The sequence below is a fragment of the Sebastes fasciatus genome, chromosome 4, assembly GCF_043250625.1.
Source record: "Sebastes fasciatus isolate fSebFas1 chromosome 4, fSebFas1.pri, whole genome shotgun sequence".
NCBI lineage: Eukaryota > Metazoa > Chordata > Actinopteri > Perciformes > Sebastidae > Sebastes > Sebastes fasciatus.
Window position 1 is genome coordinate 27406298 of NC_133798.1, and position 253680 is coordinate 27659977.

General features: G+C 41.4%; 14 protein-coding genes and 6 long non-coding RNA genes across 32 annotated transcripts in view; 11 read left to right on the top strand and 9 right to left on the bottom strand.

The window, feature by feature from the left end:
* Positions 1 to 2828, top strand: part of tph2 (tryptophan hydroxylase 2 (tryptophan 5-monooxygenase)) — a 7617-nt gene extending 4789 nt beyond the window's left edge. The window contains exons 9-11 of the mRNA XM_074633294.1: positions 363 to 458; positions 850 to 983; positions 1521 to 2828. Coding sequence (XP_074489395.1) covers positions 363 to 458; positions 850 to 983; positions 1521 to 1695 — 405 coding nt within the window. The 3' untranslated portion in view covers positions 1696 to 2828. The remainder of the gene's footprint in view (positions 1 to 362; positions 459 to 849; positions 984 to 1520) is intronic.
* Positions 2829 to 6116: 3288 nt separating this feature from the next.
* LOC141766435 (uncharacterized) lies at positions 6117 to 46348 on the top strand. Its single transcript, XM_074633313.1, has 2 exons — positions 6117 to 7721; positions 45687 to 46348. The coding sequence occupies exon 1, from the start codon at positions 6120 to 6122 to the stop codon at positions 7185 to 7187; it is 1068 nt and encodes a 355-aa protein (XP_074489414.1). The 5' UTR covers positions 6117 to 6119; the 3' UTR covers positions 7188 to 7721; positions 45687 to 46348.
* Positions 19720 to 40249, top strand: LOC141766433 (carbohydrate sulfotransferase 8). 3 transcript variants are annotated; one of them, XR_012593631.1, is made up of 5 exons: positions 19720 to 19996; positions 28315 to 28506; positions 36611 to 36651; positions 37907 to 39075; positions 39277 to 40249. XR_012593631.1 is itself a non-coding variant. In XM_074633311.1 (5 exons), the coding sequence occupies exons 2-4, from the start codon at positions 28386 to 28388 to the stop codon at positions 38903 to 38905; spliced, it is 1161 nt and encodes a 386-aa protein (XP_074489412.1). In that variant the 5' UTR covers positions 19720 to 19996; positions 28315 to 28385; the 3' UTR covers positions 38906 to 38935; positions 39114 to 40249. The 3 variants fall into 3 exon arrangements, 2 of the variants coding, with proteins under 2 accessions (XP_074489412.1, XP_074489410.1); XM_074633311.1 differs by having other exon boundaries at positions 37907 to 38935; positions 39114 to 40249; XM_074633309.1 differs by having other exon boundaries at positions 37907 to 40249.
* Positions 42085 to 49416, top strand: LOC141766436 (BTB/POZ domain-containing protein kctd15-like). Its single transcript, XM_074633314.1, has 5 exons — positions 42085 to 42656; positions 45183 to 45358; positions 46359 to 46503; positions 48160 to 48462; positions 48854 to 49416. The coding sequence occupies exons 1-5, from the start codon at positions 42630 to 42632 to the stop codon at positions 49013 to 49015; spliced, it is 813 nt and encodes a 270-aa protein (XP_074489415.1). The 5' UTR covers positions 42085 to 42629; the 3' UTR covers positions 49016 to 49416.
* LOC141766438 (uncharacterized) lies at positions 49417 to 113727 on the bottom strand. Its single transcript, XR_012593632.1, has 2 exons — positions 113377 to 113727; positions 49417 to 51525 (listed from the first exon to the last, which is right to left on the bottom strand). It is a non-coding gene; the product is annotated as an uncharacterized LOC141766438 (long non-coding RNA).
* On the bottom strand, positions 51546 to 73966 carry LOC141766430 (transcription initiation factor TFIID subunit 4-like). 2 transcript variants are annotated; one of them, XM_074633307.1, is made up of 15 exons: positions 72530 to 73966; positions 66018 to 66184; positions 64892 to 64963; positions 63949 to 64137; positions 63706 to 63828; positions 63298 to 63387; positions 63031 to 63213; positions 61618 to 61684; positions 61184 to 61289; positions 59455 to 59624; positions 59188 to 59318; positions 58958 to 59083; positions 57668 to 57724; positions 56227 to 56349; positions 51546 to 52792 (listed from the first exon to the last, which is right to left on the bottom strand). In XM_074633307.1, exons 1-15 carry the CDS (start codon positions 73707 to 73709, stop codon positions 52634 to 52636), a joined length of 2943 nt encoding a protein of 980 aa, XP_074489408.1. In that variant the 5' UTR covers positions 73710 to 73966; the 3' UTR covers positions 51546 to 52633. The 2 variants fall into 2 exon arrangements, with proteins under 2 accessions (XP_074489408.1, XP_074489407.1); XM_074633306.1 differs by having other exon boundaries at positions 63949 to 64140; positions 72530 to 73963.
* On the top strand, positions 74651 to 89908 carry lsm14aa (LSM14A mRNA processing body assembly factor a). 6 transcript variants are annotated; one of them, XM_074633295.1, is made up of 10 exons: positions 74651 to 74963; positions 78226 to 78389; positions 79232 to 79391; positions 82918 to 83256; positions 84690 to 84770; positions 85243 to 85425; positions 85550 to 85727; positions 85918 to 85956; positions 86235 to 86475; positions 87160 to 89908. In XM_074633295.1, exons 1-10 carry the CDS (start codon positions 74843 to 74845, stop codon positions 87181 to 87183), a joined length of 1530 nt encoding a protein of 509 aa, XP_074489396.1. In that variant the 5' UTR covers positions 74651 to 74842; the 3' UTR covers positions 87184 to 89908. The 6 variants fall into 6 exon arrangements, with proteins under 6 accessions (XP_074489396.1, XP_074489401.1, XP_074489397.1 ...); XM_074633300.1 differs by having other exon boundaries at positions 82918 to 83127; XM_074633296.1 differs by having other exon boundaries at positions 87163 to 87466.
* Positions 90051 to 90328, bottom strand: LOC141766427 (uncharacterized). Its single transcript, XR_012593630.1, has 2 exons — positions 90262 to 90328; positions 90051 to 90223 (listed from the first exon to the last, which is right to left on the bottom strand). It is a non-coding gene; the product is annotated as an uncharacterized LOC141766427 (long non-coding RNA).
* gpia (glucose-6-phosphate isomerase a) lies at positions 94942 to 108145 on the top strand. Its single transcript, XM_074633308.1, has 18 exons — positions 94942 to 95238; positions 97613 to 97703; positions 98729 to 98797; positions 100015 to 100134; positions 100219 to 100302; positions 100528 to 100674; positions 100822 to 100893; positions 101307 to 101351; positions 101580 to 101633; positions 101999 to 102059; positions 102308 to 102351; positions 102921 to 103073; positions 103267 to 103396; positions 103522 to 103598; positions 104406 to 104534; positions 105071 to 105146; positions 105841 to 105907; positions 107734 to 108145. The coding sequence occupies exons 1-18, from the start codon at positions 95120 to 95122 to the stop codon at positions 107855 to 107857; spliced, it is 1662 nt and encodes a 553-aa protein (XP_074489409.1). The 5' UTR covers positions 94942 to 95119; the 3' UTR covers positions 107858 to 108145.
* Positions 100532 to 102005, bottom strand: LOC141766439 (uncharacterized). The gene is made up of 2 exons (XR_012593633.1): positions 101846 to 102005; positions 100532 to 100957 (listed from the first exon to the last, which is right to left on the bottom strand). It is a non-coding gene; the product is annotated as an uncharacterized LOC141766439 (long non-coding RNA).
* Positions 109040 to 115896, top strand: hsd17b2 (hydroxysteroid (17-beta) dehydrogenase 2). The gene is made up of 5 exons (XM_074633312.1): positions 109040 to 110137; positions 112476 to 112688; positions 112881 to 113066; positions 114354 to 114491; positions 114973 to 115896. Exons 1-5 carry the CDS (start codon positions 109864 to 109866, stop codon positions 115311 to 115313), a joined length of 1152 nt encoding a protein of 383 aa, XP_074489413.1. The 5' UTR covers positions 109040 to 109863; the 3' UTR covers positions 115314 to 115896.
* mphosph6 (M-phase phosphoprotein 6) lies at positions 115613 to 119440 on the bottom strand. Its single transcript, XM_074633315.1, has 5 exons — positions 119232 to 119440; positions 118278 to 118390; positions 117095 to 117185; positions 116637 to 116740; positions 115613 to 115975 (listed from the first exon to the last, which is right to left on the bottom strand). The coding sequence occupies exons 1-5, from the start codon at positions 119277 to 119279 to the stop codon at positions 115840 to 115842; spliced, it is 492 nt and encodes a 163-aa protein (XP_074489416.1). The 5' UTR covers positions 119280 to 119440; the 3' UTR covers positions 115613 to 115839.
* Positions 119441 to 120169: 729 nt separating this feature from the next.
* On the bottom strand, positions 120170 to 125243 carry snx20 (sorting nexin 20). Of its 2 annotated transcripts, none has more exons than XM_074633303.1 (5): positions 125151 to 125243; positions 124849 to 124947; positions 123965 to 124058; positions 123135 to 123277; positions 120170 to 122734 (listed from the first exon to the last, which is right to left on the bottom strand). In XM_074633303.1, the coding sequence occupies exons 3-5, from the start codon at positions 124047 to 124049 to the stop codon at positions 122063 to 122065; spliced, it is 900 nt and encodes a 299-aa protein (XP_074489404.1). In that variant the 5' UTR covers positions 124050 to 124058; positions 124849 to 124947; positions 125151 to 125243; the 3' UTR covers positions 120170 to 122062. The 2 variants fall into 2 exon arrangements, with proteins under 2 accessions (XP_074489404.1, XP_074489403.1); XM_074633302.1 differs by having other exon boundaries at positions 124849 to 125060; positions 125151 to 125211.
* A 3386-nt stretch (positions 125244 to 128629) lies between these two features.
* On the bottom strand, positions 128630 to 134374 carry sall1b (spalt-like transcription factor 1b). The gene is made up of 2 exons (XM_074634331.1): positions 131260 to 134374; positions 128630 to 129797 (listed from the first exon to the last, which is right to left on the bottom strand). The coding sequence occupies exons 1-2, from the start codon at positions 134224 to 134226 to the stop codon at positions 129594 to 129596; spliced, it is 3171 nt and encodes a 1056-aa protein (XP_074490432.1). The 5' UTR covers positions 134227 to 134374; the 3' UTR covers positions 128630 to 129593.
* Positions 134375 to 136302: 1928 nt separating this feature from the next.
* Positions 136303 to 154508, bottom strand: rbl2 (retinoblastoma-like 2 (p130)). Of its 2 annotated transcripts, none has more exons than XM_074633305.1 (22): positions 154153 to 154508; positions 152307 to 152437; positions 151564 to 151764; positions 150771 to 150835; positions 149526 to 149654; positions 147577 to 147737; positions 146739 to 146803; positions 146187 to 146358; positions 145934 to 146097; positions 145445 to 145557; positions 144698 to 144801; positions 143452 to 143589; positions 142987 to 143151; positions 142720 to 142828; positions 142101 to 142364; positions 141817 to 142016; positions 141332 to 141508; positions 141139 to 141210; positions 140407 to 140506; positions 139875 to 140128; positions 138637 to 138810; positions 136303 to 138018 (listed from the first exon to the last, which is right to left on the bottom strand). In XM_074633305.1, exons 1-22 carry the CDS (start codon positions 154288 to 154290, stop codon positions 137851 to 137853), a joined length of 3264 nt encoding a protein of 1087 aa, XP_074489406.1. In that variant the 5' UTR covers positions 154291 to 154508; the 3' UTR covers positions 136303 to 137850. The 2 variants fall into 2 exon arrangements, with proteins under 2 accessions (XP_074489406.1, XP_074489405.1); XM_074633304.1 differs by having other exon boundaries at positions 139875 to 140131; positions 154153 to 154503.
* A 9842-nt stretch (positions 154509 to 164350) lies between these two features.
* LOC141767086 (uncharacterized) lies at positions 164351 to 166040 on the top strand. Its single transcript, XR_012593768.1, has 2 exons — positions 164351 to 165824; positions 165861 to 166040. It is a non-coding gene; the product is annotated as an uncharacterized LOC141767086 (long non-coding RNA).
* Positions 166041 to 172657: 6617 nt separating this feature from the next.
* irx5b (iroquois homeobox 5b) lies at positions 172658 to 179041 on the bottom strand. Of its 2 annotated transcripts, none has more exons than XM_074633318.1 (3): positions 178371 to 179041; positions 175907 to 176312; positions 172658 to 173760 (listed from the first exon to the last, which is right to left on the bottom strand). In XM_074633318.1, exons 1-3 carry the CDS (start codon positions 178608 to 178610, stop codon positions 173162 to 173164), a joined length of 1245 nt encoding a protein of 414 aa, XP_074489419.1. In that variant the 5' UTR covers positions 178611 to 179041; the 3' UTR covers positions 172658 to 173161. The 2 variants fall into 2 exon arrangements, with proteins under 2 accessions (XP_074489419.1, XP_074489418.1); XM_074633317.1 differs by having other exon boundaries at positions 172660 to 173763; positions 178371 to 179038.
* A 4721-nt stretch (positions 179042 to 183762) lies between these two features.
* On the top strand, positions 183763 to 205396 carry LOC141767087 (uncharacterized). The gene is made up of 5 exons (XM_074634332.1): positions 183763 to 185878; positions 188141 to 188250; positions 192043 to 192249; positions 202381 to 202425; positions 204728 to 205396. Exons 1-5 carry the CDS (start codon positions 185476 to 185478, stop codon positions 204860 to 204862), a joined length of 900 nt encoding a protein of 299 aa, XP_074490433.1. The 5' UTR covers positions 183763 to 185475; the 3' UTR covers positions 204863 to 205396.
* A 12863-nt stretch (positions 205397 to 218259) lies between these two features.
* On the top strand, positions 218260 to 223877 carry LOC141767088 (uncharacterized). Its single transcript, XR_012593769.1, has 3 exons — positions 218260 to 218355; positions 222035 to 222130; positions 223651 to 223877. It is a non-coding gene; the product is annotated as an uncharacterized LOC141767088 (long non-coding RNA).
* Positions 223878 to 228435: 4558 nt separating this feature from the next.
* Positions 228436 to 235438, top strand: LOC141766441 (uncharacterized). Of its 2 annotated transcripts, none has more exons than XR_012593634.1 (3): positions 228436 to 228980; positions 231269 to 231402; positions 232398 to 235438. It is a non-coding gene; the product is annotated as an uncharacterized LOC141766441 (long non-coding RNA). The 2 variants fall into 2 exon arrangements; XR_012593635.1 differs by having other exon boundaries at positions 233984 to 235438.
* The last annotated feature ends 18242 nt before the right edge of the window (positions 235439 to 253680 follow it).

Here is a 253680-nt window from a genome sequence, read left to right on the forward strand (position 1 = left end):
AAAGACACAATATACATGACACATACTTGACACACACGTGACAAAAACATGACACGTACGTGACACATACATGAAACATGCATGACACATACGGGAAGGTATCATATTATGACATCTGATAAATTTTACATTAAAGAATTATAGAATAAATTAAGTAATACTTTACTCAGGTCATTAATCTAAAGTAGATTTAAAGATCAACAAAGATGTTTGAAATGAAGCGGATTCATGTAACCTGACTGACTGACTGACTCTACTCTACTCTACTCTACTCTACTCTACTTTACTCTACTCTACTCTACTCTACTCTACTCTACTCTACTCTACTCTACTCTACATTCTACTCACTGTGTTGTGAACAGTGTTATTTCTTCACCATCGAGTTTGGACTCTGTAAACAGGACGGTCAGCTGAGAGCTTACGGAGCCGGTTTACTGTCGTCTATAGGAGAGCTGAGGGTAACACACACACACACACACACACACACACACACACACACATTTTATTGATTTATCTGTTATTTTCTTATAAATTCATAATATTATATATCATTATTTCCCCGAATCCAAAGTGTTGTCTATGTCTATTTAAATGCAACAAATCTTCACAGTTGTGAATCTGAAACATTTATGATTGAAAAATGTCTGAAACAATAATAAAAATCTGAAACTTTATTAATACAGCACAATATTATTAAATGGTTTACATGGAAACGGATGATTAAAACATCATAATAAAGTAAAACCCAGCAAATAAAATAACAGAGAAAGAAATTATATAAAATACACAAAATGTAATAAAATAAAATGAAGCCACCCAACGAAGATGTTGGTGCTGTTTGGTTCCCAGCATGCCCTGTCAGATCAGGCCTGTGTGAGGATGTTCGACCCGAGGACCACCTGCAACCAGGAGTGTCTCATCACCACCTTCCAGGACGTCTACTTTGTGTCCGAGAGCTTCGAGGAGGCCAAAGAGAAGATGAGGTGAACCACCGACACGCAAACACTCACTCTGATCTCTGCGGCGTAGGGGTTGGCTAATCTGGTCCCGTTGGTTAATGTTAACTTTCTCAACTAACACTCGTGATCCTGGAGAGAGAGTGACAGTACATATTGAGAGAAACTAGTATTTTCTTCAGCCATTATTAAAAAAACAAGCCAACAACACCTGCTAGCCAGCGTTAACTAACGTTGTGTTCAGAGAATTATTCTACCTCCACTTAACGCTCCGCCCACTAAATACCTCATCATGGTTACTAACAGAAAAGAGGTTTATAGACTAGAAGTAACACATCTCCAATATCTCTATCTAACACAGTTTTATAATACATATAGTCCACAGAGCTCTTTTTGACTTGTGTTACTCTGAAACTGAAATGTTTCCCTCACTGACACAAGAAAACCAACATGTTGATGTTTTTGTATCTGTGAACTTCAAAGGACCAGAAAACCAACCAACCCCGGTCTCCCCTATCACATGATGTGTCACGTGACCTGTTGATGGTGTCTCCTCTCTCACAGGGAGTTTGCTAAGACGATAAAGAGGCCGTTCTCGGTGTACTACAACCCGTACACTCAGAGCGTCGATCTGCTCAAAGACACCCGCGGCATCGAGAACGTGGTGCAGGACCTGCGCAGCGACCTCACCACCGTGTGTGACGCTCTGGGGAAGATGAACACCTACATGGGCATCTGACACGCCACACCTGAGTCACCTCTGAGCTCTGATTGGTTTAAAACAACACACCTTAGTTACCAACTGAGCTCTGATTGGTTTAAAACAACACACCTGTGTTCATGTCTTTGAGCTCTGATTGGTTTAAAACAACACACCTGTGTTCATGTGTCTGAGCTACCTGTAACACTAAACGTGTAAATAAGATTTACTACATAGAACATGAAGGTATCGCTGTCTAATGAAGGTGTCACCTGTTATAAAGGGGTTATAAGCTGTTAGTAAAAGCTTTATTAATGCTTCATAACATCGTTCACTGATGCTTTAGTGATCAGTTATAAGCAGTTACTTTTGGGTTGCCAGGTTGTGAAAAGCTGCTGTTGTAAATCCTTTTTTTTTTTTAGGTAATAATGGAGTTATAAATGTTTATAATAAATGTTTAACTTTATAAAGGTTGATTTATCAGAGTGATTTTAAAGTGTAACTAAACCCCAGAGTTTTGGCTGAAGTTCCTCCTCTGTGGAAATTCAGAAAATCCTCTATAAAGTCTCAACATGTGAGGTTGGAGGAGCTAAGACACGCCAAGGTCACTTCTATCGTCATCAGCTCATTTTAGTAACCAGTGTAGCATTACCATTGACATATATACATAGATATATATACATAGACGCCACATTGACTCCTGGATCGTACGTCAACATGGGCGCCATATTGGACCTGGCCAGACTGGCCTGTAACCCTATAGAAGTGAACGGGGGAGCTGCTGTTTTTCTGGATAAAAAGCACTATACCGTCTACGTTTCTCCACCGATTTCAACGAGTTGTTATTATATTAAAGGGTTTATGATCTACAAGGAGTAATGTTATGATTTTGTATCTTTTCCCAAAGATTTTGGTAAAAACCTATACGTTAAATACGTTAACATCACCGCTTCCGGTTCATGGATCAGTGGTCTGTCCTTCAATATGGTGGGATTCAATCAATTAATAGGTCATTCTTAAAAACTAGTACTATCATATCACGTTTTCCTTTAAGCATATTTCACATTATCAACTGTTCAAGTTAACGTTACAACTTTACACAACGTTTGCTTCTGTAACATCAGATAAGAGCTAGCTAACGTTCCTTATTGTTAGATAATCGATATAAACTAATGTTAACTTATTGATGTTCATATATAACATGATATCGTGTTTAAAACATGAAATGTACGATACGTATTAAAAACAATATGTGTCTAATATTGCAAACAATAAAACTGATGGCATGTCTTGGTTAACAACTACACTATTAGATTATTTAGTTTTTGAATAATTGCTGTTTTATCACCATTATTTCAATAAATTCAGATCATAACTAATATTATTATACTAATATTTATTGTTACCATTATCTATTTATGTACTACTATTTGCCTGTTATTCTGATTGCTCTTATTAGAAAGTACATAATAGTAATATCAGCATCAGTGTTAGCGGTAGCGGTAGCCTATAGACTGAAAGCATGATCGCTGAAACGGAGGAAGACATTATATTATATTGTATTATATAATATTATATAATATAATATTATATAATATTATATAATATTATACAGGGCCCTCCTTACAAGTATTAGCCTTAAACAAGGAAAATAAGCCAAAGCCATACTTGACAAACGTGAGTTTTAAAGATTCCTTATGATAAATGAACTTTATTTTCTATCAGGTCAGTAATTCAGTTCATATCTGCCTACGGTACACACTCGTGTCCTGAGCGTCTAGCAGCGATTATAGCTCAACTATCCAGATTCAAAGTAACTGGAGACTAAACTTTATTTTTCTACTCCACGTACATCATAAACCCTTTAATATAATATCGACTCGTTGAAATCGGTTGAGAAACGTAGACGGTATAGTGCTTTTTATCCAGAAAAACAGCAGCTCCCCCGTTCACTTGTATAGGGTTACAGGCCAGGCTTGCCAGGTCCAATATGGCGCCCACGTTGACCTATCCCTGCAACGGGCTGCAGCGTCCAATGCAGCATCTATGTGTGTCTATATGAGCATCATAATCACAGCACAAGCCTTTCCTCTCTATTCTGTGGACTGTAAATGAAGCCATCAGCACATTACAGAATCTGGTGAATCAGTGTTAATGATTATCTGGTGAACAGGCATTTAGCAGGTGAATAGCTAGCTAGCTAATTCCAACATGCTTTCATGCTACAGTTACAGAACATAAAAAGCACCACATCAACTGCTGGGCTTACTTTAACATTTAGCCGGACTTTACCATTTTGAAATTACCGTTCATGATAGCTGTTACCCTTTCAATTAGTTCATGCTAATCACTAACGTGAATCACTAGCATTTTGACTATTGTTATGATTATGGTTAGGTAAGAGTGCTGTAAATAGTCTGTTATGGTGACAAAACACAGTAGCCTATAAACTCTTACAAACATTTGTGAATTTGAGTTTACATGCAAGGCTGGGATATGCTAGCGATAGGGAATGGGAATTGCGGAAAATCGCCGCCATTTTTGGAGGGTAGCGTTACGGAGCTACGGTAGACTGTCATTATCTGTCACCGGTCTATTAAATAAAGAAGACAAATGTCCATATAAAGAGAAGGTGACGGAGACAAAGGGGCCATATATTACAAAACTGAAGTTAGTTAATGATATCGTTCTTAGTTCAGTTTTTGACAGCTCGCTGCCCGTTACAGTAGCTGATGTGTTTTGGCGTTAGTGAAGTTGAGATTAGTTAACATCTGTCAGCAGTTCAAAATATGTAAATCTTTGGAGCCTACCTTTGTGTCTGACTGTATTCTACATATGCTATAATTCAGCTTTTGAATCTTATTCACTGTGCAGTGTTTTGTGTTCTTTTTTGACACTTACAGGAAACAGCCAGCGGATGGCGCTCTTATTAGCCTCCAAAAATGGCCGACTTGTCACATTCCTATTCCCTAGCATTAGTGGTATGTGTATGCTGGTGATTAGGATAAGAGATTCACAGGCTAACTGAAAGGGTAACATCTACTCTTCACTACTCTCTCCATAGTCTGCAGGGTCAGGAGACGTTGGCGATGTTGGTTTGGTTTTGCACTTTGCACTAAAGGGTCAACATTTGGAGGTGAATCCAGCAGTAACACGACTAAATACCCATATACGTTGGTTTACAGCTGAAATGGTGGTTTGGGGTTTAGTTACTCTTTAAGACTCAGGAAAGAGACACTTGAGCAGATCTTCGTCATGTTGCTTCAGTTTTGTGTCGTTTTTTTAAAAAGAATAATTTGAAAGTCAGTTTCTTTGTAACTGGAATAAAATAACATAAATGTGTATTTAACCCTGAAACTGATGATGGGTGGTTTGTGTTTCTCCACATTTCACTAGCAAATTTAAGATGGAGGCTGTTCACCCTCTCCGGTGAACCAGCCCACTCTCATTCCCAGGGCGTCAGATACGGACGCTTCGTCATGCCCCTCGGCGACTGATACCAACGCTTAGCCACGCTCCTCGCTCTGATGGTACGTGTCCACAGGATCCGTCCTTTCCACGCTTCACATTCATTGTCTATGTAAGCAGTCGTGCAATGCATTCTGGTAGCTTGGTGGTGCGATTTGACAGACAGAGCGTCACGATGGCCGTTCCTCATTTGCTTAAAGTTGAGGTCTAGTCTACGTTATGCAAATCATGGGCGTCCGACACGACTCACCGCCTCTCGAAACTCCCAAGTATCTTTAAAATAAACGTTTATCGATCCAAAATAAAGACAGATTCAGCAACTGCATGGATTATTTCTCGCCTCAAATGTTTTCAGAAACACATTTTGTGGAACTATTTTCGGGAAATAAGAGAAGAAAGTTTCCAAATGAGCTTCCATATTGTTTCCGTTTTTTTGAAAGCGTTCGTCCAATCAGGTGCCGAGTGTGTTGTGTCTAGTGGAAACCCACCAAGCGTCCGATGCTGGGAAGCGGCGCGTACCCTCGCGATAAAAACGTACCATGATACCGTCGCTTCGTCACGCCCCTCCGCTTCTGGTATCGACGCTTCTTCAAGCCCTTCAACGTCTGATGATGGTGATGAAGGTCAGCTGGAGCTTCAGGTAAACAGAATGTAAATGGTGATGAAGGTCAGCTGGAGCGTGTCTTCACACATTTGCATGATGGAAACAAACACATGGACCACCATGTCTGTATGCAAACGTCCTGAGGGAGTGTCTGCTGCCTCCTTATAAAGGAGAAAGAGGAGCAGAGACTCATCACTGAGCACACTTCATCATCTTCATCATCATCATCTTCCTCCTGAAGGTACGTTCATAATATAGTACTACGGTATAGTACTATATCACTACTATGTTACCATATAGTACTATATCACTACTGTATTACAGTATAGTACTATATCACTACTATATTACCGTATAGTACAGAACAAGATGAAACAGTTGAGTTTACTTTATGATGATGTGTTCATGTGTTCATAACAAATATGATTTATTACAGATTATTATTGATAACGATAAAACAGTTGATCTTAAACAACTGGGGATGGGGAACAGCAGTGCATTGTCCATCAGTGGAAGCAACATCAGCACCAACGGGTCTCTCAGCGGACACGATCCGTTCAATTCCCTCTGGTCCTTCTGGTCCTTCCTCATGACCATGGACAGTTACATGGAGATGATGAACAAGTGTCACGTGGAAACTGGTAAAGTGAGCTGGTTGGCGGTGAAGGTCTTCGTATTGGTGACAGCACTTCCAGCTAACGCAGGCTTGATGTGGCTGCTGCTGAAGAGGAGGAGCGCCATGACGCCATCTGAGGTGTTGGGACTCAACGTGTCCGTCATGGATGTCCTGTACTGCCTCTGTCTGCCTCTGGACATCTACTCCACCCTACACGAGACCTCTCAGGTGACCTGCTCCGTCCGCGAAGCCCTCTTCGCTCTCAACATCTTTGGCTGTCCGCTGCTGTTGACCTTCATGTGTTTGGAGCGCTACGTGGCGGCGGCCCGGCCCGTCGCCTACATCAGGCTGGGGAGGCGGGAGTACCGGGTGGCGCTGTGTGCCGGCGCCTGGCTCCTCACCCTGACCGTGGCCCTGCTGGGGTATTTCGTCCAGATGTTCACAATGGCTCTGTCTCTGTCCATCACCATCTCGCTGCTCTTCGTGGTCATGCTGCTGTGTCTGCTGGCCATCGTGTGGGTGTTGTGTCAGAGCGGGCCGGGCCACGCTTCGGGCTCCAGTGTGCCGCTGAAGAGGAGAGCTCTGAAGAACATCGTGGCGGTGATGGTACCGTCGGTGGTGGCGTACTCTCCTGTGGTGGCTCTGGTCCCCTACATGTCTGTGATCTTATCCAGGCCCTCCGAGACCATCAGCTCGGCTCAGTGCTGCGTCCTGCAGGTCCTGCTGCTCTTCCCAAACTTCGGACTGTTCATCGGTCCCATGTTCTACCTGACCCGGTTCAGACAGGTGGCCTGCTGGACCAAAGACCAGCAGAACCCAAACTCCAGAACCCAGGCAGAGTAGAAGATCTCTGGACCTCAGAGACATGAAGGTTCCAGACAGAGATGTGGTTCAATACCAAGCTAAAGATTATTATTCTTATTATCATCTGTGTTTTTATTTAGTGGAAACATCAGAAATTGAATAAAATGTAGAGGTGTGTAATTACGTCATGTCGTTGTGTCTCCTTCTTCTTCTGCAAAAGTAATGGTGTGTTCACAACAGGAGTGAAGCAAACTTTTCATGCGACATAATTACATAGAAAGTCAATGCAAAGTGACAAGAATTTGCGCCAGACGACGCGAATGGTGCGAATGACGTGATTTTCGCAAATTTCGCATTGCGTATTTGCGGGAGTTGAAATATTTCAACTGGAGTGATAAATTGGTGTGGCGCTGTTTGATGAAATCCTCTCAGTGTTGAGATTGTCCTCCTGTCCTCCTGTCGTCACTGACGTCCTTACGTCAGAAATGGAGGAAATAAGTCTTGTGTGTGTCTGTGGTTACCCAGAGCTACGATAGTACATCATATCTGTACAGAGACCGGACCAAACTCTGTGTAGAAACCACAGACTGTCTATGGTAGAAACAACAACGTCGCTGCCGTATTTATGCCTAGATGACTTTATGTTGAGTGTTGATGGAGCAGCTGCATAGCCTGGCACTGATTCATCCAAACTCCATTCAGAAAACAAGCATTTGAAGAGTTGTTTGCTTGTCGACTTGGTAACAGACCTGACAAAGCATGAATTCAGACTTTTTACTAATCAGCATCATTATGTAGTTATTTCAGCATCATTTTGATCCGTTTATTGATATTAAATCACAGCACAATCTGTTTATTTTTGGTTCATACCGCAGTAGTGACGTGTGGCTGCTAGATACAGTCAGTGTAATGGCACTGTATGTGATTGTGATGTTATAAACCCAGACACGACAGCGTTTGGTTTTCTGACATATCTGGGACTTCCACAACATGTACAAGGCAGCAACAGTGGTTATTTCTTCCATGGTTGATGGAGGAAATGGAGGAAAGAAAAGTTGTTGGTATCCATGGAGACAAGCTCATCCTTCTCGCCGGCGAATGAACACAAATGATATCGGCGGTCCAACTCAGTGTCCGACGTCAGGAGGAACAGAGAGCTGGCTAGTAGTTTTACATGTGTTGACGCTCAGTAACCACACATGCAAATCAACGTGCTGTCAAAATCAAAGTGAGCATCACCTTTCAGACCGCGCTGCAGTCGACAGCAACCACTCCTCTTATTTATTTATGAGTTTCTACATGAATAACACAGTCTCCATCTTAAGTCAGGTCAAATATTTCTTTGACCTCCACTCGTCCGTCCTCCCCGACTGTCTCCTGTAGCTGAGGTCGACTAAGCTCCACCCACAGACGCTGCTTCAGCTCCAGCACCTGAGACACGTAGTCCTTTAAAACGACAACACATCACTGTAATTAATGGTGTCGCATATTAACACTGTTACTGCTGCATATTAATAATAATCATAATAATCATAATAATAAGGATAATATTTGTAATAATAAAAACATTTGTAATAATGACATAAATAACAGGTGTTGGTGAGGGAGGAGACTGGTGCAGGTATAACAGGTATCAAAACAGTATAATAAAAGTTATAATAACATGAGTAACATTAATAAGAGGTGAGTGAAAGGTGAGTGAAAGGTCTTACAGCAGCTTTAGCTGTTGACAGACCGGCGAGGACAGACGGCGGTAGAACTGAATGGTAGATCTCTCGGTACCGCTCTACGCTCAGACCGTGGATCAGGACGGGCTGCTGCTCATCAGCTGATGTCCTCTCATCCAACAGCTGCGTCTTCTTCTTCTTCTTCTTCTTCTCTTTAATCTGCTGCTGATTTTTAACGCTGCTGTCGCCACAATCTGAAATCACTTCCTGTTCAAAGGGACACACATGGGACAACGTGAAGCCAAGAGACACAGAACCTCCTGCTCCATTTACTCTGAAGTACTGAAGTACTATTTACTTTATACTTGTTACTCCACTACATTTATGTGACAGGCTGCATTATTGTGATGTTGACACTGAAACAGGAAGCTGTTCCTGTTTCAATCTGCAGCTTGTGAAAAATATCCCAAAAATTATTAGTAAAATGTGTGAAAACAAAACTAAATAACCTCTATTAGTGAAGAGGATTCTCTACAAGCTGAAAGTATCAAAGACCATTCAAATATATGTGAAAAATATCCAAAAATTATTAGTAAAATATGTGAAAAATATTAATAAATATGTGAAAACTAAACTAAATAACATCTCTTTCTAAAGAGGACGTTCTACAAACTAAAAGCACGAAAAAACATTCAGAAATCTGAAATCTGTGAAAACTTTTCAAAAAATGCCTGAAAATTATAGTACATTATAGGAAAATTATTGGTAAAATATGTGAAAAAATAGTCAAAAATATCCAAAACATATTAGTAAAATGTGTGAAAACTAAACTAAATAACCTCTTTTAGTAAAGAGGACTCTCTACAAGCTGAAAGTATCAAAGACCATTCAGACATATGTGAAAAATATCCCCAAATTCTTAGTAAAATATGTGAAAAATATTAATAAATATGTGAAAACTAAACTAAATAACATCTATTTCTAAAGAGGACGTTCTACAAACTAAAAGCACGAAAAAACATTCAGAAATCTGTGAAAACTATTCAAAAAATGCCCGAAAATTATTAGTGAAAAATATCAAAAAAGATGTAGGAAAATGATTGGTAAAATATGTGAGTAGAAAATTTCCAAAACATATCAGTAAAATATGTGAAACCTAAACTGAATAACATGTATTAGTAAAGAGGACTCTCTACAACACCATTCAGATATATAGAGTCGTCCTCTGACAACTTCAGATTACTAACTTTAAACAGCAGAGTGCAGTTAGTTAATTGAACCGATGGTCCAAACACAGACACATACACACTAACACAGTGTGAGATAATACTTGTTATCACACACTGCGACACAACTTTACACATTCATTATTAGGAGATGAAATAATCATAACATTTACTTACCTTCTCCATGTTTTGATGCTTCTCAGTACAAATGTAATTGCTTGTTTTTCACAGATTTAATTTCGAAAGAACACAAATAAAAACATTCCATATTGTCAGCTCTATAAAACCTCCAGGATTTATTAAAGGTCCCAGACAGAGAAAAAGGAGATTTTCATGTCTTTTATATTATAATTAAGTGAAAGTATCAAGACATCAATCACAGGGAAATACACACAGAACGTATTCGCACACTGAGCCTTTAAATCAGCCGTCAGCATTTATGTAACTTTGTGATGTCACAAATCTACAACATTTAGACCGTTGCACAGTTTGAAACGTAAACATGCTAAATGTGATCCAGTTTATTTCCTGTTGCAGGGATACGGGGAATGACATCAGCTGACAGGAAGTAAACATGGACCCAAGCTGTTGCCTAGCAATGCATTAGCTAGCTAGCTTGTCAGTTTCCGGACAAGCTAGCGAGGACTCTAGAGGAAAAACAACGTACTGTACATTGCTAAGAAGTGAAAGTCAATAGTTGGTTCCATGTCAACATCAGCTCCCAGCAGCAGAGTTAAGCTTCCACCATTTTGGACTGAGAGCGCCTACCAGACGTCAGTAAAACGTCCGCCTACAAAGCGACGTACAAAAGTAAAACTACATTATTTATATTATATTGTCATATTTAATGTCTCTACTGAAAGGTCCTGTGTTGAACAATAAAATATTATAAATATAATAAGCATTTTCAGTCCAAAATGGCGGCAGCGGCTGTTGTCAAAATAATGTATAAAACTGTTGAAATGAGCTAAAACGGAGGACGCAGAATGGGCTGACTGTAGAATAAAGGCCTCAGTGAGGACGCAGGCTTGAGACAAACAAAGAGCTGAGTGAACCCCCGATGGATTAATTGAGTCCATTGTTGTGATAGAGGGTCTGTGAACAGAGCTGTGTATCATGTCAGCAGTACTTCATTACACTCAGTGAAAGACGAGCATCCAATAATGTCTGCATTCTCCCCGCAGCCAACCACCACAGAAGAAGAAGAGCTGATCTTAGCCGCTGACTGGGATCAATAAGTGCCAGCATGGAGGAGAACACTATCTGTTATCTGAGCCCTGAGGACAGCAGACGCCTTAATGAACCTGGCTCCGCACAGACCAGTACCACACTGCACCAGCAGGGGGAAGCCCAGGACAGACTGGGACCAGATCTGTCCCATACTGGACAGACACCAGCAAGGGGAGGCCCAGGAAAGACTGGTATCAGATCTGTCCCATACTGGACAGACACCAGCGGGGAGAGGCCCAGGACAGACTGGGACCAGATCTGTCTCATACTGGACAGACACCAGCGGGGGGAGGCCCAGGACAGACTGGGACCAGATCTGTCTCATACTGGACAGACACCAGCGGGGGGAGGCCCAGGACAGACTGGGACCAGATCTGTCTCATACTGGACAGACACCAGCGGGGGGAGGCCCAGGACAGACTTGGACCAGATCTGTCCCATACTGGACAGAGACCAGCAAGGGGAGGCCCAGGACAGACTGAGACCAGATCTGTCTCATACTGGACAGACAACAGCAGGCGGAGGCCCAGGACAGACTGGGACCAGATCTGTCTCATACTGGACAGACACCAGCGGGGGGAGGCCCAGGACAGACTGGGACCAGATCTGTCTCATACTGGACAGACACCAGCGGGGGGAGGCCCAGGACAGACTTGGACCAGATCTGTCCCATACTGGACAGAGACCAGCAAGGGGAGGCCCAGGACAGACTGGGACCAGATCTGTCTCATACTGGACAGACAACAGCGGGTGGAGGCCCAGGACAGACTGGGACCAGATCTGTCTCATACTGGACAGACACCAGTGGGCGGAGGCCCAGGACAGACTGGGACCAGATCTGATATATATATCAGATCAGATCTATAAACATATATATATATATATATATTTATATATACATATATATATTTATATATATATGTATATATATATATATATATATGTATATATACACGTTCTACTGATATTCACTTCAGGTTTTACTTTGATGATTTTCTGGAAATTCAGTTAAAATTTGAAGTAAATTTCGATGAAACTTTATTGTTGTCATGTTGAAACAGGAAACTGTTAAATATCTCCTCAGTGGAACTAAGAGGTCCAAACCTAGAAACACAGAACCAACACAGGAGTACAGAGACAGAGCGTCCACATACTTTAGGCCATATATAAAGTAGTTTATGAGCAGTGTGGTAACTTGACACCTCTGTGTTTATAGTTCCTGAGCAGCCGTCTGCAGGTCTGAACAGGTCCACTGAGCAAGACTTCATCTTGGAACTGGTCCTGAAGTCTACGCTGCATTAGTTCATTCAGCAGACTCTGGATCAGCATCCATCTGTGAAGCCCAACCTCACTTTACAAACTTAAATCTGTTCAAACATGCAGCACATTATTGCACATTGACTGTTTCCAGTCTTTACAAGATAAGATAAGATAAGATAAGATATTCCTTTATTAGTCCCGCAGTGGGGAAATGTGCAGTGTACAGCAGCAAAGGGGATAGAGCAAAAAACAAGATGCATCAGCTAACACAGTACACAAAAGAGCTAAACAAAGTGTAACAAAATATGAACCATTTAAATAGAAGGAAGTATAAAAATAGGAGCAGTATATACAGTATTGACAATAAACAGACTATTAACAAAATTGCACAAGTGGAAAATGATATTGCACAGTGAGAATTACACCTGAGTAGTACTGATAGACTGTTGGTGTACAGTAAAGGGCAGTTATTGTCAGTATTTTGGAGTGTAAGTGGTCTACTGGGAGCAGTGCTGGTTGTGGAGTCTGAAAGCTGCAGGAAGGAAGGACCTGCGATAGCACTCCTTCACACACTTTGGGTGGAGCAGCCTGTCGCTGAAGGAGCTCTCCAGTGCTGAGATGGTGTCCTGCATGGGGTGGGAGTCATCCTCCATCATGGATGACAGCTTAGCCATCATCCTCCTCTCTCCCACCACCTCCACTGTGTCGAGGGAGTATCCCAGGACAGAGCTGGCCTTCCTGATCACTCTGTCTAGTCTCTTCCTGTCCGCAGCCGAGATGCTGCTGCCCCGGCAGACCACTCCATACAAACTGGCTGATGCCACCAAAGTGTCATAAAAGGTCTTCAGGAGTGTACCCTGCACTCCTGAAGACCTCAGTCTGCTGAGCAGGTAGAGTCTGCTCTGGCCTTTCCTGTAGAGTGCAGTTGAATTGACAAAGTATAAAAGTAACTCAAAATTGCACTTACTGGAACAAATGTGCTCAGTTACTTTTTAGTTACTTTACATACTTTTGATAGGCCTACATTAGCTGATACTATAATACTTATGATATTCTACTGATAATACTGATGTACTTTTTCATCTTTACATTTACTGGTAATAATAGGACAGATAATAATGCACTATATTCACTTTTTAACAGTCTCTTCTGCACTATATTCACTTGTTTAATAGTCCTGTATCACAGCTGTTACCCTGCACTATATTCAGTTTTAACAGTTTTCTTCATCTCCTTGTATTTTTATATCTGGTATATTTTTTTGTACTTTGTACTTTGCACTACTGACTTTTGTACTGCCTTTTTACTAACATGTTTTGCACTGTGGAACTGTGATGCTGTAAACTTGAATTTCCCTCGGGATCAATAAAGTTACTATATATCTATCTATCTATCTGGTAATGAAGTATTATTTAGAAGTAGCCTATGTGTACTTCTTCCAGCAGTGTTAGTACTATAGAAGTTGTATGTTAATGAATGAACCATATTGAAGTATTTCTTTCATGTTGTGGATATTATTCTCTCCACTGAACACATTTGACTCCTGCCCGCCAGCCTGCTTTCCTCTCCGGCTCTCTGGAGCTCTCCTCCCCGGCTCCCTGGAGCTCTCCTCCCCGGCTCTCTGGAGCTCTCCTCCACGGCTCTGTGGAGCTCTCCTCCCGGCTCTCTGGAGCTCTTCTCTCCGGCTCTCTGGAGCTCTCCTCCCCGGCTCTGTGGAGCTCTCCTCTCGGCTCTCTGGAGCTCTCCTCCCGGCTGCCTGGAGAAGGAGGCGGTGTCGGCTGCACAGAGTTCCCCGGGGAACCCCCCCCCCCATCCCCAGGTAAACACGCACACACACACACGCACACACACACACACACACACACACACACACACACACACACACACACACACCAGCACCGCTGCTGCTTCATGCGTAGAGTCAAGTCACCACAATAAGAGTTACTGTTTCCGGTGATGTAAAAAATAAAAGTCTCTCTATAGTGAATGATTTTAGATGTAATTAATAATTAATACAAAAAATATTTAACAAACAACTTATACTTTTTTCCCCCCTTTTTTCGAGGTTGTTTTCATATATGCAATTTTAGAGTTCGTAATTACAATAGTTTATAAACCATTTTTTAAGTAGTTGATCTTATAGACAAACTCATTAAGTACACAAGAGAAAACAACTTCAACATTCAAAATTGAGATAAAATTCAGAAAAGAAATAATAATAATAATAATAATAATAATGATAAAAAGAAAGAATAAAGTTGAAAAAACAAAACAAAAAAACCCACACAAAACAAAAAAACAAACAATAATAACAATGGTCTTAATGTTTGTTCCCATGGAATGCAAGACTTTGTTTTTTGGACTTATGCCTCAAGAATGGTTGAAAAGAGACAAATATTCATTAAATATATTGCTGGTAGCTGGTAAAAAGGCTCTTACAAGGAAGTGGTTGTCACAGGAGAGCCCAACTCTGAATACAAGGATGAACATCACAATGGACATTTACAAAATGGAGAGGATAACAACATATGTTAACCATAAACTGGAATTATTTGTGTCAACTGTGTAACACCCCACAGACCAGATTTTATTTTTACCAATCTATGATTGTATGACAATGAAATGATCACTCCCTATTTGTTCATACTGTTGTTTTCAATGTTTATTTTTATGTGTGTAACAAATCTTAAAATATGGCACTTTACATAGACCGGGAACCATCACCTTACCGTGGTGGAGAGGTTTGTGTGTCCCTATGACCCTGAGGGCTGTGTTGTCTGGAGCCTCGTGCTCCTGGTAGGGTCTCCCATGGCAAATTGGTCTTAGGTGAGGGGCCGGACTAAGAATGGTTCACAAAAAACCCAATGACGACACGAGGCAGAGGAGGAGTTACCCGGCCCGGAGGAAGCCCGGGGCCCACGTCTGGAGCCAGGCCCAGATGGAGGGCCCGTCAACGAGCGTCTGGTGGCCGGGCTTGCCACGGAGCCCGGCCGGGGATACCCCGAAAAAGGAACGTGGCACCCCCCTCCTCTCCATCCTGTGGGCTCACCACCTGCGGGAAGAACCGCTTGGGTCGGGTGCGCTGCCACACGGGTGGCAGTGAAGGCCGGGGACCTCGACGGACTGGACCCGGGCGGCAGAGGCTGGCTCTGGGGACGTGGAACGTCACCTCTCTGTGGGGGAAGGAGCCGGAGCTTGTGCGGGAGGTGGAGCGCTACCAGTTGGATCTGGTAGGGCTTACCTCTACGCACAGCCTCGGTTCTGGAACCGTACTCTTGGATAGGGGTTGGACTCTATTCTTCTCTGGAGTTGCCCATGGTGTGAGGCGCCGGGCGGGTGTGGGGATACTCACAAATCCCCGGCTGAGTGCCGCTACGTTGGAGTTTACCCCGGTGGACGAGAGGGTCGCCTCCCTACGCCTTCGGGTTATGGGGGGGAAAACTCTGACTGTTGTTTGTGCGTATGCACCAAACAGCAGTTCGGAGTATTCGGCCTTCTTGGAGACCCTGAATGGAGTCCTGTATGGGGCTCCAGTAGGGGACTCCATAGTTCTCCTGGGAGACTTCAACGCGCACGTGGGCAACGATGGAGACACCTGGAGTGGCGTGATTGGGAGGAACGGCCTCCCTGATCTAAACCCGAGTGGTCGTTTGTTGTTGGACTTCTGTGCTAGTCATGGATTGTCCATAACGAACACCATGTTCGAACATAAGGATGCTCATAAGTGTACGTGGTACCAGAGCACCCTAGGCCGAAGGTCGATGATCGATTTTGTAATCGTATCATCTGATCTGAGGCCGCATGTTTTGGACACTCGGGTGAAGAGAGGGGCGGAGCTGTCAACTGATCACCATCTGGTGGTGAGTTGGGTCAGAGGGTGGGGGAAGACTCTGGACAGACCTGGTAAGCCCAAACGCGTAGTGAGGGTGAACTGGGAACGTCTGGAGGAGGCCCCTGTCCGAGAGATCTTCAACTCACACCTCCGGCGGAGCTTTTCTGGCATCCCTGTGGAGGTTGGGGGCATTGAACCCGAGTGGACGATGTTCAAAGCTTCCATTGCTGAAGCTGCGGCGGTGAGCTGTGGTTTTAAGGTCTTAGGTGCCTCAAGGGGCGGCAACCCTCGAACACCGTAGTGGACACCGGTGGTCAGGGAAGCCGTCCGACTGAAGAAGGAGGCCTTCCGGGATATGTTATCTCGGAGGTCTCCGGAGGCAGTTGCAGGGTACCGACGGGCCCGAAGAGCAGCAGCCACTGCCGTGACGGAGGCAAAGCAGCGGGTGTGGGAGGAGTTCGGAGCAGCCATGGAGAAGGACTTTCGGTCGGCACCAAAGTGCTTCTGGAAAACCATCCGGCACCTTAGGAGGGGGAAACGGGGAACCATCCAAGCTGTGTACAGTAAGGATGGGACACTGTTGACCTCAACTGAGGAGGTAATCGGGCGGTGGAAGGAGCACTTTGAGGAACTTCTGAATCCGACCAATACGCCCTCTATGGTAGAGGCAGAGCTGGAAGCTGATGGGGGACCATCATCAATTACCCTGGTGGAAGTCACTGAGGTAGTCAAACAACTCCACAGTGGCAAAGCCCCGGGGGTTGATGAGATCCGCCCAGAAATGCTGAAGGCTCTGGGTGGGGAGGGGCTGTCTTGGATGACACGTCTCTTCAACACCGCGTGGAAGTCGGTGACAGTGCCTAAGGAGTGGCAGACCGGGGTGGTGGTTCCCCTTTTCAAAAAGGGGGACCAGAGAGTGTGTACCAATTACAGGGGTATCACACTGCTCAGCCTCCCTGGTAAAGTCTACTCCAAGGTGCTGGAAAGGAGGGTTCGGCCGATAGTCGAACCTCAGATCGAAGAGGAACAATGCGGATTCCGTCCTGGCCGTGGAACAACGGACCAGCTTTTCACTCTCGCAAGGATCCTGGAGGGGGCCTGGGAGTATGCCCATCCAGTCTACATGTGTTTTGTGGACTTGGAGAAGGCATATGACCGGGTCCCCCGGGAGATACTGTGGGGGGTGCTGCGGGAGTATGGGGTGAGGGGGGCACTTCTCAGGGCCATCCAATCCCTGTACGCCCAAAGCGAGAGCTGTGTTCGGATCCTCGGCAATAAGTCGGACTCGTTTCCGGTGGGGGTTGGCCTCCGCCAGGGCTGCGCTTTGTCACCAATCCTGTTCGTGATATTCATGGACAGGATATCGAGGCGTAGTCGGGTGGAGGAGGGTTTGCAGATCGGTGTGCTGAGGATCTCATCGCTGCTTTTTGCAGATGATGTGGTCCTGTTGGCATCATCGGTCTGCGACCTCCAGCACTCACTGGATCGGTTCGCAGCCGAGTGTGACGCAGTCGGGATGAGAATCAGCACCTCTAAATCTGAGGCCATGGTTCTCAGCAGGAAACCGGTGGTTTGCCTACTCCGGGTAGGGAATGAGTCCTTACCCCAAGTGAAGGAGTTTAAGTATCTCGGGGTCTTGTTCGCGAGTGAGGGGACGATGGAACGTGAGATTGGTCGGAGAATCGGAGCAGCAGGGGCGGTATTGCATTCGCTTTACCGCACCGTTGTGACGAAAAGAGAGCTGAGCCGGAAGGCAAAGCTCTCGATCTACCGTTCAATCTTCGTTCCTACTCTCACCTATGGTCATGAGGGTTGGGTCATGACCGAAAGAACGAGGTCGCGGGTGCAAGCGGCCGAAATGGGTTTCCTCAGGAGGGTGGCTGGCGTCTCCCTTAGAGATAGGGTAAGAAGCTCAGTCATCCGTGAGGGACTCGGAGTAGAGTCCTTGCTCCTTTGCGTCGAAAGGAGCCAGTTGAGGTGGTTCGGGCATCTAGCACGGATGCCTCCTGGGCGCCTCCCTTGGGAGGTGTTCCAGGCACGACCAGCTGGGAGGAGACCACGGGGAAGACCCAGGACTAGATGAAGAGATTATATCTCTACTCTGGCCTGGGAACGCCTCGGGATCCCCCAGTCAGAGCTGGTTAATGTGGCCCGGGAAAGGGAAGTTTGGGGTCCCCTGCTGGAGCTGTTGCCCCCGCGACCCGATCCCGGATAAGCGGTTGAAGATGGATGGATGGATGGACTTTACATAGACATGGTTGGGTGGTGTATGTATACAGGGTCTGTAAATTATGTTGTGTATGTTTGTTGCAAAGTGTCAATAAAAATATAATTAAAAAAAAGAAAAAAAAGAAATAGATAAGATCAAAAATAATCTGTATTTTTAAAAAGATATAAATTGATTAATTAAAATCACATTTGAATGCTGGAATGATAAACTCATTAAGTATAAATATTCCTAAATGCTCCACATAGTTTAGATCTTTCTTACTTTTTTGTTATTGTTTTTTTTTCTACTGGGGTTGGGGGGAGGTCCTTTGTATAAACCTGTGGCTTATTGACCTCTCCTGACACATTTCTTGTTTTTTTTCATTGACTGGATTTTGTGCAGTTTTATATATGTGCATATGTATATAAAAAAAAAAAAAAAAAAAAAAAGGTTGAAATAGATAAGATCAAAAATAATCTGGATTTTGAAAAGATATAAACCCAACCAACATGGTTATATGGGCCCCACATGGGTTATGCTGGGGGTACCTGGGTACCAAGTGGGTATGGGCCACAAATGCACATCTTATCTGGGGCCCACTTGGATCAACGAAGTAGGTCCCACATGGGCTCCCCATGTGGGCTACCCAAGTGGGTTCTAGGTTGGTCACTAATGGGAAATTAGTGTATGGGGCCAACATGGAAACTGTGGACAAACCCACTTACAACCCATATTTCAGGCCATGTAGTTCCCACATAGAATTTAAACCTGGGGCCGAGATGGGTTTTGGTTTATGTTACCCAGATTGGGCCCATATAACACCCAGTGAACTCCTGCATGAAACCCACAAGGGCAATTGACATTGGGCCATTATGGAACCCATGGACGATCCCATATAGGGCCCATTTTTCAGCCCATTTACTACCCACATGGGCCCCACATACAAATGTTGGCTGGGAATTGATTAAAATCACATTTGAATGCTGGAATGATAAACTCAGTAAGTATAAATATTCCTAAATGCTCCACATAGTAATTATGTGTAATCTCTGCTGATTAAAACATGAGATCTCTTGTGGAGGTTTTATTGTGAAGGTCTAGCAGCTGAACTTCCGGGTTCTTCCTGCTTCTCTGCCGGTAACTTGACGCCATCTTTTCATCCCGCCTCGCCCGTCCGGTCCACCGGGAACACACTCCTCTCCTCTCCGTCCTCCGCAAGTTGGGGCGTTTTCCCTCTCGGTTCTCCGCCCTCATCAGTCACCGGACAGTTAACCGGAAACAACGGGACAGAGCGCTTGTTTAGTCTCCGTTATCTGTGTTGTTGTCGGAGAGACGGAGGTCAACGGAACCGGAGAAGAAGACTTTCAGACGGACCGGTGAACTCTACCGGCAGACTCCATGCTGGTCGGCTGGACTCCACACAGGTGAGGAACCAGCTGGTGCTCTTTTCTCTCTTTATCTTCACTTTACTCTCCGGTAACATCTCACTGCTGCTTTTTATATTTATATACATTTATACCGCCAACGTTATATAGCTCTCTTTACATCTCTATATTTATAGTTCTCTTATAATTTCTTTATATCTTTATATTTATAGTTCTCTTTATATTTCTTTCTTTCTTTACATTTATAGTTCTCTTTACATGTCTTTATATCTCTATATTTATTGTTTTCTTTATATGACTTTATTTCTCTATATTTATAGTTCTCTTTATATCTCTATATTTATAATTCTCTTTATTTTTTTTATATCTCTATATTTATAGTTCTCTTATAATTTCTTTATATCTCTATATTTATAGTTCTCTTTATATTTCTTTATTTCTCTATATTTATAGTTCTCTTTATATTTCTTTATATCTCTATATTTATAGTTCTCTTTATATCTCTATATTTATAGTTATATATTTAAATTTCTTTATTTCTCTATATTTAAATTTCTTTATATCTCTACATTTATAGGTGTCTTTATAATTTCTTTATTTCTCTATTTTTATATTTCTTTCATAATTTCTTTATATCTCTATATTTATAGTTATATTTAAATTTCTTTATTTCTCTATATTTATATTTCTCTTAATATGTCTATTTCTTTATATTTATATATTTCTTAATATTTATTTATGTCTCCATTTACATCTCTATATTTATATTTTTCTTTATATTTCTTTATTTCTCTGTATTTATATTTGTCTTTATATTTATTATCCTGCTGTTGTTTTCTTGATGTTATCTAAAATCATATTTGTATGGGAACATACAGTGTTGTTGTGAAGGAGTTAAAAGTGAGTTTTGACCTGATGGTGTTTTTAATGTGGATATTTAAACTTGTGGTCTGTTATAAAGTGACTTATGTTGGTATTCACTGTCTGATTTGTAGTTTAATATCTGATTTGTAGTTTAATATCTGATTTGTAGTTTAATGTCTGATTTGTAGTTTAATGTCTGCTCGGATAGACGCTATTATTTTATATTATATTATAATATTTTTAAGAACCGGCCCCATGGGCCACCAAGTTCCTAAATTTGGTGGCTAAAGTACATTTTTAATGACCCAAATGAAAACGTATGTAAAAACAATACAGAAAAAGATATTTAAAGCTGCAGTGGGTAGAAATGGAGCAAATATGATTAAAAAAGTTATTTTTTGTAAAACGGTCTCTATATCCTGACAGTAGTGGATGAGGCAGGTAATCGGAAAAAAATCATGTTCCTCGCCGTCCTCCGCCGTCCTCCATTTACTAGAATTCACAGACTGGAGGAAAACAACCAATCAGAGCTGATCTGGAGTCTGCCGTCTCTGAGCAGCTGTCAATCACTCACACCTGATACCACCTGATACCACCTGATACCACCTGATACCAGCTGATACCAGCAACGTTATACTGTTTGCTCACCGGCCCCATCCGTCAGATATCTTCCACAGAGATAAACAAAACATTTGTTTTAGACCCATAAACATTTTTAAAATGATTTATTCACAATCATAATAAAATTCATACCTTTATTTTGTACCTTTCTAAAATCTCTGTGGATGTTTTATGTTTAAAAGTGATGCTGCGTCGCTCGCTGACAGTTAGAACATTTCAATGAAAAACAATTAAAAAGTGATTTTGTTGCTGACGCTCGCTGGCGTCACGTTCAGTTAGGACACCGTGATCTCACTGAGACCTGATAAAACCACCTACTGGGAGACCTGGTGGCCACAGAGTCACTGCTATTGGCCACAGAGTCACTGCTAGTGGCCACAGAGTCACTATAGTGGCCACAGAGTCACTATAGTAGCCACAGAGTCACTGCTATTGGCCACAGAGTCACTGCTAGTGGCCACAGAGTCACTGCTAGTGGCCACAGAGTCACTGCTAGTGGCGGCGGGCCATCAGGCCGTGGTTAACCTCCAACCCTGGTCTGACTGGTGTTGACTGCCTGATGGGACGAGTTCAACTCTACTTGTCATCAGACTGAGTTGACAGAAAGATGGATGATGTCATGATGATGTAAATACCTCACAGGTAGAGACGCTGCTGTTGTTTTCACCTGGCTGAGTGTGTGATGCTGTGTGAATATGTTTTCATGAAAATGAGACAGGGCACATCTTTATTTCAACAGGACCAGTGTTGAACCAGCAGGTATTATCTTTATTGATACGTCTGGTGATTATTATTATTATTATTATTATTATTATTATTATTATTAGTGTTTAAATACTTAGTTTATCTCCAGAAGCCTCCAGTGATGCTCTGAATGATCTGATCACTACCAGAAGAAGAACAGGCAGAAGGTAGTCAGAGAGGAGCTATGCTGCACTTTAACAGCTCATCAGCTAATATCTGTGAAGATCAGACAGATAGCAGAGGAGGACGAGGAGGAGGACGAGGAGGAGGAGGAGGAAGAGGGAGAGAAAAAAGAGGAGGAGGAAGAGAAAAAAGAGGAGGAGGAGGAGGAGGAGGAGGAGGAGAAGGAGAAGGAGGAGGAGGAGAAGGAGGAGGAGAAGGAGGAGGAGGAGGAGGAGGAGGATCATCATCTGCTGGTGGGTCTCCTCTGTCAGAGAGGAGGTGATCGAGCTGCTCTGTGATCATACTGAATTATTTCTCTCCTCGCTGCTAAAAATACCCCCCACACACACACAGATTGTACTTCTATACTTGTGAGGACCCTCAATGACATAAAACCTAGGTCCTCACCCTGAAACCAGCTCCTGATCTGTCCTCAACCTTCTCATACGAGTTAGTCGACTAATCGATGAGTTGATTTAATCAACAACATCTGTAAAACTGAGTTTCTCTCCAAACAATCACCTTAAATCTGGTGTTTACCAGGGATGAGCTCACAAGTTTATTAGAAATTAGTGATTCAGCATGAAAAAAGCATAAAAATGACAACAGAAATCTTAGTGGACCAATGGACTCTGAGGGGGCGGGGCCTATGTGGGATTAGAATAGTTAATGATTGTAAAGTGAAATCAATCACATGGGCAGTGATATTTTTAAACATCTCATAAATGGAACATTTTCTACTTATGAAGTCACATGATGCCCAAACGTTCCTGCGGCGTTGAGCAGCAAGTCACGCCCGTCACGCAGCAACGTAGTTTGTGGCTTCCTGTCTTGTAGCCTGTTGGCCTGTCGCTCGTAGTGTGAACGCAGCAGCGTTGGTGGATCTGAACTAGCAGCTCTTTATTCAGACTCTTCCTGTTCATTCGTAGGGCTGAAATAACCGTTATTTTCTTTTAATTATTTTTCTGATTGATCGTTTAGTCAATGAAAAGTCAGACAGCAGAGAAAAATATCCAGCTGATGATTGAATCCAGATCCAGGTGTGAATGAGGTCCTGGCTCGTTTGAATGTTGTATTAAATTAAAGTGTAGTGATGAATGTGTCATTTAAACCACGTTAAGGTTTTTGTTAGCTGACTTGGTACGTCCACATTGAGATGGTTGTTTATGATTTATTATTACACAGCTTTGTTGAATACTCGATTCTGATTGGTCAATCACGGCGTTCTAAGGTCTATTATTTCTTTATAGCAGACCGTTGCTATGTATAGCAGACCGTTGCTACGTATAACAGACCGTTGCTACGTTTAACAGACCGTTGTTACGTATAACAGACCGCTACTACGTATAACAGACCGTTGCTACGTATAACAGACTGTTGCTATGTTTAACAGACCGTTGCTACGTATAACAGACCTTTGCTACGTTTAACAGACCGTTGTTACGTATAACAGACCGCTACTACGTATAACAGACCGTTGCTACGTATAACAGACTGTTGCTACGTTTAACAGACCGTTGCTACGTATAACAGACCGTTGCTACGTATAGCAGACCGTTGCTACGTATAACAGACCGTTGCTACGTTTAACAGACCATTGCTACGTATAACAGACCGTTGCTATGGACACAGTTCTGATGTCAGACTCTGGAGGACCGTATTTTTGTGTCAAATTATAGATTTCTTCAGTAAGTAGCCGTGACATAAGCAGGATAATGTACAGCTAGCAGGTCATTGTAGTGAAATAAACCCCTTCAGGACGATGGACCTGAAGGGGTTTATTTCACAACAATGACCCTCTAGCTGTACATTATCCCTCACATGTGATTGGTAGTGAGGAGGAGGAGGTAAACATATACTGTACATGGAGCTCTGTTCTCTTTGAACTGAACCACTATCAGGATTAAATCACCAGAATCACCTTTAATGTGAACATCCAGAGGAAACACGATCCTCCATTCACACACCAGCATCCATGTCCAATAATCTACAGAGGCCAGTTATTTCTGGGACGGGACGCATTAATAATACATTAAAAAGAAGAGAAGAAGACCTTTCTGTCTGCCTGGTGTGAATGCTCCGGTTACAGATGGATGTTTGTAATGGCTTCCTCCATCTCCACACTAACCACACTCCAGGGACCAACATGCATCTTTTAGTGTTATGCTAATGGAGCCGAGCTTCCACACAGTAGCCTCCCATTAAAATGACAACAATAATCATGGCACGACAATTATTCAAAATAATATATAATAGAGACAACTTGGAGATGTTTTATAGCTTTTCTGTTTTCTTAGTTTTTAACGGATCACATAGGGAAATATATTGTCTTTCTTACTAAAGCACATCCAGACCATAAATACAGAAGAAGATGTGAAAGACGGACATTAGTTATGAAACCAAAACAAACCGCAGCGAGCCGAAACTAGAAAGTAGAAAACGTTGGAGTGTCTGCATGGATACGACCTGCACCCTCCCATTTAAAAACCAAAGTGGTAAACACTACACATCCAGTAAAATATGGAAACACTTTGGGTTTCACACATTGCAGGAAAAGCAGAGCTAGACATCATGGCTAAAGCTGAATGCTAACTCTGTCATGGACAGGAAACGTTATCGTATTGCAGTAACGCGCAGTCAAGCCGGCCGTCACTCTCATCCTGATTGAGAGACTTGCCTCTCATTTTAACCTCCCAGACCAGCTTCTCATGCTGATTTTAAATTTTGTTACTGTGAGGGTCCAGCAGGTTTTAGTGAATGGACAAATGTCCAAGATATCCGAATCAAACACAGGTTCCCCTCAGGGTTGTGTGTTGTCACCCCTCCTATTTATCATGTACATCGACAGCTGCAGATCTTCTCAAGAGAACAGGCTTCTTGTTAAGTTTTCTGATGACACTGTCCTGTTATCTTTACTTCAAGGCTCAGAGTCTGATCATGGTCCAGCATTACTTGAGTTTGTTAGATGGTGCGATGATAATGATTTCTCAATGATCATTGACTTCAGACACAAGACTGAAAACAAAGCTAGTATCATACACGGCGAAGATGTTCAGATTGTGGAGTCATATAGTTATCTTGGAACTGTGTTGGATTGTAAACTTAAGTTTCATATTAATACAGAGTCTATCGTCAAACGAGGTCAACACTACAGAGAATCTATTCATTGAGGAAGCTGAACTCTTTTAATGTCAGCGAGAGGATCTTTTATCGAAAGTCTAAATGAAGTGGCTTAACCATTAAGGACAAGAACAGCCTGTATAGCATTGTTAAGGTTTGGCCAAGATTACTGGAGTCCAACAAAGAGACTTGTGTTCCCTCTGGGAGGATCAGGTGGTAAAGAAGGCTAAAAATATTATCAGCCAACTTCTTCATGTTCTGTCTCCTGAATTCTCATTGATGCCTTCGGGACGCCGTTATCAGGCACCTCTGAGGAGAACTAACCATTTACTCCAACCCTTTTATTCCTTCTGCTATCAGGTTATTAAACTCAGACGGTAGTCATTTCATGTGAGATTTTTATTGACAGTTCCCTTACATGATAAGTCATGTAACAATGTCTACGTATTATCTATTTGTTTTCTCTTATCTATTTTATTGCTATTATATTTGATTAACTTATCTGCAGTCCTTTACCGACCTCTGTTTGTCAGTTCTACTGGTCTGTGATTGACATAACATTTTGAATGGTTGTCTGGATGTTGTCTGTGTGTGTTTGTGGGGTAAGCTGTAAATTGAATTGCCCTTCTTGGGATCAATAAAGTTGTCTGTCTCTGAATCATATCCGTGGTCAAATGAGCCGACGCTACAACTGTAGAGCACCCATATACTGACATTTACAGACGTAGGCAAAATCGTTGGTACCCTTCCGTTAAAGAAAGAAAAACCCACAATGGTCACTGAAATAACTTGAAACTGACAAAAGCCTCACAATAACTAACTTCCTGTTGTTGGTACAACACCTGCATGCACCTCCTCTGACTCTGGTTCTCCTCTGAGATCCTCCGGAGCACCTTCATTCACAGTGAGCAGCAGGATCAGGATCTCACCGGGTCAAACCTATTTCCTGTTGACCTTTGATTTGTCAGGGTCTCAGCTGGGTGGAGGACTCTGATCTGATGGAGGCTCAGAGTCCGGCGGCGGCGGATTAACATGACAGATGGAGACCTCACTGAGAGATCAATATGTGTCGCCTGATAACCTGCAGACAAACAGCATCCATCACTGCTCCATCCTCCACCTCCCTCCTCCTCCACCTCCCTTGTCACCACTCCATCATCCATCCTCCACCTCACTCATCCTCCACCTCCTCCATCATAATAATAATAATAATCTTTCCCTAAACAGTAGGTTTCCTCACACTTTGTTGGGCTCCTGACACGTTCATGCTCGGGCCCTAATAATAATAATAATAATAATAATAATAATAATAATAATAATAAACCATCAGCGAGAGTCAGACTAGATTGAGCTGCTCTGGACCAGCATATTCAACCTGTGTTGACCTCAGCAACCGACCTGATGATGATAGTAATAAACCCAGAGAGACGTGGAGTTTTCATTTGATCCTCTGAATGAAGGATTAGTGGACTGAGGCCACGGTGGAGAGACTACGGAGCCTTTATTGTGCTTATCAACTCATCCCATTTACAGATTACATTCATGCTACTTGTAATACTAGTATAGTATGAGGTTGTACTACTAGTATAGTATGAGGTTGTACTACTAGTATAGTATGAGGTAGTACTACTAGTATAGTATGAGGTAGTACTACTAGTATAGTATGAGGTTGTACTACTAGTATAGTATGAGGTTGTACTACTAGTATAGTATGAGGTTGTACTACTAGTATAGTATGAGGTTGTACTACTAGTATAGTATGAGGTTGTACTACTAGTATAGTATGAGGTTGTACTACTAGTATAGTATGAGGTTGTACTACTAGTATAGTATGAGGTAGTACTACTAGTATAGTATGAGGTAGTACTACTAGTATAGTATGAGGTTTAGAGTACAGCCTTTGTTTGTTGTGTTTGTTCTCATGATGGCTTCTTCCAGAGTCTTCATCACTCCTCTGAGCTGCTGCTTCACTAGTTCAGCCTGCAGTGTGTGCGCGTGTGTGTGTGTGTGTAGGTTATCGCTATAGCGACTATAGAGACACACCTGCTGAGGGAAGCTGTTTGACTCCAGAGAAACAGATGTTCCTGCTCGGCCTCATGGGAAACAGGAAGTGTTCAGTCAGCAGATTGTTGAACAGTAAACACAGGCGCGCGCACACACATACACATACACACACACACACACACACACACACACACACACACACACACACACAGTGACGGCGCCCTCTAGTGGAGGAGTAGATCTGACTGGTCGGGAGCACATGGGAGGCTTTACAGCTGCTAAATCACAGATTGCATCCACAGGGCTCTCAACATGGCGACGGCTCACAGCTAACAGTGTTGACCTGGGGGAACCGAAGGGTGGGCGCTACGTTTCCATGACGGCGCTGTTATCAGGACGGCGTTATCAGCTGTAACCGCCGTATGAGAGCAGTGCAGAGCGGCGGCCGTGAGCTGACTAGTGGGGCACGCTCACATGCACTAACATGCACAGAGAAGCTGTGTTTCCAACACACACACACACACAGAGGGAGAGAGACTTCAGTGTGATGTCAGAGGTCACAGTTCATGTATGTTTATAATGAATGTTTTTAACCAGTAACAGACAGATGATGTGATCCTGCTGATCACAGGTCAGATACAGATACTGGTCTCTGTGACAGTTGGTCTGTGGTGGTCTCATCTCCCTTCACACAGTGGGAACCTTTAGATGCTAACAGATGTTGGTGGTGAACCTGAATGTGACAGCTGTCAGTGTAACAGTGCATAACGTCCATGTGTCCAGTCTGAAGGACTTGTCTTAATGTGGACCAGGTCTGACCTGCCCCCCCTCTGTGTCCTCAGGCTGTGCAGCGGTGGCTGATCTGGGACCAGCCTGGTGGACTCTAGGCTGCAGGACTCTGCTGTCTGTGGTCATGAAGCTGGTCTGCCCTCTGTACCGCCCCCTGTGGTTCCTCATGCTGCTGGGAGCCGGATCTCTGCTGCTGCTGGTCCACCTCCAGGACCTGACCGAGATGGTCCTGCAACAGAACCCAGGTCAGTGTTCTGTGTCTCTCTCAGATCAGCTGGCTCAACAAGGTTTACTAACAGTCTACATGTCACACCACGACTCACAAACATCCTCCTCCTCCTGCTCCTTCTATTTCTTCTTTGTGGTGTCTACAGCCCTTTTCATTTATCGGTCTTTCTTTCTTGTGTGATTGTCTCAGTTTTGTCCTCTCTCATTCAGTGTTGTGTAACTGGTGATCAGTTCTACACTCAGGCTGTGATCACTCTTCTTCATAACTTCATCACTGAAACGTGAAACACATGTTGATATCATTAATTCTGACTTCCTCTTCCCCAGGATATCATTATCTGTGGAGTCCATCCACAATAAATGTCCATAAAGCCACTTAGAAATCAGAGACAACAGAATCATCCTGGTTCTACCGGAGGTGTCACTGAGTTACATTGTGATGTGTTCAGGCTCTATATATCATATAAAATAGATATTAGAGAGGGAATTATGAGCTGTTTAACTTCCTAACAAAAAACAATTTGCTAACAGTAATAAAGGAATGGATGTTGGAGTACATGAAATTTATTGTTTTACTTTGATGTTTTACCGGGGTATTGAATCGACCACTAAGGTTATGGTATCGTGACATTCCTTATAAGGCCTTTGTATTTATATATATTTTTATCTCTCAGGGCATATGGCACAAAGGAAGTGCATCAACTAGAGTTGGCTGGATTTCCAGTTTTGCTGGTCCGGCATGGTCTGGTCCGGTGTACGAGCTTAAACCAGTTTGATTTAATGCTGAAACAGCTGAAACAGCATTTGTTCGTAACGTTAGCAAGTGTCCAACAGACCGTGTGTGTGTGGGGTTGTCGGTGGCGTCATAGCTGTGAATGTAGCTGTAGCAGACAGTGTGTGTACAGTTTATTTGTTGTAGGATAAATGCTATGAGGCTACAACTCCTCAACTCAAGACCCATGGATGTATTAAAAGAACTGGATCCAGCGTTGGAGGCGGGTCCCCGGTCATTCCTATGAGAGTTGCTCATTGGCGCATGAAGCCTAAATGGCTCGACTTCCGTCTGGAAAAGTACCTTGGCGGAGTAGCGTCCGAGATGATTGGCGGAGTAGCGTCCGCTCGGTCACATGACTTGGTCACGGGGTCTTAATGTCATGCCGTCGTCACGGCTTGTGCTCCAGCCTCGGTCTGGGTCTCACTCACATGGAAGGGAAATAACTCTAGATTCAGCTATTAATGCGTTTTACAACTTTAAAAACTTAATTTTTTAAAATAAGGACTATTAGAGTGTTCATACTGGGAAGTTGATTAACCTCTTTCCCAATGTAAGTTTATGGGAAAAAGCCTTTTTGGGCCCAATGTATCACGTGACGGACACAGAAGTTGCAGTACCGCCGTTTGGCCACTACGAAAGTCGGGATCGACGACCGGCGCACTTCCTTTGGGCTTGTCAAGACCGAGCCAACTTCCTGTATCTGTAACACCGGCTCAGACTCTCTTAAGGTGGGCTGTTAAGGTGGACCAGCTGTTCTCCTCAAAGTGACGAGCCTCTCCTCTGAGTTTTGCTCAGCTTTTTTTGCTATTTTTTAATAGTTCTTTTAACTGATAGAATTAATCGGTTAAGATTCTTGATTTTGGTTAACGGTTAATTCTCAACATCCCCTACATGCAAACATTAGCAAACCATCAGTAAACACAGAGTCCAGCTGAGACTGATGAATGTCTTCAGTCTGCAGGTATCTGGTCATAAATGCAAAGTGTTGGACACATTAACATGTTGAAGGACATCCAGAGTTCAGTTCATCTTGAATGATGAAGCACATTCCCTACAATAGTTGTTGAGATGTTTCAGTCTGCAGACAGATTCTGGTTTGATATCCAGAACTAATGATGAAGGCCTCAGACTTCATTAAGGTGTCACTGTGGAGGAGAGAGACGGTGATCCTGAAGTATTGATCAGATAATGAACCGATCAGAGACGATGAACACCGTTGTAACTAAACCAGCAGCAGCTCACACAGTATTTCTGTTCTCTGACACTTCTGTTACTTTTAAAACACGACCAAAGAGTTTAGAAGTAAAGAGGTGAAACTCTGCTGCTTTTCTGATAACAGCCGCTACATCTGCCGCCATTTTGGACTGAAAACACCAATGAGTCTGTGTCCATGTACCATTATAGATTATATATTATTATTCTATAATGTATTCAGTGTTGTATTTCTAGTTTAAATGTGTTGCCAGTGTTGCCTCAGAGAACATCATATGTAAATCTATTTAGTTGAGCTGAGGAGCAGCATTGTGTCTGCTCATTAAATCCTCTGTGAGCTCCTCTCTGAGCTCCAGATTATATATATACAGTGTACATATATATATATATATATATATATTTCCTCCCTTCAGTGACTTAATGTCATGTGAAAGTTTGGCTGCGGAGTGATGACGTGTGATGTTCGGCCTATTTCAGTCCAAACAACAACATGTCACAGCACGCCGGTGCCGCGCTTCAACAGTGCACTTTAATTAAGGTTCTCCTGGGTGGGGGGGGGTTCTGCTTTAACAATGTGTAACGAAGTGACTGTAAATACTGCACAAATGGGTTTTGTATTAATTAATCTCTTTGTACTCATTTTGCATCTTTGGTGGTTTTGTGTCTCTTTGCAGTTGTGTTACGTCTCTGCAGTCCTTTTCTGTCTCTTCGGTTCTTTTGCGCTTCTTTGCAGAAGAACCAAAAGAGACACAAAAGGGCTAAGAGACTCATAAGAGTCTTTTAGCCCTTTTGTGTCTCTTTTTCCCTTTGTGTCTCTTTGTGGTTATTTTGCATCCTTGTGGTCAATTTCTGTCTGTTTGCAGCCAATTTTTGTCTTTGTAGTTGTTTTGCGTCTCTTGTAGTCGTTTTGGGTGTTTTTGTACTCTACTGTCATGATGTAGTAAACACTTTATCACAGTACCATGAACGGTATAGCAGTACACTACCATTACCTCGTACTGTTAGCCAGCGGTGAGACTAAAATGACAGAAGTCATGTGTGTTGCGTTGCGTTGCGTGGCGTTGCGTGGCGTTGCGTGGCGTTGCGTTGCGTTGCCTTGCGTTGCGTTGCCTTGCCTTGCGCTGCGTTGGGTTGTGTTGTGTTGTGTTGTGACTCGTGTACAAACGTTAAGAGAACATGACGTTAAAACATTTTGTTAACTTGAGCTTCATTCGTTCACTCTGTGGCTGGTTCTCATCATGTGATCAGCTGGTAATAGAGGAAATCTGAGTGTGTTCACGTGTCTGAATTATACAGCACAGATCTGAACAGCTAAAAAGGTAACCATGGCAACTATGAATTCACATTGAAGGAAAAGAAGCTCTAAAACAGCACAATGACATTAATACACGAGTCCAAAGAGTTTCAGAACAGAGAATCCAGAGATGAGACCCTAACACAGCAGTTATCTTTATTACCCTTTATTTGAATATAGGTAGAGCAGTTTATATCTTTATATTCTCTTTACTGGAGCAGGTGGTGTCTGCTTTCACACATCAACATCTGGAGACAGATGTGTAAACGATGTGTCGCAGTGTAATAGAGATGATCTGCAGCTGAGATGATGAAGAGGAAATTAAATATAAGAAGTAATCTTTTAACATTGTCTCTATTTTCATAAGAAATAATTAGAGTTGAGTTTGATTTCCACCGGAGCCATCATCATCTTTCTGATGTTTAATAATGATGGGATATCACAGCTGCAAACTCTTCTTCTTCTTTTTCTCCTTCTTCTTCTTCTCCTTCTTCTCCTTCTTCTCCTTCTTCTTCTTCTTCTTCTATCTGTCAATTCATCGATTAGTAGTTTGGTCGATAAAACATCAGAAACTGAAAAGAGGACGTCTTCATATATCTTGTTTGTCCAAAACCCCCAAATATTCAGATTTTATTAGTACATATATATATACAGTATGCTATGTACAGTATAACAGACCGTTGCTACGTATAACAGACTGTTGCTATGTGATAATGTACAGCTAGCGGGTCATTGTAGTGAATTAAACTACAGTCAGACCCTCTGTGTCCTCCAGCAGCTCGTTGGTCATCTCATAATACAATATTCATATAAAGGGATGCTGACATCATGTTATTGTGTGACTGATCACACACTGTTACCTTTGTGTGTGTAGAGCCAACCCCCCCTCACACACACACACACACACACACACACACACACACACACACACACACACACACACACACACACACACACACACACACACACACACACACACACATACATACACACACATACACTCACAGCACTTCTTCTTCTTCTGCTGCTGCTGACTCCCACTTCCTGCTCTGAGCTGCATGCTAACTAACTGTGTGGACAATACGAGTCAGTGTGTCCTCAGTCAGTCCACATTATCTTCATCATCATCATCACCCACTCAGCGGAGAGTCACTCAGAGCAATGATCAGCAACTTCACTGATTTCACTCATTTGAGAGACTAAACTACAGATTATTTCTGTAATTGATGTCAAACTCTTAGTGAGGATTTTCTCTCTTTTATTTCACAGTGAACTGAAGAGTTTTGTGTTTTTGACACATGGAGACGTAACATTGAACTTTATCTGCATTTTCACTGTTTTCTGACATTTCATAGACAAAACTATTATTCAGCTATCAATAATATAAATAATGATTAGTTGCAGCCCTATTTTAGTCTCTAAAATAATGAATGAATGAGGTGTTTTCTTAGATAAGTTTGAGTTTGATCATTTACATTTGATATAATATGTTGGGAGTTACTCTGGAATGTGGTGCGACACTCAGTAAAACAATGATTCTATACACCCTTTTAGTTTTGCCATCATGATGACGTCACTGTGTTAGCTGGAGGCTAAAAATGTCATCTCGCTGTGTTGTTGGGTGCCAGAATCCAGATATCACATACATTTGAGATGACAAACTGTGATTCGAGGCTCTAGCGAGCTACAATATAACACAATATAACAAACTATTAAACTATCAGAGACAGAAAAACCCTGATCCACTTTAGTTCTGGTTCATATTCACACTGACTTAACGCATCTGTGTAACCTCCATCAGAGAGAAGACTGGCTGTTTCTATAGAGCTATTATTAATAGATATACACACAGTGTGTTGAGATGATGTGTTTCCAACTGATCTCAGGTCAGTAATTCTCAGTATTAGTACATCCTCTCCTGCTGCCGTCGGCTCAATAAACAGCTTCCTGCAGCTTTTATTGTCTCGTTCTATCTATATCTGTTAATGTGACCTCATGTTTGCAAAGCCTCATGGGAACCAGGTGATAAATCCAGGTGTATTTTTAGAGGCTTACCTCACTGCTGCGCTGGGGCTGTAACGCTATCCTCCTCCTATTCTTCTTCTTCTTCTTCTTCTTCATGACGTTCCTCCAGATGTGTGAATCTCTCAATAATGTCCTCTAATTAGAGAAGAGGATCTATATGAGACATGCAGTACTCCCAGTACTCCCAGTACTCGTACTACTCTCCGTACTTCCAGTACTCTCTGTACTCTCAGTACTTTCATTACTGACAATACAATTTTTTACTGAGTGGAGCCTGAAGGCATCATAGGTTTATGACCACAGAGATCATCTGTGTGAACTCGCCGTGGAGATACAAGGTCCCAATGTGACAGTGATGATGGCGCTATCATTAGCGCGCTACAGTCCCAGGTCACCGTCGCCTCAGCTGTGCTGCAGTAGCAGGTGCTGAGCTCGGCATATCTGAGGCATGCTGGGTAATTAATTAGAGTCTGGGGGGAGCTGGCAGGGTCAGAGGTCAGTAAACACACCTGTACAGACTCAGCTGCTGTTAGCAGGAGGAGGAATGAATGTGATGATCAAACAGCTTCATCAGATATTACAGCACTACTACAGCTGTTCCCAATAAACTGTTCCAATCAGCTGTTCTTCGTCCACTGCGGCTAGCGCTTTCAACGCGGGCGACAGGAATAAATAGAAATAGGGCGTCCTGCACGGCAACGCCGTGAACAGCGGTCTCCTGGTTGAAAGTCTTGTGTTTGATGACACATCCACCTCCCCTCCCTCCGCCCTGAACGTGACCATCTGAACAGACACAAATATCCAAACATTAATTAACTCATTTATTTATTTGATTTATTTTATACGTGTAACAAATGAGTAAAAAAACAAGACTAACATATCACATGAACAGTAAACACGTAGCAAGCTCTCAATATATACATTCTCATAAACAACATAAAGAAATATTAAATATGTGCTCATTTTCTGTAGCACGGTGGAATTAGCAAGGTAGCTAGCCAACTAGCCGGTCGCTAAATGAGTAAAATTTAACAACTTAATGCTTCATCCACACACTCTTGTCACAGCGTAGGAAAGCACAGTGCTATCGCCAGATGAGGGACAACTTTGTTCACCTCATTTTCTGTGTTTCATGACGGCATGGTGGAATTAGCAAGCTAAGCTAGCTAGGTAAACAGCCGTCCGACCAGCGGGCTGGCGGCCAGCGGCAGCGCTGTAAAGATAAATTGAAGGCGTATAAATCTTTGGATGCCTATAGTTAACTATCCTTCAGTAAAGTCAGTCAAAAAGAGAGTTGTACAATATCGGCGGAGCGTTTCAGAAATGGAGAGAAAGGGTTGTTTACTCTCCATCTCTGAAACGTTTCTCCGATATTGTAGCTCGCTAGATCCTCGAATCACAGTTTGTCATCTCAAATGTGTGATATCTGTATTCTGGCACCCAACAACACAGCAAGATGACATTTTAGATGTGTAACTTTATCCCACTGCTAGTGTTACCCTCCAGTCTTTCCTTTGTTTAGCCTCCAGCTGACACTGTGATGTCATCATGACGTCAACACTAGAAGGGTCTATATCCTGCACTGTTTACTGTGCTCATGGCTCTGTTGTGCAGCATGTTACCCCACACTTAATTAAAGTAATCAATGGTGATATTGATCAGCCCTATCAATGTCTTGGTGGAGTCAGTGGTGTTTTCTTCAGCAGCTCAGAGAGCTGACAGACTCAGGATCAGTTACATGTTTGAGTTGCGTTGCATTGTGTTGTGCACACGGTGAGGTGCAGTCTGGGTAATAAATAACCAGGAGGAGCAGGACACTGCTAACCTTCAGAGTCAGGAGGCTGCTGAGAGGCCATCTGGAGCTGAGTTTGTTACTGCGTGTGTGTGTGTAGTTAAGACTCAGTGATGCCAGGGTTATTTAGAGCATCGTTTGCCTCCTGTTGAGTCTTGTCAACAGTGTGTTCAGCTTCGTCTGTTCACAGAAACTCACTCACATAACAGGAAGAGGTTTCTTTCACTTCACATGTGACCTTACGCCAAATTTACACCAGCTCGCTGCAATAACTATAATTTTCTGATTTCGGGAGGCGTGTTACAGACAGTAACATCCAGTAACGTCCAGTAACACCCAGTAACAGACTGTAACATCCAGTAACACCCAGTAACATCCAGTAACATCCAGTACCAGACGTTCCTCTGTGAGCAGCACCGTCTCTCCTGCTGCCTTCAGTTCAGCTCCACTGCAGAAACCTGCAAGACGACGCTCAGCAGATAAAAACCCTCGACATTCACACCAGCGTCTTACAGTGCCTTGCTCATCTGCTGCCTGACAGTCCTCCTCTCAGGACCCGGTGGCTGTTAGCTTAGAGCTAACTGCACCTTCATCTGTCTGATTAGAGGAGGATAAATATGCATAACTTCTAATCTCAGAATAAAAGTCTGCATCTATTCTGCTGATTGATTCGTTTCAGTCATATTGTTGATCAAATATTTGTTAATTCAACCTTCAGTGTTTCTGTTTTTTTGTTCTTTTAAATCTGTTGGTGGGACAGAACGAGGCATTTAAAGACGTCACTTTGGACATTTTACAGACTAACCCACTAATCTGGATTAACTGAAAATGAATCAATAGGTCACCTGATAATAAGAGTTAAAGTTCTCTCTCTTTGAGTTCTTGATACATTTTTGTTTTTTCAAAAGCCAGAAATCTGAAAAAACATCTGCTGATGTAATCGATTGATAACTATTGATTAGCATATTACTGTGTGATCCCACTGTTTATCTCCAGACCATAATAATCCTGTGTTGTCTGCAGGTGTGAACTCGCTGGAGGCTCCCAGGTGGCCCGTTGAGAAGGTGAGCAACACAACACAGACACAGAGACACCTGCTGGACACCAGCAGCATTACAACCAGAGTTTAACTGATCCCAGACCAGTTTACTGAGATCCTGGTTAGAATAAAACAGAGCCACCTGCTGAGAGGAAACCTTTTATTAACCACAGATTACATACGGGTTATTATATTTTCATTTATTGTGAAAATGTATTTATTAGAATCAAATATCAGTTTAAAATCAGAAGAGTTCATATGATGCACGTCCTGTTTATTCAGTATTCATGTGTGTGTGTACTGTAGAGAAGGATAGATGGGCTGTTTCATGAGTTATTAAAAACATTATTATTTACATCATGAATAGAAATGACTTAATCCATCTGCAGCTGTTCACAGGAAACTGTGTAAAAGTCTTGTGTTTAAAGTAGGGCTGTTAATCAATTAAAACATTTAATCACGCTTAGTCACACATTTTTTATCTGTTCCAAATGTACCTTAAAGGGAGATTTGTCAAGTATTTAATACTCTTATCAACATGGGAGTGGATAAATATGATGCTTTATGCAAATGTATGTATATATTTATTATTGTAAATCAATTAACAACACAAAACAATGACAAATATTGTCCAGAAACCCTCACAGGTACTGCATTTAGCATAGAAAATATGCTCAAATCATAACATGGCAAATAAGAGGCGTTTATTTTGCACATAGTTGCTTCTAGTCTCACAAACGGCGCTGCCTGCCACAGTATCATAAAGCCTGATTCATGCTTGCCGCATGCGCATGAGTCTGTACGGCTAAAGTGACATCACACCATCAGACGCGGCCCTTTGCTTTGGTTCCGTGCGGTAGATTTTCGTCTGTCAACGCACATCCAACATTTTCTAATAGGTGGAGAAAACGGAGAACTTTAAGGAGCTTTGAGAATGTCGGAGAAACCCGCACGGAGTATAAAATATCCAAACGTTTCCTCGTCACGATTCGGTTGTGGTTGGTACCGATGGATTCATCAGGTTTTTCTAGTTTCATATGATACCAGTATCTTCACTCTAACTTTAAAACTGAGCCGCTACAACCTAAAAATCACAAGTTGTGTTAATGTGTTAAAGAAATTAGTTGCGCCTTATTATCACGTTGTCTTTGACAGCCCTGTGTGTGTGTGTGTGTGTGTGTGTGTGTGTGTGTGTGTGTGTGTGTGTGTGTGTGTGTGTGTGTGTGTGTGTGTGTGTGTGTGTGTGTGTGTGTGTGTGTGTGCGTATGTGTGTGTTGTAGGATGACGACGTTGTGACCGGTCAGACTCTGGTGAAGCTGAAGGACTCTGAGTCTCTGTTGGTTCTGGAGGACGCCGTCGGCTCCAAACCGCCGGTCACCAAACGCCACAGGAAGCTGCTCCTGAAGAACCCTGCCGGTGGCGAGGAGGAACTACATCTGCAGCAGCAGCTGGCGGAGACGCTGGCGTCCCGGCGCCGACTGCTGACCGACGTCTGTGCCAAATACCGGCCGGGCGTCACGGAGCAGCTGGTCTCGCGGCGGCAGTTGTCCCGGGTTTTCGTGGAGGACCGGTCCAGGCTACTCTACTGCGAGGTGCCCAAAGCCGGCTGCTCCAACTGGAAGCGGGTGCTGATGGTGTTGGGAGGCAGCGCCACCTCCACACGAGACATTCCTCACGACGCGGCGCATTACGGCAACCACCTGCGGCGGCTGGAGAGCTACGACCGCACCGGCACCGCCGAGAGACTCCGGTCCTACACCAAAGTCCTGTTCGTCAGGGAGCCTTTTGAGCGTCTGGTGTCGGCGTTTCGGGACAAGTTCGAGAGTCCGAACTCGTACTACCACCCGGTCTTCGGACGCCCCATCATCTCCAGATACCGCGCCAACGCCACACACACCGCCCTGCGCACTGGCGCCGGCGTCACCTTCAGGGAGTTCGTCCAGTACCTGCTGGACGTGCGCCGGCCGGTGGGGATGGACATCCACTGGGAGCCCATCAGCCAGCTGTGTAACCCCTGCCTCCTCAGGTACAACTTCATCGGCAAGTTCGAGAGCCTGAAGGAAGAAGCCAACTTCCTGCTGCAGAACATCGGAGCGCCGAGGAACCTCACGTTCCCGGACTTCAAGGACCGGAACCCACGAGCCGAGAGGACTTCCTCCAGGATCACCCAGAGCTACTTCTCACAGCTCAACGCCACCGAGAGGCAGAAGGCATTCGACTTCTACTACATGGACTACCTGATGTTCAACTACCCCAAACCCTTCACAGACCTGCACTGAGTCCAGGACCAGGACCAGGGAGGGCACTGAGTCCAGGAGCAGGACCAGGGGGGCACTGAGTCCAGGAGCAGGACCAGGGGGGCACTGAGTCCAGGAGCAGGACCAGAGAGGGTACTGAGTCCAGGAGCAGGACCAGGGAGGGTACTGAGTCCAGGAGCAGGACCAGGGGGGCACTGAATCCAGGAGCAGGACCAGGGAGGGTACTCAGTCCAGGAGCAGGACCAGGGGGGCACTGAGTCCAGGAGCAGGACCAGGGAGGGCACTGAGTCCAGGAACAGGACCAGGGGGGGCACTGAGGCCAGGAGCAGGACCAGGGAGGGTACTGAGTCCAGGAGCAGGACCAGGGGGGCACTGAGTCCAGGACCAGGGAGGGCACTGAGTCCAGGACCGGGGGGGGGCACTGAGTCCAGGACCAGGAAGGGGGTCTGAAGCTAAAGGCTTAACAGAGCAGAACTCCCTCATGTTTCTGGTTTCAGGACTACAGAAGAACTACTGGTCCTGTTGGACCTTGTCTGATTATGGGTCTTATGGTGGGCCGAGGAAGAACCTGATCAGGTCTAGGAGCTGATCTGGATCACGGGGCAGATACACTAATTATTGGCAGAGGTCTGCCCTTCTAGATTTCTTTTTCTATATCGACCTTCGTTCTTTATTCTTCAGGAAATTATGAATTACTTTAGTTTCAGAGAACGAATCAGAACTCTGATGGAGGAGCTGGTGTTGGTTAATACGACCTTTTGACCTTTAGTTTAGTCGTACAGCTGAATGACTTCTGTGAAGTTAGTTTTACCTTCATTTCTCTGAGACGTCGTCCACATTAAGACGTCTGTCCGTCCACAGAGACAGGTACAGCTCTTCTTCTTCTTCTCCTCTTTCCAGGTAAATCATGATCAGGTGAGACCGATGACATCATCAGGTGAGACCGATGACATCATGTTTCCTCTCAAACTAACAGAGTTTAACATTTAAACTCTGGATGCTGCAGACAGTTTAAATAAAACCTGTTTCAAATCAGAGCATCTCCATGACGTAGATGATGATGTAGATGATGACGTAGACCATGACGTAGACCATGACTTAGATGATGACGTAGACGATGACGTAGACGAAGACATAGACAATGACGTAGACGGTGACATAGACGGTTACGTAGACGATGACGTGTCACCAGACTAAACAGACTAAAGAGACTTTATGAGATGAAGATGAAGACGACATTGGAGCCTTAACACTGCCATATTTCACTTGCTGCATTACACTGGTTGATGTGAATCATAATAATAATCATAATAATAATAATAATAATAATAATAATAATAAATGTGTGAGCTTTTTATCTAGAAACTGAGACGTGGTGGTTTTTATTCAGAAAAACATGAAGACACATCCTGAGGTTCAGGTTCAGTGATGATCACTGAGCAGTGTTTTAATGAAGAACAGATATCCTCCTTCCTCCTCCTCCTCCTCCTCCTCTCCTTCTCCTCCTCCCTCCTCCCTCCTCCTCCTCCTCTCTTCCTCCTCCCTGCTCCTCCTCCTTCCCTCCTCCTCCTCCTCCTCTCTTCCTCCTCCCTGCTCCTCCTCCTTCCGTCCTCCTCCTCCTCCTCTTTTTTTTCTCCCTCCTTCTCCTCCTCCTCCTCCTCCTCTTTTCTTTCTCCCTCCTCCTCCTCCTCCTCCTCCTCCTCCTCCTCCTCATCCTCATCTCTTCCTCTCTTCCTCCTCCCTCCTCCTTCTCCTCCTCCCCTCTGGCAGGTTTAGGAGATATTTAAATGTTTAAATCGTTCGTCTTTCTGCCGGCTCCTTTAATTAGAGACACAATCAACTAGGTGCTGCCTGAGGCTGTGTGTGTGTGTGCGTGTGTGTGTGTGTGTGTGTGTGTGTGTGTGTGTGTGTGTGTGTGTGTGTGCGTGGTTCAGGGTGTCTCACTTACACACACATTATTTTCAGCCCGTTTTATTCCAGGCCTTCACATGGAAACCCCTTGTCGTGACAGCGTCTTTGACCTATGACTTTTTTAAAGGGAACATCAGATGAACTCACATCTCTCTCTACACTCTGATGACCTTCGCCGCTCTGACAGCAGCTCTACAGAGGAACGCACTCGTCACACAGGAGAGAACCTTTAACCTGACCTCTAGAGATCACTAAATCTTTAATGACATGATGCCATTGCTGTTTCTTATGAATTATTCTCCGTATAATAACTGCCAGGAGAACAACAGTCTGGGATGTGTCAGTGATTAGCACCAACATTGATTTAGATGCAGTGATGCCCCCCTAGAGGACACCAGGAGAACAGCAGGTATCTGCCCCAAACAAAATAATAAAAACAAAATAAATAAACAATAAACAATACCAATGTTATAAACACTTTTAATATTTTAATTCATGTTTATTTCTGACACACAGTGCTGAGCTGCATCTCAAATTAACATTCAGGTTCCCAGCTTTCAGATGACGTACACCACTTCTATGTGACATCTACTGTTGACCTGCTATCTCCCCCTAAACACCCCCTGTACCCCCATAAAAAAAACACTAAAACAGGTCTATTGAGGGTTAAAACATTTAACTACAGACAGTTCAATTCAATTCAATTCAATTCAATTCAATTTATTGGCATGATTGTCAGGTGAACAATATTGCCAAAGCCTCAATTCAATAATAAATAAAAATAATAAAAAAAAGAACAAAATAAAAACAAAAACATATATATATACATATATACAATTCATTAAGCAAATTACAATATATAGATATTTAAAAAGAACATGCATATAAATGGAAGAAAGCAATAAAGAAGTAATTAATGTTTGTTGTGTCAATAAAACAAATACAAAACAATTAATAACAATATATTGCAATATCAAAGGATAAATGTAAAAAAAAAAAACATGAAGTAGAGGAGTAAATAAAAGGCAGAGTGTGAGTTACAACTATTATGTGTTGTTGATGTTGTGGTTGTCTCTTAGGCTGTGACATGCACTGACACAAGTTTATATCTATATTTATATTTATATTTATAGTTATAGTTATATTTATAATTATATGTATATGTATATTTATAATTATATTTATATTTATATTTATATTAAACTCAGATTAACACACAGAGTGTCGGAGCTGCTGATGGATCACAGCCGGATGGTTCCGGGTAGATGACCGGACCGACGCTCCGCTTCAAGCCGGAGATGAGGATTCTAAATCGGATCAGTGTGCGCGCAGCCCCGCGGCGTCTCCATCTCCATCTAACCAGCGCGCAATAATTGAAATGGCGCATTTATCCGCAGGCTGTAGGGGGAGAGGCTGAATGCGTGAAGACAGACGTCATCTGGCTCCCAGAGAGCCACAGGGATGTTTGATGTTTGTTAGAATATATGTGAGAAAGAAGAAGATTCATGTTTAAACCTGATGGATATATTAAATTATTCTGATTAATCATCGTTGTGACAGGGCGGAGGCGAAGGGATCTATTTTCTCTCTCTCCTCGGTTTGACAGGAGCGAGTTGGAGCGCGTTATTGTGAGCTAATCCTGATCCTGGTCCCCCCGGGGGGTCTGGAAGGCCCCGGGCTGGACTCCTCTTTATTCTCCTGGAGGAGACGACACGGACCGGCTCGTTCAGCTCCTTCTGCTTCACTCACATACAGCAGGACAGACGAGGACAAACAGCAGGACTGATCACCGACCGGAATCCTCACATTTTGGAGCAGACAGACGCCGGTCTCCATGTCCTCTGTGTCATTGTCCTCTCAGGTAAGAAGCAGCTTAACATTACATGTTTAACGTGACATTTTTACACGCAAAAGTTGTCAAGTTTACGATGTAAAAAATCCCGATAACATTCCCCGGGGTTTCGTTTTACCAGATGTAATTTAAAATATGACAGTTTTAAGTCTTATTGGTATCAGCGCACTCATTTAATACAGATACCAAAAATTGTTGATATTTTCTGTAATGGTATGAAACACTGTTTAATTCGGCATATATGAATTGTTCCGTAGCACAACGTTTTTTAACGAAAATGTGAACTTTTCCTGCTGGGCTCGCTTGTTTTGCCGGCCATGTTTTCCTCTCAAATAACGCCGCGTTGGGCGGTGGATCCACGTGACTCTGTGGTAAAAAGTAAAGAAATATAGACACTAAGTTTTAGTTCATAGACGATTAATATGCCGAATTCACCAGAAGGCCTTACACTGAAGAGAAAACCATTAAAAATATAGTTACGCAATACTCAATGTTTGCAGATTAGCAAGGCCGCGTTAAATCTTCAGATTTTTGAATGGAGTCTGGCGTCAGTGGCGTTGTTCCCACATAGGCAGGTGAGATTATTGGGGCACCAGATCTGTGTGTGTCAGCAGCAGGTATATAGACCTGTCAATCACACTGAGTGACTGCAGCTTCAGGTCTTGTGTTTTGATTAGTTTCAGTGACCTCTGACCTCTTGATTATAGATTTAGGTTCAGATGATGATCATTATTTATGTGATTGACTCTCTATGTGGAGGCTGTGATCAGCAGAGACCTGCTGTGTTATTTCCTGTGATTTTAACACAGAGTCTGATGCAGCAGAGTTGTGTAGCTCCAGACGGAGAGAGAGGGGAGCAGCAGAGTTTGTCAGTTTGGCCCGAGGCGGTGAGCCGGCCGCGGGGCAGAGACACTGAAAGCTGCTGCCACCTCCTGTTCACCTTTCAGAGCGAGGGGGAGAGGGGGGCAATTAAACCAGAGCTGCCCCCCCCCCCTCTCAGGTCATCATCACCTCCCTCTGTTTCATCAGTCAGGCTCCATGAAGATCATCCACCAGCTCTAAGCTTCACTGACTGTAAAACTACTAGTTAGTTCAACAATAAGTACGAATACTCTCAGGTGTGTTCTCAGTTGTGTTCTCAGTTGAGTTCTCAGGTGTGTTCTCAGTTGAGTTCTCAGATGTGTTCTCATATGAGTTCTCGGGCGTGTCCTCAGACGTGTTCTCATATGAGTTCTCGGGCGTGTCCTCAGACGTGTTCTCATATGAGTTCTCAGGCGTGTCCTCAGTTGAGTTCTCAGGCGTGTCCTCAGTTGAGTTCTCAGGCGTGTCCTCAGGTGTGTTTTCAGGCGTGTTCTCAGACGTGTTCTCATATGAGTTCTCAGGCGTGTCCTCAGGTGTGTTTTCAGGCGTGTTCTCAGACGTGTTCTCATATGAGTTCTCAGGCGTGTCCTCAGGTGTGTTTTCAGGCGTGTTCTCAGGTGTGTTCTCAGGTGTGTTCTCAGTTGAGTTCTCAGGCGTGTTCTCAGGTGTGTTCTCAGTTGAGTTCTCAGGTGTGTTCTCAGTTGTGTCCTCAGGTGTGTTCTCAGACGTGTTCTCAGTTGAGTTCTCAGGCGTGTTCTCATGTGTGTTTTTAGGTGTGTTCTCAGTTGAGTTCTCAGGTGTGTTCTCAGACGTGTTCTCAGTTGAGTTCTCAGGCGTGTTCTCATGTGTGTTTTCAGGCGTGTTCTCAGGTGTGTTCTCAGACGTGTTCTCAGTTGAGTTCTCAGGCGTGTTCTCAGGTGTGTTCTCATGTGAGTTCTCAGGCCTGTTCTCATGTGAGTTCTCAGGTGAGTTCTCAGGCGTGTCCTCAGTTGAGTTCTCAGGCGTGTCCTCAGGTGTGTTTTCAGGCGTGTTCTCAGGTGTGTTCTCAGGCGTGTTCTCAGGTGTGTTCTCAGGTGTGTTCTCAGTTAAGTTCTCAGGCGTGTTCTCAGGTGTGTCCTCAGGTGTGTTCTCAGGCGTGTTCTCAGGTGTGTTCTCAGTTGAGTTCTCAGGCGTGTTCTCAGGTGTGTTCTCAGTTGAGTTCTCAGTTGTGTCCTCAGGTGTGTTCTCAGACGTGTTCTCAGTTGAGTTCTCAGGCGTGTTCTCATGTGTGTTTTTAGGTGTGTTCTCAGTTGAGTTCTCAGGTGTGTTCTCAGTTGAGTTCTCAGGCGTGTTCTCATGTGTGTTCTCAGACGTGTTCTCAGTTGAGTTCTCAGGCGTGTTCTCATGTGTGTTCTCATGTGTGTTTTCAGGCGTGTTCTCAGGTGTGTTCTCAGACGTGTTCTCAGTTGAGTTCTCAGGCGTGTTCTCATGTGAGTTCTCAGGCGTGTTCTCATGTGAGTTCTCAGGCCTGTTCTCATGTGAGTTCTCAGGTGTGTTCTCAGGTGTGTTCTCAGTTGTGTTCTCAGTTGTGTTCTCATGTGAGTTCTCAGGCGTGTTCTCAGGTGTGATCTCAGGTGTGTTCTCAGGTGAGGTGAACTGTGTTGGGGTGTTCTGACCTGTTGTTACCTGTCACAGGAAGGGCGGAGCATGTCCAGGATGTCTCTGAGCCGCTCACCTGCGTCCCCCATGACCCCCCAGGGTATCCCGTCACCCGCCCAGCTCACCAAGGCCAACGCCCCTGTGCACATCGACGTGGGGGGTCACATGTACACCAGCAGCCTGGCGACGCTCACCAAATACCCAGAGTCCAGGTAAGACCGCTGGCACATTTACCGCGTGTCACATGATCAGAGAGTTACTACGATAGAAAATATTATCTGACTTCTTACGGACCAAATGAGGAAGTAGTCAGCAGTTAGTCCATCTCTCTATACGGTCTGAGTGACTTCCTGTCTGTGGCTCTCAGCTCATTGGTTCCTACTGACGACATTAAAACACTAATATCTAGTCCTTAAACAGCTGCTCACTGTAGTTTAGTCAAACCAACAGGAGGAAATAGACTTTTTTGGGGACTATTTTCAGCGGCGGATTACTCAATATGTGGTGCTGTAGTGAGTATTATGGTGTGTTCACGCCAAGAGCGAAGCAAACTTTTCGCACTGATCGATCCAAACTCCATTCAGAAAACAAGCATTTTTAAAGTTGTTTGCTTGTCGTCTTGTGGACAGACCTGACAAAGCATGAATTCAGACTTTTATTATAATAATTATTTAGTTATTTCAGCATCATTTTGATATGTTTATTGATTTAAATCACAGCACAATCTGTTTATTTTGGGTTCATACCGCAGTAGTGACGTGTGGCTGCTAGATACAGTAAGTGCAATGTCACTGTATGTGAATACAGCTTGCCGCCGGGTGATGTTATGAACCCAGACACGACGGCGTTTGGTTTTCTGACATATCTGGGAGTTCCACAACATGTACAAAGCAGCAACAGTGGTTATTTCTTCCATGGTTGATGGAGGAAATGGATTAAAGAGAAGTTGTTGCCTGGTATCCATGGTGACAAGCTCCTCCTTCTCTCCTGTGCGTCTAGAGCGCATGAACACAAAAGATACCGGCGGTCCAACTCGCGCCAGTAAAGCGAGGAGAAAATTTGCTTCACTCTTGGTGTGAACGCAGCTTTAGTGTCAGCAGGATGGTGGCTGTGGGACTGAGTCAGAATAACTCCAGTGTGTTGATGGTGATGAAGGAACAACAGTTAATGGAGCTCTATGACAGTCAGTGTCTCGTCTGTGTTTCTGTGCAGGATCAGTCGTCTGTTTAACGGCACTGAGCCCATTGTGTTGGACAGTCTGAAGCAGCACTACTTCATCGACCGAGACGGAGAAATCTTCCGCTACATCCTCAGCTTCCTGCGGACCTGCAAACTGCTGCTGCCTGAAGACTTCAAGGTACTTTCACTGGAAAAATGTCGCAAAGAAAAGATGAATATGATTGTAAACAGAGCCCGACCAGTTTATCGATATTCTCTGTCTCTATCTTCAGCCGATCACAGATAAATTGTATCAACGTTTTTTTACGAATATTGGTAGAAGGCAGAAAAAGTTGCTTGGGTAATTTAAAAACAGTGTGATGTAGGGATACTAATTTAGAATTTTTTTTAACCGATTATTAACCGATTATAATATATTGTGATATTGTATGTCGAAAAATGTCATGAAAAAAAAAATTATAATATAGTATGGCGAAAAATGTCACCAAAGAAAGTCAGCATGTCGAAAAAATTTATGAAAAAACGTCTTAGTATAGTATTTTGAAAAATTTCACCAAAAAAATTCATAGTATAGCATGTCAAAAAATTTCACTTAAAAGTCATAGTATAGCATGTTGAAAAATGTCATGAAAAAAAAGTAATAGTATAATAGGTCGAATAAATTTACCAAAAAAGTCGTAGTATAGTATGCCGAAAAATTTTATGAAAAAAAACGCATAGTATTTCTACTTTTTTATGAAAAAAGTCATAGTATATGAAAAAAAAAAATTCATGAAAAAAACCCCATAGTATAGTATGACAAATATTCATAAAAAGTCGGTCGTAGTATAGTATCTCATAAATATTCATAAAAAGTCGTAGCGTAAGTATTTTATAAATATTCATAAAAAGTCGTAGTCTAGTATGTAGTGGTAGTAATAGTAATACTGAGTTGTAAGTCTGCTGCCGTAAGGACTCTTCCTCTTCTGTAATAATGAGTCGTGTCTCAGATATGCAGCGATGCAAAAACTCAACGTTCAGGTCAAACAGATGATTATTAGTGTTGGTGAGTTTTAACCAACAGCAGCGAGTCTTTGAACACATTGTGACGCTTTAATCAGCGCCGGCGGCTGCAGAGATCCATCCAGAGAGGCTTACAGCACACACTGCTGTGTGTTTTACTGAATCAGTGTGTGTGTGGTTATATCACATCCCTCTCATCTCCCTCCCTGTCGTTACTGCTGCCTCTCTTATTCTGCTCACGATGACTAAAAACGCCTGCAGACACGACCCCTCTTTAGAAAACACATCTTTCTATCCCTCGCTTCTAGTCTGGGGGGAGGGGGGGGGGGTTTGATACGAAACGTGAAGAGAGAGAGAAAGGTAAGGAGAGAGAAAGGAAAGGAGAAGGAAAGGAAACGAGCGAAAAGGAAAGGAGAAGGAAAGGAAACGAGAGCGAAAAGGAAATGAGACGAGAGCGAAAGGAAACGAGAAGGGAAGGAAAGGAGAGAAAAAAGGAGACGAGAGAGAAAGGAGATGAGCGAATGGAAACGAGAGAAAGGAAACGAGAAGGAGAGGAGAAGGAAAGGAAACAAGAGCGAAAAGGAAACGAGAAGGAAAGGAAATGAGAGAGAAAGTTAAGGAGCGAGAAAGGAAACAAGATAAAAAAGGAAACAAGATAAAAAAGGAGACGAGAAGGAAAGGAAACGAGTGAGAAAGGCAACGAGAGACAAAAGATAGGAGAGTGAAAGGACACGAGAAGGAAGAGAGAGAGAGAGAAAGGAGACGTGAAGGAAAGGAGACGAGAAGGAAAGGAAAGGTCTCTAACAATGCTCCCTCTCTGTGCCTCCTACAGGACTTCCCTCAGCTCTACGAGGAGGCCCGGTTCTACCAGCTGACTCCGATGGTTCGGGAGTTGGATCGCTGGCAGGTGGAGCGAGAGGCCCAGCGGGCGCCACCCTGCGAGTGTCTGGTGGTTCGAGTCACGCCGGATCTGGGCGAGAGGATCGCGTTGAGCGGAGAGAAGGTCCTGATCGAGGAGATCTTCCCCGAGACCGGAGACGTCATGTGTAACTCCGTCAACGCCGGCTGGAACCAGGACCCGACCCACGTCATCCGCTTCCCACTCAACGGATACTGCAGACTCAACTCTGTACAGGTCAGTAGTACACCTGGACTACACCTTTATTACACCTAAACTACACCAGTATTACACCTAGACTACACCAGTATTACACCTGGACTACACCTTTATTACACCTAGACTACACCTTTATTACACCAGGACTACACCTAGACTACACCAGTATTACACCTGGACTACACCAGGACTACACCTAAACTACACCAGTATTACACCTGGACTACACCTTTATTACACCTAGACTACACCAGTATTACACCTAAACTACACCAGTATCACATCTAGACTACACCTGTTCTATACCGAGACTACACCTTTACTACACCTGCACTAGACCTTTACTTCACCTCTACACCTTTTCTACATCTGTACTCCACCTGTCTGACTGACTGACTGCTGTCCTCAGGTCCTGGAGCGTCTGTTCCAGAAAGGCTTCATCATGAAGGCGTCCTGTGGCGGCGGCGTCGACTCGTCCCAGTTCAGCGAGTACGTCTTGTGTCGTGACCTGCGGCACAGCCAGTCCATCACCAGCACACCGATCCGGATCAAACAGGAGCCGCTGGACTAAGCTCCAACACCACCACCATTTATTAACTCACATCTGGATCCAGCAGACGTCTCCAGCAACAGCTCAGACCTGAAGACTTGGAAACAAACTTTAAGCGACCTTTGACCTCTGCAGACTTCACTTTGGATCGAATGTTTTCATTTTGAGCCTGATGATGAAGCAACAAGTCATAAAACTGCCACGTGTAAATATTTGTAATAACATTGTTCTGTGTATACAGGTGAATGGTCGCTTTTATACGTGTGCGGATAATTTAATTCTTTTTATAAAGCTGCCCCTTTTGAAACTGTATATTTAATGTATTTGTCAGCTGGTGTCACTATTTCTCATTTGTACAGATGTATTAATAGAAACATTAAAAAGTCACGACATCTTCTCGCGAGGATCAAATTCTACAAAAACTCTGTCATTTTCTTTATTTCATTTTTTTTGCAAAGGTACAAACAACTGTAAAATTGCATTGCCTGAAATGCGTCAGGATTGAATACAGAATGTAGGAAATATAAATAGTCGCAAAAATTGTGTCATTCCAACAGATGATATTTCTCCGGGTGCTCTGAGGCCCCAGACTGACTGAATATACAGTTCTCAGTTAGAGCTCTAGACTATACAAACCAAATGCCCGGTATGAGGGGAAAAGACATTTAAAGCGTTAAAAACCTTCCATGTACACACCCTCTCTCCAAAACGGCATCTTAAAAACTTTCAACAGCAAACTGTGAAGCCAAACTGCATATTCAACTACTCGACAAATTAATATGTTCAACAGTACAAGGTCGATATTCTCAGACTGTGATTTGAAGGTTTCATAGTCGCACGGTGAGCTAACAGTGAAATCACGTCAGGCAGGATGAGGAGGAGGAGACTGCAGGAATGTTGTGTTTGTTAGCGTTCATGAACGTAGCCTGAGTGAGTTCACTGTCTGTAGGAGAACCAGCTCCCTGTGATGATTGGTAACTTAAAAACTGGGTTAAAGGGACAGTTTAACATTTAGTGAAATCTTCTCTTTCTCGGTTTGCTCAATATGAAGCTACAGACAGCAGCTGCTTAGCATAGCTTAGCATAAAGACTGGAAACAGCAGGGAACACACCAGCAGCTAAAGCTCACTGATTCATCTGTACAAAAATAAAAGTGTAAAAACTATAATTCACTGTTTCTTTAACGAGGTTATGTGCAGTTTTTATAAATGCGTCTGTTTGCTCGCAGTGATGTTGATCAGTGAGCTTTAGAGCTTCCCGTCTTCATGCTAAGCAAGTCGGCTGCTGTACAGACATGAATTAGGGCTGCACAATTAATACGAATTTTATTAAAAATCACAATATGACCGACTGCAATTTTCAAGTTGCAGGATGAGGAGGAAATTGCAATATTTGTTAAAGGGGAAATGTGTCAAAATAGCATTTCGTCCTGACCTACTGATCATAATCTACAGACTAAAGCCTGGTTTATGGTCGCCGTAGTGAAGGTACGCACGACAGAAAAATACGTCATCACGGCTTTCACGTGGTGAGCGAAGGCTCCACAAGTTGTCGCAGCGATCTGTCGTGCACCTCTGAATAATTGTAAATACGCGCCGACCGCGTGCTTCTTTCAACAAGGACGCCTTAGAGGGAAGAGTTTAGTGTTTACTAAACTGTTTACTGTTGCCAGGCAACCAACATTCCTCTCCGGTTACTAGGGCTGCCCCCAATAACAGCTTTTGGGCGTCAAAGCTTCAATGAGAAATAAGTACAAGTAAGGGTTAATATTCAGCCAGTGGGTCATTGTTGTGAAATAAACCCCGACAGGGCGATGCCGCACCGCGACACAAAGATATCATTCCCTCTAATATCGCAAATCATATCAATATCAGTCAAAATAATCTCAATTCGATTATTTTTTCTAAATCGTGCAGCTCTAATGAATCAATCTGAACATGTGACTGTCAGAGAGGAAGAGAAGAAGAAGAAGAAGAAGAAGAGGAAGAGGAGTTAACCGCCATCAGCATGATGAACTACACACACACACACGCACACACACATTTAAACATCCACCAGCTGTTTCACTGCTGTTCATTCGACCGTCGCGGCGTTACAGTCCTCGCGGTGCACGTTCCTCTGACAACATGATGCTCAATAATAAAACTCATGATTTTCTGCTTCAAGTGAAAAATCAACGGTTGAATGTGTGACCGATCTGAGCGTGATCAGAAAACGTGGCGGCTCGGCGGCGTCCTGAGTGGGCTACAGGTTGGACTCTGAAGGCACCTGTTCAGGTACAGCGCTGGAGTCAAACACCTGTAATGATCCCGTCAGCAGCAGGATCAGGAAAACACCACCAGAGTCTAGTTCACACCTGCACCTCATTCACTCCTACGTGTTTCCTATAAGAGATGAACTCCACCGGCGTGTTTAACAGCAGTATGACGCCGTCAGTGGCGTCTCATTAACGGTTGGTGGTCAGAATTTAAAACAGTGAACGGTGGACGTCGTTCACGTCACAATGTTTAAATTAGGGCTGTTTGACAAATCTCCCTTTAAAGAGACTATTTGTAACTTTCAGAAATGCTTGTTAACAGCGACACCTGTGGCCGTGAAATCAACGAAAGTCAGCGTCGGGCTCGCGCTTGCTCGCTCTAAATATACCTGAACGAGCATCGCTCAAAACAGCGAGGCGACACACGTCAGCTAAAACCACAATATCACTCTATATTTCAGCTGCTTGGCAGTAATGTTAGCTGACCAGACGAAGGTCTCTCCATGAACATGATTTAGATCTGATCCTAGTGTTGGCTTTTCTTACCTCAGCGCAGGCTGAGAGGCAGCGGGGCTCTTCAGCGTGTCTCCCTGCTCTCTCCGCCCGCAGCCGGAGAGAGCAGGGAGACACCGGCACCCGGTCGGTAACGAGACGATAACGTTTCTGCAGAGCCCCGTCACTTCACAAGACACAGGAAATCTCTGTTGGTCTGGAGGAGCTGCAGCAGTTATTTCTGCCCAAACGTCAACTGTACATTCACTAGATATTCTCAGAGCTAAACTAACTCCTCTGCAGTGTGGAGTGAGCGCGCGTTCACGTCTAGAGGTGGAGCGAGCTGAGCGAGAACGCGCGCGCTGTCTGAGTGAAGGCGAGCAGGCAGAGGAGGAGAGGCAGCGGCTACACGCGAACGCGCATGTGTCCCGACCCGGTACATTTATACGCTTTAAAAGTTACAAACAGTCCCTTTAAGGTACATTTTGAACAGATAAAAAATGTGTGATTAATTTGCAATTAATTGTGATTAAATATTTTAATCCATAATTACGAGTAGGAAAAATATCCAATAAAACCAAACCTGAATGTCCCTGTTGGGATCTGGACTGTAAACCGGTGGAGTTCTCTTTAACTAACACGGAGCTGAGGAGTGATGTGAGGTCTGAAACTAGACTCCTGAACCAGAACTACAGAGGAGCTGAAGTCGTAGGAGGTTGAACAGGACAAACTGGAGGTTAAAAGATGCTGCAGGGACTGAAGGAGGAACTGACTGGTGACTATGAAACACCTCTGAGGACCGAAGGAGGAGGAGGATGAGGAGGAGGAGGAGGAGGAGTAGTCCAGTTAGTGATCTGCAGTGGGCCCAGAGCTCCTCCTGGTGGGACTCCTCATTTCAGCAGTGCCTTGTAGAGCGTGAGGGAGCGGGCGGTGGAGCGCTCCTGCTCCAGACAGAAGATGAAGTCCCTGAGGTTAACTCGTGTGATCCGCTGACGGAGCTGCTGGCGAGCCGGCGACGTGGAGGAGCCTGACGCCGAGCCTGACGCCACCTAAGGGAGGAGACGGAGGAGCGTTAGCTATGGAGGACACAACCTGCCACAATCAAAAATAAATCAATAAATATGTCATTAAATGTAGCAAACATAATATTAAAAATAAATGTAGTCATTAATTAATTGATCAAATGTGACAATTTTTAAAAATTAGCTTCGTTATTGATTTATCTTGTATTAATTCCTTTATTTATTTACTCTTCTGTTTAATTTCCCCTTTTATCTATTTATGTATTTATTTCTATTAATTTTAAAATGTATTCATTTATCTTTGCATTCATTTTTTTTATTCCGGTAATTATTAAAAACTAGTACTATCATATCACATTTTCCTTTAAGCATTTTTCACATTATCAACTGTTCAAGTTAACGTTACATCTTTACATAACTTTTGCTTCTGTAACATCAGATAAGAGCTAGCTAACGTTCCTTATTGTTAGATAATCAATATAAACTAATGTTAGCTTATTGATGTTCATTGATAACATGATATCGTGTTTAAAACATGAAATGTACGATACGCATTAAAAAACATATAATAATATTGCAAACAATAAAACCGATGGCATGTCTTGGTTAACAGTTACGCTATTAGATTATTTAGTTTTTTATAATTGCTGTATTATCACCATTATTTCAATAAATTCAGATCATAACTAATATCATTATACTAATATTTATTGTTACCATTATTTATGTACTACTATTTGCCTGTTATTCTGATTTCTCTTATTATTAAGCACATAATAGTAATATCAATAGCAGTGTTAGCGGTAGCCTAAAGACTGAAAGCATGATCGCTAAAACGGAGGAAGACATTTAATTGTACATTATATTATATTATATTATGCTATATTATGTTATATCATGTAATGGTATATTATGTTATGTTATGTTATTTAACACTGTCACTTCATACACACTGGTATGATTAAAAATATTCATTACAGCTGAACCAATAATAATTAACGGTGCGTTGATGGAGTGAAACAGGTTTTAATATGGTTTTAAGTCTGAACTCTAACTGCCTCAGGAGGTGAAAAGGTAAAGCAGGTTATTATGTGTAGTTGTTGTCAGTGAGGATAACAGAGCGTGTATTCATAACAGACTGAAGGCCCGCGGCGGTGGAGGAGGGCGGGGCTATCTGAAGCCTGATCGGGCCTGCAGCCACCTGAGGGCGGATCACAGACAACACTGAAGGGTTAGTGCTGAAGAAACACACCGACGGAATCAGTGATGACGGACATGAAGAGCTGAACGCATGAGATGGGTGTGGAGCTGCCTCACATTAACACAGATTAATCACCTTTTCTTCTTCTTCTTCTTCTTCTTCTGTGGTGCTTTAATGGCACCGACCAGCTGGTTGTAGATATCATATTTATTCAGTCAGGTTGTATTCGGGGAATTTCTGCTGTCATAACTTGTTTCTGCCTCCAAGTGGACAAAAATATCAGCTACTGCAGGTAGAAGGTTTATATCTCTAAGAAACTGAACGCAAAGCTTTTCAAAGACTGAGCTGCTTTATATTACTGTTATTATTATTATTATCATTATCATTATTATTATGATAATTATTATTATCATTATCATCAACATCATCATCATTATTATTATGATGATTATTATTATTATCATTATCATCAGCAATATTATTATTGTCATTATCATATTATTATTATTATAATGATGATGATTATTATTTTTATTATTATGTTATATTTATATATTAATATTATATTATATTATTATTATTATTATTATTATTATTATTATTATATGTTGCTGTGACAGACAGAGTCCTGACATGCACACAGTGAACACCAGGCCAGCACATAGCTCACATATCCCAGAGTGCATTGCCCCCCCGTCAGAGGATGAAGCGACCCCCAAAATGTTGGATTTCTCTGCAGGCTCCCCTCCCATCATCACTGTGCTGCCTTTGTCTGAGACTGCTAGGGGGGTGGGGGGGCGGTGGTGAGCCTCAGGCAGGATGTGTGTGTGTGTGTGTGTGTGTGGGGGGGGGGAGCATGTGGGTGAGGGAGGGGCGAGCACGAGGCAGCATGACCCCCACAGCCCCCCCCCCCCTCGCAGCAGCCCCGAGCTCATTTCTACAGGGATTGAAATCTATGGCTGCCCTGGGGGGCGAGGGGCCTCCAGGCAGACCCTGACCCCCTTCACTCAACTCTGGTCACATTCACTGGATTAGAGAGGACGCGGGGGGGGGGGAGATGGAAAAGGTCATGAGACACACACACACTAAGTGAGAGCGCCACATTTTTACACTACAGCAACAGCAGCAGCGTGACGAGGAGCTGAGCGTCTATTCTACACTGAACGCTGCACGTTTGCTGTTTTTTTTGTCTGGGGTGTGACGAAATATCGCGATATACAAACGTGATGATATGCATCGTCGAGACGAAAAACTGAATGGTGATATCAGGGCATAATAGGTACTACGTACATACGTACAAACGGGCTCCGGGTCTAAAGCTGCAGCGTCTTCCTGCTGCTCTGTGAGGCCTATGGAAGGAGGCTGAGTACGTGTCATATCTTTGCGGTATAACACACGCGCAGTAAAATCTGGTCTGCCATCTCCGAAATTGAACCAATCACAACGCACGGCTGCAGCTTCAGTTACACTGCACACATGTGTTATACCCAATACCCCAAGAGCCCTGTCCGCCCGTGTCCCAGCCTCCTTCAATAGGCCTTTCTGCTCTGGGTCGGAGCTCCACACACATCAACACACACAGCGCAGTCAGCCGCGGTGGAGACGAGTTGACAACTATGTAAGTGCAATAAAACTTTGCAAGTGTAAAGCCAAGATACGTTATTACACCTGTTCAACAAGCATAAACACGATGAAACGGTTAAACATGGACGTAAGCAACGTTTCAATCTGCTCTGTCCGCAGTCTCTCATCCTCACCTGCTGTTTACACAAGCAGAGCGCGTTAGCTCGGTAGCTAACAGCTAACTGTAAACACTTATTTAGTTGAGTTGTGAATGACTTTACTTCCCTCTAGTAAGCCGTGTTTCAGTGTATGTGTCCGGGGAGTTTATTGTGAAGGGAGGAACGGAAGACGTGTAGCGGTGATGCGCTGTTATTGACAAGGGTGCAGACTACGGAGCCTCTGTGTTATTAATTTATTATCTTCATAAAGTATAGGAGCAGCGTAACCCTCGGCTACACAAGACTGAAACTAAAGCTGGCAGTAGACTTGTAGTCTAACTGTTTAGGTTAGTTTGTCACGTATCTTACTGGTAAACTGATCAGCTGGCTGAGACAAAGTGTTACAGGGTTTAAATCAGGTGTGATTCATCGTATTCATTAACTGCTCTGAGTGTGATAAAAACGAATACTGATGGTTTTATGTGTCACGTCATGTCCCTCCATCTTCTTGACACCACGCTGTTTATTAGATCTCTTACCTCTGTGCCGGACGAGGAGCCTCCCGGCGAGTCCATCTTGCGTTTCTTGCGTGGCCCGATGGCGGCGAGGGCCGTGAGGTTGGCGTCTCGTTGTCTCATCTGAGCCAACTCCTGCTGCTGCATCTGTGGAGGGAGACGCATCAAAGAGACGTCACATTAACTGGAAATATAGATTTATTGGGGCTGTCACAGTTAACGACATAACGCATCAACGCAAAGTCGTTTTAACGCCACTAACTTCTTTAACACATTAACGCAACTTGTAATTTTTAGGTTGCAGCGGCTCAGTCTTAAAGCTTGAGTGAAGATACTGGTATCATATGAAACTAGAAAAAATCTAAAGAATCCATCGGTACCAACAGATAGAAAATGTGATTAAATATTTAATCGATTGACAGCCCTATATATAATATATAAATACTGTATATGTCATCTCTATGGGTTGGACAAAACAGAACATCTGGAGAAACTCTGGAGTAAAAAGACATTTTCACTTTTTTCTGAAAATTTATAAACTCAACGATTTATCAGTTAATCGAGAAGAGAATCAGCCGACCTCTTCAGCCTCACACTGCTCTGACATGCCTCCACCTGGCTCTCACTGCTCCTCCCCTCAGGCCTCAGCACAGAACAGGCTTATGGGTAATGACCCCTGACCTCTGCAGGCCTCGGGGTCTGCCCCAGGTCTCTGCAGGGACGCCACAGCCTGGCTGAGGCCTCGGGGCGCCACTGTAGGTGGACAAAGCCTCCACACAGGGTGGATGAGTTTGTCAGCTGGAGGCCATGTATGGATATAAAGAGGGTGGAGGAGGAGGGGGGGGGGGACTGTTTACATGCACAGTGTTTTAATCAGTCAGAGTCATGGCTAGACCAGCAAGCTGTGGGCGTGGCCAGTGTGCTGTGAGCACGGCCAGTGGGCGTGACCAGTGGACTGTGAGCGTGGCCAGCGGGCTCCATTGCGCCCCCACACGCACACCAGAGTTGCAAAAAAAGTTCCTCTGATGTTCATGACATTTGGTGGGATCATTGTTCTCATCTAGAACATACCAACATTTTTTGAAATTGTTCCGTCCAACCGGAGGTCAGCCATTTGGGATTTTGTGCGTTCATTTTCATTTTACGAATTTCACATGCTGGATAAGAGTCCAAGCCGGAAGACATCTACATGCCTATATTAAGTCATAGTCATAGCGCCACCTACTGACAACAGGAAGTCAGCCTTATGTGACAACGATCCTCCAATTTACATGAGATTTACATGGTGTGATCTACACGTGATGTACAGCTACATAATGTATAATAATTCCTAGGTACACAACTGCTGAAGTTTGTGCGATATGGTTGAAAGCTCTGGAACAGTTATTAAGGGGACCTGGAGGTGAGTGAGTGAACTTTGACCTTTAACTGTTATTTAATGGTTTAGTTTTTTAATCAAACGTACCTCTTTAGCTTTCTGCTTCAGACGAGCCTGTTCAGGATCTTCTTGTCTGGCGCGACTCTGAAAGTAAATCACAGACGGTCAGTTTTTGTTTTCACATTAATAGATTTTATTTCACAAAGCATTGTTTTTCCACAATAGACCTTTCTTATCAATACTCTATTTTTGCAAAAATATGAGCACAAACTGTAAAAGAAAAGAAAAGAAAAAGAACTAAACAAACTAAAACATAGAAACAATTAAATAACTAACATTAAATCAATAATTAAACAAGTAAACACTACTAAAGAAAAGAGAAAAAGACAGAAACAGACAAAACATCACATTCATTAATCTCCTTTAGATGGTCGGGGAATCATTTAGAAAAATATTAAATAAAATAGCCGGGTTCAATGGCACTTCAGTGGCACCATTTACCCCAGTGGTCAACCTCCGGGTCTGAGAAATGAAGCCAAAGCTGAAGAGTCTTAAACCTACATTCTGTCTAACAGCCAGCAGGGGGCGACTCCTCTGGTTGCATGAAGTCTATGAGAAAATGAGCCTACTTCTTACTTGATTTATTACCTCAGTAAACATTGTAAACATGAGTTTATGGTCTCAATCGCTAGTTTCAAGTCTTCTTCAATACAGCATGATGTTCATTTAGTAAATTATGGTCCCGTTTAGAGTCAAATAGACCATAAAGCAGCGGATGCTTTAGGGCGGGGCTACCTTGTGATTGACAGGTCGTTATCACGGCGTTGTCCGGTCTGGGAGTTGTCCGTGTTTTCGTCTTAGAACTTTAACCCTTTCACAGTGTGTTTTCACTTCATCAAAGTTAATTATAACATTTTGGTTGCCTGAAAATGTCTTATTCAGCGTTCAGTTGTACATAGCTCCACCCTCTCGTCTCACTTCTGGTTGCAAGAAACCAAGATGGGGACTTATGAAATGGGCTGTTTTGTTCTTGGTTTTAACATTGTAAAACTGTGAAACTCAGAACAATGTGTCCCCTCTTTAGTTTTCTTCTGTCCTGTGTCTCCTCAGTCTCCGTCTTTCACGGCCTCTACCGTTGTATCTTTGTAACTCAGCCGAGCCAACCAACCTGGTGATGTCACAGACTAGGACTGCAACATGGCGGCGCTCTCGTCACAAAAGATGAAACAAAGCTTCTTTTTTCTCTCAAATGTTGACATTTGTCATGTTTGTTATATAACTTTTCATTTCCACTTTAAGTCAATGGCCTCATATAGTTACTCAGGTTTGACTTAATGTCGTGTGTGTGTGTGTTTGTGTGTGTGTGTGTGTGTGTACCTTGGCAGCCTTTAGCAGTATCTCTCTCTCTTGTTCGTCTTTCCTCTGTTTCTCCATTCGTTCCAACTGCTCAAAGAAACGAAGCTGAGAGCGAACGTCTGACGTCGGTTCATGATGCTCTTCATCCTGATGGAGGAGGAGGAAGAAAACACAAACATTTAGAGTTTTCCTCCTGTAATCAACGTGATGCGTGACTCTCTGAATCGGTGTGGGCCGGTCTGTTTTCTTACCTTTCCCCCGTCTGAGCGGTGCTGAGCGACGGCTGAAACCTTCTCCAGCAGCATGCGCAGTCTCGACTGGGTGGCGTGGGAGACGAAGTTCACCACCTCCAGCGGCACCTCGGTCACGCCCAGCTTCTTAGCTGAGGACGAGAGGAGAGACGACACGGATCAGCGACAAAATCTTCTCTACTGCCAGCTCAGATTAACACAGGTGACCCTGCCGGTTTCCTCCTGATCAAAATATAAATATATCCAACGAGGGACGGGGGACAATACCTGTGTCCAGGATGCGGCGGTGCAGAAGGCCGGCGGGAAGGAAGGATTCGTCCTTACAGGAACGGATCTTTGTGCCCACGAGCTCCGAGCTGGTTGCTAGGATACGGGCGTTTTCCTCGTTTAGGTTGACGCCGGCCATGGACGCCACGTCGTTGATGTCGTCGTCATCTCTGAGGACGGCCGAGGACAGAACAGATTATGAGAGGGTTCAACATCATGTGTTCTTCACATCAGAAAAGCCTCCCAGTTACCAGAATAACCAGTTAGAGATAAAGTTTTAGTATGATGAGAATAAAGTCAGAAGTTTACAAGAAAAAGGTGAAGTGAGTAGAGTGAGTGAAATATACATTTCAGTCTTCAGAGGGTCTAATCCTTTAGTAAATGTAGCATATATTATCATATTAGATGGCACAATGTAGTCTAATATATGATAAATGGGTTCTGTAGATAGACAGAGGAAAAAAGGTTCATGAGAGTTGAATGATAGATACTGTAAATCTGTATGTTGGTGCATAATTACAGCTCCACATAACACAGGATGACATAATTTAACATTTTATATGTTTATATGTATAACATATCTAAATTGTCAAGACCAGAGATTAAAAAAGAAAAGTTAACAGTTTGTTTTGTCCGTTCTGAGCTGCTGTAGAAACATGGAGGACTCAGTGGAGAAGACCAGCTCCCTATGGAGATATAAACGGATCATTCTACGCTAACGAAAACACAACCCCTCTTATTATCAGCTGATTATTCACTAATGAAAACATAGTTATTAATATTATATTATATTTCTGCTAATCTAATCTAATCTCCTAAATGTTACATACTGGTCCTTTAATGCATTTTCATGTCGTATGTGCAGCTCTTTGACTTCTGCTGTTGTTGAAAGGAGCTGCATTAATAAACCTGCATTAGTATTTTAATAATGATCCTCATGTCCAGCTGGAACAGTTGAATCATGAGATCAGAACAATCCTTCTTCATACTTATAGATCTGTGAAAGGTTTTAAGATTCAGGGTTGATGAGCTGTTTGAGTCCGTCAGATGTCACGACATCATCATCACTGCTGTCATGTTAATAAGGTGTGATGGGATGTACTGGGAGCAGCGTGTAGACATGCTACCCTCTACTGGCTGCTCTCTGAACTACACCACTCAATACGGGAACAATACAGTCATCAGGGATCATAATAGAAACTATATTTATCTCACGGTTAAGAGGAAATACAATTCAGCACAAAGGGTTTGTGCAGGTAAAATAGAAGAAAATGAAGTGTTTGGTCTCATTAATGTATTAATGTATTTTAACTGTTCAGAGGTGCAAGGCGGAGGACTTCTAACCCAAAGATGGGGTTTGGTGGTCCTCCATCAGAAACAGTTTCAGAGACTTTGTTTCCTGTGTTCTGGTGATTTCTAAAGAATGAAAATAACAAAATAATAAGTACACTGCAACAGCATTTTATGTAAAACAGGCCTATTTTCAATCTGCCTTTTAATTTGGCAGAGATTTCACTACATCTGACCTGCTCTGTTATGTCTGTATTTGTCAAGTTGTATTTGTCAAGTTGTATTTCATTTTTTTCATCTTAATTTTATTCTATTTAACTTGATTTTCCTTTTTTATTGTTTTTTAAATGTTGTTTTTAATGCATTTCATCACTTTGAATCATCTGTTTCAGACAAATAAACCTGACTGAATTCTCCTGTCACTGAGTTTATAGTTCACCTGAAGGTCCCGCCCCCCGGGTCGCTCAGCTTCCTCTGATTGGCCTGAGCTGCCAGGGTCATCGGACTTTTACCAATTATAGTTGTGGGTCCTCTTACGAGAGTACCTGAGGAGAAAAACATGGAATATCAATAATAATCTGCTGACAGGTTTTCACAGAAAATAAATAAATAAATACTAATAATAGGTGATAATAATGTAAATCTATAAATATCAATAATAATCTGCTGATGTGTTTTCACAGAAAAGAAAGGAAAAATAAACACTAATAATAGGTGCTGAGGTAAATCAATGAATAATATTAGGTGATCATAAGGTATATATATATATATGAATAATAGGTGATGAAGTAAATTAATAAATACTAATAATAGGTGATCATAAGGTAAATGATGCGTTGGTCCTCAGCAGCAGAACACAGTGAAGAGACTCACCTTGAGGTCTGAGATTCTGACTGAAGACGACAGGTGTTCGACTCTGGATTCCCGCTCTGTTAACAGCCTGAACAAACGTTAAAATAACGTCAAAATAACATTAACAACATGACAACAGCAGCACATGGGCCTCCAGTTAGTTTAACTTCTTGTTAACCTGGTTAGAGAAACATGAGTCGGGGTGAGAGGTTAACATCTTCAGCTGAACTACCTGGTTTATGTTCACTTTAAATGTTCATTAACTCAAATATTCCAGCTGTTTTAACCCAGCTATGCATCCCAAAATGCATGAAAGTAGTTAGAGAGCTTTACTGGGGGGGGGTAGTTTTGTTTTCTACTATTATTATTTCGTCAAACCATGATCGCTACTGACGCATTCAGATTTTTAAATGTGTATGTGCACTAGATGTGTGTTTATTATTTATAAACATTTTATTCAATGTGTATTTTTTGTACATATTTTTTTTGTTATTTTTCTATTAACTTTTCTTTATTATTTCAATCATTACTTTGAATGTATATTATATTTTTTCATTTACTCATTGTTATTATTATATAGTTTAAGTATATTTGATACAAGGACTGGCTCATTATCACTAATATATTATTATCACATTGATTTTCTATAATTATTAATTTCTCATGTTATTTAATTTAATTTTTCTGGTTTCAATATTTGTTTTAAAAACAAAAAGAAATGTTGATACACGTTGCAATTGAAAAATAAGCATTTTGCTAATAAAAAATAAATATTGAAAAAAAAAAAAGTTGCTCTGGTGTCCTCAGAGGACAAAAATGTCTGCGTCAAAAAAACCTACAGCCAATAAAAATATTATATATTAATATTGTTTTCCACTTTCACTGAGTTAAGTCTTTTAACCAACTTCAGTCCGGATCACAACGACCAAATATTCATTTATTTTAACAACTTTAACCCTTTAAATGACCATTTCTCGACATGATGCCACTGCTGTTTCTTATGATTTATTCTCCGTATAATAACTACCAGGAGAACAACAGTCTGGGATGTGTCAGTGATTAGCACCAACATTGATTTAGATGCAGTGATGCCCCCTAGAGGACACCAGGAGAACAGCAGGTATCTGCCCCAAACATGAGAGAACGACTCAATGTGGTGTAAAACAGCAAAAGTCCAGTGTTGAAGCAGGACTCCAGATTAAATCCTCATATAATAGAATGAATGATTGATGCTGTAATGGGATCAAACATGCTGGTTTTAATGATTTCAATGGAACATTTAGTCCTTCAATGTTTGAGTGTATTTAACTTCACAGTTTATTATAAACTGATTATAGCTGAGGGTCAACAAAATAAATGTATGTCATACACAGACTACATGATCTAACAGGTAAACATTAATAACTATGAGGGTTAAGGATGTGGTGATCGTACCATTGTGTTTGGGAGCGGAGTGTTCAGTCTGACGGCGCCGCCGGCCGGACTGATGGGCAGCCGCGGCCTGATGGCGGCAGCGGTAACGGAGCCGGGGGCCACCGGGGGGGGTACAGAGGTGCTGGGGGTCACCAGAGACTGCTGGCTGCTGAGCAGAGACTGACGAAGGGCGGGGAGGCTTTTCTGAGGGAGGAAGATGATAACGAAGAACAGTTACAATAGTAGTAGTAGTAGTAGTAGTACTAGTAGTAGCAGTAGGAGTAGTACCTTGAGGAAGGGGATGAGGTAGGGCTGTGGGGAGGACTTCAGCTCAGCCTGTAGCCGACTGGTGAACTCCTCAGGCTCAATCTTTGCATCCTGAACACACACACACACACACAGCTCCAGTTAAATATAGATAGATAGATACTATAACATACTATGATATAATATAATATAATATAATATAATATAATATAATAATATAATATATATCTTAAGAGCAGGTCCTGCATCAGGGCCTTCACATTATAATACAACATAATATAATATGTTATGAAATAATATATGATATAATATTGTATAATATAATATTATATGATATAATATAATATAATAATACAATATAATACAATACAATACAATACAATACAATACAATACAATACAATACAATACAATATAATACAAATCTTACGAGCAGGTCCTGCACCAGGGACTTCACATTCTTGGAGGTATCTGGGGAGGGGGAGTTGTGGGACGCTAGCTTGATGAGCGTGGCCAGGAAGTTCTTACATTTCTTCACGTTTTCCTGCATCTCCTGTTGACACGGTAACAACAACAACACAGTGGTGGGTCAGCCAGGTACTCTCCGAGTATCCTATTACTCTAGAATGAAAGTCCAGCAGCACTGAGCAGTAAACAGTAAATGGAGGTGGACCTGCGACACCACGGTGACTCTGGCGGCGGGCGTGGGGATGGGAGCGGGCGTGGTGCTGGTCAAGGGGGTGGACGGGACACAGGCAGGCTTGGCCAAAGGCGTCCCCCCCGCTGTGATTACCGTCTGGGCCTTCTGAGGAGTGGTCATCTTCACCGACACCGCTGCACCGCCGGGCGCCACCGACAGGGCCTTCTGAACACCACCAGGGAGAGAAACATTCATTACTGATATTCTCTTTAACCCCAGAGGGATGTACAGTATGATCACTGCCAGGGAGAGAAACATTTAACATGTTACAACAGTTATTTATTAGGGGTGGGAAAAAAAATCAATTCACCTATGTATCGCAATTTTTTGTTTTTACATTGTTGAAATAGATAGAGACAGGAAATGTTATCGTATTGCTGTAACGTGCGGTCAAGCCGGCCGTCACTCTCATCTCCGTGGTCAAATTGGCCGACGCTACAACTGTAGAGCACCCATATACTGACATTTATGTTAAATGCATTCAAACGGCCCCGATGGAGCTGACCATGGATGTATAAAGAGAACGGAGCTGACGGGAGAGCTAGAGACCACCTTGGAGAAGTATACACGTGGGACTATGTCCGGTTTTCAAAATAAGGTGTTAATAAAGGGAACTGTATATACAAAATACATATATGGAAATAAGATTGATGGATTATATTCACCAGAAGTATAAAACATTACATGTCCGTTATAAATTAAAAAGAAAATACCACTAATTTGTGGGGGAAATTTGGGTTGCTGGAAAAAATTTAAGAAATAATTCCTGACAATGATATAATATATTTGAATTCAGGACATTTCTGACTACATACATGCTGAAAATCAAACATTTTACTCGATTCATTTAGAGATTTTCCAAAGTAAAAGTGTATCTGATCTGAGAGCAGCTGAGTGGCTGAAATAGGAATCTCACCTGTACGGAGGTGGAGGGAGACTGAACCATTCTGGTCTGAGCGGGGGAGGCCAGGCGGACGGTCTGAGGAGCCTGCAGAAGATAACAACACAATGTTATGTAGCAGCAAAGTATCATGGGAAGCCTCCTGATGAGATTAAAGCTCATATAAAAAGATCAAACACATTATTATCATGAAGCTTTAACACCAACGATCGTATTCACTATGGATTCATCTGCTGATTCATCGGCTATAAAATGTCCAAAACTATTCAGTTCACTGTCACAAGAAGAAAAGAAGAAAGTCCTCACGACTGAGACAACGGAACCAGAAAATATTCAACGATTAGTCAATTATCAAAATAGCTGCACATTATTTTAGTTGCAGCTCTTTTATTCTGTGTTCTGCAGAGATTTTATGTAATGTGAAATGGACGGAGAGAAAAGCAGTCCGGTGAGAGTGACTCTTCTCTCTCTTCACACCACAGCTCTTTCTACAGTTACTGTGGTGTCTTCCTGATTTTAGCAGCTTTTCTCTCAGTCAACTTCTCACAGAACTTCATCTGAATTTATTATCGTTTTGTAGGTTTTTGTTTTTGGAGCCTCTCGTCCCCGTGCTGCAGTACCACTTTCCGCCTGAACTGTTACCCTTGCACCAGCGGGGGCGCTGTTTTACAAAAAAAAAGCCTTATTAAACGCTGTTTAATAAGTGACATCAGAATCAGAAACACTTTATTGATCCCCGGGGGAAATTACAGTTGTTCCATTTTAGAATAAAAATATATAAAAACATAGAGAACTTATAAGAAAAATAGAAATAAGAATAAAGATGAAATGTAAATATGTGTGCATTATCAAAAATAAATGCAAATATAAAATTAACTATCACATAAACTCAAGTATAGGGGACATCAGACTACTGCATACCATTTACATTTTTAATGAATATATTTTTACATTTAACATTTTTAATTAATAAAAAGGTTTAAAAGTCAGATCAGTGGTTTGCTGCAGACTGAATGAAGAGTTCGGATAAACTGATGCTTGTAGCAACTGAAGCAAACTGTAACTGATCCAATCAAAAGGAATAAAGTGGTGAGTATCATTTGGATCAGAATCCACAGACCCTGACGGGTACCAGACCTACCGTTGTGGCAGTGCCGACCCGGATGGTGGTCCCGGCCGTCGGCGTCGCCGGTCTCTGGGTGATGTTGGCCACCGCTTGGCCCTGCTGCGTCTTGGCCTGAGCCTGGGCCAGAACCTGCTGAGGGACCATCACCAGCTGACCCGTCTCCGTCCGGACCAGAACCATACCTGAAGGAACCAGGACTCAGTCATCACCTTTATCGGACTCAAACACCAGCAGCCTGCTGCACCAGCTATCCAGACTAAACGGTACGGTGAATCTAGTTAGTTTGATCCTAAAGCCATGTTTGGTTGCACCGCGGAGACCTAAAGTTCATCTAAATCCAACCAAAATATTGTCAAAGAAAAAGACGTTTTCTGTAGTTTTCTAGTATTAATAAAGTACTTTGTAGTATTAATAAAGTTCTCTGTAGTATTGATAAAGTTCTGTGTAGTGATGATAAAGTTCTGTGTAGTATTGATAAAGTACACTGTAGTATTAATAAAGTTCTGTGTAGTATTAATAAAGTTCTCTGTAGTATTGATAAAGTTCTGTGTAGTGATGATAAAGTTCTGTGTAGTATTGATAAAGTACACTGTAGTATTAATAAAGTTCTGTGTAGTATTAATAAAGTTCTCTGTAGTATTGATAAAGTTCTGTGTAGTGATGATAAAGTTCTGTGTAGAGATGATAAAGTACTGTGTAGTATTAATAAAGTACTGTGTACTATTGATAAAGTACTTTGTAGTATTAATAAAGTTCTCTGTAGTATTGATAAAGTTCTGTGTAGTGATGATAAAGTTCTGTGTAGTATTGATAAAGTTCTGTGTAGTATTGATAAAGTACACTGTAGTATTAATAAAGTACTGTGTAGTGATGATAAAGTACTGTGTAGTATTAATAAAGTACTGTGTACTATTGATAAAGTACTTTGTAGTATTAATAAAGTTCTCTGTAGTATTGATAAAGTTCTGTGTAGTGATGATACAGTTCTGTGTAGAGATGATAAAGTACTGTGTAGAGATGATAAAGTACTGTGTAGTATTAATAAAGTTCTCTGTAGTATTGATAAAGTTCTGTGTAGTGATGATACAGTTCTGTGTAGAGATGATAAAGTACTGTGTAGAGATGATAAAGTACTGTGTAGTATTAATAAAGTTCTCTGTAGTATTGATAAAGTTCTGTGTAGTGATGATACAGTTCTGTGTAGTATTGATAAAGTTCTGTGTAGTGATGATAAAGTTCTGTGTAGAGATGATAAAGTACTGTGTAGTATTAATAAAGTTCTCTGTAGTATTGATAAAGTTCTGTGTAGTGATGATAAAGTTCTGTGTAGAGATGATAAAGTACTGTGTAGTATTAATAAAGTACTGTGTACTATTGATAAAGTACTTTGTAGTATTAATAAAGTTCTCTGTAGTATTGATAAAGTTCTGTGTAGTGATGATACAGTTCTGTGTAGTAGTAATAAAGTACTGTGTACTATTGATAAAGTTTTGTGTAGTATTAATAAAGCTCTGTGTAGTGTTGAAGTTTTGTGTAGGGTTGGTGAAGTTCTGTGTAGTATTAATGGAGCTCTGTATAATATTGATAAAGTTCTGCGTAGTATTAATAAAGTACTGTATAGTATTTGTAAAGTTCTGTGTAGTATTGATAAAGTACTGTGTAGTATTAATAAAGTTCTGTGTAGTATTGATAAAGTTCTGTGTAGTATTGATAAAGTTCTGTGTAGTATTGATAAAGTTCTGTGTAGTATTGATAAAGTTTTGTATAGTAGTAATAAAGTTCTTTCTGTATAGTAGTAATAAAGTTCTGTGTTGTATTGATAAAGTTCTGTGTAAAGTTCTGTGTATTATTGATAAAGTACTGTGTAGTAGTAATAAAGTTCTTTCTGTATAGTAGTAATACAGTTCTGTATAGTAGTAATAGAGTTCTGTGTAGTATTAAGTTCTGTGTAGTATTGATAAAGTTTTGTGTATTATTGATAAAGTACTGTGTAGTATTAATAAAGTAATAAAGTACTGTGTAGTATTGATAAAGTTCTGTGTAGTATTGATAAAGTAATAAAGTTCTATGTAGTATTAAGTTCTGTGTAGTATTGATAAAGTAATAAAGTTCTGTGTAGTATTGATAAAGTAATAAAGTTCTGTGTAGTATTGATAAAGTAATAAAGTTCTGCGTAGTACTGATAAAGTTCTGTGTAGTATTGATAAAGTAATAAAGTTCTGCGTAGTACTGATAAAGTTCTGTGTAGTATTGATAAAGTTCTGTGTAGTATTGATAAAGTAATAAAGTTTTGCGTAGTACTGATAAAGTTCTGTGTAGTATTGATAAAGTTCTGTGTAGTATTGAAAAAGTTCTGTGTAGTATTGATAAAGTAATAAAGTTCTGTGTAGTATTGATAAAGTTCTGTGTAGTATTGATAAAGTTCTGTGTAGTATTGATAAAGTAATAAAGTTCTGTGTAGTATTGATAAAGTTCTGTGTAGTATTGAAAAAGTTCTGTGTAGTATTGATAAAGTAATAAAGTTCTGTGTAGTATTGATAAAGTTCTGTGTAGTATTGATAAAGTTCTGTGTAGTATTGATAAAGTTCTGTGTAGAATTGATAAAGTAATAAAGTACTGTGTAGTATTGATAAAGTTCTGTGTAGTATTGATAAAGTAATAAAGTTCTGTGTAGTATTGATAAAGTTCTGTGTAGTATTGATAAAGTAATAAAGTTCTGTGTAGTATTGATAAAGTAATAAAGTACTGTGTAGTATTGATAAAGTTCTGTGAAGTATTGATAAAGTAATAAAGTTCTGTGTAGTATTGATAAAGTTCTGTGTAGTATTGATAAAGTAATAAAGTACTGTGTAGTATTGATAAAGTTCTGTGTAGTATTGATAAAGTTCTGTGTAGTATTGATAAAGTAATAAAGTACTGTGTAGTATTGATAAAGTTCTGTGTAGAATTGATAAAGTAATAAAGTACTGTGTAGTATTGATAAAGTTCTGTGTAGTATTGATAAAGTAATAAAGTACTGTGTAGTATTGATAAAGTTCTGTGTAGAATTGATAAAGTAATAAAGTACTGTGTAGTATTGATAAAGTTCTGTGTAGTATTGATAAAGTAATAAAGTACTGTCGAGTATTGATAAAGTTCTGTGTAGAATTGATAAAGTTCTGTGTAGAATTGATAAAGTAATAAAGTACTGTGTAGTATTGATAAAGTACTGTGTAGTATTGATAAAGTTCTGTGTAGAATTGATAAAGTAATAAAGTACTGTGTAGTATTGATAAAGTTCTGTGTAGTATTGATAAAGTAATAAAGTACTGTCGAGTATTGATAAAGTTCTGTGTAGAATTGATAAAGTTCTGTGTAGAATTGATAAAGTAATAAAGTACTGTGTAGTATTGATAAAGTTCTGTGTAGAATTGATAAAGTTCTGTGTAGTATTGATAAAGTAATAAAGTACTGTGTAGTATTGATAAAGTTCTGTGTAGAATTGATAAAGTAATAAAGTACTGTGTAGTATTGATAAAGTTCTGTGTAGAATTGATAAAGTTCTGTGTAGAATTGATAAAGTAATAAAGTACTGTGTAGTATTGATAAAGTACTGTGTAGTATTGATAAAGTTCTGTGTAGTATTGATAAAGTTCTGTGTAGTATTGATAAAGTTCTGTGTAGAATTGATAAAGTAATAAAGTACTGTGTAGTATTGATAAAGTTCTGTGTAGTATTGATAAAGTAATAAAGTACTGTCGAGTATTGATAAAGTTCTGTGTAGTATTGATAAAGTTCTGTGTAGAATTGATAAAGTAATAAAGTACTGTGTAGTATTGATAAAGTTCTGTGTAGAATTGATAAAGTAATAAAGTACTGTGTAGTATTGATAAAGTACTACTTCATTAAGACCCATTAATGAGCCACAGAACTTAATGAAGCTTCAGAGCTGAAAAACAAACTTGAAGATATTTGGACTGTGTATTATTATTAGATTATTATTATTAGATTTGAATTATTAATAGATTATTATTATATATAAAAGTATAAAGATGTTATATTACTCCTTCATCATTTAATATTTTAGTGTTTGTACTTTTCCCTGGCTGCACTAGTACATTCAGTAGTTTTATATAGTACTGTGTTCTGTATGGACCGAACCCTGGATGGACCGGTTCTACTGGGTCAGCAAGTCGTTTTCACATTCACAACTCCACTTTGAATAAAGAACCACATATTTCACCACGTTTCTGTCACCATGGTGACCGATGATGTCACTGTGGCCCGCCCCCTCTGAGTCCATCAGTCTACTCAGATCTCTATAGTTAGATTTTATGCTTTTTTCACGCTGAATCACTGATTTTCTACAAACTTATGAGCACATCTAAAAAATAAAAAACAAAAATCTAAATCATCAGAGTGTTAGAGGATTAGAAGGTGTCACACAGTAAAGGTTCCTTTAGTCCCCGTTTGTTCCTCTCGTGTTCTAAAGGAAATGATTATATATATTATATCATTTTATATCTATTAATTTAGCTTTGATACAGTCCTCACATCGAGTAGCTGCTGCTCCTTTAATGGAGCTTCTACTGTGTTTTAATGCTCCATTTTTAACACCAAACCAAACACAAATTTCTGCCTTTTGCACACAAAATTAGAAAATAAAGTATTTCTATTCTATTCTTCCCATCAGACCCAGTCACTGGGATAAACTTGATTTATAGAAAGATAAATCAGAGAGAAGGTGATTAACTGAAGGTTTTTACAGAATTCTCAAAGACTCTTCAAACATCTGGATGAAGAATAATCTGTCTGAGTTTTAACATGTTGGGACTTTGTGTCCTACAAAGATGGCTGCCAGAAGTGAAACATGTCCGCAACAATCCGTCTTCTGCAACGTAAACAAGAGTTTGAAGTTGTGACTGACTTCCTATCGAGGTAATACGGTAACCGGTAATGACACATGTCCAGCTCTTAATGTGAAACACGAGCAACATGCTGTTGATGTGTTTGGAATGAAAATACATAATACACAAAAGAAACATCAATATATTTATAAAGACGTGTCACTTCTGGCGGCAATCTTTGTTTGTAGGACACTAAATTACAACATGTTAAACTTTGACTACATTTGGAAATGAAAACCTGATGAGCCTCATCAAAGCAGTGAAACATGATGAAGATGGAGGTCTCCATTGACTTTGACTGTATTACAAACACTTTTGTTTGTGAAACTGTGTTTAATATGTCCCAATAGAACAGTACTTGTGAATGAAACGAGGATAATTTCACAGGTCGACTAACTTTTTTTTACCAAAAAAGTCCCAACGTAAAAGAAAATCACTCTTTACGAATATGTCCCTGGGAACACGATACTACCAATACTAGAAAAGATCTTAATACAGTCAAAGTCAATGGAGACCTCCATCTTCATTATGTTTTACTGCTTTGATGAGGCTCATGAGGTTTTCATTTCCAAATGTAGTCAACGTTTAACATGTTGTGATTTGTGTTCTAAACCAAACAAAGATGCCGCCAGAAGTGACACGTCTTTATAAATCTATTGATGTTTCTTTTGTGTATTATGTAGAGTTGTTACGATACCGATATCCGTAATGCGTCCGATCGGGTATTGCCGAGTACGCCAGTCCGATCTGATACCATGATTTATTAAAATAAATCAACTTCTTTAATCAGAAATCAAATATTCTTCTTCTCTGCCTTCGGATCGGTACTCTGTATTGGCCGATACCCAAACATAATGAAGATGGAGGTCTCCATTGACTTTAACTGTATTAAGATCTTTTCTAGTATTAGTAGTATCGTGTTCCCAGGGACATATTCATAAAGAGTGATTTTCTTTTACGTTGGGACTTTTTGGTAGAAAACTGAGTCGAATAGTAAAATTATCCTCGTTTCATTCAGAAGTACTGTTCTATTGTGAAATATTAAACACAGATTCACAAACAAAAGTGTTTGTAATACAGTCAAAGTCAATGGAGACCTCCATCTTCATCATGTTTTACTGCTTTGATGAGGCTCATCAGGTTTTCATTTCCAAATGTAGTCAAAGTTTAACATGTTGTGATTTAGTGTCCTACAAACAAAGATTGCCGCCAGAAGTGACACGTCTTTATAAATATATTGATGTTTCTTTTGTATATTATGTATTTTCATTCCAAACACATCAACAGCATGTTGCTCGTGTTTCACATTAAGAGCTGGACATGTGTCATTACCGGTTACCGTATTACCTCGATAGGAAGTCAGTCACAACTTCAAACTCTTGTTTACGTTGCAGAAGACGGATTGTTGCGGACATGTTTCACTTCTGGCAGCCATCTTTGTAGGACACAAAGTCTTCATCCAGATGTTTGAAGAGTCTTTGTGGATTCTGTAAAAACCTTCAGTTAAACACCATCTCTCTGATTTACCTTCCTATAGACCAGATGTTTCTCTCAGTGACTGACTGGGTGTGATGGGAACCCATGATAGGAACAAACTGGGACCACTGGCCACCCAACAACAGGTGACTTGTGTCAGCTCACCAGGAGGCATGGAGAAGCCGGGAGGCAGCTGGATGGTGGTCTGCTGCTGGGGCCGGACGGCCAGCTGCGGCTGAGGAGCGGCCGCCCTGGTGTTCGCCACCAAACCGGGTCTCTGCTGCTGGATGGACGTGGCCACCACTGGGGTGCACGGCGGCCTCACCACGGCCACCGTGGGCTGACCCACTCCGTTCACCGCGGGCTTCAGGGTGACCGCAGCTGTACTGGTCCCAGTCTGGGGTGGAGCAGGTGGGGGGGTACTGGTCAGGATGACAGAGTTCCCAGAGACCGGCTGGCTAGGCACCAGCATCTTGGTGTGCATCAGAGGGGTGCTGTAGTTCACGACCTGAGTGCTGGAGGCTGCAGCAGAGGGGGCACCCTGGGGCGCCAGAGGGGCACCCTTGGTGTCTACTCCGTTCTGTGCGCCGCTGGTTACCGGACTGGGGTGCCTCTGCAGAGCTGCAGCAGCGGGGGACGCCACTGTGGACTGGGGGAAGTGTTGCTGAGCAGCCATGGGGGTGATGATCGTGGAGGCTCCGGTACTGACAGCACTGATAACCGTGCTGGTCCCGGCTGCTGCTGCTGCTGCTGCTGGGGGGACCGAGTTCACCAACTTTACCGCTCCAGCGCTGCCGTTCAAACTTTGTAATCCTGGAGAAGCGGTCCTGGTCGCCTCCACCGATGCAGCCGCCGCGGGGGAGACGTTGCTGCTCGGAGCCGCCGCGCTCGGACCCCGGTGGAAGCTAGCAACGGCGGACCGACTGGTGGTCAAAGTTACGGGTCCCGGTACCGGGGAGATAGTGGGAGGAGATGCTCCAACACTTTGCAGACTGGCCCCGGTGGTGCCCGCGGCCCCGGCGGCCACAGAGGAGGTAGAGGAGGTGAGGGTTTTACCGGACAGCGGCTCAGTGTCGGTGCCGCCGGGTTCCTGGTTTAACCCCGCTTTAGGATGCCCTTGTTGCGGCGGCGGCTCCAGAGACCCCACCACTACTTGATCGTGCACTTTCCCTGAGAAGTGACCGGCGGCCGGCGGAGCTGCGTCCCGTTTCCCGTCGGAATACGAAGCGGCGGGAGCCTTTCTGTCGCCGAGCTGTGATTCCAGAGAGCCAACTAAGTCGCTAACTGCTTTCTCATCCACCTCATTGAAGAGCATGTCCTCCAGTGGGTCGGAGGCTCCCGCCATCTTTGATGTCGGACCGTTGTGCAAATCGTATTCTAGAATCTGCGCATGCGCGGAGGATCCGAGCTGTTTCTGAACATAGAAACAGAAGAACTAGATTGTGTGTGAGTGTGTGTGTGCGTGTGTGTGTGCGTGTGTGTGTGTGTGTGTTCAGTGTGGAGCTATACTGTACGCCGCTGTGCTACGTCAAGGTGTGATGGCTGCTGCAGGTAAACCTGTCAGATACCAGAGGAGGAGGAAGTACTCACAGTTTTTACTACAGTAAAAGTACTTATACCACAGTCTAGAAATACTCTGTTACAAGTAAAAGTCCTGCATTCAACATTTTATATATTATCTTATAATATTTAATATATTTAATAATTTGCACTATCTGTTTATATCATGTTTATTTTTGTTTATAGCTTATTTTGTATAAAAAGTAATATAAATATATAAAAAAGCTGTATATTGTTTTATATATATACAAATTTAACAATTTTATATATATATATATATATATATATATATATATATATATATATAAATTTAAAAAAAATAAAATATATATATATATATATATATATAAATATAAAAAATAATATAGAATTGTTTTTAATATATATATATATATACTATATATATATATATATTTAACCAGCTGTAAAGAAGCTGCAAGAACTGCAATGTGACTGAACAACAACAACAGTTTCAGTTTTTTTCAGCAACATCCACTAAAACGACATGTTTTCCGCTGCTGGATAAATAAACTACATGTATACTCGCTGATGTTGATGCGGACACACACACACACACACACACACACACACACACGCACACGCGCACACACACACACGCACACACACGCACGCTGGTCATGTATTGCTCTTCTATTCCGCAGCAGCTCTAGATCTCATGTCGGAGCGTAACCTCGCGATATTACGGGTAATCCCGTTAGCCCCCGCGCTCACAGCTCAGCCATTCGATGGAGGATGAGGTAGCCATGTTGTTGTTGTAGCGGTGACGGTGGAAAAGAAAAGCACGAAACCGGAGAGAAACTCGGTATATAACCCGTTAGTGCTCACTAACACGGCTCGGAGACGGTGCCGTCCATCCCGTTCTCTGTCTCTCGGACTGCCGACCCTATAGCGGACACTATGAGCGGCGGGACGCCCTACCTGGGCAGCAAGATCAGCCTGATCTCCAAGGCCGAGATCCGCTACGAAGGAATCCTGTACACCATCGACACCGAGAACTCCACCGTGGCTCTGGCCAAAGGTTAGCATCAGGCTAATGCTAATGCTAATGCTAATGCTAACACCAGCTAGCATTAGCTGCTAACACCAGCTAGCATCAGCTGATGTTGTTATCTGGCTGTGTGTCCGTGTTGTTTTAAATAACAATTAAAGTGTGATTAAGTGTCAGACGGACGTCAACACACTCTGGAGCGGGTTTATATTATAGATTATATATAAGAACGTGAACTAGCTGTAGGTGGCTAGTCTATCTCGCTAGCATGAGCTAAGCTAACTAATGTTACCAAGCAGGGATGCTTACACGTATTTTATTATTATATATTTAACCATTTTTGTATATATATATTATTTTTTATATTTTTATATTTATAAATTTAACTAATTTATATATATTATTTATTTATATATATATATAAATAAAAAAAATATATATAAAAAAATTGCTGCTAATGGAAACGTATTGTTTTTATATATATTTATATATACAAATTTAACAAATTTATATATATTTTATTTATATATATATATATATATATATAAACAAAAAATTGCTGCTAATGGAAACTTCAATTTAATTGTAGGAAAAAAAGACACAATCTAAGGAGTTTTTTTTTATTACCTGTAATTAAATATTGATCAACATGAATCAGCTTTCCAACTTGTCAGCTAGTATTAGCATGTTGGCTAGCTTTATTTTAGACTTTATATATTTATTAATTTTATAGCTGCATGTAATCTGAATGTTATTATTGCCATGTAGGTTATCACAGACAAGGAAATTGCTTTGGCAATAAAAGTAATTATAATAATAATAATAAAATGAATAATAAAAGAATCTGGTTTATTAGATTAATAAGTAGATTTTCACATAAAATGAATTTGTTTTGGTGCGTAGAAAAGAAAGTAAAATAGAGAATAGAACTAAAATACAATAAAAACATTAAAAAAAATACTATTTTAAAAATGTATATGTAGATAACTGCTTAAAAATAAAATGCTATGCATCAGCTGCTGCTGTTATCTGGCTGTGTGTTCATGTTGTTTTAAATAAGTATTATTATAAATGTGATTTAGTGTCAGACGGACGTCAAACACTTAATACACACATTTATATGAAGAACGTGAACAAATCAATTACAGTTAGCTGTAAAAGACACAATCTAAGGAGTTTTTTTAATTACCTGTAAAGATACATAGGAACAATAAATATTGATCAACATGAATCAGCTTTCCAACTTGTCAGCATGTTTGCTAGCTTTATTTTAGACTTTATATATTTATTAATTTTATAGCTGCATGTAATCTGAATGTTATTATTGCCATGTAGGTAATCACATACAAGGAAATTGCTTTGGTGTTTTTTTGTGCACAATGATAAACATATTAAGAGATAACATAAGTACTGCAACAGTCAAGAAACATAAATACAATAAAAATATTATTCAGAATCTGGTTTATTAGATTGATAAGTAGATTTTCACATAAAAGGAATTTGTTTTGGTGCATAGACATGAAAGTTAAATATAGAATAGAACAAAAATACAATAAAAACATTTTTTTTTAAAAATACTATTTTAAATATACATATGTAGCTAACTGCTTAAAAATATAATGCTATGCAGGAATGCAAGAATGTGTTTTTAGGGGATGTATAACGGTTTACAGTATTGAGAATAAAAAGAATATATAGTATATAGAGGTGATGGGCCAAAAGATGTGAGTTACTGTAACGCATTGTGACAGATGTGATGCAGATGTTCTCAATATGTTTTCAATACCAGGGACTCCTCACAGGATAGAGAATATACCAGGGACCCCTCACAAGATAGAGAATATACCGGGGATCCCTCATTAGATAGAGAATTCACCTGGTACCCTTAAACTTAAAGTTTAAGTTTTAGCCTATTTATTACATTTCTATGGTCTTTAGATGTTGGTTATGTAAAGAGAATAAGATGGATAAATACACTTTCCATCTGTGTTATATAAATGTGACCAAGAAGCGCAAGATCTCTATTTAACCATCTGTCTAACCTTGATAAACTTTTAAGTTTAAGTTTTAGCCTAATTATTACACTTCTATAGTCTAAGTTATGTGGAAGAACAAGAGAAATGTATTAAAGATATAAACATTATTTGCAGATTATAAGAGTTATAGATTTGTTAGATTGCAATGCCATCTATGAGCTTTTATAGATTTTAAATTAAAACATTTTTTGAACTATGAAGCCTTTTGTAATAAAAATACAATTTTATATCATGATAATTTAAATGACCCCCTGACAGAGCGCCATGGATCCCCGGTGGTCCCCGAAACCCAATTTGAGTATCACGGTGTTAACGCAAACCTAAAAAGAAAATGTTGGTGTAACGTTCACTGACAGCCGCTAACTTTTCTATCAGTTTCATGTGCTAACGAAGAGGCTTATGAACACCTGAGGTCAGTCACCTCACCTGGTTCACTAACAGCAGATTATGACATATGACTAACTGTTTAATGACACCTCCATCCCAGCAGCCTTTATCCCTTTTAATGAGCAGCCAGGTTAGTGAAGTACACATTATAAATAAAGTTGTGGTACTTTTATATTTAATATTACTTTACAAGTCAGGTAATTCAAGTTATTTCTTGTCCTATGCACACCCTTACAATCTGTGTCAGCATATAATTAACTGTTTTCATTAGAGCTGAACTATTAGCTGATTAATCGATCTACAGAACATTTATCGGCTACTATTTTGATCACAGCTCACAGATAAATACACATGGATACCTCCAGGGCTGCTACTAACAATCATTTTTACCAAATTGCTGCCTGTGGTCACGTCTTCAAATGTCTTGTTTTGTCCGACCAACAGTCCAAAACCCAAAGATATTAGATTTATTATCATAGAAGACGAGAAAAAACAGAAAATATCTCGATTTAAGACTCTGTAACTAGAGAATCTTTTGCTTAAAAAATACTCAAACGATTAAATGAATATTTAAATTTAAGAACTGCAACAGCAAACATGAGTGTCACAGAGACATGATGGTAGTCGTAGTGTTTTTTATGTTGTAGTGATAAATTCCAGCAGGCAGCCAGTCTGATACTGGTTGTTACACCATCTCTCCCAGTGTGCTGTGAACCAATAAGACCACTGGGACTGACAGTGTGTAATGTGTGTTTATGTTTATGTAATTTAACACAACTCATCCATATCAGATGAGCACCAAAGAGTGCTCATTCAAATCTAAAACATGTGTTGGTGCGGTGAATATAAACCTTTTTCCTCCTGCTCAGTGCGTTCCTTTGGTACCGAGGACCGGCCCACCGACCGACCCATCCCGCCTCGAGATGACACCTTTGAGTACATCATCTTCAGAGGGAGCGACATCAAGGACCTGACTGTGTGTGAGCCGCCCAAACCCACCTGCTCTCTTCCTCAGGACCCTGCCATCGTCCAGGTACGCGTCACACAAACACCTGACGGTGGTGTTGTTGCGATACCAAAACTCTAACTTCGATAGAATACGCTGCCTAAATATGTCGATACTGAAACGATACCACGGCAAAAATCTAAAAAATCAGGATAAGTAATGGAATAATAGATGTCACAACATGGAACTTAAAATTATTTTGTATTAATTAAAAATGTATTCATTAAAAAATTAAATGGTATTCGGTAATCTGATTTCCCCTATACTTCAGTTTATGTGATTTTTTTTTGATAGTTCATTTTATATTTGCATTTATTTTTGATAATGAACACATATTTACATTTAATCTCTATTCTTATTTCTATCTTTCTTATAACTTATCTATGTTTTTATATATTTTTATTCTAAAATGGAACAACTGTAATCCCCCCCCCCCCGGTAAAATTATACTTTAACACATCACAGAGACTCACGGTAAAATAACACTTTAACACATGCTCTTTGGTAGATTATGTATTTGTGGTATTATTCGAATAATATCGAATAATTCCCAGTGATTTTCGGATAGTTATCCTAGTTATCACTACAGTTTAGTTTTTGACTGTTTGCTCCATCAGTAGTAAAGTTATAACTTCCTGTTCCCACGGGATCCCAATCCTGATGGCGTCTTCTAAAGCAGAGTGCTGCACACACAAACGGCCCCGCGGTCGCACATCGCCGCAACTCAGAGCTCATTCTTAAAGTATCGGTACTGATTAAACGCGGTATCGTACCGTTTATAGCGGTAGGGTATACCGATACCTTTCCAGTATCAGTATACAGTGTGTATTAGTGGTTCACTCTGTAACATTCACCGTCTTCCTCCTCAGTCGTCCATGAGCTCCAGCTCCTCGTCTTCTGCTGCCGCCGCCCCGACCCCGTTCCAGTCTGCTGGTTCCTATGGCCTCTTCAACCGGGCTCCAGTTCCTGCCTACAACCAGTTCAGCACCAGCCCCCTGGTTTCCCCCCAGTTTGGACCAGTTGGTGTGGGTAAGTTCTTGTCATGTGTTCTAGCAGGGACTCAGCTGGGCATGGTATCCAAGGGTTCAGAGTCTCTCTGTGGCTCTGGGACCACGTACAGCATGCCATAGAGACTGAGGAGGGATGGAGTCATGGCACCACCGAGGCCTTCACCTTCCTCCTCTACATGTAGAGTAACAATAATTAGTTGTTATTAGGGATGAGTTTAGGGATGCATCGATTTATCGGCCAAACGTCGCTATCGGCTGATATTCACCTTGTTGACTGCCATCGGCCTGTCGGCAAATGAGATTACATTCTCCGATGGCAGTGGCCGATGTTAATCTGTAGTGTTGCATCAATTTTGCGTCGGCTAAATGTTGTGTTGGTTATTTGCGGTCAGTCTCTGACAGTTACAGTAACCAGCTGCTGATTCAGAGAAGAAGCCACTGGATGGACGCGCCTCTGACAGGGGTGAGTGTGGTTTGTTTACAAATAAAAGTGAAAGGAAAAATGGTCCACGTGGGAGTATTACAGTATCTCAGAGACAGATCAGCGTCAAGAACGTTGTTATGTTCAATGACATATTAAGCGGTAAAACAATGATTTACAAGATTGATTTAAAACAATCACAGCGGTCTGGAGGAACAAACTTGGTGTGAGCGTAATGTGTCGGTCCAACGAGGGGTGACGCAACGCCCAATCCGTTACCGTGGGAATATCTTCCACACCGTGCAGCCCGTACAGCACTCCGTCCCCCATACCGGGATCCAGTCCCGGGTGAGCAGAGTGCAGCAGCACGTCGGGCTGCCGCATCGTTGTCTCGTGGGTCCGTGTGGCTCAGACAGCTGAGACAGCGAGGTCCGAGGCTGCTTCAGCAAAGCGGAGCTCTCCATGCCGCTACTAGCCCACTAGTTAATCGCTCGCGGATGGCATCGTTCTCTAGGACGGATACAAATGCTAAAATGGGTCGCCAAATATACTCTGGCGGCCGTTAATACACGGCCGGCCCGCCCAAGTAAAGTCTATGTGTGAGAAACACTGCTCATGTTACTAATCACCTTTACATCAATATTTAATTTATGTTTCACAAAAGTAATATTTTAGTTGGGCTGTACTGAAACACTCTTCTCATTGAGTCGGTAGTTGTAGAGCAGCTGAAAGGCTTTTGAAGCAGTTATTTAAAAAAAAAAAAAAAAAATCATATGAAAGACGGTTATATTAAAGGTTGTTTCATAAACTAGTATGATTGAATTTCAGCTCAGTTATGTTTTACATAATGAAGAGCTCTTTGATTCCCTGGAACAAAATAGGAATAATAAACAGCAGAAACTAAATAAACTGAAACATCTGTATCAGCTATCGGCCAAATTGTTATTTTAAACATCAGTGTCAGCCCAGAATTTTGAAATCGGTGCATCCCTAGTTGTGTTGATTTTAAATGACACATAAAAACTGTAACTGAATATAACCTTCACTCGTATAATAAGCAACAGCAACTGTACATTTATTGCACATACAGTAGTATTAAAGCTCAGTGTCCTCAGCTCACACTAATGAAGACACCTTAACTGTGAACTCCAGAGGATGCTACTGGAAAATAGATTTCCCCTGTTAAAGCTTAACCTGACAGAGCTTATTGGAGGAAATATTCATTTTCACAATAAATTTGAACTGTAACAATACATGATTGGACAACAGAGAGATGACAGGACAGGAAAGAGAGAAGATTTAATACTTTTGGGTTTCTAAAATCATCACCAGTAACAATTACTTTTATTTGTTCAGTTGTGAGCAGCTCCTTCATCACAGCAATGTTCATAACAACACACTCAAAAATCAGCTGAATTTAATCTGCATTACAGCTGCTTGTTAATGGTTAATCAACAGAAAATGTATTATTTTGATAGTCAGATGATCACTAACTGAAGACCTTTGTAGTTTTTGGACACAAATGACGTGTGAAGACGTCACTGTGGACTTTTATTGACAGCGATTGATAGTTGATGAGTTGATCAGTTTACTACAAAGTCTGAAGCTGTGTAGATTTAGTGTGTTGTGTGATTATGGGAGACGGTTATTTGATCTTGATATGGGTCGGCGTTGGTCAGGTGATGTTCTGATCCAGCAGGAGTTCTTACCTCAGATAGTCTGCTGGTTCACAGCGGTGCAGAGCAGCAAAGTGCATTTGAAGGAAGTGTTGTTGCCCTCAATACAGTAATGTTCCTGCTGTTCCTCCCATACAGGACGATCAGTGACCTCGACCCAGTCTCAGAGCTCTGCTATTGGCTCTGCTTGGTCCTCTGACTCTCTGTCTCTGGGCCTGTTTGTAACCGAAGGTAAAGACCTGCAGGGGATCACTGATGAGTGCTCACCACACCGGTGGTACCAAATTACTCCCGATCCATTCACACAAGAGTGAAACTAATATATCTGATGAAATACTGAATCAGTTCAGAATCTGCAGACGGAGAACGTCTGATGGATTTAAATGTTTTAACCTCTTTCTCTCCTCACTGACTTAATTGTCTTCTCACATTGCGCCAGAAAGTAATGACTGGAGTTGGGTGGATTTCCTGTTTTTCCGGTCTGGTCCGGTGTACGAGCTTAAACCGGTTTGATTTGATGCAAACCGGCTGAACCGACATTTGTCATTATGACACGTTCTGGCAGATTAAAGAGTAGCCGACATCAGCAACCTGTGCCAACGGCGTCACAGCGCTTAATCAGCTTGTATTGTATTAGTAATAAGCAATATGACAACGTGATTAACACGTTATTATGTTTGTTTGTAAAAGGACTGATGGTTCGTGTCCACAGCCTCCGTCCTTTCCACACTTCCCATTCATTGTCAATGTTAGCAGCTGTGCAATGCATTCTGGTAGTCGTCGCTAGCTCTCCTGTCAGCTCCGTTCTCTTTATACATCCATGGCCAGCTCCATCGGGGCCATTTGAAGGCATTTAACAGTATATGGGTGCTCTACAGTTGTAGCGTCGGTAGGATTTGTTTTCTAGAAAAGTTCATGACGAGATGAGACGTCGTAAAGTTAGTCTTAAAACTAAAACTGCGCTAACATGGCAACATTTTGGATTTGAAGCAGAGAAACATTCATTATGTTCCACTCTGGAGTCCTGGTTGGGAAATCAGGTAGACTGGTCCGGTGTTTAGCTCAATACCAAACCGGTTTGAAAATTGTTTACACCGGCCCAACCGCAATGATTGAGATTAAACATTACAAGATGCCTCCAGTATTAAAAGTTGCACTGCAGTAAATTAAACAATAGCATGCTCTTCAAAGTAACCTGCATGTCCTGTTGGATCAGTTCTGTTCCTATACGATTAAAACCCAGACTGAGCTGAGCAGAACTGTCCTCACACTGAGGTCTCTCACACCTGAAGCTCAGTTCATCTGTTCCGGACCAAGATGAGCCTCCAGAGGTTTCAAAAGGCGTCAAACAGCATGACTGATTCCAATCAATACTGACCACTGATGAGGTTGATTTAGTTCACTGTGTGCACCACTGACCCTGATCCCTGTCCTGGTTCTCTCCCCAGGTCGCAGCAGCCCCAGCCTGGACCCTCTGAGGAAGAGCCCCACCCTGGAGCAGGTGATCCAAAGCGCCCCGTCGGCCCCGACCGCCACCACCACAGCTCCGGCCCCTGGCCTGGGACGCAGGAGCCCCACCCACGGTCGCACGGCCCCCTCTGCCACCGGTCAGAGTGGCCAGAAGGTCCAGCACCAGGACGGCATGGACATGAGGAGGGGTGAGACAGTCAGGGGAGGCCGCAGCAGCCATGGCTGGTCTGCACCCCGAACCATCTCGTCCTCTCACATCACTGCTGTAGATAGGTCTTCCACTGCAGGGCTTACCCACTCTATCTTTAGCCACCCAGGTGAGACACACAGACCACAGACCAGCACACTAGTACCAGTTATATTCATGCCTCCTTCCTGAGCGCACAGCGGACATTTTCATCAGAAGAAAATCATTTAGTTTGAGCAAACAAATCACATTTATTTATTAGGGGTGGGGGAAAAATCAATTCACCTATGTATCGAGATTTGAAGATGATTTTGAAATAGATGTTCTAACGCCAGAATCGATATATTTGCTTCATTTGAGTTAATGTGGAGGTAGAAGGAAGTTACCGTTTTTACTGTTGTAGTCTGAGTAACGTGACGTCTTATCCGTTCCGTATCCGTCAACCAAAACAAACCAGAGAAAGTATAAAACGTTGGAGGGTCTGCGTGGATACGACCTGCACCCTCCCATTTTAAATCCAGCGTGGTAAACACTACACATCCAGTAAAGTATGGAAACACTTTGGGTTTCACACATTGCAGGAAAAGCAGAGCTAGACATCACGGCTAAAGCTGCATGCTAACTCTGTCATGGACAGGAAACGTTATCGTATTGTGGTAACGTGCGGTTAAGCCGGCCGTCACTCTTATCTCTGTGGTCAAATCAGCCGACGTTAAAACTGTAGAGCACCCAGATACTGACATTTATGTTAAATGCATTCAAACGGCCCCGATGGAGCTGACCATGGATGTATAAAGAGAACGGAGCTGACGGGAGAGCTAGCGACCACCTTGGAGAAGTTAGAGGAAGTATACACGTGTGACTATGTCCGGTTTTCAAAATAAGGTGTTAACAAAGGGAACTGTATATACAGAATACATATATGGAAATAAGATTGATGGATTATATTCACCAGAAGTATAAAACATTACATGTCCCTTATAAATTAAAAAAGAAAATGCCACTAATATGTGAGGGAAATGTCTTTATTCTTTGATTTTTGGGTTGCTGGAAAATACTTAATAAATAATTCCTGACAATGACTGATATATTTGACTTCAGGACATCTCTGACTACATACATGCTGAAAATCAAACACTTTGCTGGATTCATTTAGAGATTTTCCAAAGTAAAAGTCCCTAGAAGTGTATGATTCAACTTTTTCCCCATGGTCTAGTGTTAAAAAAGTTAACAAAAATCATAATATTGAATCGCAATACTTAAAAATAACAATACATATCGAATCAGCACCCAAGTTGGTGATAGTATTGAATCAGGAGATAGGTGAATCGTCCCAGCTCTAGTGGTTTATGTTAAAATGTCCCTGTGCACGCTCAGGAGTCAGGCATAAATACAACTCCACAGTAAAGAAGTATTTCCACTCTGTGTGCTAACGCTTTGTTCTAGAGGTCCAGAGGTCACATTTGAAAGCGTTGTGTGAAGGTAGGAGACTAGTGGCAGCTGGACTGTTTTCTCTTGACTGTTGACGTTGTGTTGGGAGACTAAAAGACTTTGCTGTTCCAGGCCCTGACGCCCAGAAAGTCCCCAAACCAGAGTCTGAGCAGGCACGAGGTGAAGGCAGGGATCCCAGTAAACGTTCCTCAGGTTAATCCCCCCCACTGCTCTGACTCCATCCTCAACAGCCTCATTCAGACTCTGCATGCCCGTCCAGCTCTCCTCTGGCCCCGTGGAGCCCATACACTCATCCCATCATCCCTCTTTCACATGGTTTTCTTTGCTAGTGAACGTGTGTGCAGATTGACATGCTGTTCATGTCAATGGATGATGAGGACGCGTCTCCTCGTCTTCATGCTCAGTGAAATCCTGAGAATGCTCCCTGAGTGATTTACTGCATTCCTCCATGTTTGATGTGACTTTTGTTTCTGGATCTGACACCTGAAGCCAGGCTCTTACTTTATGGCTCTAACTCATTTTAAAGACTCTTCTACCATAGTGGGTGTGTGCCTTGGTTTACTACCTCATATGTTGCCATGTTTACCAGTGTTTTTGTTCTGCACCACCTCTTTAAACCTGTTTTATTATGACAGCTAATGTACTCTATTACTCTGTTATTCAGCGGCTGCTGGAGCTCCGGTTAACCGGCGTGGGCGAGGGGGCGGACACCGCGGCAGAGGGCGCTTCAATGTTCGCCGAGACGGACCCATGAAGTTTGAGAAAGACTTTGACTTTGAGAGCGCCAACGCCCAGTTCAACAAGGAGGATATCGACAGAGAGTTTCAGAGCAAGCTCAAGTTGAAAGGTCTTTATAATGAAAGGAAAATATAAATTTTATGGATGTTAATGCCTGTTGGTTCCCCACTGTTTCTACCGCCATGGCCTGTTTCTACCGTCAGAAGTGTGACTGACTGTGTTGGTTCTCTCAGATGAGAAGACGGAGAAGACGGAGAAGGCGGTGAACGGAGAGGATAAGGGCGACTCAGGTGTGGAAACCCAGAACAGCGAAGGTAACGCTGACGAAGAGGGCGGCGACCCGCTGGGCCCCAACTGCTACTACGACAAGTCCAAGTCTTTCTTCGACAACATCTCCTGTGACGACACCAGGTACGAGTCCCAGTCGGCCACTTTGTGTATATGAATGAAAGGCCACAGCGACACGTGACGGTCTATATGTTTTCCATCAGTGTGTTCTGACCTCCATGACATCAATGACATCAATGACCTCAATGACCTTCATGACCTCCAGCTGTGGGAACTAATGACTCGACTGTGTTGTCTGTTTTCTGTTCAACAGGAAAGCAAATGAGAAGTCTGGAGTCTCAGGTTTCCCCAGGTGAGTGTTCATCTAGTCACATCTAGTCTAACTGATGGTTCAGGTGTTGGTCAGTGGTGGAGTTTGATATTCTATCAATGACAGATAATAAAAAAGAAGCTCTGTGTTAATAGAATAAATATGAAGGCAACCCGCTAGTTAAACCTGCAGCATCTAGCTGTTAAAACAACGTTATTATCAGTGTCTGTCGTAGTCTCTACCTGATGTAGAACATGAGAGCTCCTCCCACCTGTAGCTGCTCCTCTTCATCTCCTTCTCTTTATCTCCCCCCCATGCAGGGAGCGGAGGCAGACCTGGGCGGAGGAGAGGAGGATGAACGCCGAGACGTTCGGCCTCCCTCTTCGTCAGGGCCGAGGCCGCGGCGGTTACCGTGGACGTGGCGGTATGGGCTTTCGTGGAGGTCGGGGTCGTTCGGCTAGCCGAGGCTCCTTTGGGCCTCCGCAGGGAGGCGGCGGCTTCAGGGGAGGATACAGAGGAAACCAGGCCGGCCGCGAGTTCGCCGACTTATCAGCATACAGGGTAACGTTCAGTGACATCATTTTCACATGTAACGCTGTATTATATTTAAAATTTCGAGTTTAAAAGGACAAATAAATAACTGGATTCATAAATTGAATTAAGAATACAGGTTTTAATCAGTTATTTAAAATGGTTATTTCCTTTCCCATGCTAAATGACTAAGCACATTTAACAGTTAATAGGAAAAGGAAAAGTAAATGGTGAAGGAAGTTACCCTTTTAAATTCCTGATTTGTGAATCCAGTTATGTATTTCTCTTTTTAAACTCCATTTTCAAATAGAATTTTAAATTCCATTATTTATTTATTTATGAATTCATTAATGTATTTTTAAATGATGTACTTACTGACTGTTTTATGGTGTTTTTATAAATCCCTTTTTAACTTGAACTATTTATTGATGGATTAATATTTCATTTGTAGATTCTTTTTATAATTCTTCTTTTAATCGCCCATTAAAATGTCACATAATGAATTACTTTGTGATTAAGAATATTTATTCATAGATTAATAAGTTAATTTGTAAACAAATTTATGAATGCATATTTTTATTGTACAATTAGTTATTAAATAATAACATGCTTTATTATTTGATATTTTCTTCCACCTCTACTGAACTCACACCTGCTTGGTGACAAAGATGTGATGAATAAAAGGTGTTTAATTTATTTTCTCCTTTGTTCCAGAAGGATAACAAAGTGGCTGCGTAGTCTCAACGGGTGGAAGACTCGACAGAAAGGTGGAACTTCTTCACGCTTCAGTGGAAAACAAATAGTTTTTTGTTGACTAAAATAATGAAGATTGTCTACTAGTTGTATATTTGTCACCAGCACTGGGGGTAGACTGCTTGAACACAACGGTGGAAACAACAACAACAACAACAACAACTACAACAACGACGCAATTTATCAGAAAAAACAAAAAAACATTTTAAAAAGTCCAGATCTCAACAAAATATTAATAATAATGTATAAATGTGATATTTCAGAGGGATGTTTGTTTGTTTTTCACTGCGTTATCTCCCGGGTCCTCTCCTAAACCTGTCTTTGATAATCTTCTGTTAGCTGACTGACACATAGCTTTATTTGGGCGGGTGGGGGGGTACAGCAGCATATCCTGTAACTCCAGTCTCAGTCACACCTTTCTAACATGTATTTTTCTACTATTACATCTAGTCGGCACGCTCACCAACACGTCTATCCACAGTGCTCGTCATCTCTCATAGTCACCTCTCAGCTTCTGCAGCTTCCTTTTCTTTCTTTAAGTGTTTACTCATATTAACAGTGTAGAAGATGTTTCACACCGTAAAGGGTTAGTTGTGGCGTCTCTGTGTGGTTGTATGATAGTCAGCGTATTACTACAGTAGAATGAGACAGGAGAACCAGCACGGGAGCAGATCAATGTCCTGCTGTGGACGGGGGCAGCAGCAGCTAAACGCATTTTACACACATAAAAACATCAATATCGGTCTAAGTGGACGCTATATTTAGAATATTTTCACCTCTTCACCTCGCTGTCAGACAGATATTTCTGACGGGGAACTGAATCTGTTATATCGCTCTCTTCAAAGACACCAGACTACATTCACAGAAACAGTCATTTTAACTCTCAGAACAGGGGCGTTGCTGGTCTACCGCTGCATCCATCTGTTGGTTAGTTTGTGTTATTGTGTGATTTTGGTCTTTTAACGGGTTAGTTCAGATTCATCAAAGTCAAACAATAACACAAATTAACCCATCAACTAGGCCTGCCTGATTATGGACAAAATGATTATCACGATTATTACACGGCTGTGTTGAATACTCGATTTTGATTGGTCAAGCACGGCGTTCTACGGTCTGTTATTTCTTTATAACCGACTGTTGCTATGGCTAAAAGAGCGTTGCTATGGGCGCAGTTCTGATGTCGGACTCTGGAGGATCATTTTTCAAATGATTTATTTCTTAAAGCGGAAGTAGGCGAGATTGAAGCAAATATGATTTTTTTTTAAAAAGTTATTTTTATAAAACGGGCGGTAGTTGGTGTTACACGGTGGTCAGGCACACACCGATTACATTACGTACCCAGGGCCCCCACCGTTTACAGAAATAAAACCCATTTAGTTCATTTGGGCGAATCAGCGTTGTGTTATCAACAGAGTTATACGACGGACGCTACAAACTGAAAGTGAAAGTGCTCCGTACGGAGTCTCAGCTCAGAGTAGCAGGAGTCAGATTTCACACACGGGACGAGAGAGAGTTGACTGACAAGACGATGGCGAAGGATTTGGTGTCGAAGCGAAAAGCAAAAACTGCTATTTGGCAATATTTCAGATTTGAACCCAATGGTATAAGAGAACCATAACGCTGATGAGGTAATCATCGCGAGGAGGACGGAGCGGTCATAGCCGGTGTGCGAGGCGGAGCGGCGCCGGGTGGAAACCTGCAGCCTTGCAGTGAAAGCTGGCCGGAGAGGTCAGACGCACCGCCATCCGACAGTAAAGATCAGAGTCAGAGCTCTACACATATTGACCGCCATCTTTTCCTGTAAAATGTCCGGAGTAATCGGTAACACCGGTGTTGTCCCAAGTTTATTAACCGGTGGAACATTTCCTCACCGTCACATCACTAATAATGAGGTTCTTCTTCACCTGACTTCAGTGCATTTTGCCTGTAAAATATACAGAATATTACTGTTCTACATTCAGGAAAAAACATACATCGGCGAGACCGCTCCCCAAAAGTGAAGCCAAAGCATCTGGATCGCCCCCTGGTGGCTGGCTGTTAGATTAGGAAGTGCTTGATTTGATATATGGAGCACGCATTTTAAACATCAATATAGCAGTCGATCACGGTCATTTAATTGTGGGAAGCCAAAATCGTGATTGCGATTAATATTTAATTAATTGCGCAGCCCTACGATAGATGCAGCGGTAGACCAACTACTCCCCTGTTCTGAGAGGGAAAATTACCGTTTTTGTGAATGTAGTCTGGTGTCTTTGAAGAGAGCGATATAATCGCTTCAGTTCCCCATCAGAAAGGGCTGTCTGACAGCGAGGTGAAGAGGTGAAAATATTCAAAATATGGCGTTCACTTAAACTGATATAGATGTATTTAGGAGTCTAAAAAACGTTACTCCAAACTCCATCTACTGTAGTAATACACTATGGAGAAGAACCTCATACAACCTCACAGAGAAACACCTGAACTATCTCTTTAACGTTAGAGTAGGGAGCCGCTGGTAGACGTCAACATGTGTATTGGACTGGTTTTTGTGGTAGTTTTTCCTCCCAGTCCACAAGCTAACTGGGTCGGATCATAGGTCAAAATTCAGTCGCTTTCTGTTTATATTTTCCACTTATTTCTCTCTTCAGTCATGGGTCTATGGTGCTTAAATACAACGGAGTATTAGGGCCACATTGAAGGAAAAAAATAATAAATAAAGTCATATTATAAAGTAGTAATTTCAGTGTTATTTTAGAGGGGAAATAGTGGAATGTGGAGCATCTTGTGAAGTTATACTTTAGTATAAGTTTCACAAATAACGAAATACTTAATCTTTTGGCACATCAGCACCACATTATCATCAGTATCAGGACCTTGAAAAGATATATATGTATTTATTATGAAGAAAGAACAGCACTGACCTGGAGGAAACTGACTCTTGTGGAGGAGGAAATTACTTTTTTTCTCCTAAAGTTATGACTTTATTCTGGTAATATTACGACTTTTCTCCTAAAGTTATGACTATTCTGGTAATATTACGACTTTTCTCGTAAAGTTATGACTTTATTCTCGTAATATTAAGACTTTTTTTTCTTGAAATAGTATGACTTTATTCTCATTAAATTACGACTTTTCTTCCTCATAATATTATGACTTTATTCTCGGGATGTCAGATTTTTTTTTTCCCCTCAAAGTGGCCGTAATACTCCGTCCTACTTAAAGTTGTTAGAGCTGCAGTGAAATCCATGCAGACGACGACTCAAATATTAATATTAACTCGCTCAAAGCTTCCCAGCTGATGGATACGGAAGGTTTAAAATGCCTGACGTAAAACAAATTAAGTGTTTCCTTTTTACGTATACATTTCTTTATCTTTAATAATTGAACAAATTGTTTTTTATTGTGAAAAATCGAATCACAGCACAGAAAACAAATTGAGGAGGTGTACTGTAATTCAGAGAGCAGCACAGACCTGCCAAGTAAGAGATAACGTACAGCGAGAGGGTCATTGTTGTGAAATGAACCCCTTCAGGGTATTTATATCACAACAATGACCCCGCTAGCTGTCCAGCTTATTACACGGCTACTTACTGGAGAAATGAATAATTTGACACAAAAACAGTCCTGCAGAGTCCGATATCAGAACTGTGGCCATAGCAACGGTCTATTATACATAGCAACGGTCTGTTATAAAGAAATAACAGACCGTAAAATGCTGTGATTGACCAATCAGAATCGAGTTTTCAACAAAGCCATGTAATAATAACAAATAACACTTTCGTGAAGTTTTTGTTTTTAGAGATGGAAAACCTGAGTAGATGCACCAAAAAGACGATTTATTGAGGAAGTGTCACCACGTAATTGTACTTTTAAGTTAACTTTATAATACTTCACTTGTGTTGTGATTTGATTTTAATGTCACACTGAATAACAGTTCTTTCAGTTATTAAAGACAAAACTTTAAATAATTGTCCTTAACATGTTTCATGTTGAATTATGACAGTAGATGTACATATAAAGGAAATATGTGTATTATATTTCACTTTATTTCTTTGTTGGATTTGTTTTAATTTGGGCGTTTAAAATCTTCCGTAGATGAAGGTTTTCCAGATGTTCTAACTCGATGTTTGTCGGGCTGCTGCTTCATAAGACACTAACTTATACCGCCATCAGCTGTTACAGTAAAACTCCACCCTCACTTTTAACGCCACTAACGTTGTCCCGCGGCACTGCACGGTGGTGGACAGCCCGCTAAAGCTACAGGAAGTGATGTCAACTATACATAGAAAATAAAAGACTAGAAAAACAAGCTAGCTGTCTGCGTGTAGCATCATAGTTTTCTAGCAATATAACGAAGGACGGGGGTGTGACGAATCATGACTGAATAATCTGACGTCATCTTGGCCGGGCATCATTTAAGTACTTTAAAAGTCTTTCAGTGGTTTCAGGAAACGTTTAGAGTTGCACTTTTTTCTGTTCACCTGTCCTGAGATTCTATTTAGATAACAAAGAGGATAAAAACAAGTAGTTCTGAATGGAGATGAACTTCAGGAATATCGTTCTCTGCAGACCTGGATCATACAAAGACGGCTCGGTTACTTTCTTCAGTTTAAAATGTACAAAAGTTAAATGGAGTTCTGTGTGGACCAGGTTTTTTTTTTTTAAACGCCGTCTGCTTCACGGCTTCAACTCCAGAACAGAGAAATGTTGTCATGCAAAGTTACCTTTAAAGTACTTAACTGTGCTCAGGAAACGTAGAGAAAATGTGTTTTTCTTGATTCGCCTTACTGCTCGAGAAGAACCGCAGATGATGAGAGAAATGTATAATGAGACTGTTTAAAATCTTGATAAATGGGATTGAACTTTGGTTTGTTTCCTCACTGTTGTAGAAAGCTACTCCTTCACATTAAAGCACTGAAACCGATCGAGTCGGATACAAGAAGAAAAGCTGCAGCTCTCAGACAGACTGTTTTTATAAACTCTTATCAAGTAATAAATGGATCCATCAAAATAAAAAAATCATCTGGCTAAACTTTCCATTTCTTTATTTTGAGTTAGAAAACTACTGAGAATATTTAATCTCAACTCATTTGATGATTATAACGATGAGAAAACTGAAAATGTCAAAGCAGGAAACCTGACTCAGAAAAAATCAAATCAATAATTAATTTAAAGACAGAATAAGGAAATATGATTAACTGGCAGATGTAATTATATATATTTTTACTTTCATAATGCATCATTAAAATGATTGCTGATTGTAATGAAGGGTTGTAAGAGTTTATAATTATTGTGTAGATGTCAAACGTGGCTGAAAGCTGTGAAGTTTTCTTAATGTGTCCAGACTCGTTTGGTATCCAGGCGTCCAATCAGAGGACAGACATCGTTAGTAGTCTAATTCGTTTTCAAAAGGTCGCAGACGGCGCTGGTTCTCAAGTCTTCCGGCGTCACATCAGCTGGAAATAAAATGTGGGATTACGACACGATGTGGCCAGTTAGTTTGTGCTAATTTAAATATTGTCAATAAAGCACATTATAACCTGAAATGAGCCTCAAAGGAATAAACCAGATGTACATGTTAATAATCAGAGAGACAGAACTGAATTCATCAGACAAATAATCAACTATTTAAAGTTTTCAGCCTCTCAAATAGAAAGATTTGCTGTTTTTCTCTGTTTTATATATCAGATTAAACTGAATCTCAACAAGACATTTAAAGGCTCAGATGCACCAAATCAATGTTTAAGTTTAATTTAGTATACTTGTAGTATAAACACTAGTAAACTAGTAGTTTACTTTAAAGTGCACTTTCATAAACTATAAAGTGGGCTACAAGTATATTTGCAGTACAAAAACTATTAAACTAATAGTATACTGAGTATACTTTAAACTGTAATTTTTATGAAAAGAATAACAAAAGTATACTTAAGTATACTTGGCTCATACTGATAAGTATACAGAAAAGTCCAAGTATACTTGGCTTATACTTGTACTTAATCTTTTGATCAAGATATACTTAAGAAAATTATAATTTAGTACATTTGTAGTATAAAAACTATTTAACTAGTAGTTTACTTTAAAGTGTACTTTCATAAACAAAAAAGTGGACTACCAGTATAAAACTAGTAAACTATCAGTACAATACTTACACTTAAATATACTTTTATAAACTAAAAAGTGGCCTATTTAGTCCAAAGAAGTATTAAAGCAGTATACTACTACTATATTGATATTAGTATACCTACTACATAAAGTATACTTGGGAAATCTATACTTGAATTTTACTTAAGTATACTTCATAAAATAAACTTGAAGTATATTACTTTTTGGTAAGGGTTTACTCTTTGGCTTGCTTTCCTCACTTCCGTTTCTCTTCTCGTGCTCTGATTGGTTGAAGCTGAACAGCCAATCAGAGTGATTTCTCTCACCGACGGACCCAAACCGTTGGCTTGGTGAATCAGGATCTTAATAGTGATCAGTGAGCTAGAACTGTATTGATTGTATAAACGGTGCGCATGCACTAAAATGTTGCGTACGTTGTGTTTCACACACACGCCGGGATGTATAAAAATCAATGGACGTGAGAATGTGTGGACCATGCCGCAAGCTCTAGACCAGTCGTGAAAATGTGCTGGCCGTCCTGCAAACTCTGTCATTTGGCAGTGTCAAACTACAATGTACTGAAACTTGCCAAATATGTACAAATAATTTTTCCACTCAACTTACTGAGCTTTGTTTATGAAGTGGGATAAAAAAAACAACACATATTTCTTAACTAGTTTGCGCATAATGTTTAACATCAGAAAGGCACAACAAAAACACATTTAAACTAATTTCCCAGAGATGACATACCTTAACCACTGTGCCAAAACCAAAATCGCGTGCTGCACAATGTGGCAGACCAACGTGGTGTGCCTGTGCCCCAGAGGAGCTACCAATGGATGAACCGGACCCTGGCCCACCTAACAATGAGCCAAAAGCTATACAGTGCCGTTTGGATGCGATACATAGAATGTAAAGCAACGAGGTAAGTTGAGACAAACATTTATTTTTTAACAAGGTCTTTTAATGTCTGACTTATCTCACCAAGAACGTCATTCATTCTTTTTAATTCGTTGCATATCTCCTTCATTGTATTGACAATCTCTCTCTGTGACTCCAGCACAGCGTTAGTGAGGACGCGGCCAGACCGGCGCTCCTCAGCAGTCGAGGCCCGGGACGCAGCGGATCCGTGCGCCTTCGGGAGCGCACGGTCAGCTGCTTTGGAGACATGTTGCGTTTGTTACTGATTCCCGAGGAAAGACCATCAAATAAACTATATTTTCTAGCTTCCACCTCAGTAACAAGCACTTCAATTTCACACTTGTTCCTTTTCCAGCGCGATTTGCCATTGTTATTTGGACAATGGGTGAACCTTGGTGCATGGCGCGTGTTTATAGTCATTTGCATAGTTATTAATGGGAGGAGACAAGGCGGACCAAGTGGCTCAATTTCACGTTAATTGGGATGTATAAAGGAGGAACAGGCGTACCCATGGTTTTATACATGTGGGAATTTCTGTGCTTACGAACTTTTCCAATTTTGTGAGTACGCCATCTTCCAGTGTGAAAGCTGCACAGTCTTTTATACATGAGGCCCCTGGACTGTATTTTTGGCACTTATCCCGCTCATACAAAAAAAAAACTCCTCTTTACATAATTAACTTTAACTTTTTTTTTTGTGGCACTAATCACCCCCCATACATCCGTACTGTCAGTGCAGTGGGCGGAGCCTAAACCTCCGTCCTGTCAGCTGTAGAGCTGCTCCTCCTCCTCCTCCTCATCATCATCATCACCACCACACGGAGACCAGACCAGTCCAGCAGCACCAAGCAGGTCGGAGTGAAACACGGGACCCTCTCTACCACCAGAACATCACCAGAACCAGCAGCACCAGCAGCACCATGGCTCTCACTGCCGACCCGTCCTACCAGAAGCTGGATCAGTGGTACCGAGCTAACGCCGGCAGCCTCCGCATGAGGGACATGTTCGAGTCCGACCAGGACCGCTTCAACACCTTCAGGTGGGACAGACTAACACCTGAGAGTGATGATGATGATGATGATGATGGTAGTGGTGGTGGTGGAGGACAGGTGGGCGTGATGCTGACAGAGTTCCTCTGTTACCTGCAGCGTGTTTACTCAGTGAATCTCAGGTGTAACGAAGCTAACATGAAGTTAGATCAGAGTCTGGTGTGTGTTTCCTCAGAGTCTGAATACTCTTCCTCTGTTTGAGCTACAAGGTCACAGTTTCATATCGCTCCATTTCCGCTTCTAGTTCACTACCTGCTTACTTCCCACCTATCCTGTTCAGACCTGTTCTCACCTGTCAGGTAACTCCTCTCACCGGAGTGTCGCAGCGCGTTGAATCCACTGACAGGCGAATTAAAGCAGCTAGCTAATGTTAGCTGGCGTGCTAATGTCACCAGCGTCCATTATCGGACAGATAGCTCTGGGCAGATTACAATCTAACGTATCGTCACAAACTGTTCAACAAAAGCACCTTGACTTAATGTGCACACGTATTAATGTTGCCTGCTTATATTTAATATGATAAACTATGATTTATTCGCCTCTAACGCTAGCTAAAACCTTCTTAAAGTCACCTATTGGTGATAAAAGGCCATAAAACTGCTCTAAATCCATATTTTAAATGTCTTACTGTTTTAATCGCCTGTGTAGTTATTCACAGACATGTTAGAGGTTTGATTTGTTACAGAATAAACTGGTTATAATGTTTAATATCTGTTAAACATCGTGGTTATACTGACAGCTAGCTGAAGCTAAGCTGAACCTGTTGAACTGTGTTAGCATCAAGCTGTCCGATAATGGATGCTTCATGTTCTTCTTCTGTTAAAACCTACAGCACCAAGGTTCATTCATATTGTGAACACTTTAATGACAAACAGCTGTCTGATTGAAACCTTAGACTCCGTGTATCGGTGTTAATGTCTGCTGCAGTCACCGGGGAGTCTCCCTCCTGCTCTCCGGCTAATGTGCTTCATTCATGGAGGCTACGTGCTCTGCAGCACATCCACCTCCTCCTCCTCCAGGGATGCATTAATAATCAGTTAATGCAAGACAGGACAGCTACCATGTAAAAACACACCAAGGCTGTGAGTCCATTACAATATTGAATCGAGATTAATAGCATGGTTGTCCATGATTAATTACAAATTACTACATTTTCTCTATCTGTTCTAAATGAACCTTAAAGGGAGATTTGTCAATTATTTAAAGGGACTGTAAGAATCATAAATGCTTGTTAACAGCGACACCTGTGGCCGTTAAGTCAACGAAAGTCAGCGTCGGGCTCGCGCTTGTGCTCGCTCTACATAGACATGAACGAGCATCGCTCAAAACAGTGAGGCGACACACTTCAGCTAAAACCACTAAACTCTGGTTTAGTGCTGCAGCTCCTCCAGACCAACACATATCTGGAGGTCAGATATGTGAATGAAATTTTTATTTTATAAATTGTCAAAAAAAATTGTGAGAAATGTCCATCACACATTCTTCTCTTTTCTTTTCTGTGAATAGTTGATAATTTTTAGTCTATAAATAATCAATTTCATTCATTCATTCAACCTTTATTTGAATCTAGAGGAATCATTGAGGGCTTGGCTTCATTTACAATGTCGAGAGTACAATAAAAAAGAATAAATACACACAGAACACAATTAATGATTTACAAGAAGCATTCAGCCAGACAACAATAGAACAAGGTTAAAGACAGTTGGTAGTTTGTGATCATTGTTTTAAAATCACCTCGAGGTTCAAATGTGTTTAATTTGAATGTGTTTTGTAAACTGTTCCAAGTTTTTGCAGCACAAACACCGAAAGCAGTTTCCCCAAATTTAGTGTTTGTACACAGGACTTCAAGCTTCAGCCGATCACTTGAACAAGGCGAATAATGATTAAAGGACCAATTTGATAAGGATGAGGGCAAGTTGCCATTAAGGGCTTTATAAATAAATAAAAACCAATGCCTATCACGTCTCACGTTAGAGACGCCCACCCAACCTTTTCATACAGGATGCAGTGATGAGTAGAATAACTGTCAGCGGTAATAAATCTATAGGGCGGAGTGATAAACTGAATCTAACGGTAATCAATAGATAATCAATAAATTGTGAAAACTCGGGTGAGACGCTGGAATAGTTCGTATTGTCTGACCAACCGTCCAAAACTCAGATATTTCATTTACTAGAATAAAAACAGCCGATCATAACGTTTGAGGCGCTTCATCAGTGACCTCATTGAGTAGTCATTTTATATATATATATAAATATAAATATATATAAATACAGTGTACATATAAAATGACTATAAATGAGTTTGTTGTGTGCAGACCGAGTGCAGAAATTGATAATATCTGTGCTGATTGTTTATTAACAGCACGACTCTGCAGACGGACGAGGGAGAAATCCTGCTGGACTACTCCAAGAATCTGATCAACCAGGAAGTGATGGACATGCTGCTCGCCATGGTAACACCCCCAACCCCCCCCACCCCCCCTCTGATTTGAAGATATCCTGGGTATGTTTAACTCTCTTCGTAGTCGAAGTCACACGATTGTACTTGTATAACCGGTGTGACAATAAACATCTTGAATCTTGACTCTGGATCAGGTATTTACAGGTTTCAAGATCCTGGTTTCTGTTTTTGTTTTTTTTACCTGTATTTATTCATGGGGAGGTTCACTGAGAGCAGGTGCTCTCTTTTTCAGGAACGCCCTGAGGAGGCTGGGTCACGATCATCAACGCGTCATATCTTTGGGGTACAACACATGCGCGGTAAAATCTGGTCTGCACTCGCCGAAATTGAGCCAATAGCAACGCACGACCGCAGCTTCAGTTACACTGTGCATATGTTATACCCATGTCCGCCCGTGACCCAGCCCGTGACCCAGCCTGTGACCCAGCCTCCTTTCCATAGGCCTTGATCAGAACCAGGAAACACACTCCAAGCTCTCTGACACAAAGTAAAAATCATGATGGTAGTTGTAGTTTTCTGACATGAAATATTAAACAGTGGAAAAATAAAAGATGCTGAAATTACCAGTTTTTATGTCTATAACCCCGTTTAGACTGTAAATAAAACAGGAGATAATGAGACTCGGCTGTTCAACCACGTAGTTCTACAGTTCCTATAATAATGCTGCATATTTCAGCCTTATCTCCTCTACCACTATCTGATAAATGATTATTGTTGCTGTAATGTGAACCAGTCTGCTGAAATCCGCTATAACAAAGCTTCTATTCACCGTCGTGAAAGTCCAACTGATTTCCTGCTCTGAGACGTGTGATAACAGCGAAACAGGAAGATTTCAACACTTTATTTTGAAAGAGAGAACTCTTCCTGTTGCAGCGAGCTGCTTTTGTCCTGCAGGGAATGTGGTAATACAGCTTTCAATACTTCCTCCTCACGTTAATGTACACACGGGAAGTGATTACTGAAGACACTTTCACACTCTGTGGCTGGAATCATGTGTTCATGTTCATGTGTTCACAGGCCAAGTCCAGGGGAGTGGAGGAGGCCCGAGAGAAGATGTTCTCTGGAGAGAAAATCAACTTCACCGAGGTACTGTACACATGACTGTTAACACGTTCATAGAGGCTTTACCTCAGACAGCCCTCTCTGATGGGGAACTGAAGCTGTTATATCGCTCTCTATAAAGCCACCAGACTCCATTCACAAAAACAGTCATTTTACCTCTCAGTATACATATACTGTATGTATACTGTACACCCCCGTACGTACATATACTGTACGTATACTGTACATACAATCCCACTTCTTTTAGTTATTTCCAACCTTAGCACAGCTAACATTGACTCAGCCATTGCTAGTGTTCACATTATTGATAACCTTATTGATTAGCTTCCTGTTGTAACCTACGTCACTGCTTTCTGCTAACGGCTGAGAAAAAAACACCAGAACCGAACCAGATGGAGCCGCCCTTTAACAGGAGAAGCTGAAGCTGAACAGACATCAGTGTTAGAGACCAACGAGCAGCAGAGAGCCAGACAGAAGCTGCCCTCACAGTGACCACACACACATTAACACACACTCACAGCGGTCATGATGCAACGGCGTTGTGTAACAGCGTCCTCAGTGACTTTGCAGTTTGTGCAGACTCACATCGATCGTTGAAGACAGATTTATGGAGCGGATATAAAGTTAAATACTTCCGTTAATTATCAGTCAACCTACTGATGGGATTAAGAGTTTATAACATTTTCTAGAAAATAACAATTAATTCCTCACTCAAATTACAAATCACTAAAGTGCTTGTTTTGTCCAACAGTCCAAAAAACTCAAAGTATTTGATTTAGTATTTTTGTATGAAACAAAGTAAAACAACAACTGGATGATTTATGACCAGATACCTGCAGAACTAAAGACGTTCATCAGCCAAAGAGCTGCTGACATGAAAACATTATAGACATGATCATTGATTAATTCTCAATCAATTTCTCAATCAACAATCAACGTACAGGTTTCAATAGATTCAGCAGTAGATATGATAGAGATGATCGATGATTTAGTGACTGAACAGACTAAAATCAACAAAAATTAACTGAGTTTTACCGGACTGTGTTACGTGTTTATGTTTTTGTTTACGTGATGTTTATGTGTGTCTGTTTTTGTCTACGTGATTTTTTGTCTACGTGTGTCCGTCTGTTTTTGTTTACGTGTGTCCGTCTGTTTTTGTTAACGTGATGTTTTGTTTACGTGTGTGTCTGTTTTTATTTATGTGTGTGTCTGTTTTTGTTTACGTGTGTGTGCGTTTGCAGGGTCGTGCTGTGCTCCACGTCGCTCTGCGTAATCGCTCCAACACGCCCATCCAAGTGGACGGTAAAGACGTGATGCCGGAGGTGAACCGCGTGCTGGAGAAGATGAAGGCCTTCTGTCACGTACGTATTTCAGTTATAAAGCTTCTTCTGTCACCTCAGTGGAAGACGTAGAGGTCGTGACCTCTGGCGTTATGCTGTTCACAGAGAGTGCGTAGCGGCGAGTGGAAAGGCTTCAATGGGAAGAGCATCACAGACGTAGTGAACATCGGCATCGGAGGCTCTGACCTGGTGAGTGACACCTGTCAGTCAAACACAATATATTATTTTATATGCCTTTCAAAACACAATAACTTCTCAGACATGTGATGTGACAACAGTAACACAGAGTTACAGCTGTGATGAAGCGGTGCTGAGTTCATGTCCCACTGAGCAGCTGTAACTAACTGTATAGTGGTGCTGCGTTCAGGGCCCACTGAGCAGCTGTAACTAACTGTATCATGGTGTTGCATTCAGGGCCCTCTGATGGTGACGGAGGCTCTGAAGTCGTACTCGGCCGGTGGACCAAACGTTTGGTTCGTCTCCAACATCGACGGGACTCACATGGCGAAGACCCTCGCTAAGCTCAACGCAGAGACCACGCTCTTCGTCATCGCCTCCAAGGTGACCACACACAAACACACACACACACACACACAGTGAACCCAGCGTAAATCCTGAAACCTGTAAAAACATGCTGAACGTCGTGTGAACGTCGTGTGAACGTCGTGTGAACACTCTGTAAACACTGTGTGTTTGACCTTTCCCCAGACGTTCACCACTCAGGAGACCATCACCAACGCAGAGTCTGCCAGGGATTGGTTCCTCCAGACAGCCAAAGACGTGAGTCCATCTGTTTCCTGACAGCTGATTAGACGACACTGATTGAGACCGATGAATCTGTTTTCTGATAATCAGAGAGAGAAGGATTGAACACATCTAGAGTTTCATTCTGACAGATATAAAACTGAGAAAACACTAATATGCTACTGTAAAATGGAACTATGTTAGTCTGCAGTAGTCAGTCTATGTTTTCCTGTGATTAGATGCTCGCTGCAGGACGGATCTGTCCCTGAGACAGTGTCTCATCACATTTCTGTCCCTGAGACAGTGTCTCATCATCACATTTCTGTCCCTGAGACAGTGTCTCATCACATTTCGGTACCTGAGACTGTCTCAGTCACAGTTCTGTGATGAGACACTGAGTGTCTCATCATCACATTTCATCCTCATGTTTCTCTTCTTGTCCTCCACAGAAATCTGCTGTTGCCAAACACTTTGTAGCTCTGTCCACCAACGCAGTGAGTCTCCATTTAAATTGACTTTCATCAACTCTGATGAATGACTGACATGAATACACAGTACACGATACTATATTATACTATACTATAATACACCATACTATACTATAATACACTATATTATACTATAGTATTTATATCTGTTATCTGTTAGCAGTTGTTCTTGTCAGACAGCTGATAACTGAAATATGTGAATAACGTTTCCTCCTCCTCTCTCCTCCTCTTCAGGTCAAAGTGAAGGATTTTGGCATCGACACAGCGAACATGTTTGAGTTCTGGGATGTAAGTCTGTTTCTCCTGTTTCTGATTGGCTGACAGATAGTGATGTGTGATGTCATGGCCTTCATAAAGATCAGCTGTATGTACTATGAGTAATGGATAGCAACAGTCTGTTATACGCAGCAACGGTCTGTTATAAAGAAATAACACCAACAACGCCGTGTCATATTCTAGTATATCAGCTGTAACCTGTTCAGAGTGAAACGTGAACTAACCCAGAACAAAGACTGGGAACCACCTGGACCAGGTCTTTGGGTTGACCCTCTTCCTCCTCTCGCCTCCTTGTGAACTGTTGTTAACGTGATGAAGCTCTGTGTGCGCTCTGATTGGTGGAGTGACTGTGTGATGTCATGTTTGCTCCTCCTCAGTGGGTCGGAGGTCGTTACTCTCTGTGGTCAGCCATCGGTCTGTCAATCGCTCTGCACATTGGTAAGTCATGACCTTTGACCTTTACTCAACCCTCAGATCAAGGCTTGGTATTGACGAGTGGTGCATTGATTAAAAGCAGTTAAACTGACTCATATTCATAACACATTTACACACATCATGACATGGAAAATAATGAACTCTGTAGTGTGAAAGATGAAGAGTTCTGTTTACTGAATAATTATTACCCAGCCTTCAGCCTCAGCTGTAGTCACATGTGACCTCTGACCTTTGACCTGTGTGTGTTTCAGGCTTTGACAACTTTGAGCAGCTTCTTGCAGGAGCTCACTGGATGGTAGGACACTCTTTGTTTCTATTCACAACATTGTATCTGCTGTTTCAGTGTTTCAACACACCACATGCTTTTTATTTCACGCCTCAATATTTAATTTTTTTTGTTCAAGCACAAGAATTTAATCTCTGAGAACGTGTCCGTATTGTTCGAAGCTAAGAAGCTGCAGAATGAACAATAGTTGTAAATAATTATTTATTAAAAGTAATAACACATTTTATTCATCTCTATTCAGAGAGCGTTAATTTGATTAATTATATCAGAAATAAAAAAAAAAAAAAAATTAAATTAAATAATTGTCGCTGCTGGTTTTCCATCATACTTTGGACATGAAACAGGTATTAAATAAAATTCTCTGTGGTATTAAAAAGGTCTTAAAACTGCAGAAACTAAAATAAGTAAGACCATAAATTTAAAGAACATGTCAAACTTAAATAAAGGAGCAGAGGACGATTCTCTCCGTTTTATTCATTTCTCTACAAACACAAACATGTAATAAAACCACTTCTGTCCTCTGCAGGATGATGTCTGTCTTTTTGTCCCCATTAACCAGACCGGTCTGTCCTCTGCAGGACAACCATTTCCGCAGCACCCCTCTGGAGCAGAACGTCCCCGTCCTGCTGGCTGTTCTGGGCGTCTGGTACATCAACTTCTTCCAGGCCGAGACTCACGCCATGCTGCCCTACGACCAGTACATGCACCGCTTCGCTGCATACTTCCAACAGGTCAGTGTGGGGGGGAAGACGGGAGGGGAAGGGACTTGGACATACCATACTATGACTTTTATCACTTTTTATGACATACTATACTATGACTTTTTTGGGGACTTTTAGTTATTATCACCCGATATGAAACATTGTCTGTGTTACTGTCAGTATTATTGTGACTGACCGTGTGAGCGGTCTCTGTGGTCGTCAGGGCGACATGGAGTCTAACGGGAAGTCCATCACCAAAGATGGCGTCCGTGTCAACTACAACACCGGACCAATCGTGTGGGGCGAGCCCGGGACCAACGGACAGCACGCCTTCTACCAGCTTATCCACCAAGGTGACGCACGCACACGCACCAGTACAACACACACTGGAGACCAGTTCTAGTCTCATGTTAGGATGTAAATGTTGAGCTGCTGTTCCAGGATGTTTAAACTAACTGACTCGTTGCGTCCTCACCAGGAACTCGTATGATTCCTGCTGACTTCCTCATTCCTGCTCAGTCTCAGCATCCAATCAGAGACAACCTCCACCACAAGGTAACGCCCACTGTGTCTGTCACTCGCTCTTTCTTTCTGTCACTCTTTCTCACTCGCTCTCTCTCGCTCGCTCTCTTTCTGTCGCTCTTGCTCGCTCGCTCTCTCTCGCTTGCTCTCTCTCGCTCGCTCTCTTTCTGTCACTCTTTCTCGCTCTCTCTCTCTCTTTCTGTCGCTCTCTCTCTTTCTGTCGCTCTTTCTCGCTCTCTCTCTCTCGCTCGCTCTCTCTCGCTCGCTCTCTTTCTGTCACTCTTTCTCGCTCTCTCTCTCTCGCTCTCTCTTTCTGTCACTCTCTCTCTTTCTGTCACTCTTACTGTCGCTCGCTCTCTCTCTTTCTGTCGCTCTTTCTCGCTCGCTCGCTCTCTCTCTTTCTGTCACTCTCTCTTTCTGTCGCTCTTTCTCGCTCGCTCTCTCTCTTTCTGTAGCTCTCTCACTTTCTTTCTGTTGTTCTTTTTCGCTCGCTCTCCGTCTTTCTGTCGCTCTCACTTTCTGTCGCTCTCTTTCTGTTGCTCTTTCTCGCTCGCCCTCTCTCTTTTTCTAGCTCTTTCTCGCTCGCTCTCTTTCTGTCGCTTTTTCTCGCTCGCTCTTTCTTTTGCTCTCTTTCTATTGCTCTCTTTCTGTCGCTCCCTCTATCTGTCGCTCTCTCACTTTCTTTCGCTCTCTCTCTTTCTGTCGCTCTCTGTCTGTCACTCTCACTTTCTGTCGCTCCCTCTCTTTCTGTCGCTCCCTCTCACTTTCTGTTGCTCTCTTTCTTTCTGTTTGAAATATGAAAGTGTCCTGACCTGTTGACCTGTTGACCCGTGTCTTCAGATCCTGGTGGCGAACTTCCTGGCTCAGACAGAAGCTCTGATGAAGGGAAAGACTTCAGAGGAGGCTCGTAAAGAGCTGGAGGCCGGAGGCCTGAAGGGAGAGGCTCTGCAGAAGCTGCTGCCTCACAAGGTAACGCATCAATCAATCAATCAATCAATCACATGTTTGATTAGTTTGGCCAACAGTGATCATGCTTCCTTCACTATCAACATGTTGCCTGGTTTGAACCCTTCACTGATCACTTCTCTTGAGTTCAGTGTATAACACACTGACTCATCAGATAAATGAGGGAGAAACGGTGAGATAGCTTGAGAGAGAAGAAGATATGAAACCGGTCATCAGGAGGCAGAGCGACTCGTCCACTGATCACAACTGATCACAGGGTTGGTGGTTTGATCCCCGGCTCCTCCTGGTGGTCGGGCCAGCACCTGGTTAAAAACATCAAATCAAACTGTAAAGCTGAAGATGTGCTGGTGGTAGTCATGTTGGTGAAGCTCATTAAGGTTAATAAAGACGTCACTGATCTGATTCAGGTCTGTGTTGGAGAACATTTACAATAAACAGAGTTTAATTCACCTTCATGTTAGTTATTGAGGGCCTGGAGGAGGTTTATTAAAGGTTTAAGAGATTTTATGAACTCTGATTTCTTCTGTTTTCATTCGAAGGTTTTTGAGGGAAACAAGCCGAGCAACTCCATTGTTTTCAAGAAGCTGAGCCCGTTCATACTGGGAGCTCTGGTTGGTGAGTACTGGGAGTTACACTGAGTTGTGTTAAACCAACAGAAGCTCACCTGACTGCCACTAGAGGTCGCTGTACCTGCAGCTTAAGATAAACCTTCAGGTTTAAGACTGCAGAGTGGAATATAATGATCATAATACACACATCTGAAGGCTTTCTAATAATTTATTACACAGCGTTATTGAAAACTCGATTCTGATTGGTCAATCACGGCTTTCTGCGATCTGTTATTTCTTTATAACAGACCGTTGCTATGGGCGCAGTTCTGATGTCGGACTCTGGCGGACCGTTTTTGTGTCAAATTATTGATTTCTTAAGAAGCCGTGTAATAAGCAGGATAATGTACAGTCAAACATACACAAGTTAGATGTTTATATTGATTTGCAGCTGTAGTTTTATTTCAGCTCAAATATTTGTTGTTAATACTGAAGATAGACTGTGACGTATCTGTTTAACAAGATTATAATTTGTATCAGAGCCTTGATATGAAATTAACATGTGTTTAAGATAATAAATAACTTAATAACTTTATTATGTTTGGCTGCAGTTTATCTGAACTCAACACATGTGTCACTTTAAAACATTAGTGCCAGTACTCCTCTTATTCACATGTTGGCGTGTGTATCGGATAGTGTAGTCTGGTTTTAATTTAAATCCATAAACGATAATAAGTCATGTAATTTCTCTTTATTTCCAGCCATGTACGAGCACAAGATCTTTGTGCAGGGCGTCATGTGGGACATCAACAGCTACGATCAGTGGGGGTGAGTTCACTTACTAACTAACTCTCAGTCAGCAGATGAAGACTGTGAGATCTGTGTGTTTTTTACTAAAACTAAATAACATGAACCAACATCAATGACATACTAGACTATAACTTTTTTTAAGGATTTTTTCGACGTACTATACTACGACTTTTTTCATGACATTTTTCGACATACTGTTCTAAGACTTTTTTAATCATAAAATTGTAAATTTTAATCACAAATCCTATAAGTCATAGCATAGTATGTAAAAAAAAGTCATAGTGCAGTATGTCGAAATATTTCATGAAAAAAATCATAGTATGGGTTGTCGAAAAATTTCATGGAAAAAAAGTCATAGTATAGTATGTCGAAAAATTTCCCCCCAAAAAGTCATACTTTCATATGTCGAAATCTTTCATGAAAAAAAATCATAGTATAGTCTATCGAAAAAATTTCACCAAAAAAAGTCATATTATAGTATGTCGAAAAAAGTCATAGTATTGTGGCGGTACTGATTTCCCCAGACTGTAGTTGATCAGTCAGAAGACTGAAAAACAGTTCCCATCCACATAATAATATAAAATAAAATGCCTCAATAATAATAATAATAATAATAATAATAATGAACAAATGCCTCTTCGATAACAAACAATTAAGGAAACTGAAATATTGTTTTTATTTTTCCTTTTACCCTCCTTTAAAGTTTCCCCAAATAATAATAAAATGGGTATAAAGGGTTTCAGTGAAAATCAACAAATGAATAGAATAACAAAATACAGCCTGCAGGTGTTAGGCTATTGTGAGGCAAGCCAGATTCTTGCACAAATAGCACCTAAAGGTCCTAGTGCAGGTAACCCAATTGAACAGACCAGAGTTTCTGGTTTGGCTGATAACACATGTTGCATTTAGTGAAGGAGATATCAGAATGACACTGGGTGTGCAGTTTCCCTCCTCTTTTAAGCCCTACAGAAAGGGCGTTGTTACACCCTGATTGGCCAAGAGGGGAATGCACCAAGCTGCTCTCAACTATCATTTAAGAGCCAGTCCCCACACCCTGTGCAACAGGTGAACTGAATAACCCTCTAATCACTCAGCAATTCAACCAAAAAAACACCAGAGAAAAGGTAAATGACAGCAAGCACCAGAGAATTGGCAGCTGCCACAGTATAGTCTGTCGAAAAATTTCACCAATGTCACTTTAATACGTCGAAAAATTTCATTAAAAAAAGTTATAATATTGTATGCTGAAAAATTGAATGAAAAAAAATCATACTTTAATACGTTGAAATAATTCATGAAAAAAAGTCATATATAGTATGTCGAAAAATTTCTCCCCAAAAAGTCATACTTTAATATGTCGAAATTTTTCATGAAAAAAATCATAGTATAGTCTGTCGGAAAAAATTCTGGAAATAAAGTCTAAATTCGACATACTATACTATGACTTTTTGTTGAAATATTTCGACATACTATACAATGAATTTTTCGGACAAATTATTATACAATGAATTATTTAAGACTTTTTCAGGACGACATACTATACTAGCACTTATCACTTTTTTAAGACGATATAAATTATTATACTGTGACTTTTTAATCTTTTCTTTTACTCACTATACTATGAGTTTTTTTAGGACTTTTTAAGACATACTATGACATCGACAGCTACTATCAGTGGGGTTCACTCAAGGTTCACTTACTAACTCTGTAAGTGGATGAAGAAACAACATGAAGTTTATGTGTGAAGTGCAACACCAGGTGTTTCCAGAGAGATGAGGTTCATCTATTGACCAACATCACTATGTTAAATACTAAATGGCCTCTTACTGTTTTTCTGCCGACAGCGTTGAACTCGGGAAGCAGCTGGCGAAGAAGATCGAGCCGGAGCTGAAGGACGACTCCGAGGTCACCTCCCACGACTCGTCCACCAACGGCCTCATCAGCTTCCTGAAGAAGAACTTCGCCTGAATCCTCCTCCGTCATCTCCTCCTGTATCGGACCACTTCCTGTATCAGACCTCCTCCTGCGTCACCTCCTGCTGTGTCAGACCTCCTCCTCCTCCCACCATGTAGTCCTCTCTCATTGGCTGGAATCCTGTTCACTGTATGTCTGTAGACGTGCTTCAAAGGGCATTTATCAGTTGCTTTGGTCTGGAGGACAAAGAGAGATGTGCAGATATTACTGTAGGTGACGACATGTCCCACTTTAACATAGCCAGCACTCGCTTTCAAAATAAAAGTCCTGTTTGTCACTGAATCTTTGTGTCTTGTTCTGATTGTCTGATTGAAGGCTGTGTCCCTGTAATTATTGTTATTGTCAATTCCTCTGATAATTGTTTTCTTGATTGATCATTTTGTCCATTAGATTTTCAGTTTATCACGAAAGAAAAGAATCTCATCCTCACATTTGAGAAGCTTTGGCTCGAAAAAATAATGAAAAAGATGACGTACAATAGTAAGCAAACGTATCGTCTTCAAACCCGTCGTCTTCAAATCCGTACGTACAACAGTAAGCAAACGCATCGTCTTCAAATCATCCGTACGTACAACAGTAAGCGAACGCATTGTCTTCAAACCCGTACGTTGAAGGAATTCTCCCTCAGAGAATCGTCACCTTCATGCGTGTTGGTTTATCTTCTAGGCAGCTGCAAGCTCAGAGTTAAAATCATAAAAGATTACAAATTAGGTTATCAATATCAATTTATTCCGTGAATATATTCATCAAAATTGCACAGAGTTATTAACAGAAGTTCTGGGCTCATCAATGTGTCCCTGATACCATGTAATACAGTGTTCAGTTCGCAGTGAATGAGCCCCGAGCTTTGCTATACGTTTACTTTTATACATTCACAGGTGAACCCTGGGGGGGGGGGGTAAGGTTTTCTGCAGACCCAGTACTTTTCCACCCTATGTCACAATACATTTACAGGCCCACTCAACATTCCATCACTGAGATCATTCATGTGATCATTCTTGCCTCGTCTTACATCAGTCACTTATCTGTAGACAGTCGAAGCCTAGTAGTTAACACCAAACTCGCTAAACTCACAACATAATTAAGTTTGCTACAGAACAACAGTTTTATCATGATATATTTCCAACAACGTACAACAGTAAGCGAACGCATCGTCTTTAAATCCGTACGTACAACAGTAAGCGAACACATCTTTAAATCCGTACGTACAACAGTAAGCGAACACATCACCTTTAAATCCGTACGTACAACAGTAAGCGAACACATCACCTTTAAATGCGTACGTACAACAGTTAGCGAACACATCACCTTTAAATGCGTACGTACAACAGTAAGCGAACACATCACCTTTATATGCGTATGTAAAACAGTACAAGTACAGTAATTTTATTAATTTAAATCTCTGATTTGTTTTTAATGTTCCTGTTTCTTGCAGCGGTTTTTGTGTTTTTTCAATCTTTTGTGAAGCCCATAAGTACTTTATAAATTAGGTATTATTACAGAATTGAAATACTGAATTTAAATTACCTTAAACTTGTACTAAAGCGCAGTTCTGGGGTAAATGTGAACGAGGCCCAGAGGTTTTAGTCTGCTGCTGTAATAAAGGTTGTTATCTGAGGACTGAGGGAGTCGAACACTCGACAGATTGTGATTTGTGATATTGGACTAAATAAATAAAACGGACTCGACTTGAAAGATGTTCTCAGACAAATAATGACGGGAACAAGAGAAACTGCTGACGTCTGGTAACGATCTTTATCATCAGAGTGTTGGCGAGGGGGAGGGGAGGGGAGGGGGGAGTGGACAATGAAAAATATGTGCAGCTGCAGACGAGGAACAGGTTTGAAGGAAACACACCTATTGGCTGCAGCACAACATACCTGTGTGCAGGTGGGTGAGTGTGGGCAGGACCGTGAGTGTAATGACTTTCAGATTACCCTTCGCAGGCTGACACACAGGTGAAGCAGGTGAGAGAGACAAACACACTGACCTGTCAGCGGATGGACATCACTTCCTGTTTCTGTGGCGTCGCTGCAGCGGTGTTCTTCCTCACCGTGCTGTGGAGGTTTAAAGAGGGCTGTGGAGCAGGAAACTGGCCCGGTACCTTCGGGGCCCTCGGAGTCGGCGGGGCCCTCGGTGGCGGGGCCGCTCTGTATTTCACGGTTCCTCCTGTTGTCTGTGTGTCCGCGGCCCTCCTCGGCTACAGCCTGGTCCTGATCTGTGACACTGAGAGGAGAGTGGAGCTGCTGCAGAGCAGAGCGGTGCTGATTACAGGTGACGACACACCCAACACACATTATATGAGTCAGGTCACATTAGTCATATCATTGTCACTAGATTATAACTGTTGATGCACTCAAGTGTTCATCAGCTGGTAAAGGTGGAGCTCACTTTAATTACTTTATAATCTGCTGCCAGGAAGCTCGTAACTATATCAACTTTTATCGTAACCTATAAAACCTAACCTATCCACCTTATGCTCAGGGGTGTTACTGTAGAAATGACTATGGGCGTAACTTCCAGTGAGGCAGAGGAAGTAGCAGTAAGCTAGTTAGTACCATAGGCTATCCATAGAGGCTAACCATAGAGACTAACCGTAGAGGTTAACCATAGAGACTAACCATAGAGGTTAACCATAGAGGTTATCCATAGAGGCTAACTGCCAACGGCACTTCTTTTGAAAAGTAATTTGCCTTCAATTTAGCAAATCCTGCTTTATTTTTAACAGATATTTACTCACTTACTCATCACTCATCTTCAACCCATTATCTGGGGTCGGGTCGCGGGGGCAACAGCTCCAGCAGGGGACCCCAAACTTCCCTTTCCCGGGCCACATTAACCAGCTCTGACTGGGGGATCCCGAGACATTCCCAGGCCAGTGTGGAGATATAATCTCTCCACCTAGTCCTGGGTCTTCCCCCCATGGTCTCCTCCCAGCTGGTCATGCCTGGAACGCCTCGCAGGGGGCATCCTTACCAGATACCCGAACCACTTCAGCTGGTTCCTTTCAACGCAAAGGAGCAGCGGCTCTACTCCGAGTCCGTCACGGATGACTGAGCTTCTTACCCTATCTCTAAGGGAGACGCCAGCCACCCTCCTGAGAAAACCCATTTCGGCCGCTTGTACCCGCGATCTAGTTCTTTCAGTCATGACCCAGCCCTCATGACCATAGGTGAGAGTAGGAACGAAGATTGACTGGTAGATCGAGAGCTTTGCCTTCCGGCTCAGCTCTCTTTTCGTCACAACAGATATTTAATTAACGTTAAATTAACATTTTCTAAAATGTCTTGGCGGAGCTCTGGTACCTGTTGCGCTGTTGGCGGCTGTACTAACAACCAGTCAAAGCTAAATTTGTGACTTCAACAACAGTGTGTTGAACATGCACTCTCCTTGAACTCCTCCCATACCCTGGCTTTTACTTCAACAACCGCCACAGCTGCAGCCCTTCTGGCCAATCAGTACCTGTCTGGTGTTTCAGGTTACCCCCGAGCCAACCAAGCCCAAAAGGCCTCCTTCTTCAGCTTGACGGCCTCCTTCACCGCTGGTGTCCACCAGCGGGTTCTTAGATTGCCGCCACGACAGGCACCGACGACCTTCAGACCACAACTCCTAGCAGCCGCTTCCACAATGGAGGCTTTGAACATGGCCCACTCAGATTCCATGTCCACAGCCTCCCCTGGGATGTGTGAAAAATCCTTCCGGAGGTGGGAGTTGAAGACCTCGCGGACCTCAGGGGCCTCTGGTGATCAGTTGACAGCTCTGCTCCTCTCTTCACCCAAGTGTCCAAGACATACAGCCGCAGATCTGAGGATACGACCACAAAGTCGATCATCGATCGTTGGCCTAGGGGTGTTCTGGTACCAAGTACACTTATGAACCGCCCTATGTACGAACAGCAGTCCAACAACAAAGCACCACTCGGTTTCAGATCAAGCAGGCCATTCCTCCCAGTCAACCCCCTCCAGGTTTCTCCATCGACGCCCACGTGAGCGTTGAAGTCCCCCCAGCAGAACTATAGAGTCCCCAGTCGGCGCCCCTTCCAGGACGCCACCCTGAGACTCCAAGATTCAGGTAATTTTGTAACCGATTCCAAGCGGAGGGAGCAGCATACTGGAACGCCCTTTTTTTCCCAGTTCAGTACGGACTTTGGGGACAGTTAATAGGATTAAGTCCTGGGAGCGAAGACAGTAACTTCCTGTACTTTTTCGAAGGATGTAGATCCGTAGGTAAGATGGAAAGCAGACCAAGAATTGCCGTATAAATAAGAATACACCGATGGTTCAGGCTCCGGGTGGACAAGGCAATCCATCCTACCCGAGCATACGAAGAACAACGATGCGTGAGGGCTTTAAAATTCGTAATAAATCTCAGTGCTCCATGGTAGACAGTATCCAGCGTGTTTAGGCTTTGAGAAGATGCATGCATGTATAGAACATCGCCGTAGTCCAGCACAGACATAAAGGTGGCAGCGATGAGTCTCTTTTTGGCCTCAGAGGGAAAAGCAAGACTTGTTTCTAAAATATAACCTTTAAAAACCGTTAAAGATACTAACACTGACTACAGAGGTTAAATGAGAAACCAGGTTTCATTCTTGTATCTTTTCCTTTGACAGGTTGTGATTCAGGTTTCGGTCTGGCGCTGGCGACGCGGCTCAGCGAGGTGGGAGTGAAGGTGTTTGCTGGTGTCCTGGATGTGAACGGAGCCGGAGCTCGACAGCTGAGAGAACGAGGATCTGAAAACCTGCAGGTGCTGCAGCTCGACGTCACCGACGGCTCCCAGATAGAGGCAGCACACAGGTACATCTGTACTCAGGTGGCTGACACAGGTAAGACACACCTCTGACAGGTGGTGGGGTTAAACCTACTAATAGTTTCTATTAATGCTGAACGATAGATCGTATTTTCAAACTGAGGTTCACTTTTATGTGACGAAAGTTTGAATGCAGAAATATAGATATTTTCAATTAGCAGAGATTCGTTGTGTCTTGTGACTCGTCTTGTGTCTCATGTCCTTGCAGGTCTGTGGGGTTTGGTGAATAACGCCGGAGTCCTTCTCTGTCCTGTGGACGCAGAGCTCCAGCCGATGACGGCGTACAGACTCTGCATGGACGTGAACTTCCTGTCCGCTGTGAAGATGTGTCAGGTGTTCCTCCCTCTGCTGAGGAGGTCCAGAGGACGCATCGTCAACATGTCCAGCCTGGCAGGTACGTCCCACTGAAGACATATGTTCAACCACCCACAGCATGTCTGCCATGATTTAAACACTACAAATCATCATGTATAAACTACTTCTGTCCATTTACTACAGCTCACAGAGGAGCTGTTGGTTTCAGTAGATTTTGAGGTACAATCATACAGTTTTGAGGTACTTGTACTGTACTTGAGTATTTCTGTTATGTTATCTGACAGCTGCAGTAACTGGTTACTTTACAGATGAAGATTCTACATACAAAACCTTTTATCAACTCATTAAATATAATGCATTTTTATTAGGGCTGTCAAAGTTAATGTGACAATAACGCGTTAACGCAAATTTGTTTTAACGCCACTAATTTCTTTAACGCATCAACACAACTTATGATTTTTAAGTTGTAATGGCTCAGTTTTAAAGCTAGACTGAAGATACTGGTCATAGTATCACTATCATATAGTATCATATGAAACTAGAAAACAAAGAATCCATTGGTACCAATCATGTCATACAAGCTTATCGTATTAGTGGTGTATTAACTATGTATTAACAGTGTATTACCAGAGTATTAACAGTGTATTAACGGTGTACTCTAGGGTGTATTAAACAGTGTAATAGTGGTGTACTGTGTATTAATAGTGTATTAACGGTGTATTACTGGTGTATTACCAGAGTATTAATAGTGTATTAACGGTGTACTCTAGGGTGTATTAAATGGTGTAATAGTGGTGTACTTACTGTGTATTAATGGTGTATTACCAGAGTATTAACAGTGTATTAATAATGTATTAATGGTGTATTAACAGTGTATATTAATGTATTAAAGGTGTATTAGTGGTGTATTGATGGTGCATTAACGGTGTATTAAACGGTGTAACAGTGATGTACTAACGGTGTATTAGTGGTGTATTAATAATGTATTAGTGGTGTACTAACGTGTATTAACGGTGTATTAGTGTATTAATGGTGTACTAACAGTGCATGAAACGGTGTAACAGTGGTGTATTAATGGTGTACTAACGGTATATTAATGGTGTACTAACAGTGTATTAATGGTGTACTAACGGTATATTAATGGTGTACTAACAGTGTATTAATGGTGTATTACCAGAGTATTAACAGTGTATTAATAATGTATTAGTGGTGTACTAACGTGTATTAACGGTGTATTAGTGGTGTATTAATGGTGTACTAACAGTGCATGAAACGGTGTAACAGTGGTGTATTAATGGTGTACTAACAGTGTATTAATGGTGTACTAACGGTGTATTAACGGTGTATTAAACGGTGTGCCCTGCAGGTGAGGTGCCGATGCCCAGGTTAGCTGCTTACGGAGCCTCTAAGGCAGCGCTGAGTGTTTTCTCTAAAGTCATGAGGCTGGAGTTATCCATGTGGGGCGTCAGAGTGGCTTTAATTCAACCTGCAGCCTTCAGAACAAGTAGGTCTCATTTTAATGGTTTACTGATGATCACACTCACATTTTAAATTAGTGATTCATTATCTGAACATTTTCTTCACTAAATTAGTTTATGTAGAATTTACTGTATATGTTTACATTTCATTCATTGGTTAATCTTGTTTGGTTTTCTTATTATTTGTTTATCTAGTTATTTCTCTTTATTATAGGTAGGGTCAGATAAACCTGCCAAGGGGTTCTGCTTCGCCCCCGTTTGTCCCTCTCTCTCTTCATTGTTTAACTTGATTAAGATAAACTATTTTATTGAATGAAATGCATCATGTAAGCAGAAAATATACAGATAATAAAATGTATAATGACAAAAAGGTCTTTAACTATATTTCTAACTCGAGATGAAGTAATAATGCAGGTGTTACCTTGAGGTCACAGTATTTACAGACTAACCTGTAATTCAGAGACTCTGGGACCCATATATATTTATATATATATTTTTTCCTCTCAGATATCTTCGGGAACAGTGACGACGTTGCTCGCTACAGGGACGAGATCCTCACAGCGGTTTCCTCTGATGCCAGAGAGGATTATGGGGATGCGTACATCTCGTCCCTCCCCAGGAGTCTGTCCAGAATGTCCCGTCAATGTGCGGAGGATCTGTCTCCGGTGGTGGACGACGTGTGTCACGCTCTGCTGTCAGTCCGTCCTAAACCCATGTACACCCCCGGAAAGATGGGATGGCTGCTCCCGTTCCTCCACCGCTGCAGCCCCACCGCCGTGTTCGACGCCGTCATCACGACCCTCACCGAACACGCCGACTGTAAACCAGCAGGACTCAACAGGAGCTGAGGCTCATGGGAAAACAAACTTAAGACTGATCTTCTATCGTCAGCAGCAAAACCCTTCTTCAGAGACTTGAAACTTGCTTTGAAGGAGGTCAAATGAACATTTAGTCGAGAATATACGTATTATTTTAGGCACGTTACATTATTGTCATGGAGGTCACTAAAACTCTTGTTAAAAAGCAGAACTGAACATTAAAAAATGTGAACATCTAACTCTTAACAAGAAAGAGAAGAAGTGTCTTTCCCAAAATATTGAACTGTTCCTGTAAGAGCTATTTAAATAAATCACGTATGAGGCCCGAATACACTGAGCTAAGCATTTAATGAAGGTCTCATCATGCAGCACAGACATGTTAAAACACTCTCACATATCTTTTCTTTAAAAAACAGGATGTATAACATCCAATCAGCCTTAAAACACTGAACATTCTGCTCACTGATGCTCTCTCTATAGATTCTGCAAACAAGGATGTAAAAAAAAAAAGGATTATTTTGAGTCATTTACATAAAAATAAAGTCCATCACATGGATCAGTCCTGAGGTTTCAGGAAGACTCTCTTTGTATCGGTTTCTACAACGTTGCTGTTGACATCCTCCTCTTCAGTAGCCGCTCTCTCTCGCTTCTTTGCAAACTTCTTCTTCATGCTTTTGACTAAACTCTCGTATCTAAAGAAGAAGAAGAAGAAGAAGAAGGAGAAGAAAAAAAACAAAAAACAGTCAGAAACTAAAAATCCTGCTACACATGAAGAACAGCAGGTCAGCTTGTTAAAATAGTAACTAGCAATGTAATAAAGGTCTGGCTAGTTGTTAGAGGTGGGACAATTCACCTATCTCCTGTTTCCACACTATCACCATCTTGGGTGCTAATTTGATATGTATTGTGATTTTTAAGTATTGCGATTCGATATTGTGATTTATTGTGATTTTTGTTAACTTTTTTAACACTAGACCATGGGGGAAAAAGTTGAATCATACACTTCTAGGGACTTTTACTTTGGAAAATCTCTAAATGAATCCAGTAAAAATGTTGGATTTTCAGCATGTATGTAGTCAGTACTCAATATCATGTATAGTTTTACAAGTTTACAGTAAATTAAATGCAGATCCAGACTTCTAAATATGTGTAAGTTATCATAACCAACCGGCAGGAATGTTTCTTAGTTAACACTTTGTTTAACTCAGACATTTAGAGGATAAATGTTCATCTTGCTTCTGCGACTTCAAAATAAATCTCTCAAGCCAAACACCTCAAATTCAATAAAATCTCTCTGCTTTCTTTTAAAAGCAACCAATATTTAATTCCTGGGAATTCATGAAATCTTCGTACCTGAGAGCCATTTCTTCATCTGTGACGTCTGTTGGCATCCGGCTGATCTCTTCTTGTTCTTCTTTCTCCACTTCATCTTTTGGATTCATCAAAGCCATCAGTTTCTGTGACCAACGCAAAACAATCACCACCGTCAACGGGTCCACAGTTAAACCTAACGTCGTCGCATTTAGATTTCAAGTTTTCAACTTAAATGTTTATTTTTATTTTGGAAAAGTTTTCTTTTGTCTTTTTGTGGTCGTTGATACGAGGAGATACGTTGATAAGACATATTTTTAAAAAAGTGACAAATGCATGTTTGTAGGCGCAAAACAAAAAACGGGTTAAAAGATATTTTTATACCCGACAACACCAAAATATTCTGGTGTTTCTGACAGCAACATTTACGCAGAGAAATCTTTCAGCGAGGAGACGGGAGGAAGCAGAGGATGTGACAGATTAATGAATGAAAAACTGACCTCGACTTCTGGATTAAAACCCTTGAAGGAGATGCGACCGTACATCAGGTCTTCACAGGGAACAAAACTCTTCTCCTCGATGATCAAGTTCCTGAGAGACAAAGAGACATCGTATCAGAAAAACACCTCACTATTACTAGGGCTGAACCATTCAGAAAAAATATCTATTATTATAATATTGGGATTTTCATTTTTTGTATCTTATTTTATTAATACCTTCATATCTTGTGTTTTTATCACGTTTTATAGATGTATTTCTTATCTTATATGTTCTTATTTTATGTTTTGTCATATATGATCTTTTACTTTTTTTTGTTTTTATTTGAAGCACAATGTCTATGCTAGCCGTATGAAATATGCTATATAAATATAATTTGATTGATTGATGTGCGATATTAGAGGGGATGCTAATTTTTTTTAAACTTTATGACAGGTGGATTTATTGGAGGGCTGTTACATCAGTTTTAATCAGATAATTTAATTAGAATATTAAATTAAAGTAATAGACTAGGAAATATATGTTGCTAGGTGTGTAAGTTTATGGGGATGAAACGTCTACATTTGCATAATGAGGCTGAAATGCATAAAGAAATGTAAAACGAAATGTGTAAAGAAAAGAATACAGAAATAAATAAGTTTGGGGAAATAAATAAGGGGTGAAAAGCAAAGAGAAAATCATGCATAAATAAATAAATGAATTGATACATACATTTGAAAATAAATATAAAATAAATAAAAAGTAAATGCAAAAATATATTAATAAATGAATAAAAAATAAATACAAAACTACATTAATAAATTTAAAAATGTATTAAAAAATAAATATATAAATTAATAAAAGTGGAAATTAAACAGAACAGTAAATAAATAAATAAATAAGGGAATCAATACAAAGATAAATAAATAAAGAAGCAAATCAAAACAGAAATATCAATTAATGTCACATTTTATCAATTAATTAATGGCTACATTTATTTTTTACATACTGTATATATTTATTTATCAAGTAATTTATGTATTTATTCATTTATTTTTTATTTTGGCAGGCTCAGTCCTCCATATAAATTTGCCAATTAGCCTATCAAAATTAAACTGGTATATTTCTGAATGGAGTTTGGCAAAATGTTCTCTGATACAGGTGAGAAAGTACTGAGTCTGTTTGCATGTAGAAGTCGACACGTACTCTTTAGCCTTCAGCTCTGGCAGGTCCAGATACCAGTGTTCATCACTGATGATTCTCTTCTCATCTTCCTCCAGCTGCTTCTTCGTCTCAGCATCCAGACCTCTCTGCATGAACTGAGCAAAACACACCAGATCCCACTTTAATTGAATCAAAAACAACAATCTCACGGGGGAGATTCATAGGTAACAATATGAGATAGATCACACAGAGTACTTATATAATACACACACACACACACACACACACACACACACGTGAGGTGGTGGACATTGCAAGTAGTGCAAAACTAAATGGAAATGGTACTGTTGAGTTGTTGTTGTGCAGTTATGGATCAGATAATTAACTAATAGATATTACCATGAAACTTCCCCAGTTGATTACTTACATTAAGGGAATTATTTTTCTGTATTACAAGTTTTCTGAAATGTTATGTTTAAATATGCAAATGAGATGTTATCTAATGGTTAATTTTTGGGCAATTTAGAAGAAATCCACGGATGCAAAAAGAAAAAAAGTAACACCTAAATGTGTATTTTGGATGTTTTTGACCTTTGCATGAAAAATGATGTTTTTGCCTGGAGTGTCTGGCCTTAAAAATCAGCAAAACACGTTTCCCTTTCATCTACAGAACCTCACTCAAAACTGTAATCAAAATAAGGAAGCATCCATCCACCAACATATGCAGTGGAAGACAGCGTGTGGCAGATTATTAAGTCGTCTTTGTTGAATGTAAAAAGCCATTTGGTAGCTAAAATACATGCCGAATTAATAACTGGTTCAAACTCTGCATAAAAATGTATACAGTCGACGTTTAGCCCGAGTTAGAGCTCTCCAATCAGCAGGAAACCAACAATAGTGTGATTTCTGAGTGGAGTTTGGAGTGGCGTTCCACTCGGAGAGCTAAAGGTAGCTACCACACGGCTAGTATCTTCCCTGGTTGTTAACTTCACTCACCTTCATGCGGAGGACGTTTCTGGAGAGTTTCACGGAGTCGTTGGCCATTATTAAACAGTTTTACAGAGAACAAACCAAACTACAGGAAGAAGACACTGTTTCAGGAGTCAAACTTTAGATAAAAGATAAAAGCTAAAAGGAGCATGCAGCTGCTGTTAAAACTCAGACAGAAGCAGTCAAACGTCGAGCAGCTTCTCTGAGCGAGCAGTCCGGCTAATCTACCTCTGATATCATCGATGTTCAACAAGAAAAAAATATCTTCATATTTGAAAACAAGATCATTTTTCACAAAGGTTATTATCATTAGAAATATTAATGGAAATATTTCCAAACAACACATACTATGTATTTATAATAATAATAATATTAATAACAAATACATTTATTTATATACCACTTTTCAAAACAAAGTGTTTCAGACAATAAAAACAGATAAATGAAGCAAAAGTAAAAACAATACAATAACTTAAAATAGAAAAACATGTCAATAACAATATAATAGTAAAATAGTAAAGTAGATGATAAAAACAAGAGAGACAGAATAACATAAATAATAATAATAATGATCAGAATACATTTATTTATATAGCAATTTTCAAAACGAAGTGTTTCAGACAATAAAAGCAGATAAATGAAGCAAAAGTAAAAACAATAAAATATCTTTTAAAATAGAAAAACATGTCAATAACGACCTGTCCACATTCAAATCACAAATCAAAACTCACCTTTTTAGAACTGCTTTTAATGTGTAATTGATATTGTGTGTTTTATATTTTTATGATGTCCTTGTTTTATGATGATTTTATCTGTGTAAAGTGTCTTTGAGTATCCAGAAAAGCACTATATAAATAAAATGTATTATTATTATTAACAATATAATAGTAAAATAGTGAAGTTGATGATAGAAACAAGAAAGACAGAATAACATAAAATAACAATAACAATAATAATGATACATTTATTTATATATCAATTTTCAAAACAAAGTGTTTCAGACAATAAAAGCAAATACATGAAAAAAATATAAACAATAAAATAACTTTTAAAATAGAAAAAACATGTCAATAAAAAATAATTTTAAAATCGTAAAGTAGATAAAAACAAGAGTGACAGAATAACATAAAACAACATAAAGAAAATGTGTATCCTCATCCTCCAGCCATCTTAAAAAATACACATTAGAATACAAGCTACATACATGCATACACACACAGGCACATAGGTACATATATACATGCTTAACCACACATATGCACATAAACATGCATAAATAAGATTGGGACTACTGAAAGCTAATTAAACATAGGCTGGCCCACAATATATCAAGTTCATGAATTCAGTATAAAGACTGGCAAAACATTTTCTACAACTTGTCAAACATCAGATTTTGGGGAATTTTCTGAATTTCTCACTTGTGAAAAAAAGTCAACATGCACACAGTGAAGCAGGTTGGGTAACTTCTGGGGGAGTTCCAGTCTTTGTTTTGTTGAAATACAAAAAGTTTGTCTGTTGGCCAATCGGGCTGAGGATGATGTAACAAGATAACACTTTAGTTCCTCTGCAGAGATTCACTTAATTTACCACAGACTGTCAACAGAGAGAACATAAATAATGAATAAATGATTTGTAGTTTGAAGGACAGAACATGTGTCTGCTGTGGTTTGATGTCTCAAACATTTTCTACTTCTGCAGAAGTATATACATTTACATTTATTTAATTATTTATTTTACCTTTACTTAACCGGATAAGTCAATTGAGAACCCATTCTCATTTACAATGACGACCTGGCCAAGAGGCAGCGACAGAAGGTAGAACACAGAAACTATCGCTTGTAACGAGTTATTAAAGGAGGGTAACGGGATGAGGGTGTGGAGTTTTACTGTCTTCTGTAACTCAATCCATTCGCTCGGAGCAGCAAACTGTTTGAGGGGTGGACGTAACAAAAATTAATTGGTAAAAATGGTGGTGATGAAGATGCATAAAAATGGATGTAAAATGAAAGATGGAGTGATAAATTATCAAGTTGTTTGATTCATTTAAAGCTGATTTGACTAAAACAGTCATGATATGATGAAAACACGTTTCCACATTTTATCATTTTCCCCATACATTCATCATTCACAACACAAAATGATCATTTATCATTTAATGAAAGTGGCCTCAACGGTGGAAGTAACAAAAACAATTGAAAAAAAAGGATAAACTTGATTGACATTTTATTTGAAACAGCGTTGCTCTGATAATCAACAGTCGACCGTTCATCATTCACAACTCCCAGCTGACATTTATTGTTTACAGCACGCCATTTTTGTTTTTGATTAACATTTTTGGGCGGAAGTAACAAAAATGGCGTGCTGTAAACGATAAACATCAGCTGGGTTTTGTGAATGATGAATCTAATCAATTAACAATCGACAGAGGTAAGTTCCGGTTGAAGACATGCTTTTTTGTTTTCTTAGTATTTAGAAGACGGTGAAGGTTGGAGAAGGCAGGTTGGATACTGTAGAAGCTGTGCTCAGGGATGGACTGGATGTATACAGAATGATGTCGTCAGCATACAGGTGGATGTGAGAGCTGTCCGCAGCATATACATACAAGGAATGTGACTCCAGTTTTTATGCAGCTCTCTCAATATACTTACACAGAATAGAAATAACAGAATAAAAGAATATAATATAAAAAATAAGATAAAATATCTAAATATAAGTCAAGTGTTAGTTAGTTAGTTAGTTAGTAAGTGTAGCTGTAAACAATACAAATAGTGCTATAGTCCAGAGTGTTCTGATCACCTCCTCAGGTGAACTCAGGGACCACTAACTCCTTCAGAGACTCAGGTGAACTCATGGACCACTACCTCCTTCAGAGAGCGGAAGGTGACCTCCCCCCTCTCAGTGTCCCTCAGGACCGTCAGCTCCTCCTGTAACTGGGCCACGGGACGTCCCAGCTGATAACCCAGATCCACCAGCAGGTCCAACAGCGAGGCTCTGTAGCGTTTCAGTCCGTAGCGTCTCGTCGGCGGCAGAGCTCTCTGAGCTACAGCAAACGCCTGTTGTGGTTCGTCTAGGTCTCGGTAACAGACGGCGAGGGCGGCGAGGGTGGGTACGAGCAGGGTGGGGTTCTGCCACGGTAGCAGCTTGTCCTCAACCTCTAAAACCGTCTGCAGCTGATCCAAAGCCATCTGAAACTGTCCTGCTCGCAGCAAACTGTGAGCTTGCTTCTGCTCTTGCTCCGTGAGGAATTTGGGAAAAAGCGGCGAGTGTCGAACGCAGCGAGTAGCGTACAGTTTAGCCAGGTAATCCTGGAGGGCGAGGCGTCGCTCTGCCATGATCTCGGTGCAGAAATTCCTGCTCAGGTGTTTTCGGGGGAGAACCACCTCCTCCAGCTCTTCGCTGAACTCCTCCAGCAGTTTGTGGTGGAAGCGGAAGAAGTCGCTGTAACGGCGTTCCACGGACACACGGTTGGAATCGAAGCTGCCGGAGCGCATCACCACGATCTCATACACCTACAGACAAACAGGAAACATCAACACAAGATATTAGAGCAGTGATTCACTGACTACTTAAACCTTATGCTCCAACCAGGACTCTCCGCTCTCAGAATTCAGGACTCTTGTCTCTCTCTCTGTACAGACATGAGACTGGAATCAGTCTGAAGGGGAGGATTTCACTAAATGTACCGCATTTATAGATACAGTGCTGACTTTATATTATATTATATTATATTATATTACTGTATATTATATTATATTATATTATAGTGATATTAATATAGAATATTTGAGTATGTAGTAGACTAAATTTATCTGTTTTTGTTGTGTTGATCTACAGGATGGATACAATAAATTAATAAATAGATAGATTAAATAGATTCCAGTTGACCAGGTGTGTGTTTCAGTATCTCACCACATATTTGGACAGAACGTGTTCAACAATACGAGTCGATGGGATCTCAAACAGCAGTCTGACGGGACGCTCTCTCTTCTTCACTTCCCTCAAGTTCTGCTGCAGCTCCTTAGTGGTCAGACTGGAACAACAGGGAGCTTCATCTACACACATAAACACAATATTTAGACTCTGGATCATGAACATCTATAAGGATTTCTTCTATAAATAAATGAAAAATCCACCCTGTAACACTATTAAACACTGTACATGTAGATCCAAAGAGTATTGAAGCAAAGAGACGAAACTCTGGTGTTTTTTAACAACAGCCGCTGCCGCCATTTTGGACTGAAAACACTTATTGTCATTTATAATACTTTTATTATTATTATTAGTTTTATCACACACACACACACACACACACACACACACAATGTTGTATATAGTATGTATGTGATAAATGTAATGTACTTGATTTCGGACCCCAGGAAGACTAGCTGGTGCCATTGGTATCAGCTAATGGGGATCCTTTTTAAATAAATAAAAAAATAAACACACATATAAAGTATATATATATATATATATATATATATGTATATGTTACTATCATCATTAAAAGTACTTACGGTATTAAAATAAAAGTATTCATTATGTAGAAATACAGATTCTTCAAAGAAGAAGAAGAAGAAGAGGAAGTGGAAGAAGATGAAGAAGAAGTGGAAGACGAAGAAGAAGAGGAAGAGGAAGAGAAAGGAAAGAAGAAGAAAAGGAAGAGGAAGAGGAGGAAGAAGAAGAAGATGATGAAGAGGATTGGAAGTTGTGTAAAACATAAACTGATCACATGACTGAACCTGGAGACATCCGGTCCGTCTCAGTCCGGTCTTCAGTGTCTCTGGTCCCTGGTTCTGGAGCTGGTTCTGGTTCTGGTTCTGCCATCACAAACAGCTGATCCACAACAGGGAATCACAATCAATACACACTGATTAATATCTACACAGACCAGGGGTAGAAGAAGTACTCAGGCCCTTTATTGCAGTACAAGTACTAATAAAAATGTAAGTATTATCATCTAAATGTACCCTTACAAAAAATAATTATACTTCAAGTTTATTTTACGAAGTAAACTTAAGTATTGTTCAAGTATATTCCCAAGTACACTTTATGTAATAAGTATACTAATATCAAGGTACTAGTAGTATACTTGTAAGTATACTACTTCAATACTTCTTGGGACTAAATTGGCTCACTTTTTAATTTATAAAAGTATACTTTAAATATACTTAGTAGAGTAGACGTTGAGTACACAACTAGTTTACATGCAAGTTTTTGTACTGCAGCTATAATATGAACAATACTACAAGTGAACTTATAGGTATACTGTTAGTTTACTAGTTATATACTTGTAGCCCACTTTTTAGTTTATGAAAGTACACTTTGAAGTATACTCTCATTAAACTACTAGTTTAATAGTTTTTACTGCAAGTATACTTGTAAGGTTTCTTTAAGTTAACTTATAGTACTTAGCCAAATGTACTTGGAGTTTACTTGGACTTTTCTGTATACTTCTATACTACTGTCGGTATAAGCTAAGGATACTTAAGTATACTTCCGTTAAGTATATCTCTGATAAGTACATAAGAAAGCATACTTTCTTATTTTAAATTTAAAAGAAGTATACTAATAGCACACTGGAATAATCTTAATAAACTTTATGATATTTAATAGACAGTCTCACCTTCACTCCTGCAGTTCAGCGTGCTGTTGAAAATCTCCAGAGAAGAATAAAAACGTGTGTTGTTGGTGCTAACAGACGAGCAGAGAGGAGGAAGTTCCTCTGTGGATAAATTCATAGCAGTAAGAGAGAGAAACCAACAGGGTGAAGAGGAAGTGAAACTAAAAGAAAAGTATGGTGGCAGACTGACACAGAGAGAACCAGCCGGGTGGTGTCTGTAAATCAAAGCAGATAATCTCCTCTCAGATTATCAACACAACTATAATCTCAATCTGCATATTATTATATTTAAATGAGTAATTTACCTGACAGAGTCTGTGTTATAACCTGAAACTTCTTCTTCTCTCCTCAGTCTGTAGTTTTTTTTCTTCCCACATGACTTCAAGTGTTAATGTAGTTCCTCTCTGCTCCTCTGTAGGGAGACACATTCAACGTGATCACAGTCTCACCTGGTGACAGTTTATACGCTCTGTACAGGTCAACAGTAACTAAAGATGTACATTTGACAATAATAATAATAATAACAACAACAACAATAAAAATAACAATAATCGTTATTATTGTTAAAATAATAATAACAACAATAATAACAATAATAGTTATAACAATAATAATGAAAATAATAGTAATGATAATAATAATAATTACAATATAATGAAAATAATATAATAATAATAATGATAATAATGATGATGATAATAACAACAACAATAATAATAATAATAATTATTATTATTATTGTTATAACAACAACAACAGCAACAACAATAATAATAATAATAATAATAATAGTAATGATTATAATAATGATAATAATAATAATTTAATGAAAATAATAATAATAATAATAATAATAATAATAATCAAAGCTAAATAATTAAACCAAAACAAGTCCGATAAACCCTCTAGGAGGAGTTCGAAAGAGTTTTGCAGAAAATGTATGAAAAACTCACAATATTCAAAATGGCAGAAAAACAATCTTTAGAAAAACACTAGGTTTCCTCGCACTTTGTGGCAGGGACGACGTTTCGCGCTCGAGCCATAATAATAGCTTTATTTTATATATCAAAACAAAGTTACAAAGTTCTTCATAGCAAGCAAAGACCACATAACATAGAAACGCATATAAACACAGCATAGAAGAAAGTGGTGCTAAATAGTAAATGAACCACATAAAAATTTTAAAATGACAGAACCCATGAACAGAATAAGAACTAGAGCTAAATGGACCTTGAGGTGATAGTGTTTTATTGTGAAGCCAGTCTGGATCAGTATCCGTGCTGTTTGTCACACACTCATAAACACATTTAACACTGATGATAAGTTGTGTCTGATGCATCATAAACATGTGAAAAAGGTCACGTCAAATGTCAGAAGCATTCTGAGATTGATTGATGAACAGATGAAGCTTCATCACTAATGGAAACATCATGTGTCCTCTGATCAATAATCGATCAGCTGTATGAACGGTGGCCTTTAGCAGGAAACACAAACATGATCAGTTTTAGAAAGTTAAAGGTCACTGAACCCTGATGTCATCATCAATACATTCACCTTCACTTTTCTTCTTCTACTCTTTCTCATGACATAGAAAATGTTCAGGATTAAAGCCAAACACTAAATCAAAAAAACATAAACTATATAAAACAAATTATACAAAACATAAACTATATTAAACATAAACTATATAAAACACAAACTATATAAAACACAAACTATAGAAAACATAAACTATAGAAAACATAAACTATAGAAAACATAAACTATAGAAAACATAAATTATATTAAACATTAATTATATAAAACAAACTATATAAAACAAACTATACAAGACAAACTATAGAAAACATAAAGTATACAAAACATAAACCATACAAAACAAACTATGCTAAACAAACTATATAAAACATAAACTATACAAAACATAAACTATATAAAACATAAACTATGGAAAACACCCACCCGCGGCGTTATTCAAGGGTCGGAGCAGTGACGTAGTATTACTACAGACTGTCCGGGGCGGGAGGGAGCGGCGGTCGATGAGTCAAACAAAGACTTTCAACCAGGAGGCCGCTGTTTGTGTCCCGTGTGAAACTAAAAGTAACGTTGACTTATTTAAATTTTCCTTTTATTATTTAGTTGACTCAACGGTATCGTCAGCCCCGTGAGTTACGTGAATCGTTAGTCAGTGAAGTTAATGTCAAACACGACCGTTTCCTAATGCTAACTAAGTGGTTGTGTTGCCTAAACTTCCTAATTTTGAAAGGACACTATGCATGTAACGAGCATATATTGACACGCCGTCCCTGGTCCGTCCAACAGTAACACTAGAGGTGTATACGGTACGTCGGTTTCTGATGCCGAGGGGCACTGACCAAGCGGCGGTATTTGACGAGTTGGGAGCGAGAATGTGTTGATCCTGAGATATCACGTTCACGAGAATGGACTGTCCGTCCATATGGACGTATGGACAACCTGAAAACATGACGCCTCCGCAGCCATAATCCCAGTATTATCAGCGGCCAGCGGGGCTCCACGGGGCCGGGGGGTGGTGATGTGGGGGCGTCCCAGATTTGGCAGGTCTTCTTGTTATTGAATATTTCCATTGTCAGGACAACAAAGGAGCCATGATCTCTGCTGAACTGCTCACAAAGGAAATGCCTTCTTGCAAACAACATGCTGAGCCGGCAGTTTTGATGTGAAATATGCAATCATTAGAAAAGCACCTTTGTGTTGTTTTTAAGTATGAGCTTTGTGTCATGTGAACACAATAAGGACAGACAGGGATCCAGGCCTTTCTGCTGCTGCTATAGGACAGGTTGTGATATCATGATGACAACAGGAATCCACTTTAGCAGTAGTTTTAGTGAGACTGAGACTTCCTGCCTGTCTCTCAGCTCATTGGCTCCTACTGAAGACGTAAAAACACCTCACAAGTTTCAAATTAGCAACGCTTGAATTTATCAGACTCTGAGTCCGGCTGGTAGCGCCCTAAAAGTTTATTAAAAAAAATTATAATGCAGTATAAAGTAGAGTCGGTGTTTAAGTGTGACGATCAGTGATCATCAGTCAGAGTCTCTGTTTACAGGAAACATTCACTCTGATCTGAAATGTTTGTGTCAGTCAGATGTGATGCTGACAGTGTGTGTGTGTGTGTGTGTAGTCTTGTGTTTCTATACTCGTGGGGTCCGAACACCGGGAGCTCACTCACGGTGTGGGGTCCGTAGGCTTCATGGGGACCAAAATGCTGGACCCCACAAAGTTAACCATTTAAATGACTCCCCTGATGTGCCTGATGGCTCTCACAAAAAATCCCCACAAAATTAGAAAAACCAGTCTGGTTTGTGTGTGCGTACTTGTACAGCTATCCTTGTGGGGACCAATTCGAGTTTTAGACCTTCAGAGTGAAGACATTTTGGCCGGACAGACCTTCGGAAGCCTGTTTGAGGGTTCAGACTTGGTTTTAAGGCCCAGACACACTAAGCTGACATCAGAGAAGGCAGATGAAGGCTGTTGCGTCGCCTCACTTTGCCTTTGTCTTGGCCGACAAGTTGCACTTGAACACACCACAAAGCCTACAGCCGACAGCCAGTTAGTACGTACGTTCTGCGTCTGCGTGAGAGGAAATAACTCTCCACACCAGCAGGCGGCGGTAGTCTGTATTCATCACTCAAAAAGGGAAACAGGAAGAGCGAGGACGGCGGATATACAAGCTGTTGTTATGATACGTACATGAAACAAAGCGGCGTCTGCAGAACATTTTCACACCACTCTCACTCACCACTTAGCCCAAACAGTCCGACATGTGTCAGGGCCTTTAAGGTTCAGGTTAGAATCAGGTTTAGGTGAGGGTATGGGTCAGGGTTGGGGTCAGGCATTTAGCTGTGATGGTTAAGGTTAGGGTTCGGGGCTAGCGAATGCATTATATCGAAGAGTGTCCTCACAAAGATAGAAGTACACGGCTGTGTTTGTGTGCAGCAGTGATTCATGTCTGTCTGCAGCAGATATCTATCTCTGAGAGGCTTTGTGCAGGTTTTGTTTCAGGCTTTAGTTCTCTGTGTGGAGCTAAACTCATCAGTCTGACCGGCTGCAGCTGTCAGCTCAGCTGGACATGACACATATTAATATACCGAGGCCATGACATCACTTCCTGTCGACTAACTCACTGTCGACACTCAACTCTTCTGTGGAGCCGTGACGTTTAGCCTGCGAATGTCTGGGGCTTATGGGAAATGGTGTCTCTCAAAGGCTGCAAAAAACATGATAAGTCAGATGTCCTCTGGTCCTCCATGTTGATAAGCTCAGTTCAATACTATGAATGAGAAACAGCAACCTGTTGTTAACAAATCAATAGTTATAATTGATAAAACCAGAGAAATTATTGAGCAGTAGAATGAAGCATCTAAAACATGTATACTGACAGTCTCACTATTCCAACATGTTTAAACATCTATTGCACATGATAATAATATATTTATATTTCTTACTGACATGTCAGCTGTAACTTCACACAGCAAAACTGTATAACAATATAACATTCGATATATTAACGTTTCTATAAATTTTTAGAAGCCCATCAACACAGCATAAAAAGGTACACAATATTTATATCCCTAAATAATTTGGTGGTTTTTTTTAACTGTTGTTTCTGCCACCAACAGCAGGAGGCTCACTGAAGTTTATTCATACAAACAGGAGTCGTCTCCTTCAGTCCGACGTGTCCTCAGGAGACGGACGTGTCTCCACATTCACAAATTCATCTTTAAAGCTGCAGAGAAAAGATCTGGACTTTGGTTCCAGTGGTGGTGAACACACTCTCTGCTCTTCTTCTGTGGTGGCTCAGGAAGTCTAACAGGACGAGTCCAGAGTCCCTCCGATGATGATCTGTCCGCAGACAGTCTGCGTCCTCTCCTGCTGGGGGCGCTGTTCCACATGTGAGTCCCCATATGAACCTGTAAGAGGACGGTCACTGGTTACCATGTTGGACATGCTGACATCAGCTGTACCTGCTGTCATTGAGATACAGGTAAACCAGTCCCATATGGGCTAGTGGTCAGGGTTCTTGTTTTCACCCAGGTGACCCGGGTTCAACTCCCAGTATGGGATCAACATTCAGCCAGCAGAGGTTCATAGTGACATCAGTAGTAAGAAACATTCAGACGTCCTCTCGTTCATTTAAATGGAGCTCAACTTCTGCTGCAACGCAACTTCATCCGGCGAAGCCAATCAAATACATGCATTACACACTCCTGGTAGATTGCTTTGTAATGTGAATGCAGTGTTTCTGCTGTTTACCTTGCGATCACAATGAAAGTTAGTTGCCCTGTCGTAGTGATAACAACATCAGTTCTTTGGCAGGGATCAAGTCTTGTCATGTTTTGACTTTGGACTGGTTAAATGTTGATTCCCATATTGGGAGTTGAACCCGGGCCTCCTGGGTGAAAACCATTGTGAAAATTCCCATTTTATCCACATTGAGAAAGGGCCAACACATATATTTGTCAAATGTTCAAAGGCTGCTCAGATTTTAAGCTTTCAAATCAGGCAAAGCTGGCCGGCCCCGTGTACTAATTTCCCAGAGATCCTGAATCAGATTCTAGGTTCCAGGTTATGTCTTGTGCTCCTACAGAGGTCCAGCCCTACAAACACAAAAGTCTTTCACTGTGGGATGAAGTTACACTATTGGTCGGCCGAGGGTTGCGGTTTCCTCATTGGCCGTTGCTCTTTCACAATGAAAAGGCGGGAACAGTCCTTTATGCAAATGAGCCCGTCCAGCGCGACGCGCAAAACTAGGAGATCTAGTTCTAAAATGAAACCAGATTCAGCAGTGACATCATCGCCTGTTTCTCACTTAAAATGTTTTCAGAAGTAGATTGTGGTGGATTGTTTAGAAGGAATAACATAAAGTTTACGAGCAGGCCGCCATGTTGTTTCCTGTTTGAAACGGCGAGCAGAGAACCAGGGACCAATCAGGTACATTCAACGATAGGATACGTCACCGCTTGAACGGCCAGTTGAGTGGAGCAGCGTTTTCTAGTGTACTCGCCGGACCTGGTGGACATGTAGCGTTGGATTTAACATTATAGACATGAACACTGACTATTAGTGGAACAATTCAGCCACAAATCTACAGACTGACCAAACACAGTACAGATATATACTCAGTTTGGACCGAGTCTTCTCGATATACGTCTCTGAAAAGGCAACAGCGCGTCAGATACCAGGACAAACATCGCCATTTTTATACAGTGTTTGGTAGGAGAGTGCAGTTTTGGGACTGACAAACTTCTCTAAACACGTGTCCTGTTTTATTAACTGCTGGGGGAGAACAGTGGAAACAAAAGTGGAATCTGTTATATTAATTGTAAAGTTCCTGTTGTAGAAATGGCCTAAAAACATAGAGGTGAAACCAACCTTTAGATTTCCTTTGGTAGTAAAAGCTCGTCCACAGACGGCGCAGGCAAACGGCCTCTCCCCGGTGTGAGTCCTCTCGTGGATCTGCAGGGCGCTGGAGGATGAGAAGCTCTTCCCACAAGTCTTGCAGTGGTGCTGTTTTGGCGTCCGGCGAGGTGGCGCTACAGGAGACTCTGAGACACAACAGCTCTGTGACGGACCAGAAAGATCCTCGCCATTCCTAAACGAGGAGTTCAGGAGCATCTCTGTCCTCACAGCTGGTGAGCCGATGGATAACACAGAGCTGTGATGGTTGGGTGCTTGGTCAGAATTGGAGGGTTCAAACAGATGTGACGGGAAGTCCCTCATTTGATGTGTGAGCATGTGCTGCTTCAGATTGCCCTTGGTGGAAAAGCCCCTGGTGCATGTAGTGCAGATGAATGGTCTCTCCTTTGTATGGCTCCTGTAGTGGATATCTAAGGCACTCTGACAGGCAAACGTCTTCCCACATATGTCACAATACGTGTTCTTCAGGACCCCCTTTTCTCTGGGACTGTCAGTAAAGCTGGGAGCATCCTCGATGGGGTTAAATAAACGTATGTCGGCGGACGCTATGGCAGATGCACGGAGTGTTAAAGTGGAGTCAAGCCACGTCTGGAATGGTTTAAAATACAATGAAGCTTGGCCATTAGAGGACAGAGACTGCTCAGTCCACTGTGGGCTGTTTGTTTTACTACATTCTTCATTTGATCCTTCTGGCCTCTCCGTTTTGATCCAGTTGAGTTGCAGCTCCCCATGTGACCCACATGTGTTCTTGTTAGCATCGATATTTTTACCAAACGGAGACGGAGACGGGGACAAACAGATGGATAAGGAGTTGAATCTAGACAATCGGTCGTCACAAAAGCTCCCATCATCTGAAATTTTCTTCCTGTGATTCAGTTTATTTTTGTCCCTGAATCCTTCCTTAAAGTGTTGCTGGTTTGGTTTGTGACCTTCCTTGTGAATGTTCACATGTTGCTGCAGGACGACAGCATCGATGAACTTGCATTGGCAGATGGGGCACGAGTGCTGGACCTTCAGAGGGACTGTTTCACGGTGAACCGCCTGGTGAGTCTTCAGGTTTCCTTTTGTTGTGAAGGCTCGGCCACAGAGTTTACACCGGTAGGGACGCTCCCCGGTATGCGTCCGGTAGTGCATCCTCAGGGCGCTCTGACAGCTGAGGATACGGTGGCAGACAACACACTCGTTTGGGTCGGTGGTGTCTGACGGCAGCTGGAGTTTGGGGTTGTCAGAGCGTTTTAATGAAAGGAATCCTGAAGATGAGGTAGGACTGGAATGGGTGAATGGGTTGGTCATGACAGCGACTGATTCCTTCATCATTTTAGAGACAAAGTTCAAAGATGGTTTTACATCTTCACTTTTAAGATTCATGGTTCTGTGTTGTCTGGTCTCCACTGAGTCAGAGGTCTTTGTTGGGTTTGCTCTTGACCTGAAGTTCATGCTTGCTGCTGAATCAAAGTAAAGATCGCCTTGAGTTATGGGTAGTGAGATGAGGTTCTCCTCCTTCTTGATGAGACTGGTTGAGTCTGACTGGTCCAGGGAACCAGAGGTCATTGTAGTCGGGGATGGTGACGAGGCCATACCAAAGGGAGTCCCAGCATTGGTTTGGATGTTGTCCAGGTGCTCTGCAGGAAGATGAGGGTTAATGTGGATGTGTGGGTTCCTCTCTTTGTACCTCTGAAAGGGAACCTTTAAGCTCCCTTGGGTGGAGAACTTGTTCCCACAGACGCTGCATCCGTACGGCCGTTCTCCGGCGTGTGATCGCAGGTGAATTTGCAAGGCGCTGTCGCTCCTAAAGACTTTGGCGCAAAATCTGCATTTGAAGAGGGACTCTTGTGAAGACAGCGTGGGTGCAGAAAGCTTTAGGTTCCTCTGCTGGGCCAAGGCTGCTAGGGCATCCAGATCCTCCACAATCGCCCTGATGTTTGGGATCGGACCTGAAGCTGCATGCTCACTGCCAGATGGAGGTTGAGGTAAGTTCTCAGACGTCTTACTGATGAAGCACTTATTGCTAAACATCAAAGAGGACATCTTGGTTTGGGACAAGAAGCTGAGTTTGGAGTCAGAGGAACCACAGTGTTTAGAAACTGCTGTGAGTTTACTGAAAGTCTGAGAGGACTCGTTGTTGTCAGGTTGGTTTAGCTGCTCCGTGGCTGAAAACTGCTGGAGGTCACTTCTGTTAGCAGACTGGGTTGATAAGCATCTGGCGAACCCAGCAGCTGCAGCAAGCTGCTGAGACAGGTGAGCACCCAGTGCCTTGAGCTGGGTGGTAGACTTGGAAGGACACAGGTCTTTGGTGTAGACCATCAGGGTCTCTGGTATCTGGGATTGGTGAGAAGCAAACAACAGGAGCTGGTGACGGATTTGATCGATGAGCTGCAGCTGGTGGATCTGTTGCATCTGCAGCGAGAGGAGCTGCTGCAGCAGAGACCAGACAGCGGTCGGACCGTCTGATGGTGTCTGCTGGGAAACCTGAGCCACGGCCACTTTAGTGCTCTCAAGGTTCTCAATAATGACGTCCTTTTTCATCCACGAGTGTCCTCCTGGGTCGGCTGAGCTGCAAGGTGGAGGGAAGGATTCTGGGAAATCCAAGGTACAAAGTACAGCGTCAGTGTGGTTACTGCTGGAGCTCCCTGACCTTTCTACACTTCTACTTCTACTACTATCCATGAGTTCTGCTCTTCTGTTGGATCCGTCCTGTGATTGGATCCATCCTGCTGGGCCAACCGGTGAGACTGCTGAGAAAGTTCTGCTGCAGGACAGCAGATCTTGGTCCTCATTCATAATCACAACTGGAGGATTTGAGCAATCTGTGTGATGTAGTTCCAGGTCTGATAGAGCGCTGAACTCAGCACAACATCGGCTGCACACATGAACACAGAGATCCTCTGAAACACATAAAAAATACACGATTAGTCTTCTCATCAGAATCAGAATCAGGGTTATTTCATATCCATATGTGGAATTTGACTCCGGCTTTTATGCAGCTCTCTCAATGTACTTACACAGAATAGAAATAACAGAATAAAAATAAAATCAAAATAAAATGTCTATGTACAAGTCAAGTGTTGTGGAAGTTGTAAACAATACAAATAGTGCAAACAAATAAATACCGGATGGATATACATGGACTGGATGATTATGTACACTATGTTCATGTATACATGTCTATATACTGTATCTACATTGAGTAGGATTTATATTTACAATGACAAGTATGTACATATTATAACATGTACATAAAGTGACAGATGATATGTGCATATTAGAAAAACATGTGCATTAAAGACTGCAAATTATAATCTAAAAATGTGCATTAAAGACTGTAAGAATTATCATCTATAACAGCAGCAGCGGATATTTGGTGTTAAGGGTTATTGACAGTATATGACTGATCAAGTGTAATATTCATAAATGTCTCTGGTTCATAAAACTAGTTTAAGGGAATAAAACGAACAATTCAACAAGAATCACTGTGTTTAAAGTTTAAAGTAAAAGACTGGACGAGCAGCAAATAAGAACATTTTAATTTAAGATTAGTCTGAAACACCAAAACCAATTTATCACCTGAGTGAACTCAAAATAGTTTAATTAAAAATTAATGGCAACCTTAATACTTATAGAATATACGTAGAATAACTCAAATGTAGATATGTTGAAGGTTTAATTCAAGCTTTAATTAATGAAATGAGTTCAAATAAATCAAGAAAAATATAACAGCAATGCTGGAAATGTTCTGTGTAGTATGTTATAGTACTACTGTGTACTAAACTATGGATACAACTCTACCACAGATTATTATTATCATCACAATAAATTATTATCACAATATAGGTTTTATATGATAGGAATATTATAAAGATACAACAATATGTTACATCCAGAGTAGTTTAATAAACATTTTATGAATCTAAACTACTATAGATGTTTAAAGTGTTATTATAATAATAATAATATAATAATATAATAATAATAATAAAAATAATAATAACTCACCTGTGTGTGAGCTGGGAGGTGAATCCTCAGTGAGGATGTGCTGTTGTGGTTTCAGCTGTTTCCTCCGCGACATGTTTCACACTGAGACTCAGTGAATGAACAGAGACACAATACAGTAAACCACACCCACCCCACACGCACACATAAGCACGCACGCACAACCACACACGCACACACACACACACACACACACACACACACACAGGCTGGCTTTATTCTGTTTCTACTCACTGAAAAAAGTTTAAAAAAAATCAGAAAAAAAAGTTTAAAAAATATCTGAAAAATGTCTGAAAAAAAGGCTGAAGGCAGAAGAAAAGTCTGACATATGTCTGAAAAAAGGCCGAAATTTTTTTGAAAAAAGGCCAACAAATTTCCAAAAAATGCCCGAAAAAGGTTTGAAAAATGTCAGAAAAATGTCAGAAGAAAGGCAAAAGAAAAGTCCGACATAAGTCCGAAAAATGTCTGAAAGTCCGAAATGAAGACCTAAAAATATCCAAAACATGTCTGAAAAATTTCCAAAAACTATGCAAAGAAAGGCAGAAGAAAAGTCGGATATATGTCCGGAAAAGAGTCAGAAAATGTCAGAGAAATGTCCAGAAAAAAGAAAAAACTAAATCTGAAAAAAAGACGAAAAAATTCCTGAAAAATGCGCAAAAAATGTCTGAAAAAAAGACAGAAAAATGTCTGAAGGAAGGCCGGAGAGAGGCAAAAGAAAAGTCCGACATATGTCTGAAAAATGTCCGAAAGTCCGAAATGAAGACCTAAAAAATATTCAAAAAATTTACAAAAAAATGCTAAAGAACGGCAAAAGAAAAGACTGACATATGTCCGAAAAATGTCTGATTAATATTTAAAAAAAAAAAAAATGCTGAAGAAAGGCAGAAGTAAAGTCCGACATACTGTATATTCGAAAAAAAGTCGGAAAAAAATCACAAAAATATCTGAAAAATATTTCTGCTCATTAATCAATCAGCCTGAATAAGTTCAGACACAGAATCAACAACGTCTCTTTAAAACATTTTATTCCATCAGAGAGAAAATCTATTAAATCTGTTGGATGTAAACAAACAAAAACAGATTCAGGAGTAAAAAATAAAGGCACTTAACTTACATCACCTCCATAAAATAACTTCTCTTTCTCTCTTTTTACAAATATTTACACACTTCTCATCCTGACGGTCGGTGACGGACCAGTTAAAACACAATTACAGAGTTTACCATTTAAACATTATACACGTTAATGATGTTTGCTCTTGTAAACTAACAGAATTAAATCATATTATGTTATTAGAATCAGAAAATAATAAAACTAGAAGAAGATAAGTTTAAAAAGACAAAGACAGAAGCTGAACTTCATCACACGGCTTCAGTAACTCCTTATCATGAAATCCTAAAATACATTCTGGTATCGGAGAGTTAATGGATGGAATGAAGAAGCATCACCAGCTTCTCACTGATTATTAGTATGTTCAGAAACAGTGATTTAATAGACTGTAAAGTATATTATTATTGTGATTAATGAATGTTTGATGTAGAATAAAACCAGATTAAATGCAGATTTAGTGTTAAACTCTCCCGTTAAAATGATTCAAACCAAACTGGATCTTTGTCAGCGACTTTTTTTAATATAATAAAAAATCTGTTTCTAGCAAGCCACACGTCACTACGTGTGTTCCCGTGTGTATGTACTCAAAATAAACAGATTGTGCTGTGATTTAATATCAATAAACAGATCAAAATGATGCTGAAATAACTACATAATGATGCTGATTTGTAAAAAGTCTGAATTCATGCTTTGTCAGGTCTGTCCGCAAGACGACAAGCAGACAACTTTTAAAATGCTTGTTTGGATGGATCAGTGCCAGGCTACGCAGCTGCTACATCAACACTCAACATAAAGTCATCTAATTTGCGTCTATTCGCCTCTTTGCAGTAACTTTGTCTGTAATTGCATCGCACAAAAAACTTTGCTTCGCTCTTGGTATCAATGCTCCGTTACAGGTGAGTGGTCAGCCAATCAGAACGGAGAGCTGGTGATGCAGCAGGACAGGAAGTGACCTGATCTCTTAACCACGTATGACAGGACAGTGAAGGTGTAGCACAGGGGTGTCAAACTCATTTTAGTCCAATTTGATCTCAAGTGGGCCGGACCAGTAAAACCATTGCATAGTAACATATAAATAACAACACCTCCAAAATGTCCACTTCCTGTTAGGGAGAAGAAGTACATTCTGAAAATGTTCAAATTAGTGAACAATCCATTTACAAAAGAGATGAGATGATGAAATGTGTCGTTGACCTCTTATCTTCTCAGTTTTCCTGGCAAGTTCTTGTATTTCCCGCCATGAGTCTGATAGTCGCACCAAATATTATATTCCTTGAGCACTGAAAGGTGCTGTGAACACACCAAGCACACTGGTTTTGACTTCTCTGCATCCAGTGGGCCTGATTGGGCCCTTTGGAGGGCCGGTTCTGGCCCCCGGGCCGTGTGTTTGACACCCCTGGTGTAGCATGATGGTGTTGGTGTGTGTGTGTGTGTGTGGGCGTGCAGCCTCAGTGGGAGGAGCTGCGGTCGTTGGCGACGTCCTGGAGGCGGCGCAGTAGAGCCGAGTGGTTGTCGGGACAGACCCTCTTGGGGGACGTCTCCTCCTCCAGAGGCATGCTGCGCTTCCTGGTCGGGGTCTCTCCGGTGCGGATCATACTGTTGATCTCCTGCAGACGCTGCGGGGTTAGAGGTCACAGAGCAGGGGTCACTCAGGGGTCAGTCGGAGGTCACAGAGTGATGTGAGTTATCATAATTGTCACATTTAGCTCGTTCTTCCTGTGTGTTTGTGTCTCAGAGACTAAGGGCGTTTTAAACTGGTCCAGCATTGACGGAGAAGCGTGGAGGATCGGAAAATGTTTCTCTTTGGGGGTGTTACGTGATCAAACATCATCAACCCACTGGACCGGGGCGCTTTCCCCGTGCACATTCATTTTTTATTCAGAAAAAATTACTTTATTTTTCCAGTCTGGACTGGACCCGTCTGGATCGTCTCTAACCCTCTGTGTGATTGATCAGTTTGAATAGATCAGATCACCTAGCAGATCTGCTCTTATTACTCTGTTCATGTATGTTGATTTAGTCAGACGACGTCATGATCACAGAATTATTGATCTGATCAGCTGGAGAGAGTCATGACCTCACTTCCTGTCTAGCTCCCTTATTGATAATCATGGTGTTTATATTCAGTTGTACTCTATATATCTGTATTTCCCTCTGGATGAAGATGTATCATGATTTAGGACGGTAGAGATGATATACGAGTGTAGTACTGTGTGTACTGTGTGTAGTCTCACGTTGGGGGGGCTGCTGCAGATGTAGTAGTAGATCTTGTCTCGGGGGGTGGGCGGCGTGGGGGCGGAGCCTGTCTTGTGAGGAGAGATGTAGATGGAGTGTTTACTGGACAGAAGCATCCGACGGGGGGAACCAGTCCTCAGGGTGGGGTACGGACACAGGGGGGGGGTCTCCACCTACACACACACAAACACATATCAGTGAGCTGTGAAGAGTTTCTCTCTAAAGCTGAAAGAAAACATAGTTATGAATATTATGAATTATTGTTGGTGACTGATGCTCCCTTTAATATCGTGAGTGACATTATGTATAGCGTCGGGCGGTAGAGTCGGGCAGAGCGCTGCATTAGTTACAGGACCACATTGTGTTTCTACCATGAAATCACAATGAAATTTAAAACTTTCTTCGGTAAACTTTTTTAAACTGGAATACGTGACTGAAGTTACTGGCCAAAGAAAAGTCCGACATGTCCGAAAAAAGTCAGGAAAAAGTCGGAAAACTGTCTGAAAAATATCCCAAATATTTCCAAAAAAAGGGCTGAAGAAAAGTCTGATAAATGAAAAAAAGTCCAAATATTGTCCAGAAAATGGCAGAAGAAAGGCAGAAGAAAAGTCCCGACATATGTCCAAAAAAAGTCAGAAAACTGTCCGAAAAATATCCAAAAGAAGGCACAAACGAAGAAAAAGAAAAGTCTGACATATGTCCAAAAAAAAGTCGGAAATATATCCAAAAAAAGGCTGAAAATATTTGAGAAATGCCAGAAAAAAAGACCAAAAAAAGTCGAAAAAATGTCCGAAAAATGGTTTTGTTTCTGACAGCAGCGAGTAACGTTATCGAATAACAATTAACAGGGTCTGGTTTGTCCATTCTGGGCTACTAGTTATTAATATTATATTCTATTTCTGCTAATACATCCCCCTAAATGTTACACACTGGTCCTTTAATGTCCCACTAACTGTGATGATTAACGTCTTGCGTTCCTTCATGGCTGGTTGTACAGCTCTGGATCACCTGTTCTCGTTTTTTTTAGCACCCCCTGCTGCAGCCCAAACACACTGCTCCTTAACTTACTTATGTAACTTACAAAACATGCAATATGTATGTATGTAATATTTATAATATGTAACTTGTAAAACATGCATGTCTGACTATCAATGAATGAACTTGTGTACATAAACAAATTCTCATATGTATAAGTAAAACATATGACAGTAAGTGTGAGGTGGAAGTGTGGACGTACCCCTGCTGAGGGTGAGCTGGCTGAGTATCTCAGAGCAAAGGGTCTCATCTGTTTGATGTAAATGTTGTTGTAGAAGTGGATCAGGTCTCCTCGCTCCTCCTCACCGTCACCCCCAGAAGAGGTGGGGGAGGAGGAGGAGGAAGAGGAGGAGGAGGTCTTGTTGGAGGTGTTGGTGGGGGTGGAGGGAGCGCTGCCAGGCCGGGGCGTGGGCAAGGTGCTGCTGGAGCGAATAGGAACTGGACTGATGTCTCCACCTGCTGGGAGGAGACCGGTGGAGACGTCAGTCAGCAACAAACAGACAAACGTATCTCCACATTAAGACTGAGGAATAAACCGTAAAGCTGCATTTCATTCATGTGCTGAGGACAGAGAGGGGTTGGAGTCTTTGAGCTGTTTTTGTTGCTTTTCACAGCTTTTATTCTGAAAACAGAGACTGAACCAGACATGAAGTCTAAAAGCAACAGCTAAAAGAGGCTGAAAGGAGACAGAGACGATGTTCAGTCAATGACTCACTAAAACAGGTGTTTTCTACCTGGATCCTGGTTGGCGTCAGCAGGTGAGCTCTGTTTGTTGGTGTCGGTGCTGCCTGAGTGACGTCTCCTCCTCCCTGAGATCAACACACTCCTGTACACCTGAAACACAGACACGCACGTGAACACACACACACAGTTAAGTACAATTTCGATGTAATTATATTTTACTTAGTACGTAATTTTCAAATTTTATAAATTAAGTGTTTTTTTTAGATTCTTAATAAGTAATTTTCAAATTATATAGATTAAGTGTGTTTTTATGTTTTTATTATTTAAAAGTAATTTTCAAATTTACTACATTAAGTTTTTTATTTTTAACAATATCAATAAGTAGTTTTCAAATTTTATACATTTAAGTGTTTTTATTTTTTGAGATTATTAAAAAGTAATTTTCTAATTTTATAGATTAAGGTTTTTATTTTTAAGATTATCAATAAGTAATTTTGTAATTTTATAAATTTGGTGTTTTTTATTTTTTTTAGATTATTAATAATTAATTAAAAACATTTATAGATTGAGTGTTTTTTAGTTTTTAGATTATTATTAAGTAATTTTCTAATTTTATATATTATGTGATTTTTTTTATCTTTCAGATTAATAAAAGTTATTTTCAAATTTTCTAGATTAAGTTGTTTTTTGTTTTTTTTAGATTACTAATAAGTCCTTTTCAAATTTTATATATTAAGTGATTTTTTTTAGATTAAAAAGTAATTTTTTAATGAGGGTCTCACATTGCTGCTGGCCTGAGGCTGCGTGCGGTAACACTTCATAATGTTCTGGAAGGATTGGTCTTCTTTGGTCACCTGACAAAAACAACAAACACGTAGATTCACTTCAATAGAGAGACACACACACAGTACACGTAGAGTATATATGTAGAAACACACACACAGTACACATACAGTATATATGTAAAAGACAGACCTTCGCCATGACGTAAACAGCACACATGAGGAGCTGGTCGAGGTGGCGGTCCATCATCAGGTCGGTGCAGTGAACCAGAGAATATTCAAAACACGTCCAGATCTTCCTCCTCAGATCTGACGAGATGTCCAGTTTGGCACAAAGATCTCTGAGACGCACACTGGCCAGGTGGTACACCTGAGAGAGGAAGATACAGATTAATATCACTACGTACACCTGAGAAAGGAAGATACAAGGTGAGTATCACTATGTACACCTGAGAGAGGAAGATACAGATTAATATCACTACGTACACCTGAGAGAGGAAGATACAAGATTAATATCACTACGTACACCTGAGAGAGGAAGATACCAGGTGAATATATCTACGTACACCTGAGAGAGGAAGATACCAGGTGAATATTCAACCACCAGTAAACAGGTGTGAGATGTGAGGTGTACGTTAAAGACATCATGATGAAATAAATAAAAAATAAAGTCGGTACCTTCCTGAAGAAGAGCGACAGCGAGCCTTTCCTCAGCGGGCTGCTGGCTGGTTTGACGACTGGTTTGGTGACGGCTGATTGGACGGTGAGGGTGCTGGTCAGAGCCTGTGCGGACAGCGGCTGCAGCGTGGCTCCGCCCTGTCCGGTGACGCTCACCTGGACCGGGAAGAAGGTGATGCCTCCGCTCTCATTGGCTATACCTGCAGAGGTCAGTGGTCAGCCGTTTGTTACATCATCATCATCGTTCATGTTTTACACTCAGTGTGACGTAGTCAGGCCCTCACCCTGCACCGGTATGGTGACCGTCTGCCCGTTGTTGGCGGTAACGGTGGCGGTCGCCAGGTTGACCACGGTCTGCCCGGCTGGGATGGTGGTGACAAGGGTGGTCTGGCCGGTCTTGGTCACGGCGGCCGGCATTGTGCTGGTGGTGTTGGCAGAGGTGACCCGAGGCTCGATGCCCACCGGGTCGACGAACAGACGGCGGCGAGTCGGGCCGGCGGGAGGAGAGCTGTAGCGGTCCAGCAGGGTGGTGGGGGAGGGTGACACGCCTGCAGGAGGGGGAGGGGTTATTATTTTACATCCATCGTGTGTTAATAAACATAGAAATAGAATATTATATATAATTTATATATATAATATATATATATACAAAGACAAGAAATCATCTCTCTCCAGCTGGGAGAATCAGGTTTCTTTAACTTTCCAGCTTGGTGACTAAAACTTTATTTAAATCAGGTTTCTCCAGAATGTGACCTGGTTTTTAAGTGAATGTAAACATACTGAATGATTCTTGTTATCTGTCCTGTTGTTCTCATTTCTTTTTGAGACTTTTTACCAGTTTGACAAGTAGAAAAACACATTTATAAATGTATAAATTAAGAGTGAGTCCAGTTCCACACACACCTTTGACCATGCTGTTGGTGTTGAGGTCAGGTCCGTGGTTGATGGGAGTGAGGGGAACGCTGCCGGTGCTGCTCTCATCGTTTTGTTCCAGATACTGAGGAGGCATCACCTGAAAACAACCAGACCACAAACACTCACAAACTGAAGCTTCATAAACACAGACTGGGTTCAAATTCAGGCTTCATTCATGCTCAAAAACTCAAATTTACGAGTCTAATAACTGAAACCAGTGCACATAATGAAAGGAATGTCATGTGTTTTATGGACCTGCTTGCAGGCGGGGACGTGGTCTTTGGCCCCGCGGAGGCTCTCCCAAAGCGGGGAGTTGCTGGTCCAGGCCAGACTCTCCAGAACCTGCTCCTCCACCTGGTTCAGGTGCTTCACCACCTCCCGAAACAGACCCTGCTCCGAGCGCACCAACACCTCGATCACCTGCACATTTCACATCGAGTCAGGTAAACATACATGCAAATTATATTCTTCTTCTCATCATTATTATTGTTATTGTACTATTATTAATTATATATACTGTATATATATATTCACATCATTTGAGTGAGCTGTCTTGACTGCATTCTTAGATATTATTTGTGATTTAAATGCTGCTTTTAATTACAATGATGTTATCTGTTGCAGATTAACTTTCACACCAAAAGAATCTCAGTCTATTGAAAACAAACAGACATATTGACAGACACACAGTGTGAGAGATGAGACTGGGTGTATTGATACCTTGTAGAAGTGATAAGCAGGGAGCTGGAAGATGCCAATCATGTTGGGGAAATCTCCTGGAGGTCTGTAGGAGAAGACGACGATCTCCAGACAGCAGGCCAGCAGCGAGCGATGGAAGACGTCCTGCTCCAGAATACACTGAAACACACACACAGACAAACATAATGTCAAACCTGACGCAGTGCAGCGCAACGCAGCGTTTGGAGCTGAACTTTTGCTGGATGCCGTTTCTATTTATTCCTGACGCTCACGTTGAAAGCGCCACAATGGACGAGGAGCAGCTGATTGGTGAAGTTGAAATGAGGAGTTATTTATAGGCCTACGATGCCTCCTCATTTCACTACAAAAACCTAAATAAGAGGCAGCAGGCTGGAGGGAGATCACCTGAAAGTTTCCTGCTCGCTGTTGGCGATATTCTTGCCAGTCATTTCCAGTAAATATCACAGCAGGTATCACTCGTCTTTTAGGTGGTTACGTCTCCAGTCTGATCTGGAGCTCACAGTGTACGTGGTTTGTTTACAACGACGTAACAGAAACTTCATATTTAACGGATTCAGAGCGGGTCGTCCTTTAACCACGAGGTTGGCGGTTCGATCCCCGGCTCCTCCAGTCTGCATGTTGAAGTGTCCTTAAGTGAGACACTAAACCCTGAGTTGCCCCCTGGACTGGTCTTAAAATACTTAGGATGGGTTAAATGCAGAGGTCAAATTTCATGTATGTTCCTGTATGTGTATGATGAATGCAATAAAGGTTTAATTTTTTAAGGTTTTAAATAAAAGGTTTACTATTCAGTCAATAAGAAGACACAACAAGGTATATTATTATTCATAATTACAATAATTACTAGTTCTTTGTTATTATAAAAGATATAGATAATATTTAAATCCCTACATGTATTTCTGGCTGCGGCCTCTAGGGGGTTTCAGTGAGCCAAAGCAAACTGCACCTATGGCTTTCAATAACAGGTGTCCATTTATAAAACTTAAATCAAATGACTGACTTTGGTGTATCTGAACTAACCTTTCACTTAAACTGATTTTTTTAGGTGTCTAAAATCCATCCACAGCAGGACATTGATCTACTCCAGTACTGGTACTCCTGTCTAATTCTCAGATACCTAAATAACACCTGAACTATCCCTTTAAGACACACAGATACAGACCTGCCTGTCACTCATTTTATGACTTAAATCCGACTCCAGTTCAAATTTCATATCTGCAGTTTTTCCAAGTAAGAGAGTACTCACTGAGAGGTCAGCGTCTCCCAGAATCATCTTCTCTCTCTCAATGATGGACTCAAGGATTCGGTAATAGAGTGCCTCCGCCAGGTGGAAGTACTTCACCGCCATGTCTACAAGGAGGACGTGTATTTAGGTAGTCAGAGTCATAGACATAGACACATATACGCCGCATTGGACGCTGCAGCCCGTTGCAGCGATACATCAACGTTGGCGCCATATTGGACCTGGCAAGATTGGCCTGTAACCCTATACAAGTGAACGGGGGAGTTGCCGTTTTTCTGGATAAAAAGCACTATAACATCTACATTTCTCGACCGATTTCAACGAGTCGTTATTATATTAAAGGGTTTATGATGTACGAGGAGTAGAAAAATAAAGTTTAGTCTCCAGTCACTTTGAATCTGGATAGTTCAGCTATAATCACTGTTAGACGCTCAGGAGACGAGTGTGTACCGTAGGCTTTGGGAAAAGATAAAAAATCGTAACGTTAACTTAACATTACTCCTTGTAGATTATAAACCCTTTAATATAATAACGACTCATTGAAATCGGTTGAGAAATGTAGACGTTACAGTGCTTTTTATCCAGAAAAACAGCTCCCCCGTTCACTTCTATAGGGTCCAATATGGCGCCCACGTTGACGTACGATCCAGGAGTCAATGTGGCGTCTCTGTATATATGTGTCTATGTATATATGTCTATGGTCAGAGAGGAGTTAATCTATCACATGTTCAGGTGTCTGTGTGAATGTACCTTTCCCCATTCCCCTGCTCTCCGCCCCGCTGCCCTCATAATGTTGACAGAGGAGCTCAAACATGTCCTTCAGGCGCTTGCTGATGACATCACTGGGATCTCTGGCACAGGTCCTGCAGGGATAGAGTTTGTGTCATTGTGTCATTGTTTTATGTTGTTAATTGATTTCCAATAATAAATATATACATACATTTGCATAAAGCAGCATAGTTGTCCACCCCCATGTTGATAAGAGTATTAAATACTTGACAAATCTCCCTTTACGGTACATTTTGAAAAGATAAAAATGTGTGATTAATTGTGGTTAAATATTGTAAGAGACTGACAGCCCTAATTATTATATAAAAAGAAAAAACAAAGTTCTGATACACAAACCTGTTTCCAGGTTTTGGACTTTTTCTCTAATCTCTGATTTTTGGTGAAATGTTTTAACGAGGTTATAGCATTAACTCCCAGACTACATTCAGACTAAACTATACAACAACAGACCTGAGAGTTTCTGTTAGCTTCTCGCTCGGCCCCTGTTTGGTTCCTGACAGCAGCGTGTGGAGTCGCCCCACGCTCTTCATGGCGGAGGAGACCGGAGACGCCAGGCGGTTCTCCTGAATGTACTTCCTCCCCGTCAGAGGAGTGGAGACCTTCAGAGCCGAGGCCTGACGACAGCAGAGACACCAGGATGGTCATTTTACATCCTCTGTTCTTTCAAAGTAATAAATAATAACAATAATAATAAATGTCTCACAGTGAGGTTGGCGTGGAGCCTGTAGGTGGCGCTGTCCTGATTCTCCAACCCCTCACACAGGCAGGGCCCCGGGGTCCCGATGTCCTCGCTCGCCCCCTCACCGGTGAAGATCCTCTCATCCAGACCGCCGGTGGCCAGAACATGTTCCTCATACACCCGAGTCAGAGACAGACTGTGGGCAGAGGACAGTAGAATATAGTAGATTAGAGTAGAGTACAGTAGATCAGAGTAGAAGACAATAGATTAGAGTAGAATACAGTATATTATCATCTGGACTCTGAATATGGACTATTTAGAAGAAAACAACATCCTGAGTTTAATTTCTTTTCTCATAAATTTACGACTTTAATCTCAGAAGTTGTGTGTTTTTTATTTTTACCTACAGTCGCCCTAATATACTGTCATAAAAACATGATGTTATGTATTGGGAATTGAACTCTATTTCAATACTTAACTCTCTCCACGTTAGATTTCCTGTCTTTCTTCATATAAAGCACATTAGCTCCATATGACCAAATGTGAACACATGAATTTAAAACCGCCGACACTCACAAACTGTCTCCAAAGTTCATGGGATCCAGAAAGCCGGTCAGACTGTCCTCTTTTCCTCTGACGATCTGTGGGAGACACAGGAAGTTTAGTTTTACATAACTGCATACCTCCTTCATGCTAGTATGACATGGTTGGTACCAATGGATTCATTAGGTTTTTCTAGTTTCATAAGATACCAGCATCAGACTTTTCTTCTACCTTTCATTGGGACATTTTTCAGACTTTTTTTTTACAATTTTCATACATTCTTTGAAAAAATTGTCAGGCTTTTTTTTTAGCAATTTTCAGACAATTTTCAGACTTTTTTTGGACATTTTTCAGACTTTTTTTGGGCATTCTTTGGACAATTTTCAAAAAAACATTTCACTTTTTTTTTGACAATTTTCAGACTTTTTCTGACATTTTACGAACATCTTTCAGACATTTTTTTGGACATTTTTCAGACTCTTTTTCGGGCATTTTTCAGACACCTCTTTGGACAAAAACTCTCACACATTTACATATCTGGATGTCAGAGGTCAAGGGACCCCTTTGAAAATGGCCATGACAGTTTTTCCTCACCAAAATTTAGCGTAAGTTTGGAGCGTTATTTAACCTCCTTCACGACAAGCTAGTATGACGTGGTTGGTACCAATGGATTCTTTTTCTATTTTTTTAGGTTCTCTAGTTTCATATGATACCAGTATCTTCACTCTAGCTTTAAAACTGAGCCGCTACAACCTAAAATTCACAAGTTGTGTTAATGCGTTAAAGAAATTAGTGGAGATAAAAATAAATTTGCGTTAACTCGTTATTATCATGTTAACTTTGACAGCCCTAATATAAACCCATGTCTCACCCTCTTGTGGAAGAGTTTCTTGATGAAGGGTTTCCAGAAGTGCTCTTTGACTCCTTTGGCCTCCAGAACCAGCCCGCCATGGAGCTCACACAGCTGCTCTATGAAGCAGTATGGCCCTGAGGACGGCCGGTAGTCCTTACTGCTGAAGTCCTCTGGTAGACCTGGAGGACAGACAGGAACCTGATGGTTAGACACTTAACATTTAGTCAATCTAAAATAAAGACAGATTCATCAGCATGGATTATTTCTCTCATAAAATGTTTTCAGAAACACATATCGGTGAACTATTTTCATGATATAAGAGAAGAAAGTTTCCAAACGAGCCGCAATGTTGGTTCTGGTTTGAAAGCTTGGAGCAGCAGCCCACGGGGGAACGCGTTCGTCCAATCAGGTGCCTTGTGTCCAACGCTGGGAAGCGAGGCAATAAAAAAAACGTCCCTGTGGACACGTACCGAAAGCGTTGAGACGCCGTCCGTCAACGGTGAGTGGAACCGCCCCCTTTAAAACGTAAACAAAGGACTGTTCCCACCTTTTCATTTTGAAAGAGCAACGGCCAATGAGAAAACTCCAACACCTGGCCGACCAATCGTGTAATTTCATCACTCAGTCAGTCAGTGACAGACTTTTGTGTTTGTAGCGGCTGACTCTCTGCGGTCCATAAACCTGCATTCGATACGATGCAGCTCATTGTATTTCTGTTGCTGATTTCTCCCCACCCCCCATATCTGTGAAGCACCACCTCTGGGTACATTTTCTGTTAGCTGCTCTTCCACTGTGCTCTTCTTTCTTTCTTTTAGCTTGATCTACTTGGGGTGTTTCTCAGTGTGGTAGTATGCGCTACTTCTCCATACTCAGTGTATTACCTACAGTACATGGTGGTCGGCACGTCGCCCCAGTTTGGAGAAGACAGCCCAATCTGATGGGGAACTGAAACTGTTATCTATGTTCTCTTCAAAGCCACCAGACTACATTCACGAAAACAGCGATTTTGCCTCACAGAACACAGTTTGTTGGTGTTACAAAAGTCACACAATGACACAAACTAACTAACCGATCGATGCAGCGGTAAAGCAACAATTCTGTTCTGAGGGGTAGAATTGCTGGTTTTGTGAATGTAGTCTGGTGTCTTTGAAGGGAGCAATATAACGGCTTCAGTTCTCCGTCAGAAAGTGCTGTCTGACAGCGAGGTAAAGCTGTGAAAATACTCTTAATATAGCGTACACTTAAACTGATACAGATGTTTTTAGGTGTTTGAATGCGTGTTGCTGCTGCCCCCTGTCCATAGCAGGACATTGATTTGCTCCAAACTCCATCTACTGTAGTAATACACTGACTATGGAGTATGGACTGTCGAACTATCCCTTTAAGTTCTCCTCAGTTTAGGATTTTTAAACCAACATGTAGAGAAGGAAAAAAAAAACTACAGTTTGATGTAATGTCAGAGCAGTTTCCTCTCTCAGCAGGTTCTCCAGTACAATAAATACCATGTCTGGAAGGGGAGGTGGAGGCGGGTGGAGCAGAGGAAACACAAGGTGTCAACAGGAAGTGAGGGCAGCCCTGATATACACGGCTGCAGGCTTTTTTTGGGAACTGGCTGGTTGGAATTTGTTCAGCAGAAAGAGCAAAACTTTTGATTTATTTTACGTGTTTGATTTAGTGCAGTAGAGGACTGATAAGCAGGCTTCCTACGCGCCACGGCTGATTTAATGTTACCACTCTTCAACATCACGTTTCACAACTCTGGGACCAAATCTACTTTGAGGTGTACGTGAGTGGGATGTGGTTCAAGATCAGCAAAGTTACAGCAAAAATATTATGTTGCTATCTGATCAAGCTGAGGACGCAGCAGCAGCAGCGTTGACGCAGCAGCAGCAGCAGCAGCAGCATTGACGCAGCAGCAGCAGCATTGACGCAGCAGCAGCAGTGTTGGTCAGAGCAGGGTGAGGTACCTCTGAAGTTTGGGTTGAGCAGGTCTTTCCTGGCATTGCAGAGCAGAGCGTTGGTGAAGACGAGGTCGAGAGCACACAGCAGCAGATGGTAGGAGTTCACCAGGTCATCGCTGATCATGGGGAAATTCCCTGAACGAGACACAAATAACAACAAGGTGAGGGAGCCATCACGTCTTCAGGCTGTCAGTACTACTGCCTCATCCGCACAGGCAGGGTTCAACATCCACTGCAGTCGTCAACACATCACATACACTAGGCAGCAGTTTTTAAACTCTTCCCCTCAGTAAAACCACCGTGGGTCCCTTGAGCAAGGCACTTCAGAGCTGCTCCAGCTAGTTCCTCTCATGTACTAACATCAAGAATAAAAACCCAGAAGGTGTTTAGCATCACGTCCTTTTTACAGAATCCTCAAAGACGTTTGAAACCATCTGTTGTCTGCTGCAACACAAACAACATAGATAACATGCTAAAGTCTGTTTTCTAAAAGACACAGAGGACGTCTGGGAGGCAGAGATACAACGTGTTAAACCACCTTCTGGGTGTTTCAAACATCACCATGTGTTCATCATTCAGTACTCAGATGCTCTGTGACTGTGAATGTGCTGGTCAGAGGAACAAACTGGTGCTACTAGGCCACTAGCAGAGGACTGATGGTACGAGTCTACAGCCTCCGTCCTTTCCACGCTTCCCATTTATTGTCTATGTAAGCAGCCGTGCAATGCATTCTGGTAGCGTGGCGGCACATTTTAAGAGACGGGGCGCCACGTCGCCCATTTCTTATTTATATTTTCTTATAAATTATCTATGTTATATATTTCTATTTCTAAAATGTATTTATAGTTTCATGCTGTATAGAGGGAAGTTGGTCCCAAAGCTTGCTGCTGTATTTATACCTCCACATTAATGAAGGAACTTCATTGAGCTGAGAGACTACAGAGTTCACTCCATCATGAAGTGGGAGGGCACAGGGTCTTGCTCCTTCTTCTTCTTCTTCTGTTGAGTTTTATGGCGGTTAACATCCATAAGTGTTGCATTAGCGCCATCTGCTGGACCGTCCCTCGCCCCATCTATTCATTACCATGACGTGTGTGAGAAGGCTCAAGACAGAAATGTTCCTGAACGCAGTGCATGTGTGACGAGTGGTAATCACTAACGGTGCCTGAAAGGTGATCCCAGTAATTTACTAGGATCTCTGTGTGAAAGAGGCTGTAGACTACAGGACATGGAGAAGAGAAGAATCTTTACCTTTAGCATGGACGAACAACACCCAGCAGAAGTTGAAGACTTCGGTCACAGTGCAGGGATGGCGTCTGGACAGAACAGAAGTCACTTAGAATATCATCATTTACGTATCACATGGACACTAATGTGGTGAGCAGGGTCTGAAATTAGCACCCGCTACCCGCCACCCGCCAGAGATGGGAATAGAGAACTGGCTCCGAGTTGTCTGATTCCTTGGCATCTCATGCCTCCGTGACTATCATTGCTCTTATTGATGCTTTCCAAAAAGTGCTCAACAGCATGGTACTACTAAACCTGAGGAGCGCACCCCGTTCTTTCCCAGATAATGTTACACTCAACAACATATCTGTGTTGAAATCAACAGGAGGAGAGTTAGTAACGTTAGCTGTTAGCAGCACAGTCCTACCTGGCTAAATAACGGAGCTACTAATGTTAATGGAGGTGCTATTGAGTAACATTATGATGCCTTCAGGCTCTGTCCAGTAGAAATGACTATTGGGAGAAGGTAAATTCTAACGTTATCATGATGCGCTCAAATGTAATCTAGTTAAATGTAGTTTTGGCGAGAAATTGAATAAATCTAGTTGTTTGAAGGAGATGTTTTCACAGCAATATAAAATGGATAGAGAGAATTATGACCTGTTTAACCTCCTAACACTAGCTCTAAGCAGATTTGACTTGCCTGCCACAATGGCAGGAAGTGACCAAAGTTAATTTCAGACCCTGGTGGTGACACACATGAAACAAAAAAAAAAACATCTGTCTGAACGTGAGGTCAAAGGTCGCAGTGTCCCACCTCTGTTTGCGGCTGCGGTGAACTCGTGGCGGCTCCTCCGACGGCGCCTTGAAGATGGCTCTGAAGATGGGAACGTACTTCTTGAAGATGACCGCCGACACGGTGAAGTTTCTCTCCAGCTTGTCGGTGCTCTGACGGAAGTCCTGCGGCAGGTTGGCCATGTCCTGCCACTTCTTCATCTTATTAAAGAACTCAATCAGGCTGCCGGGAGACACAGGACACATCTACAGTTACTGCTCCTACCAACATCTAGTCCATCAGCACACATGGTCCCTTTCAGCCCTCCAAACCAACTCAGAGCGATTAGTCAGCATTTTCTGTGCATAATGTGAACACTCTCAAAGAACTCAGACACTCTGAAACGCTTCAAGTCCACGTTGCAGTTCACTTAACAATAATACGCATATTTGTCCACTCCCATATTGATAAGAGTATTAAATACTTGACAAATCTCCCTTTAAGGTTCATTTTGAACAGATAAAAAATGTGACATTAATTTGCGATTAATCACGATTCAATATTTTAATCGATTGGCAGCCCTAGTTTTAATACAACAATTATAATATATATTATTCTGTAGAATGTGTACTTTCACTTTTATTTTGATGCTGATATTTTTGTACTTTTACTTAAGTACACTTTAGGGTATAAACACCTCTGGGTATAAACACAGCAGAAAATACTCACACATTCACTCAGAAGACAGAGCTGCAGGTGAGTGCACAGGTGCATTGTGGGCCTACCTCATCTCTGAGCAGCGTAGGATTCTGGTCAGAGAGACGTAGTTCCCCTCGGCGGTGCCTTTACCCACCGTCGGCACCGCGGACCTGCAGGCCACGTACAGAGCACAGGCCAGCCAGTGTAGGTCGCTGCCCTGCACATGATGGATGGATGAATGAAGGAATGAAGGAAGGAAGGAGAGAGAGAGAGAGAGAGAGAGAGAGAGAGAGAGAGAGGAGGGATGAACAGAGTCAGTTTGTGAGGAGGGAGGAAGAGAAAGAAAGGAGTGTGTTAGATTGTTTTCATTCATTAATACTGAATTATTTTTGCTGATGAATAAATCAGGGTTGAAACTGACTGATTATTTTCATTATTGATTAATCATTTGGTCGATGAAATGTCAGAAAATGTCATGAAAATGTCAGAAAGGTAACCAGAGCTGTAAAGTAAATGCAGTACAATCAGGGTCTAAAATTGTTTTGTTTTTTTCCTCACGTGCCACTGCGGCAGATCGATACAGTATCACTAAACATAATATTGCGATAATCAATATTTTCTTCCACCCCTAGTAAACACTGAGTCAGTGTTAAAAGACAGTAGAAATATGGATCATGTAACCTTCATCCCTGACTATTTTTAATTTAGGAATTGTTTTTAAAAAACAATATCTGTATATAATATATATATCTGCCATGGTGGCAGGTTAAATTAATAGATGAATAAATCAATTTGTCAACAAATGTATTAATGGCTATTTTTATTGTAAAATTAGTTATCAATCAATCAAATGCTTTATTACTATTTACTTGACTCTTGTGGTCCTCCATAACCCTTTAGCGGTTTCCTGTATTATTATTATAGTTATTATAACTATTATGATTATGATTATTATTGTTATTATTACTCCTATGATTACTATTATGATTATTACTGCTATTATGATTGTTATTATTACTATTATTATTACTGCTATTATGATTACTATTTTTATTATTACTACTATTATTATGATTACTACTTTTAGTATTATTACTACTATTATTATTATTATTATTACTATTATTATTATAACTACTATTACTCTTATGATTACTATTATTATGATTACTACTATTATTATAAACTGTTTTGTGTTATTATATAACTGTTATTATTATTACTATTATGATTGTTATTATTTCTATTATTATTACTGATATTATGATTACTATTATTATTACTACTATTATGATTGTTATTACTGATATTATGATTACTATTTTTTGTATTACTATTATTATTATTACTACTTTTAGTATTATTACTACTACTATTATTATTATTAACTATTATTACTCTTATGATTACTATTATTATTATTACTACTATTATAAATATTATTATTATTACTACTATTATTATAACTATTATTATTATTACTATTATTATGATTGTTATACTTACTATTGTTATTACTGCTATTATGATTACTATTTGTATTATTACTACTATTATCATTATTATTATTATTCCTACCATGTAATGCCATCCCCTCTCCAGTGTTACCTCTCAGCAGCATCATGTTGACATGGTGTTAGTTTAGCGTGGCAGTGACCTGTTTGTAGAATCTAACCATCATACAGTATATTTACAGACATCTACATTTAGAAACGATGCTTTAATATGTTTTACTGCTTTAAACAAGTCATTAAATCCCATATTATTCTTAATTAATATCTATATAGATATATAGAGAGAGTGGACTGAGAGAAACGTTATCATCGTTAGTAGACTAACGTTAGATAGCTCCGGTAAACATGGACACCAGGCAGCAGTAACAGTAACAAGACACATTAATGAATATATACCAGATAAACATGAGTTTTCTACCTCTAAAGTGAAGTTCCTGCTGATGTTTTCGTAGGTCTTCCACGCCTCGCTGCTCGCCTCTTCGTCCATGTTCAAGCCTCGACACAGATCCTCAAACCCGGCTCGGGCTTTCTGCAGAAACTCCTCCTCGTCGCTCATTGTGTTTTTAGTCTTTCTGAGCAAATTTAACAGTTCAAATATTAATTCAGATAAAAGAGAGAAACCCCGACAACAAACAGAGACGGTGTTCACGCAGCTGTGTGCTCCAATATCCCCGTTACGGCGTTATTACGGTGCTGTGTACGGTAAAAAACGGCTCCGTACAGTGTGGCCATTTAAATGTCCTTTGACTGACAGCTACGGCGGCGCACAGACGCTGCGGACGTAAGGAGGGACAAGCGCCACGGCGTCATACGTCACTCCTTTGCGTAAGTTTACGTAGAGAATAGCACAAACAGCGTAACTCACCCCAGCCCACTAAACGTGCGTAGCTGAGCATGAATGGGTGGGTCGGCCTGTCAATCAAAATACTACTACTTCCGGTTGTTTTTTGTTTTCAGTTGCTTCCTCACAGTCCTCACGGCAAGAGAGTCAGGAAGTCCGTCTGAAAAAGGGTCAAAACGTCTTTAAATAGTGTTTCTTTAAACCTACGATCATTACAACGTCGTGAATACAAGCTTATAAACATTTTTAGTTAATAATTCAACATTCGGCTCTTTTAATAATACTGATTTCTGTAGAAAAATCTGCTTCACAGACACTAAAACGAGGTCTAATCCGTCCGTTTCTACCAAAACTGAATGAAACAGAGTATTAAATACTTGACAAATCTCCCTTTAAGGTACATTTTGAACAGGTAAAAACTGTGACATAAATTTGCGATTAATCACGATTCAATATTTAAATCGATTGACAGCCCTGGCTATAATACAACAATTATAAAATATATTATTCTGCATTATGTGTACTTTCACTTTTATATTATATAATATTTTGATGCGGATATATTTAGAATGCAGGACTTTTACTTGTAACAGTGTTTTTTTCACTGTGGTATTAGTACTTTTACCTTAGTAGAAGAGTGGAGTACTTTTTTGTGGGATGCTGCTGATTTAGTTAAACTACATGAAGAGACAACAGGGGTGGATGAAGTGCTGAGGTATTTTATACTTACATAAAATATGTATATATAAAAGGGGAAATCACACGTAAAAGTAGAAGCAAAATGATAATCTAAGGTATAAGATGGTTCACTTAAAATAGATATAAAAATGATAATATAAATGTGTTATTTATTTGATAACTATTTCAGATGGGAAAACTGAATGTAAACAGGATGTAGTATGTATATGCATGAGGAGAAGTAATATACAGTATGTACACAGAGGTGTAAACAGGAATGTAGTATGTAATAATGAGAAGTACTAACAATAAATATATATACAGGTGTGATTGAGTGATTTTCTTTTTTACACATATCTGTGGTAGAATTGTTGGAAGAAACCCGAGAACAAGAACTTTATTACTGACGACTGCTCTGCTGTAATTGTTGTTCATAAGTTATTGTAAAAAATTGTGTAAAAAAAACTGTTTACAAGTAAAATCCCTGCATTTGTGATTTGACTTCAGTAGAAGCAGCTGGTGAAGAAGTACTCAGAATCCTTAACAGTATCAACACTAATATGTAAAAATACTCTATTGCAATTAAATTCACAATTCTACTTTAGAGTACATAAGTATCATCATCAAATACAAAAGTACTTATTATATCAGTGTTAAATTACCTGAAAGGTGTTTTTTTTAAAAACTTGTTTATAAAATGTGTTACCGTGTTGCACAAATCATCAACAGGATCAAAAATATAATTTTTTTAGGGTCTCTGTATTAATTATATGACATTAGTGTATTCATATTATTGATGCATTAAAACGTAAGCAGCATTTAAATGTGTCTGATTGAGGTGGATCTGATTTTAACAGCATTATAAACTGTTGTGTAGCTCAGAGACTGTGCACACCTGTAGTGCACCTGCACAGGTGTTTTCACTTCTGTTACCTGATGAGAGCTTCACTCAGGACTCTCAGCAGACGTGACTGATTGACAGCTCTCACTCTCTACATTGTACATTAGTACATTAGTGTGGTGAGCTGAGAAGGTCTGACATCAACACCTGAGTGTGCAGAGCCTTTAATCATTAATAATAATTAAATTAATAATTAATAATCTGTCATGTTTTAGAAGTTGATCACACCTGATGTTTGTAAAATGCTGATGTGTACAGTCACCACAGAATGGCTGCCTAATAAATATCAGTGCAGTAAAAAGTACAATACTCATCTCTGAAATGTAGTGCAAAAGTATAAATTAGCATCAAATGAAAATAGTTAAGTACCTCAAAATTGTATTTGAGTAAATGTGCTCAAGTTACTCATCATCACTGTATTAATGTCTCAGTAATGTCTGATGTATAACAGTTAATGTTTATTTCTGATTTATGTTAGAAAAACTTGACACACAGTGCTGAGCTGCATCTCAAATTAATCTCCAGGTTCTCAGCTTTCAGATGATGTACACCACTTCTATGTGACATGACATCTACTGTTCACCTGCTATCTCCCCCTAAAGACCGCCTGTACCCCCCTAAAAAAGACTAAAACGTCTCTATTGTGGGTCTCAGAGGGTTAAAATAATCCAGTGAAGTGAGCTGCAGTCTTCAGGTTCAGTACTGCAGTGTAGTCAGCAGGTTGCTAGTAACAGTGTAGTCTTCAGGTTCAGTACTGCAGTATAGTCAGCAGGTTGTAAGTGACGGTGTCTCTGATGACCTCGGCGGTGCAGTACGTGTCTCCTTCATAGGGTTCTGTGTCCGGCTGGCTCAGATAATGTTCTGAAGGAACCATCTGAATGTTCCACTCAGGGAGGAAACTGTCTCCCCGGTTCTCGCAGATGTTGTGCAGAACGCAGCACGCCGCCACGACTCTGGGCATCATGGAGACGTCGATGTCGCTCTTCTTCAGCAGGCACCGCCAGCGGCCTTTCAGGCGCGTGAAGGCGGTGTCAACCACGGACCAGGCGGAGTTGAGGGTGTAGGTGAAGCAGCGCTGCTCCGGTGACAGCTGGTGTTCCTCGCTGTATCCTTTCATCAGCCACGGCTTCAGAGGGAACGACGCGTCGCCGATCAGGTGGACGGGGATCTCCACCTCGCCAGACACCACCGACTTCTGAAAGAGACACGTCAACTTTAATAATCAGACAAAAAAAACACATTTACATATTTGATCAGTAACAGTTTAATATCTCGAGAAGAGTCAGACAATCAATAACACCGGCACTAGTCAAGTCAATCTGATTTATTCAGAAATATACCTCAGGAGGCTTTAAAATCTGTACTGGATACGACACATAGGAAGCCCAGGTTAACAGTGCAGCTGTGACTACATGCAATTCAAACACTAACACACCAAATTCTGACATCTACCCACATGTTCAGCCTGGGCCCTCAGGTCTGTGGTGAAAGGTGGACAGGGAACAGGAAACATTAACGTATCGCGGTAACGTGCAGTCAAGCCGGCCGTCACTCTCATCTCCGTGGTCAAATGGGCTGATGCTACAACTGTAGAGCACCCATATACTGACATTTATGTTAAATGCATTCAAACGGCACCGATGGAGCTGACGGGAGAGCTAGCGACCACCTTGGAGAAGTTAGAGGAAGTATACACTATGTCCGCTTTTCAAAATAAGGTGTTAAAGGGAACTGTATATACAAAATACATACAGTATATGGAAATAAGATTGATTGCATTATATTCACCAGAAGTATAAAACATGACATGTCCCTTATAAATTAAAAAGAAAATACCACTAATTTGTGAGGGAAATGTCTTTATTTTTGGATTTTTGGATTGCTGGAAATTTTTTTTATAAATAATTCCTGACAATGACTGATATATTTGACTTCAGCACATCTCTGACTACATACATGCTGAAAATCTAACATTTTTACTGGATTAATTTAGAGATTATCTAAAGTAAAAGTCCCTGGAAGTGTATGATTCAACTTTTTCCCATGGTCTAGTGTTAATGTTTTTTTTTTAACAAAAATCACAATAAATCACAAAACATATCGAATCAGCACCAAAGTATGGTGATAGTATGGAATCAGGAGATAGGTGTATCTAGTAAATAATGGGAATAAAATAAATAAACATAACATTTAAACCTGAAGAGTATAATACGCATATACAGCATATACACATGTAATAAATGATGTATTTTATGGGAAGCATGATGGCTGCTAGAGTGGACTGCACCCTCACCTGTCTGGGGAACAGGTAACCATCAGGGCGGTCCTCTGCCTTCAGGTACAGGTCTGAGCTGGACAGAACCGCGGCGCTGCTCGTACTTCCAGGCCAGCCGGCGTACACATCAGTGAAACTGGTACGGACAATAAACACAGACATGTTCACAGATGCTGGTCGCTTCAAAACAACAAGAAGAACTGGAGGAAGTACTCAGACCTTTTACTGAAGTAAAACTACCAATACCATGATGTAAAACTACTCCACTACAAGTAAAATACATTAGTTCTAAATCCTACTTAAATAAAAGTACAGAAGTATCATCAGAAAAATGTACTTAAAGTACCAAAAGTAAAAGTACTCATTAATACGGATGCATCAACATATAAGTAGTTTTTCACTTTAACTTTTAACTACTAAACTATGGTTTTACATGAAAAATTATGAGATGTAGTAGAGTATAAGTATAATGTAGCAGTAGAAGTACTCTGAGATGTAGTAGAGTATAAGTATAATGTAGCAGTAAAAGTACTCTGAGATGTAGTAGAGTATAAGTATAATGTAACAGTAAAAGTACTCTGAGATGTAGTAGAGTATAAGTATAATGTAGCAGTAAAAGTACTCTGAGATGTAGTAGAGTATAAGTATAATGTAACAGTAAAAGTACTCTGAGATGTAGTAGAGTATAAGTATAATGTAACAGTAAAAGTACTCTGAGATGTAGTAGAGTATAAGTATAATGTAACAGTAAAAGTACTCTGAGATGTAGTAGAGTAGAAGTATAATGTAACAGTAAAAGTACTCTGAGATGTAGTAGAGTAGAAGTATAATGTAGCAGTAAAAGTACTCTGAGATGTAGTAGAGTATAAGTATAATGTAACAGTAAAAGTACTCTGAGATGTAGTAGAGTATAAGTATAATGTAACAGTAAAAGTACTCTGAGATGTAATAGAGTATAAGTATAATGTAGCAGTAGAAGTACCTGAGATTAGTACTGAACCTAGAGTAAAAGTACTCGCTTCCAGTTAAACCGGTACCGTATTTACCAGCTGTTGTGGTCGACCACCGCCTGCAGCACCACGGAGTGCCAGCCCCTCCGGTTCAGGTAGTGGTCCGGGTTGTCCCTCGGCGGGGCGATGGGGATGTGAGTCCCGCCGATGGCCCCGGCACACTGCGGGTAGCAGCGGTCCCTGAAGGCCCGGATGGTGTCGTCCAGCCGCTGGCCGCTCGGCAGCGACACCACCCGCCGGTACAGCCGGTCCATGATGGCCGAGGTCACCTGCCGAACGATCACACACACGGTCGCTATGCCAACGCCGAACATGCCTGCGATGGAGCGGTACTCTCCGGAGCGGGCGAACCACCACAGGGCGATGGCCAGGCGGCGGCGCGGCTCGATGGGGGCCCGGTAGTTGGTCCTGCGGCGTTTGATGGCCGGTCCGATCCGCTCCAGCAGGTAGTCGAAGGTCTCCCGGGACACGCGGAACTGCGCCCTCCACTCCTCGTCGTCGAAGGACTGGGCGGAGGACCAGAAGGTGTGGCCGGGGCTGCGGTTGCGGACCCAGATGTGTCTGTTGGTGGACGTGATGAGGCTCTGGATCGCGGCTATGGAGGACAGTAGGAACGCCCTCCTCCTCCGCAGGTACTGCCGTCGCCGCCGGTCCCGCTCCATCAGCTCCCGGACCCTCCTCCGCCTCAGCAGGCCCAGCTGGAGCCGGTACAGCTCGGCCAGCTGGTCACCGAGCACCGGCGGGACGGTCAGGCTCAGGGCGGAGCACAGTAGAGCGGCCGGTAGAGTGGAGCGGTCCTCCGGTTCCGGATGGTCCGGGTCCTCCGGGTCCGGCTCCATTTTGAACTGGCGGGAAACTTCGTCTTCTTCTTTTGTTTAAAGGCGGGTTACAACCGTTACTTACTGTCACGTTGCATAGCGACGCCCACTGGACCGGAGGACTTAGTCCTGAGAGCCTCCTTTCCAGTTGGAGACTTGTAACCATGGTAACCTGTACCAACCTCATGTGACCAAACGACGGTTTGTGAGAATCAAAGTCTAAATCAATTTAAAATATATAAACTCGGGAAAAAAAGTTTGGAAACTCCTGTTTGGTATATTATTGTTCTGTTGTTACAATGCTAATGGTCATTGTATTTTACATGGTTGGAAAGCCTGTTTATTTACCTTCACAATGATGTCCAACTTGTATGGATCATGCATTTGTGGGATGAGCAGCACAGCTGATGACGTGGGGAGCCCCAAGAAAAAATTGCCAAAATGCTCTGCCAATGGTAAACAGTGTATTCTCCTGTTGGAATTGACTCTTGTTGTGAGTTGTTTGGTGGATTGGATGATTGAACTCTCTTTCAGTAACAAAGAACAAACAAGACATATTGGCTATTTTACACTTTATTCATTTAATACACCGTCAGGAGCCTCAGTAGCGGTGGAAGATCCATACACAGCCACAACAGCCTGGCACCTCCTCCTCATGCTGGTCACCAACCCGGTCACACGTTGCTGTGGGATGGCGTTCCATTCCTCAACCAGGGTTCGTTGCAGGTCAGCCAGCGCCAATATGTCTTGTTGAGTTACAAGTTCACCACTTTCATTTGAAGGCAACAAATCTCACATACTGTTTTAGCTACTAAATATAGCATGTTAGTATGGAATTTAGGAGGCAACCACTATAACGACTCGTTGAAATCGGTTGAGAAATGTAGACGTTATAGTGCTTTTATCCAGAAAAACAGCAGCTCCCGTTCACTTGTATAGGATTACAGGCCAGTCTTGCCCGGTCCAATATGGCGGTGACGTTGACCTATCGATGCAGCGCGTTGAAGCCCAACGGTCAATGCAGCGGTTCAGATCATGTCTACGGTCTGTACATAATGTTTTGGATAGTGGTAACCGGCGGTAACAGTTTGACACGATTGAAAGTGACTTTAAAGTTATGCTAGATAACTGCTAGCTGCTAGCAAACACGGATACAAATGGTGGAGCAGCAAAGCGAACGGCTGAAAGACAAAAGGAGAGCAGAGATGTTGTACTTTGGTCAAATATAACGTTAACGAACCGACTGGACTTTTCCAGAAGTCGGCTAAGTTAGCTAGCAAAGAGTCCCAAGTAGGCTAGTACTGTACTGGCCAGGATGATGCTAACATTGATAGCAGCAGAGGAGGACAATCAGTCACCCAGCAGCAGCCCCAGTTCAGCTGCCCCACCTGGACTGGAACCAGACCAGTATCCAGAGGACCTGACAACCACAGCCCTGCTAGTCCCACCTGGACTGGAACCAGACCAGTAGAAACAGTAGTAAGAAACAGGCGATGATGTCACTGCTGAATCTGGTTTCATATTAGAACTACATCACCTAGTTTGACAGCTCGGTCCAAGTTTAGTGAGCCGGACGCGTCGTGTTGGACCTGCTTTCCACAGGAAATGAATGGAAAGCGTTGAGACGCCGTATGTCACCGTTGAGTGGAACCGCTGACACGCCCCCCTGAAAACATAAACATAGGACTGTTCCCACCTTTTCATTTTGAAAGAGCATCGGCCAATGAGGAAACTCCATCACTCGGCGAACCAATCGTGTAACTTCATCACTCGAACTTGAAGAGACCAGGGGGCCCCAAGCAACTGCTTATATCACTTAATGAGTAGGGTCAGCTCTGCTTGGAGTCCTGAGAGTGATCTGGCTCAGAGTCCAGCAGCAGGGTCCAGGTTTTAAGGATCGAGCTCCTGGACAACAAGCGAAGGTGCAGCTGACCCGCAGGCCGATCCGCACTCTGATGTCTACAGTCTGAACCGGCTCCGGATCCACTCTGATGTCTACAGTCTGATTCAGTTCCTGATCCACTCTGATGTCTACAGTCTGAACCAGTTCCTGATCCACTCTGATGTCTACAGTCTGAACCGGCTCCGGATCCACTCTGATGTCTACAGTCTGATCCAGTTCCTGATCCACTCTGATGTCTACAGTCTGAACCGGCTCTTGATCCACTCTGATGTCTACAGTCTGATCCAGTTCCTGATCCACTCTGATGTCTACAGTCTGATCCAGTTCCTGATCCACTCTGATGTCTACAGTCTGATCCAGTTCCTGATCCACTCTGATGTCTACAATCTGAACCGGCTCCTGATCCACTCTGATGTCTACAGTCTGAACCGGCTCCTGATCCACTCTGATGTCTACAGTCTGAACCGTCTCTTGATCCACTCTGATGTCTACAGTCTGAACCGGCTCCTGATCCACTCTGATGTCTACAGTCTGATCCAGTTCCTGATCCACTCTGATGTCTACAATCTGAACCGGCTCCTGATCCACTCTGATGTCTACAATCTGATCCAGTTCCTGATCCACTCTGATGTCTACAGTCTGAACCGGCTCCTGATCCACTCTGATGTCTACAGTCTGATCCAGTTCCTGATCCACTCTGATGTCTACAGTCTGAACCGGCTCCTGATCCACTCTGATGTCTACAGTCTGAACCGTCTCTTGATCCACTCTGATGTCTACAGTCTGAACCGGCTCCTGATCCACTCTGATGTCTACAGTCTGATCCAGTTCCTGATCCACTCTGATGTCTACAATCTGAACCGGCTCCTGATCCACTCTGATGTCTACAATCTGAACCGGCTCCTGATCCACTCTGATGTCTACAGTCTGAACCGGCTCCTGATCCACTCTGATGTCTACAATCTGAACCGGCTCCTGATCCACTCTGATGTCTACAGTCTGATCCAGTTCCTGATCCACTCTGATGTCTACAATCTGAACCGGCTCCTGATCCACTCTGATGTCTACAGTCTGAACCGGCTCCTGATCCACTCTGATGTCTACAGTCTGAACCGGCTCCTGATCCACTCTGATTTCTAAAGTCGAAGCCGCCGCTGTTCCCAGCATGCATCTGTCTCAGGTGGAGCGTGGCGCCGGGCGTCTGCTGTGGGGAGGCGGGGCCTGCAGGGGGCCCTCTTCCTCCGGGCTGCTGCCGCTCAGACCCCCGAGGAGGAGGAGGAGGAGGAGGAGGAGGAGGAGGAGTAGTAGTAGTAGTAATAATTTAACAGTTTTTGTTTTTGGTAGCTCATATCTCTTATTCGTATGTTAACTTGATGTTTATCACGAACCAATCACAGCTTGTCCTCAATACCGACTGGCCATGATAAATATTATATTATCCTTTCTCAAACCCACACAATAACACCATTCATGCTGCTGTTAGTGTGACCTGCAGCCTCCTCATATCTCACTACACATCAGTAATGAATGAGGCTGTAGACTATGAGAGATGTGACCTGAAGAATGTCTTTAGATAAAAACGTTTCTGCCACCTCCATGTAAAAGTCTCTAGAAGTGTATGATTCAACTTTTTCCCATGGTCTAGTGTTAAAAAAGTTAACAAAAATCAAAATAAATCACAATATCGAATCGTAATACTTAAAAATCTCAATACATATCGCATCAGCACCCAGTGATAGTATGAAATCAGGAGAAATCATACCAGCCCTACATTATATAGTAATGATTATTTATCCCAAATCTCTAAATATTTTGTAAAAGCACCAATATTCAATCAGAATCAGAATCAGAATCAGAATGGTGTTTATTGCCAGGTGTAAGAGGTATACACTAGGAATTTTCTTTGGCATTTTTGGTGCGAGACAAACAGTACAATATAATAACAAAAGAATGGATAAAAACAAAAGAATAGATAAAAGAATAGATAAAAACGTTAGAATAAAATAATAAAAATGTACAATTTACAAATTACAAATTACAAAATTTCAACCCTACAATATTGATATTGAGGTATTTGGTAAAAAATATAGTATTTATAGCTTTAAAGGGAAAAATACCTTATTATGATTACAGCTGTCCATCCATGTTTAAATGTTGTTATTACAGTAAGATCAGACAAAAATTATCAGTAAATAAAGCTGTTGTAAAAAACTGATTTAATGAAAATCTGACAGGATTCATTCACTCCGCCTGCAGACGGTAGTATGGAGGACTAAAAGAGGCACGGAAATAGTAATAAAGCATTTAATCGACTAAGAACTTATTGTACAGTAAAAATAAGCATTCATAAATTTGTTTACAAATGTATTTATTAATCTATGAATAAATTGACTAAATTACAAAGTATTTCATTATTTGACATTTTAATGGGCAATAAAAATAAGAATTATAAAAATAATTTACAAATGAAATATTAATCCATCAATAAATAGTTAAAGTTAAAAGGGATTTACAAAAACACCATAAAACAATCAATAAGTACATCTTTTAAAAATGCATTAATGAATTCATAAATAAATAATGTAATTCAAAATTCTATTTGAAATTGCAGTTTAAAAAGAGAAATAAATAATTCACGATTCACATATTCATGGATTCACGATTCAGCCGTGTTAAAATTGTCACGTTAACGCTAAATGCAGAATCTAAATTATTTAGCAAACCCAATAGCTAATATCTTTCGTAAAAGCAGCAGGGAAATGCTAATCAAATGGAATGCAATACATTTTTATTGTACAATTAGTTATTAATCAATTAAATGCTTTATTACTATTTCCGTGACTCTTGTCCTAAATACGGTTAGTAGTTATAGACAGCAGGATGTTTACGGCTAATCACAGTAGGTTAGCGGTGGCTACGCTAACAGGATGCCACCCAGTGAAACACATGGAGCAGCTCCCTGCTGCGTGATATTCAGCAGTCAGGGTCACTGGAGGAATGACTGCTAGCAAATATCACCATCTGTTACCAGCTACTGCCAAGTCTCAGGAGGAGGCCCTGCACCTCCTTATTCACACCTCCAGCTCTCAGTTTACATTTTAGACTGGAGAACAGAACACAATGAGGCGCCGCACCTCCTTCATTCATACCTCCAACTCTCAGTTTACATTTTAGACACAGTTTCTGTGACATTTTATTAACCAAATGATCACTCAAGAAAATAATCAGCAGATGAATTAATATTATTACAGCTGAATTCATAATAAATAGTAATTTATTACAACGAGTAGATGATGATATAAACTGTGTGACTGTAATACGACAGGTACTGTATATAAAGGTAGAAAATGCATATAAAGGTATATAAATGTATATAAAGGTATTATATGCTGTGTTTAATCACAATGTGCAGACATGGAGATGCATAGAGGGGGACAGTAGAGGGCGCTCCAAGCAAAGCTAAGAGAGCTGAAGCTGATGTGAATAAAACATTTTATTTTATTAATATTATATTTTCATGACCTCATTCTGTACGTTTAGACTTCACAACAATTATTGAATTCAAACTGATAGTCTCCTATTTTCATGTTTATATTTATCTATATATGTTAATACGCATCTGATTAAAATATAGACAGGTTTAACACTTTCAGTCATCCAGGCTGTTTAATACACAACATGTTGTTTCTTAAAATGTAAGTTAAGGTAATAAACTAAACTAAGTGGTTCCAGTATGTTTAAGTGCCGTTTTAAGAGAATTAAACATTTTGATTATTTTTGGGATAATACTATGAATCACATTTTTTATTTTTTTTTGACAAATGTGTTTATTGACATTTTTCACATGACATTAAAAACATACACTTGCCACTCGCCAAAATTTAGTGTAAGTTTGTAGCATTATTTAACCTCCTTCACAACAAGCTAGAATGACATGGTTGGTAACAATGGGTTCATTAGGTTTTAGTTTCATATAATACCAGTATCTTCACTCTAGCTTTAAAACTGAGCTGCTACAACCTAAAAATCACAAGTTGTGTTAATGTGTTAACGAATTTGCATTAACTTTAACAGCCCTACTAAAAATAGTTATATTGGTATATTTAGACCTTCAAGTATTTAAAATTTTAGTATATATATATATATATATATATATATATATATATATATATATATATATAAATAAGTACATTTTAAATGATGTTTGTAAATTTTGAGCAAAGCCACATGTAATTTCCAGGTACCATCGTTGGTTTGATCAGAGAATAGCTTGTTAAACTTGTTCATGTTGCAGCAGACCGAATATTTCTTTCTTTTCTTTGAGGATTCTGATGTTAATCACCTTTTAAAGATGTATTTTCATTTCTTCACTCTAGCTTTAAAACTGAGCCTGCTGCAACCTAAAAACTGTTATTGTGTTAAAGAAATTGGTGGCGTTAAAACAAATTTGCGTTAACTTTGACAGCCCTACTCAAAATATTCTGTTATATTGGTATATTTAGACTTTCAAGTATTTAAAATTTTAGTATATCGTATTATATATATAAGTATTTATATATATATATATATATATATTGTGTGTGTATATATATAAGTAGATATATAAGTATATTTTAAATAATATTTTAAAATTTTGATCACATGTAATCTCCGCCTACCATCGTTGGTTGGATCATAAAATAACTTATTAAACTTGTTAAAATGTGGTTCATGTTGCAGCAGACTGAATATTTCTTATAGAATATTTTCATCCATTTGAGGATTGAGTAAAAACCTTCAGAGCAGCGTGAGTGATGTTTGTAAAGATGTATTTTAACTCTGATGTGGTGAGCAACAAACTGGAGCTGTAGTACCAGCAGGTCAGACCCACCCAGCAGCAGACTGGTGGAGTCACTGGGGACACTGGTGTATTTTGAGGGACGGCGCGTTACTGGGAGCTGCTGGGAGCTGTCTGCTGGTCGGCCTGTGAGCCCAGCTGTTGAGGGGGGGTGAAGCAGGAGGGCTGAGTGGCATCACAACGCGACATCTGCCAGTCCTGGGGGTTAGACGGCCCACGGCTCGGCCGCTCGCTGGCTCTCCGACACGCTCGCTGCCGTCTGACAGCATTTAGCTGGCCGTAAACACGCAGCTGGAAGCAGTATGGGAGGGGGGTCTGAAAAGGCTGGGGGCTGAGACGTGCTGATGTGTGACAGGTTGTAGAAATAATCCAAACAGGTTGAATTTAGTGGAAAATAAAACAGCCACAGATAAAAACATCAAAAATATAAAATACATAAAAACATAAATTACACAAAACCATAAAAACATAATACATAAAACATAAAATACATAAAAAGATAAATACATAAATACATAAATACATAAAAACATAAAATACATAACAAATTTACCTTTTTTTTCGTGACACTCAGCACGACTTTCAACAACGTATTTTTAGTGCGTTTTCCTACGAATGTCCAGCAACACGTGACGCACGTGTCAATTTCCGCTCCAGTCTTTTCAAAATTAAACTACTTAGTTAGGTTTAAGTAAAGATCAACTTGGTTAGGTATAGGCAACAAAACTACTTCCTTAGGTTTAGTAAATGATCGACTTGGTTAGGTATAGGCAACAAAACTACTTAGTTAGGTTTAGTAAAAGATGGTGGTTTGGGTTAAATCAAAGTTGACTTCTGGTTTCACACGGGACATGAACCGCAGCCTCCTGGTGACAGTCTGGTGTTTATAAACCCACCCATCCACCCCGACCTCCTCCCTACACGACGTTCGCTGCTCTTTATACTTCCTGGTTCACAATTACGTAGATTACATACAAATTGATTTCTTGCTGACCATCACGAAAAAAAAAGTGAAATTCGTGTCTATGTACACGAATCAATAGATTATATTTTGTTTATTAAATTTCACAAGCTGCTGTGCGACTGGGCTGGTTTTAGTGAAGTCCTCCAGATGGAAATACTAGTAGTACTGTGTACTTCAGTACACAACCAACAGACGGGGCTGAGGGTCCTCGGTGCTCACAGCATCCTCCTCCTCTTCCTCTTCTTCCTCCTGAACATGGACCTCTCAGATTATTAAACTCTCTGCATGTTATTGCTGCTGTTTGTTGCTGCAGGATCAGGATCAAAACCTCTCGCTTCAAAAGAGAACCAACTCCATCTGAGATTTACACAATTAATTCCTCAAAGATGCCCCAAGAAAATGTAAAAGATGTAAGAAATGTGAGAAATGTAAGAGATGTAAGCCTCTTACTGACTGGTGTTGAACAGCTTCCAGCTCTGTCCTCCTGTTTGTCAGAGCAGCTGTTGGAGCTCAATAGACAGATTAATGCTACCGACTCCTTCTCATCATCCACTGTGTGACATGTTGGTATAAAGACCTGCTGCTCTACACAGGTCATCTCTCCTGTTGTTGGAAAATTAAACTCTTAAAATTTAAAGAAAAGAAATCACATCAGTGGCATCCAAACTACGGCTGTCTGCCTCCTAGAAATCACATTTAAACAACTCAGTTCCAGAAACGTTTTTAATATGTTTTATATTAACTGTTAAAGTTAACACAATAATAACGTGTTAACGCAAATTCATTTGAACGCCACTAATTTCTTTAACACATTAACAGAATCGATCTTTGCGTCGCCCTGTCGTGGTTTATTTCACAACAATGACCCGCTAGCTGTACATTATCCCTTACATACAGTATGCTACGTCACTAACGCTTACTGTAGCATTTATACATAGATGCGTTTACATTGCATTCAGTAGAGGATACATGGCGTACAAATGACACGCGGAAATCAAGAAAGGCGTACTTATTGCACGCTAAATTCCTTGCACATGATCATGGCATTTATAAGCCTTTTCGTGCGACTGGGCCGTTGACCTGAATCTCCTCAATAAAGGTGTCGCTTCATTCACCCAAAAATGACCTGAATCCAGAGATTAGGTTTTTAATTCAGTAGTTATTTTTAATGTTTGTTGACATGGAGAGATAGAGGATATGTCCTCCGTGGAGGTCCTCTAGTTTTACAGTTAAAATTCATATTTGTCTCACTGACTTTATTTAAATACAGTTCAAGTTGTGAACACCAGGTGTCACTATATCTGTCGATAGCGTTGACACAGACTAGTGTGGGGGGGTTCAGTGTGATGTAGCCTCAGTATATCTGGATCATTAGGTTCAGACTGATTTTTGCTATTTGGATCTAAACCACATTTGGAGGTTGTGTTTCCACAGATGTGTCTCACGCCGGACGCTCAAATCGGATTTCAAAGCGTCTTTTGCGCCACTCACAAGGAGGACTACATGTTCCCACCAGTCAGTGCCACACCTGGCGCTGCACGGTGAAGTCGCCATGGCTGCAGCAGAACGCCAGTCTCCTCCGTCACAGCAGACAACATCAGCGAGTTCTGCACCACGACCTGACAGCGTGAAAGGATGGACCTCCATTTCCGATGCTTCTGCATTGAAAAGACTCGTGACCGGCATAGCTACGTAGTTACTGACGCCTACGTCATTACCACAGCAACCATAGATTATATATAAGAAGTGGACGTAGTCACCGTGACTTCACCACGATGCATTTTGTCCGTCACCATCTTGGTTTTTGTCCGTCGCCATCTTGTTTTTTTGTCCTTCGCCATCTTGGTTTTTGTAGCTGAAACATGTTATAACTAATGTCAACAGATTTAAGACTCCTATAAATTAAAATAAAGATGTTCTGACTGTCTGAGTGATTTTAACCTGCTATTCACTCTTCAGGCTATATCAGTCTCCATTAGGGATGGAACGGTTCCGACCCATTCAGTTCGCTAGTCACGGTTCGGGTCGTGTATGAATTGTTCGGTTCATTTGAAATAGGTTATGAGGCCCATTGTGTGCTTTTTTTCATGTAGAGTTTGGCTCCCGTTTATTGTCACACTAGAAATGGGGAACTGCCTCACAGATTTCAGTCAAAACGGCATGCGCAGAAAAACGTTAAATAAACTTATCGGGGGGGGGGGGGAACATCTCAGTTGGCACGGATGAAGTGCAGAGGGCTTTAGGAAATGGCGAATGGACACGATAAAGTACAGGATCCACCAGCATCATTTCGCTCTGCTTTATGGGAGCATTATGAATTTAATGTTTCCCATGGAAATGACGAGAAAAAGTGTCGGATAAAACGGCGACTGTGTGTAAGCACTGTGCAACATGTGTGGCTTATGCTAGCGGCAATACTTCCAGTAAGATGAACAATTTATGAAGCCATCACACCGGTGTGGCTGTCGATAGCGGAAGGAGAAGAGAGTCCGGTAGGAAAGAGCAACTCCTTCTCCCTGCAGTATTTAAACAGCCTCTACACGCAGATTCAGACAGGGCAAAGAATCAAAGAATTGTCCAACACATCCTACGTAGCTCTTACTAGAGACGGTTGGACATCCAGGGCTACTGAACATTACTGAACTGTGACTGGCTGCCCACCACATCACTTCAGAGTGGGAGATAAAAAGGTACGTTTTGCAGACGCGCCGCCTTTATGAGAGCCACACAGTGAGCATCTCTCTGATGCACCGACACAAACAGTGACAGATTGGAAACTGGAGAGGGGCAACAGCACAATCCCTGTAATGTGTTTTATATTTATTTATTAATTAGTTTTAAATAACACAGTGGCACAGAAATCCAACCGTACTCCTCCAAATACTGCACTTTCTGAGTGGAAAAACTAATCTCTCAATTGAGAGCTGATAATCGGGAAATGGAGACATTTTTTAGTGTAGTTATGGTTGAGCTTATGCTTCAGTTTATGTTGACGGCCTTAGTCTATAATTTCATCATATTTATATGAAAATAACAAAGCTGCATTTTTTGTTTGCACTAATTACTGTAGAAGACCTATTCCTTCAATTAAGAGTTGACAATGAAGAAGTGTTTATGTTCTTTATGTAAGCCATACTTTTGTTAAGGCAAACATTTTTTTACTTATTTTTGCCAAATAAATGAAAAGCATGTTAAAATCAGAAATTGACTGCCTTGCAGTACCATAAATGTACCGAACCGAACCGAAAACCGGGACACCAAAACCTTGATATGAACTGAACTGTGAATTTTGTGAACCGTTCCACCCCCCTTCTCCATGTAGTCAAAGAGTCTCCAGTAACACAATCACTGAAGAAAACTGTTTTTTCTCTGATTTTTAAGTGGATTTATAGACGTTTATTGTGGTTGGACATCAGAGATGATGAAGTCTGTCTGAATGATATCAACATGTGGGTGATGAAGAGGAGGAGGAGAGTTTTGCGTATCTTTGGCTGTATTCTAAACCTCATACTATACTAGCAGTACAAGCTCATACTATACTAGTAGTACAACCTCATACTATACTAGTAGTACAACCTCATACTATACTAGTAGTACAACCTCATACTATACTAGTAGTACAACCTCATACTATACTAGTAGTACAACCTCATACTATACTAGTAGTATGTACTGATTTGGCCAACATGTAGCATGTAGTATGCAAACAAAAGCTAAATCTCCAGTATGCATCGGACCAGTCTACCTCGCCTACTGTATCCCAATAATGCAAAGCGCTGGACTGCTACAGGTTACGGTTACAACAACAGAAGCCAAAAAACGGCTTGTTTTTTACATTTTTCATAGCTATTTCATCACTAAATTAACTTCTGAACATTTTTGAGGCGAGAAATCAACTGTGTAGATTTTGAGTATTGACAGTTTTACGATATTAGATGGCGAATCGAACATTTGCTCCGACGTTTTCAGAGTTTGGATCCACAAAATGCCATGACAGCTAGCTAGAGCCTGCCGGGATCGCTACCTCGCAAGCCAGGCCGTCACTCTCACAGACCGCTGTGAGCTGGCTGGAGCTCTCTAGAGACCGGTCTATAGATGAGGGGCTTTTATTTCCCTGATTAAATATGACAACACAAATGTCCATTATAAATTAACGGAACCTTTATTATCTGCCTTTTTGGAGTTGAAAAGCTCCACAATCGCCCGCGGGCTTAGCTCGCCCGCCGGCCGGCCAGTGACGCTCACAGAGCGGCTACAGAGCAGCAGAGTGGCGAGGGAAGAGGAGAGGGAAGAGCCTCCTCTGACAGTCAGAGAGATTCCTGCTGAGACAACACATTACTCTAATATCTGGAGGGAGATCAGTCCACTGTTTAGTTGCTGTAACTGAAAAATCAGTTTGAGTAAATTTTATTTTATATTTCCCGTCTCCCCTCGTTGATGATCCTGTTTGTCTCAGTTCACAGTGATAGATAGTTTAAAGGGTGGCGGAGCTGAACCTGCAGTATCTTATAAAGTAAACAAACATTCCTCATAACAAAAAAAGTTGTATTTTTTGATAATATTTTAATAGTATACGAGTTCTTTTCTTTGTCCAGTGCTTTAAGAGCTGGTTTAAAGGCTAAAGCCTGGACATACTGCTAAACGCATCACTTTAACCGTTTCCTACTACTGAGGAACACAGTATGTAGTATGCAGTATGTACTGTATACTGTATACTGCGTTCATCAGTAGTATGTAGTAGTTCTGCCTCCACTTCAACTCTGGTTTTCCTCCTAAAACACTGCAGCTGATTTTTCTGGAAAAAGAACAATTAAAAAAATCTTCTGTTGATGTTTTTCCTGAGCGTTGATTTGAGCTGAATAAAAGCGTGATATATATCCAGTAACAAACGGCCGGTTGTCAGTTCCGTATTAATAAAACTATCTTTTAATGATACTTCATGTTCTGTGCAGAAACGCACTACAAAGATTACATCTTATCAACATAGAAAAAAACTCTAAAATTGAATATTTGTGTTTCTAAATAAAAGTCAGAGGCCTCTGTGGGGGCTGTTGTCTGTTTCATAAAGTTTTCTTTGATATCCAGAGGAGAATCCCAGGTGTACTGGTCCCAGGTGTACTGGTCCCAGGTGTATTGGTCCAAGATGTACTGGTCCCGGGTGTACTGGTCCCAGGTGTACTGGTCCCAGTGAGTAAAGTGTCTAAAGGTTCGTCATGCCTCTCCTCAGTTCGTGCAGGTCCAGCTGGTTCTGACAGCGTAGTTTACAGTCTCTGGCCACGGCCTCGGCTCTCTGCAGCATCGTCTGCTGTAATCCGCTTAAATGAGAGCCGGGGCCGCCGTGCAGGGGCCCCAGAGGGCCGTAGCTGGAGTATCCGGGGAGGAAGGGGGAGGTGTAGTAGAGGTGTCGGTGCAGGGCGTGGCTGTGGGGGAACGGGGTCCGGGACGCGGTCCCCCCGCTCTGTGAAGAGTCACTAGATCCTTTACTTTTATCCGAAGACGTGGCGATCTCAGCCAGGGACCACAGTTTGGGTTTAGGGGCCGGGTTTGGCCCCTGGATGGCGTCGCAGGAGTTTATGTGTTCTTTAGACGGCGGGCTCGACGGTCGCTCCGTCTCCGACGCTCTGGGTGTGTTCTGGGGAGGGGCCCCTGTGGAGGTGGGGCCCGGGATGAGGGGCAGCCTTCTGTCCCCCGAGTCTTTAAAGTCTGGATCGGTGAAACTCCGGTCGGTGTCGCTGCCGCTGCCGCTGTCCTCTCTGTACACCAACACACAGGAGGTCCCCACAGAGGCAGGAAGACGAGCTGCTGCACACACATACACACACACACACACACACACACACACAAACACACACACACAATGTGTTGTGTTGGATGGATCATACATAATAATAAAGTATTGTTCATTAAATGTCTCCTCTTTCAGGCTGCAGTGAAAATGAAAACATCATTATCGCAGACTTTCCTGATTAATCGATCAATAGTTTTGGTTTATTTTGGTTTTAAAACAACCGACTCACTTTTCCATAAATTCACCAAATAAACAAACAAACAACAGCTCACGGATCAACCGGATATACAATATGAACATGGAAACACAAAACAAACAAAATAAAACTATAAACAACATGAGAGCAGCGATAATTAGCGATAACCAATACATTTTGAGTCATTTTTTAAGAAACAAATGCCAAAATTTCCAGCTTTTTAAATGTGAATATTTTCTGGTTTCTGTCTCCGTAAACTGACTCTCTGGTCGGACAAAACAAGACGTCATATTTTAATATTTTCTGACATTTATAGACCAAACCACTGCTGACACAGCTGAATCAATAATGAGAATAATCATTAGTTGAAGCCCGAACAAAGAAAAGAGAGTTGTGCATCAGCAGAAATAAAATAAATCAACAGACCGTCGGCGATGCTTCACAATAGATTTAATTCTAGTATCAACTTCTCACCTCTTTATGTCTCATTAAATAAAATGTTTTTAATAACGCTGATAGAGGATCTCATCTGATCAGCTGATTTTAGCCCAAAACACTGAAAAGATTTAGATGCTTCAGATATAAAATGTCCGTTAAAATGTCCCCCAGTCTGAGGAGGCGTCCTCAAAGACTTTTATTTATTACCCCAAAATATATGATCAGTGGTGGATTGTAACTAAGTAGATTTGTACTTTACTTGAGTATTTAATTGTCTCGTTTATCTGACAGCTGGAGCATCTTTACAGATTAATATTTTTATATGAAATATGATTGACAGGGACATTTACATACTTTTACTTGACTTTTCAATGCAGGACTTTTACTTGAAATGCACTATTTTTACTTTTACTGCAGTAACGGTGTGTATGAGGTATATGATCATATATATATTTGAGAAGCTGCAACCAGAGAATGTTTGAATCTACATGTCACAACTTTCCATCAGGGATCTGAGGTTCATCAATCAATCTGTTGATTCATTTCTTGATTAATCAATTAGCTGTTTTATCTGTAAAATGTCAGAAAGTGAGTCCAATGTGACGTCTTCAAATGTCTCGTTATGTTCAACCAACCGTCCTAAACACAAAGAGATTCAGTTCACCGTCGTAGAAGACAAACGGACCAGAACGTCTTCACATTTCAGAAGCTGGAACCACAAATATTTATTATTTAAGAAATGACTGGAATGATTAATTGATTACCCCATGGACTAATCAATTAAAGGATGATTTGATTAAAGGACGTTTAGATAAAACGACGGATCGATTAAAGGACTGATCGGTTAAAGGACATTTAGATTAAAGGACGGATCGATTAAACAAATCAATTACAGGACGGATCGATTAAAGGACTGATTGATTAAAAGGTTTGATTAAACAAATCAACTAAAGGACTGATCGGTTAAAGGACTAATCGGCTAAAGGACTGATTGGCTAAAGGACTGATCGATTAAAGCACTGATCGATTAAAGCACTAATCAATTAAAAAACGGATTGATTAAAGCACTGATCGATTAAAAGACTGATCGATTAAAGCTCTGATTGATTAAAAGACTGATCGATAAAAGAAATGTTCAATTAAAGCACTGATCGATTAAAGCACTGATCGATTAAAAGACTGATTGATTAAAGCACTGATCGTTTAAAAGACTGATTGATTAAAGCACGGTTCGATTAAAGCACTGATCGATTGAAGCACTGATCGATTAAAAGAATAATTGATTAAAGCACTGATCGATTAAAGCACTGATCGATTAAAAGACTGATTGATTAAAGCACTGATCGATTAAAGCACTGATCGGTTAAAGCACTGATTGATTAAAAGACTGATCGATTAAAGCACTGATCGATTAAAGCACTGATCGGTTAAAGCACTGATTGATTAAAAGACTGATCGATTAAAGCACTGATCGATTAAAGCACTAATGGCTGAACCAAAGCAGACTTCCTGGTCTCACTCACCGGCGTCTCTCCTGGTCTCGGCCTCGTCGTTGCTGGACTTGATGGGCTCGTCGTCTTCGTCGTTCCTCTCCAGGTCGATGTTGTCCTCCTCCTCCTCGTCCTCGCTCCTGTTCCTGGGGGTCCAGGTCATCTTGTTCTCCTTCTTCAGCCTCCGGCGGGCGTTGGCGAACCAGGTGGACACCTGGGTGAGGGTCATCTTGGTGATGATGGCCAGCATGATCTTCTCCCCCTTGGTGGGGTACGGGTTCTTCCGGTGCTCGTTGAGCCAGGCCTTCAGCGTGGCCGTGGCGTCCCGCGTGGCGTTCTTCCTGTAGGTGGGGTCTCCGTACGGGTAGGGCCCCAGGGCCCCAAACGGGTGGTAGTCCAAGGAGCCGGAGATGCCCGATGACGGATCATAGCCGGCACTCTGAAACACGAAGAGATAAATGTCTTTATGTTACATTTGACCTCCCGGCTGAGCTCTTCTTCTTCTGTCACCGTGGTTAATGTTGGTGCCGTTTTCTTGGCAGCTCTCCTCTGAACAGCTGATTCCTAATCTTAATGAGACTAACGCTGTTAAATAAAGGTTTAATTAAAACACACAAGCAGAATCTAATTTATACACAGCAGCAGTACGGTGCATCCAGACCCAACCAGTCCAGACTAGTGGAAACCCCCCTTTATTTCACATTATTATTATTACATGTATTTTGTCTTTCTTTAATTCACATTATTATATTTATACTTTTGTCTTTATTTCACATAATTAAAATATTTATTCTGTTTTTCTTTAGATCACATTATTAGAATATAGACTTTAGGATTAAACAGGTAAAAGTCTCATTGAGATTTTAATCTGTTTTTCAAGAGTGACCTAGCTATTATAATAATATTTCTTCTTCTGTCTTTCTTTAATTCACATTATTATTATTATTATTATTATATTTCTTTTTCTGGCTTTTCTTTAGATCCCATTATTATAATTTAGGCTTTTTACGATATAAGTCTCATTGAAATTAAAATGTCTTTTTCTGTCTGTTATAATAATATTTCTTCTTCTGTCTTTCTTTAAATCACACTTTAATCTTTCAAATTAAAGCTGCAACATCGACTTTCATTTTCACAGTTATTAGACTCAGTTTACATTAAATTCATTGAATGAATCGTTAAATCTCTCCAATACAAAAAGTGTCATATTGCAAGAGAGGTTTATTTATTACACTAATTCTGAGACGATTTAAAAAATAATGAACAATAAAAAACAGATTCAATTAAAAAAAAAATCTGAAAAATAAATAAAAAAATTATTTTGGTGGGAAAAAAAACAGTAATCTAAATTTGAAAAGTGATTTTTAGATAAACGGTCATCTGAACACAGTCTGCAGATTTTAGAGTGTTTTCCTCCTTTTAAGAATTTTACCAACATGTAACCATGAAATGATAAAGACGTTTATTATTATTATTATTATTATTATTATCATTATTAATAATAATAATGATAATAATAATAACTGCTGGCTGACAGCATGTGTGATAAATAGTTCAACTGTAGCTCAAAGGGAACTTTTATAAAGTTAAATTAATATTAATAAATTAAATTAAACATGTTTCAATATTATTTTATACATAACGCGTTTTAAATGTTAAAGCTTCACTTCAAAGTACAGCTCAAGACCCACCTCTTTTGTTTGGCTTTTGAATGTACTTGAATTGTGATTACTAATTGGCCTTTTATAATGCTCATTATAACAGTCTGTTACTCATGGATTTTATCTTGGTCTCTGTCTGTGGATATGTGTGAGATTTTGCTGTCTGCTCTGTTGACCTGTTTTTATTCTGTTTTTATTCTGCCTGTATGTCTGTAAAGCACTTTGGTCAGCTCATGTTGTTTTAAATGTGCTATAGAAATACATTTGACTTGCCTTGACTTCACTTTCCTTTTACGCACTGAGCTCCTGACGCACCAGAAGTGACCCATTATCACAAACTAGAGTGGATTATTATTATTATTATTAATAATAATAATAATAATAATAATAATAATAATAATCACTGCTGGCTGACAGCATGTGTGATAAATAGGATAAAAATGGAACTTTTATAAACATTCAGTTAAATTAATGTTAATAAATTAAATTAAACATGTTTAAATATTATTTTATACATAACACGCTTTAAATGTTAAAGCTTCACTTTCCTTTTTACGCAGAGCTCCAAACGCACCAGAAGTGACCCATCATCACAAACTAGAGTGGATTATTAATAATAATAATGATATTAACTACTGGCTGACAACATGTGTGATAAATAGTTAAAATGTAGATGAAAGGGAACTTTTATAAACATTCAGTTAAATTAATATTAATAAATTAATTTAAACATATTTAAATGTTAAAGCTTCACTTTCCTTTTTACGCACTGAGCTCCAGACGCACCAGAAGTGACCCATTATCACAAACTAGAGTCCGGACCGGTGGAGACTCACCATGAAGGAGTTGAGGTTGACGGTCCGGTTCTCTCCTCCGTACTGGAGGTGGGAGTTGGAGTTGAAGCCCGGAGAGGTCGCTGATCCGGAGTAAGGAGCGAAGGCTGAGCCCGAAGAGGAGCGAGGACCGAGCTCCTCAGTCCTCGGTCCTAGGATGACCCCGGAGCTGAAGGACGGACAGGAGTGGTGCAGAGCCAGAGACACGGACGGCTGGAAGAGGAAACCCGGAGGATAAGCCATGACGGACTATTTACGCACCGGGACAACTCACATCGGAGAGCCCAAAGAGCGCGTTTCACCCGAGACGACAGAGCAGAAGAAGAAGAGGAAGAAGAGGTTTAAAACCGGAGCAGCATCCAGGAGCATCGCAGGTGGTTCTGAGTTCAGTTTGTGTGTTTCTATACTGAGAGTTTTCACTTCCGCTGCTCAGCTGAACACAACATGGACTGAGACTGACTGAGACAGAGAGAGAGAGAGAGAGGAGGAAGAGGAGGAGGAAGAAGAGGAGGAAGAAGAGGAGGAGGAGGAGGAAGAAGAGGAAGAAGAGGAGGAGGAAGAAGAGGAGGAGGAGGAGGAGAGGAAGAAGAAGAGGAGGAGGAGGAGGAGGAAGAGGAGGAGGAGGAGAGGAAAAAGAAGAAGAGGAGGAGGAGGAAGAGGAGGAGGAGGAGGAGGAAGAAGAAGAAGAAGAAGAAGAGGAGGAGGAGGAGGAAGAGGAGGAGGAGGAGAGGAAGAAGAAGAAGAGGAGGAGGAAGAGGAGGAGGAGGAGGAGGAAGAAGAAGAAGAAGAAGAGGAGGAGGAGGAAGAAGAGGAAGAAGAGGAGGAGGAGAGGAAGAAGAAGAGGAGGAGGAGGAGGAAGAGGAGGAGGAGGAGGAGGAAGAAGAAGAAGAAGAAGAAGAGGAGGAGGAGGAGGAAGAAGAGGAGGAGGAGGAGGAGAGGAGGAGGAAGAGGAAGAGGGAAGAAGAGGAAGATGAGGAGGAGGAGAAGGAGGAGGAGGAGGAGGAAGAAGAAGAAGAAGAAGAAGAAGAGGAGGAGGAGGAGGAAGAAGAGGAGGAGGAGAAGGAGGAGGAGGAGGAGAGGAGGAAGAGGAAGAGGGAAGAAGAGGAAGATGAGGAGGAGGAGAAGGAGGAGGAGGAGGAAGAAGAGGAGGAGGAGGAGGAAGAGGAGGAGGAGGAGGAGGAAGAAGAAGAAGAAGAAGAAGAGGAGGAGGAGGAGGAAGAAGAGGAGGAGGAGAAGGAGGAGGAGGAGGAGAGGAGGAAGAGGAAGAGGGAAGAAGAGGAAGATGAGGAGGAGGAGAAGGAGGAGGAGGAGGAAGAAGAGGAAGAAGAGGAGGAGGAGAGGAAGAAGAGGAGGAGGAGGAGTAATTTGTTTACATTTTTGCTCCTGATTAAAACAGCATCAGGTCTGTTTAGTTTAAACTAATAAATTAATATAAATTATTTGGTTCAAATTGTGTTTTTCAGAAGGAAGAACATATTTTAGATAGTTTAGCAGTGACAGCGCCTCCTACAGTCCAACAGGGCTGCTTCACCAACCCACCACCACCACCACAACAGATCCACACTGATCCATCCACATTCAGCTCAAAGACCAGAACCACTGATAGTAATACTGACGCTCTCTCTGAATGGAAAACTACTTTGTGTTCTCGTCTCAGCTCAAACGTGTGTTTCCATCCACAGGTTTTAATGCACACTTTCAAGATTTTTATAGACAAATTGAAAGTGTGCATTAAAACCTGTGGATGGAAACACACTTTTGAGCTGTGACGAGAAAGCAAAGTAGTTTTCCGTTTTCAGAGAGAGCGTCAGTGTTAATATCAGTGGTTCTGGTGTTAATACTGATGATTCAGTAATGATTAAAAGCAGCTGTTGTTATATGTGGGAGAGATAAATGTGCGGTGATCTATCAGGTGAATGCATCCTTATAGGATACTTTCACATTTACTTTAATCACCACCAAATAATGAACCAAACTTGAGGCACTTTTTCTTTATTGTCTTCTCTTAATGACTGTTTGTAATATCCACATTGTGAGATCGATTTATTGTTTTGCACATTTCTGTACATCCCTTTCATTTAAATAAACACGTGTATTATTCCACATATATATTTTAGAATATATTTTCCTATTTTTACTGTCATTTTTTCTATTTTCTTGAAGTTTCTTGACTGTTGCAGTACTTTGCTTTTGCTCTTTTATTTTCTGTTATGCACCAAAACAAGAATGTAAACTCCTTGTGTGTGTATACTGCAGTGGCGGCTGGTGGATTTTTTTTTGGGTAGGGCCAATCAATTTCAACAAACATCCTAGTACGATTCAATGCAAAAAAAGGTATCAAAAACGCATTACTACTTTGCAGTTACATTTTTATCATTTATTTTTGAGTCTTGCAAGAGTAGCGCTACTAGTGCTTGGCTGTTCCATTGTCATGCCGTTAAAATGGGCTGTGAGAGAAGAGAAGTGGAGAGAAGCGAGAGACGAGAAGACAAGATCACGCGAGAACTGACATGAGCCCTGACGAGAACAGAGAGACACACGTGAACGTACGCGCGCACACCATGGGCCAAATCAGTTTGGCCCTCCCGGAAGTCTTTTTTACGGCGCTGATTGGATGAATTGTATGTCATTCATGCTTGTAATCATATATCTTTAATCAGTGATTGGCTGTACTGCTTATTAGACCCGCCTTCCTTGGGCCAAATCCATTTGGCCCCAGAAAGTGCACGTGCAGCAGAGCAGCTGAGAGCTGCACTAGCAGAGAGTTCAAGGAGGAAAGCAGATATTTGGCGCAGTTATCCTATTTTACAAATATTACGGGTATATTCCATAGGTCAAAAACACACATATTGACAATTTTTAGAATTTTTAGAATTTTTAGAATTAATAATTTTATAATTTTTTTTTTTTTTTGGTGGCTCAAGGTGGGTGGGGCCAGGCCCCGTGGCCCTCTATTGGCCAGCCGCCACTGGTATACTGTATAGTTGGCAATAACCTGATTCTGATTCAGATTTTAGTATTTATCCTCAAAACAAGCAGCCAGGTCACACAAAAAGCGTATGAATGACACAATAATCTGCAAGGCAAAAGTGTGTAATAAGAACGCCGTTCTTGCTTTAGGCGTGTCATTTGAACACTTTATAGTCCTGACTGTAATGTAAATGCATGAATCTGTCCTGCTCAGAGCTAACGTAGAATAAAAAGAGAGAGAGAGACTGCAGTCCGTTTTCATTCCCAGGGCGCCAAATACAGACGCTTTCCATTAACTACAATGCAAACAAAACAATCAAACAAAACCATTAAAGGGGAAACGTTACTCCAGAAATGTTGTGCTGCACCGCCACATGTTTGGGGAAGTCACAAGAGAGATCAGAGATATCCTGACTTTTAGTCTCCAGTATGGATCAGGTGCCAAAAAAGCTGTAGACTACATTTCCCATAATGCAACTGGATAGTATTTTTAGTATAATTAGATTGTCAACAAAGCTTTTAAACCTTTCCTAGAATGGTGTCTAACAGTTCAAGGCCCAAAGATATTCAGTTTAACATAAAACAATTTTTCTGACATGTCAGAAATCCATCCGACTGTCCGACGGCCGGTCTGGAGGAGTTAATTGGTCCTAGTTCCCCCCTGTACACTGCACGGCAAACGATGCCCCACGAAGCTGAAATTCAGTTCGACTCTAATATAAGTCGTGCGGCTCAAAATTCGGGCCAGAAACGGGCTAAAATTCGTACAGTGTACGCCCAGCTTTAGTGGTTTTGTTGCCCCCTGCTGGTACTGCGCCTTCATACAGGCGTGCAATATTGACGCCTCAGCAAGACAAAACATGACACTGACACGCTGTCCTCTGGTGGACAGTCAATTACAGTGATTCTCAAAGTGGGGTCCGTGGCATTCTGTCAGGGGGTCAGTGAAATAATTTGCTATAAATTTTAAAATTGTGCCCTATCCTTAAAAAAGTGCATAATAAACAGATGGGAACCATTTCTACCAATAAAACAAGCATATTGTGTCCATTACTCCCACCCACGTTAGCTTTGGACCGATAGAAACTGATATGATTGTGACACATCACATCAAGCCATGCATCAGTCACTTCACTCAGGGCGCAACCAACCGTCTGCTGAGCTTAGCTTAGTTTAGCTTATTAGCCAGTTAGCTAGCTGGTGAGCATGAAGGATATTTGAGTCAGTCCATATTGCAAGTGACGCTAAGACCAAAACTCAATTGAGAAAATATGAGAACGGTCACTGTATATCGAGCAACAGCGACGGGAGTCTAAAATGTGTCTTCAGGTGCTGGTGAATGAAGCCATGAAGCCGGCCAAGCTGAAGTAATCTGATTACAAAGCACCCGTAATACCAGGGCAAAACAAAGTGGTGTTAACATGAATGTGTTTCTGTTTATCACTATCAAACAGGTCTGAAGTATTTAAGTGGAAAGGTTTTAGAATACAAAGTTCCAATGGAGCATTAAGCTTAATCTGTGTTATGATTATGAGGGGGTCTTTGGAAATTTGTTTCCCCTTTCAGGAGGTCTCTGACCCCAAAAAGTTTGAGAACCCCAGGTCTACAGTTTTACACACTCTGACGTGATAGCGGGTTGCAGTCAGTATTGGTAGTATAGATGGATCCTGCAGTATGTGTGTGAGCAGTTTGACGTCCTGAAGGCAGCTCAGCAAAGTTATCATGTTATAAATCCATTCATACTAAACCTTCCTGCTGCGTTCTCTGTAATAATGATTCTTATAACAGAAGCTGGTGAGCTGTTGTGTTGGGTTGACGTGGGGTCAGAGTGTGTTTAAGCTCAGCTCGCTCAGCCTCAGTCTAATCTGATTTGTGCGTCCTATAATTAGAAGAGCAGAGCATCTGAAGGAAGACTGAGGAGTGAAAGTATGTCTAAGTCTGTCCTCTGGATGAACACTGTAGAGCCAGCTGGTGTTTGTTGCTGCAGCGGTCTCCAGGTAAGAGGGGTATCTAGGTAATAGGGGTCTCCAGGTGGGAGGGGTCTCCAGGTGGGAGGGGTCTCCAGGTAGGAGGGGTCTCTAGGTAAGAGGGGTGTCCAGGTGGGAGGGGTCTCTAGGTAAGAGGGGTCTCCAGCTAAGAGGGGTCTCCAGGTGGGAGGGGTCTCCAGGTGGGAGGGGTGTCCAGGTAAGAGGGGTCTCCAGGTAAGAGGGATGTTCAGGTAAGAGGGGTCTCCAGGTGAGAGGGGTCTCCAGGTAAGAGGGGTCTCTAGTAAGAGGGGTGTCCAGGTAAGAGGGGTCTCCGGGTAAGAGGGGTCTCCGGGTAAGAGGGGTCTCAAGGTAAGAGGGGTGTCTAAGTGAGAGGGGTCTCTAGGTAGGAGGGGTCTCCAGGTAAGAGGGGTGTCCAGGTAAGAGGGGTCTCCAGGTAAGAGGGGTCTCCAGGTGAGAGGGGTCTCCAGGTAAGATGGGTGTCCAGGTAAGAGGGGTCTCCAGGTAAGATGGGTGTCCAGGTAAGAGGAGTGTCCAGGTAAGATGGGTGTCCAGGTAAGAGGGGTCTCCAGGTAAGAGGGATGTCCTGGTAAGAGGGGTCTACAGGTGAGAGGGGTGTCCAGGTAAGAGGAGTGTCCAGGTAAGAGGGATGTCCAGGTAAGAGGGATGTCCTGGTAAGAGGGGTCTACAGGTGAGAGGGGTGTCCAGGTAAGAGGGGTCTCTAGTAAGAGGGGTCTCCAGGTTGGAGGGGTCTCAAGGTAAGAGGGGTCTCTAGGTAAGTGCAGCCGGCCTTCAGCTTGCACAGCCGTCGATAGGCGATGGAGCTCTCGGTAGGCGACGGGGCTGTTGGTAGGTGGCTATGTTTCACGTCACCAACACTAGCCAGCTAGCTAACTTAGCTATGTTCCATGTCAACAACACTAGCTAGCTAATGTAGCTATGTTCCAGTTACAGTTTTTGCCAGGTGTCACTGCCAGGTCAGGAATTAAAACCATCATTACAATACTGTAACGTCAATTTGCTGGAAACAGCTTTGACCCTTTGGTGATGGAGAGTTAAAACAGAGTGAAATGATTTATATTTAGAGGAGCAGTCCGTGATTGTTGTCAGATTCAACCCTTAAACGCTGCAGCTGTAGAAACATGAGATGAAAGCTGTTGGTGTATACTTCCTGAGCAGTTGATTGTCGGTGGAGTCTATAACCTGGGATGCTAAACGAGTATTGATTTGGCCTAATGAAGCCTGAGTAATGTGAAGACATTCTCCTTAAGGAGGCCTCTAAGCACATCACAAGCATGACTGCTCTGCTGCGTTTTAAGCTGCTCCTCTACAGATGGGTCGAGCAGATTATGGGATGGCATTTTCACGCTTTTTTAAGCATCTTTCATTAAAGCGCTGCAGCTCTTCTTCTCCTCTGCTGGTAATGATCCTCCAGAGGCTTCTCCTCACTCTCATATTAAACAGGAGGAAGTAATGGCTCGGAAAAGCTCCGATGACTCTTTCATCATCGCCCAGTCGAGACCCCCAGTAGGCCTGAAACGACACAGCGGAGCAGCTTTATCATATCAGAAAGTTATGTTAACAATTTGCATGTACAAAGTTGAATATTCAGGGAAATGTTCTGCTCATATTCTCCACGGTACCGACTCTTTTGTGAAGGTTTTCACATGAAAGGAACGCTCGTTTGCTTCCCCCCATTTCCTCATAAATTAGCTTAGCCCGCGGGCCAAATGTCCAGAGGTTACTTAAAGACAGTGTGTTTAATTAATTGGAAAACACTCTTTTTAATAGTTATTATCCAAGTATGAAATGCAAACCTTGTTATCTGAGCTCAAACATAATTACCACCCGTGGGACTTCTCTATTAAGACAGAGGAGACTTCACAGAGTGGATAAATGCTTCAGATGAGAGACACCTTCACATACAGTAAAACTACTGGATTTACTCTCAATAATATCTGTCACACATCAGAGACTCAAACAAAGTCGATTAATATGAATATGAGACGACGATTGTTTAATAATATATAATGAATAAATAATATTAACGTGTAGGCTATCCCAGTTGTTTGATCAGTAGCAGGAGACTCTAAACATGATGTGATGAATGTCATTCCAGAGCTGAACTCTGACTGAAGAAGACCAGCAGGTCTATGGAAGAAGATTTCCTAGAATCCTCTATGGAGGTGCTTCAAAGCTACAAAACTGAGGATCCGCGTTCACTGCAAGACCTGAACCTGGACACACTCCAGGATCCCGACGGTCCCAAACAGGATCCGGAGCGTCAAAGTCTTCACTCAGGTCTAGACCAGGTTCAGGGTCAGGATAGAGATAGTGCTCAAGATGAAGCAGAGCGTAAGAAATGTGATCCAGATCCACCTCAGGACCAGCTGGAGGGGCAGGGAGTAGTCCAGAATCCAGCAGGAGGTCAGGATCTTACCCAAATCCACCATCTCAGATCCATCAGTGTATCGGATCAGGATCTGTTAGGAGCTGAGCAGAGCCAGAACCAGGGCCAGGACCAGGACCAGGACCAGAGAGCCAATGTGGTCAGAGGTGAGTAGTAGCTGTTACTGTTACTGCAGTATTTGTGCTGCTATTCCCTTTCAGAGGGAGTAGTTGTACTTGTTATGTCACCGTCTCTCAGCTCTGTTAAATACTGGAGGTCCTTTAAAAAGTCCTTCAAACAAACAGACGACTTTCACCAGGAGACTGCTGTTCCCGTGTCAAACCAAAAGTAAACATTGGCTTTACGTCCGTAACGTTGTTTTTCGTAACGTTGTTTTTCGTAACGTTGTTTTTCGTAACGTTGTTTTCGTAACGTTGTTTTCGTAACGTTGTTTTCTGTAACGTTGTTTTTCTGTAACGTTGTTTTCCGTAACGTTGTTTTCCGTAACGTTGTTTTCGTAACGTTGTTTTCGTAACATTGTTTTCTGTAACGTTGTTTTCCGTAACGTTGCATAAGAAAGTCCACTAAAGGCGGTTGTTGTTTATTTATGGTAGTTATGGTTACGTTACGTTATTATTTTAACACAAACCGTGATGTTTTTTCTAACCTTAACCAAGTACTTTTGTAGCCTAAAGCTAACCAATCATTTCACGACATTAACCACGTGTCATTGTGTGTTTCTGCATGCGTGATACAAGGCCGTATTTTTTATTCAGAAATGTAAACATTCAATGTATCCGTGTTTTTACTTTTCGTGGTCTCTCTGTGAAACTGGACTCATATTCTTGAATTTACCAGTTTGCTTTGACTTCAGTGGAGGTGAATGAAGCTGTGAGGTGAATATTCACACGTTTGTGTTTAATGCAGAACATTAACTGTGTCAACTGATCTGCAGTCTGCTGGTGTGATGTTGTGTTAAATCAACAGTAGAAGCCTGTACAGCCTGCAGCAGACTGATGAATGCTGATAAACTCTGAGTTTGCCCCTAAAGATCACAACAGGAAACAGGAAGCACTAGTTGTTGAGGTGTGATCACACCAGCTGCTCTGCACCTCTGACATCAACACAAGGCTCCTCACATGATGCACCATACAAAGATTTAAATGTATTGATCGACAAGTCTGAGAACTGAATAATCATTTAAGTTAGCGGGCCTCCAAGGAAGTTAAAATGGGTTCTATGGGTACCCACGAGTCTCCCCTTTACAGACATGCCCACTTTATGATAATCACATGCAGTTTGGGGCAAGTCAAAGTCAAATCAGCAGGGTTAGGGTTGAGTTTGCCATGTTATGCTTTGAGCATATTTGTTATGCTAAATGCAGTACCTGTGAGGGTTTCTGGACAATATCTGTCATTGTTTTGTGTTGTTTATTGATTTACAATAATAAATATATACATACAGTTACATAAAGCAGCATATTTGTCCACTCCCATGTTAATAAGAGTATTAAATACTTGACAAATCTCCCTTTAAGGTACATTTTGAACAGATAAAAAATGTATGATTCATTTGCGATTAATCACGATTAAATATTTTAATCAATTGACAGATCTAATATCTGTATATTTTAATGTTGTGTTATGTGTGTTGTTTGTACCTTACTGTACTTAGAAAAGCCAAAGACTCATTTCCACTGAAGTGGACAATCAAGTCAATCTAATCTAATTAATAATACTTTTATTTTATTATTTTACGTGTGTTGGACTTGTATCAGAAACAGCGCCCTCTACAGTCTCTTTGTATTAGAGCTGCAGCAATGAATTGATTAATCGATTAATTGTCAACTATTATCTTAATCGACAATTATTTTAATAATCGATTAATCGGTTTGAGTAATTGTGTAAATTCTCTGATTGCAGCTTGTTAAATGTGAATATTTTCTGGTTTCTTTCGTCTATGACAGTAAACTGAATATCTTTGAGACACTGAGGATGTCATCTTGGTCTCTGGGAAACACTGATCCGCATTTTATAGACCAAACAACTAATCGATTAACCCCCGAGGTCGACGCTGTCGTACACCACAGAAAAGTAATCTAGTTACTATTTTTAGAATATCTCCGGAACACTGCGGTGTAGAGACATACTTTATTTACTCTTTACTTTCTGTTTGTTTTTTCTCTTGTCTTTATGGTCATACAAGTATTTATTCATTCATGTGACCCGAAAAAAATATGTAAATGTCATAATCATGGATTACAGTGTTGATATTCTACATTAATTATTACAAAGAGACCAGGTGGACCAAAAATAGCAAAAAATATCTTAGACGTCAGAGGGTTAATGGAGAAAATAATCATTTGTATTCAACAGATGACTTGAGGTTTGGATTGTAAAGTCTGATTCTTCCTGTCTGTTTATACCCAGCGTCACCTCAGGACCAGAACCAGGACCAGGGCCTGCCAGCAGCCAATGAGGAGGCAGCGGTGGAGTCAGGTGGCGGCGTCCCAGCGCTGGTGATCACTGAGGCGGAGGAGGTGAGACAGAGACAGACTCATGTATATTCATGACTCCTCTCTCAGGTAGCGTTGGTTCTTCTTCTGTGTTCTTTGTTTAAACGCCGTCTCTGATCACGTTCAAAGCCTCGACGTCCTGACAGCTCCTCTTCATCAGTCTGACACCTCCTCTCTGTTTTCTGTCTCTCATGTTTTCATACTGAGCTCAGGGTTTGAGGGTTTAGAGCTGTAATTGTTCCACACGTCACATCGCGGAGTTTCAATAATCTATTTGTTCATGGTGAACTATTTTAAATGTGTTTTGACTGATGAGATGAGAAATGATCACTTTCATCACAAACATCCTGCATTTAAATCTTCTTTTTATCTTTCAATATGTCTCTAATAACAATTCATATTTTACACAAAACAATGATAATAAAGGTCTTTAAAACATTTTGTCCAATGGAAAGTCATGAAATAATAGAAACCTCTCATTAAAGCTTTGTGACGGATAATTTAACAGGTTTGTTTAGATGTTGGAGAATTGAAACAATTAGTCAATAAATTGATTATTGATAGACAGAAAATTCATCTGCAACTTTAGATTTTTCAAGCAAAAAAAAAAAGCCAAATACAGTATCTGCTGGTTCCAGCTTCAGGATTTGCTGTTTTTCTCCGTTTTATATCACAGTAATCTGAATGTGTTTGGGTTCTGAAGATGTCAGCTTGGACTCTTTTTTTAAATTTTTCTGGAATTCGAATGAGAAATTAAATATGACATAGAATATTAATAATTTAGTTTTGAGTAGGTTTTGAGTTTGTACTAAAGGCCTCCACAGAATCAGACTGTCTGATGTCCATGGGGAGGTTATTCCAGAGGAAGGGACAGACAGGAGTCCTGTATTCTGAGGGCGGAGAGTCCTGATTGGAGTATAGGGTTTAAGGAGATCACACAAGTAGGAAGGAGCGTGCCCATTTACAATATTATAGGTCATCAGAAGCACCTTAAAGTCTGATCTGACATGCATTACATAGTGTAATGAAGCTAAAACTGGTGTAAAATGGTCACATTTTCTAGCTTTAGTGAAGATTTTTCTGAGTCTTGCAGCTCAGACCTGACTGTGACTGTGTGTTTAAACGTGAGCATCTCTCTGATGGACTCCATTACCGCCGCCCTCATGTGCACACGCTCAGCGATCCAAACCGCCTCCAAATCAGCTTCCTCAGAACGTCTCCGGAGGAGCACTTAAACCAAATTGACTTTACTGATGTGAATTATGAAGATACTGATATCATGCATAAAGTTATTTACCCCTCAGAAGAATTCAAATCAGTCCTTCCCTCAGATGGTGATACGGGGAACTAATATGAATGCAAATAGGATTAGGCTGCTGTATTAGTGTCTGATAAACAATTTACAGGCCTGAGTGTTCACTGGGGGATACGGGGGTGGGGGTGGGGAGGGTCCTTATCAGGGTTCACCCTCCATCTACTGCTGCTATGAGCCTTCACCAGGCTGCTGCTGGAGCGTCACTTCATGTCTGCAGGAACCACACTGAAAAATAGAGAATCCAGGAGATACTGGAGGTCATTTAAATCTACTATATCTAAATCTACTTTAAATCTAATCTACTCGGTCTCTTAGTGAGGAGACAGAAGCTCCATGAACACATGAATAATAATTCTCTGTTTTACAAACACTGGACCAGTTTGAGATGTTCCATCACAGTCTCACAGCAGCCCGTGGAAAAGTCATGAAATTTAATCTATTTGATTCGTGTTCGTAGACACAAATTTCTTTTATTTTTCGTGATGATCAGCACGACTTTCAACAACGGATTTTTCATGCGTTTTCCTACGAATGTCCAGCAACACGTGACACGTGTGTCAATTTCCGCTCCAGTCTTTTCAAAATAAAACTACTTAGTTAGGTTTAGGAAAAGATGGTGGTTTGGGTTAAAAAAAACTACAGAAGTGCTGTAACTTAAGTACGGAAGTTACGTGACAAATAAATCAAAGTTGACTTCTGGTTTCACACAGGAAACGAACAGCGGTCTCCTGGTGAAAGTCTGGTGTCTCTTTGGCCGCTCTTTATACTTCCTGGTTCACATTTACGTGGATTACATATGAACTGATTTTGTGCTGACCATCACGAAAAAAAAAGTGAAATTTGTGTCTATGCACATGAATCAATACATTTATTTTCGTGACTATTTCAAGAACTGTTGTGCGACTGGGCTGGTTTCCATGGTTTCATGTAGTAAACTTCTGGACCACCCGAACCGCCATGTATACTGCAAACTATAAACAGATATCTACATATCGATGTAGAATCTGTGGCAACGGGACAAGATTTCGGAACCGTAACGAAGCGTTCTGGTTTCTGTTTGTAGTCCGAGTAGTATCGACCAATCACGTTTGAGCAGTAGTAGCGTAGTGTACTACATAGTGTACATTATGAACACTATGTCATACACTACGCCGTACGCTGGGCCATGAATGAGCCACTTTTCTAACTGCTAGGTTTTCGGAATAATGGCATGGCACCGAAGGCTAACTGCTTTAAGTGTTGTGTTAAGCTAACGCTAAGCTTATATGACCTGGACCAAACTCTGTTCTCTTCTGAATGTTCTTCTCATCTAAGTCCAGTTATTAAAGTTCATTAATAATAATTAATTTAGTATTCCTTTAAATAATATGAGCCCTATAGTGTGCAGCCTCTCCACTGTAAATGATGACCGAGCGACAGTATATTGCAGGATACTGTGTGTTTGTGCTGTAAACCTCATAACACCAGTGAATCACACAACATGCTGAACAAGTGAAACAGTGTAAACCTGTAAACCTCCATGTGATGATCACATCTGAACTAAAACACCAGCAGGAACCTTCTCTGAGTAGCGGTGTCATCATTATTTACAGTAACAGTGATGTAGAAATAATTAGCTGAAATCAAAATGAGAGGTGTGACGTGTTTCTTCTCCAGTTAGTGTGGATATATACAGTTTATATATATATATAAAGTTATATACTGTATATATGTGTGTGTGTGTGTGTGTGTGTGTGTGTGTGTGAGGGACAATAGTGACTGCAGAGGTATAATTAGCTCTCCTGGGACTCCCGTCCGAACCAGTTAAAGGACGATCACGGCTCTGTGAGATGTTAAACTGCTGCTGCTGATGTCTGTCGCCGACTGGCGCCTAATTGTAGTCAACAGGCCGAGGCGGCCGACTCGTTGTGTTCGCCGCGTGTGAAGATGAACGCCACCTTCAGGGAGGCGGGCGGACATTTTGTTGAGTTGTAAACACTCTCTCATATGTTAATTCAGCGGCACCTCGGAGCTGTTAGAGGGACACGAGTGAAGATTGGAAGTGATGAGCGGTGGTTGATGTTGATGTTGTGTTAACGCCGAGGAGGTTTGTGTTGGGACGGTTCCTGTGTGGGGTTTCTCTCTGTACAGCAGGTAGGAAGGTGTGTTTATTTCATCACCTGTCTGATGGAAACACTGAACAGAATCAGGTTTAGAAAACTCTTTAAGATCTTTGGAGGTTCGCTGAGAAAAAAACCATTTATAAATGTGTTTTCATCCTCGTAAAGAAACCAGAGTGGAAACACCAGAAATGTGAATATCGCAAAATGTTTATACGCTTTAAAAAAAGAAACTAGCACTGATATTCTCACTCCAAACTCGTCAAATATCTCCGTTTGGTAAATTCAAAGACACAAGTCACTCGTTTTTACTGTCTATCAGTTCAAGCGGTGGTCAACAGTGATCAGCTGCGTGTGTGCGTATGTTCTCCAGTCTCATGGTGTTCTCCTGTATGTTTCCAGTCTCTGCGACCAGCATCGGTTGCCCCAGTGAGACCAGCAGGGAGTCCAGTAGAACCACAGAGACCTGCAGACCTGGTGATCCCAGTGGTCCCCACAGATCCCAGTCTGAGTTCCAGCAGCGATGGAGGAGACATGGCTTGCTCCGACCTCCTGTCTCTGAGGAGCGACTCCGTGTCTCTGGCCAGCGAGGCGGCCATCTCCAGGACGGTGAGTGAAAGACGAAACCTGGTCCCTGTCCTCATGTTCAGAACCCGGTCCCTACGCCGTCGTGTCTGGGTTCATAGCATCACCCGGCGGCGAGCTGTATTCACATACAGTGACATTGCACTGACTGTATCTAGCAGCCACACGTCGGTACTGCAGTATGAACCCAAAATAAACAGATTGTGCTGTGATTTAATATCAATAAAAGGATCAAAATGATGCTGAAATAACTACATAATGATGCTTATTAGTAAAAAGTCTGAATTCATGCTTTGCCAGGTCTGTCTGCAAGACGACAAGCAAACAACTTTTAAAATGCTTGTTTTCTGAATGGAGTTTGGATGGATCAGTGCCAGGCTATGCAGCTGCTCCATCAACACTCAACATAAAGTCATCTAAGCATAAATACAGCAGCGACGTTGTTGTTTCTACCATAGACAGTCTGTGGTTTCTACACACAGTTTGGTTCCGGTCTCTGTACAGATATGATGTACTATCGTAGCTCTGGGTGACCACAGACACATACAAGATTTATTTCCTCCATTTGTGATTCAACAACGTCAGGACGTCAGTGAGGACAGGAGGACAATCTCAACTCTGAGAGGATTTCACCACACAGTGACATGCACATTTATTGCTCCAGTTTTAATATTTCAACTCAGTGGCGGCTGGTGGATTTTTTTTTGGGTAGGGCCAATCAATTTCAACAAACATCCTAGTACGATTCAATGCAAAAAAAGGTATCAAAAACGCATTACTACTTTGCAGTTACATTTTTATCATTTATTCCAACACTGACATAAGGACATCTTATTCATACAATTCAGTATGTTAATATAACATAGGAGGAGAGATTTGATCGAGTTAGGGTTGAGTCTTGCAAGAGTAGCGCTACTAGTGCTTGGCTGTTCCATTGTCATGCCGTTAAAATGGGCTGTGAGAGAAGAGAAGTGGAGAGAAGCGAGAGACGAGAAGACAAGATCACGCGAGAACTGACATGAGCCCTGACGAGAACAGAGAGAGACACACGTGAACGTGCGCGCGCACACCATGGGCCAAATCAGTTTGGCCCTCCCGGAAGTCTTTTTTACGGCGCTGATTGGATGAATTGTATGTCATTCATGCTTGTGATCATATATCTTTAATCAGTGATTGGCTGTACTGCTTATTAGACCCGCCTTCCTTGGGCCAAATCCATTTGGCCCCAGAAAGTGCACGTGCAGCAGAGCAGCTGAGAGGTGCACTAGCAGAGAGTTCAAGGAGGAAAGCAGATATTTGGCGCAGTTATCCTATTTTACAAATATTACGGGTATATTCCATAGGTCAAAAACACACATATTGACAATTTTTATAATTTTTATAATTTTTATAATTAATAATTTTATAATTTTTTTTTTTTTTTTTTGGTGGCTCAAGGTGGGTGGGGCCAGGCCCCGTGGCCCTCTATTGGCCGGCCGCCACTGTTTCAACTCCTGCGAACACGCGAATGACATAAATTTTGCGTGTGTGCGTCGCCAGGCACAAATTAGCGTCTATTCACATCTTTGCATTGACTTTGTATGTAAAAACTTTGTGCGTGAAAAGTTTGCTTCTCTGTTGGTGTGAACACACCATTAGTGTCCAGTTTATTAGGAACACCTGACTAAAGGAGGGCATTTGAGATGTTTCAGAATCAGACACAATAATACTACTGGATGTTTGGTGTCAACAGAGATGTTATATATAATAATACATATATCTATAAATATATATATATATATACTGTATACAGTATATATATATACAGTATATAATAATAAAATCATTCTTCTGCTCGCTGAGACTCAGCTGTGAAAAATATTTGAAACCACATTTTGTCAGAAAACCTGTCAAGAATCAGAGAAGCTCTCTGAGAAGAAATAAAGAAATAAAAGCGGCGACCTCCATCTTGTCAAGATGAACCTCCTGAACTGAACAACAGCGATACTCCCCTCTTAACAAAACATTCATGTTCCTCTGCAGAGCTATCGAGTTTCATCATCAGCCTCTTTATGGAGGGGTCACCGGGGGGAATATGGAGCCCCACGAATGAGCGCCGAGGCTGCCGCGTAATCATAATTCCTTTGACCTCCGGTGACCCCGCGGGGCTCCGACAACGAAGGCCACGCTGCAGAACGGGCGACTCCTTTCAGAGCGCCGCCCGATCCAAAATGGCTTTTTCATTTCTCAAACAATCAGACGGCGGCAGCGGTGAATGGGAGGGCAGATTACACAAACCGGGGCCGGGGTGAGATGAGAGCTTTTTCTCCAAAGAGACCGACTCCAAGTGCACAAACCTGTAAAGTCGTTATCGTCCTCCGCCCTCATTATGTCTCCTCTCCGACTCAAACTCTCATCTGAATGCAGCCGTCGGAAAAACAGCATTGCTGCAAAATCTCAATTAATATGTTAATGTGAGCAAGATGTTTCATTACTTACCTCAGCAGCAGACCTCACTGTGTCATCGTAACATCACCGTCACTGTGGTTTTAAAGTCTTTTACTGGGACCTGATCATAAGCAACTTGAGACTAATGAACCAATCAAATACTAAAAGATAGATTAAACAACAATAAAACAGATAAAAGACAATAAACAGATCAGAGAAAATAAAAACATTTAAAATTTGAATACAATAAAATAAATTATTAAATAAATAATAGCCATAAAAAGAGGTTAGAGTTAAGAAATGCAGTGATTTTTAATAAAGGTGATACTCCCTCGGTCCAAACAATTAATAATAAATACAGAAGTGAAACTGATGGTTGAACATTTTAAAGGACATTTCACTGTAAAGATGTAGAAGAGAGTTGTGTCAACTCAGTTAAAGAAGTTTAATCAAACTTCTATGTTAAGTTTATCAAATTAACTATTAGTCATTAGTTTTGTTAACTGGTACTTTTTGTTAAGATTACTTGAAAGTTTAAATTAATAATCTTTTCATTTAAATAAATGTCTGTTAAGTCACAATCTATCGCTCAATGACGACACCATGGTAACGTGCGGTCAAGCCGGCTGTCACTCTCATCTCCGTGGTCAAATGGGCCGACGCTACAACTGTAGAGCACCCATATACTGACATTTATGTTAAATGCATTCAAACGGCCCCGATGGAGCTGACCATGGATGTATAAAGAGAACGGAGCTGACGGGAGAGCTAGAGACCACCTTGGAGAAGTTAGAGGAAGTATACACGTGTGACTACGTCCGGTTTCAAAATAAGTGTGTTAACAAAGGGAACTGTATAAACAAAATACATATACGGAAATAAGATTGACAGGTTATATTCAGAAGTATAAAACATTACATGTCCCTTATAAATTAAAAAGAAAATACCACTAATTTGTGAGGGAAATGTCTTTATTCTTTGATTTCTGGGTTGCTGGAAATTTTTTAATAAATAATTCCTGACAATGACTGATATATTTGACTTCAGGACATCTCTGACTACATACATGCTGAAAATCAAACATTTTTACTGCATTAATTTAGAGATTTTCCAAAGTAAGAGTCCCTAGAAGTGTATTATTCAGCTTTTTCCCATGTTCTAGTGTTAAAAACGATAAAAAAATCACAATAAAACGCAACATCGAATAACAATACTGATAGTGATAGTATAGAATCAGGAGATAGGTGAATTGTTCCAGCCTTGTTATGAACTGAGTGTCTGTGGCGACATTCCCGGGAAAAATCACAAGCGGTTACACAGTTAGTAATCGGGGTGTAACGCGATGCTTTATGATACTGTATCATTCTCAAAAACACAATTGATTTTTAATCAATAGTTTACAAAGATGAACTCAGTCAATACTTTATTTCATTTGTAAAGACACACTAATAATCTACAGATGTCACTGTGAAGGTCAAACATCTCTCTCCTCACAGTTGACTGTAGATCCAGTGAGTCAGAGCTCACATTTGGATTTAACAGGTAATATGAAGTGTGTGATTTATTCTCCAACATAATAAATAATAAATAAAGCCTCCATCACTCGGCAGTGGATTGATGTAGAGGAGTCAGTGGGATTAAGGAGTCACTAATAAAGCTTTGTCATGCATCAGTGAAGCTCACTTCATCACAGTGTCTAATGTGTTTCTATCCGTCTCACTGGACTGTTTAGGAACATTTAATGTTCAGACAGACTCGCTGAGTTGTGACTTCAGGCTGCTGTTTGATTTGACAGGAGTAATTAAAGGGGAAGTCCCGCCCTCATGGGTTTCTGCCTCGGCGTAATGATAAATAAATCATTTATGGCTGCAGGTGATCTCTATGGAAACGCCTCACATAGTTAACACTGATATTAACGACATTATTATACATGTTCAGCACCACAGTGGGAGTAGGAGTATATGGTAACGTTTCTACAAGTTTATATCACTATATAACAATAATCTGGTACCTCAGTAAAAGTAGTAATACCACAGTGTAGAAATACTGTTGCAACTTAAGTCAAGTCAATTTTATTTGTATAGCCCAATATCACAAATCACAAATTTACCTCAACTTTACACTCTGTACAGGATACGACACCCTCTTTACAACCCTCTCATCAAGTGAGGAAGAAATAAAATAAACCCTTTGAGGGTTATTGAGAGACAGTGGCTTAAAGTTAATATTATTCTCAAGAATAATTAATTGAAAGTTTGGGCAAAAAGATGAGTTTGGATTTAAAGGCCTCAACAGAATCAGATTGTCTGATGTCCATATGGAGGTTATTCCAGAGGAAGGGACAGACAGGAGCCCTGTCATGTGACTGTAACTTGGCGTTCCTTCAACAGGTTTCACAACAGCTGCCCGCGTGGCCTAGTTTGACCGTTTGGTTGGAGTTTGCGAGTATTTGTTTTCCTCCGGTCTGTGAAATCTTGCAGATGCCGTTAGGAGCATCGGAGGAAATTGGGCATGTGATGAAAGGGGAGACTCGTGGGTACCCATAGAACCCATTTTCATTCACATATCTGGAGGTCAAAGGTCAAGGGACCCCTTTGAAAATTGACATGACAGTTTTTTCTCGCCAAACTTTAGCATAAATTTGGAGCGTTATTTAACCTCCTTCATGACAAGCTAGTATGACATGGTTGGTACCAATGAATTCATTGTAGTTTCATGTGATACCATTATCTTCATTGTAGCCTTAAAACTGAGCCGCTACAACCTAAAAATCACAAGTTGTGTTAAATGCGTTAAAGAAATCAGTGGCATGAAAATTAATTTGTGTTAACGTGTTATTATTATGTTAACGTTAACAGCTCTAATATCTATCCATAAACAGATAGCAGCTTTGTGTTACACACGTCATTTATTGTAAATAGCTTTTTAAATGTCATCCCTCTCATTTATAAAATCTTATTTAATCTTTATTTATTTCATTCCCTCTTGTTCTCTGTGCTGCTGTAACGTGAGTTAACCTCCGGGGATCAACGTCTTTTCTTTTCTTCTAGTTTGTTCTTTACAAACGTCTTTTTGTCTCATTAATGTTGCTAATAACCTTCATCTGACAGATTAAACAAATGATTTAGTCTGATGAAGAACTTCTTCTTTTATTATTCTTCTTTATGTAGAAGAGACAAAAACAAACAACAAAAGAAGCTGAGCTCTAAAAGGTTAATTCAACCAAAATGAAAATGTCAGCAGACAAAGTTGGTGTCACTCACTGTCGTGTCTTCTTCTTCTACTCTTTTTAATGGTGCGTCTGACCGGCTTTTAAACCCCCCACCACCTCTCTAACTGATCGCCACTCTGCAGGATTTCACTGCTCCACGGTTTGACGGAGCGGCTTGTAAACGCCACCAATTAGGATGGGCAATTGGCAAACAAAAGGGCCGCTCCTAAATGGTGATGAGAGGTGGGAGGCTGTCAGGGGATATCTGGGGGAGGAGGGGAGGAGGGGAGGAGGTGAGGAGGTGAGGAGGAGAGGAGGGAAGGAGGGGAGGAGTTGTTTTGACAGGATGAATAGTTGGAGGAGTGGAAGTGGCTGGAAAGGCTTTTGTTATGCTAACGGACGGCATCTTTGTTCCGGGGAGTCGGGGGAAGAAACAGGAGCCCATTCATGTCTCCTCGATACAGAACCAGTTGATTTTATTATCTGGTTGCCTTTTTCTGGAGCTGTGAGAGGCTTCAGGAGGGAGGAAGAGGATTAGAGGGAGGAGGAAGGTGAGGAGGTGAGGAGGATGAGCGGGATGAGGAAGGTGAGGAGGTGAGGAGGATGAGAGGGATGAGGAAGGTGAGGAGGTGAGGAGGATGAGAGGGACCGACGCTCACCGACCGTCAGCTTGGTGTTTCAGGACCTTTAATGAACGTGACCGTTTACGGCGTCCAGCATGCCGACACATAGAGCAGCTCCAATCAGAGGAGGGGAGACCTCACCGCTGTCTGTTCCACGGAGCGAGCGAGTGTTGAACAGTTACGAGTGCGTAGGGAGGGTCGAGCTCGTCACATCCTCGTGCACGTGGAGCTGAAATGCTCCCTCGCGAGGATGCCTTCCTGCTCATGGATACTGTTCTGTGTGCTCGTATAACGTGCACGTGCCTTGTTTTTATGTGCACGGGTTTTAATACTAATTAAACGCCAGCATTGGACCAGTTTAAAAAAACAAAACACAGAAGTTCATGTCTTTGGGACTGTGAACCCTAATTAGTGAACTATGAACGTGAACTAGTTAATTTTAATTTGTGAAGTGAACTTTGAGCTCAACGTTGACAAATCACAAAGCTGATATTAAATATTAAACAGTATTTGAATTGTGATGTTGAATTTGTTGCCGAACAAAAAATTGTTCACATTTCTGCATAAATCAAACCTGATGGTTCAAATCTGGATTTGAAGACTGAAACACTCTGTGGTAGATTCATCTTAAACTCCTGAACAGTCAGTAATATGAGCATTTTAAAATACACATATTATCATTTCTAACATAAACATGCAAATTCTGTTTACTCCTCATTTCCCTGTTTTCTTACCTTTAATTCACCTCAGCTGTAATCATTTAGAGCAACACCTCAGTGAGTGTTGTTAGATTACTAATGAGCAGCTTCCTCCTCCTCCTCTTCCTCTTCCTCCTACTCTCTCCTGGGACTCCTGCTCCCTCCTCACTCGTCAGTAAACGTCCATCATAACACCAGGAGTTTCTACCACACCGTCGTCCTGCTGTGCTGGAGGTTTCATCCTTTATTACCCAGGATTCTTAGTGTTTGTGTTGATGTGGAGCGGTTCGCCACAGAGGACAACACATGATGTGTGTCAGGAAGTTTGAAGAACACTCTTTGTATATGTTTAGATACTAGGGATGTTAATGATTAACCATTTAACCGTTAACCGACATTAAGAATTAAAAGCTCGGTTAAACGGTTAAAAGAAATATTCATAATTAAATAAAAAGCTGAGCAGAACTCAGAGGAGCGGCTCGTCACTTAAAGGAGCAAAGCGAGTCCACCTTAAGAGAGACTTAAAGTTGCAGATACAGGAAGTAATGCAGGTTAACGAGGGGATGACATCCCCCCCTATTGAAGAGATTAACTCAAAGATCTTTAAAGGGACTGTCTGTAACTTCTTACAGGTATAAATCACCCAGGTCGGTGTCCCATGCCACTTGCATATGCTCGCTCGCATGTGGCTACGCTGTTCAGACAAGATTCCAACACAAACTACACGGAAGCACCAAAACCGCAAAGTTCTATCTAGTGAAGCCCGTCTTGCCTCACTATTTTGATCAATACTCGTTCATGCAAGCGCGAGCCTGACGCTGACTTTCGTTGAGTTAACGGTGTCGCTGTTAACAAGCATTTCCGAATGACACAACGTTGTGGTTCAATAAACCATCTATCTATACATCAAATGCTGAATGCATTATATAATAAACACAACACGGACATGTGGATGTAACAGTGACACCAGCAGAATATCTGTGAGGTCAAACTCTTAAACTCTATAAGACTCTTCAGTGAGGAAGGAAGGAAGGTTCTCTCTGAGACCTTCACATGTAGATTACTGTACTTCTGTTTTCTGCTGTTGAGAGAAATCACAGTGAAGCTGCTGGAGAACTGAGGAGAGGCTTGAAAGAGAGGAATCAGTGAGACAATGAGAGGAGGAGGAGACATGAAAGGGATTTATTCATGTATGGGCTCAGAGAATGAAAGAATAAATGAGATAATGGAGCGGCGCTCATTAACACGTTGAGAGGAGACCTCGCCAATCTGCCACGCCGACAGGAGACGGTAAATAAAGACGTCAGGTTGGCAGATGAAAGCAGCCGCGTCCTCTCAAGTGTGTTTTATGAGCCTTTGAGACTCCTAACAGTCTTTTTAGGGATTTAATGGATTCGTTAGATTTGAGCCTTTAACGCTCCTTCAGGGAGGTTCACGCTCAGTCTGCTGTTCCATCTTATATAATCACTCACTCTGCAAACAGTCACACAACAGTTATACCAACGATACCAACACACTGTGTGATTCAATACACACGGCTGATCTATGATATCAGTTTTATTAATCTGTTCCATCTGCAGTTTCAACCAAGACAAACAAGGTGTGCATGAGAAGCACGCGACAGATCATTATTAGAGAATAAAGTCATAATAATATGAGTCATAAGTTACAGGAAAAAAATGTTTTATTTCAAGATTTTGTTTCCAGTATTTCGAGAATAAAAGTTGTAATATTTTGAGAACAAATATGGAATATTTGGATAAAATATTGGAATATCTTGAATAAAAAAAGTCGTAATATTTTGAGAAAAAAAATGCAATATTTCAATAAAATAACGGAATATTTTGAATAAAAACAGTTGTTATATTTTGAGAATAAAAAAGGAATATTTCGATAAAATATTGGAATACTTTGAATAAAAAAAGTTGTAATATTTTGAGAACAAAAAAAGGAATATTTCGAGAAATTATTGGAATATTTTAAATAAAAAAAGTCCTAATATTGTGAGAACAAATAAGGAATATTTCCAGAAAATATTGGAATATGTTGAATAAAAAAGTCTGTTTTTTGAGAGTAAAGGCCTTTGCACACCATGTCTGTATTTTTTGTCCAAAACTGTTGCCCATTTAAAAATAAATACGACTGCACGTTGTGTCACTCACGTTTACACGCTGACTCAGAAACTCTCATCCGTCATTAAAGTTTTCAGAACAGGTTTGATTTTCTGTTTTTTTGCATTCGTCTAAAAGGATGCTTCACCACTCACTTCCCACGTACACACACACACTAAAAACTCTAATCTGTTCAGTAACTGGCTCTAGAGAAGAGCATTTAAGTTTTCACGTCAGCCACCGTAGCGCTTCAACACGCTTGGTACACGTGAGAAGTTCTAATCTGCAACCTCACCGCCAGATGCTTCCCGGTGTTCCTTTAAATTAAGGCGGTCAAAGTTAACGTGATAATAACGAATTCAAATTCATTCTAACGGCACTAATTTCATTAACGCAACTTGTGATTTAAAGATTTAAAGATTTAAAGCTAGAGTGAAGATACTGGTATCAACTAGAGAACCTGAGGAATCCATTGATAAGGCAGTTAATCGAACATTGGAGGTGTTAGAAATATTACCTCCTTCATCTTGGTTGGTTTCTTTATGTGATGTTATTTAATATATGTGTACTAATGTCATTCCTGCTGTGTTTTTTGGTCAAGATGTAAAATGCTGTGTTTAGTATGTATTTTTATTGATCTGCTGAATAAGATAAAGAAATAAACTGGTACTTACAGCGAGTATTTATCAGCAGAAGGTACTCATCAAATATACTGTAAACACAGACTGAACCCCTTCATATATTAGATTATTATTATAGATGCACCTGGTCAGTTTATATACTGTTCATATACTGTTGAGTTGTTCATCTTTTATATCTAAAATCTGGATCTGCTGCAACTAGTTGCTGTCAAATAGTGAAGTACAATATTTACTTTTTGTAGTGCAGTAGAAGTATAAAGTAGCATAAAATGAGTACCTCAATTGTGCTGAAGTAAATGTATTTGGTTACTTTCCACCACTGCCGGTGTGTAGTAATGCTGAGTCAGGTGTTGAGTGAATAAATAGTGTTGATCAGATTTGAGTGTTTTTATTGTGAATGTTAAACTGAAGTTTTTGAACACAGTTGTTGTTGTTGTGTTTCAGAGTGAGGAGGACGACAGCCGGAGCGTCGCTGCCTCTTCTGTCATGGTGAGTGTGTGTGTGTGTGTGTGTGTGTGTGTTATCTGAACAGTGGAGAGCCGTCAGCTCCCCCCCCTCACACTGTTCCCATGGTGATATCCCATAATCACTGCCGTCCTGCTCCCTGACAGTACGCAGCGCCGGCTGCTCATTGGCTGTGACGGCCTCCCACTGCTCTCTGACTGGAACCAGCAGGGAAGCTCTGGTTTCAACTGGAGATGATGGACAAGTTTTAGTTTTTATAACTATACAAAACTAATGATTATTGATTGTTTTTTTTATGTCCGACCAACAGAACACAAGTTCAGTTTATTATCAAACAGAGAAAAGCTGCAAATGTTTTCTCGAAAAGTGACTGAAACAATTAATCAATTATCAAACTAGCAATCAACTAATATTTACATATAAAAGAATTTATAAAAAATATAACTAGAGATGTTCTACTTTATGATAGAAAGAGCTCTGAGCTTTGATTCAGTGTTAACATCGGTTTGGGAAAATGTGAATTATAAATAAATGATGGATTAAGGCTGCGTCTGAGATCTCATACTCAGCTCTACATATCCAATCTGTGTCCTATCGTTCTACACTTCTGTCTGAATAAACAGTATGTAGAGTATAGAAGCAAAGAGATGAAACCCCAGTGTGTCTTTTTTTACAACAGCCGCTGCCGCCATGTTGGACTGAAAACGTTTAATATAGTCATAATATTTTATTGTTTAAGACAGGACATTTCAGTAGAATATGACGTTTTACTGGCGTCCGGTAGTCGCTTTCAGTCCAAAATGGCGGAAGCGTAGCTCTGCTGCCGGGTGCTGATGTTGCAATAGAACAAACTATTTACTTTCACTTCTTGGTGATATACGTTCTTTGGCCCTAGTTTACATCTTTTCGGAGCAGTAACCAAAACGATGGCTTGTGAGAAGCGCTGCCGTTGGCCACCAGGAGACTACTTCCCAGAGAGGAGAGCAGGCGTTAGCTAGCTAGCTTGTCAGTCTCCGGACAAACTATCTAACTAACTAGCCAGTTCTGGAGACAGACAAAAACCAAGATGGGGTAGGCGTGATCTGGTCCCATTGGTTAATGTTAACTTTCTCAACTAACACTGTCCCTGTCTCTGTGAGGACACCTGGTCTCTGTGTGTGTTGTCAGGTCCTCTGTTGGTCTGTCCTGGTCTCTGTGAGGACACCTGGTCTCTGTGTGTGTTGTCAGGTCCTCTGTTGGTCTGTCCCGGTCTCTGTGAGGACACCTGGTCTCTGTGTGTGTTGTCAGGTCCTCTGTTGGTCTGTCCTGGTCTCTGTGAGGACACCTGGTCTCTGTGTGTGTTGTCAGGCTGAAGAACAGCCTCCCTCTGTGTGTAATTATCATGGAGCTGTATCAGGTGACCAGAGAGGACGGCCCGGCGGGTCTCTGATTAAAGGCTGGCTGCTGCTCCACGGCGTCCTGCTGGACAATAAACACCACTAATGGCATAAGGACCCCTGCCCTGCAGCACGGCGGGCCCCGCCACGGCCAGAGGACAACGAGGACGTGGAAAATACCAACACATGATGTCATATTACAGGCCGAGGGTCTATTTTAGAGCATCAGATACTCTCAGTGTAGCTGGGAGGCCTGATGGACCCAGAGTTACTGACATGATCCAGACACTCAGGTTTGGAAGCATATTATTGTTTGGAAAACAGGTCACATGGTCTGAATATAAGGGTTGAGTCCGTAGTGGATCTGTGGTCATTATGTTTTTTTCTGTTTGTTTCAATTTACAAAGTTAACAATCCAGCAGGAAATAAGTTTTCCTTTCAGTGCTAACCACTGCACCACGGTATTTCTATAAAAGATGAACCAGCATCAGTGAGATCAATGCTGATGTTGACCATGTTGGTTTTTGACCGTCACCATTTGGGTTTTTGGCAGTCTCCATCTTGGTTTAAGGGTGTCGCCATCTTGGATTTTGGCGGTTGCGATCTTGGTTTTTGGCCGTCGTTATCTTGGTCTTAGGGCGTCGCCATCTCGGTTTTTGGCCGTCGTTATCTTGGTATTAGGGCGTCGCCATTTCGGTTTTTGGCCGTCGCTGTCTTGGTTTTACGTCATCACCATCTTGGTTTTTGGCCGTCGCCAACTTGGTTTTTGGCCATCTCCATCTTGGTTTTAGGGTGTCGCCATGTTGGTTTTTGGACATCACCATCTTGGATTTTGGCCGTTGCCAGCTTGATTTTTGTCCGTGGCCATCTTACAATGTTTACTGATGTGATAACAGAAGTGAGAAGTTGGTTCATTACAATCAGACTTCTTTTTGCCCCCCCTCCCCCAGTCTCTGTTCCACAGGGTGCAGCTGGATCCTCTGGAGAAGCTCTGGTGGAGGAGCTCAGCTCTGGGGAACATGGCCGCCCAGCGTCAGCTGCTGTCTCAGGAGCCCAGCCTGGTGCTGAAGAAGGTACACTTATAAAATATCTCCTACTAGAGGCTGACTGTAGATGATTACTCTGTCTACGTAACAGTTAAAGAAGAAATGAATCAGTGATGTTATTCTCTGATATGAGGTGAACTGCTGTCAGAGCTGCTAACAGAACCAGATGACGCCGGCTGAAAGTTCATTTCAACAGCTCATCACTAAATACCTGTTAAATGACTGAAGTGATGAAATGTTATTGACAGAATCAGAATCTTTTTATTTACTGAATGAAACTTTCTCTCATCTTCTCTTCTGCTCTCGTCAGGATTTCGTCTCTGTGAGTAAAACATACTCATGCAGCATCGCCCTGTCGGGGATTCTTTCACAACAATGACCCACTCGCTGTACATTATCCCGCTTATTACACGGCTACTTACTGAAGAAATCAATATTTTGACACGAAGACGGTCGTCCTGAGTCCGACATCAGAGCTGTGCCCATAGCAACGGTCTGTTATACATAGCAACGGCCTGCTATAGAGAAATTACAGACCACAGAATGTCGTGATTGACCAATCAGAATCGAGTATTCAACACAGCCGTGTAATATATATATATAATATAATATATAATATAATATAATAATAATATAATAAGAAATAAGAAATAATTGCAGTAATGTAATATACAGGATTTGATTTGTATGTATTTATCAATATTTTTAGACATAATAAAAAAACATAGTCTCGTAAAAAACAGAGACATAGTTTAGCAAAGTACTTGACAACAATACATCCCATAAACCCCCATCTGTTACGCAAATATCAAGACAAGTCATTCATAATTCACTGTCATTAACAAATGCTAATAATAAAAAACGAAAATCAGGCGATAATCTTAATAGGCCTTTAAACTTGTATGTCAGAGGAAAACATTGGTTGGCCTCATCATCTCACACATATCAAACACTATTCTTTGAATTCATTGACAATAAGAAAAATCTAGAGTATTGCAATGAGTGAGTAAATATGTTGAAGCTTTTTAATTGAGACGTTATTTAATTATTCTAGTGTTTGATTGCTCACAGGTTGCTGCTCTAAGAGGAGCTGATAGAAATGAAAGTGTTAAAGTATTCTTTGTTTCTCTGTCTCCACCTCCCCCTCGACTGACGACCTTGTGTGATGTGAATGCCGCCGTACACGAAGGGGGTAAGTTGTCTTTTCCTTTTGGCGGCGTTAACACTAATCATCTAAACACAGCGGAACAACAACACACTGACTTCTGCCTCAATTAGCTCAGTGCTGATATCACAGAGAGCAGCTCCCTCACCACCGTCTGGTGCCTTCACTGCCGTCTGAGACAGTCGGATGTTCGGACGTCTGCCGCCTCTTTGAAGCCAGGACTGTGTGTTTGTGTGTGTGTGTGTGTGTGTGTGTGTGTGGGGGGGGGGTTAATGAAAAATGCAGTTCATGTAAATAGGATTCACACTGACGTCCCATTTTCTGGCATGTTTGTGTACAGAAGCAGCAGAGAGGCTGCGTTGCTTTGCGAGGCGTGTAGTCCTCCCTTCAGACAGCCTGACAGCTCTGAGCAGCCAAACACCTGACAGTCCTACACTGTCCTACATACACAACCACCTCCACTTCCACCTCCACCACACTATGCTAAACACTGTCCTACATACACAACCACCTCCACTTCCACCTCCACCACACTATGCTAAACACTGTCCTAAATACACAACCAGCTCCACCTCCACCACACTATGCTAAACACTGTCCTACATACACAACCACCTCCACCTCCACCACACTATGCTAAACACTGTCCTACATACACAACCACCTCCACTTCCACCTCCACCACACTATGCTAAACACTGTCCTAAATACACAACCAGCTCCACCTCCACCACACTATGCTAAACACTGTCCTACATACACAACCACCTCCACCTCCACCACACTATGCTAAACACTGTCCTACATACACAACCACCTCCACTTCCACCTCCACCACACTATGCTAAACACTGTCCTAAATACACAACCAGCTCCACCTCCACCACACTATGCTAAACACTGTCCTACATACACAACCACCTCCACCTCCACCTCCACCACACTATGCTAAACACTGTCCTACATACACAACCACCTCCACTTCCACCTCCACCACACTATGCTAAACACTGTCCTAAATACACAACCAGCTCCACCTCCACCACACTATGCTAAACACTGTCCTACATACACAACCACCTCCACCTCCACCACACTATGCTAAACACTGTCCTACATACACAACCACCTCCACTTCCACCTCCACCACACTATGCTAAACACTGTCCTAAATACACAACCAGCTCCACCTCCCCCACACTATGCTAAACACTGTTCTACATACACAACCACCTCCACCTCCACCACGCTCCTCTTCTCTTTCTGCTGCCGTCACGTTAATATCAGCAGCATGGAGGAATTACTGAACGGGTCGCCAGGGCTCAGGCCCAGGGGCCCAAAGGGTGAATGGGCCTCTGGGTCAGAACCTCTGTTACAAGTGACTGTTGATATTTAATCAAATGACCACAAAGTGACCACAAAGAGGCCTAAAACCACCACTAAAAGACGCAAAACGACCACAAAGAGATGCAAAATAACTACAAAGAGACACAAAACAACGACAAAGAGACGGAAATGACCACAAAGAGACACAAAACAATAATAAAACGATGCAAAATGACTACAAAGGGACGCAAAACAACTACAAAGAGACATAGAACATCTTTTTGAGGTTGTTTTGCGTCTCTTTTAGGTTGTTTTGCACCTCTTTGTTGTTGTTTTGTGTCTCTTTGTGGTTGTTTTGTCTCTTTGTGGTTGTTTTGCGCCTCTTTGTTGTTGTTTTGTGTCTCGTTGTGGTTGTTATTCGTCTCTTTGTGGTTGTTTTGCGTCTCTTTGTGGTTGTTTTGCGCCTCTTTGTGGTTGTTTTGTGTGTCTTTGTAGTGGTTTTGCGTCTCTTTGTGGTTGTTTTGTGTGTCTTTGTAGTGGTTTTGCATCTCTTTGTGGTTGTTTTGCATCTCTTTGTGGTTGTTTTGCGTCTCTTTGTGGTTGTTTTGCGCCTCTTTATGGTTGTTTTGTGTGTCTTTGTAGTGGTTTTGCGTCTCTTTGTGGTTGTTTTGTATCTCTTTGTGGTTGTTTTGTCTCTTTGTGATTGTTTTGCATCTCTTTGTGGTTGTTTGGCGCTTCTTTGTTGATGTTTTGAGTGTCTTTGTGATTGTTTCGTCTCTTTTATGGTTGTTTAGCGTCTCTTTGTGTTTGTTTTGTGTCTCTTTGTGGTTGTTTTGCGTCTCTTTGTGCTCATTTTGTGTCCCTCTCAGTCTGGGGGTCTTGCTCCTATGAAGGAGGGATGGGGGGCCGTCTCCACGTCTGTGCCCAGGGCCCCGTTGTCTCATAATCCGGCCATGATTAGCAGTCGGACGCTGCAGCAGGATACGCTTCATGCTCATTAGGGACTGTGTGATTTGAGCGGCCCAGCGGCCCAGACAATGGGGATGTGTAATGATATTGTAATTACATGGTAATTAATATTTGAGCAAACAGTGAGCCTAAAGCGAAGCAGATGGGAGGGACTGATCATCACACAATCAGCCTCAACATCTTTCATTCGCTCCAGTGTTTGAGTCCACCATCTCCTCCGTGTGCTTTTACTTTCTGTTCTTAAAGTCCTGATTTCACAGTTATACGGTGCGAATGTGGGAGTCGGTCAACAGGGGGATGAAATCCGGTTGTCCTCGTTTAGACAGCTCACCCCGTCGGGGAGCTCACTAATCTGTACGCAGTGTTTACAGATCGATCCTCCTCCAGTCCCAACATATGTTCTTCAGATTCATTGTTAAGTCAAAGTGTGATTCTCCACCCAGTAAAAGAGGCTCTTTCAAACCGGCACATATGGTCGAACTGTTGCAGGCCGGCTTTGAAAACTCCCCGCCGATGCCAGAAGTACAATTTCACACGGCATTATGGGACTCTAAGCTTCCTATTCAAGAGCTTCTGCAAAAGGACCCTTCCATATGGCCTCGCCTAATGCGCCGCTCCCCTTCCTCCCATTAGCTGCATGGACCTCCCCATGCAGAAATAACAACATCAATGGTGTAACCCTCGCGCCACTTGAGAGTATTACACTCCTTTTCATGCTTCACTTGATCAAAACGGAAGGAGTGAAATTCACGCCTGTTTGATGTGCCTTTTCCCTGCTGCTCTCCCACAGCAGCGCTAACTCATTCTGCCCGTCACTCCTCTGCCACCAACGGGCCAGCAGATGCCCGCCGCACTGCCGCCCGCCGTCGGGAGGCAGTTGCCAGTTTGTGCCGGGTCACCGTCAGCGCTGCCCTCCTGGATCTGTCAGAGGACGATAGCTGAGCGTCCTGCTGAGGCAGACAGGTGTCCATCATGTTTGCAAATGTGTGAATGTGTCACACGCTGCGTTTATTCAACCAGCGATTCTGAACGAATCCACAAATCAGGAATACGTTACATTCCTGCTGACTCTTCTGCTCAAACTGTTTATTAGATCTTTTAATGGATTTTACCCACTTTGCAGGCAGCTATTGGTTTCCATTCATTTCTGTATCGTTTGAGAATTAATTAGCAGACACTTGCAGGATTTGCAGAATAACAATATTTAATCACACATTTTTTATCTGTTCCAAATTTACCTTAAAGGGAGATCTGTCAAGTATTTAATACTCTTATCAACATTGGAGCGGACGAATATGCTGCTTTATGCAAATTTATGTATATATTTATTATTGGAAAATCAATTAACAACACAAAACAATGATAAATATTGTCCAGAAACCCTCACAGGTACTGCATTTAGCATAACTAATATGCTCAAATCATAACATGGCAAACTGCAGCCCAACAGGCACCAAGAGCTGTCAGTGTGTCAGTGTGCTGACTTGACTATAACTTGCCCCAAACTGCATGTGATTATCATAAAGTGGGCATGTCTGTAAAGGGGAGACTCGTGGGTACCCATAGAACCCATTTTCATTCACATATCTGGAGGTCAGAGGTCAAGGGACCCCTTTGAAAATGGCCCTGACAGTTTTTCCTCGCGTTATCCCGTTAACTTTGACAGCCCTAGTGGAAAATGAAATTCAATTTTTGTTTGCTCAGAGATTCACGTAAATATCTTTGTGAACCAGAGAAAGGTATTCTGGGTAATCATAGTTCACAGAGGAACCAACGCTCACACCTCAACAACAAAGAAGAAATAAGACATTAAATAAAACATTAAAGCAGTTTGTAGGACCGACATAAATACAACATGATCTATTAGAGAGTATCATGGAGTCTCAGCTCATAATGAGTTGTGTTCTCCATGTGGGTTAACAGCTCCTCTCATCGCCTCTCATTTCCTCATCTCCACTCAGCTCCTCTCAGCTCCTGTCATCTTCTCTCATCTCCTCTCATCTCCTTTCATCTCCTCACAGCTCCTTTCATCTCCTCTCATCTCCTCTCAGCTCCTCACAGCTCCTCTCATCTCCTCTCAGCTCCTTTCAGCTCCTCACAGCTCCTCTCATCTCCTCACAGCTCCTCTCATCTCCTCTCATCTCCTCTCAGCTCCTCTCAGTTCCTCTCATCTCCTCGCATCTCCTCTTAGCTCCTCTCAGCTCTTCTCATCTCCTCTCAGCTCCTCTCATCTCCTCTCAGCTCCTCTCATCTCCTCTCATCTCCTCTCAGCTCCTCTCAGCTCCTCTCAGCTCCTCTCATCTCCTCACATCTCCTCTTAGCTCCTCTCATCTCCTCTCAGGTCCTCTCAGCTCTTCTCATCTCCTCTCAGATCCTCTCATCTCCTCTCATCTCCTCTCATCTCCTCTCATCTCCTCACATCTCCTCTTAGCTCCTCTCATCTCCTCTCAGGTCCTCTCAGCTCTTCTCATCTCCTCTCATCTCCTCTCATCTCCTCTCATTTCCTCTCATCTCCTCTCAGCTCCTCTCAGCTCCTCTCAGCTCCTCTCATCTCCTCTCAGCTCCTCTCAGCTCCTCTAAGCACTGCTATCAGTGTGTGTTGCGGTGTGTGTTGCAGTGTGTGTTGAGGTGTGTGTGTGCGTGAGGCCCAAACAGTCTCAGTGAGTGTTGGAAGCGTCCGGCGGCGAGGCGGGGTTCAGTTAGCACCTTCTAATGAAAAGCGTGGCGGTTGAAGCAGCCTGGCAGCAGCTCAGCGGTCAGCCTGTATCACAGAGACACCGCCAAAATAAAGCTCCGTTAACCATCCTGTACACGACATCCTGAATGACGAACATCAGTGGTGAAATTGATGTAAGTCTTTTTATTGGAGTCAAAACAAGATTCATGCTAATGTACAAATCTTTGCATCAAAATAATACTGTTCCTTATTCACAGCACATCTCCGAGAAGCAAAATAAAATTGGACCAAAACTTTTGGTCTGGGGGTTGTTTGTGTTTTAACCCTTTCACGGTGTGTTTTCACTTTTTCACAACATTTAGTCAACTAGAAATGTCTTATTCAGCTTTCAGTTGTATTTAGCTCAGATTACAGCTGACTGATGTTTACTCGTCTTCAGTCCAGTTCAGATGTGGACAGAAGAGGGTCGGAGGTGTGAATAGATGAGAGACATGTTAGACTGGGACTAAAAGGAGACACGTTCACACATACAGAAAGACATTTATTTTTACTATCACTGTTTATACCCGATGTTGGAATCACATCCTTCATGACTGTGTTGACAGAAAGTCTCTTTTTATTCTGTCTCTTCTCTTGACGTCCATCGGACTCATCAAGTTTGTAAGTTCAGTAGTTTAGTTTCACTGTGGTGTTTGTTCGTTAGCCTGTTAGCGTGAGCAACGCTGCTGTCCACAGTTTCCTTCAGTCAAAACCTTTTAATATGCTCTGCTGTAAATCAGGATTACTTTTAAAGTTTTTAGATGCTTATTACTTTTTAAATAGTCATGAACGTCTAATAAGAAAGGTGAAGGTTGGAAGGATGAAAGTGTGTAAACTGTGTGTGTGTTTTCAGACGGCGCTTCACTGGGCAGCCAAGCAGGGCCGTCAGGAAGCGGCGGACATGATGCTGCGGTCCGGAGCCGACGTCAACGTCAGATCGGTGAGCGGCGTGTGTGTGTGTGTGTGTGTGTGTGTGTGTGTGTGTCAGAATCAGCAGCCGTCATGCACTTTAATAACTTCAGCTGGACCTTCAGTTCATAAACAACCACAGTAACATCCTCTTCATCACAGATTCTCCTCCTTAAAGGAACAGTTCACTTCCTGTCCAACGGAGAGACATAACAGTCGCACTGAGGACAGTCCGCCCCTAGGCGGCGGGACTTAGGCGACAAGATGTAGGCAGTGTCGGCGGGATATAGGCGACGGGACGTATGTCAAGATGATGGGATGTAGGTGGTGTGGACAGGACGTAGGTCAAGATGATGGGACGTAGGCGATGTGGTTGTAGGTCAGGACGATGGGACATAGGCAATGGGACGTGGGTGGTGTGGATGGGTTATAGGCGGTGTGGACGGGACGTAGGTCAAGATGATGGGACGTAGGCGGTGTGGACGGGATGTAGGTCAAGATGATGGGACGTAGGTGGTGTGGACAGGACGTAGGTCAAGATGATGGGACGTAGGCGATGTGGTTGTAGGTCAGGACGATGGGACATAGGCAATGGACGTGGGTGGTGTGGATGGGTTATAGGCGGTGTGGACGGGACGTAGGTCAAGATGATGGGACGTAGGCGGTGTGGACGGGATGTAGGTCCGGACGATGGGACGTAGGTGGTTTCGACGGGACATAGGTGGTGTGGACGGGACGTAGGTCAAGATGATGGGACGTAGGCGGTGTGGATGGGATGTAGGTCCGGACGATGGGACGTAGGTGGTTTCGACGGGACATAGGTGGTGTGGATGGGACGTAGGTCAAGATGATGGGACATAGGCGGTGTGGACGGGATGTAGGTCCGGACGATGGGACGTAGGTGGTTTCGACGGGACATAGGTGGTGTGGACGGGACGTAGGTCAAGATGATGGGACGTAGGCGGTGTGGACGGGATGTAGGTCTGGACGATGGACGATGGTTTCGACGGGACATAGGCATAAACGACGGGATGTAGGTGCTTTTTTATTGGGCATCAACCTCACGTTTACACACGTATTGTTAAAAAAATATAGACTTGCAGTGTCAATAAAGGCTTCAGTTCAGGTCGCGGTTACGTGAGACTCAGCTGAGACGGAGCCGAGCAGACAGCTGCTGACCAGATTAATATGAGAGAATATTATTTTACAGAGATGTTTATTAAATAGTTCAACAACATCACAATGCTACACACTCTCTCTCACACACACACATACAGACCTGATTTACTGCACAAAGATACTCTCACACACACATCCTGTGAAGCCTGTAGGGGGTTTTTCATTATCCAATTATATATCATCCGTGCTCTGGTTTAACCCCGCTGTAACGTACAGTGGACGCCCCACGAGGCCTTTCTCCTCCAATTACTCTTTCAGCCTCTCAAGTTCACGGCGTTAACCTCGGCGGGCCAGAGGCCGCCGCCACAACAAACAACAGCAGAGGATTGTTAACCTCCGTAATCCTCCCGCTGCTGCAGAGAAACATCTTCACACGTTAGCTTTCAGCCTGTAGCATCACGGCTTTATGGATCAAAACGTCTGTTGGTCCAGACTGAAACATCTCAACAACTATTATGGGATGGATGGTGATGAAATGTGGTTCATCATTCAGGATGAACTGTAATAACGTTTCCTGTGTCGCCATCATCACGTCAACATGTTTATGTGGTTTATGACCAAATACCTGCAGAACTAAAGACATTCATCAGCTGGACTCTGTGTTTACTGATAATTAGCTAATGTTAGCATCACACTAAATGTTAGCTATCACAAAACTAATGTTAGCATGCTAACACACTGAAGGAATTCTCCCTCAGAGAATCGTCACCTTCATGCGTGTTGGTTTATCTTCTAAGCAGCTGCAAGCTCAGAGTTAAAATCATAAAAGATTACAAATTAGGTTACATTAGTATCAATTTATTCCGCACATATATTCATCAAAGTTGCACAGAGTTATTAACAGAAGTTCTGGATTCATCAATGTGTCCCTGATACCATGTAATACAGTGTTCAGTTCGCAGTGAATGAACCCCGAGCTTTGCTATACGTTTACATTTATACACATTAGCTGAGAACCCTGGGGGAGGGGTCAGGCTTTCTGCAGACCCAGTACTTTTCCATCCTATGTCACAATACATCCTCGTGTCTACCTACATCTGACTCCATCTTACACAACATTGTCTTGCATCAAACATCCTGTCCCTTCCCCCATCCGCTTAGTAGCTGTTTCTTTTACCGGCCCACTCAGCATTTCATCACGAGATCATTCTTGCCTCGTCTTACATCAGTCATTTATCTGTAGACAGTCTAAGCCTAGTAGTTAACACCAAACTCGCTAAACTCCCAACATAATTAAGTTTGTTACAGAACAACAGTTTTATCATGATATATTTCCAACAACACTAAACTAAGATGGTGGGTAATTAAGGCTCTGAAGGCCCGATCACAGCAGTATTTAAAACTGTGAAACTTCTTGTCCCGTCGTCTTCACCTATGTCCCGTAGTCATTGTCTACGTCCCGTCGTCTACGTCCCGTCGCCTACATCCCGTCGCCTACATCCTGCCGTCTTCACCTACGTCCGTCATCGTCACCTGCCTCCCGTCACCTACATCCCGTCACCTATGTCCTGTCGCCATCGCCTACGTCCCGTCGCCTACATCCCGTCGCCTACATCCCGTCGCCTACATCCCGTCGCCTATGTCCTGTCGCCACCGCCTACGTCCAGTTGCCAACATCCCTTCGCCTACATCCCGTCGTCTTATCCTACGTGCTGTCGCTTTCTCCTACGTCCCGTCGCCCCTGAAGCGACGAGGGGATGTAGGTGACAATGAAAGGACGTAGGTGATGAAGACGAACGTAGGTGAAGACGACGGAACGTAGACGGTGGCGAAGGGACGTAGGTGTGTCAGGTAGATCTTTAGTGCGCTCTCATCATTGAAATGTGAAACCAAACTAACGGATCAGATGTCTGTGTAATAGAAAACGTGAACGTTGGTTCTGACTGTCAGGTTTTAAAACAGCTCTGAGTTTAAAGATCAGCTGTTTGATTTTCTTTCTGCTTTCACAGTCGATAGAAACGGAGTGAAAATATGCTGTTTGACACACACACACACACACACACACTCAGAGCGTCATCAGTGTGCAGTGGATTGATTCGAACGGGCCAATGTTGTGATTACTTAATGGCTTCCAGACAGCCGTGGGCCTGGAGAATTCAATTTAGCATCTGCCTCTGTGAGTGTTAATCTGCTCGCCGCCGCCACCGCCGCTGCCGCTGCCGCTGATGATGAGCACACAGGAGATAATGTTCAAACCCCACCAGAGCAAAGCAAAGCAGACAAGTCACTCATTGGCTCCATAATTACATAATTAACTTTTTGTCTCTAATCGTTAAGGAGGTAATGGCTCTGATAAAAAGACCCTCAGCTAGAGCGGCGAGCAAATCAGAAATCAATAATCCATAGAGCGGCATTAAGAGGGAGGAATAGCTCCGCTCTCAGAGAACGCTTTGGATTCACTGGAGGAGGTTCAGTGCTTCTGTAATGGATTTTCTCTGCAGCGCTTCAGATACTCTCCTCAACCTCACCTCTTCAATTGAAAAAGAAGACGTATATGAAGGCGCCGACGGGACGTACATGTAGGCGCCGACGGGACGTACATGTAGGCGACGACGGTATGTACATGTAGGCGACAACGGGACGTAAATGTAGGCTACGACGGGACCTACATGTAGGCGCCGACAGGACGTACATGTAGGCGACGACGGGCTGTACATGTAGGCGACGACAGGATGTAAGCGACGACGGGACGTAGGCGACGAAGGGACGTAGGCGACGAAGGGACGTAGGTGACAATGACAAGACGTAGGCGATGACAAGACGTAGGCGATGACAAGACGTAGGCGATGACAAGGCGTAGGCGATGACAAGGCGTAGGCGATGACAAGGCGTAGGCGATGACAAGGCGTAGGCGATGAAGACTACGGGATGAATGTGAAGACGATGGGACGTAAGCGTTTTGGAGACCTTTGGGAAAAGGTTTATAACCTCTGAGTGGTACTCAGAATATATGTGAAGAAACATGTTGAAATAATGATTTCCCTTCACCCCGTTTAAAGAGAGTAAATAAAGTCAGGATATGTTTTTATTTCACAGTAATATCTCCAGATGTTGAACGCAGTTGAGTAAATATCTTTTTCTCTCTTCTTTTATCTGCTCTTCATCCTCTTCATCCTCTTCATCTTCCTCTCCAACCATCCGTCACCAACAGCACGTAAGTTTCTGAACCATTCTCACTTTAGAAATCTGCCGCTGTACCAGACTCCCCTTAGATATCACACTATTTAAGGAAATAGAGCTCTGACAGGTGAGTTTGCTGCCTGTGTTTGATCCTCTGTGTTTCTCTGACCTCTCTCTGCCTCGTTTCTCTGAAGGGGGTAAGTCATCTTTTAATTAATCCACCTTATAAAAATGTTTTTAAAACAACAGCACATGAGACACAGATGTGGTTAAAGTGGAGTCGTCACACGAAAACAGGACGCTCCAGATGTGCACGAAGAGACAGAGATTTTTAGAGAGAATCAGAGGAAAAGAACTCAACTCTTCACTTCAACGTCAGATTCAGGACTGAGGTTTATAAGATATGACAGGATTAAAGGACTTTTCAGTGACTTTTAAGGTGAAATTTAAGGATTAAGGACACTAAACGTTGTTTTAAAACAAAAACGATCTCCATCCAGAAGAGCGTTTGTTTTCTTCCAGAAACGGTTCATGTGATGACGAATCAGGGAAGGACACGTCGTGACTGATCAGACCCAATCAGGAAGTGAACGTTGGCTTCTGCATCATCGTTTTTAAAGGTCTCCGTTTCTGTCCGTCCAGACTAAAACGTATTCCCTGGGTTTAAAACAAAAACGGGGTCAGCAGCGAATATCTCGAAAACGGCGGAGTAGTGAGGACGCCAGGCGTAAACGTCGCAGAAGTTATCTGTTTTAAAACGTATAAGTGTGGATGTAACCTGAGCTGTTTCCTGTGCTACCAGCTGATCTCGCTGTGACATCATCTTGGATCAGGACTGAGGCCTCCGCTCTCAGGACCTCCTGCTGTCGTGGCCTTTAGCTCTGATATGAAGCTCAAAGTGCATTTTAAAAACACATGAAAGCAACTCAACCTTTCAACAAAATGTCAGACGGTGTGTTTACGGCCTCAGAGACGTCTTCATGTTAGTCTGAGGTGTTTACTTGCTATTAGTCCCAGCACCATGATCACGTCAGTCAGATATAGATATACTGTATATATATATACTGTATATATACATATATATATCGTATATAACCATAACTGGTTTAATGAGCCATTCGCAGTTTCACTGTACCGGTCGTGTGTACTTAGACTTGCATGGCTTAATCTTTGAGACAAGCATATGCTACTGGCAGGATCAACCAGGTAGCCCTCAGGATGTAGGGCATCGTATATAACTATATACATATATATATATATATATATATAGTAATGATCATATAGCAGTTTATTGTGTAACGGGTGTCAGAGTGGCGGTAAAGACGTTGACAGTGTGACAGCACATCAGACAGCCTCCAGGGCCCATTTACAGTCTGTAAACTACAGACCCGTTCTCCTAATCAACACCGACTTCAAACCGTCTGCCGTTCCTTTACTGTCATGTATCCGGGATGGAAACGGTGGACTGACGGAGCGTTTGTTCGTCTCTGACGCTGACAGCAGCTCAGCATGACGGGCGGGCCGATCCGCTGGGACTCGCCGTGTTAATGTGAACAAATGATGGCGACTGACACGGAGTGACGGACGAACACACAGATCCTCCGTTATTGGAGCTGACAGGAGGCTGATTTTACTGATCCAGTGGATTCTGAACTCACTCTGGTTCCTGTTTCACACCTCAGACTAAAATCTGTAAAGTGTAAACAAGTCGGCTGATCTGGGACACGATTCAGGAGCTTTAAACACTTTTAATCAACTTTAAAACCATCTGGAGTCTGAGCATGTTTGATTTATAGGAACACAACTTTGTTTATTTACACATCATGTAGAGATGAGATAAGCTGAGAACAAAGTGAGAAAAAGTCCAAGAAAACTTTCCAAACCACCTCATGTAGCATGAACCTACTTCAAGTCACTCTGAGTTCTTGTGATTACTCACAGAGGATCACAGTTTACCTACTGTACCTCTATTTATACATATACAGTATATATATATATATATATATATATATATATATATCATTATGGTGTATGTTATTGTGAGTACAGACCATAATACTGTGTGTCATTTCCAGGGTTACACAGCTCTCCACCTGGCCTCCATCCATGGCCACCAGCACATCGTCCAGGCCCTCATCAACACTCACAGTGAGTCAGTCCACCTTAAATCCTCCTTCAGATTCATGAGGAACAAACATAAAGAGAGAACGTGTTCCTCTCCATCCTTCTTAACTCTACAACAACTTTTAACATTTTTGACCACACTGGTCATGTTGACCAGACTACAAAGTTTTCATACAAAATGTGATAAAAAGTGAATGATAATAAACGATAAACCTTTATTGATCAACAGTGAAATTCAGTTGTTGCAGCAGCATAAAAAGACAGAAATAATAAGAGCTTTATTAAACTAAAATAAGAATAGATTAAAAATAGATAGAGAGAATCGATTATTCTATAATTTTTCAAAAAAAATTCACCTATTTTACTAATAATCTTCAGATATTTTAGTATATTTTTTAGTTTTCATACAAAATTTAATAAAAAGTTAATGATAACATAAAATAAACTTTTATTGATCAACAGGGAAATAGATAGAGATAATATTAAGACATTTTTCACAAATTATTTCAACTATTTTACTAATAATTTTCAGATATTTTCTTCATATTTTTTGGACATTTTTCATATATTTGTTTGACATATTTTACATGTTTTACTAATAATTTTCAGATTTTTTCCGAATATTTTTCGGATGTTTTTCATATATCTTTTTGACGTTTTTCACATGTTTTTCACCTATTTTACTAATGATTTTCAGATATTTTCCGCATATTTTTGGGACATTTTTCACATGTTTTACTAATAAATTTCAGACATCTTTCACATGTTTATTTACCATTACTAAATCACCCATGAATGTATTGATTAACAGGGAAATTCAGTTATTGCAGCAGCACAAAGACATAAATAATAAGAGCTTTATGAAACTAAAATAGGAATAAAAAATAGAAAACTATACAAGAGTGTCTGGAGACAAACATTAGAAGGTAAATTATGAGTAATGCGGTGATAAGCAGTCTAATACTCAATAATGAAATTAAACTAACATATAATCTATTATTAAGAGAACTGGAACACACAAATACAACATTAATATTGTTGTTTCTCTCTGGTTGTGAAGTTGTGTGTGAGGGTTTTATTCATAATAACGTATGAAATTGATATTCACACATTGAGAATCAAACAGCGAGGGATTCTTCTCCTCCTCCATCTCCACGCCTCAGAGCCTCTCTGAGAGGAGGAGGAGGAGGTAGTGATGCAGATCGCCTCTGGCAGACAAAAGACAAAAGACACACCCAACGGACAGATTGACAAGTCCAGTCCACACACACACACACACACACGCACACACACACACACACACACACACACACACACACACACACACACACACACACAGGAAAAGAGGAGTTGATATTGGTGCTAATGAGGCCGACTCATGATGGATTCTGATGATCCCTGCGGAGCTGCGGCGGCGCCCTGTAACCACCGTCGACTCATGTGGTCACCGGGGTCACCGTCTGCACATTTAACATGTTTCCATATGAACACGTTGTTTCTGCAGAGTCACTGAGCTGATCAGACCTGTCAATCAAACGTTACAACAGTCGCTGTTGTACTTCCTGTTGTTCTCTGGCTCTAGATAGATATTCCCATATTCGTACAACTCCACATCAACAACAACTTGTAATTAATGAATTCAGATATTCAATAGAATATAAAGTTATCCTCAATCTGTTCCTGTTTCAGCTTGATCTTAAAATGCATACATACACACTTAATAAAACATTTGTACCTATAAGAATAAAACGAGAAAAATATGACAATATAAAAATAGGCAAATAAACGTATAAATGCCCTAAAAAGTGTGTTTAAACATCTGACAGTTTCATGCTTTAATGCACTAGATTTGATTGAAATACACATTTTTGTTTATATCGCTTTTTGAGTTTGAGTGTAGAAAATATTGAGTAATTAAGATATGAATCTGTTGGGTCGGAGGGATACTGTCTTCATGGGTAATTCGACCCAACAATGTACTTTAATGTTGGTTGTCCAACAGAAATTCTCAGAGCAGCAGCAGCAGCAGTTCATGATCTAACCACACGGTAGGACGAATAGAGCAACAACTAATCATTTCAAATCAGTCTGATGTTAAACATGAATCTATGTGGAGGAACTCAGACTAAACTCTGCTCTAAAAGCTTAAACTTTTACTCTAAATATCGACCTGTGGCCAGCGTTGAACTCGGCGTGTACCTATAGAGGAGACTGATGAAGCTGAGTTGAGGCGTTCTCGCTGCAGCTTCTGTTTCTGTTCTGGCAGTTTAAACTGGGTTTGATGGAGGAGGGAGGAGGTTGGTGGGAGTTTAACTGTCTTCAGTTACTCAGTGAAACCATTAACTTCCCAGTGTCACACCGAGCATCCTCCTCTGTGCTGCAACATGATGATGATGACTGGGTTCGTCTGCAGCCTCCTCACACTCAGAGTTAAACAACACAGTTCATCCTTCATGTTATATCTGCTGAGTTTACAGAGAGACAGAAAACCAACACTGAGGATACTTCATCCTCTGTATGTCTGGAGGTTTGAGTCGTACATCTCATCGTTGTGACTGAGATATAAAAGTCCTCAAAGTCCCGGCTGACATAATAAGGAAAACATTTTAAATTTTACTTTCAGAAGAGAAAACTGGTCAGAATGAGTCGAGTCGGAGATGATCTTTATTTTACCCTCAAATGAAACCATCAGAAAGAGAACAATGACTGTTTGGTTGAAGGGCTGAAGGTGAATTCATAGTGGAAGCCAGAGGTTTAAGGGAGTCCTACCGTCTCTATCTGCGCTGTACTGATTGTGTTTCACACAGAGTTCCTGGTAAATTACTGGGATCACCGTCCAGGCTCCGCTAGTGATTTCCACTATTCACACATTCACTACGTTCAGGAACATTTCCGTTCTGATCCTTTTCACACATGCTAATGCTGGAATGGATCGGGCAAGGTACGGTCCTGCAGATGGTGCTAATGCACTTATGGATGCTAACCGCCATAAAACTCAACAGGAGAAGAAGCTGTACGTGTACGGAAGACGTCTCTTATTGTTTTCAGGAACAAGGCGGGCGAGGAGCTGTTTTTGTCCGGTGCCAATGTAGTTATTTTAGGACATTTTTAATTTTTTTTTTACATATTTTACTAATAATTTTCATATATTTTTCAGATATTTTAGTAATATTTTTCAGATATTTTCCACATATTTTTCGGACATTGTTCATTTAGTTTTCACATATTTTAATAATCATTTTCAGATATTTTACTAATATTTTTCAGATATTTTCCACATATTTTGGGGAATTTTTTCATAATTTTCTTGAAATTTTTTCACATACTTTACTAATAATTTTTAGATGTATTCCGCATATTTTTCAGACATTTTTCATTTTTTTTTTTTTTTTTTTTTTTTTTACATTTTTCATATTTCTTTTCAGATATTTTACTAATATTTTTCACATATTTTCTGCATATTTTTCATAATTTTGAATCCTCCAGTTCGGCATTTTGGTTGTTGCCATCTTGTTTTTTGGCCATCACCTGGTAGTCATCCTGGTCATTCAGGATGTTCCTCCCCCTCTCTCCCTGTCCGTCCTGTCCTTCATGAGAAGCATGAAATAAACCTGATCTGAAGCTCTTTGACCAGAGTAATACTAATACATTATATTTAGTGGTCGTCTAGCATCACGTGTTCTTCTTCTCTTGTTTCCATCAGACGCTAACAGCTCCATCAGAGATTATCACGGGAAGACGGCGGTCCACTACTGGAACGGCTGCACCGACGTCTTCAACAAACCTCAGGCTCAGTCAGGTGACCCACGCTTCATGTTCACATGCTTTCTGTTGTATAACTACAGATAATATATTATATTATTTATATTGAAGCATGTTGTGTGATCCAAAACAAGCATTAAAGGATAAAAATGTTCCCCTCTGATGTCGAATCACTATAATATATAATATATAATAATAAATCTTCTTATTTCATTGGACCCTTATTGAGTTTTCAGCCTCATTTGGATATATCGCCCACAGCAGGAGAACTACCTTTACAAAGGTGAACCATATTTTTCTCACCAGCCAATCAGAGCAGACTGGGCTTCTTAAAGAGACAGGTGCTAAAATGGAGTGTTTCAGACGGACGGTGAATATTCACATAGACAGGATGAGACCAATAATGTAAACATGTTCTAGTAGAAAACAAAATACAAGTATGAACCTGAAAATGAGCAGGATATGGCCCCATTAAAAACTCTTCATCACATATTGATATAATTCCTATTTCAAGTATTAATTCATTATTGATCAGATGCTGCATGTTTATAACAACATCATCTGCATATTGATTGAGTTATGATGTGTTCACACCAAGAGCGAAGCAAATTTTCACCTCACTTTACTCGCACTAGTCGAACCACCGGTATCATTTGTGTTCATTTGCGCTAGATGTGCCGGAGAGGAGGAGGAGCTTGTCTCCATAGATACCAACAACTTTTCTTTCCTCCATTTCCTCCATCAACCATGGAAGAAATAACCTCTGTTGCTGCTTTGTACATGTTGTGGAAGTCCCAGTTATGTCAGAAAACCAAACGCCGTCATGTCTGGGTTCATAACATCACCCGGCGGCGAGCTGTAATCACATACAGTGCCATTGCACTGACTGTATCTAGCAGCCATATGTCGCTGCTGCAGTATGAACCCAAAATAAACAGATTGTGCTGTGATTTAATATCAATAAACAGATCAAAATGATGCTGAAATAACTACATAATGATGCTGATTAGTAAAAAGTCTGAATTCATGCTTTGTCAGGTCAGTTACCAAGACAACAAGCAAACAACTTTTAAAATGCTTGTTTTCTGAATGGAGTTTGGATGGATCAGTGCCAGTCTATGCAGCTGCTCCATCAACACTCAACATAAAGTCATTTAGACATAAATACGGCAGCGACGTTGTTGTTTCTACCATAGACAGTCTGTGGTTTCTACACAGAGTTTGGTCCGGTCTCTGTACAGATATGATGTACTATTGTAGCTCTGGGTGACCACAGACACATACAAGATTTATTTCCTCCATTTCTGATTCATCAACATCAGGACGTCTGTGACGACAGGAGGACAATCTCAATGCTGAGAGGCTTTCACCACACAGCGTCACGCCAATTTCTCGCTCCAGTTGAAATATTTAAACTCCCTTTCGTGTCGCCTGCCACGAATTTGCGTCCACTTTGCATTGATTATTGTATTTAATTGCGCTGTGTGAAAAGTGAACTTGGTGTTAACGTACCGTAAAGTTCCCGGATCAAGAAGGATGTTGATGATGTGTCCTCAGGTGGGACGTTTGTCCGGGGAAGACGGACGCAGCGTTACGCTCTGCCGTCCTTACTGCTGACTCGCTCTCGTAGTCAGGGACAACTCAACCTGGATTTTGGGACGCCGCCGCTGTCGGCCTCTCACGACGTGCTGGACCTCCATCTGTGACTGTTACCTTCCACCCTCCATGATGGCACCACACCCAGACCACCCTGCCCGCTGCATGAGTTCTTCTCTGTGTAGCCAACAGCAGCATCAGCACACAGCGACAGGTTTGAAGGTGAAGGTGGTTGATAAGAGCTGAGTTTGTGTCCCATCACGTCCTGGAAGTCTCAGCTTCTTCGGTGTAGCTGTTATACGTAGTCATATTTAGTTAACCTGTGTTTGTGACTTTATTTAGTCATTTCAATGACAGATTTCAAGTCAAAAGTAAACTTTGTAAAAGAGTCAAAATGTTCATAAGTTCTCATTAATTTGTAATAAATGGATCACCTGACCTGAACTCTCCAGTTCTGACAGAACTGATGCTACTGCAGCAGCTACGCTAACCTCTTCAGGACCAACGGTCTCTGTGTCGTCACACACCCCTAAGCCACGCCCCCTAGCTGCACAGGACGCTGATTGGTCCGGACACAGACACATTACCTGCAGCCGGACGAGACGGATTCCTGTGTGATTTTGTGAGAATCCAGCTGTGTTCATACTAAACTTACCAGTGTTGGAGGTTTAGTACTCAGAAAGTCATTTGAATGCATCATATGTAGTCTGAGCTGCACTGAGAGACGTTCAAAACACAACAGAGTAAAACGCAATGTAAAACATATTCAGAGTACTTTATTGTACCAGTGGAACAACAGTTTGATCCTCTTCAGGTCTGTGTTTAGTCACTGCTGTTAAACTTTCTTTAGGTTTATTTGGGTTTTAGCAGCACTGATTAACATTATAAAAGGTTTTAGCATGCTGTGATCACATCTGTCAGGACTGTCCTGCAGGTGATGGACCGCCCATCACACCTGTGGGACGATCTGGATCGACGCGCATGCCGTCTCTGAGGAGTGGAAAGTGAAATCTACACCCCGTCACTTCTATGGCCCATCGAGTGCACTAATGGACGCTAACAGAGAGAATTTATTAACAGTTATTGGCTTCATTATTTTGTTTTTGTTTATTAATGTGTTTCATTTTGTCGTCTGATATTCTGTCTGTTGTGAAGTGGTGAATAAATCTATCCAGTGTAGGAAATAAAGGGACCAAAAACAACTAGAAAAGTACCATTTAAAAGCCTCTTAGCGTATTTAAATCATATGATGTGATCAGTACAGACGACATGGCGTGAAATAACACCAAAAGCAAGAATAGCGTATGACCCAGGTATTATTATAAAGCATTGATTTTATGATGCAGATGTGTTTTATTGCATCCTGATGTTTCATCTGTGGAGAAACAATCAAAAGTAGTTTGACTTGAATCTAATTGATTTCCAATAATAAATATATACATACATTTGTATAAAGCAGCAAATTTGTCCACTCCCATGTTGATAAGAGTATTAAATACTTGAAAGATCTCCCTTTAAGGTACATTTGAACAGCCCAATTGACAGCCCGAGTCAATCCGAATATGTGAGAACTGTCAGTCACTGTGAGTAGTAGTAGTAGTAATAGTAGTAGTAGTAGTAATAGTAGTAATAGTAGTAATAGTAGTAATAGTGGTAGTAGTAATAGTAGTAGTAACAGGTCCCCTTGAGGAGGCTCCTCAGGATGAAGGTCACTGGCTTTATTCCTGTAATCTGGGTCACCAACCTGTTCTCATCTCAACTCCTCACATACTGATATTTGGTCAGGACCCCTCGCCGTCACTTTCTAACGCACTGGACAGCCCAGCACTTCAAATTATGACGCTCCACTACGGTCGTAAACATATGGTTCCTTCAGATGTGGTGGTGTTTACCGTTTTCACCAGAAGAGTCCATCTGAACGCCCCCCTCATGTCGTATTCACAACCTCGTCAGTGGAAAATATTTGAAAGCTCAGAGTTCACGCGTTGTGACGTGTTTGTTGACTTTGTTAGAAATGACGGAGGCCATGGAAGTTAATTTTTTGGTACATAATAAGTTAATATATTGTAATTTTAATCGTATTTTGTTTTTCTTCATAATTTTATAACATTTATGAGGAGAATGTTGATATTTCCATAGAACTCATCTTTTTCTTCTGTCATTATGTCTTTGCATTTCCTGCATTATGTTACCCACTTGCTAGCTTGTTATTATTAAATTGTTATCTTCTGTAGCTTCTAGACGCCGACAGTAACTTTAATATTGTCGTTGCTTAGCAGCGGTGTTCTCACGACTTAACCACTTGAGCATATGGCAGTAAATCCAAACAAAACCAAAAACATCTTGGTTTGGCTTAAAATTACTACGTTTGTAAAGTAAAAGTGAAACTTAAGACACGGGACAGGAACAGGAACAGGAACAGGAACAGGAACAGCGATGTCCTTGATGAAAGTCTTGTGTTTGTTGGAAGAGTTGTGTAGAAATAAAGAAAAGGAAACAACCAGAGGAGCTCACCTGGCTCAGGTGTGGATAGCAGAGAGATCACAGGGCCGGCTTAAGGCATAGGGGGGCGCTGGTTGCCCTCTAAAAAAATAAATAAATAAATTAAAAAATTGAAAATAAAGAAAGTAAAATGAAATAATAAATGAAATAAAGAAAGAAATACACTTTTCACCCCTGTAACGCTGGTTGTAGTGAAACTGACTAAACACTTTCAAGCCAACAATATCAGGGACCAGTTGTTTACTTATATTATAATAAATACAGTTACACATCCGAATTTTGCCGAGGGCACCAAAAGGGCTAGAGACGACCCTGATAAAGTATATTTCTTTACATTTATTGTGTTTATATTGTTGCATTATGTACAGTACTGCATCACCCTGTTGGGGTTTATTTCACAACAATAACTCACAATAATAACATTATTCAGCTTATTACTTATACTATTATATTCACAGATGTTATTCAGACCCTCTGTGGATGAGAGATATTTAAATCAGCTCCTCGTCTGCACTCACACCTCCATGCCACTCCTAAACTGATGTCAAGAGCTTGTTTAGTTACTCCTCCCTCCTCCTCTTCATCCTCCTCCTCTTCATCCTCCTCCTCCTCCTCCGCCTACCCCCAGTCTGGGTCCAGCAGCCTGTCCAGGTCCTGGTCCTGACTGAAGTCTCATCCGAGGAGCTTACAGCTGTAATTAAATCATTAGATTCCCGTCTACACACCAAATTGACTTCCACCAACCTCATTTTCTATTTGAACACCAAATAATGATTTTCTGCCTGGTTAATTACGAAGCTCAACATCTGATCAAGCCGCCATCCGGCCGGGAATTATCACACGGGGGCCGGCATTAGACCTCATTACCAACCAGAGAGCAAAATTATTATATGTTGTAATTGGATGGAGCTATTTATCACCAGAGAGAGGACTAGACCATCACATGAACCAGAGTTAGTGGAGACAGAGGGTCTACTTCCTGTTTTCTACTGGTTTTATCATCACTCTGAGGTCACTGGAACACTGAGGCTGCGTTACAAATCTCATACTTTATCTTTTTACTTTTAGTACGTCCCACAGCTGTCCTCACAAAGTACGTACTGCTGCATGCAGTATGTGTAGACCTCTTTGTATATCCCCCCTCCTCTGTTAGTAGCCATGATGAGGTATTTAGTGGTCGGAGACGATAATATTTCTCTCTGCGGAGCCCCGTCACTTCACAAGACACGGGAAACCTCTGTTGGTCTGGAGGAGCTGCAGCATTTATTTCTGCACAAACGTCCACTGTACATTCACTAGATATTCTCAGAGCTACTACCTCTTCCTCAGTGTGTAGTGAGCTTGCATGCACGTGAGTCTGGAGCGAAATAGCGAGAACGAGCGCGGTGTGTGAGTGAAGGCAGGCAAGCAGGCAGAGGAGCAGAGTACAGCAGAGACTCCGGCCCTGGAGACCAAAGCTACGGTCTCCCCCGCGTCCTCTGATCGCGGCAAACACTGTTTTGCAAGACGGGCTTCACTAGATATAACTTTGCGGTTTTGGTGCTTCCGTGTAGTTTTTGTTGGAGTTTGAGTCTGAACAGCGTAGCCACACGCGAGCGCGCATGGGACACCGACCCGGATTGATTTATGCGTGTAAGAAGTTACACACAGTCCCGTTAAGTGGAGGCAGAATGATTCTCTGAACACGTTAGTTAACGCTGGCTAGCAAGTATTGTTGGCTTGTTTTTTTAACAATGGCTGAAGAAAATACCAGTTTCTCTCAATATGTGCTGTCACTCACTCTCCAGGATCACAAGTGTTTGTTGATAAAGTTATCATTAACCAATGGGACTAGATATTAGCCGACCCCTACGCTGCTGGAGACTATTTCAGGAGGAGTAGACGGCTGGCTAACGTTAGTTAGCTAGCTAGATTGTCTTTCTCCAGAGATAGACAAGCTATCTAGCTTACTCCTGTTCTCCTCCCGGTGAAGTAGTCTCCTAGCGGCGAGGAGTGAGGCAGAGGGACCGTGACCCAGCGCTGTCCGCTGTTGGGCTCATTTTCTGTTGCATGGTGGAATTAGCAAGGTAGCTAGCTAACTAGCCAGTCGCTAAATGAGTAATATTTAACAACTTAATAATTCATCCACACACTCGTATACTCATATATACTCATACAGCTGATAATGGAGGAGATGATTATCAGTGTGACACCATTAATAATAAGATAATAAGATAAACGTTGTTTATTGTCTCAGAGCAGAGAAATCATTCAGCTGCTGTCTCCTAGAAATAAACTTTATATACAACTAATCTGTTAAAGCAGATATGTTTTAATGTGTTTTATATCAACTAACGTATCTGACGGGTCACAGTGATGAACGTAGTAAAATGTTCACTGACAACATGTTTCGGTAGTTTCCCACCAGAACCTCTGATCCTGAACACAACATGAGCTGCTAGTGACTGCAGCTTCATGACTCTGTGGTCTGGTTCTGGTTCTGGTTCTGGTTCTGGTTCTTGTCCTGGTTCTGGTTCTGGTTCTGGTTCTGGTTCTGGTTCTGGTTCTGGTTCTGGTTCTGGTTCTGGTTCTTATTCTGGTTCTGGTTCTGGTTCAGACTCTCTCAGCTCTGATCTCATACTTCACTGATTCATCTGCTGGTATTCATAATGAAAAGAACTGAAACACCAAGTAGTAGTTCCACTATTTTTCTCTAAAGTTTATTTATTTATTGTTCTTTTTTGCAGGAATGTAAACTCTGACCTGGAAGCAGTTCAGTAGCACCACAGTCCTCCTCACCTGCCCCTCAGGTACGTCACCTGAAGCATCATTATATTCTCACATGTATTATATAGATATAGTAAACGTGAGACGTGGTCTAAACTACAGTAATATGTATATTTTTTATAATATGAATGAACGTCTGATGCAGGATAAGTCAAAGAAAAGGTGACACATTGTTTATACAACGTGAGTTAATTCAGGTCAAGCTGGTGTTGTCTGTGCTGGGCTATCAGAGGATTATGGGTAATGGAGTTGTTCCAGTCAGGATCAGCCTCACTAAGAGGATCAGTACTAAACTGGATATTGATCTCAATTCTTAAAGCTGTAAACAAACTCACCTTGAATACTAATTTAAAAGTCCTTCTCACACTCGGGACGCGTCTAACTGCTGGAGCAGTCTACCTGCTGGAGAAGTCTAACTGATGGAGTAGTCTAACTGATGAAGTAGTCTACTTCTACGATCTGTTATTTCTTTATAACAGACCGTTGCTATGTATAGCAGACCGTTGCTATGTATAGCAGACCGTTGCTATGTATAACAGAACGTTGCTATGTGTAACAGACCGTTGCTATGTATAGCAGACCGTTGCTATGTATAGCAGACCATTGCTATGTATAACAGACCGTTGCTATGTATAACAGACCGTTGCTATGGGCGCAGTTCTGATGTCGGGCTCTGGTGGACCGTTTTTGTATCAAATTATTGATTTCTTCAGTAAGTAGCCGTGTAAAAGGGGTTTCTTTCACAACAATGACCGACTCGCTGTACATTATCCTTACATAATTCACAACATTAAACACGTGTTTACTGCGACCGTAAAGAGACGCCGATGGGTCTGACAAAGCGTCAGTATGTGATGAGGTGGGATGAGAACGTCTTGGGTATCTGGTCATAAACCAAAGTATTGGACACATTAACATATTGACCTGATGATGGCGCTAAATGAAAAGTTATTACAGTTCATCCAGAGGGGAACATGAATGATGAACCACATTTCATCACCATCCATCCCATAATATTTGTTGAGATGTTTCAGTATTCTGGAAGAAAGACTTTAACATCCATGTAGGCGTGCTGCTAAAACTCAACTACAGACAAGAACGACTTGTCGTGTTTAGAAATAGTAAAATAAAGAGATGAAAGAGAGCAGCACCTACAGAAAATAATAAATGCAAACCTGCACAGAGCCACACAAACCACATAGATACTAAATCTAACAGTGAAACCTGTTCAGGAGCCGAGGATTTACTGGACTGCTCCTTTAGTTTCAGTCATTACGCTCTGATTGAAGCGTGCAGACGCCTTCAAACAACATCCGATATGGAACTGCTCAGGATTCATGGTGGATTTCAGCCGCTTTCTCCTCCGAGAGAAGATAGGAAGTCACAGACACACCTCATGTAGTGAAGAAATGCACACGTTACATGAGTTCTTCATCTTGCATGTAGTCGTGTTTACAGACTATACTTAAACACAAGCACTAAAATAGAGAGTTGCAGTTGTTTTAATGGAGAGTTTCATGTATTTTTATTCTCTGTTTCTTTATGTTCTTGAAAGCAAGAGAAGTAATCTGATTACTTCCACATTTGACGGATTAAAGTTAATTAAATTACGTCCACAAATGCTCTGTGACGTTAACATGTTTGGAGGGTTGTTACTTGTAGTATTTTGATATTTATATTTATATTTCGTCTCGTCTGCTACGTGTCAGAAAAGTAGTTTCACATTATTTTTTTAATGAGCTCTTCATATGTTTTAATAAAATGTAAAAATATTGATTTATAAAGTCGCTAAAGCTGTCAGATAAATGTAGTGAAGTAGTAGCAAAAAATACTCAAGTAACGTATAAGTAGTTTAAATGTGTACTAACTGGAGTAAATGTACTTAGTTACATTCCACTAATCTACCAAACTATCATAACAAGAGTGATGATGCTCACTAACCTTTAACAGGAGCCATGATGATATTATACAGAGTGAATTATTAATTTAAAGCATATTTACTGACATTTTTAATTTATACGACACTTTCAAAATAAAAGCCTTTTCTGCTGACTGGAGTCTGTGCTGGATATAAACGGATTCTTTGATTTCAGCAGCAACATATTGTGTCCTGGACTCAGCAGGGACGACATATGGTGAGAGAGGAGGACGAGTGAGGACAAATAACTGAGACAGAGTTTCAGAGTAAAAGTAGAAGAGAGGATCCAACAGATGGTGGTTCAACAACAAGCTGTAGTTAAAAACTTCACATCAAACCGATGGATTCTCCTCCTCAGACTTCCTGTCGCTGCTCTTCTGTTTGCGTGTGCAGATTTTCAGTTTATTCCGTCAACGGGAGAAAAACAGGAGTTTACTGTAACTCAGCATGGTGAAGCTGTGGAGGCCACGCCGGACCGTGATAGGCTGAGATGGATGTCCATCAGACAAACACGCCCTTCTTTAAAGGTCAATATGGTCTCAATGAAACAGTCATTTATAAAATCATCATAAAGACACTATTAGACAAAGAAGTATGACTGAGGCCGAAATATGCAAATGAAAAAAATGTGTGGCTCAGGAAGTGGCTCAGAAAGTTCTTTCCTGATCCACTATAGTTTCGGTTTAGGAAAGAACTACATGGTTGGGCTTAAGATGACGTATTGTATTTCACATTGCACTTCGTATTGCACTTTGTATTTTAACGTGATAATAACGCGTTAACGCAAATTCATTTTAACGCCACTTATTTCTTTAAAACATCATCACAACTTGTGATTTTTAGGTTGTAGCGGCTCAGTTTTGAAGATACTGGTATATATATGAAACTAGAAAACCTAATGAATCCATTGGTACCAACCATGTCATACTAGCTTGTCACAAAGGAGGTTAAATAACGCTCCAAACTTGCGCTTAATTCTGGCGAGGAAAAACTGTCATGGCCATTTTCAAAGGGGCCCCTTGACCTCTGACCTCCAGATATGTGAATGAAAATGGGTTCTATGGGTACCCACGAGTCTCCCCTTTACAGACATGCCCACTTTATGATAATCACATGCAGTTTGGGGCAAGTCATAGCCAAGTCAGCACACTGACACACTGACAGCTGTTGTTGCCTGTTAGGCTGCAGTTTGCCATGTTATGATTTGAGCATATTTTTTATGATAAATGCAGTACCTGTGAGGGTTTCTGGACAATATTTGTCATTGTTTTGTGTTGTTAATTGATTTACAATAATAAATATATACATACATTTGCAAAAAGCAGCATATTTGTCCACTCCCATGTTGATAGGAGTATTAAATACTTGACAAATCTCCCTTTAAGGTACATTTAGAACAGATAAAAAATGTGAGATTTGCAATTAATCGCGATTAACTATTTTAATTGATTGACAGCCCTATCAAATACACATAACATGTTTAAAGAGGACTTTAATTTGGAGAATTCAGATCATTTTGCAGATTCTATTATAAAACGATAACTGACTGGACGGTTGGAGATGAAGCGGTTCTGGTCGCTGTTAGCAGTCCTGAAGAAGAAGATTTCTGGCAGGTGATTGTGGATTTATGAAGGAATGTGAGAGCGTGTCGTGACCTTTGACCCCTCAGCTGTTCCCTCAGGGGTTAAAACACTGAGCAGGGCAGCTGGGATCATCACACATCCTGTCCATCTGAACGTCGACCCAGAACCAGCAGCGCTGAGGCAGATATGGATTCACCTGCTGAGGAAAACATGCGTTCAGACAGCCGGCCTCTCCTGTTGTCTCCTCTCATTTATTCATGTGTTTTGTGGGCAGTAGAGTGAAACTGTGGTCCGGTGGATGAGCGGCCCGGCTCATGAAATATTCACCCCGACAGTAAACACTCCCAGGACGGCGCGCAGGAGGAAAACATGGGGATGAAGTGAAACCAGGAAAAAACGGATCCTGTTTCTCCAGGAAGTTTAAAGGAAAAACAACTAAAATTCCCTTCACAATAAAACCTGCTTGTAAACAGAAGTAAAAGTCTGACAGAAAAACAGGAAGCACCACGGATAAAATGTTTGTATGTTAGATTTCACACGTGAGAGATGAGGCCAGGTCCCAGTGTGAAGATGTTTTGGCAGAGCTGATGATTATAGTTTATAGTAGTTTGGCCTGTTTCAGCTCTGTAGGGACGCTTCGACCGCTCCAGACTTTAAGATTAAAAAGAATCACATTCACAGTCTACACTGTCAGAGGATGAAGAGGACAGAAAGCAAACAAGGACTTCTTTTGTTTAGCGGTTGTTTTTCGCCTGTCGACCCAAACTCAACTGCGTCATTGAGTTTTTACCTTTTCTCGTAGCACACCACCTATACAGCGCTGCAGGGATGATGTATCTCCTAGAAATTAGGACCCAACCATTGACTTCCAGACGAGGGAACAGGAAGTGATAAAACTCATTCCTGCACCACTCTATAAGCGTATTTTTTATTTCCATAAATCAATGCCAACGTTTGCATAGTTTTCGGCAAAATGTCCAACTGAGAAACAGCGGAGACTTTACAGTTAACAAACGGTCAAATAGACGCGGCTGAATTAATCATAAAAAAACAGTGAGATACGAAAGCATAAACCTGCTGTAATCATTTCCTCTCACTAGATTGGACACAGTGACGTGTGAGAAACCTTTTCATGTTCTGCTTTAATCAGATTGATTCTATCGACTGATAATAGAGATAAGAAGATTAGTGAGGATCCGTCTGAGTGTTTTTTTATGGAGGAAGATGCTCAGAGCTGATATGATGAGCCTCTGGCTGCAGCTCCCACACATCAAATACTCAGGGATATAATATACTGTATATATAATATGATATACAGTATATAAAGAGTGATGTTATTGAACCTGTGGGGGCGCGGTGGCTTGTTGTTCCTTCATTCAGTGTTTTGTTTGTTTAATCTAATCATAAATCTGTGTTTATATATAAACCAACCTCAGTGACGTAAATGATGCTGGTGTTGGTGATCGTGACATCTCGCTGAGCAGCTAGAAGTCTTAATAATAATATCTATATATCTATATTTCAGTATAAATCAGGCCTTGATTTGTCAGGCTGCTCCTTCATGAACACGTTGACCTCTCGACCTCGTCAGCTGCTCTGGTGGAAACACGCCGGCCGACTGGAGAAGCAGAAACAGGCCAATTTCCTCTTGATCAATGGCAGCTCTGCGCTCCTCAGATTCGGCTGACAGCTCAATGTGCTCACAGAGGGAATCAAACCGCCGACATATGTTCCCTTCATTCCTGCCCCCTTTGAGGAACTTGTCGGATGAAATTAGCATCTGATGAATAATTGTTGTCAGAGAGGAAACTAATGTTTATCCGGCGACGTTGCTTTGAGGCGCGTATGTTCAGGCGTGCTTTGTAATTACAGCTCAGTTCTAAAACGGCGTTATTTACCAACTTAATTAGCATCATGATGTTGGGCTAAAGATGCTGACAAACTTTCCTTCCTCTTAGCAAAAACATGACAAACTGTTGAGATAAAAACCCTTCTGTCACACAGAACCCTGTCATTTTATTCACATTTTAACATTCTGTACTGTAGAAACGCTGCACATGATCTCATACATGTTTTTAGGGAGCAGGCGGTGATTTGAAACGACGAAGAGCTGAAGTGATGAAGGAGGAAAGGAAACGAGGAGGAAAGACATGAATACACACCACAATAATGAACACTATAACAATATGTCTTATTTACATTGTGAGGCGTTCAGGGCCGGTTCGTAGCCATGTTGGGGATATTTTCGGCCAATTTCTTTTCGGACATATGTCAGACTTTTTTTGGATTTTTTTTAGGCCTTACTTGGACATTTTTAGGCCTTTTTTCAGACTTATCATTAGACCTTTTTCAGCCTTTTTCTGACATTTCTCAGACTTTTCTTCTGAGTTTTTTTTGGCCTTTTTGGACATTTTTGGGCCTTTTTTCTGACTTATTTTCAGACATTTTTCAGCCTTTTTTCTGAGTTTTTTTGGCCTTTCTTCAGCCTTTTTTGGACATTTTTCTGCCTATTTTTCTGAAATTTTTTTTCTTTAAATTTTTCAGACATTTATCAGATATTTTTGGGACTTGTTTTCAGACATTTTTCTGACTTTTTTTTGGACATACTGTATGTCGGACAGTAAACAGTGAATCAGATTAAATTACCTACAGTAACACTGGATTACAGGCTGCATCACTTCCTGTCAATCCCTCCTGTGTGAAGGTAATCTGAATCCAGAGTGGGAATGGCGGACTCCATCACCAACAGTTAAGACTAGTAGGTTGTATAGAGAGAGCTAATTACTGAATGTAAATACTTTGGATGGCAACTGTACTGTAGAAACGCTGCACATGATCTCATACATGTTTTTAGGGAGCAGGCGGTGATTTGAAAAGAGGAAGAGTTGAAGGGATGAAGGAGGAAAGGAAACGAGGAGGAATAAAACTGAGACTTCCTCTCTGATGAAGTCAGTGAAACCTGACTTTGAGTTCTCCGAGAATAAAGGAAGAACAAACATATTTCTGTGGCTTTGTGTAAAAATAATTCTGTGCTCATCACTTTGTAGACGTTTGAATAAAGAAACTAGAAAAGAAAAGAAGCTCAGCAGCTTCTGTCAGGTCAATGAGACGACTGTCACGTCCTCATAATACAGGGAAATATAGACGCAACACATGGACGAGCATTTTACACAAAGATGTTTCTGTTTTACCAATTTCACTTTTCCTTTTCAAATTTCTAATATATTTTTTAATATTTATCTATGGTCTGCTAACATATAATAATAGTTTTCTCTTTTCATTTTCTATTTTCCCTTTAAATTTGAATTCTGGTTCAAATAAACCTCCCTCCATACACACCACAATAATGAACACTATAACAATACAGTGGTTGTCTTGTTTACACTGTGAGGCATTCAGGGCTGGTCGTAGCCAAATGTCCGGTTGCATTTTTGCATCATCTGACTTTTTTTTCGGACATATGTCAGACTTTTCTTCTGCCTTTTTCTGACATTTTTTGGACCTTATTTCTGACATTTTTCAAACATATGTTGGCCTTTTCTTCTGCCTTTTTTTGGATATTTTTCCGGACATTTTCAGGCATTTTCTGGAAATTTTTCAGACTTCTTTTCGGACATATGTCAGACATTTCTTCTGCCTTTCTTCAGCCTTTCTGGTCATTTGTTGGACATATCTTGGACCTACTTCTGCCTTTTTCTGTAATTTTTCGTCCTTTTTTTGGTAATTTTCCGGCCTTTTTGTGACAATTTTTGGACCTAGGTAATTTTTCTTTTTCGTTTCAATTTTATATTTAAGATTCTTAAGTTGCAGTACTTGTTTAATATGTTTATTGTGACCGTTCTGCACCAAAACATCACCAAGGTAGATTCCTTGTATGTAAAAACGATAAATCTGTTTCTGATACACATGAATTTAAAGGAAATCAAACCCGTTGATTAGTGGAGCTTTACCTGCATACAAACACACTACATGTGTCTTTATAGTAGGATAAATAAGATAAATATGATAAATAATTCTCCGTGTTGTTGATGTAAAAGCGTGAAGCTCCTCTTCATCACAAACTCCTGAAGCCTTGGTAACAAACAACTTCCTCTTTGTCCAGCTGACGGTAATCCAGCCGAGCGCCAGAGGAGGAAACGCTATAGCAATAACAGAATATTTGGCTGTTTGTGAGTATTATTAGCATATTATCTGTGTCTGGTATCTCAGTCGGTGCTGTACTGAGGCCCGGAGCTTCCTCCTCTGACCCGGCGACGGCCCGACATAATGTTCTGTTTGTCACAGACAGAAGAATTAGAGTAAAACACAGCGCCCTGCTCCTCGCCGTGATAATGAGAGTGATTTCTCTAATCCACATCTGCTGCTTCACCACCACAAAGTCACTCTGCCTCATCGCCCGTGACGCTGCCGCCTCGCGCCGATGAGGGCGTAAATCAAACACCAGCTAATTTACCTTTAGAGAGAGAGCGATGAGAGTGGAGCGGAGTCAATCTGGCTGACACGATAATGAGTGAAAACGAGGTTTGGGACCGCCGTCGTGACGTAGGCCGATATCTGTCAGAGGTAAATAACGGGCCATACGCTGCCTTCATGCACCGTTAACTGCTGCTCCCTCAGCTCAGACACACGGTGATAACAAACGCATTTCAACACGGCGAGCGTTCAATACGTGATCCGAGCTCCTCTAACAGTAACCCCGATATACATGAGTACTCACATCCTGTACTCAAGTACTCACATCCTGTACTCAAGTACTCACATCCTGTACTCAAGGAGTCACATGAGTCATTATTCACGTGAGTTGTTAGTATCGTCAACCCCGAGAGCCACGTGACTCGTTAGTATCGTCAACCCCGTGAGTCACGTGACTCATTAGTATCGTCATCCCAGTGAGTCAAGTGACTCGTTAGTATCGTCAACCCCGAGAGTCACGTGAGTCGTTAGTATCGTCAACCCCGTGAGTCACGTGACTCGTTAGTATCGTCAACCCAGTGAGTCACGTGACTCGTTAGTATCGCCAACCCAGTGAGTCACGTGACTCGTTAGTATCGTCAACCTAGTGAGTCACGTGACTCGTTAGTATCGTCAACCCAGTGAGTCACGTGACTCGTTAGTATCGTCAACCCCGAGAGTCACGTGAGTCGTTAGTATCGTCAACCCAGAGAGTCACGTGAGTCGTTAGTATCGTCAACCCCGAGCGTCAGGTGACTCGTTAGTATCGTCAACCCCGTGAATCATGTGAGTCGTTAGTGAAGTTAACGTAAAACACGACGTATCGTAACCCTAAGTGGTTGTGTTGCCTAAACCTTCCTGTGGAAACAGAAGTTTATTTTGAAAGGACACTATGAATGTAACGAGCGTGTATTGACACGCCGTCCCTTGTCCTTCAAGAAGTAACGCTAGAGGGGAACCCCGTGGGTCGGTCTCCGATGCCGAGGGACACTGACCAAGTGGTGATAATTGATGAGTCAGGAGTTAGAGCGCGTTGGTCAGATAAATGTAGTGCAGTAAAAAGTACAATATTTCCCTCTGAGATGTAGTGGAGTAGAAGTACTATGAAATACTCCTTTAAAGTGCAAGTACTCAGAGCAGTACTGGAGTAAATGTACTCCGTTTCATGAGCAGCTTCCTGTCTCTGATGAATTCATCTGAGTGTTAATGAAGCAGAAGAGATCAACGGTGAGTCTCTCCTGTCACCTCCTCCCTCCGTTTATTTCTTTATCTAACGGGAGATAATGACACAGCCTGAGCTTTGGCGTCCTGTGAAGGCCTCCTGAGGGGGTAAAAACACACCAACACAATGAGCATAAAGGCACTGATGCGACCGAGCAGCGGTCTGTTTGGCACTCTGAGAGTGATGGTGAGCTGGTTGCTTATCAAAGCACCATAAATCTCCATAGCTGAGCCAGAGATGAGGACGTTATCAGAGCGAGGCAGAGGCCGAGAGACGGCTGCTGCCTGACAAACACACCGTCATCTCAGGATACCATTCACAGATGGACGACGGCGAGATGGAGAAATAAAGGCATTATAGAGAGAGAAAGAGAGAATGAGGAGGTTAGCCTGCAGGAGGTTCACTGGAGATAGAGATGAGGCTATTGTGAAGCTTTAAGTCTTTCTATATTTATCAATCAATCACTAAAAACGCTCCTACCGACCTACACGCAGGACTGAGGACGGTTTGAACACAGAGGGGCTTTGATATTTGTATGTAAAATTATTTTTATTTTTAATATTAAAGTGACATTTCTGAGTACTTGATGAAAACGTAATCCAGGATAAATAACGTTCCCTTCAAACGTGATTGAGAATTCAGTTTAGTTGTTAGTTTTAGGAGACCAGGCTGAGGACAGGATGGATATATATATGGAGATTAGGGCTGTCAAACTATTTAAATATTTAATCGCAAATTATTCACATTTGTTATCTGTTTAAAATGTACCTTAAAGGGAGATTTGTCATGTATATAATACTCTTATCAACATGGGAGTGGACAAATATGCTGCTTTATGCAAATGTATGTATATATTTATTATTGGAAATCGATTAACAACATAAAACAATGACAAATATTGTTCAGAAACCCTCACAGGTACTATATTTAGCATAAACAATATGCTCAAATCATAACATGGCAAATTAGCTCTCTCTATATAACCTACTAATTGTTGGTGGTGGATCCGCCATTCCCACTCTGGATTCAGATTACCTTCACACACATGAGGGATTGACAGGAAGTGATGCAGCCTATAATCCAGTGTTACTGTTGGTCATTTAATCTGATTCACTGTTAACTGTCCGACATATGTTCGAGAACAAGGCAGAAAAATATCTGATGAAAAGCAGAAGAAAAGACCAACATATGTCTGAAAAAACGTCAGAAAAATGTCTGAAAAAAGGCAGAAAAACTTAGAAAAAAAGCCGAAGAAAGGCAGAAGCAATGTCCAACATATGTCCGAAAAACATCCGAAAAACATCAGAGAAATGTTCGTTGGTACCAATGGATTCCTCAGGTCTCCTTATTTCATATGATGCCAATATCTTCCCTCTACCTTTAAAACTGAGCCGCTACAACCTCCGTAAGATCGATATCAAGTTGTGTTAATGCGTTAAAGTAATTGGTACTGTTAAAACAAATTTGCGTTAACGCGTTATTATCACATTATCTTTGACAGACCTAATAGAGATGTATTCATGTGTTGGGAAATTTGGTTTACCTGGAACACACTAAGGAACAGAGTGCAGGGATGACGTATTTCTGTAGTCCAACAGGAAGTGATCATCTCCCTGGTTCCCTCCGCTAACAGGAAGTGATCACCTCCCTGGTTCCCCTCCACTAACAGCCAATGGGATTGTTCCAATGGGTTTTGGATTATTGCAGAAAAATAATCTCTGTGACAAATACACGTTTATGATACTGACACGTCTAGTTCAGCAAGATAACCTCCACTAATGAACACCCCTTTATGATTTATGAAGTGTGAATGCAATCAGCAGAAGTAGAAAGCTAACCTTAGGCTATAAACGAGCTACCCCACGGTCACATGAGCGTGAGTAAACACAACGAGGCTGTAAAGGAGGACGAGTTGGCGTGATGATGTTTAGTCGTCTCATTTAGCCACTTGTTAGCAACAGGAAGTGCTAAAATGATAACTCATTTCTGGGTTTTAGGACTCATTCCTGCAGCATTATATAGACCCCGTCTGTATTGTTTTGATTTCTTCTGCTGGTTAAAAACAACAACGTTATTGGTCTTTGCAAACATGATGTTTATTTGATATAGAGCTGAAAAGTGAGATCTGATCACAATTGGAGATGCATTCTACCAAACAACGTACACCCTAAGAAGTGAAAGTCAATAGTTCGTTCCACATCAACATCAGCGCCCAGCAGCAGAGCTACGCTTCCACCATTTTGGACTGAAAGCGACTACAAGACGCCAGTAAAACGACCGCCTACAAAGAGACGTACAAAAGTAAAACTACACTATTTCACCTTCTAATGTAATGTCCTGAGTTGAACAATAAAATATTATGAATATAATACGCGTTTTCAGTCCAAAATCACAGCAGTTGCTGTCAGTTTCGTCTCTTTGCTTCTATACTCTTTGATCATAATGCCAGGTGTGAACTGACGTACTTAGAGCTGTCCACTTGTGATCAGATCACACCTGTTAATGCCAGGTGTGAACGGGGCCTCAGTCGGAGAGTAAACCAGCTCAGTGATCTCAGGTGGGAGAGTTTGAACGAAACGAGGCTCAAAGACGTGAATATTAATGAAGCGTCTCATCTCAGAGCGGATAGATGGAGTCAGTTGAAGTATCGACGCTGATGTTCATCAGTCGTCCACAGATGTTAACTCACTTCCTGTCACCACTTCGGCGGTCTAATCACCCTCAGCCCCCCCCCCACCCCATCTAATATGTGGAACCTCTCATCAGTGACAGGAAGACAACAGTGAATATCATCAGGATCGCCACCTTCATCATTATCTCTCTCAATACATCAATACATTATTAATGTGTGCCGGCATCAATAAGAGGAAGGAGGGAGCTCCTCGGTTCACGCCTTATAACCACCACGTCACACCTCCCTCTCTCTATCTCCCATTCCTACACGGTCCTCTCTCAAATAAAGAAGAAAGTGATGATGAAACCATCTTTAAAACATAAATAAATGAGTGTTGAGTGGAGCTGCAGCAGCAGAGAGGACAGAGCCGGTTAGAAGTTGATTTCAGCCGTGAAAACAAAGAGAAACAGAAGCTGTCACAGCCGACTAATGAAACGCTTGATTTGTTTGTTTTCTCTCTCGACACACCTCACGTGTCACATCCGGCCGAACGGCGGCTTCCCATTAGCCGGACTAATTAACTTTGCAACTGTCAAGCTAGCCGCGGCTAACGAAAGTGACAGCGGGAAGCGGCGGAGCTGAAGGCTGCTAATAACTCAAGAGGCTAACAATGGCTGACACCGGCCCCACGCAGGAGAAGAAAGGCACGCCGTCGACATCACATCCAGTTATCTCTCTCTGCCGCGGGGGGAAATAAGCTGAAAGGGGGGGAGCAGCCAATCTCATGATGCTGGCTTATTGGCAGTGGCGAGCGGAGCTTTTGTTCCCGCCGTTTGAGCCGTTGCCTCCTCCGGCTCGCTCCGTCAGCGCCGGTAAAGAGGCGGTGACTGACTCTCATCTGATGATGAATAGTGGCCCGGCCAGGCGGAGGAGATTACTCCCCAGAGAGCCCTGGGAGCCCGCCGCCGCCATTTATGACTGATTTATCTGTCCGCTGTCACTCGGGCCGGCAGAGGGAAGCACGCTGAATTATGCAGCTATAATTGTCAATCATGGCGGAGACTGAGCGCCACGCCAGGGCTGTTTTCATAACGGAGGTGCTTAGAGCCATCACATCTTCAATATATAAATACACTCAGATATCCACTCCTCAAATTATTCATATTATTCTCCACAGACAGACAGAAGTGATCTCCTCACCACCCAGGGCTATGTGATATTCATATATATATATATATAGCATTGTATTGAGAGAGCCATCAGGCTAAGAGCATTAACATATGAGTCAGTCAGTTAAATAAATAAATACTTGTGTTCATATTTACATGACACCTTCCTGACGCTCTGATCTGAGAGCAGCGTCTAATAGATGAACCGTAACGTGAGGTCAGTATGATCAGCTAAAGCTGCTTCCATCCTCTCTGAGAGCTGTAACGTGGGTTATTTAACATCCCATTATTACTCTGATACTCTCCATTCAGGCTTCAATGACAGATTCAAACTGACCAACTACATTTACTGAGCCGTCCCCATCTTGGTTTTTGGCCGTCACCATCTTGGTTTTTGGTCGTCGCCATCTTGGTTTTTGGCTATCGCCATCTTGGTTTTTGGTAGTCGCTGTCTTGGTTTTTGGCTATCGCCATCTTGGTTTTTGGCTATCGCCATCTTGGTTATTGGTCGTCACCGTCTTGGTTTTTGGCTATCGCCATCTTGGTTTTTGGCTATCGCCATCTTGGTTTCGTCGCCGTCTTGGTTTTTAGCAGTCTCCATCTTGGTTTTTGGCTATCGCCATCTTGGTTTTTGGCTGTCACCGTCTTGGTTTTTGGCTATCGCCATCTTGGTTTTTGGTCGTCGCCGTCTTGGTTTTTAGCAGTCTCCATCTTGGTTCGTGGCCGTTGTCATCTTGGTTTTTGGCCATCTCCATCTTGGTTCTTGGCCGTTGTCATCTTGGTTTTTGGCCATCTCCAACTTGGTTCTTGGCCGTTGTCATCTTGGTTTTTGGCCATCTCCAACTTGGTTTTTAGCAGTCACCATCTTGGTTTTTGGTCGTTGAAGAAGACTTGAAACTAGTGATTGAGACGATAAACGCATGTTTATAATGTTTACTGAGTTAATAAATCAAGTAAGAAGTAGGCTAATTTTCTCATAGACTTCTATACAATCAGACAGACAGACAGACAGAAAGTCAGACAGACAGACAAACAGTCAGACAGACAGACAGACAAACAGTCAGACAGACAGACAGACAGTCAGACAGACAGACAGACAGAAAGACAGACAGACAGACAAACAGTCAGACAGAAAGTCAGACAGACAGTCAGACAGACAAACAGTCAGACAGACAGACAGTCAGACAGACAGACAGAAAGACAGTCAGAGTATCTGGCAGCGTTCCTGATTAGAAGCAGAGCAGTGAAGTGGAAAACTCATTAAACAATGAATAAGCCTCTTAATCAAATCAATAGCCAAAGTAAGTCCTAACTGATAGCTGTTATCAGAGCTCCAGTAAAGCTGCCTTCGTCTTGTTCTTCTTTTTAATTAGGAGCAGAAAAACCAGCCGGGATTTAAGAGTGAAATAAACAAGAAGTTTGTCTCCTCACTTAAAGACATCCACACACAGAAACACATAATGTCTCAATAAATAAATAAATAATCAATGGTGTGAAAGTCAAACAGCATTAAAAACAGAATCGTTCACTGTATGAAGGATCAATTCATCTGAATTACACTCTCACAGGTTTAACGGACAGTTTTTTTCACTTCTGTTGTGGTCATTTTATACAGAGAGGTCAAATTTCAAAAACTGGTCTCACTACAATAAAATGGCTACTATAGGAACTAACATCATCACACATGAATACAGTTGGGCTCATTGGATCCACAAGAGTCTCAGCTTTACAGTGATACCCAATTTATGTAATTCAAGACTGTTTATGGACCCCAGTTTGCAGAAATATTCAAATACACTATTTTAGAATAGGAGACAACAACACATTTATACTGCATTCAAAAACCTGCATGTGATTATCATAAAGTGGGCATGTCTGTAAAGGGGAGACTCGTGGGTACCCATAGAACCCATTTTCATTCACATATCTTGTGGTCAGATCCAGAGGTCAAGGGACCTTTTTGAAAATTGCCATGACAGTTTTCCCTCGCCAATATTTAGCCCAACTTTGGAGGGTTATTTAACTTCCTTCTTGACAAGGTGGTACCGATGGATTCATTAGGTTTTCTAGTTTCATATGATATCTGTGTCTTCACTGTAGCCCTAAAGGTGAACCTGCTAGAGCCTCTGAAAGACAGTAAAGTCGGTGGGGAGTCTCAGAGGGTTAAACTGTTTCACTAAACCTTTTCACATGTTGCAGCTGCTGCTGGTGTTTCTGACACAGATGTTATTATTGTGTATGTGAGGCTGAATGAACTGGTGTTGATGGACTGGGGAACTGGTGCAGGTAATTAACTCACTGAATGTGCAGATGTTTTCTGAGTACACATACACACACACACACACACACACACACACACACACACACTTCGGCGGCCGAGAGGAGCCATTTGGTGGCAGCTGGTTCAGCCGATGGGCTGGAAAGCCCTCTGTGCTTTAATTAATTGAGGGGAGATTACACGGTCTTCCAACCATGTAGTTTGTCATCAGAAGCCATTACACATTGATATTAGACGCTTCTCCACGGTGTCAACAGCAATTTGGAGGACAGCTAAAGTTGAGAGGGTGTGAAAGTTTAGTGCTGAGATGCTGCAGAGTAATTACAGTCCACATGGTGTATTTATAGCTGCTGGAGGAGACACAATGAGAGGCTCAGTCAATTAATACATTGAAACATAGTTCACACCTGACAGCATCTACATGCAGAAATAGGTCTGGGTTTCAATAATCTGTTAAACTCACAGATTTATTCTGAGAAATGCATTTAAAGTCAAAACTAAATAAGATGAGATAGAACTGTATTTATCCTGATGTGCCAGCTGCAGAACAAAGTAGGAAAGAGCGACTGAAACCAAGATGGCCACGGTCAAAAACCACGATAGTGACGGCCTAAAACCAAGATGACCATGGCCAAAAACCAAGATAGTGACGGCCTAAAACCAATATGTATGACAATGATCTAAACGTATGTAGAAATGTTGATATGAAATGAATTTCAGAAATTTAACATATCTGTGATTTACATAAATGTACAATAACTACATTTTATTGTGGTAACTGAGTTGGAATCTGAGTCATTAATCTAATAAAATTTAAATTTAGCTCTTTGGGCCCAAAGATGTTGAAGCCTGAAGACGTTTTTCAGAGTGAAACTGATGAGAAACTTTCACTGGAAGAGAAAGAGGACTCTTCCGTTTGTGTCTTAGATGACAGAATCACGTTAAGGCTCTTTTTCTTGCAGCGCTTCCACCTGAAACACGTGGTGATACTGAATACTGTATGTTTGCATTGTGTGACTAATCGTGGTCCTTCTTTGTTCTCCAGCAATCTGGGTAAAATAGATTTGATCAGATATTCAAAAGGATTCAGATTTTAAAAATATATTTTCATCACAAAATTCAGATTAGACATAAATGCTCTGCCATGTTATCACAGAATAATACACCAACAACATTGTACATACAATAAAATAATTAATAATAAATCATGTGTTTAAACTCCATTACAGAATTACTCCAGTGAAATATTTCCTCCTCCATCATGAAATCAGGATATGGATCTAAATGATTAGTGCCAGCTGAATAAAGCCTGAAGTTCAGAGGGAGCGTGGCTGCCGGCAGTTAGAGAAAGAATAAATGAGAGATGTTTATCTAAGTGTAATACAGCAGCAGCAGCACGCTTTATTATCACAGCTGAAACTACAGCAGGTAGAAGACAAAAGGACGGAGAGTCGTCTCACAACAAAGACAACTGCTTTTATTCTCTCACCTCTCTAATGAGGTGAGAGATCCCTCCCTCTCAATTCTCAGTTAGCAAAGTCAAACCGAGAGACTGAAAACGATACGTTACACATGTACAATAATAAACAAAAAAAAATACAGAAACAGGCCGCGGCCTAAAACCAAGATGGCCGCGGCCTAAAACCAAGATGGCCACGACCTAAAACCAAGATGGCCACGACCTAAAACCAAGAAAGCGACGGCCAAAAACCAAGAAGGTAACGACCTAAAACCAAGAAGATAACGACCTAAAACAAGAAGGCGACGGTCTAAAACCAAGATGGCCACGACCTAAAACCAAGATGGCCACGACCTAAAACCAAGAAAGCAACGGCCAAAAACCAAGATGGTAATGACCTAAAACAAAAATGGCCAGAACCTAAAACCAAGATGGCCACGGCCTAAAACCAAAAAGGCGACGGCCTAAAACCAAAAAGATAACGACCTAAAACAAAGATGGCCACGGCCTAAAACCAAGACGACCACGACCTAAAACCAAGAAAACGACGGCCAAAAACCAAGAAGATAACGATCTAAAACCAAGATGGCCACGGCCTAAAACCAAGGAAGCGACGGCCAAAAATCAAGAAGGTAACGACCTAAAGCAAAGATGGCCACGGCCTAAAACCAAGATGGCCACGGCCTAAAACCAAGATGGCCACGGCCTAAAACCAAGATGGCCACGAACTAAAACCAAGATGGCCACGACCTAAAACCAAGATGGCCACGACCTAAAACCAAGAAAGCAACGGCCAAAAACCAAGAAGGTAATGACCTAAAACCAAGAAGGCGACGGTCTAAAACCAAGATGGCCACGACCTAAAACCAAGAAAGCAACGGCCAAAAACCAAGATGGTAATGACCTAAAACAAAAATGGCCAGAACCTAAAACCAAGATGGCCACGGCCTAAAACCAAAAAGGCGACGGCCTAAAACCAAAAAGATAACGACCTAAAACAAAGATGGCCACGGCCTAAAACCAAGATGGCCACGGCCTAAAACCAAGGAAGCGACGGCCAAAAATCAAGAAGGTAACGACCTAAAGCAAAGATGTCCACGGCCTAAAACCAAGATGGCCACGGCCTAAAACCAAGATGGCCACGAACTAAAACCAAGATGGCCACGACCTAAAACCAAGATGGCCACGACCTAAAACCAAGAAAGCAACGGCCAAAAACCAAGAAGGTAATGACCTAAAACCAAGAAGGCAACGGTCTAAAACCAAGATGGCCACGACCTAAAACCAAGAAAGCAACGGCCAAAAACCAAGATGGTAATGACCTAAAACAAAAATGGCCAGAACCTAAAACCAAGATGGCCACGGCCTAAAACCAAAAAGGCGACGGCCTAAAACCAAAAAGATAACGACCTAAAACAAAGATGGCCACGGCCTAAAACCAAGGAAGCGACGGCCAAAAACCAAGAAGGTAACGACCTAAAGCAAAGATGGCCACGGCCTAAAACCAAAAAGGCGACGGCCTAAAACCAAAAAGATAACGACCTAAAACAAAGATGGCCACGGCCTAAAACCAAGGAAGCGACGGCCAAAAACCAAGAAGGTAACGACCTAAAGCAAAGATGGCCACGGCCTAAAACCAAGAAAACGACGGCCAAAAACCAAGAAGATAACGATCTAAAACCAAGATGGCCACGGCCTAAAACCAAGGAAGCGACGGCCTAAAACCAAGATGGCCACGAACTAAAACCAAGATGACCACGGCCTAAAACCAAGATGGCCACGAACTAAAACCAAGAAAGCGACGGCCAAAAACCAAGAAGGTAACGACCTAAAACAAAGATGGCCACGGCCTAAAACCAAGATGGCCACGAACTAAAACCAAGATGACCACGGCCTAAAACCAAGATGGCCACGAACTAAAACCAAGAAGGCGACGGCCAAAAACCAAGATGGCGACGGCCTTCTTACTGTAGACTTCTTTAACTACATTTAGATGATAATACTGACATACTTTTACTTCAGTAAGGTTTTAATGCAGGACTTTTACTTGTGGTATTCGTACTTTTACTGCAGTAAAAGATCTGAATTCTTCTGGTTGACTGTAAATGAAACATTAATCAGAAATCAGCTTTTAAAATCAAGTTTTCTTGTTAAACCAGCAGAAGAAATAACGACATGTTTCACTCTCTCTCAACACGTCTCAGTCGTCTTCCTTAGACTTCCTCTCATACGAGCTATGGTGTCGCTGACATCACCCAGCGAGTGTTTCAACGCTGTGACAGGTTGGATGTGCAGCGAGTCGACAGGAACATTGAGGCGGCGGCGTGTTGACAGTAAATAAATACCACTTGTCTCTCCTCATTGCTCGCTGCACAATAAAACTGTGCACTTTGGCAACCTTTTCCACAGAGAAGACAATTCAGCAGGGAGCATTTTAAAGATTTCAAAGTTTAATCGCCTCCATTTTGAAGTTTCTTCCTCTTAATTGACACCCTCGTCTTGTTTCAAACACGTCTCCGTGATCCCCAAGAGGCCCACATTAAACACTGTTTTAGCTGCCGCGGCTCTTTGACGACTTTCACTGTGTGCTTAAAAGAAGATTATAGTTAGAAGTGAGAAAGCAAAAAAAGTAACCCGCTGACTTCATCTCCAAACTTGAAAAGCCAAATAGTTTTCCCGATAACTTATGGAGATGACAAAATGTCTGCCGTGTTTTTGGGAGGAATTAAAATGTGCTCTCTTAGCGTGATCTCGTATGATTCATCTCACATGATCCAAGGATTGTTCTCGACTGCCACAACCCATTTATGTCACACCGCTCCGTCTGAGACACCGCTAGACGTCCAAGTATTAAAATCTCACTTAACTTCCAGTGGCAGGGCCAAGCGGTCTCTAAGATACACTGATACGTTGGTCTGCATTAACTCGTGATTAACACCTACACTTTATTTACATGCACAACAACAGACAGAAGTAACTGAACTTTACTGGCTGACAGTGGAATTATTCTAAATTTAAGAGCGATGGTGACGGCTTAAAACCAAAAAGGCAATGACCTAAAAACAAGATGGTGATGGCCAAAAACCAGCATTTTGAATGGTGATGCATTAATTTACTGTTTTACATACCGAAGTGTGTTTAAACAATGATGCGTTTACTTACTGTTGTACGTATTTTAGTGCATTTGAATGGTGATGCGTTCACTTACTGTTATACGTATTTTAGTGCTTTTGAATGGTGATGCATTCACTTACTGTTGTACGTATTTTAGTGCTTTTGAATGGTGATGCGTTCACTTACTGTTGTACGTACTGAAGTGTGTTTAAACAATGATGCGTTTACTTACTGTTGCACGTATTTTAGTGCATTTGAATGGTGATGTGTTCACTTACTGTTGTACGTATTTTAGTGCATTTGAATGGTGATGCGTTCACTTACTGTTGTACGTATTTTAGTGCTTTTGAATGGTGATGCGTTCACTTACTGTTGTACGTACTGAAGTGTGTTTAAACAATGATGCGTTTACTTACTGTTGCATGTATTTTAGTGCATTTGAATGGTGATGTGTTCACTTACTGTTGTACGTACTTTAGTGCATTTGAATGATGATGTGTTCACTTACTGTTGTACGTACTTTAGTGCATTTGAATGGTGATGTGTTCACTTACTGTTGTACGTACTTTAGTGCGTTTGAATGGTGATGCGTTCACTTACTGTTGTACGTACTGAGGTGTGTTTAAGCGGTGAAGCGTTCACTTACTGTTGTACATACTGAAGTGTGTTTAAACGGTGATGCATTCACTTACTGTTGTACGTACTGAGGTGTGTTTAAACGGTGATGCGTTCACTTACTGTTGTACGTACTGAAGTGTTTAAACGGTGATGCATTCACTTACTGTTGTACGTACTTAAGTGCATTTGAATGGTGATGTGTTCACTTACTGTTGTACGTACTGAAGTGTGTTTAAATGGTGATGTGTTCACTTACTGTTGTACGTACTTTAGTGCATTTGAATGGTGATACATTCACTTACTGTTGTACATACTGAGGTGCGTTTAAACCGTGATACGTTCACTTAGCTTTGAAAAAAGTACAAACTACACAGTCAATAACATCACATCTTTAAACTGAACTGAATGTGTTTTTGGTTTTATACTTGACATTTATTTTGTCAGTTGACTATATTTGATTGATGGATGACGTCACCAGACCTCAGATCAGCCTCCCTCTGTGTGGTCCACAGGTTTGATCCCGGTTATATAAATCTGATTGGACCGTCTGCTTCAGGTCAGTTAACGGAGTCTGAACCTCATCTAACCGTGTCCATTAGTCTAATCTGTGCTGATTAAATGTTGTTAGCAGAGGTCAACATGAGCTCCGGCATCATAATTAAAGAAAAAGAGTGAGAGCGACAAATGGTGTCATGTGTTGGTGCAGAGCAGCTGGCAGAGTGACCGAGTCTGAACTTTACTGATCCACAGTGAGCTGCCTCATCAGACTAAACCTGAACTGATGTACACGGAGACTCGCAGCTTCAGGTTCAGTGTTAATGTGTGTTTACATGTGATTCTCAGAGTCATTAACGTCAGTGTGTTCTATGTAACGATTCATTATTTGTCCCTTATCATGTCCCTGGTCTGGGACAGTTGTGTAGTGGTCCCTGGATATGGACGTGTTTATTGGACTTTATTAGTTTTAATCCACAGAAGACATTCCACAAATGTGTACCATGATTTCCAAATATCTCACTATCCACAAACATGTATTTTTGTATTTGTGTTGTGTAAAGTCACCTCCACAAAAATACAGGGCGATTTGCAAATACGCATAACTTAAATACGTATTTCAAGGTTTACATGTAAAGTGATATATACGCATTTGTGCATCTATTTCTACACGTGGAATGATATTTGCGCATTTGCAGATCGCTTCTTCTGCATTTATGGGCCACGTGACATTTGCAACTTCCGTTTTGTCAGACGCCCTGTTTCTATTTATTCCTTATTCCAAAAGATGAGGAACGGCTGATTGGTGAAATTGAATCTCTACGGATGGGTTTACAATGTAGTTAATGGAAGGCCCAGTGCGTCATATATCGACGCTAAAGGGAGCTGTGTGCGGCGGTATTTGGCGGTATTTGACGCCCTGGGAATGAGAACATGCTGGAATGTGACTGAGTGTAAATGTCATCTGGATTTTATCTGATACGAGACTCTTGACATGGAAATGGAGCCTCAGCTGCTGCAGCAGACTGTGGACTTACTGGTCTTACTGGACATACTAGTCATACTGGTCTTACTGGACATACTGGACATATTGGACATACTGGACATTCTGGACTTACTGGTCTTACTGGACATAATGGACATATTGGACATACTGGACATACTGGATATACTGGTCATACTGGACATACTGGACATACTGGTCATACTGGTCATACTGGTCATACTGGACATACTGGACATGCTGGTCATACCTGGCATACTGGACATACTGGTCATACTGGTCTTACTGGACATACTGGACATACTGGACATACTGGTCTTACTGGACATACTGGACATACTGGTCATACTGGTCTTACTGGACATACTGGTCATACTGGACATACCGGACATACTGGTCATACTGGTCATACTGGACATACTGGACATACTGGTCATACTGGACATACTGGTCATACTGGTCATACTGGACATACTGGTCATACTGGTCTTACTGGTCTTACTGGACATACTGGACATACTGGTCATACTGGTCTTACTGGACATACTGGTCATACTGGTCTTACTGGACATACTGGACAGTCAAACCTTCCCTGTATAAATGAGAGACCCAGCTAACTGAGGCTAATTATCATAAAGTAGATCTGCTCCTCAGCAGCCGTCTCATTACCACACATCAAACTAACACAGTCCAACACCTTCCTGCTCACATTAATGATGTTCGGCTTGCAGGTGAAAACGTGCTGCTACAATTACACCGCCATGGAACAATACCAGACCGCCAAATGGCGCTGTCAGCCCTCGGGTTTAATTGCTTTGGCACCGGTGCCAACTATAATCACCTGTCACAGCAAACAACGGCTGCATCTGTTTACACGTCTGTCAGAGACGGGAGGCGGTGGCGGCGGCGGAGGGCACGACCCCGGACACAGAAGGTCACATGTCCTCCTGCTATGGAAGTCTCTGGCTCTGCAGGAGGGACGGGGGAGACGGGGGGAGGAGAGGGAGGACATCCTGGGGAGCAAAGAGGACTCAGGGTCTGGTTTCTGTTGATGAAGACTCAAGTACTTTTATATATATTAATGTATTATGTTATATCATTTATTGATGTATTTATTATATATTTATTTATATATATATAGGTATGTATATATATAGATATATATAACATTTTATATATTTATAATAAGGATTGCTCTTAGTATTCATTAACTTTCGTCAATAAAATAACATCCAAACAACTCATTTAACATAATTTTATTGGTGCAACTGGTTATTACTTTTTCTATGGATCAATATGGATTATTTTTCCTTATTTCATTTAATTTGAAGATTTATAACAAGAAAACACAAACAACAGTTTATTCTGACTCAGTCCCACATCCACCGTTCTGCTGCCACTAACACTCACTAGAGCACCACATGTGGATTAATCCGCTGCTGAAAATAGTCCCCAACAAAGTCACTATTTCCTCCTGTTGGTTTGATTAAACTACATGCAGCGAGCAGCTGTTTGAGGGAATTACTGATGGAACTATTTGTTAGTGTTCTTCAGCAGGAACCGACGGGTCGTAACATTTCGTTTTTAGAGCCTTTTGGCTGCAAAACTGAAGCACGTCTGCACCTAAAAGATGGAAATCTCAGACTCCTCTCTACTTATTATACTGTGAGTAACAGATCCCCTCCAGCCCTCCTGATCTGACCCCCTGCTTGTCCACCAGAAGTGGCCTCTGACAGGAGCAGCTGGTCCCCCCCACCCCCTCCAACTCACCAGATTGATGAAATTTTCATAACCGCCTATCCCCAAGTCATAGTTCACCTTCAACATAATTAATGAGCCGCTCCAGAGACAATATGCTCACTGTGAGCTGGAACAAGTTAACAATGTTTAACAATGGACTGAGAGGTGTTTACACTCTGCTCCGTCTCCAGTCGCTCTGTAACAATGTGATATATCATAATAAAATAATGAATAACAGAATAATAGTGTTTTTCAGCATTTCACCACTAAAAGCCACAGGGTTCCTACACAGTATGGAAGAGTATGGAATTTGATTTTAATAATTTCCAGGTCTGGATAAGTATGGAAAAAAGAAAAGAGAGAAAACATCTGTTTCCAGACTGTTGCTCCAATTCTGTTTTCTAAAATATAAAATTAAAAATGTCTAAAAATAAATAGATCATACAACCTGCAGAGAGTTTTTCACAGAGTTTGGAGCAGCCAAAAATGTTTACTACTGAGTGAGAGAGCGCGGGCCAGAGCGAGCCTGATGTCGTTGAAAGCAACGCAATCAAGTACGCTATGACTGTACGAACACTCCTACAGAGCTGCCTCTACGCCTGTACGTCACAGCCAGGGCCGGCGCCTCCATATAGGCCAACTAGGCAATCGCCTAGGGCGGCACTTTGGTGGCAAAATGAGCAAAATAACAATAATAATATAATAATAAAAAGTAACCGGTAACTGCAGGCTGACAGCACAGAGCAGAATGCTGCCTGTCAGACTGGGACAATCTAATACTTTACATATTGAGGGGGGGTACGAGCAGCCCCTCGTAATTTGGACTGATCCATTTTCCATCCACTGATCATTTTTGTTAAAGTCTGATTGGCTCAGTCATTTACATCGTGAACGTGAGGAACTGTGACCTGTGTTCCAGCTCACCTCAGCTCACCTGGCCGGTCTTGTTTTCATTCAGTGGTGACGTGCTGATACAAACTGAGGAGGTGTCATCCACTATGACGTGTCCTGAAGGTCTTCTGCATCATCAGATTCTCTTTATACCACAAAAAACTGTA

Coding starts and splice junctions, on each gene's coding strand:
- LOC141766436 (XM_074633314.1), top strand. CDS start 42,630: ATGTCCTCTGTGTCATTGTCCTCTCAG. Junction 45,359..46,358: donor ACCAAATACCCAGAGTCCAG/GTAAGACCGCTG, acceptor GTTTCTGTGCAG/GATCAGTCGTCTGTTTAACG. Junction 46,504..48,159: donor TGCTGCCTGAAGACTTCAAG/GTACTTTCACTG, acceptor TGCCTCCTACAG/GACTTCCCTCAGCTCTACGA.
- rbl2 (XM_074633304.1), bottom strand. CDS start 154,290: ATGAGCGACGAGGAGGAGTTTCTGCAGAAAGCCCGAGCCGGGTTTGAG. Junction 146,359..146,738: donor ATGAACTTTGGAGACAGTTT/GTGAGTGTCGGC, acceptor CTCTGCCCACAG/TCTGTCTCTGACTCGGGTGT. Junction 142,829..142,986: donor ACGTCCCCGCCTGCAAGCAG/GTCCATAAAACA, acceptor GGTTGTTTTCAG/GTGATGCCTCCTCAGTATCT.
- LOC141767087 (XM_074634332.1), top strand. CDS start 185,476: ATGGAAGAAGATTTCCTAGAATCCTCTATGGAGGTGCTTCAAAGCTAC. Junction 192,250..202,380: donor AGGCGGCCATCTCCAGGACG/GTGAGTGAAAGA, acceptor GTTGTGTTTCAG/AGTGAGGAGGACGACAGCCG. Junction 202,426..204,727: donor TCGCTGCCTCTTCTGTCATG/GTGAGTGTGTGT, acceptor CCCCTCCCCCAG/TCTCTGTTCCACAGGGTGCA.
- snx20 (XM_074633303.1), bottom strand. CDS start 124,049: ATGGCAGAACCAGAACCAGAACCAGCTCCAGAACCAGGGACCAGAGAC. Junction 123,278..123,964: donor GACGGACCGGATGTCTCCAG/GTTCAGTCATGT, acceptor TTATGTGTGTAG/ATGAAGCTCCCTGTTGTTCC. Junction 122,735..123,134: donor ACGTTCTGTCCAAATATGTG/GTGAGATACTGA, acceptor GTTTGTCTGTAG/GTGTATGAGATCGTGGTGAT.
- hsd17b2 (XM_074633312.1), top strand. CDS start 109,864: ATGGACATCACTTCCTGTTTCTGTGGCGTCGCTGCAGCGGTGTTCTTC. Junction 110,138..112,475: donor CAGAGCGGTGCTGATTACAG/GTGACGACACAC, acceptor TTCCTTTGACAG/GTTGTGATTCAGGTTTCGGT. Junction 112,689..112,880: donor TACTCAGGTGGCTGACACAG/GTAAGACACACC, acceptor ATGTCCTTGCAG/GTCTGTGGGGTTTGGTGAAT.
- LOC141766430 (XM_074633306.1), bottom strand. CDS start 73,709: ATGGCGGGAGCCTCCGACCCACTGGAGGACATGCTCTTCAATGAGGTG. Junction 61,290..61,617: donor TCAGAATCTCAGACCTCAAG/GTGAGTCTCTTC, acceptor TTTTCTCCTCAG/GTACTCTCGTAAGAGGACCC. Junction 59,625..61,183: donor CCGGGGGGCGGGACCTTCAG/GTGAACTATAAA, acceptor GGCCGTCCTCAG/AGATGACGACGACATCAACG.
- irx5b (XM_074633317.1), bottom strand. CDS start 178,610: ATGGCTTATCCTCCGGGTTTCCTCTTCCAGCCGTCCGTGTCTCTGGCT. Junction 176,313..178,370: donor TCAACCTCAACTCCTTCATG/GTGAGTCTCCAC, acceptor TTCGTGTTTCAG/AGTGCCGGCTATGATCCGTC. Junction 173,764..175,906: donor CGAGACCAGGAGAGACGCCG/GTGAGTGAGACC, acceptor ATGTGTGTGCAG/CAGCTCGTCTTCCTGCCTCT.
- LOC141766435 (XM_074633313.1), top strand. CDS start 6,120: ATGATGATGTGTTCATGTGTTCATAACAAATATGATTTATTACAGATT.
- sall1b (XM_074634331.1), bottom strand. CDS start 134,226: ATGAGAAGACTAATCGTGTATTTTTTATGTGTTTCAGAGGATCTCTGT. Junction 129,798..131,259: donor CTACCAAAGGAAATCTAAAG/GTTGGTTTCACC, acceptor GTCCTCTTACAG/GTTCATATGGGGACTCACAT.
- mphosph6 (XM_074633315.1), bottom strand. CDS start 119,279: ATGGCCAACGACTCCGTGAAACTCTCCAGAAACGTCCTCCGCATGAAG. Junction 117,186..118,277: donor CCAGAGCTGAAGGCTAAAGA/GTACGTGTCGAC, acceptor TTTGTCTCTCAG/GAACTTGATCATCGAGGAGA. Junction 115,976..116,636: donor GATGAAGAAATGGCTCTCAG/GTACGAAGATTT, acceptor CTTCTTCTTTAG/ATACGAGAGTTTAGTCAAAA.
- gpia (XM_074633308.1), top strand. CDS start 95,120: ATGGCTCTCACTGCCGACCCGTCCTACCAGAAGCTGGATCAGTGGTAC. Junction 100,135..100,218: donor AGATGAAGGCCTTCTGTCAC/GTACGTATTTCA, acceptor TGCTGTTCACAG/AGAGTGCGTAGCGGCGAGTG. Junction 105,908..107,733: donor AACAGCTACGATCAGTGGGG/GTGAGTTCACTT, acceptor TTCTGCCGACAG/CGTTGAACTCGGGAAGCAGC.
- LOC141766433 (XM_074633309.1), top strand. CDS start 28,386: ATGAAGCTGGTCTGCCCTCTGTACCGCCCCCTGTGGTTCCTCATGCTG. Junction 28,507..36,610: donor GGTCCTGCAACAGAACCCAG/GTCAGTGTTCTG, acceptor TGTTGTCTGCAG/GTGTGAACTCGCTGGAGGCT. Junction 36,652..37,906: donor CCAGGTGGCCCGTTGAGAAG/GTGAGCAACACA, acceptor TGTGTGTTGTAG/GATGACGACGTTGTGACCGG.
- lsm14aa (XM_074633295.1), top strand. CDS start 74,843: ATGAGCGGCGGGACGCCCTACCTGGGCAGCAAGATCAGCCTGATCTCC. Junction 84,771..85,242: donor TCCCAGTAAACGTTCCTCAG/GTTAATCCCCCC, acceptor TCTGTTATTCAG/CGGCTGCTGGAGCTCCGGTT. Junction 85,957..86,234: donor GGAGTCTCAGGTTTCCCCAG/GTGAGTGTTCAT, acceptor CCCCCCATGCAG/GGAGCGGAGGCAGACCTGGG.